Source organism: Epinephelus lanceolatus, chromosome 14 (genome assembly GCF_041903045.1).
Source record: "Epinephelus lanceolatus isolate andai-2023 chromosome 14, ASM4190304v1, whole genome shotgun sequence".
NCBI lineage: Eukaryota > Metazoa > Chordata > Actinopteri > Perciformes > Serranidae > Epinephelus > Epinephelus lanceolatus.
Genome location: NC_135747.1, coordinates 37,731,319 through 37,983,914, shown reverse-complemented (window position 1 = coordinate 37,983,914; position 252,596 = coordinate 37,731,319). Strand labels below are relative to the sequence as shown.

General features: G+C 43.2%; 4 protein-coding genes across 10 annotated transcripts; 1 reads left to right on the top strand and 3 right to left on the bottom strand.

Annotated features, from left to right (window-relative positions):
• Positions 1-9,099: 9,099 nt before the first annotated feature.
• Positions 9,100-20,998, top strand: carf (calcium responsive transcription factor). 4 transcript variants are annotated; one of them, XM_078174673.1, is made up of 16 exons: positions 9,100-9,160; positions 10,172-10,269; positions 10,991-11,218; positions 11,295-11,379; positions 11,463-11,544; positions 12,657-12,732; positions 14,772-14,961; positions 15,885-16,002; positions 16,091-16,234; positions 16,352-16,490; positions 17,343-17,446; positions 17,554-17,698; positions 17,843-17,909; positions 18,265-18,356; positions 18,434-18,632; positions 18,836-20,998. In XM_078174673.1, the coding sequence occupies exons 2-16, from the start codon at positions 10,216-10,218 to the stop codon at positions 18,928-18,930; spliced, it is 1,818 nt and encodes a 605-aa protein (XP_078030799.1). In that variant the 5' UTR covers positions 9,100-9,160; positions 10,172-10,215; the 3' UTR covers positions 18,931-20,998. The 4 variants fall into 4 exon arrangements, with proteins under 4 accessions (XP_078030799.1, XP_033469970.1, XP_078030798.1 ...); XM_033614079.2 differs by having other exon boundaries at positions 12,654-12,732; XM_078174672.1 differs by having other exon boundaries at positions 9,125-9,165; positions 12,654-12,732.
• Positions 20,999-25,981: 4,983 nt separating this feature from the next.
• ttn.1 (titin, tandem duplicate 1) lies at positions 25,982-161,118 on the bottom strand. 4 transcript variants are annotated; one of them, XM_078174667.1, is made up of 173 exons: positions 160,829-161,118; positions 159,995-160,111; positions 159,053-159,335; positions 158,702-158,885; positions 158,413-158,493; positions 157,727-157,994; positions 157,606-157,623; positions 157,173-157,382; positions 154,685-154,762; positions 154,568-154,594; positions 154,393-154,446; positions 154,258-154,302; positions 152,946-153,005; positions 152,634-152,702; positions 152,212-152,283; positions 151,959-152,039; positions 150,557-150,781; positions 150,187-150,261; positions 149,887-149,976; positions 149,646-149,735; positions 148,525-149,376; positions 145,264-145,368; positions 144,959-145,054; positions 144,610-144,741; positions 144,295-144,369; positions 144,058-144,144; positions 143,542-143,577; positions 139,532-139,582; positions 137,820-138,218; positions 137,359-137,637; positions 136,909-137,178; positions 136,682-136,821; positions 135,722-135,848; positions 135,315-135,581; positions 134,918-135,184; positions 134,405-134,668; positions 134,087-134,226; positions 133,852-133,978; positions 132,973-133,239; positions 132,102-132,368; positions 131,490-131,756; positions 130,351-130,490; positions 130,067-130,193; positions 129,029-129,171; positions 126,660-126,783; positions 126,292-126,558; positions 126,046-126,143; positions 125,773-125,941; positions 124,345-124,614; positions 123,968-124,234; positions 123,609-123,887; positions 122,378-122,786; positions 122,123-122,247; positions 121,274-121,540; positions 120,866-121,135; positions 120,465-120,764; positions 120,066-120,368; positions 119,791-119,978; positions 119,468-119,582; positions 118,954-119,241; positions 118,648-118,799; positions 118,072-118,219; positions 117,760-117,937; positions 117,526-117,647; positions 116,647-116,934; positions 115,940-116,236; positions 115,641-115,827; positions 115,439-115,554; positions 115,027-115,326; positions 114,341-114,640; positions 114,007-114,112; positions 113,611-113,807; positions 113,167-113,475; positions 112,794-113,072; positions 112,262-112,561; positions 111,862-112,164; positions 111,574-111,773; positions 111,303-111,486; positions 110,724-111,026; positions 110,143-110,442; positions 108,378-108,496; positions 108,101-108,278; positions 107,578-107,862; positions 105,385-105,678; positions 104,963-105,262; positions 104,698-104,879; positions 104,248-104,377; positions 102,883-103,073; positions 101,824-102,253; positions 101,043-101,348; positions 99,222-99,403; positions 98,842-98,971; positions 98,538-98,689; positions 98,300-98,447; positions 97,152-97,314; positions 95,912-96,063; positions 95,119-95,415; positions 94,735-95,034; positions 94,140-94,454; positions 93,902-94,050; positions 93,445-93,595; positions 93,027-93,308; positions 92,627-92,929; positions 92,187-92,489; positions 91,670-91,951; positions 91,151-91,338; positions 90,325-90,436; positions 89,825-90,127; positions 88,050-88,358; positions 87,569-87,850; positions 87,172-87,471; positions 86,539-86,832; positions 83,472-86,441; positions 83,034-83,354; positions 82,606-82,890; positions 82,162-82,467; positions 81,865-82,028; positions 81,427-81,664; positions 80,869-81,144; positions 80,454-80,753; positions 80,041-80,343; positions 79,652-79,951; positions 79,207-79,494; positions 78,776-79,078; positions 78,198-78,500; positions 77,765-78,070; positions 77,008-77,295; positions 76,518-76,808; positions 76,134-76,421; positions 75,629-75,911; positions 74,092-74,399; positions 73,904-74,008; positions 73,565-73,762; positions 73,178-73,474; positions 72,477-73,064; positions 72,049-72,351; positions 54,581-71,881; positions 54,181-54,477; positions 53,345-53,932; positions 52,611-52,913; positions 52,190-52,486; positions 51,806-52,093; positions 51,321-51,626; positions 50,800-51,102; positions 50,409-50,714; positions 48,523-50,286; positions 48,115-48,408; positions 47,677-47,961; positions 47,283-47,582; positions 45,122-47,188; positions 44,626-44,928; positions 44,232-44,537; positions 43,700-43,990; positions 43,073-43,372; positions 42,563-42,868; positions 42,123-42,425; positions 41,574-41,855; positions 40,808-41,401; positions 40,342-40,629; positions 39,851-40,150; positions 39,458-39,760; positions 39,004-39,306; positions 38,312-38,896; positions 37,926-38,228; positions 37,441-37,740; positions 36,725-37,300; positions 36,320-36,625; positions 35,556-36,161; positions 29,903-34,989; positions 29,462-29,779; positions 28,153-28,306; positions 27,586-27,900; positions 25,982-27,327 (listed from the first exon to the last, which is right to left on the bottom strand). In XM_078174667.1, the coding sequence occupies exons 1-173, from the start codon at positions 160,998-161,000 to the stop codon at positions 27,035-27,037; spliced, it is 70,077 nt and encodes a 23,358-aa protein (XP_078030793.1). In that variant the 5' UTR covers positions 161,001-161,118; the 3' UTR covers positions 25,982-27,034. The 4 variants fall into 4 exon arrangements, with proteins under 4 accessions (XP_078030793.1, XP_078030794.1, XP_078030795.1 ...); XM_078174668.1 differs by lacking the exons at positions 134,918-135,184; positions 135,315-135,581; XM_078174669.1 differs by lacking the exons at positions 134,918-135,184; positions 135,315-135,581; positions 148,525-149,376; ... (1 more) ...; positions 149,887-149,976; positions 150,187-150,261.
• Positions 161,119-162,070: 952 nt separating this feature from the next.
• Positions 162,071-226,023, bottom strand: LOC144466757 (titin-like). Its single transcript, XM_078174173.1, has 70 exons — positions 225,797-226,023; positions 219,278-219,381; positions 216,548-216,751; positions 216,019-216,306; positions 215,814-215,899; positions 215,505-215,722; positions 215,177-215,396; positions 212,068-212,346; positions 210,883-210,996; positions 208,640-208,900; positions 207,841-207,903; positions 207,496-207,754; positions 207,192-207,261; positions 206,903-207,094; positions 205,872-206,014; positions 205,526-205,671; positions 203,926-204,153; positions 203,589-203,830; positions 203,273-203,505; positions 203,017-203,181; positions 202,732-202,900; positions 200,890-202,583; positions 200,523-200,801; positions 199,718-199,984; positions 199,031-199,303; positions 198,680-198,943; positions 197,978-198,238; positions 197,592-197,852; positions 196,792-197,055; positions 196,404-196,664; positions 195,605-195,865; positions 195,190-195,450; positions 194,807-194,948; positions 194,525-194,693; positions 193,917-194,148; positions 193,506-193,790; positions 193,078-193,197; positions 191,646-191,834; positions 187,980-188,030; positions 182,086-182,364; positions 181,261-181,827; positions 180,798-181,079; positions 180,442-180,720; positions 180,075-180,356; positions 179,711-179,989; positions 179,336-179,623; positions 178,938-179,216; positions 178,556-178,837; positions 176,956-177,234; positions 176,320-176,598; positions 175,926-176,204; positions 175,542-175,829; positions 175,165-175,443; positions 174,795-175,076; positions 174,399-174,671; positions 174,029-174,307; positions 173,655-173,933; positions 173,265-173,552; positions 172,898-173,176; positions 172,384-172,665; positions 171,598-171,876; positions 171,234-171,515; positions 170,875-171,153; positions 170,498-170,785; positions 170,096-170,374; positions 169,726-170,007; positions 169,292-169,570; positions 163,019-163,297; positions 162,227-162,517; positions 162,071-162,102 (listed from the first exon to the last, which is right to left on the bottom strand). The coding sequence occupies exons 2-70, from the start codon at positions 219,366-219,368 to the stop codon at positions 162,071-162,073; spliced, it is 17,958 nt and encodes a 5,985-aa protein (XP_078030299.1). The 5' UTR covers positions 219,369-219,381; positions 225,797-226,023.
• LOC144466874 (leucine-rich repeats and immunoglobulin-like domains protein 1) lies at positions 165,967-168,085 on the bottom strand. Its single transcript, XM_078174671.1, has 4 exons — positions 167,810-168,085; positions 167,363-167,641; positions 166,403-166,681; positions 165,967-166,323 (listed from the first exon to the last, which is right to left on the bottom strand). Exons 1-4 carry the CDS (start codon positions 167,979-167,981, stop codon positions 165,971-165,973), a joined length of 1,083 nt encoding a protein of 360 aa, XP_078030797.1. The 5' UTR covers positions 167,982-168,085; the 3' UTR covers positions 165,967-165,970.
• Positions 226,024-252,596: the final 26,573 nt, after the last annotated feature.

The following is a 252,596-nucleotide window of genomic DNA, read 5'->3' as shown; positions in this document are numbered from 1 at the left end:
ATGGTGAGGTAAGGTGATTCCCTAACTTCTAGAAGATTGGCTCCAATTGCAGCTAGTCTGGCAGCTAGTTGGTGTGGTCAGTTGTTTATAGGTATGGCTTTGACCCTTCCTGGGTAAAAAAGAGCCCAAAGGTCTCAGTTCATGGTTGGGCAAAGGAAGTTCCTTTCTAGTAAACATTAGGGTTCCTACTGCGAGTCATTGTGATACTACTGGGTGTGGCCAGTGGTGGCCAGGTGTGGTGTTGAGGACTAAAATTGCCCAAGATCTTCAAAATCCTCCCACTAGTGAAGAGTGGAGACTCCCTTGTCTCTAGAGGATTGGCTCCTGTTGCGACTGGTCTTGTGGCTTGTGGGCATTGCTGTTGATAAACTGAAGGGATTCCCTAACTTCTAGATAATTTGGCTCCAGTTGCAGCTACTCTTGGGGCTAGTGCAGTTGTTTATAGGTAGGACCTTGACCCTACCTGGGTAAAAAGGACCCCAAAGATCTCAGTTGATGGTTGAGTGAAGGAAGCTCTTTTCTTGTAAACATTTGAGCTACTACTATAACCCACTATTTGGATATTGAGTGCAGCCAGTAGTGGCCAGAGGTGGTGTTGATCTTATCTGAGGACTAAAATTGCCCAAGATCTTCAAACTACTGCCAATGGTGAAGGAAGGAAACGCCTTTACTTGTAGATGAATGGCTCCTTTTGCAACTAGCCTTGTGGTCGGTGGATGTTGTCAGTTGCTAGTGGTTGTGGCCTTGATCTTACCTGACAAAATTGCACAGGAGCTAAAAAATCTCTGTTGGTGTTTGGGTAACAAAAGTATGTTTCTGGTAGACTCTTGTGGGGCTTCAAGCCTTCAAAATCCTAAATCTCTACCTGTCGTGGGTGAAGTCTGTTACTTTGAGATGGCTCCTGTTGTGACTAGTCCTGTGGTCAGTGGATGTATGGCCAGCTGCTAATGTATATCACACTGATCCTGCCTTAAGTCTTGACAGTGACGTCATGTGGCCGATGGTGCCCAAAAACTTTCAAAATCCTGTCGCTGGTGAAGTGAGGGGACTCCTTACATGTAGCTCCTGTTTGGACTAGCCTTGTGGTTGGTGGGTGAGATCAGTTGCTCGTGGATGTGGGTATTAGGTACACTTTTGAGGTCCTATGAGCTCACCTGTGGCTAGGAGATGTGGACAGTGACTAGTGGTAGTAGTCACTATCTGAGAACTGAAATTTTCCAAAGTCTTGAAAATTCCAATTCTCTACCTGTCATGGGTGAAGTCTGTTACTTCTAGAGAGCTCCTGTTGTGACTAGTCTCGTGGCTAGTGGGCGTTGCTATTGATAAAAGTGAGAGTATTGCCCAAGACCTTTAAAATCCTGTTGCTGGTGAATGCCGTTACTCCTAGACGGATCCTGCTGTGATTAGTCTTGTGGCTAGTGGATGTGACTACTACTTGCTTGTGGGTATTACCTTGAACTGAGGACCTGATAGTGACGTTAAGGAAGCTGGTAGACATTTGGGGTCTTGCCATGACTTAGCTTGTGGCTAGTAGAAGCATTCAGTGGCTTGTCAGTGTGACCAGAGTTGACTGGGGCCAGTAGTCGTATTTTTTTCAAGCACTTTAAATAAAGTTAGCATTATTTAGGGAACTAACAAACCATATAAAGGACACCTCGTGCAATTACAGTAGTAACGGTGACATTTATTTAGGAACTTCTTCTCTTTGTGTTTTTTGTGTCTTTATATAGTGTTTTTATGATTTGCTTTAAACCTTTACTCTAGCTATGCAGTCAGCTTGTGACTCCTCTGCCTGTTGACAGTGTATTTTGCGCAGATTAATCAACATTACTGTTGGGGGATCTTTGTTCTTCTAATTTGCACTTTCTTTTATGAAGTAGTTTGCCTTGTGAGATCTGCTGTGACCGCCATGTTAGTGCTGGAAGGGAAGTGGAACAGAAAAACAAATTTGGTGTAAGAAATCTGAGATGAGCCACGTTCCATCAGTCACCTGTGTAACCTCGGCCACGTACAACCTCCTCAGGTAACTAAACAATGCTGATGTAGGCTAAAAGTTTTCTTGCTATTATTTAAAATGTATTTGAAGACAAGCAGAAGATGAAGAGAGATGAGAGGAAAATCTGTTTTAAGAGACAGAAGAACGACAGAGTTGATCCAATGGACAAAATACGCCTTCGAACAACTTCAAAGCTGTTCTGTTTAAATGTTGTACTGTTAGTAACCAACCGTCCAAAGTTCCAGGACCGGGCTCGATCCTACAGTGAGTTTATTACGAACACTGGAAGAATCTAAAGGCCTCAGTACGTGTCAGACTTAAAGCCGTTTCTCACTAGTGTGATGCAAAAATGCAGTGAAGGAAAATGGAAAATCTGCACACAGATTTTCCACATGACGACTGTTCACACGTCCCCAGAGCCAGTCTACGACACTTGTTCACGAGTGAGGGTAGAACGGAGCGTGAGGTGGATCAGCGATTTGGTGCAGTGCCTGCAGTGATGCGGGTGCTGTGCCGGACCATTGTGGTTAAGAGAGCGCTGAATGGGAAGGCAAAGCTTTCAAGTTACTGGTCCATCTACGTCCCAACACTTACCTATGGTGTTTGGGTGATGACCGAAAAAATGAGTTTGCAGATACAAGCTGCCAAAATGAGGCAAACGAACTTGAGTTTGATTGAACCGAACCAAACAGGGCAGGTGTGAAAGCACCCTTACTGCCTTAACCTGACATTCTTACCCTAACCCTAAGCAGTCCCACTTCTCTTGCCTAAACCTAAACAATGAAAACAGGGAGAGTAGGGCGAGTCTTTCCTTTGCTATCCGAGGATTCCTGAATTTGTGACTTGGAGGTGTAACATTAGATGGAACAAAGGATTCCATTGGTGAAAATCAACTGGAATTGAGGTCTGTCTGAATATTTTTCTCTCCATATGAATGTTCTGCAGGGATGTGCACACTTGGTAAGAACCCACAAAATCATATTTTAGAAATTTCATGCTAATTTTTCCAATGAAAATATGTGCTTGGTATATAATGGCTATAATTGCTTGTCTGATGGCCAAACAGCGACTGAAAGTTTGTTAGAAAGTAACTGAAAGTGTGCATGAAAAATGCTCACGTTCAGACTTTCCTGTAAACCTACAGACACTTTCTCATGAGCCCTCAAAGGCAGCAAAGGGTCGGCAACGTGCACAGTTGTTCCAGTAAACGTATCATAGAAATGATCCACAGCACTTTATTCAATTATAACTACAGTGTGAACTGGCGCAACCTCCTCATCATCCACAAGATGTTGTAGACGATGAAAATTTGTACTTTTAGTCAAATTAAATCTAAACAAGCGATGCTCTGTGTACGAGTATGTTAAAATTTATATTTTTATGTTATTATTAACAAGGTATATGCATTTAGTCGTAGTAGAGCATTTTTAAAATGTCAGATCTTTTTAATGGAGTTTGGTGAGGCATTTTTAAACAAACAAAAAAAACAGAAGTGTGTTCGATTATGAACGAGGACTGAATTAAAGCTCACTCCATTTTCTGCTTTTTTATATTTATGTTTTGTTTCTTTTTATAATAAATGATGGCCATTTCATAGTTTAATTTCTCTTTTTTTAATGGATAATTTTATAAATGCCAAGTTATAATCTTTTCAATGTTTATGTATGTGACACACCTGTAACTGCTCCTTTAATGTGCAACTACAGTACAATAAGTTCACTTAACATTTAGAAAGCATTACGCACTTTTTTTAAATATTAAGATTATGTCTTATTTTTCTGTTTGTCCTAAATTTCAGATTAGTTTTATCATAGTATTATTTTTCTTTCATTGTATTTTCAAATGCTTTCTAAAATGTATTTCTGTTTTGTTACCTTTGTATTTTCTACTGTTTGTACTGTTTTTAGATATGCTAACGTGTATATATGGATGACTATTATGTGTTTTACGTGTAAATTTGTGAAGGCAGATGAAGGTGTGACCCTGTTCAGAGCTAACTGAACCAAGGCTAACATACTGGGTTAAGATGCTAACTCTACAAACTGAAGGCTGTATTTTATACCACAGTGCTAGCTGCTTTCTGGAACAAAGGACAACCTACATGAATTTAGCCCCTGTTGCTAGCTAGCTGTGGTTTAACTAGCCCTGATGCAGCTAGTCCTGGTCTAGCTAGCCTTGATCTACCTATGCTGCATTCAAATGGAACTCCTGAGCCTAATGAGTCAATCAATCAATCAGTTTTATTTATAAAGCCCAATATCACAAATCACAATTTGCCTCACGGGGCTTTACAGCATACAACATGCCTCTGTCCTTATGACCCTCGCAGCGGATAAGGAAAAACTCCCCAAAAAAAAACCTTTAACAGGGAAAAAAAAAGGTAGAAACCTCAGGAGGAGCAACTGAGGAGGGATCCCTCTTCCAGGACGGACAGACGTGCAATAGATGTCGTACAGAACAGATCAGCATAATAAATTAACAGTAATCCGCATGACACAATGAGACAGAGAGAGAGAGAGAGAGAGAGACAGAGAGAGAGAGAGAGACGCAGGTAATAACAGTAGCTTACAACAACATTATTGAAAGTAATAATATTATAGTTCTGGCTACTGTGGTACAATATGTTGAAAGTATGTATTAATATCTGGCAGTATACATGTGTGACAATAGTCACATGTGTATAATAACAGTAGAAGTATGACTAATGACTAGTGATGGCAGCAGCAGCAGCAGGAGGCATTTGGCAGGACCACGGCAGCAGCACAACCACACACGTCACGCTGTCCAGGCACCGCTGCGATATGAGTTAATCTGAGAGACAGTGGAGCACAAAGGCTCCGGAGAAGAAGCCGAGTTAGTGACATCCAGAATGGCCGAGTTAGCAAGATGCAGTAATAGGATACGAGAGAGAGAGAGAGAGAGAGAGAGAGAGAGAGAGAGAGAAGGAAAGAAGGTGCCCGGTGGAGTGGGTTTGGAAATACTTCCTTTGGGTGCTGGAGCGTACTCTGGCACAGACTGGGCTTAACTGTTCGTTAATTTGTGTAGAAATATAACATTCTGTTTCTTCGAACAACAGGGCTTTCACTTTCATGTAGAGCGACAGATCGGATTTACCAACCCACCCCTTGTTTATGACATAGGTAGTTATGAATACAAACTAGTGAATTAGGAGCACTCAGAACATTTCCACTTAAAAGGTTGTGAATTGTGAGGGGGGTCCATATGGAGCCTTAACGCGTGAACACAGTAAACATGACCCCATTTGAGTGCAGCACTAGCCCAGGTCCAGCTAGCTCTTATATACCCACTGTGTCTCAAATCACATACCTCCATAAGCACACGTCAGTGTAGTACACTATGTACGCGTGTGGCGCACTAATTTCAACAAGGAAGTGTTGTCTCAAGACGCACACTGCCGTTTTGCACTTACCAGAAGTGACCATGGCTTTTTTTTCAACTGCCTCTTCTTCTTCTTCTTCTTCTGTGTCCTCATGAGGACGCTGCAGTTTAAGCTGCAGCTTAAGCGGCAAATTGCAAACGGCATTATTACATTTGACTATAGCCAAACTTACACCACAACATCAGTGTTGATTAAAATGTGTTGCTTTAGCTAAGAGCAAGTTCGCTAGCTAGCGAAAGCTAACCTTGGCTAGCAAGCTAGTGTACCACATTATTACAGACCCAACAAACATTACTGTGGCTTTTATTCGTCAACACTTTTGGTACCTACTGGGAAAAAAAATTATAACAGGGCTGTTTTGCACTTACTGGTGATCATGGCTTTTCTTTTTCTTTCCTTTTTACTGCCTCTTCTTCCTCATCTTGTTTTTAAATGGCAAATAGCAAACAGACGATGGAGCATTATCGCCAACATTTGACTACTATTCCTGTCGACACAGAAATCAAATTTAGGCCACAACGTCAGTGCTGATTAAAATGAGCCATCGTAGTTAGGAGCAAGTTAGCGGACCAGCAAATACCAACGTTAGCCAGTAAGCTAATTGCAAGCTCAATGTTCACAGTCATCACAGACCCAACAAACATCACCAGCAGCTTCTTTTCGACAAGAGTGTTGGTACTTGGAAAAAACATGTATAACTAACAGGGCCGTTTTGCACTCACTGGTGACAATGGCTTTTTTTTTTTTTTTTTTTAACCCCCTCTTCTTCATCTTGTTTTTAAAGGGCGAATTAAAAATGTACAGTGGAGCAGTATGGCCAACATTCCACCTCTGTCTTCACCCACACAAAAACCAAACTTATGCCACACTGTCAGTGCTGATTAAAATGTGCTGCCCTAACCAGGAGCAAGTTAGCTAACGTGTTATTGTTTGCAATACATAATCACTACGGACCCAACAAACATTACTGATGGCTTCTATTCGACAACAGTATTGGTACGTAGTGCAAAAAACATGTATAAATAACAGGCTCCATGTTGTCCCCAACTGGCTTCCGCTTCGCCACAAAGATGGCGACCGTTGAGGGTTACAAGTGCCCGTCATTCTACACTCAACTTTTGGACCATTTTGAGTGCGCCAGAACTATGCTGCCTTTTCCCATACTATGCAGTGTGAACGCACTTAGTGCACTTAAAATATTTCCTGTGTAGTACGGAAGTATGCAATTTGAGACACACGTCTAACTCTGGTTTAGTTAACCCTGCTCTGGAAGTTTCTTTTCACCATTTAGACTTTACAGTATCTGAGACAGACTGGAGAACTTCAGGTACGTTCAGGCCGAGTACGAAACACATTTTCACTTCACAGTCAGTGCATGACATTTCAACATATGCTTTGAGCATGTGTGAATCTGGATATCATGACTCAGCAGGAACACCAAACTTTTTGTTGTGTCTTTGCTTTGACTCAATATACAATCGTACCGCCTCTAAAATGTCTCGAGTCTGGACACACATTTAGCCTCTTGCTAACGAGTTCGGGGTGAAAAGAGCCAACATCTGTTCACTTCAATCTTAAACTGAAAATGTGCCAGAAAGTGTTTGTATGGTGGGTTAACCCTTTAAAAGTCATTTACTGTAGCTTATAGTTGTTATCATAACGCTAAATGAATACATGTCATCTGTATTAATGCATTTAGGACTAACAGATTTAACCACATTTAGCCTCCTGCATGAACCATCAAATGCTATTTATATTATTTCTGATGTCTGTTTTCTAACTCTGCTCGATCATATCCAAGCTACTGTATAATATTTCAGACAGTACAGATGCAGTACAGATGCAGGATGGGGAGTCTCTGCCACGGCTAAGTGTATATTGTAGATTTAAAAAAACAAAACTTAATATGTAACTGCTGTACGTCCTTCTGGGATGTTTGAATTTTCATGTCTGTTGTTGAATCTATTGTGTATTTCTTTGGTTATCCATTTGTATGTATGATAGTTTGGACTTTGCAGTAGTGTAAATACTCTGTACACATCACTGCACATTGTACACTTTCATATTGGGACCAATTACCACCTCTCCTGTTAGTGCTGTATTCACAATTCTTCCAGCTTTTAACACAGAGTGTTTCTGTGCATTCACACAAAGCATGTTATACAATCCTATAAATCAGCCGTCATGGTTCATATAAAGAGTTTCATCCCGACATGTTATAAATCCATGTAGAGGAATACAAATATCACAAACTTAAGTTCATCATTGAATAAAGTGCAGAGGATCAAAGTGTCAGAGTCTTTTATTTAAGACAAGTTTTCTGCTGTATCGTCTGATGTAACGCTACTGTCTAACTTACTGTAAATGAGAAAGTAGAACTTGCGGTGGTTGTAGTTGGCCTATCATATGCTTCAATTAATACTTTAAATTTAGAGTATTTGTTAGTACTATGTTGCTGCACAAGCACCGTAAAATCTTCAGTCAAAAGCTTAGTCCGTTTTACTAACCTGATGTGGCTACACAGTTTTACAAATACAGGCATGTCTCAGAGGCCTCGTCTGGTTGCCAAGTAGTTCATTTTTTATAAGTGGTTTGGATGTATAGTAATAGTTAGTATTATTCATACTGGTTCAAATAAACAATCGGATCCAATTTCCCATCTTTGCTGAGCAACAGTTTTGTGGAAAAGGAATTGAAGGCCTGTCCCAGGCGTTTCTACGGCACTTCTGTATTAGACATTTTAAAACTTGGATATTGAATATGTGAGTTTTAGGTGGAAAAAATAAGAATTTTAAGTTGTTGTCCTGCTGCTTTCGTGTCCTCCCAGAAAGATAACACAAATGGGAAGCAAAAACATGAATAAACAGAAATGTAATAAACAAGGCAGTAAAATATTAAAACTGGAAAGCTGAATCAAAGAGTGGATCCTTTCAATTTGTGACATTCACATTAGTATCTACAAGGCTGGAACATTTTGAGGGAGGCAGGAAAATATTAAAACAGAAATGAAAATTGACTTTGGTATGACATTCTTTCCACAATCTTGCATATGGATTTTTGATGTTGAGAGAAATGCCAAATTAAAGAATGGGTCATTTTGATTTATTAAAATATTAAATTTTTCATCTACAAGCTTAGAACATTTTCAGGCAGGCAGTAAAATATTCAAAAGACGAGATTTGTAAATAGAGTTTGGTATGATATTCTTTCAAGATTAATATTTATGAATTTTTAATGTGACAAACGTGCTGTAAACAAGAGTGGATCATTTTAACTTGTTAAAACATTTACCTTTGTATCTATGAGGATGGAACACTTTGAGGCAGGCAGGAAAATATTAACACGATTGGAAATAAATTGAGTTTGGTATGACATTCTGTGGCAATTCATATGTATGTAATTTTAATGTAATAAACATGCTGAAAATACATTTTTGATATAAAGAAAAATGCCGAAGTGAAGAGTGGATCATTCTGATTTTTTTTTACCATATTTACTTACTCATCTACAAGGTAGGAACACTTTGAGAGAGGCAGGGAAACATTAAAACTGCTAGATTTGTGAATGGGGTTTGGTGTGACTCTTTGCGAGTGTTTTTCCGAGACAACAGCGCCGCTCAGTGGTACTAACCCTGCAATGCAGCCATTCCCAAACGACGGTGTCCTCAGAGGGTCAAAATAGCCGTCATTGAACTCCTGTAGGAAAAAAGGCGAAGTGTGTTTGTTGTGCTCGGAGGCGGAGGGAGGCGGCAGACTGAAGACGAGGTCGGGTAGACTCGTTTTCATTTCCATCGCTCATATATAAATGTTTCAGTCCGCTGAGTCGGTCACAGAGTATCGGACAGCACAGAGGAGCTAGCTGAGGCTAGGCTAACTAACGGAGGCTAGGCTAACTAACGGGAGTTTAAACAGACGTTATTTAGCTTACTGTTAGCATGATGCTAACATCTCAGTCCAACATGGCGGAATAACAAACTAAACTGCAGTTAAACTGAAACATTCAGCGTTTGATTTGAAGCTCAGTTAACTGGATTTAGTGGCTGAGATTTAATTAAAAGTTTAAGAGTCAGTTCTTACAGAATAGTTGACCAAGAAACATGCGAAGTGATTGGAGAAATGATCATGCTCAGTAGTTTTGTAATGTTATCAATGAGGTGTTAAACTGTCAGATTTTTAAATGGAGTTTGGTCTGACTGTCTTGAATATGATGTGTCTTGAGACATGCTGAATTGAAGAGTGGATACTTCTCTTTATCTCTTTTGTTTTGCAGTGTTATTTATGAGGTGTTAACATTTGACTAGATATTAAAATGCCAGATAATTTAAATCAGTTTGGAATGGCATTCATAAATATAATTGGACATTAGCATTGGAGTATGAAACATTTTAGGAGTGGATTCGTTGCATTCACAACCTCTTTTACAGTATTACCGACTGTGCTGTAGCTGGGTTCACTTTGCTGGGTTAAAATGTCAGATTTCTAAATGGAGTTTGGTGGGTGATGTGTGTATCATCATTTCCATGGCACTGATGTGAGACATCATAAAACATAAGACGTGTCTAATTGAATTCCTTTTTATGAACAATTTTGTAATATTTGGTGGCACACAGTGATGTTTTGGTGAAAAATAATGGTGTGATATGTTGCTGCATAACTTCTACCAGTTTTTATTACAACAATATTTAACTGTCAGATTAACTGATACTCATACAGTCTGAAATACAACATTAAAACTAACCTGTAAATAAAGATCACGTTTTGTCTTCTTGTATGAAGGAGGTGGTGATGTCACTCAGATATCTGACGCTTGGGCAGTTACCATGGAGACAGATGGCGACAGAAACAATAATGTCAGCAGTCCTGAACCTGAACAGGTGAGACACGCTGACATTAGCGCTGCTAACAGTTGACCTCTGCCTCCAGTCTTTGAGCTAAGCTAGGCTGACAGTTTCCTATTTGCTTTCAGACTTTGTGCTAAGCTAGGCTAACAGCTTCCCTCTGCTTCCAGTCTTTGCACTATGCTAGGCTAACACATTCCCTTTTGCTTCCAGTCTTTGTGAAAAGTTAGGCTCACAGCTTCCCTCTGCTTCATGTCCTTGTGCTATGCTAGGCTAAAAGTTTCCTTCTGCCTCCAGTCTTTATGCTAAGCTAGGCTAACAAATTCCCCTTTGCTTCCAGGCTTTGTGCAATGCTAGGCTAAAGGTTTCCTTCTGCTTCCAGGCTTTATGCTAAGCTAGGCTAACACATTCCCCTTTGCTTCCAGTTTTGGTGCTAAGCTAGGCTAACAGCTTTCCTTTGCTTCCAGACTTTGTGCTATGCTAGGCTAACTCTTTCCCTTTGCTTCCAGTCTTTGTGCTAAGCTAGGCTAACAGTTTCTCCAGCATAACTCCCCTTCAGACTTTGTTGCTTGTGTCTTTCTTTTTTTCTTTTTCTTTTTCTTTTTTTGTGTGAAAACAGACGTGAGAAAGTACAAGTTGTTACGTTTTTATTAAATAGTTTGGTGTTTTGGTAAATTTGATGTAATCAGACTTGAATTATTTTTATTTTTTTGTTCATAACGAGACGAAAATAAACCATCAGTTTTTCTGACACCAGTCTGCAGATCCTGGATCAGACCTGTTGTTTGGCTCCACCTCCTCCCTTGATTCACCTGAAACAGGAGCCGCACTAAACCCCGCCCCACCGTCAGCTGACCCCGACCCATCTGATCCCTTTGTTGACACCTCAGTGACATCACAGCTGCTGGCTCCGGCTGTGGCGACATGTCCCAGTCAGCTGATCATCGTGGAGCAGCGAGGAGACACGCTGCCTGCCGAGCGCATGGTGAGACTCAGATCAGCTAAGAACGGATCAGTTTGTAGATTATTTTTTCATTCAAGTGTGTTTCTGTGTGTGTCAGGTGATCGTGACGGGCCAATCAGAGGGCAGAGAGGTGTTTGTCATCCCGTCCAATCAGCTGGCGGTGATCTCCAGTAGCCCAGCAGGTACTGAAGGAGAATTCTGATTGGAGGAAGAGGACAGTGATGTCAGTCAGTGTTGTTTATTTTGTTTGTTAATGTGTGTGTAGGTCCTGTTGTAAACATCCCGGTAACCACGGTAACAGACTCCAGCAGCAGTCGACCTCCCAGAGAGCAGCCGGCAAACGGCAGGTTGGCCTCAGTATCCCATAATCCATTTCACCGTGTCACTGGTTGATTCATTCAGGCTCTCATCACTTGCAGTCAGGAAGTGATCACATGATGTCTGTCAGAGGCGTCTGCAGGCGGCGAGTGTTCGATTCTCACAGGATCAGTTTAGGTGGAATTCTCAGTAGGAGCTCCAGCCGGTGCGCTACAGAGTGCTGTTAATTTACCAGAGGCATTTTATATCTGGCCGACTTTTGGAGACTATGGCGGGGCAAATTAGACTATGGTGGGCCGCCCTAGTCCCGTCAATGTATAGGAAACACTGGATGATACGTCATGTTTGTAGTCGACCAATGAAGATGAGTTTACATATCACCTTGGGTTCGTCCTTCACCTTCTCAAAATGATCCCACACTTTGGATTTCCTGCCCGACATGTTATTAACTAGCCTGTGGAATAACCGCAGGTACCAGCCCTGGAAATTAACCTGACTCCTGTCTGACTGCTGAGCGTGGACACTTCCTGTGTCTGTCCTTTCAAATTAAAGTCCCACATGATTCAGTCATATAGGTTTGGATTTATTTTGACAAGGTGCAGCTCCTAATAGAGTTTCAGATTTGTTTGTTTTTTTTCTTTTTTCTCCGAATAAGCAACCATTGAAATCTTGCCGATCAATGACCTTTCTGGTCGACTAACGTTGACTGTTAGGAGACAGCCCTAGTTTCAACAGTAGCCCAGAGCAGACAAACAAAACACTAGCTCTAGGTAGGGACATTCATGTTTTCATAGTCAGCTGCTACTATGCAACGAGCAGCATCGGAAAAACACTGAACATGAAACTGTATTCAGTGTTTTTACTGGTTTAAATCAGCTGGTCTCATTTATAAACACTGCATACGCACATTTTTTTCTGTTTTATAAATGAGAGCCCTGGTGTGTGTGTTTTGGAGAGGAAGAGACCTCTGTGGATAATTCAACTCCTGAACAGTGAACACTGAAAGAATTCCAACCAGGAGAAGTTTCAGCTGGTTGTAATCTGTGAGCCTCACTGATAGATGCCATTTAATACTGAATCCTGAATCTGACACACTGGAGCTTTATTTAAAGTTCAGGTCTTTGTATGTTTGTTTCAGCAGTCCGGATGTTTCTGCTGGTAAGAAGCCACGGCTCTCCGGCGTCCCCAGCTGGGCTCTGAGACTCCGTAACGTGCAGGTCAGTTTGTTTACTCTGTATCATGGATGTGACTAAAGCAGTTTGACTGTATTGTTTTCTGTAGTTTTTGAAGACTCTCAGTCATCCACATCATGGTAATCTCAGGCTGCTTTCAGCCCTAGAGTCGTCTCCTTTGCTCTGAATCAGGGACTCATGTTGTTCCAAAGTTGTATAATTGCCTAGAGTTGGTTCGTGTTCTCACGGCAGCATTTACAAGAGGACCAGATCAAATGCCTTGTGTGAGAAAGCTGCTCTTGATTGGTCAGAATTTCCATGTGGGAAAAATCCAGGAAGTAAAGCAAACGTTGAAGAAGAGTACACTTGCAAGATAAATGTGACACTTTCTAATGTCACAATGGAGGGACAACTACGCAGGTTGATTTTAGCGCTGCTCATCGTGGACTATATTGCTGTCATTGTTCATTTTAGTCAAACCATACAGTTTGAAAACGAGGCGCGGCTCCAACTAGAAAACAATGTTTTGATGCATTGGATGTGCTGAATGTGCATATTAAGGCAGTACAGGAGGAGGTGCACATTAATAATCCTCCAGGACTGTAACATGCTCATGTTTAACCCAAACAATGTGTCATGTGACTGCAGTTGCTTCACATCCAGGTCGGAACACCTTCTCGCCACAAACCAACCGCACCAGAGTTCGTTTGTAACCGGACTGAGACCACCTCTTCAAGAAGGTCTCAGTCTGGTTGTTTTGGTGCGCACCTGAGTGTGATTGCTGTGTTCACACCTGCCCAAACGAACCGCACTGGGGGGGGAAACAAACTTTAGTGTGATTGAACCGAACCAAACAGGGCAGGTGTGAAAGCACCCTTAAGTGTTATATCGTAGGCAGCTGGACTTGCTTGAGTTTCTTGAAGATGTTTCACCTCTCATCCAAGAAGCTTCTTCAGTTCTAATGGACTGATGCGGAGTCACAGGCTTCAAACTCTGTGTGAGTGTGAACCCTAACAGAGTCGAGGGTTTAAATGCTGCGACTCCGCACCAGTCTGTTAGAACTGAAGAAACCTGTTAGATGAGAGGTGAAAAGTCTTCAGGAAACTCAAGCAAGTCAAGTTGCCTACAACATAGCATTTAGGATTGTTTTCTGTTGGACTATCCAAACTGCCCGCAAGCAACAAGATGCGATGTTGCGTGTGAGTGAGTCTATGTGTGTGTGTTGCAAAAGGGTCTGGGTCAGTACGGAGGATGTTAAGTTGCATGCAAGACTAGCGAACTAACATCACTTAGCTTTGGTGAAGCCAACTATCAAATAACCTAACTACAAACAATCACAACAGTAACTCATTGAAAACATCATATTAATACATGTAACACATACATTGATAAAGGCTAACAGTCTTGTTTAGAACTGTGGTTCCAGAATCAGTCTTTCCTGTGTCCTTGTTCCAAACGTGCAAATATGATACTCCTAGCAGAGTTCAAAGTCTAGTGCTAACTTAACTAACAGGGGAAGAACAGGGGAAGGGCACCTGCGTATGTCCTACCTCTGTGGAGGTCCAGAGGAAAGTGAGCTGTAGAGTAAAAGCATTTCCCTAAGTTGGCCTGGTGACATCACAGGTCACATGTCACTGTGAAAGTATTGCCCAATCAAGTTTGAAACCTGGGTCCATGGGCAGGCCTCACACTAAGGTGTGACAATGAGGCATCCTGTGGAGATGAGTGCCAAATGGTTGTCTTTTATTTGAAGAACAAAGGGTCTTAGCCACCATTTCAGACAGCAGGACCACAGCTGCTGGTTCGTTTACATGACGTGACAGAGTTTCATATTTAACAGATTGAGTGTGGCGAGAGAGCGTCCGATGTAACGCAATGCAGCTTGTTAGTCTGACACTCCCATTCCGTCAGGACAGGGTGTAAGTTTCCTTCGGTGTTAACAGAGATAAAAACTGATAAAATCATTCATTATTTCCATCTTAAAAAGAATCAGACTGAAATGAGTGTTTGTCCCCACAGTGTCTCAGGGGACAGGTGACAGTACCTTGTGAATCTGTTTTGACATCATGGTCTTGTGTCAGTAGAAGTTGGGAGACTCCTTCAGAGGGTTCTGCTGTTCGGAGGCGGAGCTGGAGGCCATCTTGTTGCTCCATAAGCAGCAGACTGGATGTGTCTTTGGGACTCGTCAGTCTCCGTCTGTGGACAAACCCGCAACCAGACTCATGTGGAAGTCTCAGTACGTCCCCTATGACGGCATCCCCTTCGTCAACACAGGTCAGTTTATTTTATTTGAAGGTATTTTATCAGTTTAATGACGTTTTGAGCTGAACTAACTTCAGTGTCTCAGTCTCACTGTGATAGTACAAAGTTTCACTGGACAGAAAATTTTAGATGTGAAAATTTTCTCCCTGTAAATCTTCCTGTTGTTCCAAACCGTTTAATTTACTTGGAGACGCAGCAATTTATCATCTGACCTTCGGTATCAGCCAGTATTCTCCTTGTTGACTGCCATCAGCCGATCAGCAATTAAGATAACTTCACAGAAGGCAGTGGAGGATGTTTTCTGTTGTGTCTCCTGACTGACTGATCCTGGTGACAAAAGAAAAGGTGTTTGGGACAGAGATGGAGTCCATTGTCCTGAAGGCATTCCCAGAAGAGTAAAAGCATGTATGGGACAAACAGAGACAGAATCCAATGTCCCAACGGTGTCACAGGAACAATAGAAAAGGTGTTTGATACGAACAGAGACAGTGTACGACGTCCAGATGGTATCCCTAAGACAATAGAAAGCCTGTTTTGGATGGCCAGAAATGGCGTCCAACATACCGACAGGGACGCAGGGATCATAGAAAAGGTGTTTGGGTCAAACAGACTCCTATCTTTGTTTTAACATCAGTATTTTTATGTCTGAGATTCAGATTTTTTATTGCGTAAATGTTTTATACCTGTTTAATGAGTGTTAATGGACTCTGACGTTATAATGATCATCAATAACTTTAATAATCATACGCAGACTGTGAACTCAAACTAGAAGAGATCAGTTTTTTATGTTGAAACTGTGGCAGAAGAAAAATAAAGACAGATGAAAAGAGAAAGTAAAGAAATAAGAGGTTTAGAGGGTATGTAAAAGTATTGCTCAGTGAAGTGATGATCAGTGTGTGTGTGTGTGTGTGTGTGTGTGTGTGTGTGTGCTTCAGGCAGCAGAGCGATTGTGATGGAGTGTCAGTTTGGACCTCGCAGGAAAGGACTGCAGCCAAACAGGAACTGTGACCTCCCTGCAGACACAGCGTCATACAGAGCTACCTGTCCTGCCAGGTACGGGTTAGGGTTAGGGTTAGACATATTGACATGTTCTTCATACGAGTATTTCTGCAGCACAGTGATGAGTTGTCGCCTGTTTCAGGATCTACATAAAGAAAGTTCGTAAGTTTCCAGACTTCAAAGTTCCAACAGAGGAGACAGCAGACAGGAGGACAGTGAGACAGGAGCAAGAGAAGGCCTTTCAGAGTCTGAAGAACCAGAACCTGGAGACAGGAGGAGTCATCAGGTACAACGACACACCTGACGCTCACACAGTCTGCGTGTTCGTAATCTGAACACACGCAGTCTGTGTGTGCTAACTGACTGATCTTCATCATGTTCACCTGTGTGTGTCTCTGTTCAGATTTTACCTGCAGCTCCCCACAGAGAGAGCTCACCTGTATCACACTGTGGACACGCCCCCCATCCCCCCACCTCCCCCTGACCTGTCCCCTCCCCCCACCCAGCCAGAGGAGGAAGAAGAAGAGGAGGCAGGAGAGCAGGTAGGAGTGCAGGAGGAGATTCCAGGACTTGTTGAAGAGGTTTGAGGGGTCCTGGAGTCCCTCTTTAATATTTAACATGTTTTGTATGGGCTTCATCCATAAAACAGTTCAATGACGTCTCATGGAAGATTTAAGGGTCCTTGACAAGATTAAAATCATTGAAGAAGCTCCATGGTTCCTTGAAAAGGTTATTGGAATCCTTGAGACGGCTTAAAAAGTACTTTAAGGGGTTCTTGATGTAAGAAATCATCAAGAAGGGTCTAGAAGTCTCAGAGGGAACTGGTTACTAGAATAAGGTCCTTGAGAACATTGTAGGAGTTCCTGTGGACGTTCTGGTTCTGGGGCTCTTTGGGAAACCTTGAAGAAGGTCTCAGCATCATTGATTCCTTAAACTTCCACCAGGAATCACTGAGGAGATTGAAGAAGTCCTTGAGGGAGCTTCAGGAGTCTTTGAAGAGGCTTTAGGAGTCCTTTAGGCAACTCCAGGAGTCTTTGAAGAGGCATAGGAGTCCTTGAGAAGACTCCAGGAGTCCTTGAAGGGGCTCCAGGGGTCCTTGAGGGAGCTCCAGGAGTCCTTGAGGGAGCACCAGGAGTCCTTAAAAGGATCCAGGGTTCCTTGAGGAGGCTCCATGAGTCCTCAGCAGTGGTGGGACAGTCTGTCCTGATGGTGGCGCTGTAGGAGACACGATGGAGTCATTGACATGTAAAAGGTTGATGGTGTTGATCTGATTATTGATGATTGGTATTGATTGATTACTGATTGTATGGATCATATTGATCGTGATGTCAGGCTGTCATCACTGTTAGTATGTCTTTGTTAGCATCATGCTAACAGCGTTGTGTCCCCGTCAGGACGGAGCCGCCCCGTCTCGTCTCCACCCTCGGGTGGCGGAGAGGATCAGACAGCTGGTGGCTGCAGGTCATCATCAGGTCTACAACATCCGCAAACAGCTCAGGTAGGATCACACCTGTGACCCCGCCCCTCCACACACACCTGTTACATGTGTGTTACATGTTGTGTGTGTGTGTGTGTGTGTGTGTGTGTGTGTGTGTGTGTGCTCAGGCGTTTTGTGGAGAAGGAGCTGTTTAAATGTGACGGTCTTCCAGAGAGACACAACCTCAGATTCTTCCCCACCGTCAACGACATCAAGAACCACATTCACGAGTCCCAGAAGGCCCTGGGGCTGACGGCTGCCACCGCTGCAGAGGTCCAACACACACACACACACACACACACACACACACACACACACAATACTCAAGTACATGTACCTCTAAATTGTACTTCAGGTACAAACTCAGTAACTTTCCAGGCTGTGTCTGTGGTCTGAAGTGAGTGTGTCTCCCTCTAGTGGACAGAAGACAGTACTGACCCTCTGATGGAGACCGTCACTCTGACACTGACTCCTGCTGCTGAAGGTAACACACACACACACACACACACACACACACACATTTCATTTCTCTGAATTCAGATTAAAAACAGAAACATTATTATAAATGGAAACAGTTCTTGATGATGTTCCAGCAGTCCTTGATGGGGCCCTAGGAGGCCTTGAGAAGTAAACACTAAAATAAAACAATAGAGACTCTATTAAAGTAAATGAAGATATTGAGAACAGAGATATGAACACATGACTGGAGGGTAAGAGGGTTCATGATGAGTACTGAGCCACACAGACTGACGCTTGTACTGAAGGACGTCAGCCATGTTGCCTTTAGGACAGTAACTGTGAATAGGTCATGTCCTCTAGCCGTGTCTCTTTGTCTCCAGGTGTGGACGGCACTGAGTCTTTGTCTCCTGAAGCTGTGCAGCTCTTTAGCTCTCTGTCGTCTCTGCAGCCGAGGATCTTCGCTCAGCTGCAGGTCAGATAATAATCAATCACTTCACAGTCACGTTCACTGAAGCTGAATGAACGTGTGAATGTTGTTTTTACTGACAGGGAATCCTGCAGCCGCTCCCCCCTCCTCCCCCTCTCCCTCTGTCCCCCTCCCTGCTGCCGGTCGTCAGCCCCTCCTCCTTCCTCCAGCCTGCTGTAGGAGAGTCAGAGGAGGAGCTCCATGAGGGGCAGCAGCTCTGTGGAGGAGCCCAGCAGGAGGTGCAACTGCAGATCATCAACTCTCCTGACACCACTGAGGATGGTAATCATACACACTAAGCCCCACCCCCCTTTAGTTACTGACTTTTTTTAAACACAAAATACTGTAGTAAGCTAACGATAAGCTAACTGTTAGCCTTGGCAGTAGCACGAGCATACATGCTAACATTAGCAGCTGACATCAGAGCAGATAAATAATGTTTAACCCTTAAACCTTTGTGTTTTTGGTTTGTGTATCATTCTCAGCTCTGATTGGTGGAAACGTGCTTCAGGTGGAGGTTAAGGAAGAAGAGGAGGAGATGAAGATGAAGGAGATGGAGGACTTTACTGGTTCTTGTTGAACCCTCAGCACTTATCCAGTAACTCAGTATGTGACACCAGTTTTAACACCAGTTATTCACATTACTTCAACGTTCCCTCTGAGCCACTGACAGACTTTTACTGTGAAACATCTGAGCTGAGAACCGGAGTTTTATCGATGGGACCTAACAACAATGGAAAAAACAGTGAAGGTGACTGATTTTGGAAATGATCAGTGAACGGAAACAGGACGTTCCCAGGAGGTTCTGGGTAAACTGCAGAAGGTGAATAAGAGCAGTGTGCTTGGCCCACATGGGGTCACACGGGACGACCTCCTGATGTGGGACATGAAAGGTGGAAAGTTGGCGGACCTGTTAAACTGTCTTATGTTGTTGAAAACTTCTGGAATGCTTGAAACATGTGCAACATGAATCAGAGGCATCTAGAACATCATGAGGACGTTCTCAAGACCGTCGACCTGGAGACAGACTGAGGTTACTCTGTTACAAATGAAGGGTTGGTTCTCTGTGGAGGTCAATAACCACCATTAATGTCTGTTTCTATGGTCTAATGATTTCCCAGAGTCTACAGTAACTCTCTGTAGTGTGTGACATCATGTAAATGCAAAATTATAGACCCTTCTGGTGTGGATATCACAATGACATCATTTTATTATCTGGAGGTGCAGCTGCCTCTCCCCCACAGGGCTGTAGGCTACACAGGAGTCTTAAAATGTGTTTGTCTTGTTGTGTTATTGGGAGCCAGAATAGAAGGAGTCATGGCTCAAAACCAGCCGCCACTGCCCGTCAACAAAAACAAAGACAACTATGGTTAAATGTGATAAGACCAAAGGACTGGACGGAGGCCATCATCAAAAATGCTCACATGTGCAGCGCACACTTCATATCAGGTTAGGGAAAAAGTATTTCCTGTTGTAGGGATGAATAAGGTTATGTGTATTAAGGGTTATCATGTCCACCTCATCAGAAACTGGGGAGGGATTAAGAGGAATATTGGATTTCTCTGGAACACTAACTTTTTAGCACATTAGCTAACGTTAGCTTCGATAGCAAAACAAACAAGTGTGGTCCTCCTTTGTAAGATTGGCTTCCTGTGACATCATCCATCCACTGAGTGAGAGCATACGGGTCGGCCAGTCTGGTCCCGTTGGTCAGTGTTTACTTATTCAAGTAACACTGGCGGTCCCGGAGAGTGAGTGACCTGACATGGTGTGTTGGTAAATTCAGTCTGACGCTCTACACTAAAATGAGAGCCCTGTTGGTTGAAGAAACGGAGCATAATATGTCTACACAAATTAACAGTTAAGTTAATCACACATTCACTGCGCTCGGCGCTCTGCTGCTCTGAGAGTGCGGTGCTCTGGATAACTGAACGATACATTCTGACAGCGCTCCGAATTTACAAACGGTCCAGTGTGTGCGCTCCGGCACTCAGAATGGGTATTTCTGAACGCACCATTCTCATCATCTTCCTCCATTGTCTAAAACAAGACAACAGAACTTGCTAGCTAATGTCTGTGGAGAATTGTTTTGCCTCCACCAAAAAACATCATACTGTTTACTAACAGTAAAAGGGTCTGTTGATATCAGCTGATGTGACGTGTAGGTTTGCAACGATGTACCGTTTTTAAGGTATACTGTGATGGTTATACCGTGTGCATTTGCTTATCTGCGATTTTTTTTAAAAACTGCAACTGGACAAAATCTTAACTTTATTTTAGTTATTTTCAAAAGGGAAGATTTTTGACGTAAACTTAAATTGAAAAAATGGTTTCAAGTTTCAGTTATAGTAATAAAACATTTGCTTAACCAAAAATAACCTTTCCGTTTTAACTCCTTTAACGATCATTCTGACTGATGATAATGATAATTACGTAATAATGTGATACCATGAAATCGTGTTATTTTCTGAGACGGTTATCGTACCTTGGAAATGTCATACCATTGCAGCCCCAGTGATGAGTGGTTGTAGACTTTAAACTTGCAAATGTGAATTTTGTTGATGTAAATAATATCCTGTTTATTTCTGTACAGTTTAAATATTTGCACTTTAAGATGGAAAATGTTCTCAATAGATTATTTAATGAGCTTTTATTGTGTTTGTTTTTCTTCTTAGGAGCTTGAAAACTACGTGTGAGTGTCATTAAAACAACATGCTATACTATGACTTTTTTTTCATGGTTTTGGACGACATACTATACTATGACTTTTTTTTCATGGTTTTGGACGACATACTATACTATGACTTTTTTTCATGATTTCGGACAACATACTATACTATGACTTTTTTTCGTGGTTTTGGACGACATGCTATACTATGACTTTTTTTCATTATTTTGGACGACATACTATACTATGATGTTTTTTCATGATTTTTGACAACATACTATACTATGACTTTTTTTCATAATTTCAGACAACATACTATACTATTACTTTTTTTCATGGTTTTGGACGACATGCTATACTATGACTTTTTTTCATTATTTTGGAAGACATACTATACTATGACTTTTTTTCATTGTTTTTGATGACATACTATACTATGATGTTTTTTCATGATTTTTGACAACATACTATACTATGACTTTTTTCATTATTTTGGACGACATACTATACTATGATGTTTTTTTCATTTTTGACAACATACTATACTATGACGTTTTTTTCATTTTTGACAACATACTATACTATGACGTTTTTTCGTTTTTGACAACATGCTATACTATGACGTTTTTTCATGATTTTTGACAACATACTATACTATGACTTTTTTTCATTATTTTGGACGACATACTATACTATGACTTTTTTTCATTATTTTGGAAGACATACTATACTATGACGTTTTTTCATTTTTGACAACATACTATACTATGACTTTTTTTTAGTAATTTTGGAAGACATACTATACTGACTTTTTTTCATGATTTTGGAAGACATGCTATACTCTGATGTTTTTTCATGATTTTAGACAACATACTATACTATGACTTTTTTTTCATGATTTTGGACGACATCCTATACTATGGCATTTTTTCATTTTTGAGAACATACTATACTATGACGTTTTTTCATGATTTTGGAAGACATACTATACTATGACGTTTTTTCATTATTTTGGAAGACATACTATACTATGACGTTTTTTCATGATTTTGGAAGACATACTATACTATGACGTTTTTTTTCATTTTTGACAACATACTATACTCTGACGTTTTTTCATGATTTTTTACAACATACTATACTATGATGTTTTTTCATGATTTTTGACAACATGCTATACTATGACTTTTTTTTCATTATTTTGGACGACATATTATACTATGGCGTTTTTTCATTTTTGAGAACATACTATACTATGACGTTTTTTCATGATTTTGGAAGACATACTATACTATGACGTTTTTTTCATTTTTGACAACATACTATACTCTGACGTTTTTTCATGATTTTTGACAACATGCTATACTATGACTTTTTTTTCATGATTTTGGAAGACATACTATACTATGATGTTTTTTCATTTTTGACAACATACTATACTATGACTTTTTTTTGGTAATTTTGGAAGACATACTATACTATGACGTTTTTTCATGATTTTGGAAGACATACTATACTATGACTTTTTTTGGTAATTTTGGAAGACATGCTATACTATGACGTTTTTTCATGATTTTTGACAACATACTATACTGTGACGTTTTTTTAGTAATTTTGGACGACATACTATGATGTTTTTTCATGATTTTTGACAACATACTATACTATGACCTTTTTTCATGATTTTTGACAACATACTATACTACGACTTTTTTTTCATTATTTTGGACGACATACTATACTATGACGTTTTTTCATTTTTGACAACATGCTATACTATGACTTTTTTCATTATTTTTGACGACATACTATACTATGACTTTTTTTTAGTAATTTTGGAAGACATACTATACTATGACTTTTTTTCATGATTTTGGAAGACATGCTATACTCTGACGTTTTTTCATGATTTTAGACAACATACTATACTATGACGTTTTTTCATGATTTTTGACAACATGCTATACTATGACTTTTTTTTCATTATTTTGGACGACATACTATACTATGACTTTTTTTTTCATGATTTCGGACAACATACTATACTATTACTTTTTTTCATGGTTTTGGACGACATGCTATACTATGACTTTTTTTCATTATTTTGGACGACATACTATACTATGATATTTTTTCATGATTTTTGACAACATACTATACTACGACTTTTTTTTAGTAATTTTGGAAGACATACTATACTCTGACGTTTTTTCATGATTTTTGACAACATACTATACTATGATGTTTTTTCATGATTTTTGACAACATGCTATACTATGACTTTTTTTTCATTATTTTGGACGACATACTATACTATGGCGTTTTTTCATTTTTGAGAACATACTATACTATGACGTTTTTTCATGATTTTTGACAACATACTATACTATGACTTTTTTTGGTAATTTTGGAAGACATACTATACTATGACTTTTTTTCATGATTTTTGACAACATACTATACTATGACGTTTTTTCATCATTTTGGAAGACATACTATACTTTGACGTTTTTTCATTTTTGACAACATACTATACTACGACTTTTTTTGGTAATTTTGGAAGACATACTATACTATGACTTTTTTTCATTATTTTGGACGACATACTATACTATGACTTTTTTTCATTATTTTGGACGACATACTATACTATGACTTTTTTTCATTATTTTGGAAGACATACTATACTATGACTTTTTTTCATTATTTTGGACGACATACTATATACTATGACTTTTTTTCATTATTTTGGACGACATACTATACTATGACTTTTTTTCATTATTTTGGAAGACATACTATACTATGACGTTTTTTCATGATTTTTGACAACATAATATACTATGACGTTTTTTCATGATTTTTGACAACATAATATTCTATGACGTCTTTTCATTTTTGACAACATACTATACTATGACTTTTTTTTGGTAATTTTGGAAGACATACTATACTTTGACGTTTTTTCATTTTTGACAACATACTATACTACGACTTTTTTTGGTAATTTTGGAAGACATACTATACTATGACTTTTTTTCATTATTTTGGACGACATACTATACTATGACTTTTTTTCATTATTTTGGACGACATACTATACTATGACTTTTTTTCATTATTTTGGAAGACATACTATACTATGACTTTTTTTCATTATTTTGGACGACATACTATATACTATGACTTTTTTTCATTATTTTGGACGACATACTATACTATGACTTTTTTTCATTATTTTGGAAGACATACTATACTATGACGTTTTTTCATGATTTTTGACAACATAATATACTATGACGTTTTTTCATGATTTTTGACAACATAATATTCTATGACGTCTTTTCATTTTTGACAACATACTATACTATGACTTTTTTTTGGTAATTTTGGAAGACATGCTATACTATGACGTTTTTTTCATGATTTTGGACGACATACTATACTATGACTTTTTTTTAGTAATTTTGGACGACATACTATGACGTTTTTTCATGATTTTTGACAACATACTATACTATGACTTTTTTTCATTATTTTGGAAGACATACTATACTATGACGTTTTTTCATGATTTTGGAAGACATACTATACTATGACGTTTTTTCATTATTTTGGAAGACATACTATACTATGACGTTTTTTCATGATTTTTGACAACATACTATACTATGACTTTTTTTCATGATTTTGGACGACATACTATACTATGACTTTTTTTCATTATTTTGGACGACATACTATACTGTGACGTTTTTTCATGATTTTTGACAACATACTATACTATGACTTTTTTTCATTATTTTGGACGACATACTATACTATGACGTTTTTTCATTTTTGACAACATACTATACTATGACTTTTTTTCATGGTTTTGGACAACATACTATACTATGACGTTTTTTCATTATTTTGGACGACATGCTATACTATGACTTTTTTCATGATTTTGGAAGACATACTATACTATGACGTTTTTTCATTATTTTGGAAGACATACTATACTATGACCTTTTTTTATTTTTGACAACATACTATACTATGACTTTTTTTTGGTAATTTTGGAAGACATACTATACTATGACTTTTTTTCATGATTTTTGACAACATACTATACTATGACGTTTTTTCATGGTTTTGGACGACATACTATACCATGACGTTATTTCATGATTTTTGGTGACATACTATACTATGACGTTTTTTCATGGTTTTGGACGACATACTATACCATGACGTTATTTCATGATTTTTGGTGACATACTATACTGACGTTTTTTTATGATTTTGGACGACATAATATGACTTTTTTCATGATTTTGGACGACATACTATACTATGACGTTTTTTCATGGTTTTGGACGACATACTATACCATGACGTTTTTTCATGATTTTTGGTGACATACTATACTATGACATTTTTTCATGAGTTTGGGTGACATAATATGACTTTTTTCATGATTTTGGACAACATACTATACTATGACTTTTTTTTGGGATTTTTGACGATATACTATTCCTTTTTATATGTTTGTAACGTACTATAGTATGGGATTGTCATATTTTACAACATAGTAAATTCTGACTTTTTTATATTTTCATAACATACTGTACTGTGACTTTTTTGTAACATAGTATACTATAACTTTTTCTTGAAATGACTTGACAATGTTTTTTTTAAGATATTGCACTCTGAGTTTTTTTATGTTTTTTTTTTTGTTATTTTTAAGACTCTTTAATGACAAGCTGTACCAACACTTTCATAATATTTTTACTATATATCCTGCAATCATTTTTTATAACATTTTGGCAGCTATATATATATATATATATATATATATATATATATATATATATATATATATATATATATACATCCTAACTGTGGTCTAGATTAAATGTACCTAATTTGAGTTAAACATGAGAGCAGGAAAGACACAGGAAACAGAGAGCACATGTGTAGTGCTGAAATCATGCTTTATTAAATCAGAAATGCATAAAACTCAAGGAGGATGAAATATATGTCTACATTAACAGATCAATTAAATCAAAGTGCAGGGAAAAACATGACTTTTCTTTTCTCTCACAGGAGGTGGAGTCCCTGTGGCAAACAAAAGACCCTGACTACTGACAAGGTGAACTGACTACAAGCTACAAACACTCCCACTGCAACACACAAACACATTAGCTAGCTATCCTCCGAGAGACAGCGCTGCTTCTGCACAGCAGAGCCGGCGGTGACTTCCTCTTTTATGGCCAGGAGATGTTACGTTTTTGAAAGCCGGTCCGGCCGTCCTGTGCAGAAACAGCGCTCTTTATTAAAATGATCTAAACGCTGAGAGTGCAGGCCGCTCGCACTCTGAGCTGGTCATCAAATCATGGTGGTATGACACAGTCAGTCTGAGCACAAGGCCAGTTCATGCTGCTTACATGAGGGTAATGCAAACAGCATTCAGGGTCTTACGCTCATGGTACAACTCATAGGAAACTGTAATATCTCACGCAGACGCGTGTCCAAACAATAACTTTGTCTTTTTGTTTCATAACGTCAACAGGGAGCCTCTCTACCTGTTGAGGCAATCTTAAAGACTTCAACTTATCGTTGAGGCACAGAGTTTAGTTTCTCAGTTTGACAGGGTATTCGTTCTTAGTGAAACTTTCTCCTGTTAAAACATTTGTTCTTTTGTTTCAGTTAATATTATTGTCATAAATAACAATGCATACATTTCCCATAACCGTTAAATTCGGCTATATACATTATGTACATGTCACAGAAAAGTTGTTCAAAAATCCTAAGTCATAATTGTCCAATATGGCACATTTTATAACAACTTTAGACTTTAGTCTAGTTTGGCATAAATTAATGTCAAGTTTGGTACAAAAATAGTTCATATTTACAAGAACAGAAATCCAGGTCTTTATCACGTAAGATTATCGTTGCTAATTCACTAAATAAAAAGGTTGTGGAAGAGGGAAACGGGGATAAAGATTAACTTTTTTTTTTTTTCTTTTTACAGGGACCGAATGTGAACGTTGACAGTTGCAGAGTCGGAGCCGAACTCATTGGAAAGTCGGAGGGTGTACGCTCCGCTGTCTCCCTCCTTCACCCCAGAGATCACCAGGGTGGAGAGGTCGGCGGTGTTCTCCACGTGGCACCGCTCATTCCCGTTGGGGAGGGTCCGACCTGAGTGGACCCACTGGACGGAGGGTGCGGGATCTCCGGAGAACACTCCTGCCACAGTCAAGGACTTCCCCAGCTCAGTGCTGACATTCTGCGGGAGAGCTTCAATCTTTGGTGGAGTGCCTGTTGACAAGGAGAAGGAAGTGGTCAGTGAGGAAGGACATACGTTTGTAAAAACATGATAAATGATGACATAATAGTCACAGGAATACCAGACAGATTGTTTAATATCAATTATAAGTTTGGCATTTTTGAGACATGTTTAATTGTCGCATCACATTTGTATTTTCATTCCATCTTTACTCACAAAGATGTTCATATCATCTCACATCCACGTACAAGTCACCGACAGATTCAGGCAACTTTAAAAATGCATCTCACCTCTTTGAAGCCCTGTTGTGAGGGCCCTCAGCGAGGAGGAGGCCTCTGCATGCGAGTGAGCGGACATCTCCATCATTTGGCTGCTGGAGCTCATGGAAATCATTGACTCAGCCATCATGGCAGACATGCTAGATGTAGACATGCTCTCAAACGAATACTCGGCAGCGGAGCTGGAGCTGCTGCTGAAACTGCTGGCCTGCATGGAAGCTGCCTCCATACGAACTGATGAGCCAGATAAAGTTTTCTGCATGCTGGCAGCAGCGTCAGAAGCTCTTTGCTCTACAATAATCATTTTTGTTGGTTCTTCAACAAGAGCTGTGAGAATGCAAATGACAAGCACATTCCTCATGTCACAATGTGCACAGGTACAGTCCACTGTATGCATTCATGAGAGTAAGCTGGGGTGCTCAATGCCTCTGATTTCAGGGTTTGAATGTTGAATTTGATTTAAAATATTTGCTTTGATGCACTTCAAGTGTCATTTTCATCACAGAATTTAGTATCAGGCCAAGAAATACACTGAGACAGTGTTTAACTGCGTTTACTTGGGATGCAGAGGAAACTTACTGAGGACGTTAAGGGAGGACGTTGCGGAGCACTGTCCAAAGGCATTTGTGGCTTTTATTGTGTATTTCCCGCTGTCTGCAACTGTGGCCTCACAAATCTCCAGAGTGTACACAGTGTTCGAGTGGCTCAGTCTAATGTTTGATGTGACAGGTATCTGCAAAGAGACAAACAGTTGTGTTAACTCTGCTACACAAGATTCTGTTGTTTCATTTACCTTAACCTCCTGAGACCCTGTGTCCTCATGTGAGGACATCACATTTTGGGTTTCCTGCACCTTTAACTTCATTTTGCTTATCTTTGACCTGTTGTCCTCGTTCGTGGACACTTTTATCGCCTGTCTAGTCTTTGACTCGTTGTCCTTGTTTGTGGACACTTTTATCAACCATCTAGTCTTTGATTCGTTATCCTCGTTTGTGGATGCTTAAATCAACCATCTAGTCTTTGACCTGTTGTCCTTGTTTGTGGACACTTTTATCAACCATCTAGTCTTTGATTCGTTGTCCTCGTTCGTGGATGCTTATATCAACCATCCAGTCTTTGACCTGTTGTCCTTGTGTGTGGAAGCTTTTATCAGCCATCTAATCTTTGACCCCTTGTCCTTGTTTGTGGACGTTTTTGTCGACTATCTAGTCTCTGACCTATTGTCCTCGTTTGTGGATGCTTTTATCGGCTTTCTAGTCTTTGACCCATTGTCCTTGTTTGTGGACAGTTTTATCGACCATCTATTCTAACCCCTTCTTTTGAGGTACCAAATATGGGGACAGTACGGAACAGTTATATTGGTACCATTCACAAGTTTTCGCAGTGGAAACAGAAAAAAGCGTACCGAACTGAACTGTACCGTACTGCTCGGTGGAAACTACTATCAGGTAATGATGTGATGATGGGGAAGACAGAGGCCTGAGCCTTTTGTGGCAAAAAGAAAGAAAATTATGGCTATTCTGTTTTTTATTTGAGATCAATATATATCCAGGATTATGCAAACAACAACCTCCCGCAGCCATCATGGGGAAATACTGCCGTATTTACAGCAAAATACCACATTTGTACAGCAAGTTAAGGTAACGTCAGGTCATGACATTATGACACAGAGGACAGAAGCCTTTGGCTTTTTGTGGCAAAAACAACAAATGTTTTAGCTGTTATGATTCTTATTTTAAATCTACTTTTTTAAAGGCTCAGGTCCTATTGATCCCAAACAGAAGAAATAACAAATGCATGCCAAACAAAAGCTCAGAAGGTTTAAAACAGTTTAACAACAATTGCAACTAAGATCGGAACAAATCACTTTCTGGAGGATACTACTCACGGTCATGTTGTCTTTTAACCACTCCACGTCAGGGGAAGGCTCTCCTGCGAGTTCACATGTGAGTTTAACATTTTGTCCCTCATTCACAATCTGGGACCGGGGCTGCACCAGGATGTGAGGTGCGTCTGAGCGCTTGGCTGTGACCACAGTATCAAACTGACCCCGGACAGTGACTGTGCAGGTTGTTGATACTGCTCCGGCGCCATTTGTAGCAGTGCACTTGTACACACCGCTGTCAGAGGCCTCCACTTCATAGATTTCAAGATAAGCTGAGCCATACTCCTCAAAGATTTCATACTTCCCACCCTGAGACACAGCCTGTCAATCAGAAAAATATGGTTCAGTTACTGACCAATGAAATATGTCACTTTGTCCATTCTGTTTTTATCTGTTAAAAATTTAAAAGAACAGTAGAATAGGTAAAGTGTTATAATATATTACCTTTCCATCCTTCATCCATGAGATGGCAGGTTTGGGCTCTCCTGTTACCTTCACTGAGAGCTTGACAACGGAGTCGGAGGCTGCAGTGACGTTGCTCAGCCCGACAGAGAAGGACGGTTTCTTCTCAAGAGTTGGTGACATCACTCTCTTGGGTGACTTGGTTGGGGACATCACTCGTTCCTTGTCAGATGGAGTTGGGGATTTGGGAGTTGGGGACTTTGGTGTCGGGGATTTTGGCGAGATTGGAGACTTGACTCTCTGAGGTGACTTGATTGGCTCAGGGGACTTGATTCTCTGAGGAGATTTGACAGGTTCAGGGGACTTAGCGAGAGGGGACTTGGCCTCTGGAGAGGTGACTCTGGGAGCGGCGACCACCTTCTGCTTGGACTCAGACTTGCGGATGGTCAGAGTGAAATGGGCCTCCTGTTTGCCTCCAGCGTTTTCCACCAGCAGAATGTAGCTGCCTTCGTCTAACTTCTCAACAGCAGAGATCTCAAAGGAGGAGCTGTACTGAGCAGAGACAATGTGGTGACGAGCAGAGGGACCAACAACTGCTCCTTCGCGCAGCCAGGTCATAGATGGTGCTGGTTCGCCATCCACATCACACTCAAACCTGGCGAGGCCTCCCTCCTCTACAGTCAGGGACTGCGGTTTGGTCAGGATCTTGGGGGGAACACTCTGCTTCTCCTTTCGCTTCTCAACAACAGTAGTGGTCTCTTTCACAGTTGTAGTCACACTCTCCTTCACAGTTTTTGTAGATGAGGAGGAGACATGATACACCTCTGTTCTAGTCATCTCTGGCAGGTGGGAGGATGGAGGCTCCTCGTCTTTGCGAAGTGAAGAGAAGGCAGCGTATTCTGCTTGTGCTACATCCAATGTGGCATAGTCAGAAGTCTCCCCTTTGGCGTTCCTGCAGACGACACGATAAGTGCCAGCATCTTCAGTCACACAGTTGTTGATGGAGAGTGTCAGAACCCCGCTGATGTTGGTCATATTGTATTTGCTGGTCTGATGGATCTCTTTTCCATTGTGGAACCACTTGACTTCAGGCTCTGGTTTGGCCTGAACATTCAGGGTGAACTTTGTGTTGGAGCCATAGGGTACGCGGTGAGATCGCATCCTGATGGTGATGCGTGGGGTGTGGTCCAGGCTGAAGGGAGCCTGGGTCACCACCTCGACCTTCCTCTCCACTGATCTTCTCTCTGATCTAAGAGCCTGCTTTCTCTCCTCATACCTGGAAGCAAAGTCAACTCTAGGAAGAGTCACTTCAGTTTTGACAGCCCTTTCTGGGGTGGGAGATCTCCTCTCAGGTTCAGGCATTGGGAGCTTCTTGATTGGTTTGGGAATATATTCTGAGGTGAAAGCTGTCAGGTGCTCTGATTCAACGCCCTGAGAGACTGTCGCAACATGGACAGTTGATTCCTTCTTTGATGTTCGAGTCTTCTCCTCAAACTCCATGCGTCTGAGCTCACTCTTGTAAGTGGCCATTCTCTGCATAGTTGTGTGTGGGCGCAGCAGCTCCTGATCTTCTCTCTCTTCATACACCCTCTGCTTCTGTCTCGGAGGTCTGTATGTGGCTTTGTCGTGACGCTGGCGGAGCTCAACAAAACTCGGGCCAGCCTCGTATTTAGATGGGATTCGGTAGGAGTCGTATCTGCGGATTTCTTCTTCCTCTTCATCGTCACTGTAAACTCTTCTAGGAGATGAGGGACGCAGGGCGGACAGCTCGAAGCGGACTGGGCTGAGGCTCGGTGGAGAGGCAGAGTAACCATACTCCAGCTCGTCCTCCAGACGAAGCCTCTCCTCCTCGGTTCTCTTCATCGACAGGTACTCTTTCACAGGCAGCAGCAGCTCCTCGTCTGACAGGTCACCCAGGGACCTCCTCCTGATCCTGTGGTAGGCATCTATCTCAGGAGAAGGAGTGCGGTGCCTTGCAGGCCTCACAGTCTCTAAATCATCCTGAGTCATGGATGAGAAACGCCACTTTGGCTTGTACTGGTCTTTGATCCTGATAGGTACCTCGTAGAACTGCTCCCACCTGGAGAGACGGATGCGCTTCATCCTCTTCTGCCTGATTTTATCCATAGGCTCAGGGAACTCATACTGATCCCGCAGCTTCTTGTACCATTTCATGTCAGAGAGTGGCTTAAAGTGTTTTATTTCCACATCCTCTTCAAGAGCAGCTTGGTTAACAACACGAGGAGTTGGGACGTCGTAAGGCATACGCAGCCTCTTCTCATCAGCACGTTTCTTCCTCTCCTCTTTTTCTTTCTGTATCTCAGCCTCAGTCTTCTCACCCTTCTTAGTTGTCAAAGCAGGTTTGAACATGGTGGCTGCCTCCCTGACAGCTTGTACTGCTGCAGGTGGTAGAGGAGTAAATACGGTGTCTGCCAAAATCTGAGACAGCCTCACTTTTTTGTCAATTTCTTCCTTTCCGGCCATCTTTTCCTCCTTCTTTTCAGCTGCCTCATATTCCTTCTTTACATGAGTGACGCGTTCTACTTTGAGCGTGGCCTGGCAACTGGCAGATCCAGCAGAGTTCGTGGCAGTAACTCTGTAAACACCTGAGTCCTCAGCCAGAGTGTCTTTCACATGAAGGATGAAGTAGTCCAGGCCCTCATGGACAACCTCAATAGATGGCCCAAAGGCTAAAGGCATGCCATCCTTCTCCCACTTCAGTGTGGGATGGCCAGATACTCTGATCTCAAAGCGCACATTCTGGCCCTCCCTGCACTCGACGTTTGCGAGCAGGCGTTTGAACATGGGCCTCAGGGTGAGGTCTGCTGGTTTAGGTCGAGGAACAACCGTAAGACGAGCCTTGCAGCTATCATCACCATACCTGTTACGTGCCACAACGCTGTACTCAGCATCATCCTCCTCCTCAACCTTGTGGATAATCATCTGGTACAGGCCCTTGTCGTTGATGAAGGTGTATTTCCTGTCATCATGTCCAGGGATGAGCTTCTGTCCGGATTTGTGCCAGATGACACGAGGGTCAGGGTGAACAGTGATGGTCACGGCAAAGCGCACATCCTCACCAAGGTAGGCTGTGCGATTGACCAGAGGAAGGGTGAACTCCGGTGGCTTCTGAAGCATTCTGGCAGTGTCAATCCTGCGTTTTGTTTTCTTGACCACACGGGTGGTGAAGAAGTCACGGTAAGATCTGACACTGCTGATAAACAGCTCTGCGTAGACACTGTCCTCACCATACTCATTCACAACCTTACATCTGTATGTGCCATCATCTGCTCTGGTGACCTTGTTGATGGTGATTACAGCAAGGCCGTCCTCATACTCAATTTCATATTTGTCACCTGCTTCAAGCTGCCTGACGCCGCAGTACCACGTCACTTCAGTGGTACTGTCGTAGTTGTCGATGTTGCAGATGAATTTCACAGTGTCTCCCTCATTCGCCACTGCGTGGCCAACCTGGCCTCCAACAGGACCATGTTCAAACGGAGCGATCTTCACCTTGGCGACAAAGACACCACGCTGGGACCTGATGGAGCCGCCGCTGGCCACACGGGCTGCAGAGACAACAGTGTTCCACTCTTTCCTCACCATTTGTTGATAGTATCTCTTGTGCCTGCCGGTTGGGATCGCTCTGGCGCTGATCTCCTCTACAGGCTTGGTCAGCCAAGGGTGTGCCAGAGCCTCAGCAGCAGTCATACGATGCTTACGTTCCTTTGTCATTAGGCGGTCAGTGAAGTCTAATGCCTCGACACTGACAGTCTTGAAAGACTCGTCATCATAGCTGTAGGCTGCCGTGGAGATGTTGTCAATCATCTGCTGGTTGGTTTCAGCTGTGAATGGGTTCAGTCCACTGAGTAGGACATAGGCAAGGACACCAACTGACCACATGTCAGTGACAGTGCTAATCATGTCACACTGGTGGATCTCAGGGGCAGCATACTCTGCAGTGGTATACTGAATCTTGACTATGTCTCCAGGAGTCAGGTGTCTTGCCTGGCCCATCTCAATAATTTTCACATTGGAGCTGGTTCTAGTTGTGTACACAATGTTCTCCGGTCTGATATCAAAGTGTCCGTAGCTCTGTGCATGCAGGTACTCAAGAGCTGAGCAGACCTGCCTGATGTAGTTGATAATCTCATGCTCATTAAGCTCAAACTCTGCTGTGTTGAGGCGCTCATATATGTCAACACCAGAGATGAAGTCATAGATCAACACCAGCTCCTCGGGGCTGTCAAATGACTCATGGAGGAGGAGGAAGTTGGTATGTTTGGCCAGATTCAGTGTTGCAATTTCTTTCTTGACTATTGCTTGATCTGCGCCTCTCACCTTGAAGAATTTAGCCATGTAGGTCTTCTCAGTGCTGATGTTAACAGAGCGGTGGACAATACCAAACTGACCTCTGCCCAATTCCTCTGCAATGGCGTATTTGTTGTGCATATTCTTGGCTTCTGAGTGTGGAGCCTTGCTCTTGTGAACACGTTCGGTATCGTCAACCTCCCTGTCATAGAGCAGAACTCTTGATTTGTCCTCTTTGGTCATAACAGATCCGCTGGTCTCAGATGGAGCACTCGGTCCAAACTTGTTCTCAGCGATGATTCTGAACTGATAGCCGGTTCCTCCAAACAGATTGGTAACGGTATAGCGAGTGTCACGGGATTGGGCAACACGCTGCCATCTCTCAGAAGTGGTGGGACACTTCTCAATGATGTAGTTGATGACCCTGCTGCCTCCATCATTTGCTGGGGCCACCCAGTTCAGTGTGACTGAGTCTCTGGAGACATCACTGGCTTTGATGCCACGTGGAGGATCAGGAACGTCGGCAACATCCAGCTCAACTGTTTGTTGGTCAATGCCAAATCTGTTTTTGGCACAGACGATGTAGAAGCCAGCATCCTTCTTCTCCACTCCATTGGTGAACACCAAAGAGGTGAATGATCTGGTGACAATGACCTGGTAGTGGCCATTGCTGTCAATAAGATCTTGTCCTTTCTGCCACGTGATGACAGGATCTGGTTTGCCACTGAAAGGAATCTTGATATTGACCACTTCTCCACGCCGCGCTGGGATGGCTTCTTTGTCTTTCAGGTTCTTGGGCAGGTGGATCTTGGCAGGGACTAGAAATGAGATAAATTTAGTGAGATTTCATGTTTAAAATAATTTAAAAATAAGTATATATGTTTAATTTTGGCTTGGTCAGTGTTAGGGCTCATTTATACTTTTATTTGCAAAATAGATACATCAGTTTCAAATGTAAACGTCACTGCCCTCATGCTTCCATGCATCCTTAATGTTGGCATAGATACAGCCAACAAATGGCACTAGAGAACGGAGTCAAAAGTTTCTTAAACATCAAACAAAGAGACCATGTGAGGCCATTTAATACATCTTGACATGAATGGAGAATTCTTTTCACTATATTACAGATTTGCTCCATTACGCCATTTTTAAATGTCCTCGTCGTCTCCTACAGTCGTATCTACTGCCGGCTACACTGCCCCACGATCACTAGTGGTACTACTCCATTCCGTCCATATTTGTAAGCTTTAAGAAAACGTGCACAAATATGGAAAAAATGATTGCAGAGTATGGAGTATGTCTGTATATGTATCTAACACTGAGCATAACTGAACCCTTAGGAAACAGCATTCTTGTAGGAGAAATTGAGTATCTGTGAGCTTACTTTCAACATCCAGAGAAATTGTAGCACAGATGGAGCCTGCCTGGTTGGTGGCCCTGATCTGGTACACAGTGGAATCTTCCTCATCAGCCTCCGTGATGACCAGCTGGTGATAACCACCCTTGAACTCCTGAACCTTGATCTTCTGTCCATCAGAGTGGATCTCCTTTCCTCGTCTGAACCATTTGATCACAGGCTTGGGCTGTCCTGTGATCTTGCACACAAGGGTAGCATTGCTCTTGTACTTGACACTCATGTTCCTCAGCTCCTCCTTGAAGGCAGGAGCACGGAGCTCGACGGCGGTGGCTGGAACGATGGGAGTGGTTTCCTCGCTGTAGTCGCTCTGTCCTCCAAGGTTCTCGCACCTCACGCGGAAAATGCACTCAACACCCTCGGTCAGACGCTTGACGGAGTACACAGTCTGTTTGATCTCGTCTGTGGTTACTGGTGTCCAATCGCTCCATTCCCTCTTATCCTTCTTGAATTTCTTCTCAAGGTAATAGCTCTTGATCTTGGACCCGCCATCACTGAGTGGAGGCTTCCAGGAAACCACGCAGGAGTCCTTGGTGATTCCAGAAACAACTGGCGACAGAGGTGGTGATGGTTTGTCTGTGGACAGGAATATGAAAATAAAAATAAAAAAACATCATCAGAGGGTATCTCTTTACATGTTAACTGTTATGGTGTTTTAAAGTTCTGTGCTTACACTGTGACAATTAAATTTATGAAGCATTTAAAACAAATAAAGGACATGTTTTTAAATGTACCCAGTTGGCTCTTGATAAGGATAGGAGAAGTGAGTTCCAGTGGTTCGCTGTTGCCATAGCGGTTCTGAGCGTACACACGGAAGAAGTATCCAGCGCTGTCAATGAGGCTGGGCACACGGCAAGATGTGCTATTGATGGATGAGGACACCAGTTCCCACTCAGTACCCTCCTTGTCCTCTCGCTTCTCCACAATGTAGTTGGTGATCATGCAGCCTCCATCATCCTTGGGAGCCTTCCAGCTGATGATGACAGAGTTCTTCAGGAGGGCCTCCAGCACAATTGGACCTTGAGGCATGTCAGGTTTGTCTGAAAACAGGTATCAGATATTAATCATAGATCTAATACTGTTGCCTTTATAAATGCATTCTTTGTTGCATTCACTGCAGTAAATGTATATGAACATACCATAAATTTCAACATTGAATGCTGTGTCAGCTCTGCCGAAGTGGTTATGCAGTCTAATCCTGTATTTGCCTCCATGGACTCTGCGCTGCACGTTCTTGATCACCAGGTGTGTGTAGTGCTCGGTGGTCTCAATGCTGATGTCCTCCGTGTTCTCCAGAGTCTTTGCCCCATGCAGCCACATGATCTTTGGCTCAGGACGGCCAATGTAGACGGCATGGATGCGCAGAGTGGATCCCAGGCCGGCGTAGTAGGTTTCCTTTAGTGGGTAATCAGGATGGAAGGATGCAGCAGCCTCCAACACTAAGACGCCTGTGGTCTCGGCTTCTCCAGCGTCATTGATGGCCTTGCAGGTGTACTGTCCCTCATCCTCCTGCTGATCGGTCATAATGGACAGCGAGTGGTTGCGGCCATCTGAGCTCATTTCGTACTTACGGGACTCAACAATCTCCTTGCCGGCATGATACCACTTGATTTCAGGGACAGGCCTGCCAATAATCTGGCACTTCATGACGGCAGGCTGGCCAAGCTTGGCAGTTACTTCATCCATTTCCTTTCTCAGGCCTGGTTTACTTTCAGCTGTACATACAAAACAAGATGTATATTCAGAAAACATGTATATTATGTTAAGTAATGTCTCATAGTAAAGTAACCCTGGAAAAGCAAGTTTGGTAAATGCTTACAAATAATTTTCACACAGTATATTTCACTGTACTTACCACTCAGTTTGGTCTTGATGCATGTGGCAGTCCTACGAGGTCTGCTCATTCCTGTCTCATTCTCAGCAAACACTCTGAACTCATACTCTGTGGCCTCAGCCAGTCCAGGCATGGTGAACTCTTTTTCCTTCAGTCTCTGCTTGTTGCACTTCTTCCAGGTGCTCTCAATGGACTTCCTGTACTCCACCCAGTAGCCCAGGACCTCCTTTCCACCATCACATTCTGGAGCTTGCCAGCGAATGGTGATGAAGTTGTTTGTCACATTTACTGTGTCAATCTCGCCTGGTTGACTTGGTTTGTCTGGAGGGAAACAAACAAACAAACAAACAAAAAAACTTAATTAACTATTGTTTTGATCAACTGTTGATAAGATTTCACTAAGTTTAGTGGGTAATGTTTTTCACACCTGATTATCCCATGTCCATTAAAATTCCATCAACTATGATAACTACAGTACTATTAATTATCAGTAAATGGAGACTCACCAAATGGATCCTTGCATGTGACCACATCAGAAACAGGACCAGCCTCGCTCTCGCCAATGTCGTTGACAGCAACAATGCGGAACTGGTACTCTGCATCGGGGGTGAGTCCAGGCAGAGTAAACATGGTGGAGGTGATCTTGGTCTGGTGGCGGGACCATGTCTCAGCTGACACCACCTTGTATTCAACAAAGTAGCCAGTGATGGCAGAACCACCATCGTCCTTTGGTCTGGACCAGGCCAGTGCCACAGAGCTCTTGGTAACATCCATGATCTCTGGTGGAGTGCCTGAAGGCTCAGGGGGACCTTGTTAAAAGAAACGCAGATTATTTTTTGAGTCATCACTGAATGGTCTTGTACTGTTATAAGACTGAAGAAGGAATACTTACAGAGAGGAGTCGTGGGCACCAGTGGTTTGTCTGACTTCAGAGAGGCGCTGATACCAAAGGCATTTTCAGCTGTGACCTTGAAGTGGTACTCTGTTCCCTCCTTCAGGCCCTTAACAACCAGCTGAGTGTCAGTCACTCTAGAGTCCACAGTGTACCATGCGTTTCTGGCTGCCTCACGTCTTTCTACGATGTAACCCAGGATCTCTGAGCCACCGTCATCCTTGGGCACCTTCCAGGACACCTTGACAGAGTTAGCCTGGATTTCCTCAAAGACTGTTGGTCCCTCTGGAGCACTTGGGCGGCCAATGACCTTCACCTTGATCTGGGCTTTCTTCTTGCCAACCTTATTCTCTAGGAGGAGGTCATACACGCCAGAGTCACTTCTCTCAGCTCCCTTGATCACCAGCTCACTGGCATCCTCTGTGGAGGCAATCATGGCCTTGGTGGAGACTGGACCGCTATCTTTGGACCACTTGCAGGTTGGATGAGGTTTACCCTTGATGGGTACAGAGAGTCTGATCACACCTCCATGACGTACCACGTACACGTCTTTGTATTTCAGCTCCAGGTCATAGTCAGGAGACTCTGGAAAACAATGAGAGTCACAAAAGTCAGTTTTATTCTTTCTTACTTTTAAAGAAATACAAATGATCTTACTGCAGGTGTAGTTAATGTAAAGTTTGCATCCTCACCAAGCATCTCTGTCACAACAACAGTTCCAGGAACTTCAGCAGGCTCTCCACAGCCGCCGGCATTGCAGGCCATCACACGGAATTTGAACTCCTCTCCTTGTGGCATTTTGGTCAGCGTGTACTCGCAGATCAGAGATGGTGAGGTGTTGCACTTGATCCAGGCCATGGTGCCCACCTTCTGCATCTCAATCAAGTAACCGTCCACCCTTGCGTCTCCCTCCTCATCGGGAGGACTCCAAGCCAGTGACACGGAGGATTTGGTGGTATCGGTGATCCTTGGGTTCTGAGGACAGCCAGGTGGATCTGAGAGAGGAACACAAGCATGTATGTACTTTTAGCTGCTACAGAAGATATAAGTCTGTGTTTGCTCTTTCAAGACTTTTGATACCATCCCACTATCTACAAATCTACATATGACAATATGACAAGGCTTTCTTTGAAAGTGTTGTGTTACCAATGGGATCTGTTGCCACTGCTGGTTTGGATGGCAGACTTGGTTTGCCCACTCCTCTGGCATTAATGGCGGTGATTCTATGTTCATACTCCAGGCCTTCGATCAGCTCTGTCGATCTGTATCTGGTCATGGTGATGGGATTCTTGTTGGCACGCACCCATCTGTCAGACCTGACTTCTTTACGCTCAATAATGTATCCAGAAACCTCAAGGCCACCGTCTTCATCAGGTGGGTTCCAGGCCACGGTCATGCCGTCACGAGAAACATCAAAGACGGTTGGACGGCCAGGAGGTCCAGGCGCATCTGTGGAGGAGGGGAAACAAGTTACCATACCTCTGTTGACATAATTCCATCTAGATCAAAAAAGCGTGTAACCTTACAACAGCAACTTACTCTTCATGCTCCTACAGGTGACGACCTCAGACTGCAGGAACTCTCCAGTGCCGTAGCGATTTATGGCAGCAGCACGGAAGACATATTCATCCCCTTCGATCAGGTTTTCAAACTTGAAGGTTGGTCGGCTAACAGATTCACAGACAGGCACCCAGCCAGGTCTGTGAGCGTCGCGCTGCTCCACCACGTAGCCACTGATGGGAGCTCCGCCTTGTCTGGCCGGAGGATCCCAGCTGCAGCTGACGAAGGTAGCATCGACCTCATCAAACCTGATAGGTCCCTGTGGTTCATCAGGTTTAGCTGGTAAAAGGGGATTCACAGAATTAATGGTCACCATCAACTTGATTGCCTCAAACTTAAATATTAATGCTTGGTTTTGATTGTTGTAATATTGCCAATTTAGAAATGAATCAACTTCACTTTATTGTAACCTGATTAGCATCAGCAATACATAATGAAACAAAAGTAACAAATGAGGGATGGTCCCTTACAGAGGATGATGACCTTGATGACCTCAGAGATAACACCAACGGCGTTCTTCACCTCCAGGGTGTAGTCACCACTGTCGTCGATAGTGGTGTCAGACATGGTAAGTTTGGAGAATTTGCCAGTGCTCTTGATCTTGACACGGTCTGTGATTTTGACTTTGTTATCTTTGAAGTACCAGGAGCAGACGGGAGGAGGCCGGCCAATGATGGGCAGGTCCAGCTCCAGAGTCTTGCCAGCCAAGACATTGATAACCTTCTGAGGAATGCTGGAGAAGTCCACCACAGGCATCACTGGAAACGAAGAGAGAGGTACAAAATGCATTTCACTATAGTTTACATCAACAGTTGGGAAATGGATGGATAGATAGATAGATAGATAGATAGATAAGAAACAGTTTTACATGTTTGTAGTTTTATGCTTTTGCTTAAAATATCTACAACACCTAATGTTTGATTGCAGGTGTGTTACCTCTCTGTTCCTGTACAGTGATGGCTGTAACAAGCTCTTTGGGCTCGCTGGCTCCTTTGCTGTTGATTGCTCTGATTCTGAACAAGTACTGCTCGCCCTCATTCAGCTTATCGATAGTGTGCTCGAAGTCTGTGGTCTTCAGCGTGGCCACCTTCATCCACTTGTCTGTGCCGAACTTGCAGGCTTCAATGATGTAACCCGTCAGCCTGCTGCCACCATCATGCTCAGGCTTTTCCCAGCCCAGGGTGACGGTGGTCTTGGTGACATCAATCATCTCCAGTTTCTGTGGTGGCAGAGGCACCTCGCAAACCAGGATGACATCAGGAGTCTCGCGGGGCTCACCAATACCATAGATGTTCTCAGGGAGGACCCGGAAGTAGTACAGCATGCCCTCCATCAGGCCATCTATCTTGTAAGATGTCTTACTGCACTTGGATGTGACAGTCTTGTAGGCTCTCATAGACGCCTCACGCCTCTCAATGATGTAGTTGTTGACAGGAGCACCGCCATCCACAGTTGGGGCTTCCCAGGAAATAGTTGCAGACTCCTTGGTCAGCTCCTTGATCTTGATAGGTCCAGTTGGTCCAGGAGTATCTAACAATAAAAGTATAATTTGTTATAATATAACAATTCCAAAAGTTCAAATTCCAATTTTATCACATAGAATCACAGTCAAATTAAAAGTTCTAGTACGAATCAAATTTAGAAAGATTTATGCCATGTGTTAATATTTCAATTCACTTCTCAGACATCTTCCTCAACTCACCATAGACCTTGACCAGAATGCTGACTTCCTGTTTCCCGGCAGAATTCTCAGCCACCAGCGTGTACTTGCCAGCGTCGTAGCGGTGGACCCTATCAATGATGAGTGTGGTGGATGTGCTGGTGACATCAATGAATCCTCTGTTATGGAGGTCAACATCAGGCTTGCTCCAAGTGATGGTGGGAGTGGGACGACCGCTGACATTAACAAACAGGCGGAGGGATCCTCCAGCGCGCAGGCAGATGGTCTTTTTCAGATCATCGTGGAGCTCGAAGTCAGGAGTTTCTGTGTGAGAAGGGAATAATAATTATACGTTACCACATCTTGAAGGACTTGCAAATAATTTTTACTCTACTGGATGAAGTCATGACCAAAACCAAATATGAAAGTGAAGTTCCCATTTGTTATGTTCTTTTTTTTAAATCATATGTAGCTTTGCTGTAAAACAAAAAAATGGAATCTCTTTTACACTGAATCTCTTTTTTTGTAAGAAAAAAAGAAGAAGGAGTTGCTCTATTTGCAATCACTGAATGCAATCACTGAATGACTTACCAATTCTTTCAACTGGCTCAGTCTCAGTACATGGTTCACTGAAGTCTCCTGTACCATTAATGTTGATGCCAGCCACTCTGAAGCAGTACTTCTTGCCTGCAGAAAGTCCGGTCACAGTGTATTCTGTAGCACGCAAGGTCTTTTCATGGGCCTTCTTCCATTCCTCTGCTCCGGCTTCCTGCATCTCCAGGATATAGCCCATCACATCAGCTCCTCCGTCCTCCACGGGGCGGGACCAGGCCAGGCTGATGCTGTCAGCGTGAGTGTCAGTGATACGGGGAATGGAAGGAGGAGCAGGGGTGCCTGAGAGGAGAGGATACAGGAATCAATAGATCTGTGATATTGTAAAGGATTTTTTGTATGTGTTAATGGACAAGGTTACCCCTGAGATATGCCACAAAAAGCAGATGAATGAATGTATACAAACAAAGTGGACTTACATGTTGGCACTCTGCAGACAACATATAGAGAAACCTCGCTGGCTTCGCTCTCTCCGGCCTTATTGATGGCTGTCACTCTGAACTGGTAGATGTTGCCTTCGGTCAAACCAGACACCTTCAATGTGGTGTCCAGATGAGCTCCGTCCCTGTTCACCTTCACCCAGCGAGCACTCTTTCTCTCGCGCCTCTCCACCAGATAGTGGATCAGCGGGCTGCCACCGTCGCTCTCTGGCTTCAACCACTCAATGGTGGCAAAGTCCTTTCCTGATGCCAAGATCTCTGGAGCACCAGGAGGAGATGGCACAGCTGGAGGAAGGGAAAGGTAGTTCAGTGTTAGAGGTTATGAGAATTTCTAATAGTTTGCGACCAGGTTTACTCTCAGGGCTCTCAGCCAGATTCGTCTTGCTTTCATCTTAGTGAGATTGTTGTTTAAAAAATAAAAGTGCAGGATCTTACTGGCCTCAGAGATTTTTGGGATATCATTAGCAATTATCTGACTGCTGCACTCACTGAAAGTGTTTCTGGCAACCATGGGTTCTGACTGGAGGTTGACTCCTTCTCCATACTTGTTGACGCCTCGGACTCTGAACAGGTACTCTGTGTTCTTGAACAGTCCGGTGATGTTGCAGGTGAGTTCCTTGCACTCGTCATGCATGATGACCCAGTTGAGTCTGTTGGTGTCGCGCCTCTCCACCATGTAGTGGGAGATGTCATCGCCGCCATCCTCAAGAGGAGGCTTCCAGCTCAGCGTGCAGGACTCCTCTGTGATCTTGCTGATCTCAATGCTGCCTTCACATACTCCAGGGGTGTCTGGAAAAAAACAGGTGTGCTCATTGTAATTAGCTTAGGATAACCATAAAAAGCATAATATTTAATCTTTTTTAATTTCTAATTTTCTAATTTTATTTCCCCCCCGTTAAAGGTTTTTTTTGGGGAGTTTTTCCTTATCCGCTGCGAGGGTCCTAAGGATAGAGGGATTTCGTATGCTGTAAAGCCCTGTGAGGCAAACTGTGATTTGTGATATTGGGCTTTATAAATAAAACTGAATTGAATTGAATTGAATTGAATTGAATTGAAACTGAATTAATCTGTAATGCATACAACTGAATGCTTAGGAAACAAAGCACTCTCACTTACCAAGTACTTTGACATTGACCTCAGCAGTCTTGGTTCCGCTTACGTTCCTGACAGTGAGGATGTACTTTCCAGTGTCATCTCTGTCGCAGAACTTGATGATGGCCATGGCCCTGGTGGGAGTGTACTGCAGGTGGTACTTTTCACACAACTCTAGATCCCTACTGCCCTTTGACCAGGAAGCCTTGGGGTCAGGCCTGCCTCCTACAGCAGCGTCCAGAACCAGGTCTGAACCAGCTCTGACCCTGACAGTTTCGGACAGGAGCTTGCTGTCCAGCTGGGCCTTTGGAGGCTCTGTTAGGTGGAAAAAAGGAACATGGTTATGAGAAAAAAAAAATATTAATAAGATAGGACCACTTTGCTGGGACAACCATATATTCACACTGCTTACATCTACATGTTTAAGCCTTAAGCTGTGGCTTACTTAACAGGAAACATGAGGCAGTTTCATCTTACTGTCATTGTCTTTTTTAAGAGTCAAGATCAGTGAGCAGTACTGGTGGTATTGTATCACAGTAACGGATTCAGATCTTACCGAAGTCGGTCTTGCATTGCACAGAGCCGGTGGATACCGAGGGAATGCTGAGGACCTGGTTAGCATTCTTAGCAATGACCCTGAACTCATAGGGCTCTCCCTCTCCCAGGGCGGTAACAGTGAAGAAAGTGTCTGTCACATTGGTGTAGTTACACTTGAGCCAGCGGCCCTCACCGGCCAAAGTGTACGGCTTACGCTCAATGATGTAGCCCACAATGGGACTGCCACCATCATACAGTGGAGCTGACCATTTGAGGGACACAGTGGTTCTTGTGACATTTGTGACTTCTGGTTTGCTTGGTGGATCTAAAAAACAGATCAGTCATGTTGGAGCAATAGAGTATTAACTGACAAGCAACTGGTAAGGGTGAAGCTAAAATGTGTCTAAACTTACCAACTGGGTTTTGAGCAACTGCTCCCTTGGAGGCCTCGCTGGCTTTGCTCAACCCAGCACTGTTCATGGCATACACCCTGAACTGGTACTCCAGGCCTTCAACCAGACCTTCCACCTTATAGTAGCACTCAAAGCAAGGGATCTTGTTCTCCCTCACCCACAGGATGTTGTTCCTCTCCTTCTTCTCAATCCAGTATCCTGTCACTTTGCTTCCGCCATCACTGTAAGGCTCCTCCCATTTCATGGTCATTGTATTAGCAGTGACGTTAAAGACTGTAGGCCTTGTTGGTGGGCCAGGAGGTGCTGTGATAAAAAAAAGGACAAGATTTTTCTGTTGAGTACAGTCACTCAAAAGCCTATGTGATTCAACAGAAGACAAACATATTTACAGACATTAAGAGTCTAAGAAATTCTTAAATACTTATATCTGTTCTCTGTTATCCATGCATTAAACTAGTGAATAAGTTAAAGAGTATGTTTATAGTGTAGGACTTACTGAAAGGATGCTCTGCGACAATAGTCTTAGACTCAGTGGGCTTGCTGACACCAAATCTGTTCTCAGCAGAGACCCTGAATGTGTACTGCATGTACTTGGTCAAGTGATTGACATCGAGAGTTGTGCCCCTCACGCTGGAGTTGATCAGCTGCCAGGCTGTGGAGCCAGACTCACGCTTCTCTACGATGTAGTTGGTGATATCAGTGCCTCCATCATCATCTGGTGGTTGCCAGTTAAGGACACAGGACACAGAGGTGATGGATGAGATTTCGATGGGTCCGGTTGGAGGACTGGGTCTTCCTGTGACATTAACTTCAACAGTGAAGGTCCTGGTTCCTGCCACATTCTCCAGAGTCAGGTAGTATTTACCACCATCTCCTCTCATGGCCTCCTTGACTGTGATGCTGGCTCTGTCCTTTGTTACTTTGATGGAGACTCTGTCTGTGCTCTTTAGCCTCATCTCTTCCAGCTTCCAGGTTACCGTAGGAGCAGGTCTACCACTGATGGGAACATCAATGGTAAAGGAACTGCCAGACCTGCATGTGATGAGCTGATTGGTGAGCTCACTGAGGTCAGCAGCAGGTTCAATGTGAGGCTCTTTGACCAGCGCAGGAGCCAGAGTTTCCCTGGGCAAGCTGTAGCCAGACTCATTCTTGGCCTTCACACGGAAGTTATATTCATCACCCTTGTTGAGCTTTTCAACCACATAAGTGAGATTGGTGGTGTTGCCAACTACGACCCATTTGTCTGCACCCTTTGGCTTAGCTTCAATGATATAACCCTGGATGCGGCTACCGCCATCATGCTCTGGTTTCAGCCATCCCAGTGACACAGAGTTATCTGTGGTGTCCAGGATGTCCATTCTCTTTGGAGCTGCTGGCTCTGCGGTGGCAATGACAGGCTCAGTGATCTCAAATGCCTCACCCACACCATGCTGGTTCTCTGCTGAGACTCTGAAGAAGTATGGCACTCCCTCCAGCAGGTCCTGGATCTTAAGGATACGCTGCGTGCACTTGCCACCAGACTGCTGCCAAGTGCGGCGACTAGCCTCACGTCTCTCCACAATATAATGCTGGATTCTGGCACCACCGTCATTGAGAGGAGGCTCCCAGACAAGTGTGACTGAGCCTCTGGACACCTCCTTGAAGGCAACAGCCTGTGGAGGTCCAGGAGAGTCTATCACTTTTACAGTGAATGTAATGGCCTTGCTGCCACTAGAGTTTTCCAGGTTAACAGTATATTTTCCTGTATCATTTCTCGAGCAGTTTTCAATGCTTAGAGAACTGTAGCCATCTGTAGTTGTGACCTCTGACATGACACCCAGCTGCCCTTCCTCCTTCACCCAGGTGGCATTAGGCATTGGCTTTCCTCTGAAGTGAATGCCCAAGCACACTGAGCCTCCAGCCTTGACAATGTGTGTCTGCTTGAAGGTGGCGTCAATATCCACCTGTGGTGGTGTTAGTCTGTCTACAGCCTGAGCAGGCTCTGGAATCTCTCGGTCCTCACCTCTACCCACATGATTCACAGCTGCGACACGGAATTTGTACTCGGCTCCTGTCTGTAGACCAGTTACCGTGTAATTTGTTACTGCCACCAGCTCCTCATTTACTCTCTTCCATTCGGTCTCTTGTCCCTTTACCATCTCAATAATGTAGCCTAGAATCTCCATGCCTCCATCATCCGCAGGCCTGGACCATTCCAGGCTGATGGAAGTATTAGTGGAATCGCACACACAAACCACAGATGGAGCACAAGGAACATCCTTTGGCTCAGCGGCTTTGATGGGTAGTGAGATGTTGCTAGGAGCTCCAACACCAGCGTCATTTACGGCCATCACACGGAACTCGTATTCCATATCCTCTGTCAGATTGGGCACCCTGTGAGCACATTCAATGATGGGCTTCTTGGTAATCACCTTGTAGAACCGGACAGTCTTCTTTTCTCGTTTTTCTAAGATGTAATACTGAATGGGGTTTCCTCCATCAGATGTTGGAGGAGTCCAGGAAAGGGTGATGCTCTCTCCCGTCACCTCAGTAGCATCAGGAGTGCCTGGAGCATCAGGAGTAGCTGAGGGAAAGAATTATGATAGATTAGTGCAATACAAGCAAAATAAAGAATGCTGAGTATGAAATTGCAAAAGCCTTTCCAACTTTCCACTCACTGTATTGCATCTGTGCAATGATGGGGCTGGATTCCAAAGGCCTGCCAACTCCAAACTTGTTAGCAGCAGAGACCCTGAACTGGTACTCATTGGTCTTGATGAGCTTTGTTGCGTTGAAAAAGCAATCCTTACATTCATCAGTCACCAAAGCCCAGGAGATCTTGGCAGTCTCGCGCTTCTCAATGATGTAATGTGAGATCTCCGAGCAGCCGTCGTTCTCAGGTGGGTTCCAAGACAGAGTGCACTTACCCTCTGAGATGTTGCTGAAAGTGATGGGTCCTACCGGCTCCCCAGGTGTGTCTGCATCACATAGGTGCGTGAGAATTAGAACATAAATAAACAGGTGTAAACAACTGCATCATATTATAAAGAGTTCAATGTTAAAACTGCGCACCTTGAACTTGAACAAGGATGTCCAGCTTCTTGCTTCCAGATCCATTGGTAGCCTCGACAGTGTAGAGGCCCCGGTGTGTACGATCAGCATCCCTGACAAACAGGGTGCTGGATCCAGCCACAGTGATTATGTCCATCATCTTTTTGGTAACTTCCACACCGTCTCTGAACCAAATGACCTTAGGAACAGGGCGTCCAGTGATGGTCGCCTTCAGCCTGATGTGGTCTCCCGCCTTGACTGTCAAACCCTCAAAGTACTCTGCGCCAAACTCAATAATTGGAGCAGCTAGTAAACAGGAAAAGGGAGTGTGTTAGTATACAGCATATTGAATAACAATCAGTGTTTATCATTTACACATCAGTCCTGAAGTTCAGACTGCTATTAATACAATCATGAGCGCCCCCCCCCCCCTACCCTACAAATTCTTTCACTACTCACCATTCTCACTTCTGACCACAATCATGCCAGAGGAGTTGGAGGGCGGACTAACAACACCAATGGCATTTCTGGCTGTCACTCTAAACTCATAGCGTTCATTTGTTGCCAATCCAGTGACAGTGTGCTGGCAGTCATGTACTTCAGTCAAGTTGGCCTTGAACCAGCGGCCTTGTCCTTGGCGTTTCTCGATGCTGTAGCTGGTAATCTTGCTACCACCATCATGTTTGGGGGCATCCCACTTCAGTGTCACTGAGTCACTGGTCACATCAATGTAGTCAGGCTGGCCAGGAGCATCTGGAAGGCATAAAATTCATCTTTGAACTTTTTTTCTTTTATATCGTAATTCTAATGTGCTGTATGCTTGTAGTTTATCAATTAAACAAAATAATGGTTTGAATCTGCACTCACCAACAGGACTGACAGCCATGACTGGCTTGCTCTCATCACTCATTCGGCTGAAGCCAGCATCATTCTGGGCATAGACTCTGAAGGAGTACTCAAGGCCCTCAATGAGCTCCAGGATCCTGTATTCTGTTTCTTTAATCAGCATAGTGTTCACTTTTTGCCACATGATGCTGTTCTTTTCCTTCTTCTCCACATGGAAGCCTTGGATGGGGGTACCACCGTCATAGATGGGCTTGTCCCACTGGATGGACATGCCGTCATTGGTGACATTGTAAACGAAAGGCTTGCCTGGTGGGCCTGGGGGCCTGAACTGGTGCTTGGCGATGACCATCTGTGAGACCAGAGGCTCGCTGACACCATATCTGTTCTCAGCACACACTCTGAACTGGTACTGGACACCCTTGATCAGGTTGGGGATCTTGAACTGAGTACCTGTTACACTGGAGCAGGCCATCTTCCAGTCGGGCTGGGAGGTGTCACGCTTCTCTACACTGTAGCAGGTGATGTCTCCACCACCATCGTCATCAGGTTCTTCCCAGGAGATCATGATGCTCTCAGCTCTCACTTCATCCAAGCGGATGGGTCCAACAGGCTTTGATGGTGGTCCAAGTGTGATGACATGGACATGGAAGGATTTCCTGTTGACCAAATTGTCAAGTGTCAGGGTGTATTTACCCTCATTCTCCTTCTTCACATTCTTAATCATTAGAGTGGCTCTGTTTTCTGTCTTCTTGAAGCGGATTTGGTCACTCTCCTTCAGAGGCAGGTTGTCCTTCAGCCACAGAATGGAGGGTTTGGGTTTACCTTTGTATGGCAGCTCAATGTGCACATTGTGACCCAGACGAACATTAATGCGGCCTTGTGGGTACTCTGAAAGGTTTGCCTCAGGTGTGATAAGGTACTCAATGACCTTGATAGGCCCAATCTCAACAAAGTCACCCCGTCCTTTCTCATTCCTGGCAGCAACTCTGAAGAACATTTCTGAGTGCTCCTTGAGTTTCTTGACCTCAAACTCACATTGTCTGCTGGTTCCTGCCATTGACCAGTCCTCGCCCTTGAGCTTCTTCTCAATTGCGTAATCAGAGATGATGCTGCCGCCATCGTAATCTGGCTTCAGCCACTGCAGAGTGATGGAAGTCTTGGACGAATCCTTCATGGAAACTTCCTTGACTGGTCCTGGAGTCTCTGTGGCCTTCAAAGGCTCAACTGTTTCACATGGATCACCTACACCATTCTCATTCTCTGCTAACACACGGAAGAAGTAGGATGTCTTCTCTGAGAGGTCTTCAAGGGTATATGTAGTGTCTGTGCATTTGTTTGTCACTGCAGAGAAGGATCTCTTGGAGGAGTCCCTCTTTTCAACAATGTAGTTTGTGATCTCAGCACCGCCATCAAGGAGTGGAGGCTCCCAGCAGAGAGTGACCTTTCCACGGGTCACATCCTTCAGGACCAGGTTCCTGCACTGAGCTGGAGTATCCTGAACCTTCACAGACAGGGTTAGGGTCTTTGGCTCTCCAACACCATTCTCTATCTTCACTGTGTACTTTCCAGTGTCAAGCCTGGTAACCTCACGCATAACAAGGACTGTGGTAGTGTCTGAGTGGTGGAATTCATATTTGGGGTCACGATCGATGCATTCTTCTCCCTTACTCCAAGAAGCAGTGGGAGCTGGTCTGCCCTTTAGAGGAACAGAGAGCTCCACATCTTTGCCAGCCTTAACAATATAGTGAGTTCTCATGGCTACATCTGTGTCAATCTGGGCCTCCTCTGTGAAAATCATAAAAAAAATATACAAGGTCACACAGGGACTGCTGAACAAGACAGGGCATACATGTTACAAACTGAACACATTTTCAATGATCCCTTTATTTGTTTATGTATGAATTTACCCAGGATATCCTTGGCTTGCACAGGCTCAGTCATCTCCAGAGGTTCTCCACGGCCAGCACAGTTGACTGCTGACACTCTGAAGAAGTAGTTGACATCTGGTTTTAGGTTGTGAACTGTGTACTCTGTTGTCTTGACCTCTCCCTTGGAGGTGATCATAGCCCATTCCACCTCTCCCTCAACAAGCTTCTCCACCATGTAGCTGGTGATCTCACTGCCTCCATCCCATTCTGGCTTGGACCAGCCCAAGGTGATGGATGTCTTGGTGGAATCCACCACCTTCAGCTTGCAAGGCTCATAAGGTAGATCTATAAGCAACATGTATTTGTTAGGTAGGACTGTAAATGTATCTTTCTTGATGTTGTGGATTTCTTTGAATGTCAGACCACTTACCAACTGGGTCAGCAGCCTTGTAGTAGTCTGATGCATCAGAGAATGGTCCCTCTCCAGCCTTGTTAATGGCACAGACGCGATATTGGTACTCATTTCCTTCTGTCAGATGGTAGACTGTCTGTTTGATGTTTTTGACAGGGTCTTTGTAAACTCTAATCCAGCGCAAGCTCTTCTTATCACGTCTCTCCAGATAGTAGCCTGTAACAGGGCTACCTCCATCTACACCTGGTTTGTCCCATTCCACCACCATGGTGGACTTAGTGATGATATTTACCTCAGGAGTGTGAGGCTGCCCAGGAGTTACTATTGAAATTAATAACAAACATGTTAGGCGTTTCGAATGATAAAATAAGTACAAATCTTGACAATTTTTTTTCCATTTGTGTTTCTCATAAAAGCAAAGAATTTGTAAAAGCAAAAACAAAGATGAGGTTTTATTGCTGCAGGGTAATTATCATAAAATCTGGTATGACATTCACATTGACAATCATATTCACAGTACTCTGCAGGCCAAAACTTACCAAAGGCGTTCTTAGCAATGACCGGCTCCGATACCAGTGGCTCTCCAACTCCAATCTTATTAACAGCCATTACGCGGAACACATACTCATTTCCACGCATTAGCTTGCTGGCTGTTATGTGTGTTTGCTCATGCCGGTCTGAAACTGTGGACCAGACCACTCGACTGGTTTCGCGCCTCTCAACAATGTAGTGGGTCACCTTGAAACCTCCCTGGTCAGACTCAGGCACAGGCTCCCAGCTGAAGATGATCCTGTCTTCCGTGACAGAGTTGAAGTTAATGATACCTGCCGGGGGTCCAGGTTTGTCTGCAGGGAGGTAAAACAAAAAAAAAAGGGAAGAGCACATAGACATTAAATACAGGGATAATGGAAGACTGTATACATGAGGGCATTTCAGTTTAAATCGGACATAGGAGCTCAGAAATATGGAATTCAGAATTCAGATTTAAGGAAATATTTAGGGTGAAGCAAGAATTTCTAAGTACCTAGGATTTCAATCCTGATGGTTGCAGATGCTGAGCCAAGAACATTCTTGATCTTGATCTCATATGAGCCCGTGTCGAAGCGAGATGCATCCTTGATCAGAACAGCAGAAGTGTCAGTTGTGCTTTCAACAGACAGGGTAGAGGTTGGTACCAGCTCCTTTCCATCCTTGAGCCACTCAATTGTTGGCAGAGGCTTGGCAATGATTCCAACTCTAAGCTTAACTGAAGCTCCAGCCTTGTACTGAACCACATCCAGATACTCTGGAGGAAGGTCAATGGCTGGGGCACCTGTGGGACACAAGATATGGTTATAATTAAAAATAAAAGTAACAACCCAATAAAAGTAAACAAGACATGTTACATGGATATGAATCAAAAACTCACCACATGCATCAACACAAGTGACTGGGCCGGCAATGAGAGATGGGTTGCTGACAGATCCAACAGCATTCTTGGCGAAAACTCTGAACTCGTAAGACTCATCCTGGGTCAGTCCAGATACAGTAAAGCCCAGGTCAATGATGTTTGTGAAGTTGGCCTTCACCCATCTGCCACTGGGAGCTTCCCTCCTCTCCACACTGTAACCTGTTATCTTGCTGCCACCATCAAATGGAGGTCTCTGCCAGGCAAGGCTGACTGAGTTCTTGGTGACTTCTGTGATATGGACATTTGCTGGGGGCTCTGTAACATTAAAGTGGAAAAGATGCAATTTTAATGAAACAATAGTCTTAGTATAAGCTTGTATTATTTAAAGGTATGGGTCTCCTGTAAACTGAAGATGAAGATCCGAATCAAAAATACTTACCGCAAGCATCAATAGCAAGCACCTCTTCAGAGGTCTTGCTCATCTTTCCAATTCCGGCGGCATTTTCTGCTGCCACCTTGAATTCATAGATGAGGCCAGGACAGATGTTTGTGACTCGCCACTGGTTTCCTGAGATTGCTGTCTTATTGATCTTCTGCCAGAGGATGCTGCTCCTCTCCTTCATCTGGAGATGGTATCCAATTACAGGGTTTCCACCATCATTGACCGGCTCATTCCAGCAGACTGTCAGACTCTCTCTAGAGACAAAGCTGAGCCATGGTGTGGATGGAGGTCCAGGGATGGCTGTAACGGTCAGCATTCATGTTAATGTTTATTTAGATTTATCATCCATAAAACAAAAGTTGCGAAATAAAATGGATAATTAAGAGATAATTTATTAACACCCCTATTTGAAATAGAAGTACAACAAAGCTATGAATAAAATACAATGAAAAAATATATTGTATATTTTTTCATTGTATTTTATTCATAGCTTTGTTGTGGATTCAAATTAAACAGCTATGCAGTTTTTAGAAGTGGTTGTTTGTGCAGAAATGTGCAAAATTGTCCAATGAATGCACAAAGGTTTACAGTACAAAGTACAAAAAGAAGGTGCAATATACAGAGATATATTCCCAATGTAACTGATGGTAATTGATTAGTACTCATCTGTCATAGTTAAGGAACCGGCTCATTAAAGCTACATTATAATGTCTTGAATTGGATGGACTTACTGTATGGAAGCTTTATCATGACTGGCTTGCTGTCAATATGGTCACTGACACCGAAGCGATTCGCAGCCTTGATTCTGAACTGATACTCTTCTCCTTTGGTCAGCTTAGTCACTTTGATTGCACTTCTGGCAATGGTAGTTGACACCTCTGCCCAGGTAGGAGTGCTGGTTTCACGTTTCAGAACAATGTAGTTGGTAACAGGACTGCCACCATCATACTCTGGAAGACCCCATTTCAGACACACTGTGGTCTCTCCGACCTCTCCGACCTCGACTGGACCTACAGGAGGTCCAGGTTTGTCCAGCACAACAAAAATAAGGGGGATCTTGGTGGTACCTCCCGGATTTGAGGCAGTGACTTCATATTTGCCAGCGTCACTTGAAATGCTTTCAGTTAGGGTGATGATTAAACTGTCTGGAGTTACTTCTGTTAGCAGCCTCTTGGATCCCTTAATGACAACATTGTTCTTGGACATTGTCACCTTAGGCATGGGCCTGCCGGTGAGAGGAATCTCAAAGGTCAGGTCGGATCCTGCTTTCACATAAACTGTATTCTTGGGGTAGTTCTTTAGGTCAAACTCTGGTGCCTCTGTTGACAAAACAAGACATCAATGTGATAATTAATGTCATCTTAAGTAACTCCATTCATCTGCATTTTTCCACAAATTCCATTTCTTTTCAAAAACTGTCTGTAATGCAAATTTTTATTACACAGAATATATTTTAAATGTAAATGTTTTAAATTTTTTTCTTTATGCACAGTGTCCTGTTTTCTAAGGACAGTAAAATTCAATCTGAATACATAACTAATATCAAAATTTAGTAGAAAATAACTACCATGTATTTCCTTGACAATAACAGGAACAATCATCTCCTTCGGTTCACTGAGTCCAGCATGGTTCTCTGCACGGACTCTGAAGTAGTACTCGGCACACTCCCTCAGGCTCTTGATCGTGTGGGTCATGGTCCTCACAGTGGCACACTTCACCCACTTGGTCTGTCCCTTCTCCAGGGCATCGATGAGGTAACCAGTGACTCTGCTACCACCGTCGTATTCTGGTCTTGTCCAGGCAATCGTAACGCTGTCCTTGGTAACATTTGCAACTCCAAGTTTCATGGGTGGACTTGGTACCTCTGTAACAGACAGAAGTAATTTTTATGAAGCACATTTTGTTCAACAGTAGAGGTTCTATTAATTCACAGCATTTCACATTTAAAAACTGTCAGTAAATGTTACCTGTGATCTTTGTTCCAGCCTTGGCCTCCTGAGGGACACCCACTCCATGCTCATTTTCTCCAATAACTCTGAAGTAATACACAGCACCCTCTTGCAAGTCTTCTACCTTGTATGTCAGTGTGCGACAGTTGCTGGTCACAGTCACCCAGGCCTTCTTACTGGCCTCGCGTTTTTCAACATGGTAGGCCTTCACTGCATCACCACCATCATTCTCTGGAAGTTCCCAAGTGAGGGTTGCAGAATCCCTGGTCACCGCTGAAACTTTGACATTGACAGGAGGTCCAGGAGAGTCAAGCACCTTGACAACCACAGGCAATGTTGCTTTTCCCAGTGATGATTCAAGAGTGACGCAGTACTCCCCAGAGTCATTTCTGGATGACTTCTCAATGGTCAGTGAAGTACTATTTTCTGTTGATTCAATGGTACCTCTGACCTTCAGATCAATGCCCTCCTTGGCCCATGCCACTGAAGGCACAGGTTTGCCCTTGAATGGTACATTGAGAGTAAATGCTGTGCCATGCTTGACAATAAGTACTTTACGCATCTCAATATCAACATCAAATGATGGCTCTGCAGTTCTGTCCTTTGCTGCAGCTCCATCTGAATATGGGCTACGCACACTGCTGCCAACTTTGTTTATTGCCTTGACACAGAATTCATATTCTGCATCTGTCTTAAGTCCAGTAACTGTGAACTCCAAGCTTTTGGTAAGAGGGATAGCTTCAACCCATCTTGCTAATTCTTCGGGTGATTCAGGCACTTCCTCTTCCTCCTCCTCATATTCTTCCTCTTCTTCCTCAACCTCTGGCTTTGGTTTGCGGATGTAGTCTCTGTATTCTACACTGTATCCAAGGATGGGAGCACCACCATCATCTGCTGGTGGTTTCCAGACAATGGACACACTGGCCTTGGTTGAATCCACGATCTTTGGCTTGGTTGGGCGAGAGGGAGCAACCAAAGGATCTAGTGCTCTGAATGTTGCAGATCGTTCACTTGGAGGACTCAGACCAGCAGCATTTTCAGCATAGACTCTGAAGTCATACTCACAACCCTTACGTAGTTTGGTTGCAACTGTGGTACATTCAACAACTGGATCTCTGTTCACACGGACCCAGCGCATACCCGTCTTCTCACGGCGCTCAATCACATATCCAGTGATAGGGCTGCCTCCATCACTGGGTGGCTTGCACCAGGTGAGGGTCATTGAATCTCCAGTTATGGTAGTGACGTCAACATTCGTTGGAGCAGCGGCAACAGTGTATGGATCTGTAATCTTTACAGCATCACTCTCCAGAGCCTCACCAAGTCCATGCTTGTTGACAGCCAAAACCCTGAAAATATATTCATCTCCCTTAAGCAGTCCTGTGACTTTGAGGTATGTTTTTGTGACTTCTCCCTTCACCACTGTCCATGCCAAGCGGCTGGTGTCACGCTTCTCAACAACATAATGTGTGATATCAGCACCACCAGTCTCCTGAGGAGGGCCCCATGACAGAGTGCATGAATCAGATGTGAGACCTGTGATCTGCAGAGGTCCTGCTGAGGGCCCTGGCTTATCTAGAATCACACAGTTTATTGGCATTGTTACTGTTCCACCAATATTCTGTAGAATCAGGGCATACTGTCCAGAATCTTTTCTAATGCAATCCTTCACAATGACAGAAGTGCTAGTATCAGTTGAAACAATCTGGATTCTGGCTCTCAGCTCAATCTCTTTGCCATCCTTGGTCCAGGAAATGACAGGGGCGGGGCGTCCAGCAAGGTCAGCATTAATCTTCAGAGTTTCTCCTGCTTTCACAAGCAATGTCTCTCTGAACTTGACATCCATCATGATGCGCGGTGGATCCACATCATCCTTGACAGTGATGGGGCCAGTGTTGTCAGATGGTTCACTGAACAATCCAGCTGCATTCTTAGCAATGACACGGAAGTCATACTGGCTGTTTTCTACAAGGCTTGTTGCCTCATAGTGGGTCTCAGGCACATTGGTGAAGTTGCACCTTGTCCAGCGTCCTGCAGGAAGGTCTCTGCGTTCAATGGTGTAGCCAGTAACCTTGGCTCCACCATCATACTCTGGTTTATCCCAAGACAAGGAAACAGATGTTCTGGTAATAGCAGTGACCACAGGTGTGCCTGGAGGATCACATGGATCTCTGGCTGCTACAGCTTCACAGGCCTTGCTGCATTTACCAATACCAGAAATATTTTCAGCATAGACACGGTATTCATACATCATGCCCTCTTCAACTCCATTGACTTTGTATTCTGTATCTTTGATCATTCCTCTATTCATCTTTGTCCAAAGAATGCTAGAACGCTCCTTCCTCTCCAGATGGTAGCCCACAACAGGACTACCACCATCATTGACTGGCTCATTCCAAGTCACCACCATGTAAGACTTCGTGGCCAATTTCACTATAGGCGTGGAGGGAGGTCCGGGTTGTCTGAAAGTATACTGAGCAGTGATTCCAGGTGAATCCACATACACACTCTTTCCATAACGGTTGACTGCATATATGCGGAACTGGTACTCTGATCCATGTGTCAGGCGGCCAGCCTTGAAAGATGTTCTGGCAATGTTACTTGCTGCCATCTGCCATTCTTGTGTGTTTGTGTCTCTCTTCTCCACAATATAGTTACTGATGGAGCAGCCACCATCGTAATCTGGTGGAGACCAGGACAGCGTGATGCTGTCTGACGTAACAGAATCCACCTTAACAGCCTTAGGTGGACCTGGTTTATCAAGAACAACAATTCCAATATCTGCTGTGACAGTTCCTGCTGAGTTGGCCAGGGTGAGTTCATACTTGCCAACATGTTCTTTGTTAGCGTCTTTGATGATAATTTTGGTTGAGGTTGCAGTTCTTTCAATGGTCACTGATGATGTTTGCTTCAAAGGAAGGCCATCCTTCTTCCAGGATACAACAGGCTTTGGTCTGCCTCTTACAGGAACCTCAACAATGAGGTCATCTTTAGCCTTCACACTGTATGTGGTAAATAGTAAGTTGACAGATGGTTCAATTGCAACATCCTTTGCAACCACAGGCAAGCCAAGATCCTTTGGCTCACTCTTTCCTTTCTCATTGATTGCAATAACTCTGAATAAATAGGCTTCATTAGGAGTCAGATTAGGAATAGTTGCTTCTAGCCCCTTGGCTGTGCATGCTGTGCCCCATTTGTCTCCCCTCTTAGGCATAAATTCTACATTGTAACACATGACTTTGCTTCCACCATCATGAGCAGGTTTTTCCCATGCCAGTGACACACTGGTCTTTGTCAAATCCACAAGGCTAACCTTGCTTGGTGGCAGTGGTACCTCAGCCACTTTGACTTCTTTGGTTTCAACCATCTGTCCTTGGCCATACTGATTTACAGCACAAACTCTGAAGTAAAAAATGCCACCCTCAGGCAGATCTTCAATCTTGAACGAGTTGGCCATGCAGTTGCTGGTGACTGTAGTATAGGCCTTCCTGACAGACTCTCTCTTCTCTACAATGTAGTTTGTGATTTTAGAACCACCATCAGTGAGTGGTGTATCCCAGGCAAGAGTCACAGAGTCCTTCTTGAGCTCCTTCACAGCAAAGTTTTGTGGTGCACTTGGTGTGTCCAAAATTCTCACTGCAACAACAGCTGATTTTGAACCACTGCTGTTCTCAAGTGTTAGGGAGTACTTGCCACTGTCAAAGCGATTAACATTGTCAATGACAAGCATGGTGTATGAACTGGTGGTGTCAATTGCAGCACGCTCTGTGAGAGTACCCTCAACCTTCTCCCATTTCACAGCAGGTTCAGGTCTTCCCCTGATGGTGACAAACAGACGCAGAGTTCCACCAGCACGCACAGACACCACCTTTCTGAGATCAGCATCCAGCTCAATCTCTGGTGCTTCTACCCTGTCAGAAGTAACCACAGTGCTGTGGACGTTAGCAGCCTCCCCCACTCCCTCAGAATTGATAGCGCAGACACGGAACTGATACTCTCCACCCTCCTTCAGGTCTGTGATACAGAGTTTAGTGGCTTGAATGCCAGTGGGTGGAGTGCACATGGTCCACTCTTTTTCCACTGTTGGGGCTACTTCTGTCTCCTCTGTTGATTCAGGCACTGGTGTATACTCCCTCATTTCAACAATGTAACCTTTTATGTAGGCACCACCATCAAAGTCAGGTTTGCCCCAGGACAGAGACACAGAAGACTTTGTGTAGTCTGTTACCTTAGGATGGTGTGGAGGTCCAGGGGGTGTTGTGGCATCACATGCTCTGTAGAATAGGGACAGTTCACTAAGCTCTCCCATTCCAGCCTCATTCTCAGCAGCAACACGGAACTCATAGAAGTGGTCTGTCATTAGACCTGTGACCTTCAAGTGTGTGTCAGTTAGCTTTTGTCTGTTACATTTTGTCCACCTTACACTATCTTTGTCACGTTTTTCAAGGTGGTAGCCTTCAATGTCAGCTCCACCAGTCTGTTCTGGAGCAGTCCATGATAGTACCATAGAGTCCTTTGTAATCTGACTTGCTTCTGGAGTTCCAGGGGCTGAAGGTGGCTTGTAAGGATTGCGTGCAATGATGGGTTCACTCTCAAGACAATCACCAGCACCATATTTGTTGACTGCCCTGACTCTGAAAATGTATTCATTTGCAGGGAGCAGATTTGTTAGTTTATAGAACAGACCCTTGACATTTGGTGCAGCCACTGTCCAGGACAACCTGCTAGTCTCTCTCTTCTCCAGAATGTAGTGAGTGATGCTAGCCCCACCATCCTGAGCTGGTTCAGACCAGGAAAGGATGCACCTGTCGGCCATGACTCCTGTCACGTTCATTGGTCCAATGGGTGGACCTGGCTTATCAAGGACTTTGACAGTGATAGGGAAGGTTTTTGTACCACCCAGATTTTTGAGAACAAGGTCATAGTGGCCACCATCAAGTTTGGTTACATCCTTAATGGTCATGGCTGCACGTTTTTGTGTTGTTTTCACTTCAATGCGCAGGGCTTTTTCCATTTCCTTGCCCTCTTTTAGCCAGGCAACTTCAGGAATCGGTTTTCCATAAAAGTCGGCATCAAGAAGCAAGTGTTCTCCAGCATTGACAAAAATAACATCCTTGTATTTGGGATCCATTGAGGCTCTGGGTGGTTCAATTTCATCAGTAGCAGTAATAGGTCCAGAGCTATCAGATGGCTCGCTGAAGACTCCAGCTGCATTTCTTGCAACAACTCTGAATTCATATTGCTCATTCTCTGTCAGGCCAGTGACAGTATACTCAGTCTCAATTATATTAGTGAAATTAGCTCTTACCCAGCGCTTATCAGGGGAGGCAAGATCTTTTCTTTCTACAATATAGCCGTTCACTTTGCTGCCACCATCATACTGAGGCTTGGTCCACTGAATCGTTATTTGGGTCTTAGAAATAGATACAGCTTCAGGAGCACCGGGCGGATCACATGGGTCACGAGCAACAAAGGACTCGGATACTTTACTGCATCTTCCAATGCCAACAATATTTTCAGCATAGACTCTGAATTCATATCCAACACCCTCCTCAAGATTGCAGATCTTGAATTGAGTATCAGTGATAAGAGTCTTGTTCAGTTTGTTCCACATGATGCTGCTCCTCTCCTTGCTTTCTAGATGGTAACCAATAACTGCACTTCCACCATCATTGACTGGCTCATTCCATTCAATGATCATCATTTCCTTAGTTGCAGATTTGACAAATGGTGTTCCTGGAGGCCCTGGTGGTTTGTATGGATATTGAACAACAATGGACTTGGAATCCAGAGACACACCCTTTCCATATCTGTTTTCAGCTATGATTCTGAACTGGTATTCTGCACCAGTTTTCAGCTTGGTGACCTTAAAAGCTGTTCTAGCAAGCTGCGTGGTGACTGGCTGCCATGTTGTGGTGGTAGTGTCTCTCTTCTCCACTATGTAGTTCTTTACCTGGCATCCGCCCATATACTCTGGAGGCTCCCAGGAGAGATGGACAAAGGTGTTGCTCACTTCAACAACCTTGATTGGACCTTTTGGTGGACCAGGCTTGTCAAGGATAATGACAGTAACATCCTCAGTGATTGTGCCGACATTGCTGGTTGCTGTAATGGAATATTTGCCAAAGTCCTCCTTGGATGCCTCTGTAATTTGAATTCCAGTTGTTGTTGGAGTTTGTAAAACATTGAGCCTGGATGTCACCTTCAAAGGCTGACCATCCTTCGTCCAGGTAACATGAGGTTTGGGCCTGCCAAGCACAGGGAACTCCAGCTTCAAATCCTTTCCAGCTAATACACTGTAGGTGTTGAATTGCATCTTAATGCTTGGCTCCATGGTCATGTCACTGGCGACAACAGGTGCAGCAAGTGCCTTTGGCTCACTCTTTCCCTTCTCATTGTAAGCAATTATACGGAATAGGTATTCTGCTCCTGCTGAGAGGCCTGTGACAGTGCCCTCACATGTCTTTGTATTTGTTGCAACTCCCCACTTATCTGTACCCTTGGGTTGCATCTCAATTAGGTATCCACCAATTCTACTACCTCCATCATGCTCAGGTTTCTCCCAGGCCAGTGAGACACTGGCCTTGGTGACATCAGTGAGGAAAATTTTTCCAACAGGCAGTGGTACCTCAGAGGCCTTCGAAGCAGTCTTTGTTTCAACAGCCTGGCCGATTCCATATTCATTCTCAGCCATGACTCTGAAGTAGTACATAGCGCCTTCAATCAAGTTCTCAACCTTGAAAGTTGTCTTCGTGCATTTCATGGACACATTTGCATATGCCTTTCTGGTTGATTCACGTTTGTCAATTACATAATTCTTGATTTTGGAACCTCCATCAATCAGTGGGGCATCCCATACAAGAATGACTGAGTCCTTTTTGACATCTTTAACAACAAGGTTCTGTGGGGCACCAGGTGTATCCAGGACTTTAACAGCAACAAGCTCAGACACAGAGCCACTGCTGTTTGTCAGGGTCAGCATGTATTTTCCTGAGTCACCCCTGTCACATGAGTCAATGGACAACTGTGTGAAGTTAAGAGCTTTCTCAATAACTGCTCTTTCAGTTACGGCTCCCTCATCCTTAGTCCACTTAATTTCAGGTGTTGGCCTGCCCTTGAATGGAATATGGATTCTCACAGATCCACCAGCTTTCAAAGTGATGCCCTTCCTCAGCACAGAGTCAAGGTGGATCTCTGGTGGGTCCACCCTTTCCTCTGGCTTAGCTGTTCCAGAGAGAGCTGCTGGCTCACCAACTCCCAGTTTGTTCAAAGCACACACCCGAATCTTATACTCCTGACTCTCAGTAAGTTTGGTTATTTCATATTTGTTGACACGCAGGCCAGTGGGGGGAGTGACCATGGTCCATTCCTCCTCCTCAGCCTTGCAGACTTCAACAATGTATCCTTGAACGGCACTACCGCCATCAGAGAGAGGCTTACCCCATGACACTGTAATGGAGCTCTTAGTGGAGTCAATTACATTCACATATGCTGGGGCACCGGGTTTGTACTTGGGATCACTGGCTTTGTAGTATGAACTAGGAAGGCTTGGCTCTCCTGCTCCAACTACATTCTCTGCAGCCACCCTGAACTCATATTCATGGCCGGTGGATAGGCCTGTAACTCTGAAGGTGAGATCAGTGACTTTTTGTCTGTTGCATCTGGTCCATTTGATTCCATGTCTGTCCTTCTTTTCAATTATGTAATTGGTAATCTCACTGCCACCATCTGTCTCAGGGGCTGACCAAGTGATAGTCATGCCATCATGAGCTATGTTTGATACATCCTCAATATGAGGTGGACCAGGAGGAACAAATGGAGTCTTCATAATCACTCCACTAGACTCCAGTGGCTCACTGGCACCATAACTGTTAACGGCCATGACACGGAACATATACTCATTGCCTTCCAATAATTTGGTGACTTTATAGCGTGTGGTTTCACAGCTGCTAGAAACAATTGTCCAAGCTAGACGACTGGTCTCTCTTCTCTCAATTACGTAGTGCTTAATAGGACTACCTCCATCATGTAGAGGGGCACGCCACACCAGTGTGCATCTATCTTCAGCTACTCCGGTGATGTGAAGGGGTCCTTCACATTGGCTAGGCCTGTCCAGGACCACAACGTTGAATGGAACAGTTTCACTACCAGCCATATTTGTCAATTGGAGTGTGTAAATTCCACCATCAATTCTAACAGAGTCCTTAATGACAATCATTGCACGGTCCTCTGTGTTTTTAATCTCTAGTCTGAGTGTATTCTCGATTATCTTTTCATCTTTGAACCACTGGATGGTGGGGAGTGGCTTGCCACGGACATCAGCATCCAGCTTAAAGGTCTCTCCAGCATTGACGATAATGGTCTTGGTAAATGTAGGGTCAATGGAGAATTTGGGTGCCTCTAACTTATCACTTGCAGTGATTGGTCCGCTGTTGTAGGATGGCTTACTGATGGTGCCGACAGCATTTTTAGCAATGACTCTGAAGTCATACTGTGTATTTTCAGTCAGTCCAGTGACAGTGAACTGGGTCTCAATCACATTGGTAAAGTTTGCCCTTACCCACCTGCCCTCTGGCAGATCACGCTTCTCCACAGTATAGCCAGTTATATTACTGCCACCATCATACTCTGGTTTAGTCCACTGGATGACAATAGTATCTTTGGTTATATGGATGGCCTCTGGTGTACCAGGAGGATCACACGGGTCACGGGCAACACAGCCCTCTGAGACCTTACTGCACCTGCCAATGCCAACAATGTTTTCAGCATAAACCCTGTATTCATACTCAATACCCTCCTCCAGGGGGTGACTCTTGAAAGTAGTCTCATGTATAAGTGTCTTGTTGATCTTGACCCAAAGAATACTATTCCTCTCTTTCCTTTCAAGATGGTAGCCAAGGACAGCACTGCCTCCATCTGAGACAGGCTCGTGCCACTCAACAATTTGGTGGTCCCTAGAGAGAGAAGAGATGAAGGGAGTGCCTGGAGGGCCTGGCTCTCTGTATGGGTACTGAGCAACCACAGAAGATGAATCTAGACCATGACTCTTGCCATAGCGGTTCTGAGCAATGATCCTGAACTGGTACTCCGCTCCAGTCTTCAGTCTAGGCACTTTGATGGTGGTTCTGGCACAGTTGATGCTGACATTTTCCCATGTTGTTGTGGTAGTATCTCTCTTCTGTACAATGTAGTTTGAAATCTGGCAGCCACCATTGTGCTTTGGTGGATTCCATGAAAGAGTGACACTCTGTGTTGTGATTTCATCAAACCTCACAGGGCCGGATGGAGGTCCAGGCTTGTCAAGTACAATGATTTCAACTGTTGCATCCTTCTTTCCAGCTGAGTTAGCTACATTTATACTGTACATGCCACCATCATCACCTGCTGCCTCCTTAATGCTCAGTGTCGTATGTGTTGGTGTTTCGTGAATGTTAACTCTGGTAGTGAATTTCAAAGGAGCTCCATCTTTACTCCATGAGACTGTTGGCTTAGGACGTCCAAAGTAGGGAATGTCAACATTCAGGTCTTTGCCCACATTGACACTGTAGCTGCTGAATGCTGGTCGAACATCTGGCTCAAAGACTAAGTCCTTCGTCATCACTGGACCAGCAAGGGCTTTGGGATCACTCTTTCCCTTATCATTGACTGCTATAACTCTGAACAGATACTCCTCTCCTGCGTTCAGATTGGAAACAGTAGCTTCCATTGTCTTGAACGTGTTAACAGCAGACCACTTCTCCTGGCCCTTAAGGCTCACTTCTAGCAGGTACTGCATGACTCTGCTACCACCATCATACTCAGGCTTCTCCCAGGCCAATGAGATGCTTGTTCTGGTTTGATCTGTAACACTCAAGCTCTTCGGACACTGGGGCACCTCGGAGACCTTAAGAGGATCGACAGTTGCCGCAGGCAGGCCAACACCATGTGCATTCTCAGCAAGGACTCTGAAGTAGTAACTACAACCCTCCTGAAGTGGCTCAATCTTCCACGAAAGAGCATGACAATTTGTTACAACAGCTGCATATGTTTTGCGTGTGCTTTCCCTCTTTTCAACGACATAGTTCTTGATCTTGGAGCCCCCATCCAACAGAGGTGGCTCCCATGCCAGTGTCACCGACTGGTTTGTAATTTCTTTCACTTTCAAGTTAACAGGAGCACTAGGTGTGTCAAGAACACGGACCACAACAAATGCAGATTTGGTTCCACTGGCATTTTCTGCAGTGATGGTGTATTTTCCACTATCATTTCTGCTCATCTTGTCAATTACAAGGGATGTGTAACTGCTGGTCACCTCGACCTGAGCTGTCTCTTTAAGTGCAGCTTCATCTTTGTCCCACTTGATGGTAGGAGTGGGCCTTCCTTTGATGGGAATAAATAGTCTGAGGGAAGCTCCAGCTTTTATGGTCACAATCTTTCTCAGTTCTGGGTCAATGTCAAGGTCCGGCTCTTCTGCCCTGTCCTGGGCAACAACAGCTCCAGAGACATCAGCATGCTCACCAACTCCTACTTTGTTGATAGCACACACTCTAAACTTGTATGCCTGGTTTTCCTTCAGGTTTGCAACCTCAAACTTGGTCTTCTTGACACCTGTTGGTGGCGTGCACATTGTCCATTCCTCAGCAGGGGCTTCTGTAGCAGCTTCCTTTGCGGCTGGAACTTCAGCTGGAACTGCTGGCTCTGTGGTAGTACAGCACTCAACAATATATCCCTGAATCTCACAGCCTCCATCACAGACAGGCTTGCCCCATGACAGGAAAACTGAGGATTTAGTTGTGTCAGTTACTCTTGGATTGTGTGGTGGGCCAGGCCTAAAGATGGGATCAAGGGCTTTATAGAACACAGTTGGGGAGCTTGGCTCACCAACACCTACAGCATTCTCAGCTGCAACTCTGAATTCGTAGTTATGGCTCTCCAAGAGCCCAGTGACCTTGAAAGTCAAGTCAGTGACTGTATTCCTGTTGCATCTTGTCCATCTTACACCTTCTTTGTCATGTTTCTCAATTATGTATCCAGTGACAGGACTGCCTCCATCTTCAGAAGGAGCCTCCCAAGTGAGCACCATTGAATCCTTTTTAATATCTGAAACTTCCAAGCTCTTAGGTGCTCCAGGGGCAGCATATGGATCTTTGATCATGACAGCAGCAGACTCGAGTGGTGCACCCACTCCAAATTGGTTGACAGCATGGACTCTGAAGATGTACTCATTTCCTTCCAGGAGCTTAGTAATTTTCAAACAAATCTTCTCCACTTTTGAGTCAACAACAGTCCAGACGAGTCTGCCTGTCTCCCTCCTCTTTACAATGTAGTGAGAGATCTTGCTGCCACCATCCTGTAGTGGTGGCTTCCAAGCAAGGCAGCACTGCTCTTTGGTTATTCCTGTAACAACAAGAGGTCCTTGTGGTTCTCCGGGTTTATCCAGAACAACAACATTGACCTGTACAGCCTTTTCTCCTCCTGGATTTTTGAGTAGCAGAGTGTACTGGCCTCCATCGGAAAGTTTAGCTTCCTTGACAGATATATATGCTTTGGTGGGTGTGTTCTTAATTTCTCTATGAATAGTGTTACCCAGTTCCTGCTCTCCCTTCATCCAATGGATAGAAGGCAATGGTTTGCCATGAACATCAGCATCAATCTTAAAGTTGTCTCCAGCATTAACAACAATAGTCTGTGTGTACTCTGGGTCAATGCTGATACGTGGTGGTTCAATCTCATCCCTTGCAGTGATAGGACCAGTGCTGTATGAGGGCATACTGAAAACACCAGCAGCATTTCTGGCAATGACACGGAACTCATACTGGTTGTCCTGCACAAGTCCAGTTGCAACATATTCGGTCTCAATGATGTTGGTAAAGTTAGCCTTCACCCAGCGACCCTCAGGAAGATCCTTCTTTTCTACAACGTAGCCTGTAACCTTTGCTCCACCATCATATTCAGGCTTGGTCCAAGCAATGGTCACGGAGTCCTTACTGATCTTTGTTGCCTCTGGGGTACCAGGGGGATCACAAGGATCTCTAGCAACACGTCCCTCAGACACTTTGCTCACTTTGCCTATTCCAACAATGTTTTCAGCATAAACTCTGAATTCATATTCCATTCCTGGTTCGAGACCAGTGGTCTTGAAGGTCTGGTCTGTAATAAGAGACTTGTTAAGTTTCACCCACAGGATGCTGTTTCTCTCTTTGCGTTCAAGATGGTAGCCCAAGATGGTACTTCCACCATCAATCACAGGTTCATTCCAGGCCACTACCATACTGTCCTTGGTGCAGGCTGCAATGGATGGTGTTCCTGGGGGTCCTGGGAGCTTGTATGGATATTGAGCCACAATACACTCTGAGAGTAGAGCTGGGCCTTTCCCATATCTGTTTTCGGCTGTGATTCTAAACTGATACTCAGACCCAGTCTTCAACCTGCCTGCCTTGATTTTGGTCCTTGCAAGGTTTGGAGACACAACCATCCAGTTCGTTGTGGATGTGTCTCTCTTTTCCACAAGGTAGTTTTTGATGGTGCAACCACCATCATACTCTGGTGGCTTCCAGGAGATGGTTATACTGTCAGAGGTGACCTCCTCCACCTTTACTGGACCACCAGGCTGGCCAGGTTTGTCAAGCACAACAACGCCAATGTCAACTGATGACTCTCCTGCTGTGTTGCTTAAGGTAATGTGGTACTTTCCAACATCATCTTTAGTAGCTTCTTTTATGCTGAGGTCCAACAGTGTGTCTGTTTCACTAAAGTTTACTCTGGTAGTTCTCTTCAGAGGCTGACCATCTTTTACCCAGGAGATAGCTGCTTTGGGACGTGCAACATATGGAACCTGTACTGTCAGGTCTTCTCCTGCTAACACACTGAATGTGTTGAACAACATTTTGGCAACAGGGGCAATCACAAGATCTTTCACAATCACAGGCACACCGAATTCACGTGGGTCGCTTGCTCCTTTCTCATTTTTTGCTGCTACACGGAACATGTATTCTTCACCTGCAATGAGTCCACTAATAGTAGCTTCTGTTTCCTTTACTATCACAGCCTGGGTCCACTTATCAACACCCTTTGGCTGGATCTCAACAACATAACAGCCCACTCTGCTTCCTCCATCATGCTCTGGCTTCTCCCAGGAGAGGGTGACGCTGTTCTTGGTAACATCCTTAAGAGTGATTTTGCCAGGTGGCTGTGGTTTCTCAGACACTTTAACTGATTCAATAGTCTCAATGGGCAGGCCAATGCCATATTCATTCTCAGCTAAAACTCTGAAGTAATAGTTGCAACCTTCCAAGAGTTGGTCCACTGTAAAGGTGGTATGATGACACATGGCTTTGACTGTGGCATATGCTTTCCTTGTGGACTCGCGTTTTTCAACAATATAATTCTTAATCTTTACTCCTCCATCATTCGCTGGTGGATCCCAAGTCAGAGTGACAGCTTCTTTAGTTACAGCTGTAATCTTGAGATTCTGTGGGGCACTTGGTGTGTCAAGCACCCTGACTTGGACCGTAACTGTCTTAGAGCCAGAGCTGTTTTCAACTGTAAGATTATACTTCCCACTGTCAAATCTGTTGACATTTTCAATTACAAGTAACGTGTATGATGTTGTGCTGTCAATGGTTGCCCTCTCAACACGCTCACCGTCTCCTTTGGTCCATTTAGCCTGAGGAGCTGGTCTGCCTCTGATAGGCACAAACAGTCTAAGTGAGCAGCAAGCTCTAAGACTGACAACCTTGCGGAGCTCAGCATCCAACTCAATCTCAGGTGGGAGGAGCCTGTCCTCTGCCTTGGGATTACCAGGTACAGATGCTGCCTCTCCAACTCCTTCACTGTTGACAGCAGAGATGTTAATCTTGTACTCCTGGTTTTCCTTCAGGTTAATAATGGTGAATGAGGTGGCAAGAAGTCCTTCTTTGGGTGTCACAATAGTCCATTCCTCATCTTCCGCCTTTTCAGATGGGATGCAGGTCTCCACCATGTAGCCAGTGATGTCAGAGCCACCATCATATACAGGTTTGTTCCAGGCAACAGTAATTGAGGACTTAGTTGTGTCCAAGATTCTGGGGTTGGATGGGGCTCCTGGCTTATACAGTCCGTCGGTGGCCTTGTAGAATGGACTCGAGGCACTTGGTGGACTTACTCCAGCAGCATTCTCTGCAACTACTCTGAATTTATATTCATGTCCGACAACAAGGCCTGTTACCTTAAACTGTAGATCTTTGACCTTCCTCTTGTTGCATTTGACCCAACGGAGGCCTATTCTGTCTTTCCTTTGGATATTGTAGTGGGTGATGGGAGTTCCACCATCACTCTTAGGCGCTTGCCACATAACAACCATTGAATCTTTAGTGATAGCAGTCACCTCAGGATTTCCTGGAGGATCTGGAACCACATATGGGTTTTCTGCAATAGTGGGTTCTGACTCAAGAGACTCGCCAAGTCCATACTTGTTTAGAGCCATAACTCTGAAGATGTATTCATTTCCTTTAAGCAGCTTGGTCACCTTGTACTGTGTAACTTGCAGGTCTGAGACTACATTGGTCCAAACCAGTCTGCTTGACTCACGCTTCTCAATCACATAACCTTCAATTTTGGCACCTCCATCATCTGCTGGTGGAGCCCAGGTCAGTATACAGTTGTCAGCGGTGACATTAGACACCTCAAGAGGTCCAACCGGTGGTCCAGGTCTGTCAAGCACTTTAACCTTAAAGATGTGCTTAGCAAATCCACCAACATTAGTGGCAGTCAAAACAAATTCTCCTCCATCTGATCTGACAGAGTCCTTGTTGGTCAGAGTGGTTTCCAGTTCAGTGAACTTTATCTCCAGTTTCAGCGTGTTCTCAACCTCCTTTCCATTCTTGGTCCAAACCATAGATGGGGTTGGTTGACCAGCAATATCAGCATCAAGCTTGAAGGACTCCCCTGCCTTCAGTAGAATAACATCCTTAAAGATGGCATCTACCATAATGCGTGGCTCAATAATATCATCTTTGCAGGTAATTGGGTCTGAGGGCTCAGAGGGCACACTCACTGCACCTGCTGAGTTTCTGGCTATAACGCGGAACTCATAGGAGGCATCTTGAGTCAGTCCACTGACAGTGAATGTTGTCTCAATGATATTGGTGAAGTTGGCTCTAATCCAGCGGCCAGTAGGAAGTTCTTTCTTCTCCACTATGTAGCCAGTGATTTTGAAACCACCATCATACTCAGGCTTTGTCCACTGAATGGTGATGACATTCTTGTTGACAAATATTGGCACAGGCTGACCTGGTGGGTCTACAGGGTCCAAGGCCAGTATTGGTTCTGAGGCTTTGCTGGGCTTACCAATTCCAGCCATGTTTTCAGCCATGACACGGAACTCATAGGCAATTCCATCTTCAAGGCCAGTGGATTTAAATATGTTTCCTTTCACCAGACCCTTGCTGATCTTTTGCCACATGATACTGCTCCTTTCTTTCCTCTCAACATGATAACCAATGACCTCATTTCCACCATCAGCCACAGGCTCATTCCAGCCAATTGTTATTGAGTCCTTGGTAAATGCAACAACATTGGGAGTACCAGGAGGGCCAGGGACTTTAAATGGATAGGCAGCCACTACTGCCTCTGAGGTAATGGGAGCTCCAGCACCATATCTGTTCTTAGCCTTTACTCTGAATTGGTACTCTGATCCAGTGTTTAAGCGAATGGCTTTGAACATGGTACGGATGACAGTAGAAGACAGCTCTGTCCATGTTTGGGAAGTGGTGTCTCTAATCTCCACCACATAATTGTTGATTGGAACGCCTCCATCATTCTCAGGAGGGTCCCATGCAAAGATACAATAGGTACGAGCTATCTCCACAATCTTCACTGGTCCCTTGGGTGGTCCAGGTACATCATGTACTTTGACAATGATATTGTCTGTTACAGAACCAACAATGTTCTTTCCCGTCATGGTGTAAACACCACTGTCAGCTCTGTTGCATTCACCAATGCTGAGGATAACAGTAGCAGCAGTAGTTTCCACATTGGTTCTCTGTGTCAGCTTCAGGGCTGCGCCATCCTTTTGCCAGGAGACAGTTGGTCTAGGACGTCCCATAACTGGAATTTCAACCTTGATGTCATCTCCTGCCTTGGCAATAATAGTCTTCTGACATACGCCACGGAGGTCAAACTCAGGCAGGGAAGTAGAATCCTTGACAACAATGGGTTTGCTGTCACGTGGAGCGCTTCTACCTGAGAGATTGACAGCCATTACGCGGAAAGTGTACTCCTCGCTCTCATTGAGATTCTTCACTGTGAAGTCCATGTTCTTGATTGTTGTAATATGTGTCCATTGGTCAGTTCCCTTTTTCTGGGCTTCAAGAACATATCCTGTAATTCTGCTTCCACCATCGTGCTTGGGTTTAGTCCAAGCCAGGCTCACAGAGTTCTTGGTTATATCAGTAGGAATAATACTCTGTGGAGGAGTTGGTGCCTGCGAAGCACGAATTGGATCAACAGTTTCAACCGCCTCACCAATGCCATATTCATTCTCAGCAGACACTCTGAAGTAGTATTCACAGCCTTCACCCAGGTCACCAATCCTGACTGAAGTGGTTGGGCAGTTTGTAACAGCAGTAGCAAAAGCCTTGCGTGTTGATTCTCTCTTCTCAATGATGTAGTTTGTGATCCTGGCTCCACCATCAATGAGAGGCATCTCCCACTGAAGAGTAATGCTTTCCTTGTCAATCTTGACTGGTTTCAGGTTGAGTGGAGGTCCAGGAGAATCCAGAACTCTTACTTGTATAGCGGCACTCTTCTTTCCAGCTGAGTTTTCGAGGGTAAGCTCATATTTACCTGCATCAATCCTTGAACTCTCAGGGACAATCAGCATTGTAAATGACTCTGTGCTGTCAATGACTGCACGTGGGACAGGACCACCCTCCTTTGTCCAGGTGACGGCAGGTGTAGGACGTCCCTTGATTGGCACAAAGAGGCGAATGGAGCAGCCAGCTCTAACGACAAGGGTTCTTCTGAGCTCAAGATCCAGCTCAAAACCAGGTTCAGCAGCATGCTCCACTATCTCAGTCAGTTCCTGAGTTACAGCAGGTTCACCTGCTCCCTTGGCATTCACAGCGCTAATTCTGAAGAGGTATTTTACACCAGTTTCCAGCTCAGGCACAACAAATTCTGTGATCCTAAGTGGAGATGAAGGGGTGTCCTTGACCCATTCTTCTGTTCCTTCCTTCTTGTGCTCAACCACATATCCAGTGACTTCAAGTCCACCGTTATCAAGAGGTTTTCCCCAATTCAGGGTGGCAGTGGTCTTGGTTGTGTCTGTGACTCTTGGATTGACTGGAGGTCCAGGCACATCTGTCAGACATAAAAGAATTGATTAGTGTCTTTAAAAACTAAACACAGCATTTGTTTTTTTTTTAAATGGTCATTTCGTCTAAGTATTTTGGCATAAAAAAAAAAAATCTTAATGGATTTTGGTGGCATGTTTGCTTTTCACAACTGACAAAAATCTTTTTACTTACAGGCAACAACTATCGTTCTGACAGGCATAGATGGTTCACTTGGCTCTCCGAAGCCAGCTTTGTTCTCAGCAAGAACACGGAACTCATACTCTATGCCCTCAGTGAGACCAGTGACTGCATAGCTGAGCTCAGCAATGGATTTCTTGGATGCCCTGACCCATCTCATCCCCTTTTTCTCCTTCTTCTCAACACAGTATCCTATGATGTCACTTCCTCCATCCTCAGCTGGTCTCCTCCAGGTCACTGTGACGGAATGTCCATCAACTTTTTCAACCTCTGGTCTGGATGGTGGGCCAGGAGGACCTACAAGCACAGATAAAAGAAACACATTCATGAATCTGAGTAGTCTGTATTCTTCTATCTTTAAAAATTGAAGCACAAATGTAGGATGTAATGTAAATTGAGCAACACAAACTAACTGCACATACCGAATCTATCAATCATCTTAACTGCCTCAGACTGAGATGCTTCACCAGCACCATACTGGTTAACAGCAGATACTCTGAAGAAGTACTCATTGCCCTGGATGAGCTTGTTGGCCACATAGTGACAGTCAATGACCTTCTCTTCCAGAATAGTCCAGAGCAGGCGGCTGGTCTCTCTCTTCTCCAGGGTGTAATACTTTATAGGAGATCCTCCATCTTCAGTGGGAGCTGTCCAGGTAAGAGTGACCTTTTCAGAAGAGACACCACTGCATTCAATGGGTCCAGGAATACCAGGAACATCTAGAACTGTGACCTTGACGGTTTCCTCCTTTACACCAAAGGGATTACTGGCAGTGATGACGTACTCCCCAGAATCTTTCCTGCCAGCGTACTTGATGGACAGGGTGGAGGAAGTTGCAGTGGTCTCAATATGAACAATATCAGATGGTTTAAAGTATTTTCCTCCCTTTGACCAGCATGAGGTTGGCGCAGGTTTGCCTAAAATGCTTGTGGCAGTAATTACAATAGTGTCACCAGCCCGGACAGTCACACCCTCTTTCACCTGAGCGTCGATAATAATGGTTGGTGCAGCTGTTGAACAAAAAATGAAAAAGTTTAGTTATTGTGCATCATACCAAGATAATTATTAAAAGTATACCAAGATGTGAGTAAGACAACATGTCAGAGGTGGGTTTATAACTCACCATATTCATCCATGCAGATAATAGTATCTGTCTGCTCTGATGGTGGGCTGAGAGCACCGGCAGCATTCTTCGCCCTGATTCTAAACTCGTATTTGCAGCCTTCCTGTAAATCAGTTACAGTGAATGCAGGCTCCACAACATTTACATTGTTGGCCTTTACCCAGATCTTAGAGGGCAGGTCACGCCTCTCAACAATGTAGCCAGTCAGTCTGTGGCCACCATCGAACTGTGGCTCGGTCCACTGTAGGGTCACGGTGCTTCTGGTGACGCTGATCACATCAGGTTTCCCAGGGGCATCTTTTAAAACAGACACAAAGAATATTAATGCATTGTTGGATACTTTACAAAATTGGTCATTTAAACCACCCTTTTACTTCTTATACTTACCAATGGGATCCAGGGCCACCTGTGGATCTGTGGGAGCACTTGGTCTGCCAATGCCGGCCAGATTGACTGCCATGACTCTGAACTGGTACTCCAGACCTTCAGTCAGCCCAGTTACTTTGTGTTCCTTCATCTTCAAGGCAGCTGGACTCGCCCTCTTCCACAACATACTGTTCCTCTCCTTGAACTCAACATGGTAGCCTTAATGTAGCACAAAGGGAGGGAAAAACGAAATCCACATTAAGCTTGCATGCCACATACTCATTATATAGATATCAAACTTAAATAAGAAGCAAAGAGAAAATGGACAAAAGGTAGGTGAGGTGTTTAAGCTGACTGCACCTGTGATGGGAGATCCTCCAGTCTTTCTGGGGTCAGACCAGGCCAAGTAAGCAGAGTCGTGGCGCATGCTCATGACCTGAGGTGGAGGAGGAGCATCGGGAACATCTGTAGAAAAACAGTGATATTATTCATGAGCAGCTTAGTTCTTAAGTTCAGCACATTCAGCCTTTAAAATATCAGTCACTTACTGAATGGATGTTTAGCAACAATGGGGTCAGACTTGAGTCCCTCTCCAACACCATACTTGTTCTCAGCACAGACTCTGAAGATGTACTCTGTGCCCTCATGGAGACCAGTCACCCTAAAGGTGTTTTCCTCCACAGCAGAGGACACAGTGACCCACATGTTGGTGATGAAGTCCCTCTTTTCCAGGATGTAGTTTGTGATCTCTGAGCCACCATCATCCTTAGGAGTGGCCCACTTCAGCGTAGCACCATCAGCAGCAACATCTTTGAACTTAATAGGTCCAATAGGGATGCCAGGTTTACCCACCACCCTGAGAGGAGACAGAGGATTGAATTTTTTTTGCCACAATATTTTTATTCATTTTCCAACATTATAAGATACAGCCTCTTTTCATTCATACAGTGTTTGCAAACATAAAGGCCTGCTGCATTATCACAAAACAACAACAACAACAACAACAAAAACATACTCAAACACACACACAAAACAAACAAACAAAAAAAACAAAACAGTCATGCTCCTGTTCAAGCCAGTAGAAATCTCCAAATGGCATGTCTCAAAATAGTACTCATAAAATGGAGTATATTCATTGTGACATATGTGAAATCCAGATGTCTAGAAGAAAAAAGAAATTGCAAAACAATGTTTTGAAAAGAAATTATAAACTTGAAAACTGCATCGTCCATGGAACCTACTCACTCACGTCATGTTAAATCTAAAGCCTTTACATAATCTATGAAGGGTCCCCATATAAATTCAAACACATGCTGTTTGGCCTTTAATATGTAAGTTGTTCTCTCTAATGGGAAACTTGATAACATCTGCCTTGTCCACTGAGTAATACTTGGTCTATAAATCCATTTCCATAATAAGGCAATACATTTTTTTGCATTGAGCAAGCTGAGATCTATAAATGCTCGTTCATATTTACTGTAATTATGTTTCTTTGGATATAAGCCCATGAGGAAAAGTTTAGGATCCAGTAAAATCTGTTTTGAAATTACCTTCTCCATCACAACTCTTACCTCTTCCCAGAACATGTTAACCTTTGTACATTGCCAAATACAATGGAACAAAGTCCCTCTGTTTTCTGTACATTTTGTACATATATCCGGTATATTTGGGTCAAACCGGTTTAAGTCCACTGGTGCCAAATAAGTCCGCATTAACCATTTATATTGTATTAATTTCAGACGTGTATTTATAGATTTGATATAAGCGCCAGTGCAAGCTGCTTCCCAATCTTCCTCTGAAATTTCAAGCTGCAAGTTTTCCTTCCAGGCTTTCAATTTAGACTGTGAGTTTTCAGGTGAGTAAGATGACAACAGATTGTAAAGTTCTGATATGATACCTTTTCTCAACTTGTCCTTTATCATGCTTTTTTCCAGAAGTGAATATAAAGGCCAGAGGATTGAATTTTTATTTTTGTTACTTATTTATACACAGCCAGTAATACATGAATATGACTGAGACCAGCATTGCGTTTCAGAAAGTTGTATTCTCTGAAATTACATGATCCTGTTACAGTTTGATTTCTACCTGATGAAGATGGTGGACTCCTTGGTTCCAGCACTGTTCCTCAGGGTGATACAGTACTTGGAAGCATCACTCCTCTGGCAGTCCCTGATCATGAGGGTGGTATTAACTGCAGAAGACTCTGCGCACACTCGGCCGGTGTCTGTCAAGTCTTCGTCATCTCCCTTCTTCCAGGTGACCTTGGGTGGAGGTTTGCCAACAATTGGGATCTTCAGACGGACGGTGCTGCCCTCCTTGGCAATGTAGCACATGTTGGGCAGCTCCCTCAAGTCACAGTTGGGAGGAACTGCAGAGAGAAGGATTGAGTATTTTAAAACTCTACTTAAAACAACGTGCAAACTCTCTTAGATTGTTTCTATGTAAGTTTTATCAATATGACACGATAAAAAAAATGTGGTTCCTGCACATACTTCTTTACCTCTGCATTGATTTCTTTTTTAAAAAGTTCAGTCTCAAAGACCTTACTCAAGACATGAATATGTATTTCTCAATATGCACAGTCACTTACTGATCTGGTCTTTGGCAACCACCTTCAGCTCCTTGGGAGAACCTTCTCCTGAGTCATTGACAGCCTTGACTCTGTAGGTGTACTCTCTGTCCTCCACCAGGTCCTTGGCACTGTACTGCATGTTCTTGGACCTCATGAGTTCCTTGTACTTGTCTTCACCATTGAGAACCTCCAGCACATAGCAGATGATGCGGCTGCCACCATCGCTGAGGGGTTTCTTCCAGCTCAGGGTGCAAGAGTCCTTGGTGACAAGCAGGGTCTTGAAGTCGATGACAGGCCCAGGCTCCTCTGGAAAGGTAAAATGAGTACAGTGAGTACATTTGAAAGAACAAAAAAAAAAAAAAACACAAGGTCAAGCACAAAATCTGTTATCATCAAACCAACCAGATGCCTTGACAGAGTCGGCTGTCTCACAACGCTCTCCAGCGCCAAGCTTGTTAACTGCTGACACCCTGAAGCAGTAGGACCGCCCGGCATCCAGGTCTGGCACGTCGAAGGATGTCTTGGTACAGTCTTTGGAGACAATGGACCAGGCCTTCCTCTCAGTGTCACGCTTCTCCACGATGTAGTGGGTGATTTCAGAGCCACCATCCATCAGTGGAGTGTCCCAGTAGATGGAGGCACTGTCCTTGTTTGCCTCTTTCACCATCAGGTTGACTGGTGGTCCGGGAGTATCTGGAGAGATACAACAACATTTTATGACAGTGTCTCTTAAAATAATGACCTAAACCCCAAACAGATATTTTTTAACCTGTTTCAGATCAATCCAAACTCGAGTGACTAATCCCTCACCCTCTACAGTGTACAACCAATGCTAACAAATTGAGATGAATGCATTTACTTAATGAAGAAATAATGAAAGTTGTTCACTCACCAAGAACCTTGACAACAATGGTGTACATCTTAATGCCAGCCAAGCTCTCCAGACTCAGAATGTATTTGCCAGCATCATATCTGTTGACATTCTCTACAATCACTGTTGTGTCAAAGTTGGTGGATTTCATGATGAGGCCCTGGCGGTCCTTGATGTTGGTGTTCATCTTTGCCCAGGTGCTCTTGGGGATGGGAGTGCCCTTGATGGAGGCATGCAGCCTCATGACAGCACCAGCACGTAGCTCAAGACCCTCCTTCAGCTCTGCACTTAGCTCTGCCTCAGGAGGAACTGCATGAGCACGCACAGGGAATAGTTTTATGAGTGACACACTGTGAGGAAAGACTCTTATGATGTATTATTACAGCTGCAAAGGCCTAATGGAGCAGAATACTGCTCAGTCTGTGGTCTTTTATACTAAAAACATCAATAAAAAGATACATTTTGCTCAGGAATACAAATACTTAGTAACTCATCTGTCAGCCAGCACAGGATCCTTTCATTCAAACATCAGAGTGAGTGATCTGGGCTAAAATGACGATAGCCATCTAAAATGATTTGGTTCATTTTCATCCAGTCTCGGCCATAATCCAGCTAACTATTAACAAAATGCACTTTTCCAGTTTTGGGTCAGTTTTAAGTTACTGAATATCCAAGTTGTATTTTGTATACTTTATGTTGATGATACTTTATTTTACTTTCACTCACTGTCTTGGAGATTTAAAATAAATGCAGCTAAAGAAACTAAATTCATACGTACTCATGATGTCCTTGGCAACATGTGTGCCGGGTACTTCAACTGGTTCGCTGAAGCCAACCTTGTTGACAGCAGTGATGCGGCACTGGTACTCGGACTTGTGTATGAGGTTCTGGATGACGTAGTTGGTCTCCTGCAGGTTCCTGGGGACATTGCAGCGGATCCAGTCTGTGGTGTCAGTCCTCTTGACCTCCACCAAGTATCCAATGATGGGGCTTCCGCCATTGTTGGCAGGGGCGGTCCAAGCAAGGCTGATGGTGCTGTGGGTGGTGTTTGTCACATTGGGGTTAACAACGGGGCCAGGAGGAGCTGGGGAAGAGCACATTTACCCAGGTTAATTTACATACAGAGAGTCTTTACTTTATGTGAGTGACAGTGCCTGTATTATTTAATTAAGACAGAACAATGCAAAGTTTTCTGAGGTTCTGGGACTTACTGAGAGGATTCTGTGCAATGGCGCCAGTGGAGGGCTCGCTGGGTTTGCCAACCCCTGCCACATTGACAGCACTGACTCTGAACTCGTACTCAGCTCCCTCTTTGAGGCCTGTAACTTCAAGGCTCCTCTCTGTTATGGGCTTCCTGTTCAGCTTGGTCCAACTCAGCTCCTTGGTCTCTTTCTTTTCCAGCATGTAGCCCAGGATGGGGGACTTTCCATCATCGGCAGGCTCCTTCCAGCTCACAGTCATACGATCCTTGGCCGCGTTGGTGATCACTGGTGCCTCGCAAGGGCCAGGAACAGCTGGAAGTGACATGGCAGTTTAGGTTTTAGTTTAGATACTAAGAGTACATTTCAGGTTTGAAACATGCAATCAAATCTGGACTCTCTGTGACATAAAGCTTTAGATGCAGAACAGAATATGCAATGAGACAGTAAGATGGTTTGGTGTAGCTGCTCCTGTCATACATACATCACATTATTGGATCCAGTTTAAACCTTGGCACTGATTGCTAATGTTTTTCATTACCATTGGTGTTGTTATGCAATATGCAGAGAAAACTCTGGTAATGACTCACTGAATGGGTTCTTGGCGATGACAGGGTTGGTGATGAGGGGGTCACCAACTCCCCACGTGTTCTCAGCACGGATTCGGAACTGGTACTCGTGACCCTCAATTAGCTTCTCCACATTGAACTCATGAATGTCTCCCTTGATCTTGGAGGAGACCTGGGCCCAGTTTGCTCTGCTGGTCTCACGCTTGTCCACGATGTAGTTGGTAATGATAGCGCCACCGTCCTTCAGAGGAGGCTCCCAGGACACCTTGATACTGGTGGCAAACACTTCAACATATTTGGCACTGGCAGGAGGGCCAGGCACATCTGATGGGGCACAAAATAATAGAATATTAATTTAATGTGAATACAGCTTCTCAACTGTGAAAAACCTTTAACTTAAATTTGGTACAATCTGAACAGGCATCCCAGAAGAAAAGATAAAAAGTACTCACCCAGGACTATGACCTGGATTTCGGCAGTCTTGGAGCCGCTAGCATTCTCTGCCACGATGGAGTAGGTTGCTGTGTGCTCCTTGGTGACCCCTGCCATCTCCAGCTGGAAGTGATGCCTCTGATGGGTGATGACCTGGCCTTCACCTGATTTCAGGTTGTCATCCCCTCTCTTCCATGTCACTTTGGGCATAGGCTTTCCAAATACCTCAGCCTCCAGGACGATTGTGGTTCCGGCCTTTACCTTTAAACCTTTCTGCATCTTGGCGTTGAGCTCCAGCCTCGGTGGAACTGTGTGTGCAAAGATTAGATAAAGAAATGCTATGACTCAGATGTGTGAGAGACATTTCAAAGTCACAAGCTTCTGGCAGCAAAGCTGAAATACAGTAACATTGTTTTTGTGGTGACTGGTTTATAAGCCTGGTCATAAGAGTGTAAAACCACTCACCGTTCTCGGCACAGACCAAGACAGGGTCTGTGGGCTCAGAGGGTTTGCTCAAGTTCACAGCAGTTTTGGCGATGACTCTAAACTGGTACTGCAAATCTCTCTCTAGACCAGTCACCGTATACTCCTCCCTTGGGACATTCTGGCTGCTGGTGTTGCATCGTATCCAGGTGTCTCCTGGCACCTGCATGGCCTCAACATAGTATCCAATGATCTTGCTGCCACCGTCATTTTTGGGACGCGTCCAGACCAGAGTAACGGAGTTCTTGGTTACATCCAAGACTTCAGGTTTACCTGGAGTGTCTGTCGCACAAAGAAACAAAAGTAAGGACACAAAATTGAATGAAATCAAGCTTGTTGCTTGGGTGTTGTTGCACAGGCAGCAAACGTACCAACAGGTGTTCTAGCAGTGACAAAGTCAGTCTTCTTGCTTGGTTTGCCCTGGCCAGCACGGTTGATGGCGGACACTCTAAACGTGTATTCCAGGCCCTCGATAAGGCCAGCACACGGGTACTCAGTGGTGCGGACAACGGTGTCATTGGCCTTCACCCACAGCAGGCTGTTCCTCTCCTTACGTTCAATGTAGTAACCTGTGATGGGACTGCCGCCATCGCTCTCAGGCGTATCCCAAGCAACGAACATACAGTCCTTGTTGGTCTTGTTAATGCGGCAGTTGAGGGGCTCACTAGGAACGTCTAGTGATACAAAACAAATAAAATTAACATTGTAACTTTAGACAGAATCTCACATCTGAAGATAATCAAAGACTGCACTGTGGAAACACTAGTATTTTACTTAAACTTACCGAAGGGGAACTTTGCAACCATCCTGTCAGACTGAATGGGGTCTGACACTCCATAGCGGTTCTCAGCACGGATACGGAACACATACTCCTTTCCGGGGATGAGCTTTCCAAGCCTGCAACTGGTTTTCTGACCAGAAGAGGTAGCAGTTACCCAGTCGCCTCTACTCACATCACATTTCTCTACCACGTAGTTGGTGATATTGCTGCCTCCGTCCTCCAGTGGTTTGTTCCAGGACAGGGAGCAGGCATCAGAGTCGATATCGCTGATCTCCACTGGGCCTTCAGGAGGACCAGGAATGTCTGAAACACAGAAAAGTGTTAATATGAAGAATCTTTGTCATGCCAAATAATTCTGCCAATAATTTTATCTTCTACGTTTTTTCATCATATTATCTTAATCACGTGTGACACAGACCTCTAATGATAATCTTCAGGGACTCGACAACCTTTGCAGAGCTGTTCTCAGCCGCCAGGCTGTACTCTCCACTGTCTGTCCTTGACACGTCTTTGATGATCAGGACGCACAGGTTGCCAGACTGGTGCACGGCCAGACGGCTGGATGGGACCACTGCGACCTCGCCACGCATCCACTTGCATGTTGGAGACGGTCTTCCGGAAACCAGTGCCTCCACTCTGAGCTTGGCTCCTGCTCTGGCGCTCACTGTCTCTGGCATGACGATCTTTGGCTCCACTGTGGGTGTGGACATGAGAATTTGACTCATTAGAATGTAGAGAATATAGAGTGAAGCTGAGAGCAGCCTTGAGATAATAAATATGGTCATATGTAGTGTTGTCCCTATATATTACTGTTATCACCTACACTTACTATTATTATAATTTCAAAATAATGCAACAATCAAGTCACTATCATGAGATAACTGGACATTACAAACCACTAGCCTATCATGGGATAGTGGCTAAAACTATTTCATAATGTGTCTTGATCTGTCATTAATCTGAGGTAAAAACATACACATCTGTTCCTTGATCTCGACTGGCTGCCTGGTCTCGGTGAACAAGCTCTGGCCCATGATGTTCTTCGCAGCCACTCTGAATCTGTACCTCTTGCCCTCCTTCAGGCCGCTGATGCTGATTGTCAAACCTTTCACCGTTGTGTAGGCGTTCCACAGCTCCTTTTCAGGTTCTGCCTTCTCCTCCTCTACCACTGGAGGCGGTGGAGGTGGAGGAGGAGCCCCCTCTCCCCCCGGAACCTGTGACAAATTCAGGGTCAGACAAAGTCTGTTAGATCATTATATCTGTAAACTGAAGTAAGGTTAGTTTATTTAGCACTTGCATTTTAATTTGATTGACTGAAGTACTTATGATAACAGAACAGAAGGCAATTTAAAGATCTTTGAGGAAAATTTGATTGCAGCAGCCAGAGAAGAATCAGTTTGATTACATGACAAACCTCCACAGGTGCTTTAGGCTCTGGAGGAGGTTTGACCTCAATGTATTCAACAACATAACCATCAATCTTGGCACCGCCGTCCCTTAAGGGCTTCACCCAGCCGACAACAGCACTGTTCTTAGTGATCTCCAGAACCTCGATCTTCTGACAAGGATCAGGCTTACCTGAAAAAGTGAGTTAGACAGGTGTGTTGTAATGACTGATGATAAAGAAAAGAGACATCTGAGCACAGTGGGTGGCTGTGAGCTGAGCTCTGAGTTCTGGAGTCACATTGTGTGACTAAGATACGATACGTACTGACAGGATCAGAGGCCACGTAGGAAGTGGGTGACACCCTGGGGACTCCAGAGCCATACTCATTAACAGCCATGACTCTGAAGTAGTACTCAGTGCCTGGCACCAGACCGGTGACTTTGAAGGGAATCTTATCCTTCGCAACTTCGGCTTTGACGGTTGCCCAGGTCTTGCGGTCAATCTCGCGCTTCTCAACAATGTAGTGAGTGACCTCGCTGCCACCGTCAACCTCTGGAGGAGTCCAGGACATCATGGCGGATGTCTGTGTGATGTCGGTAACTTCCAGATTCATCACAGGTCCTGGAGTGTCTGTCAGGAAAAACAGGCGATGGCATTTTGTTTGGATTCAGCTGAAACTCAGTATTTTGGTGGAATTATGAACTTTTTATGACTGTCGGCTGCAACCAAGTTGAACAGCTACATCACTGGAAGAAAACCAGGACCTACCCAGAACCTTAACATTAACAAACACAGCCTTCTCTCCGGCTGGACTCTGTAGCGTCAGGCAGTATTTGCCAGAGTCATTGCGGGTGCTGTCGGGGATGATTAGGAAGGTCATGGTATCAATGAGGTCGACTTTTCCCTTCCTGACCACGTTGTCAATGCCCATTCTTCTCCATGTGACTTTGGGAGCTGGTCTACCTCTGATGGTGGCACATAGTCTGATGGGACAGCCGGCTCTCACCGTCAGGCCCTGCTTCAGGTTGGCATCCAAGTCAATCTCTGGTGCCTCTGTTGGAAGAAACAGCACAGGGGTCAGCTTGATGTTGCAAGAAGAGATCACATCTTAATATTAACCTGTACTTCCTCTCCCCATTTTATGATGAGGAGTTACTAGTAGGTCATCAACCATAAAAGTGATTAAAAGTTCTCACCTAGAATCTCCCTGGGGATCACTGCGCCCTCCAGGTCACAGGGCAGGCTCATGCCCACCTGGTTCTGAGCTGACACTCTGAATTCATATATAAGCTTCTCATCTAGACTTGTGACTGTGAACTCGCACACGACCAGCTGTGCGGCCACGTTGCACCTCTTCCACCCATCGTCTCCTTTCTTGGCACTTCCCTGCACCCTCATCTCCACAACGTAGCCAATGATGGGAGCTCCACCATCTGATACAGGCTTGGTCCAGCCCAGAGTGATGGTGGACTTGGTGCTGTCCGTGACCTTCAAGTTGGTAGGAGGTGCAGGAGGCTCTGTAAGAAGAAGGGTGTCTGATGATTAAGCTGTGAATGTTCTCTGAAGTAATCCCACTATGAATATTTCTTGATTAACAGATGAACACAATGAAATAATTATTTTTGGTTACATACCAACTGCGTCCTTGGCAGTGATGGCACGTGAGGGCTTGCTTGGACTGCCAATGCCAACTTCATTGACAGCCTTGACTCTGTACTGGTAGTCATGGAGGGGCAGGAGTCCAGTAACTGTGAAACGAGTTGAAGGAATTGGATCCTTGTTGACAGGAGACCACCTAACGGCATGCTCTTCCCTCTTCTCCAACAGATAACCTGTGACTGGCTTTCCGCCATCTCTCTCGGGTTCTGACCACTGCACAGTCATCTCCTCCTTGGCAATCTTAGTGACTTCTGGTGCCTCGGGAGCGCCAGGCACATTGAACTGGGTGCCAGCAACAATGGCTTCACTCTGCACTGCAGGTCCAGGACCCATCTTATTCTCAGCACGAACTCTGAAGATATACTCATTACCCTCGATAAGACGGGTGACATTAGCTTTATTGGTGATGACAGCGTTGGAGTGGACTGACCACACTCCTCTCTTGGTCTCACATTTCTCAATAATGTAGTTGTAGATATCGCAGCCACCATCATCTTCTGGAACTTCCCAGGCCAAATGGCACCTGTCGATGGTGATACCAGACACCTTGAGATCCCTGACAGGTCCAGGTCTATCCAGTACGTTGACCTTAGCGTGGGCAGTGCTGGTTCCTGCACTGTTGGAGGCAGTAACAACATATTTTCCACTGTCAGTTCGTTTGGCGCCAGTAATCAGCAGCTTTGAGAAGTCAACACCAGTTTCGATCTGAAGCCTGGGGCCCCTCTTCATCTCCTCTGTGCTGTCATCTTTGGTCCATTTGATATCAGGCTGGGGTTTGCCCTTAACTGTTGCCTCGATAGGAATGGAGTCTCCTGCCTTGACCACGAGTGTTGCATCTAGTTTAATCTTGACTTCAGGTTCCACAAGCTCTTCCTTCACCAGGACTTCAGCTGTGGTCACCCAGTTGCTCTCACCTCCTTCGTTCTTTGTCTGAACTCTGAACTGGTAGATCTGGTTTTCAATGCACCTGTCAGCCATGAAGTAAGTCTCCTTGATAGCACCCTTGTGAAGCCTCTCCCACTCCTCAGCCTCCTTTGGCTTCTTCTCAACATGATAAGCCAGGTTACGGCTACCACCATCATTGTCTGGCTTCTTCCACTTGAGGAAGCAGAAGGTCTTGCCGATCTCAGAGATGTGGAAGTCATTGGGTTCACCAGGCTTCTCAACGGGATCGACTGCCAACACAGCTTGTTTTGTCTCAGTGGGTGGACCAGCACCAATCTTGTTTTCTGCACTGACACGGAAGAAGTACTCGCAGCCTTCAGTAAGAGGGGCCTTCAACAGGCGCTTGGTGCAGTCATTGGAGACCAAAGTCCATCCTCTCTGGCTGGGCTGACGGCTCTCAATAATGTACTGAGTGATCTCACTGCCTCCATTGTCCTCAGGATTCTCCCAGGACACCATGCAGGACTTCTTGGTCACGTAGGCCACTTTCAGGTTCTGGCAAGGTCCTGGTGTGTCAAGGACATTGACAATGATGGTTGCCTGTGCCTGTCCACTACTGTTCTTGGCGAGAATGGCGTATTTACCGTAGTCTGACCTGACTGCATCATTGATAACCAATTCACACAGAGGATAGTTGTTGTTAAGCTGAGTGCGCTTGTCCCGGGATAAGGCTCTGGCATCCTTGGTCCATGTGATCTCTGGGTCAGGTCTGCCTTTCACCCTGGTTATTAAACTTATGATCTGACCTGCCCTGACTGTCAGAGAGTCGCGGCATGACACGTCAACAACAACCTCAGGGGGCACCAGGATATCCTTTGCTAAGATAGTCTTAGCCAGCTCCCTGGGTTCACTGTCTCCAACCTTATTGGTGGCTCTGATGCGGACTCTGTACTCCATTCCTTCCATGAGGCCTGGAACTCTGTGGGCACACATCTTGATGAGGTCCTTGTTGATTCTGTCCCACTTGGCAGATCCTGACTTCTGAATCTCAACCACATAGCCCAGAATGGGACTGCCACCGTCTCGGGTAGGCTTGGTCCAGCAGATGTCAGCATAGGACTTGCTCCAGTCCTTAAGTTTAAGATTGCCGGGGGGTCCAGGTTTGGTGATGGCACGAGCAGCTTTGACAGGGTCAGAGTTGGGAGAAGGCTCGCTTATACCAGCAACATTTTCAGCAAACACTCTGAACTCATAGCTGTTGCCTTCAAACAGACCTGAGACTCTGTATCTGAGGTCCAGCACCGGAGTTTTGTTGACGCGGATCCACTTTCCTGTCATTTCTCTGCGTTCAACCACATATCCACTGATAGGGCTGCCGCCATCATAGTCAGGCAGGGGCCATTCTACTGTCACAGCATTCTCAGTGATATCAGAGCACACTGGCAGACCTGGAGGACCAGGAGGGTTAAACATGTGCTTTGCAATAGTGGGAGGACTCTCAAGTGGTGCGCCGATGCCAATCTTGTTTTCTGCTCGGACACGGACTATGTACTCACGGCCCTTCTCCAGCCTGGACACCTTGGCCTTGGTGCTGGTGCCGCCAGAGCTAACTACAGACCAGGGCTCCCATGACTTCTTCACATCCCTCTTTTCCACCACGTAGTTGGTGATGGGTGTGCCACCGTCATCCTTGGGTGCCCTCCATTGGATCATCATGTGATCAGGGGTGACCTCCAAGATATTGATAGGTCCGAGGGGTGGACCTGGAAGATCCAGCACGGTGACATGCAGGGCAACAGTCTTGTTGCCTGAAGGATTGGTCACAGTGAGGACGTACTCTCCAGTGTCTCCTCGCTGGCTCTCAGGGATACCAAGGGTGGTGGAGGATCCAACAGTCTCAATGTGATAGCGTCCCTCGGATATGATTTCCTTGTTATCGGACATCCATTTGGGAGTAGGAGTGGGGATGCCTGTCATCTTGGCTGGAAGGGCAATAGGACTGCCAGCTTTGACAACAAGACCCTCAATAAGCTTCACATCAACTTCAATAGTTGGTGGTACTAAAAGAGAACAAAATAGTAACAACATTAGGACGTTTTTCATGAGCGTAAATGAGAAGAGAAACAACATCTGCAATAAGAAATGACTCCTTCTTACATGTCTTTTCCTGGCAGGTGATGGGTACGCTGGTGTCAGGACGGCTCACGCCGATTGCATTCTGAGCCTTGACCCTGAAGCGGTAAGTCTTGCCCTCCACCAGACCAGTGACGTGGGCGTGCTCGTTGCTGACGGTCTTGAAGGTGACCCAGTCTGTCTGGCCCTCTTCCTGGTGCTCCACAATGAAGCCAGTGATATCACTTCCTCCGGTTCGGTCGGGCCACTCCCATGCCAGCCACACTTCGGTCTTCTCTGCATCAGTGTGGTGCAGGTTTTTGGGTGGGCCAGGAGGATCTGAAATGGTACAGGGATAGAACAATTTATTGCTGATTATTGGTAGATTAGATTTAAATTGCAGACTTGGAGATGAGGTGGCAAAAAACTGTCGACAAACTCTTTCACATCTAACCTAACTTCAAGTAACTCTTTAAGTTTGTTCCATGGCAAAGTGAAAAAACATCAACAGTGTACTGATGTTATTTGAAAGTACAGACACACTGTTGTGAATGATATTCTGTACAGTCAGTAAGAGTGAAGCCTTCAGGATCTGTAAGCTCCACAATTTACACAAAATGAAAAAAGTCATGATTTTTCAGAGGAAAATCAGACAATGTAATTCTGTCTTTTACTCACAGAGTGGATCAACGGCCTTGATGGGTGTCTTGGTCACCACGTAGTCGCTCCTGCCAAACTGGTTCTCAGCAGCAACCCTAAATAGGTACTGGATTCCCTCCATCAGGTACATGGCCATCAGACTCAGTTTCTTATTGGCTGCAGAGACCGGCACCCACTGCTCGGAGGCAACGTCCTTCTTCTCCACAATGTAGTGGGAAATGATGGCACCACCATTGTCCTCGGGAGCCTTCCATGTCAAGTAGGCCGACTCGCTTGTCACCTCAGAGACCACCAGATCTCTGGGAGGGGTAGGCTTGTCTGGTGGAAACAAATAAAATTCAAATATCGTCTTTACAAACTGTTTCATTCAGGACTGAAGAAATCCTGTATTTGTGTGGGTGGATGTTTCACTTACTCAGCACAAGCACAGAAACGGTTGCAGATTTCTTGCCAGCAGCATTCTCCACAGTGATGGTAAAGTCTCCAGAGTCTGGCCGGACACACTTGGGGATAAAGAGTTTGCTGCTGCTGGTGGTGACAGCGACAGTGATGTGAGAAGGAACGTCACCGTCGTTCTTCTTCCAGCTGACGGTGGGTTGTGGCACACCTTTAAAGGTGGCGCTCAAGGTGATGTCAGTGCCCAGCATGGCCAGGTGGTCTCGTGCCATGTTGGCGTCCAGCATCAACTCTGGTGCCTCTGTGGAGGGAAAATGGAAATCAAATGAATGAATTTAGCATATGTAGAATGTCTGCATACATTGGCCAAAAACTACAGGTCAGTAAAGTTGTTCTAAATGTCAGCATTGATAGAGTCTGACGCCTTTTGTCTTATTGAGCTGAAAAAAAAAAAATGCCATGCATAACAGATAAAGAACAGTTACAAATGAGCCCCTTACCCAGTCTGTCATGGACTGTGATGGTCTCTTTGACATAAGCTGGGTCAGATTTGCCAGCGGCATTGACGGTGAAGATCCTAAAGGCATACTCATGTTTGTCGAGCAGGCCCGTCACCACATAGTGGAGGTCGGGGCACTGCTCCGGGGTCTCATTGGCTGGAATCCACTCCACAGCACCGGGCTTCTGATACTCGACGAGGTAGCCAAAGATGCGACCCTTCCCGTCATGGCGGGGCAACTTCCACCTCAAGCTGACAGAGTCCTTGGTCTTATCGTAGGCCTCGGGGGTCACTGGAGGGCTGGGACGCACTGTGAAGACAAAATATCCCAGACTGTAAATAATATGGGCAAAAACACTGGCAGCCAGTCCTAATTGTGGTAGAAAAGATGGACGCAAGTATTATTTCACTCTTAGAATCATCATATCTTCAGGAGGTGGGATGTTGTTTTATCAATCAATCATTTCTTCATTAACTGTAGTTTTTGGTAAAGTTGCTTCTATTGTTTTACAAATTGAACCCACCACAGACTCAGTTTATTCACTGAACCATCAGTGATGTTGATGGTAGCTCCAGGCTCTGATTGGCTCCATCTCTGGCTTTACTGGAGGCATGCGTCATAGTTTACATATCTTGACCTCAACAAGATGGCCACATAGTCGCTCCTCTCCTACATGGGCAGCGACTCCAATCTCTATTCAATGTCTATTTTGTGTTGGTGGTGCTTTTTGTGGTTGGTGTTGGACAGTGGTGGCGTATCAGAATGAGAAAATCAACTCCCAACTTCTAGCTGCTAGCTAGCCTGATTAATGTTTTCCAATGTAAACGTCAGTAAACATCAAGGAAAAGATGAGGAAGAATGGGCACCAGCCAACAAGCATCCTGCTAACCACTGTGCAGGTGTTGGAAAATAAACTGGATGACCTCCATCAGTCTACAACTGGATATCAGGAACTATGATATCCTTTGAGTGACTCAAACTAAATCCCGGAGAGCTCCATTCAAACAGGTGACTCTTTTTTTATCTGCTGATCTGACAGAGCAGAGGACTCTGGGGGAAAAGGGGAGAAGGAGTGTGTATTATGGTGAATGGTGTGATGACGGGTATGTGAGCTGCTGTCCTGTTCCTGCTGTACACTGTTCAGAGGCATCTGAAGAGCGGTGCGTCCCTTTTTCAGGAGTAGCGACCATGCAGACGTCTTGTCAAGGTTAGGATGTGTGGACAGTTAAATCATTCTACAACCAGAAACCATGGATTACCAGAGCCATTCCTGAAAAATGTCAGATCATAAAGCAGCAGGCGACAAAGGAGGAAGACTATAAAAAGGAGTAAATGACAGTGACCAAGTCAATGGAGCTGATGCATCATATTTCACATCATATTTTTGACAAATAAATAAATGAATGGTTGATTGTTTAGTAGAATATCTTTTGTGTAAGTATGAATGTTGATAGCTTCTGAGCTGCATTGTTGAGTGTTTGAATACATAAATATCTGACTTGTCTTTTGTACATACTGCAGCTGTAATCACTGAGAAACCTAATGAGCTATACTAAATACTCATCAAAAATACTGAACAAAATACTAATATTTCATCTTAGCTTAATATACGGACTTGTGTAAATAATGTTTTTATCAATGGTTTTGCAAATACAAAAGATCTAACTTTGGAAAAAATGCAGAATGTGTGATGAAAATGAAAATAACCATAAAGTATAGTCTGCAAATATAATATAAATATGAATATGTTTTGCATGAATTTGTGCCACACTGACCGATGGGATCTTTGGCAAGAATGGGTTTGGAGGGGGGACTGGGGTCTCCGATTCCCAACTCGTTCTCAGCCATCACCCTGAACTCGTACTCGCAGCCTTCAATCAGATCCTGGACTCGATACTGAGTGGCCGGGTACAAATGGTCCCTGGTGGCTCTGGACCACCTCTTGGCTCCGACCTCCCTCTTCTCTAGAATATAGTTGGTGATCGGCTTCCCACCATCGCGGGGCCGGGTCCAAAGCACCAGAGTGTTGGTGGCATACACCTCCCTGACTGTCGGCATCTCAGGGGCCTCTGGGACTCCTAGGAAGAAGAAACACAGATATTCGGTTCTTTTAAGGATCCATTTCTAATGGGGAAAGAATATTTATTTGTTTCCATTGCACTTTAAGTTTAAAGAAAAATCTTAAGTCTTAAATTCTGTGATAGTAAAATTTGTGAACAGAACTGAACCATTTGAAAAAAAGTGTAAGTGTGTGCAGGATGTGAGCAGAACGTACTGAAAAGATCTTTGGCTCTCATCTCCTCGGACTCCAAAGGATCGCTGATGCCATACATGTTCTCAGCAGAGATCCTCATGATGTACTCCCTGCCCTCCGTTAGTTTTGGAACCTGAGACAAAGAAACAACATGTCTTCACAAGCCCCCACAACTGGGAAAAAGGGTTTTCTGGGTCAGGTCTCCTGAAGATCTTTAAAACCAAAACTACCACCTTGCTGTTGCATGTCTCCGCCCACCAGTCTAGTTACTCTGACAGTTTCCATCCAATGTCTATGAAAACATGGATGCTTCACGCACAGAAGATCTATACAATTGGCACAGTTTCAAGACTAGAGTCACCAATTCAGTGTCTGACCAAATGTCTGCCCCTCTGTTCCTGAGATATGACGATAAAACATGATGATGTCACAGTGAAGATGACCTTTGACCTTTTCGATATTAAATGTCATCACTTCATTATTTCATCCTGTTAGACATTTGTGTGAAGTTTTGTCATAATTAGCGTAATAATTCTTGAGTTTGGGCCAAAGACATATTTTATGAGGTCACACTGACCTTGACCTTTGACCTTCGAACGCCAAACTCTAATCAGTTTATTCTTCAGTGAAGAATAAACATTTGTGAACAGTGACCATTTGTGCTAAATTTGAAGACATTCCCTCAAAGCATTCTTGAAATATCCTGTCCACAAGAATGGGACGAACTTCAGGATGTACAGACGGATAACCGGAAAACATAATGCATTCACCTATGGCTCTTGCCGGCGCGTTGGCATAGTAATACAACAGCTGAATGGAGTGTGGCTGACAAATCATCTGGACCCACCTTGCATGTGGTCTTGGTCGTGGCAGACGTTACTGTGGTCCAGGTGTCTCTGTTAACGTCTCTCTTCTCAATGATGTAGTTGGAGACGTCGATACCACCGCTGTCCAGAGGAGGTTTCCAAGAGATGACCATGTACTCCCTATGCACCTCCTCAAACACCACGGGGCCAACAGGAGGAGAGGGACGGTCTGTGGGGAAGAAAGAAAGGTCAGTGTGAAACAACTCTGCAGGTAAGGAATATTTGATTCTGCAGGTAAGGAATATGTAATGTGCTTAGCCAATCTCTGCGTTACTCAGCAGAGCTGGTAGTTTTGTAGCATTGTTTGTAGCAAAATGTGTGAATGTAAATGGATAATACAATTACTTTTGGTAGCCCACAGGGGTCTAGGCATGGACTCCTTCTATTCCCATCTAATTCAGTTGTTGAGTTGTTTCGTATCATCTATACCTTTAGTACTCTTTGCTGATGATACAAGCTTCTATCAGCCCCATATTTCCCCAAGAGGTCCACCTACATACCGACAACCGTGATGTTGCAGACTCCCTTCCTGGACCCGGTGCTGTTCTCCACCACAACCACATATTTGCCGCTGTGCTCACGCTTGGCTTTCATCAGGCCGAGCGACATAGTGGTCAGCGTGTTCTTGAACATAATGTGTTGGTCAGCCTTCAGCTCCTTGTCGTCACGGTACCACACGATGGACGGAGGAGGTTTGCCGGTGTAGCGGCCCTGCAGCAGGCAGCTCTCGCCTACACGAATGATGATCTTATCGCGGAAGTCCAGCTCGATGGTTGGCGGCTCTGTGATAAAAGAAAGTTGAGGACAGAGACAGATGAAGTGACGCACTGAGGAGTGAGAATCTGTGATTTGTTAGCTGCTTTTTTATCTACCTATGTCTTATATTTTACTGATGATGCCCATTTATTTCTTTCACATAATAAGAACGTTTCAGCACTTATTTCTGAACTCCAAATCCTTCAAAGTGAACAGTAATATATATTTGTATTTGTTAATTTGCACTGTTCCTTCTCTCACCCAGTTCATCCTTGCAGGTGATTGGTTTGGTGGGAAACGACGGCTTGCTGGGTCCAACCTCGTTGACGGCGATGACCCGTAGCTCATAGGTTTCTCCCTCTTTCAGCCCATCGTAGGTGTACTTCCTCTCCATCAGGCTCTCCTTCGTCACTCTGGTGAACTTGTCTTTGCCGATCATACGAGCTTCCAGGATGTACATGGTGATGTCCGAACCACCGTCAAACTTGGGCGGCTTCCAGGTGATGCTGATCAAATCCTTGGTGGCCTTGGTGACCTCGAGCCCCTCGGGGCGGTCAGGCACACCTGAGGGAAACACAAACATACAGACAAATCTCAGAACTTTTATCTTGTGGTCTCCTCATCCTCTCATCTTTACAATAGTTACATGTCACCTTTCAGATCTTCAGTAGTCACCAGGATTCAGGTTTCACAAAACTTACTGATTTTTTCCTTGACGACGAGCTCGGCTGCGGTCTCAACGAAAGGTCCCATGCCAATGGCATTCACAGCGGCTACTCTGAAGAAGTAGGACTTTCCGACGGTGAGGCCTTGAGCTATGGCATTCTGTCTGCTGGCGGTAAAATGCAGAGAGGTCCAGGCCTTGTGCTCTGCTTCACGCTTCTGGATGATGAAGTTGCTGATTGGAGAGCCACCATCCCTCTCGGGGAAGAACCAGTTGATCTTGCAGGTGTCAGTGCTCAGGTTCTCTGCAGTGACGGGAATGCCGACTGGCCCCGGGACATCTGAGAGCGGACACAGTTAGTTGTAGTAATTAAAAACATAAAATCACTGAGGAGTCTGAAGATGCCGTCTCGTTTCAACAGGATAACAGTATTTTACCTAAAACTTCCACAGTGATGCTCTTCTTCTTCTCCCCTCCAGCATTCTTGGCGGTCAGTGTGTATATGCCAAGGTGATTCCTGGTGCAGGGTTTGATGACCAGAGATGAGCTGATAGCTGTTGTTTCAATTTTAGCCTCAGGAGGCAGCGCAGCTCCTTCTCTGCCCCAGGTCACCTCCGGGGTTGGCTGGCCCGACACGTAGGCAATGATACGAATCACACCACCGGCGTGGACCACCATCCTATCCTTCACTGAGGCATCCAGGTCGACCTCAGGAGCAACTGGGGGGAAGAAACTCAACGTTACAGTCCGCTAGATACAACCAAACAGGATGAAAACATCCTTAAGTGTCAGATTTTTGAGAGAACGACAGTTTGACGTGAAAGACGTGTGTCATCCTCTTTCAAACGGACTCACTGGTTCTGTCGTTGACCTCGAGCACCTCTGGGATTACTCCTGGCTCGCCGTTACCGGCAGCATTGAAGGCTGTCACCCTAAATTTGTATTTGCCACCAGTCTTCAGACCGGTGATCACAAAGCGGGTGCCACGAATTTCGGTCTCTTTGGCCTGAAAAACACAAACGTGGACTTTGTGAGGTTGCTCTGAAACACACATCTATCTCTAAAAAGGAAGCAAACAATTACCCCACATATAATAGCAGACTTAAGACGTTACTCTTTGATAAAGCTTATAGTTAGGGCTGGCTCAGGCCTGTCTTGGACCAGCCCCTAGGTATGCTGACATAGGCCTAGTCTGCCTAGTCAGAATTCCATGACTTTTCCACTTTTACTAATTCTGTGACTTTTCCAGGCCTTGAAAATGAGTTTGTGATATTCCATGACTTTCTCAGGTTTTCCATGACCATGTTCTCACCTTGACCCAGGGCTCAGTGCCCTCCTCCTGGTACTCCACCCAGTAACCCATGATCTTGGAGCCTCCATCCTTCAAAGGAGGGATCCACTCCAGGTCCACTGTGGACCTCGTCCAATCATTAACCTTCGGGGTCGGAGGAGAGGGCGGGGCTACAGGTGGAGACAGACACGCAGTTAACATCTGTCTTTGTGTATTTAAAACTACATGAACTTGTGTGATTTCAGTGTGTGACTCTTACAGATGGGGTCTCTGGCAAAGATGGGGTCTGTGGTGGGGCTGTAGGGTCCAAGTCCTGCGGCGTTGATGGCACAGACTCTAAACAGGTACTGGGAGCCCTCAATGAGTCCACTCACCACATACGACTCGCCCATGCCCATGGGACGGATGGGGTCGCGGGTGACGCGGGTCCAGCGTTTGCCTGTTGTCTCTTTTCGCTCCAGCCAGTAGCCGGTAATCGGGGTGCCACCGTCCTCCTCGGGCTCCTCCCAGCTTACTGTCATGGAATCCATGGTGATGCCGCTTACCGTCGGCTTCTCGACCTGACCAGGGATGTCTGCAGTGGGACGAATAGAAAAGGTCAAAGGTTAGAGGATTCAAAGATTCAGCTTCAGTGAATACATCTTCCAGGTTTAGTTGAAGTGGTTTGATTTCGAAACTCAACAAGAAATAATATCCCATGATGCTTTAGTTTGTCAACATGGAGAAGATCTTGTAATTCTAATTGTTCTTTAATCGAAAGCACCTGCGCTGATCTTTATCCTCCATTATTCTGATGATCTGTTCTTTAAGTGAAGTAGTAGTACTGATATATATATTTGAAACTGAAGACTCACTGAAGAGATCTCTGGCGACCTCAGGCTCGCTATCCAGTGGCTCTCCAACTCCGTACTTGTTCTGGGCCATGACCCGGAACACGTACTCGTGTCCTTCCAACAGGTTCTCCACGGTCCAGATCCGCTCTTTGGGCTCGCTGGTGACAGGCACCCAGGACGTCCTGCTGGCCACGCGCTTCCAGATGACATAGTTTGTGACCTTGGAGCCTCCATCGTCCTTCGGCGGCAGCCAGGACAGCGTGATCTTCTCGGCTCCAATCTCCTCGAACTTGATGGGAGCAGAGGGAGGACCGGGCCGTCCTGAAAAAAACAAAAAGAAAAAAAAAAATTATATTTCAGTCAGTGAAACCTGAGAATGGTTTGTTCTGAGGTGTTTGTTCATACCGAGCACGTTGAGCCTCATCTCCTTGGAGGCCTTGCCGAGGCTGTTGGAGGCCACCAGTGTGTACAGGCCGGTGTCAGGACGTTTGCCCTGCTGGATGAGCAGCGTGCAGGTGTCGTCGGACACGATCTTGTTGATGTGCTCGTCGTACTGAACCTCCTCCTTTTTGTCTGACTTGTGGGGTGGAGCCTTGTACCAGGTGAGCTTTGGGAATGGACAGCCACGGATCTTGGCCACAATTTTGATGTCGGTGCCCTGCTCAACCTCCATGAACTCATTCAGCTCGATGGATGGAGCACCTGAAATATAACATGAGGAGATTATGCGTCATTTTTAAAATGTGTTTCTTCTCTTTTGAAGATTTAAGGTGAACGGCAGCAAATATTGTGGTTAAACACATCAAGAAGTCTGATCCAAAACTGATCAACTTTGCGCTGGAGTGTCAAGATGGGCAATAAATCAGTTTAGGATTATGATAATGGTGAGACAAAGAAAGTGAAATACAGTACTGAAGGTTATATTAGAGTCTCCATAGATTGAACTTCTTTATGATTGTGACACATTGTAACTTTGAGTTGAGTTATCTCTGAGAAAAATAGAAACCAAACATTTCTAAGCATGCTGCTAATACTAGAGAGACTTCAGTGTTTCTTCCATGAAGCAGATTAAAACCAGAATGGTCCAAATCCAACCACCAAAAATCTGGACTGCTGGGAAAACAACACTGGATCCTACATTTCCCATAATACAGCTGGATAATGTATTTCATTTAAGCCCCCCCCCCCCCCCCCTTACAGGTCTGGTCCTGAATAAGGACGGGTCCAGCTGTGGATGAAGGTCGGCTGGGTCCGACCTCGTTATGTGCCATCACTCTGAACTCGTACTCGTCTCCCTCCGTCAGGTCCTCCACCTTGAAGCTGGTGGTGTCCACATCTCTTCTGTTACACCTGAAGACACAGACGAAACAAATCTCAGTGCTGAAAAGGCTTTAAACAAACAGAGATTCTCATATGGAAGTTAATCACTTTGTGTTTCGCATATTTATTTATGTTTTGTGGTCACAAAATTCACACAGAATAAAAGAGTGGATATATTTCTGTCCACTGAGGTAGCGGATGAGAAAGAATTTGTAAAGTGATAATTTGACTGCAGGAAAATATGGAAAAATGAGAAATTAATGTGGGAATTATACTTATGCATCAAATCGACGTCATACCTACAGCATAGGCTCTGCATCAATTTAGAGGCTGTAAGCTGAAACCATTTCCCTCAGTGGAAACAAAGCTTTTATTTACTTTAATTTCACAGATAAGAAACAATAAATTGTGAAGACAATAACATAAATAACATTTTAAGTCTTGTGTGTGATTTATCCTGGCTTCATATGAGCAGAGGAAATCTCCGCTGGTTGCTAGGCTAATTTATACAATGTAAAATGCCATAGGCTTGTGTTAATAACAATAGCATGTTGTATTTGTGGGGAAAATGTGTCCAGATAAAGACAAGTATTTTGTCTGTGAATGCTGTGAGTTATAGAGAAGCTGATTTGTGTACTTGTGTTTGAAATTGTCGGTATTAAGCCATGTTTAATGTGTGTTTAATGTGTGTTTAAGGTGTGTTTTGAATCAACTAAACTTTACAGCACTTCACAGAAACCTCTGCCACTGACTAATGTTTTGGAGGTATAACTGCAGAGTGACACAGACATACCACTACACAAGTAGAAATGCTCACTATGGTGTAGGCCATGTGCGTAGCGTTTGCCCCACAAGCATAAATCCCCCTAAGAAGTGGTGTTCTGTAAAGTGGTGGTTTCTAAAGGTCCAAAATTTTGGAGATGATCCATAACTGACCCGAATGGATCCCAGTCCACCTGGTCTGAAATAGATGGATACTTCAGTCCTGATCCAAACAGACGTGATCAGACTGATTCATTCACATTTAAGGCTGGTTTATAGACATGTGTTGTCTCTACGCCTTAGCCTACAAAAATTTTACTTGGGGGCCCATGAAGACTTTGTATGTGACGTCTTACCTCCTCCAGGCCTCCCTCTGGCCACTGGCATCCCAGCAGAGCATTTCAACGCTGTAGTGGGTGACGGGTGAACCGCCATCGTTCTTTGGAGCCTTCCAGGTCAAAGACACCGTGCCCTTCCTCACGGATGTGATCTTCAGCCTGGTTGGAGGGTCGGGAGGATCTGCAGATACAACTCATGAACATGAGCTTACACCTCACACTAATAATTTGTAACCAGTACAAACACAATTTGGGAGATCAGAGTGTGTCGAATGGATCATATCAGGATGAACCTGATGAGATGTGTCATCTTGTTTGTCTGGAGATCCATTTTCTGTACAGCTTGAGCAGTGTGTGGTTTAAAAGTCAGTTCAGTGTTGATGCATGAACCCAAATATTGAATGTGATCAGCTCTGCAGAGATAAACCATTATCTGGATCTTAAGTTCTGTCTGAAGCCCAGTTCACATACAGCGAGCAGCAGCAGCAACCCACTGTCTGACACCTGTATACCGTGAGGACGGAAACAGAGGCCTCGGCAGGGACAGAGCACCTGCCGCAGCAAGTGAACACGCCGTCTATAGTCATTTTGACTTGACCAGTGGACTTCACTACAAGCTGATTGGTTTTAAAAACAAGTGACATGGGGAGTCGGTAGCGTAGTGGATAGTGCCGGTGCCCCATGTACAGAGGCAATGCCTCGCTGCAGCGGTCGCAGGTTCGACTCCGGCTTGCAACCATTTCTGCATGTCACCCCCCGCTCTCTCTCTCACCCCCTTTCACTCTGTCCCAAACAATAAAGGCAAAAAACGCCCAAAAATAATCTCAAAAAGAAAAAACCAAATCAGGTGACATGCTTTAAAACCAGCCGCCGGTGATTTGACCAGCTGGTTTGCAGGTGACACCATCAGCTGGCTTGTGTCCAGCTCAGACCAGCCAGTTCACACCGCTGCAACTTTTCTTTGCAACGTTCTAAATCGGTTTCATCTAGTCCCGAATCTTTGGTCTGAACTGGACTTAATGTTACAGAGCAGTGTAGATGTGTATGTGAGTGTTAAGGATCGTGACTCATGACGGTTCCTGCTTTTCTTTTAAATCAGGTTCAATAATCAAAGTGTTTTCAGTGTAAAAACCTAGCAGAGGTAAGGATAAAGAGAGGAGCCGTACGGATTGGATCTCTGGCGCAGGTGCGCTCGATGGTCTCTGCATACGGCCCGAAGCCGAAGCGGTTCTCAGCCCGGATGCGGAAGAAGTAGTCCTGACCGTTGATCAGGTCTGCGACCACCACAGACTGAGAAGTACAGGCCGGGTTCACCTGGAATGACAACATCGGGGGAGGGGGGGGTTAAGCAGCAGCAGTGTGTTATTATCCAGTGAAGCTCCAAGTGTGTGGGGGAGGTCGTACCTTGGTCCAGGCTTTGCCGCCCACCGCCTTCTCCTCGATGAAGTAGCTCTTCACTCTGTCTCCGCCATCGTTCTCTGGAGGTTTCCAGGTGAGGCGACAAGTTCCTCTTGTCACGTCGCTGACCTTCAGGTCTCTGGGAGGTCCGGGCAGGTCTATGGATTCACAGAACAAGAAATCAGAGACTAGAAGACCAGGGAGACATTTTACATTTCTATCATAAATCCTATCCTGTTTCTCAGTCATACCTTTTACTAATTTTCTAATCATATTAAATGACAAACAAACCCTTTGAATCTTTACGTACCGAGCACAGTGACACGGACTTTGACCACCTTGTGTCCGGCGGGGCTCTCGGCGTTGAGGATGTATCGGCCACTGTGGTGCATTTTGCAATCTGGGATCACAATCACTGAGGTCGTGTCAGTGGAGTAGATCTGAAACACCAGCGTGACATCAGAAACCACATGAGGCACAATTTCATGTTTAAAACCATTACAGTTCTTTAAGTCATCCGTCACACTTTTTGTTCAGCTCCTAAAAATGAAGGCAAAATTCAGACCACAAAAATAGCTACAGTTCAGGTGTTCTGCTGACAAAATGGAAACCTCGGTGCGATTTTTGGAGTTTCATGTGTAGGTGAAACAGAAATGAAGATACAGTCCATTAAAGTGCAAGCAGTCTGACCTCTGAGTCGATGGGCAGCATGTGGAGTTCGTTCTTCTTCTCCATCTCTGCGTTTCCATCGAAGTGCCAGGTGACTTTGGGGATGGGTCGTCCGGTGATGGTGGCGGGAATCTTGATGGTTGTTCCCGCTCTGCAGGTGAGCAGGTCGTTAACGTCCACTTCTAGAGACACCATCGGCTCGACTGAACAACAGACAGGAAACAGGAGCGCAGATTTGTTTTTTCATAATCAGGTAAACAATCTTTGTTAACATTCATTAAGATCAAGATCTGTCTCACAAGAGAACTAATATATTCTGGAGATTCCAAAACAATTTGCCGTTGAGCTGAATCCCTCAGTTCTTATGAAGCTTTACTGAATCTGTTAGACTTCCATTAAGAGTATTGATCAGATCAGGATCAATAAAGCTGCTGTGAAATGTTACGTTTTTCTCCTTTTGAGAAGAATTCATAAAAGATGCCTGGAGGTCATAAAAAGAAGACTGGTTTGTGGTTGAGCTGTTGGCATACACGATGGTGTCATCAGCATAGAAACTGACAAAATAAATATTAACTTTGGACCCTCTTTGTGTTTGTAAACTGTGATGAAGTATTTTGTGGGCAGAGCCAAACTGGTGTCAGAAAGGGACAGTAGTGGTTTTGGGGTGAGTGCAAAATAAAATGTAAAAAGCACTATAACATTTATATTTTTTGACCGATTGCAATGACTAATTTCTATATCCATAAATTTATGATCTATGTGTAGTGGAAAAAAAAAAATTTGTCTCCAATTAATTAGAGTTCTTGATATCTAGGCTAATCACTGCTGCTCAATGCTCAGTAGAGTGTGTGTGTGGCTTTTTTTTGAATTACTTACTTAATTAGTTGCGTGGTGAAAAATTAATCATCATAAAAATTGTAAAAACTCATTTTTGTCAAACATGGATTTTGCATATTGTCCTTGATTGGGTTGGGGAGACGTCCCTTTATAATTTAATGTGGAAGTACAACTTATCAATGTGCTAGCGCCTTAGCTAGCTAATGTTATCTGTTTATTAACATCTTGATAATAACAAAGTATATTAACTTTCACTACTCCTCACTTTAGAAAAGACACCACAAGAAATCCTATAATGTGTGTACATCAGTTCATCTGCATCCAGACAGGGAAATGAAAGGCACACTAACATTAGCAATGTAGCTAACATAGCAAGTGGGCTACCTATGGCTGATCGCTGTCAGCTAGAAACAAACGATGATCCATTGTCCGTTTTGTAATCTAAACAAAGAACATGTTTTCTTATGCTGTCCTTTCTAAAATGAGCTGTGGAGAAAGTTCTGTTACGATCAAGGAGTTAATAAACAGACAGCATTAGCTAGCTAGTTAAAAAGTTGTCTGTTACTTCCACATTAGATTATATTATATGGGGACGTCTCCACAAGTGTTAACAAAGGACAATAAGACAAATCCAAGCTTAATAAATGTGACCACATCAGTAATTCTGTTCATGTAAGCCAAACACACACTCCTCTACAGAGTGTCCAGCAGCAATTTTAGCCTAAATATTGAGATTATAATTAATTGGAGACAACTTTATTTTCTACTACGGCATCCTCGGCAAAGGTTTTCTATAAATATTAGGTTATCTTAGTGCACATTCCTGTACTGACGTCCAACGGCACAAGAAGACATTTTTATTCCGAATGTGTCAACTGTTTCTCCCCGACGTCCACTGTTTTTCTGCCACTAGTATGCACATGCAACTATACACAGTAAACAGCAGAGGCCCCAGTATTTAACCCTGTGGGACCTCAGCTCAACAGAAATGTATGTTACTCTTACTCAAGATGTCCTGAACCAGGATGTCACCCGTCCTGGCGGGCTCAGAGGTTCCGACAGCATTCACAGCGTAGATCTTGAACTTGCACTTCTTGCCCTCCTTCAGGTCTGGGACGGTGATTTCAGTGGATAAGTGGAGCTTGTCGGCAGGAGTCACCCTCCTCCAATCAAGAGTGCCCTCCTCGTGGACCTCGATGATGTAACCCTTGATGGGGGTACCACCATCTCTGTCTGGTGGGCTCCAGGTGAGTGAGATGCTGTTCTTGGTCTTGTCTTTAACCTCCGGGGTTCCAGGAGGGCTGGGAGGATCTGAGAGCAGAGTAGAAGGGGTCAAAGGTCAGTCTCATTAACGTTAAATATCTAGATTTCACTTTAAGCATCAAGGTGTCTTCTGTAGCTTCCATTACTGGGCCAGCTGTGCCCAATTAAAACTCTGCATCTGCGGCGTCGGTGGCTTAGTGCATAGAGCAGGTGCCCCATGTACAAGGCTGTTGCTGCAGCATCCCGGGTTCGACTCCAGCCTGTGGCCCTTTGCTGCATGTCATTCCCTCTCTCTCTCCCCCTTCATGCTTAGCTGTCGTATCAATTAAAGGCAAAAATGCCCCAAAAAAAAAATTCTAAAAAACAAACTCTGCATCTGACAGAATCTTTCACACTGTTGATAAAATTTATGAATCACCTGATGAACTGGTAAAGTGAGTATTTTTTCCTAACAAATTGCAAACTTCCAACTGACTGACAGAGCTGCAGAGATAAACTCGTTAAAACTGTCGTTAAAACTCACTGCATGGATCCTCGGCGAAGCGGCACTCGGTGTATTCACTGTGTGGTCCGATTCCTGCAGCGTTACAGGCTGAGACCCTGAACTGGTACTGGGTTCCTTCTATGAGCCTGAGCACGGTGTACTGCAGGCCCTTAACTGACGGTTTGGTGACTGGAGCTCTGTTGACGCGTCCCCAGTACACAGCACCTCGCTCCCTCTTCTCCAGCCAGTATCCCTGAATGGTGGAGCCACCGTTGTCCAGAGGAGGCTCCCAAGTCACAGTCATGGTGGTCCCTGTGGCGGCAATGATCTTGGGGTTACGTGGTGGTCCAGGGAGGCCGAATGGATCCCTGAGCTCGACTTTCTCTGATTCGCAGCCGTCACTCTTTCCATACTTATTCTCAGCTATGATCCTGAACTGGTAGATACCATTCATGTTAAGTTTGTGGACCTGAAGGAGCAGAACAGGGACAGCTTGTTACTTTTTTTTAAATTTATTTTTGTTAAGGTGTTAAAGACAGAATTAAATATATGATGAAAACACAGAACAGAGCATTACGGAGATGTAAATGTAACTGATACATTTTTTAACAGTCTGATGATTTATTTCTTAAACATTTTACAGTAACTTCTTTGAAGGTTTGTTGTTTTTGTTAGTTTAGTTATTTCTGTTGAGTTCAGAAACAGATATTTGGAGGAGCTGAAAAAAATGACAAAAAGGGCTCCTATCTTTATTAACAGGAAAATCATTGGTAAGTTATCAGGAAACATGGAAATGAAACTCTTACCATGTTTTTACTCAGTTGAGTTTAAAGTGTTAAATATAAGAAAAACATATTATTTAATTATCATTGATCTACGTCAAGAACATGTTTTCTTGTGTCAAAGATACATTTTGATCCTTAAAATTTAAAACAGTAGATTTTATTTGTAATAGTTTAATGTTGTTCGATTCTGTGAGGTTTTAAATGTCAGACAAACCTTTTTGTCTGGAGTCAGAGCTAACATCTCTTCTTACATGAAGTTTTTTTGTTAACATCATCAATCAAAGCAGTGAATCCCCATGCCGCCATGACTCACCGCATATCTCCTGTCAATGAGGTTGATGGTCATAACCTCGTAGTCAGACTTCTTTTTGCTGGCGTCCCTCTGCTCCACGATGTAGTTGCTGATCTCACTGCCTCCATTGTCCTCTGGGGCTGACCAGGTCAGGTAGCACGAATCGGACGTGATGTCTGAGATCACGATGTTCCTCGGAGGAAGAGGGCGGTCTGAACACAGAACACAGGGTTGGGTCAATGTAACGGACACCATGTAAAAAACAGGCGGCAACCTCCTGGGCTGAGAAATAATCCAATAACTGCAGTTCCTCTGATGTCCACTTGAGGCTGGCTCCAAGAGCGAGTCAGTCCCCACAGAGCTCCATGTTCAAATGTAGAAATAAACATGTTTACAGCCTGGTTCAAAAAACTGTTTTGGTCTCTGTAGCTAATTTCAACATTCATTCATTCAACTGTATGGGGGGCTGAACTTTTATATAACTCATCTGTTTACATTTAATTAAGGCTTGAAGTTACACATAAATAAGAGCAGGGCCTTTTTGCGTAAGAGGTGGGTGCTGTCCTTTGACAAATTGCTACCACGGTGACAACATTGGGTAGGTAATTTAACCAGATTTAAAGAGTATAGGTGTAGCTGTAGCTGTCACTATATCAGTGTGTTTTGAGGTCATGAAAAGTTAACTGTAACATTTTGGTCATCTAAAAAATTCTTGTTCAGTGTTTGAAGTCCCTCTACTAAAAGACCCACTGAAGAGTCGCTGTTCAGTTTTTATCATTCTACACTTGTTTTTCACTACTGAAAATTAACATTAGCAATATCACAGTTTACTATTGCTGTAAAGGAACCAAGCTAACCAAGTTAGTAGCTAGGGTTAGGGTTAACTCCACCCTCTCATCCAATTATGGTCACTTCTGGTTCCAAAAAACCAAGATGGCGACACGTGAGTTCACAAATTAATGGGTGACTTCATGGCGGCTACGTCCATTATTTTATACGGTCTGTTTACAACAGTTTGGTCTCTAATGCTAACCCCAGATTCACAGAGAAAAGGTGAAGTCATAGCCACTTAAGCTTTAAATGCGCTGCGTTAATCAACCCGACAGCGAGCGTTAGGGTTAGCTCCACCCTCTTGTCCCAGTATGGTCACTTTTGACTCCAAATACCACAGATGGCAACAGGCAAAAGGACAAAACCAATAGGTGACGTCATGGTGGCTACGTCCATCATGTTATACAGTCTATGGCTGAGATGATAAGAACTTTAAAACATTTAATATATAGTTTTAATTTTGCTAAAATGTAGCTTGGTTAGACATCAAAGAGTAAAATGATAGAAACTAAACAGGCATGGAAAATGACTGAAGTTTTAGTGTTTTGTCCTTACCAAAGATCGTGACTCTGATGATTTGTTCAGCTTTGCCGTGGCAGTTTTCAGCCACCAGCTTATAGTTGCCTTTGTCCTTCCTGACGGTCTCTGGGAAGGCGATCTTTGTCCTCAGAGTTGTCCGGTCCACCTGAAGATGAGAAGGCAAAAAGCAGATTTATTTATCTATATGGCATAATTCAGATGCAGGGCAGGTTCAACATGTTTTACAAACACTGAAACTTTGGAAACAATCTTCAGCAGACGAAATAAAGAACAGAAGTAAAAAAAAAAGCTCCAGCTGACATGAGAAGCTGAGCCAAAAATTATATTACTGATGACTTAGTTATCTACAGAGTTTCTCCCAGGCGAAAGGTCATGGGGTCATCCAGTCACCGCAGAAAGTCTAACAGGACAGTTTGGACACACAGAGTGGGTTAAAAGTCCATGAACACATAAATCAGCTCGGACCTCCTCAGTCTCCATCGTCATCCTCTCGTCCTCCGGCTTCTCCAACACCACATCATCCCTCATCCACCGGATCGTTGGCAGAGGAAGTCCCATCACCTCCGCGGGGATGTCTATGGCCGCGCCCTTCTTCACAAAGAGGGAGTTGGCCTTGAAGTACTTCAGGATAGTAATTCTTGGAGGGACTGTGGACAAAAAAACATCTATCAGTGTTTCTGTTCTTCATTAGAGCAGCCTTACAAAAAGACTTTAAGAGTTAGCTTCATACTTTCATCGTCCTGGATCTTGGCGTTGATAGACTTGGAGGGCTCTCCCATCCCAACCTCATTCACTGCTTTGACGCGGAAGTCATACTCCTGGTTCTCCGAAAGGCTATCGATGGTCCCGCAGCACTCTGTGAACATCTTGCGGTTTGCCGCTTCGTACTCAGTGCTGTCGGACCTCATCTTCTCCACATAGTAGCCCATGATGGGGCTGCCGCCGTTAGAGAGAGGTGGCAGCCAGGTCAAGGTGATGGTGCTCTTGGTTCTGTCGGTGTAGCGCAGCTTCTCGGGAGCAGACGGAACATCTGAAACAATATAGAGGAGTTTGATCAACACTGTGTGACTGTTCCAAGAGAACCTTTAATGGTCACAAATCTTCTTGAAGATATTTAGTCAGAAAAACATTGGTCATATTTGGCAGTTTTACCTTTGGGATCTTCGGCCAGGATGGGTCCCAGGTCAGTCGGAGTTCCGTAGCCGTACTTGTTCTTGGCGACGACCCTTAAGTCGTACTGCTCGCCAGACAGCAGACCCTGGACGTCGCACTTGCAGGACGCCGTCTCCAGGGGCTGACGGAAGAGTTTCATATTGGAGTCTTTCCTAAGCACCTCGTAGCCGATGATGTCACTGCCGCCGTTATCCAGAGGGTCCAACCAGGTGAGAACGATGTTCTTCTTGGTTACTGCGACCGTCTTCAGGTCCACCACTGGTCCAGGGACGTCTGTTGAAACACAGGTTGATAAAAATGTTAGCTACAGGGTCTTGACCACTTTGGTCCTGGTTTGACCTACATGTACAAAACTTGGCAGGAACATGTAACACCCCAAGACGTACAACAAAAGTCTCATGGAGCTATACGCTAACCAAACAGAAAGTTGGCCATTTTCAATTTTATGTGTAATTTATAATAATTCTCCAGGGGTTGTACTTTAACGAACTCCTCCTACAGATTTGATTGGATCGACTTAAAATTTTGTTGGTACCATCTAAAGGCCTTTGACATCAAAAGTTGCTCAAAGCTTGACTTTTCGTCGAACCATGTCACTGTGGCGAGACATCCAACATTCATTTTTCGACACCAAACACGAAGTGGTCTAACTCCAGCATACATGGTCCAATCTGCCCACAACTTCACAGCTTTTATGAGGCTCTAGGTCTGAAGCCAAGTACATGCACATTAGGTGTCATGGTGACTGCGCCACTTTCTGGCAACAGGAAGTACGTCTTTTCAGTTCATTTGGTTTACATGAAATTTACACGGTGGGGTGTTCAACTGAATTACAACAACATGACTTATAATCAGTGTGTTCTCCAGTGCCACATAGTGGACACAGGAAGTGGTATGAAGTGAAATAGGTCATTCCAACTCTCACACTCTATCAAGGATATACCATCTCACTCCTGCTGCATCAGCCGGCGTCCTACCAGTACTCCCATGTTACGCAGAAGTACGAGGGCCTGTTCATCGCTGCTTACAGCTTTAATTCCTGTTTATATTCTAAAGGTATTTACAGAGCGTTATTTTCATATATCATTTACAGCCTGATTATACAACATTTTACTCCTGAAAACACAGTGAAAATAGATTTTTTTAAGTGACTGTTGACAGTATTTTCTGATTTACGGAGTGATTATAAGAGATATCCTAAACTCCCTCAGATAAAAACATTGACTGTAATATGACAACAAAATGAAACAAGTTTGAACGTGATTTTATCCAAAGTTCAGATTTGTGTTCTGGAAATTAGGGGTGCATGATGTACAATTTTTTGCCAATACCCAATACCTATATATCCATTTTTCCCCACCTAATTGTAGTGATCATCAAGTCTCTTCTGCAGCGGAATTAACATCATATTATGCATGCATACTCTTATCGTGATGGCCCACCAGCAGATGGAGACATGAAATAAAATATTTTTCAATGTATTGTGCAAAATGAGGAAAGGCATGCTAGCTAATTCTGTTCATTTCAAAGTTCATTTTATCGGTTGATACCGATGATGTACCAATATTATCGTTCACCCTGACTAGAAATGTACGAAAATTAGTCCATATTTCATCAGATAAAGCCTCATTTGCATATTTAAACATAAAATTTCAGAAAACCTGTAACATACAAAATAACTGTCTTAATGTTTGAAATTAACTGGGGGAGAGTGATGGTTATATCTGTTCATTACAGTTTTTACCTTGTTTATCTGTAGTGTCTCTTGTTAAAGTTTGTAGAGAAACCAAACAATAGATTTTAATACAATTATTAAAAGACACAAATGAGTGCTTCGGCAGCCATAAAGAACGAATCAAATCTCAGAAATATTTTATATGAACTTGAGGTTTCTAAGTTTCTCCGATATAAAGAATCAGCACCTCGCTCATTGTGTTAAAATCTGTGATTCAACTGAAGCCAAAACTGAAGTTAAGACTTATCCTCTAACAATCACAAGCTTTTCTCTCCTGCAGTTAAAAGAATAAAGACTCAGCAGAGATGTTGTTCAGAAGACTTAAGCCAGTTCACCTTAAGTTGGATCTAAAGTCTCAGTCGTCCTTTAGAGGATGTGTGTGCCGGATGAACTGGATTTGAAACACTGATTCTGACATGCGTTTGTCTGACACTGACCCATGACATCCACTGTGGTCTCGGCCGTCTTGGCCCCTTGGCTGTTGGTGCCGGAGACCTGGTATTTTCCGTGATCTGCCCTCACGGTCGTCTTGATGAACAGAACAGTGTTCTTGCCCTCCATCTCCACAATCATACGCTCCTTGTCAACTTCGGCGCCATCTTTGGCCCATTGGACTTCGGGCTGGGGTCTGCCGGTCACCACGGCCGGAAGCCTCAGTGACTCACCAGCCCTGATCAAGACGCCGTTCCTCACAGATGCATCAAAGTTCACAGCAGGAGGTTCTAAGGGAAACGGACAGCGAGACGAGTCAGTCTTTGTTAAAAAAACGTACATCTCCTGATTAGGACAGACAGAACATGTGACATTTCCTCACTTCCTGCAGCTGCTTTACTTCTCTCGAGTGGAACACACTGACTGTGAAGCAGCTGCAGGAAGTGTTGAATTTCAGCCTACTGAGGTGAAGTCTTATTGGCCATGCCCCTCCCCCCACACCCTGTCCCATCATGAAAGTGTCCATACCTAGAGGCTCTCTGACGGTGACAGGTTCGGTCACACCGGGAGCTCCAGGACCAGCGTCGTTGACGGCCATGACCCGGATGTAATAATCCCCTCCCTCAGTCAGACCAGTCACAGTGTAAGTCAGCTCTTTACACCTGAACTCTGTGCTGCGAGTCCAGTTCTTCTCTCCGACCAGAACCTGAGAAAACAACACATCAGAGATGTGTAAGACTTCGGTTTGTGTTCTAGGATGACACAAAGACCATCGGTTGCATGTAACTGTATTCACTTCCTGTACCTTCTCAACGTGGTAACCCAGGATCTCTCCTCCTCCATTGTACAGTGGGGGCTTCCAGGCCACGATGACAGAGGTCTTCCCAGTGTCCACGATCCATGGAGTTGGGGGGCCAGGAGGCACTGTGGGGGGGAGGGCAGAGGCGTATTAATGGTGGTGATCTGGTGTGTTTCCATGACATCAGAGAAAATGGATTTATTATGTTAGTCTGACTAAAACCGGACTTTTAAAATACATGTAAACATGTTAGTCTGACTGAAATCGTACTAAATCGAATTTCTCAAAGTTGGACTAACACACCCAGATAATGTGATTGGAAGTTGAATTCCTCCTGCAACTAGCCGCGGCACTCTGAGCATGCTCCACAGTTTTTGCCCGGGGCTTTGACCGAGAAGGCCAATATCATTAAATGTGTAACAGCAGAAGGAGCCAGTAACAACATGGAGAAATCTACAAATCTACACGAGCCATGCATTTTTGGAAGGACAATGAGACACAGTTCATGCTGTGTCAGCTGAAAGAGTTCAATATTTTTGAACACATGGATGGGAGGAAAACACATAAACTCCATCACACAGTTTGCGCTCTCTGGACTTTGTATCTGCCTCTGTCCCCAGAACTTGTACTGAGCTTGGGAAGAGGGCATTCATGTACTCTGCTCCCTCCACCTGGAACAGTCTTCAAAAATCAATAAATTTGCAGGAACTTATCACCATTAATGATTTTAAAACTCGGCTTACAGGCTTTATAATGGCAAATTTTGGAGTGTGTAAATGTTTTACTGCGTAGTATTTTATCATCATCACATAAGTGTTCTTTTAATGTGTATTGTGGTGCACTGTTTTGTTTAACATGAACTTTTCCTCCTTATGATCACCTGTTACCACTTTCTCTGCCCCCATCCAGCCCTCTCCACCTCCTCCCCCTTCCCCCACTGTATTTGTAGGGCATAACCCCTCCATAGGACTCTGGGCCTTTGTCTCTTTTTCTCATGTCTGTGCTTTCTTTTTTATGTGTGTCTTATTATGTTTGCCTCTTTAATGCTGCCATTTTGGCCAGGCCTTGCTTGTAAAGAAATCATTTGATCTCAAGCAAATCTGCCTGGTAAAATAAAGGTTAAATAAAAAAAAAACAAACAAACAAAAAAAAAAACACAGGATGGTGATTGTTTGGTCTGTGATGTAACAGGTCAACTAATAAAAGGTCCAATACTAAGAAGCTGAAAGGAGGCATATCGCAAACTTTCGTAGCAGAGTGGGACATACTTCAGTCAGTAAATGAATTTTTGGCTGATTCAGCATGTTGAGTTGGCGAAGCCCGTCGATAAATGAAATTGCTTTGATTGGTGATGATGGCGGTTTTATGTTTGTAAAACTTTCCCTCAAGCTAAAAGAAGTGGTTTAAAAATCTGTGACTTCATCACAGTGTAAAGACTATCTGACTATATCTGATACTGCACATATTCAGTGGGCCACAAATTGCAGACGTAAACCAAGAAGCTAGAAACTTTTCTGGCGTAAGCGCCAGGTGAGTGACTCCACTGGAATAAATAAACGCCGTCTTTGCATCCAGTATCCAGGTACTACTGAAATTTGATATCATAACAGTTTGTGTCTCTGAATGTGACTGATCTGAATTCTACATTCAGACATTTTGATAATCACAGTGATTGTACAGTGGCAGTAATGTTACAGGTCAGACTGAGCCTCCATGAAGAACTCTGTGATGTTTTTGACCATGTGACCTCTGATTGGCCTAAAACACTTACTGATGGCATCCATGGCGACGATGCGGTCGGTGGGCTCGCTGAAGGGCCCAGGCCCGGCCAGGTTCTCTGCACACACTCTGAAGATGTAGGTGAGTCCCTCCATCAGGCCGGTGACCTTCATATCCAGGGAGTTGAGGAGGACACGGTTGACTCGGGTCCAGTATTTGCTGTTCACCTCCTTCCTCTCGATCCAGTAGCCCAGGATTGGGCTGCCGTTATCCTTCGGCTCATGCCAAGACATGCGGACGCTGCTCGCCGTCACCTCGTGGACTCTGGGGGTGTTGGGAGCGTCGGGAGGATCTGAGGGGGGACGAGAACGGTAGAGTGACTTTTTTTTAACATAGGAAGAAAAAGGAAATGTGCCACTCTTACGAAGTGATACCAAAGTTAAAGAAAAAAGGAAGAAATTCTGTACATCGGTTTAAGAAAGTGCATGTTGGTGGTTCAGTTAACGACATTTAGACGTGTATCTATTGTGCATTTTTCAGCCTGTCAGATAACTGTGACTCCATCTGAGGTCACAGCTTTGGTAGCATTTGATAGTATTTTGGAGTTATGAAACATTTCTGTTCTTCACTTACCAAACATGTTGTGGGCAACCACTGGTTCAGAGATACATGGCGGTCCGCAGCCATACTTGTTCTCGGCGGTGACTTTGAAGATGTACTCCTTCCCTTCGATGAGTTTGGTGACGGGGCAGCTGGTGCCCTTCAGGGTGGTGGTGACTGTGATCCAGCTGACCTCTTCGTTCTTGTTGTCCTTCTTCTCCAAGATGTAGTTCAAGATCTCGCTGCCTCCATCATCCACGGGTGGCTCCCAGTTACAGATGACAGACGTGTCCCTGATCTCGTCAAAGGTGATGTTGATCGGAGCGCCAGGTTTGTCTGCGTCAGAACAGTGTTGGGTTGACATTTAATCTCAGCAGGATTGAGGAGGTTTGTACCAAACACATTTAAACATAAGACATAAACATACTCATGAGGTCATTTTTTACCTTTTCTTTCATTTCAGTTTAGCAGTTGCATTTTTTATAATCTATGTAGAACTGACGACCGATCTAAACCCTTATTCAACTGATAAAAACTTAGTGACGACTATGAGGAGGTCATGTGACCTGCAGGTTCAGGTATCAGACGGAAAGTCCTGAAAATCTGTCTTACCGAGGACGTTGACCTCGCAGGAGGCGCTAGCAACACCGTGAGTGTTCTCCACCTGGATGGTGAATTCGCCGTGGTCGGATCTGACGGCTTCGCGGATCATTAGTATGGACTGACCCCTCTTGGTCTGATCCAAACCCAGACGTTGACGCAGGGGAGTTATAAACTCCTCCTCTGGTTCAGGAACCTGAAGGAATGAAAGAAAAATGTAATATATTATTAAAAAACATGTACATGTACATGAAAGCGTTCAGGACTCTCTGAAGACACAAACCTTGGCCTTGCTCTTCTTCTTCTTCCTGACGAAGGGCATGATCTTCTTGGTTGGCTCTTTAGTGACATCCTCGTTGTTCCTCATCCAAGTGACTTTGGGATACGGGGAGCCGGAGATGTAGGCCTCGATGCAGATCTCGTCGCCCTTCTTAACGCACAAACCGGACTGCACGCGGGCGTGGAGGGTGACCTTTGGTTTTTCTGAAAATGGAAGAAGAGTTATATGATGTGGGTAGTAGGTTAATTGTGTTTTCAATAAGTGAGTCAAAGCATTTATAGTTCTCCATACCGACAGGGTCTGCAGCCTTCATGAGCTGTGTGCTGCGGGATGGTTCGCTGACTCCGGCAGCGTTCTCAGCTCTAACCCTGAACTGGTACTCCGTTTCCTCTGTCAGGCCTGTCACCACATAGGAGAAACCAGGGACCAGGCTCGGGGTGACCCTCTCGTAGCGGTCACCATCCTTTTCCATCTTCTCCAAGATGTAGCCCTGGATGGGACAGCCACCGTCATTGTCTGGTGCCATCCAGGTGACCGTGATGGACTTGGATGTCGGGTCGATAGCCTCCACCTGGATGGGTGGGTCGGGTTTCCCTGTGGAAGTGATATTTAGAACAGAGAGTAAATGTCTGAGCCGTTTCCATAAAGACCACCTGGTTTAATCAATCCTCTGTCAGAAAACTGGACTTACGTTTGACTTCCTCTATGAAGACTGGGTTGCGTAGCTCCAGATATTCTCCGGCTCCGACCTTGTTGATGGCCTTCACTCTGAAGTAGTACTGGCAGTTCATGAAAAGGTCTTTGATGGTGCAGGTCAGGACATTCTCTCCCGACATGACAGGCATGTAGGTCTTCTTGGAGGCCTCGCGTCGCTCCAGTGTGTAGCTAGTGATTGGAGTGCCACCATCATCCTCTGGGGCTACCCAGCTGATCTTGCAGGAGTTCTTGGTGGCGTCGCTGGAAGAGATGTCTTTACACTGACCGGGGAGTCCTGCAGGGTTCAGGAAAGAAGCAAGAATTAGTCAGAGGATGACTCCTGTTAATCTAGAATGTTAATTATCACAGTGATGCAGGCAGGTCTTTAAAAATACTGAGGTAATGAAGTCCCAGCAAAATAATTTGTATAAAAAACCCCATGTTGAAACAACGTTTGTGCTGATATATGTTAATCACATATGAACAAAGCACTGTGATGTATTTCAACGGTATGAAGGGCATCCTACCAATGACTGTGACGTTGACCGTCCCAGTGGCGGTTCCCAGAGTGTTCTCCAGGGTGATGGCATAGGCGCCGGCGTCGGCACGCTTGCACTTGAGCAGCTCTAGGTGAGCATTGTTCATCTCCACCGTCATGGTAAGCCGATCGTCGGCTTTACACTCTACCGTGTCCTTCTGCCAAACCATCTTGGGTGTGGGGATCGCCCTGTAGGGGATGTTCAGGTGCAGCTTCTCCCCTTCAACAATGACCACATCCTTTGCCTCCAAATCCATGGTTGGAGCACCTTGAGACCAGAGGACAGGATTATCAGTCAGGGTTAATTATCAGTGTTTTCACTGCGCTTCTTTACAATTCTTAAAATTAAATTCGATGCTTACAGTCAGGATCCTTGGTGAAGACCTTGTCAGAGATCTCAGAGGGTTCACTGACACCAACAGAGTTGATGGCGCGGACCCTGATGACGTACTTCTTCTCTGGTTTGATTCCCTCCTCAATCCTGAACTTGAGCTCCTTGATGGGTCTGGTGTTCACCCTCAGCCACTTCAGCTCTGGACGGGCCTCAGCCACCTCCACATGGTAGCCGGTAATTGGGCAGCCACCATCTTTGGCCGGAGGCTTCCAGGTGACATTGATGTGCTCTCTGCTGGCATCAGGGATTTTCACTTCCTCAGGAGGAGATGGGACGCCTGGAGAAAGAGGAGAACATCAGAGTTTACATCTGAGATGTTTCTGACAGTTTTGTACGGATTTCTAAAAGTGATCAGTGTTCAACTACAAGAACAAAGCCATATGTTTGCGTTTGCTATTAACATGTCTCTTACTGGTTGCATCCTCAACGGTGAGGATCTCAGTGGGTTCGCTTGGATCTCCAACTCCAGCCTCGTTCTCAGCTCTGACCTGGAACTGCACCTCAGAGCCTTCGTCCACCTCCGTCACCTTGAACTGAGTCTTTCTGTCTGGAGTCTTGCAGCATTTCAACCAGCGAGTTCCAACCTTCTCTTTCTTCTCAATCACGTACCTGGGAGGAAAAAGGTGATTGTCCTTAATTGTATTTGGCGTCACTGACAGTATAAAAGGCAAATTAGGACTTTTTATAGGTTTATAGAATTTTCTAACTGCAAGAAGCACATTCACACTTCCCTCGACATCATCTCATATAATCTATTTTTGCTTTACAGCAATCTACACAGTAGCTTTACAGGAGTTTGTAGTCTTACTTGGTTATGATTCTTCCACCATCGCTCTTAGGAGCTTCCCATTTCAGCTCCACATGTCTCCTGGTGACATCCACCACCGTAAGGGCATAAGGAGGTCCAGGTGTGGCTGCAGAGAACGTGACAAATATCAACATCCATACTGGACAGTTTGTCTGAAGCCAAAAAGGTGTAATAATTCTCATTGACAAAAAGCTCTTAACTGTTTACAAATACGTTGTTTGAGCTTAACTTGTTGCTCAAGTTATACCTCAGTGAATTAAAAGTGAAAAACCCCAAACTGACTATTTTTCTGAAAGACAGATGCCTGTGATGCTGACAACTGCCAAGAACTTACTGAAAGTGTCTTTGGCGAGCACAGCGTCCTCCAGCTCACAGAATTCACTCATCCCAGCAACATTCTCAGCAGCGACGCGGAATACATACAGCGACCCTTCGTTAAGGGGAGTCACCGTGTACTTGAGGTCTTTGACGGTGGTGTCAACAGTCTGCCAGGCCTTCCGCCTAACGTCCCTCTTCTCCACCACGTAGTTTGTGATGGGCGAGCCTCCGTCGCTGCTTGGAGCCTGCCACTTCAGGTCGGCGCTGATCTTGGTGATGTTTGTCACCTCCAGCCACTGAGGAGGAGATGGGGGATCTGTTGAAGAGAAAAAAAGGATAAGGGTGAATGAAAGGCAGTCAGTGTTTGTCTGATTGTGGATTTCTTCAGCCTGGGAATGGACTTTTAAAACTCAAACATGCACAGCATGTTTTGGTCATTAAGTCCTGGTACTCAATAGCTAGATTGTCTTGATGAGTAATAGTCTGCCGTCACAAACAAAATGAAGCTGAGCAGGTACTTCTTCCAGTGTTACAGAGAGGGTGATATGGTTGTCTGATTGCATGAGTGGTACATGCTCCATCTGCGTCCTCAGAGTCTCTTAAAAACAGTTTTCTGTTTTTAAGTTTTCTCAAAGACTATTATCTTTTAAGAAACAGCCTGTTGTGCTTCTCACCCCCCATCTGCCCTCGAGTTGGACTTACAGAGTCTCTCCTTGCAGACCACGGGGTCGCTGGGATCGCTGGGTTCACTCTGTCCGGCCTTGTTGACAGCCCTGACCCGGAATGAGTACTCCTGCTTCTCCATCAGACCCTGTAGCTGGTGCTCAGTCAGAGGAACATCCTCTGCAATGCGAATCCATTCCTCACTTCCAGTCTTCTGGAACTCGATGATGTAGCCTTCGATCTTTGCCCCACCATCGTGCTCCGGCCTGGTCCATGCCAGCAGGGCTGTGGTCTTGCCGATATCCCTGATGACAGGTTTACCAGGAGCCCAAGGAGGATCTGAAGAAGAGACCAATTACTCTCACTCGCAATCCAAAAATCATCATCAATATATTGATTGCAGCACTTTTAGACTGAAACAAAGTGGAGTAATAGCACTGATGGGACATACCGATGGGATCTTTGATGAGGATGGGATCAGTCTCTACGCTTGGTTTTCCAGGTCCAGCCAGATTCTCTGCCAATACACGGAAGCGGTACTTCTTCTTGGTGGGGAGTCCCTTAACTCTGCAGCCACATGGACGCAACGTTAGAAAAAATATTCAACGTACCCTCTACATACATCTTTCAGCTCGTTGGCTGTGATTATTTACCTGAAGGTCGTTTCCGTGATGGGCAGTTTGTTGCATCTGATCCACTTGTCTGTCTCTGGATCAAGCTTCTCGACCCAGTATCCGGTGATGGGACTGCCGCCATCCTCATCAGGCTCGATCCAGGTCAGAGTCACGGCATCCCTGGCGATATCGGAGGGAGTGATTCTGGTTGGAGGACCAGGAGGATCTGAAACAGATCGGCAATTATGCAATGTATCATTGGATTTTTAGATTTTACCATCATACATCAAGTCTTCAAAAGGAACCTTTTTGATAGACAGTTTTGTAAATAAACCCACCGAAGGCATACTTCGCAGTGATTGGCACATGCTCTGCAGGTTCGCCAATGCCGTACTGGTTCTCTGCACTAATCCTGAAGATGTACTCCTTCAAAGGTGTGAGCTTGCAGGCCTTGAAAGTGGTTTGTTTCACTGTGGCAGACAGCTTCACCCACTCCTCTTTGTCCGTCTGCCGACTCTCAATGATGTAGTTGGTGACAGGCGAGCCACCATCATCCCTGGGAGGGTTCCACGCCAGGAAGCATGACTCATTGGTGATCTCGGAGATGTCCAATGCGGCTGGAGGACCGGGTTTATCTAAAGACAAGGAGATTAAACATTATGTCTCAGGAACAGACCACTTTGTCATCTGTTTGTTTTGTAAAATAAGTAGCCTACACTTGCTTAAGTTTGAGGTTGGTGTTTGGAGAAGATGTACTTCCATTTTCTGACTAGAGATGACTTGCTAACATGTTAGCAGCTAACTACAACTTGAAGACAGGACAAGGCTGCTTAAACCATCCAATAATCTTCGTAAGGAGAGTCCAGAATACTTCTTAAATTTTAAAACAACAAATGCTCCTCTTTTACTTTAAAAAAGATGGTCATTGGGTCATGGATCGCTTGATACACTGTTAGTATGACTGTTCTGGTTAAAGTTAACAGCTAGCTACAGTTTGGGGTACAGGTTAGGCTTTACAGGTCGCATAATAAACTAGCATCTGTACCAAGAATGTTGACATCAATGGTGGCGGTGGCACGTCCGCAGAGGTTGACTGCCTCGATGATGTAGGTGGCGGTGTCTCCTCTAGTTGTGTTGGCAATGGTCACCTTGGAGTTTCCAGGCTGGGTTTCAATGTTAATGCGGTCATCAGCCCGCAAGACCAGGTCAGCCTTGGTCCACTTCACTCGGGGATCCGGCTTTCCTTTGATGTCTGCTGGAAGCTCGATCTTCGTACCAGCTCTGACGGTCAGACCAGCTAGCAGCTTCACATCCAGCTGGATCTCTGGAGGCTCTGAAAAGTGTCAGAGAGAACAAAATCTGAGGAAAAGATTGGCTTAAAATCCACATCCTGTGCAGGAAATTGCACACAATTCCCAATACTCTTACTCACAGTCTCATTTCTCCTGATCCAAACCCCACTAGTCCAACTTCTTATCCTCTTAGTCTTACTCCTGATTTCATTACTCCTGTTCAAAATCCCATTACTCTAACTTCGTATTCCATTACTGTCACTCCTGATTCAATTATTCCTACTCACAATCCCAATACTCTTAATCTTGATGCCATTACTCCTCTTCCAAATTCCATTACCTCTGTTCCCAATCCCATTACCCTAGTTCCCAGTTCCATCACTCCTGATCCAAATCCCATTTGTCTCACTTCTTTTCCCATTACTCTTACTCTCAATCCCATTACTTCTGTTCCCAATCCCAATACTCTTACTCCCAATTCCATTACTCCTGATCCAAATCCCATTTGTCTCACTTCGTGTTTCATTACTTTTACTCCCAACCATATTACTCCTAATATTTTTCCTGTTCCTGACCTGAAATCAGGCATTATTCCAGAGTGAGCAAGGCTGATGGAGCACTAGCTGGCCTACCTCTGGCGTCGACGGCTTGGATCTCATCGGTAGCCCTGCAGGGTCGGCTGGCTCCCAACTTGTTGAAAGCTTTGACTCTGTAGGCGTACCAGTGACCCTCGATCAGGCCTCTCACATTGTACCTGTGAGCACAAAACACATATTATACAAGACCGTCCCAACATATAGACCAGGGCATAAATCAAAATGAGCCAAAGGACACACTCAGCCTACTGACAAACTGTTCAGTCTTACTTCAGTTCAGGGATGGGTTCACCACAGGGTTCCCACTTTTCGGTACCACGCTGACACTTCTCCACCACGTAGCCTTTGAGAGGGGCACCGCCGTCGTACCTTGGAGGCTCCCAGGATAGGAAGATGGTCTTGCCGCTCTTATCGCGCCACTTAAGGTTCTCAGGAGGATCAGGTACAGCTGGGGAAAAGAAGACATACCATTTCAGTTTTCTCAAAAAGAAAGGAAGTCATCACCTCATTTTCAGCTCTGATCTCATAAAGTTGGCTTCACTCTGAGTTAATCGATCTCAGACCGACAGAAAAAATACTCACTGGCAGGAGAGGACACGTTGACGGGCTCGTCGTTGTATGCTGGCTCTCCAGGTCCACACTTGTTGCAGGCAGAGACACTGAACAGATACTCCTTTCCTTCAATCACATCTGTTACTGTGTACTCCAGGTCCAGGATGCCGGTAGCCACCTGACGAATTAGCAACATATTATCATATTATCATAGCAACAGTAGTAACGTATTCCTTTGTACTTTTTTTGGCCTCAAACTAAATTTCAACCTAGAGTTTTGATTGTAGCTTGGTCTTGTCAAAGTAAAAAGGACCTTCAAAATTTTTGTCATTTTGTTTGTCCATGATATGTTTTTCTTTTTTTTTTTTTTTTTCAGGAAAAGGCTGCACAGGTGCAAAATGCTGAATTTCTGTTGTGCTTTATAGGACGTCTGTAGTTCTATGCAGAGCAAATTCAAATCTGCTTTCATCGTTCTTTTGACATTGTCTAAAATCATGACAGAATTCACTTTGTGTTGTGTTTGAATACAGTTTAAAGGTGTTCTAAAGACCCTTTAAAAGTCACATAGATTCTCTGATACCAACACAGGTAAACACTCAGATGTACCTTGGCCCAGGTCTTCCGAGACACTTCTCTCTTCTCGATCTGGTAGTGAGTGACTGGACTTCCTCCGTCATGCTCCGGAGCCTCCCACATCAGGTGGACGTGGTGTCGGGTCACCTCGGCCACCTTGAAGTCTTTAGGAGCACTAGGTGTCGCTGGGAGGATAAAGGTAGCAAACAATAAATTAAAAATCTTTACTTTATATGGTATGGTAGTAAGCATGTAAAAAAATGGATGAACAACAACTTCCATCCATTTCTGAAACAGCTTCTGTTCCAACTGTTTAAACTCAAAAGAAGTTGTCGTTACCAATGACGTTGACTTCGATCTCTCCCGAGATGGACGCAACATCGTTCTCTAGCTGCAGGGTGTAGGTGCCTTTGTCGGGACGGACACTTGGTGTGACCGTTAGCTCTGTGAATGTGGGCTTTGTCACCATGGAGACGCGCTCATCCTCAGTGGTCAGCTCCTTCTCTCCAAAGGTCCACTTGGCGACGGGAGTCGGGTATCCAGTGATGGGGACTCTGATGGTGAGGGGCTGAGGGACAATCACTTCCAGGCCTTTCCTGAAGCCACTCAAGTCAAAGGTCGGACCAACTGCCAGGAGGGAAAAATGTTTTAGAGACAAGTTTGGACAGAAAGACATCAGTTGAGCTTTACTGCCATCTAGTGGATTGTTTCAGTGCTTCAATAAGCCTGACACATTTCATATCTTTAAATTGAATTTATAAAAACATCCTACTGATTCAAAAACCAACAGAGTTGAGTTTTAGACTTTTGTTGTCTGTTCTACTGTTGATTGATTCTATTGCTGGTCTTGTACCGTGAGGGTCGTCAGCAAGCAGGGGTCCAAGCTGCTCAGATGGATCAGAGACACCAGCTGCGTTCTCAGCACTAACTCTGTAGAGGTATTTTTGACCACCTTTCAGACCAGACAGCTGAAGAGTGCAAAAAGGAAAACAATCGTCAATAGAGTTTCATAAAATAAATAAACAGTGTTGAAGTTAAAATCCATCAGGGGACGAAATTACAGTGGAAAGTGTATTTTCACTTTTTAGTTTGTTCTAAAAACACAAAATAACCGCAGTAGAGAAAGACAATAAAATGAAGTCAAAAGAAGGTTAAACTCTGTGGTCAGCTCTGTACCCGGTAGGAGAGGTCAGGACACAGTCTGGCGTTGCAGCGCATCCACTTATCGGTGCCCTCTTCACATTTCTGAATGATGTATCCGGTGATCGTGCTGCCGCCGTTGTTGATGGGTGTCTCCCAGGTCAGCGTGACTGCTGTCTTGATTTGGTCACTAAAGTTCAGGTTCAGAGGCGGGCTAGGCCTCTCTGCAGCCACAACACAAAAAGTCCAATGAATTTAGATCATCTGATGTTTTTTACAGACTTGAATAAACATTCAAGGTTTTCACTCACCAATGGGATCCATGATCTTGACAGGTGTGGTGGCGGCACTGGGTCTGCCGATGCCTGCCTTGTTCTCGGCCCGGACTCTGAAGATGTACTCTTTGTTCTCAACAACGTCATTCAGCGTGACTGAGCGGTCGTTGGCGCCACAGACCATGGCCGCCTCCCACTTTACAGAGGTCCTGTCACGGAGTTCGATCACGTAGGCGATGATCTCAGAACCGCCATCATTCAAGGGAGGCTCCCAGTGGATGGTGGCACCAAACCTGTTCACCACGCCAACTGCAACGTTCTCCGGTGCATCTGGAACATCTGATGGAAGAAATCAAACATATGAAGGAGTTGATTAGATTGAAAACTGCAGAGTCAGTAGGTGAATGTCAGAGGCGATCTTTAAGCATTTCTTACCAAACTTGTTCTTGGCCTGGACGGCATCCTCTGTGGCAACAGTGGGCCCACTGCCGACTCTGTTTCTAGCGCAGACTCTGAACAGGTAGAAGGAGTCCTTTTGGAGGCCACTGACACAGTACTCTAGAGTATCAGCACGGTCTGTAGCCAATGTCCAGGTCTTACGCTTCACGTCACGTCTCTCCACCACGTAGGAGAGGATCTTGCTTCCGCCATCACTCTCAGGCTCCTCCCAAGCCAAACTGACCTCATTATCAGCGGTGTCAACCACCCTCAGGTTCTTGACAGGTCCAGGGACATCTGGAAGCAACCAATACAACAATTAAAACCTGCTCTGACATCCACAGGAATACATCGGGTACAGAATCAAGAAATTATCCAATCACAAGTCACTGACTCACCAATCACGTCCAGATTGATGAAGGCCTCTCCCTGGCCGTGCTTGTTCCTGATCACCACCCTGTAGCGGCCCTGGTCCTCCTTGCTGGGGCTCTTAAGGCGGAGCTCAGTCTTATCGGTTGAGGTATCGATGTTCTGGACAGGCAGGCTGGTGCCTTCGAAGAACCACTCTGCCTCAGCGCGAGGGTAGGCGTCGTAGGGCACGCTCATGATGAAGGGCTTACCAGCGTCTGTTACCAGGTTCTGGTCGGTAGTTTTGATCTTTGGAACAGCTGCAGAGGAGATTTTATTTTATTATTTATACTGTCTGATCGTGGAGTAATCACATGATCTGCCTGTAAAGGTGTGTGCAAGAACTATTTTCTGACAGTGTGTGAAATAATCTGAGTAGTATCTCAGGGTCGACTCACCTGCCAGCTCCAGCTTGGCTCTGGCATCCTTGTCTTTGGCGACGATCCTGTACTCTCCCTGATCTCGAGGTCTAATCTCACAGACCTGCAGTCTGTGGACTTTACCCTCGCTGATCATCTGGTATTTGTCTCCCTGGACGATGATCATGTTGTTCCTCATCCACTTCACCTCCACTCTGTCCTTGTTGAGCTCCACCTCAAACACAACGTCTGAGCCTGGAGGTTCAAATGCATCCTGAGGAGGTCTGACGATCTCCACTGGCGTCTCTGCAGGACAGACAGAAAGTAGACACACTCACCTCAGTACAAAAGTAAAATCACCACCTCGCTGTTGTTGCTACCACAAACCAGTCGAGTTGCAGTTTACATCGATGTCTGTCCAGACTCATGTAGTCATGACAGTTTACAACGCTTCAAATATGGATGTTGCTACAAAGAAGCTACATCTTCTAAAACATGGTTCATCCAGTTCACAGTTCATCGTTGAGTCCAAGGTCACACTGACTTTGACCTATGACCACCAATATCTAATCAGTTCGTAGTTCAGTCCAAGTGGACGTTTGTCCCAAATATGAGGAAATTCCCTCAAGACTTCCTGTGATATCAAATTCACAAAAATGAAAGGGGCGGGGTCAAACTGACTTTGACCTACGACCACCAAAATCTAATTAGTTCATTGTTGAGTCCAAGTAGCTGTTTGTGCCAAATCTGAAAAACTTCCCTCAAACTGTTCTTGAGATATCACGTTCACGATAATGAGATGAATGAACAAACTGAAAACAGAACACCTCCAGTTCATGTCTGTTGTTGAGGTGGAGATGTAACAAGATGGAGGTTTGAAGAGTTTACCTTCTACAAAGAGTCTGGCTCTGGTCCTCCTCTCGTCTACACCACAGGCATATTCACATTCATCATCCGGTCTGCACACCTTAACGATCAGTGTGCACGTCTTGCCTTCTTTTTCCATGTGATATCTGCAAAAACACAAATCGAATCAAAGGCAAATCTTCATTTCTGCCTATAAACCAGGTACTCAGTGTCTGCTGATACGTCAGTTCAGGTATCGTAATCGTGTGGTCGTTAATGTAAATACAGAACTTTTACCTTGGTCCTTCCCTGATCTCTCGTCCATTCCTATACCACTTCACCAGGGCCTTCTCTTTGCTCAGCTTGCACGTGAACTCGGCGTCCTCAAACTCGGTGATGGTCTGGTCTTTCAGCTGTGCCGTGAAGTCTGTCGGCGCCTCACTGATGATCAGCTCTGCGGAGCACTTGTCATCTCCGACCATGGCGGTGTACTCGCCCTCGTCGTCCATCACGCAGTCCTTGATGGTCAGTGTATGTTTGAGGCCGTCGACTCTGTAGACGATGCGTTTGCTGAGCGTCAACTCTTGGCCAGCCTTCATCCACCTCACCGTCACCTCAGGCCGGTTCACCTTACAGACGAAGCTGATGGTCTTCTTCTCCTGAGTCTCGATGTCCTCCATGGGATCCAAGAACTTCAGCTTCTCCTCTGTGGAGGCAAAAAAACAGACGGTCATTCTGATTCTCAGGTTCATCACCAACAGTTCACATGGACATGAAATTGACTTTTGAGGTTTTATATTTAAAATGCCACCACTTCATCATTTCATCCTGTTAGATGTGTAGATGAAATTTTGTCATAATTACTGTATGAATTCTTGAGTTATGGCCACAGTGACCTTTGACCACAAAATTCTAATCAGTTAATAGTTGAGTCTGAGTGGATGTTTGTGCCAAATTTGGAGAATTTCCCTTAAAGTTTCTTGATCTTGATGTTCACGAGAATGGCATAGATACAAGGTCAAAGAGACCTTGACCTTTGACGACCAAATTCTAATCAGTACATAGTTGAGTCCAAGTGGACATTTGTGCCAAAGTTGAAGAAAATTCCCTCAAAGCTTTCTTAAGATATTGTGTTGACATGAATGAGCTTGATGCAAGGTCACAGTAACCATGTTCTTTGTCAACCAAAATCTACTCAGTTCATTTTTTAGTCCAAATGGACATTTGTGCCAGATTTGAAGAATTTTCCTTGAACGTTTCTTGAGATATCATGCTCACGGAAATGGCATGGACACAAGGTCAAAGAGACCTTGACCTTAACCTCTGACAACCAAATTCAGCACAAAGCCACAACCACAAAATTCTAATCAGTTCATGGTTGAGTCCAAGTGGATGTTTGTGCCAAATTTGAGGAAATTCTCCCAAAGCTTTCTTAAGATATTGTGTTCACCAGAATGGGACAGACACAAGGTCACTTTAACCTTTACCTTTGAGCACCAAAATTTAATCAGTTTGTCCTGGTATTTACCTGTCACTCTAGCGCTGGCGGTGCACTTGGCGTGTTCTCCTCTGTGATTGGTGAGGCTGACGGTGTAGCTGGCCTCGTCGGCCTTCTGGGCGTCTCTGATCCTCAGAGAGAAGACGTTGTCCCTCTGAAGCACCATGTACTTGCTGCTCTCAAATATCGTCTCCTCGTTCTTTAGCCACTTGGCCTTCGCTCCCTCTGTGTTTGTCTCACAGTTGAACATGATCTCACTTCCTTCCTTCACCTCCGTGTCTTTAATTGGCGTGATGATCCTCAGTTTCTCTGAAATACACAACGAACTGATCAGCACCAAACCTTCGCCCTCAAAAAAACAAAACATGAAGTGGGAGGAGGAGTCTTACCAATCACAAGCAGATCAGCGGAGGCTCTGACGGCGCCGATGTGGGCGACGTAGCCGCCTTCATCCTTCAGCTCGCAGTTTTTCACAATAAGAGCTCTTCTCTTTCCTTCGCTGACAATGGTATACTTTTCCCCTGATTCTACCTCCTTGTCTCCTCTGAACCATTTCACCTCGTAGGTTTCCTTGGAGACGGAGCAGGCGAACTCGGCCTTCTCACCCTCCACCACCTCCTGGTTTTGAGGACGGGCGATGAACTCGGCCGCCAGTTCTGGAGAAAAGAAGAAGAAGGCAGGAAGTGTTAAAGTGGTTATTTTATATCACATAAAGGAAGTAAGACTTTAGACGCTAGACGTCATCTGACAGAATGATGAAACGTACCGTTGAGTTTGAGCCTGGCGGACGTCCTGACGGTGGGACTCAGCCTGCAGTTGTACTCGCCGGCGTCGTCCATCCTCAGGTCCTGGATGATCAGGATCCTCTTGCGTCCGTCCATGATTTGCTCGTAGCGTCCGCCCTCAGGCAGTTCCTCGTCTCCTTTGTACCACGTGACCTCGGCGTTGGCCTTCGACACCTCGCAGATCATCTTCACACTATCCGTCTCCATCCCCTCCACATTGGACAGGTTCTTGGTGAACCTGGCTGCCTCCTCTGCGACCAATCACACAACAGCAGCAGCAGAAGAGGTTAATGAGGGGGCGGAGTCTGATCTGACTATCAGAATCATCAAACTTTTCTCCATCAAGGCTGAGAAGTCCCGAGTCAAGTCCCAAGTAAAGTCTGACGATTCCCAAGTCAGGTCCCAAAGCAAGACTCAAGTCAAGACTGACAAGTTCCAAGTCAAGACTGACGAGTCCTACGTCAAGTCCAAAGTCAAGACTGACAAGTTCAAGTTCGAACTACATCTGACAGGATGTGAAATGTTCCTCACCGATAACTGTGAGCATGCCGGATGTCTTGGAGGTTCTGGCATCACAGTCAAGTGCCAAGTCAAGACTGACGAGTCCTACGTCAAGTCCAAAGTCAAGACTGACAAGTTCAAAGTCAAGTCCCAAGTCAAGACCAACAAGTCCCAAGTCAAGACTGACAAGTCCAAAGTCAAGACTGACAAGTCCCAAGTCAGGACTGAGAAATTCAAAGTCAAGACTGACAAGTCCCACGTCAAGACTGACAAGTTCAAAGTAAAGTCTCAAGTCAAGACTGACATGTCCCAAGTCAATTCCCAAGTCATGACCAAGAAGTTCAAAGTCAAGATTGACAAGTCCCAAGTCAAGTCCCAAGTCCTAAACATGACTTTGAGTCCTGAAGTCATAATGCTCTCTTCACTAAATGTAAAACCATTTTAACAACAGAGAAATAAAATATTAAGGTTATAAAAACTCTGAATGTTTTGAGGAAGATATCAATTTCAAGTCAAAGGCTCAAGTCCAAGTGAATTCAGGATTTATTGATGTTAGAGTCCAGACAATGTGTCGAGTTGACTCAAATTTGTGACTGGAGTCTGAGTCGAGTCCAAGTCATGTAACTGGAGTTCTCACCTGTGGTACCACAGATTGTTCCTTCCTGTTAATTTGTCCTCAGTTAATTTACAGGAAACAAACATGAATCTATGACAGTCTGTATAACGTTATTTAAGTTGTTTGTGTGTAATTATATAAATGACAGAATGAATTCTTCTGGATCTGTCATCTGTGCTTACACTGAAGACAGTGACTTACGACCCTGACTGACAGATGTTTGATCAGATTCTAATATTGCTGTTTGTAACGTTATAAAACTACATCTGACAGGATGTGAAATGTTCCTCACCGATAACTGTGAGCATGCCGGATGTCTTGGAGGTTCTGGCATCACACTCATACTCGGCCTCGTCGTCAAACACTGACTTGTGGACGATGAGGATTCTCTGGACGCCTTTAGCGATGATCTCGTACTTCTTTCCTTTCCTGATCTCACTGCCGTCTTTGAACCAACGAACCTGAACGACAGCAGACATGATGTTTCATCATTTCTTTTCCTCTGTACAGATTTTAATCTTAAAGTGGCAGCAGAGCTGAACGCTCATTGGTCAGCAGGACTCACCTTGGCCGACTCGCGGGACACTTCACATTCAAACCTGGCAGATTCTTTCTCTTTTACCTCGACATCCTGCAGAGGCTTTGTGAACTCCACGTGAGGAGCTGAGGACACAAACGCCGCTCCATTACAATTTCAATTTGTGTTTCAGATTCAACTCTTTTATTGTGAAGGCTGTCTGAGAGGAAGTTATGAGCTCTGACAATAAAGTTTTAAATAAAAGGTTGAGTAAATGAAAAGTTTCATCCTTACGTGTGACCTCCAGGAAACAGGAAGTCTTGAACTCTTTGGCATCACACGTGTACATCTTTGCGTCTTCTGGAGCGCAGCCGTGGATGACGAGCGCTCTCTTGCGTCCATCGACTATCATGTCGTACTTCTTGGTCTTCCTGAGTTCCTGCCCTTCCCTGAACCATGTCACCTCTGCATTCTCTCTGGAAACTTCACACTCGAGCGTGGTGGTCGCCTCCTCCTCCACCGTCTGGTCCTCCAGAGGCTTCGTGAACTCCACTGGTGGCTCTGAGAGCAGAAACACATAGACATTATTAACCAGAGACACACGACATGTCCTGATGCCTGTGTGATGCGTTCACTGACCCCGGTGTGTTTGAGTGTCTCACCTCTGACGATGAGCTGAGCCTGAGTCAGGAAGTCTTTGGCGGTCAGTTTGACTTCGCCGGCCTCCGACAGCTTCACGTCTCTGATGGTCAGAGCATGAACTCGTCCCGCCACGCGAGTCTTCACCTGCAGAGACAAGCACAAAATCCGTCAGTTCAATAATCAGAGCAGTCGTCTTAATTAAAGCTGATGATTCGTTAGATCTCTGATTCATGTGTCGAGCATCGTCTCAGTTTATTGTTTCGATTTGCTGAAATTAATGTGTGATTAATTTAACCACTGGTTAATTCATGTAGAAATATAACGCTCTGTTTCTTCCACCAACAGGGCTCTCATTTTAGTGTAGAGCGTCACTCACTCTCTGGGACCGCCAGTGTTACTTGAATAAGTAAACACTGACCAACGGGACCAGACTGGCCGACCTGTATGCTCTCACTCAGTGGATGGATGATGTCACAGGAAGCCAATCTTACAAAGGAGGACGACACTTGTTTGTTTTGCTATGGAAGCGTGTTCCAGAGAAATCCAATATTCCTCTTAATCCCTCCCCAGTTTCTGATGAGGTGGACATGATAACCCTTAATACAGATTACAACCAGCTGAAACTTCTCCTGGTTAAATTCCTTCAGTGTTCATTGTTCAGGAGCTGAATTTTTTTTCCTCATGCTGCTTGTTGCGGAGGCTGATAACGCTGATAACAAAAGACATGAATGGCCCTACTGTATCCAGAGTCAGTGTTTAGTTTGTCTGCTCTGGGCTACTGTAGAAACATGGTGGTGCAACATGGTGACCTCCATAGACGATGACCTGCTCCCTATGCAGATATAAACATCTCATTCTAAGGTAAAAACACAATGATTCTTATTTTTTAGCTGATTATACACTAAAGAAAACATACTGATTATATTATATTCACTTTAAATCCTACTCACTGGAGCTTTAAACCTGATATAAACAAACTTTAGACATGTCACATTAGGATTTTGATCATTCTGATTATTTGATTCAGAGGTTGTTTAATTCATTTTACTCAAAGTGTCTGAAAACTAAAAAAAACTAAATCGTGATGGATAAATGAACATCAATCAAAGTTAAAGCGTAGAAAATAAAATCAGAGTTAATTAATGACATGAATGTGATGTTGCTGTTTCAGGAGCTCATCGTCTCTCACAGGGAGTGACTCAGTCTTCAGACTGATGCTAACATGCCAAAGCTAACAGTGTTTCTCTGTACATATAAGGAGGTGACAGTGTGACAGATAACAGCAGCTGCTCTCCTATCTCTGATTATTTTTAACTCCACCAGACACACTGGAGCTTCAATGCTGCAGGAAACACACCAACACATCCGGACTTTGACGGCTGCTTTTGTTCCCTCATTTTAATTAAAAAAGAATAGAAAATATTACATACTCCAATTTCTCCACTTTCGTCACTGCTATTTTTTTTCTTCTGTCGCCTTCAAACATGATGAACGTGATAACCGCTGACATCAAGAACATGACAACTTTGATTTGTAAACCTGTGAAACAAACTCCGCCCACTGATTTCAGTTTAATACTTGTTAAAAATTAAACGGTCATCAGTAAATGAATCAATAAAGTAGCTGACTGAAAAGGGAACCAAGAAAATGTTTCTTTTCATTTATTTTGATAATTATAGTTTAGGGACTGTTCTTTATTTATCAGATTTTAAATGTAGAATAAAGTCATTTTGATGAAGTATCACTAGTTTAAGTTCTGATTTGGTAATGGTTTTCCTTTAATGTGACGGGAATGTTTGTCGCACATAATGTGTCAAAGGATGATCAGAAATTTTCGAATTAAGGATAATTATTTTTTCCTACAGTTTCTGGCCGTGAGAAATGGTCTAATTTTGGCAATTTTTACAGAAAACATGCTTTCAAGTTTGCAATGAAGGTTTCCCTTAAAAGACAAGAAGCCAAAACTACATTGTCAAAACTTTGGAAAATCTTCAAAATTTGGAAGGCAGGAAAACAACCCGCCTTCAAAACATGCCCACATGTTTTCTTCAGAAATTTATTTATCAATTTACAACAACAATTTATTTGGCCTCCTGACAGCGAACGACTTGTTTCTAATTCTAAAGAGTTTAACAACAGAAACAGGGGCAGTTTTTACTGAATACATTAAATATAAATGTTCACACTGAAAAAAGATCTGAACATCTTATCTTGAGTTATTTTATTCAATTAATTAATTAATTTTATTTTGTCCTGAAATAATTTGTTTCTCTTAAGTGTAAAATTATTAAACCTAGAGAAGCTTTTTTTTTTTTTTTTACTTTGTTAGAGCAGATTAAAACATTTAGTTTGTTTGAGAAGAACTTTTCCTTGCTGGTGTCTGACTCACCCGATCACTGGCCTCCATCTTCTGTCCTCCTAGGAACCACTCCACCTCGATGCCTTCGTATGACAGCTCACACTCGAAGGTCGCCGTCTCTCCGGCCGTCACCGTCACGTCCTTCAGAGGACGCATCAGCCCAATGGACCGAGCTGAAGAAGAAGAAGAAGAAGACATGGTGAGATGGAGGAGCATGCATCTGTCCTGATCTGAGGTTGGTTTCCTGTCAGAAAGTTTGTGAAGCAGCAGAGTCGAGTTCCTCCAATCAGAGAGCTGTGTCTCTCTTCAGATAAAGACTACAACGGCTAAAATAAACTCAGGAGCTGATTGGTTAAAGACTGAAACACTCGACACTTTTGCAGCTGAAAATACAAGGACGATGTTTTAACTCAGAGTCAGCAGATGAGAGACGAAGAGGTGAAGATCAAGAGGAGGATTAAAAACTGTAGAATTAAACCATTTAAAGTTGTATTTGATATTTAGCAGCCAAAAGAAAATTGGAACTCCTGTTTGAAAAACATTTGAATAAAAAGCTTTCAATTATTTTGTGGCAACATTTTATAAAGTTTTTAAACATGTGCATCAGTTCAGTTTCAGTTTGGCTTTTTTGAAGTGCTTTTTAGAAATATGTCTAATTTCAAACTCACTGCAAATAAAATGTACAAATTTAAGCAGAAATTTAAGTAATTAAAATAACAACCTAAATTTGGAAAATCGCTAAAATTTGGAGGGCATTCCAAAAATGTCTCCTAAAAATTATCCCTGGAAATTATCCCCAAAGTTTGGAAAATCGCAGTAGGCAGTAAAATAAATACAAGCACAACCATTTAAAATTGTATGCCCCTCCCCTAAGCCAAAATAAAAAACATAATTCCTTACATTCTACCTCGGTTTATGCTGACGGAGACTGTTCGAATGCTTGGGTGGAGAAAAACAACTTTTCACAGTTTAAAGGTGGAAAACTAAAACAGAGGTTGTTTCTGTATGTTGAAGACAAGATGAACGTTTAATGAATGAAGACATAAGGAAATAAAAAGGCGCTCTCACCTTTGACTCGGAGCTGAGCGTTGGATTTGGCGTTGGCTGCTGAGAAGTCGACGCCTCCGGCCATGTCCATACGGACGTTGTAGAGGATCAGCACATGTTTGGTTCCTTCCTCCTTAATCTCAATATCCTGACAGAAAACAGCAAATGACTCTCAGTGGTGGAACAAGTATCGGCATATTTTACTGAGGTCAAAGAAACAACAGTTTATGTAGAAGTATGCAGTGCTATGCAGTGCTATGCAGTAGTAGTATGTAGCAGTATATATGTATATGAAGCCGACTTACAGGAGACTGATGCAGAGCTTCTCCCTTCAGTTTCCAGTTTCCGTGAACGTCCTCTTCTGAGATCTCTGTCTCGAACTTGGCTGTTTCTGTCTCTGTGACCTCAACACTGTACAGTGGACGGACCACCTTGATGTCCCGCTCTGAAGAGGACAAAGATCAGGACAAAAAACAGTAAGAGGGATGAAAGCGCTAAAGAAACCTAATGTTTCATCTGCTCTCTGAGTCTGACCAGCTGTGGAGCTGAATGTGTGAAGGTTGAGGATGGGAGGATCTCTCAGCTAAATCTTGTTTTCTAAGCTATGAGAATCACTTCCTTTTTTGGGACAGTGAAGGCACCAAATTGAAAGTCTGCCTTATCTGAATACTACATGTACAGTTTCTGCTGTAAATATGGTGTACCTCAGGGCACTGCTCTTAGTCCTCTGCTCCTCTTATACTATAATACATTCATTTGGCAGACATTATTGTCCAAAATAAAAATCTTTAAAACATTTAGATTTGATACAAACAAAAGCTGAATGTCATCAAAAAATGTCTCAAAACAACTAAAGCGAAACGCTGATGATACGTCGCTCTTTTAGGCAGATGATCAAATCCATGTAAGTAAATTAGAAACCGTGATTAAACTGGATGTCGCATCACTTCATTTTCCTTAATCTGAAAAATGATGATGTCACTGGCTCTGCTCGACATATTCATCAAATTCATTAAAAAATCAGGAACTCGTAATATCAAAGTTAAGAATCTTTCTGTCTCAAAGTTAAGAATCTTTCTGTCTCAAAGTTAAGAATCTCAAAGTTAAGAATCTTTCTGTCACTGTTGATGCTTGGATTTACCAGCAATGCTTTTTTTATCGTGCCAACATTGCTAAAATTGTTCTTTAAGTTCTTTAATGTCCCGGCTGATGATCCACCATTTTGTTTAAGCTGCACCAGCTTACTGTACTGAATCTAAAGCTCATCTTTTCTTAAATTAATAAAACTGTACTCATGGTACTGTAGTAGGATTTAGGTTCTTGACCAAATTAAACACACTCATGTAACTATTATCCACTTCTACGCCAATGATACTCCGATTCACATGGCAGATGATCTAATTTATATTTAGAAATTTATGACAACCTGAATGTCATGATTTACCTTCAATCTTGAGCTTGGCTGTAGTTTTATCTGAGCCACAGTCGCAGGTGTACTCTCCGATGTTGGCCTTCTCCGCCTTCCTGACCATCAGGATGCGCTTCTTGCCGTCAGTGCTGATGGCAATGTTCTTGGAGGGAGTGATCTCTTTCCCGTCTTTGAACCATTTGACATCAGCGACGGCTTTGCTCAGTTCACAGACCAGCTTAACTTCGTCCTTCTCTACAGCAGTGTAGTTCTGCAGCTTGGTGGTGAAATACAAGTCGCCCTCTGCAGAGAGACAAGACGTTTTAGTTTAGAGACCAGAACTCCTGTGTTTCAAATAAATTTGGTTTTATCCTTCATACCAATTTTTTTAAAGTCCATTTTTTAAGGAAACTTCCAATCCTTGAACACTTAAAGTATCTCAAACAGAGGCAAAAGTGGCATTTCTGTTTGTAGATTATCTGATGTTAGTCATCTATGTAAACAAACATCATTAATTAAGTTCAACATTTTTACCAGCCAATAATTTTTGATAAATGACTTAAGTTGGGTGTTTCTTTCCAACCAAACACACAAAAAACTACCAAACAGGTGACATAAGCTGAACAGCTACTGAAGAGTGACACTGACCGATGACAGTGAGCATGGCGGTCATGCTCTTGTCCATGGCCTCCACTTTGATCATGGAGGTGTCGTCGATTGTGACTTCCTTGAAGGCCAGTGTGTGGATCTTTTCGTGATCCGACATGTGGACCACCTTGCTGGGATGCAAGCGGACATCGTTTTTGTACCAGACCACCGGGATCTTGTCGTGGGAGAGTTCGACGCTGAACTCTGCAGTTTCACGTTCCTTAACCGTCACATCCTTAATCGGTTTGACAAACTCCAGGCGAATACCTGCCACAGAAAAAACAACAGATATTCAGACATCTGAAATACGGAATATATCTTAAAGGAATTTGTCTGAAATTAAAGATTCCAAATCAATGCAACAGAGTTTTGAGACCCTGCGTCCTCATATGAGGACATCATATTTTGGGTTTACTGGACATTATACTTCATTCTGCTTAACTTTGACCTGTTGTCCTTGTTCATAGATACTTGTTTGTGCCATCTAGTGGTAGTAAGAGCACAATACACTAATCCATGTAAAAACAAGATGGCAGCCATCTCTGCCAAGTCCGTGTGCAGCTGATCCCGACACAAAAGTGGACAAGGTCCAAATAAATCACATTTTATGGTTGAAACTTGTTTATTTGTGATTAATAATGTTTGTAGTTTGATATCCCATACAAACTTTACCAATTTTTGCAACAGTAACAAGCTAAGATGCTGTTAAATAGAAAGAACTCGTTTGACAATACTGGGAAATTATCATCAGCTCTTTGAAGAACGTTGGGACTTTATTATAATTGACAATGTTTACTTTTTTACACTTACCAGGTCCTCCTAATCAGAAATGCATACCAAACTAAAGTTTGGGTCTCAGGTCTCGAGTTACCTTGTATAACGAGTTTGCCAGTTGTCCTCTTGTCCTCTGCCTCAAACATGTACTTTGCCTCGTCGTCGTAGGCGGCCGATTGGATCAGCAGAACGAACATGTTTCCTTCCTGGATCATCTTGTACTTTTCATCACTCTGCAGCTCCTGAGAACCTTTCAGCCAGCGGAAACTCTTCGGAATTCTCGACACCTCAAGCTCGAACCTCGCCTCGTCCTTCTCGTACACACTAACATCACTCAGCGGTGTGAGGAAGTTCAGAGGAAGTTCTGAAGGGAAACACGAAGAGTGATTTTTACTTTGCTGCTGTATGGAGGTCAAGTCAAGTTTTCTGATAATGTTGAGGTTCTGAAATCCTCAAATACACACAAAAAGAGCCTCAAACAAAAATTTAAACAACATGTGTGAATTGTGTACAGGTCAGAGGACTGCTATACTACACAGTGCATCGGCCAATCAGCATGTGGAATTCTGTTATAATCACTGGGACTCAAAAATGTGCCTCAAAAAATCTTAAAAAAAAAAGACAAAATTTGAGAATATTGAAAACTGGCTTTATGACCTGTGCTTGGATGATTTAAGGGATCAAACTCCTACAATGAATATGTGGATAGTTCAAATGATGGAAACTACTGCGTGTCAAAAGGCTGGGAGATTAAATTGAAAAACTGATTTGATTAATGAACAATGGGACAGTTTCAGTTGATATATGTCTGGAGGGTACAATTTGATTTGATTTATAGGCAACTGGACTTGCTTGAGTTTCTTGAAGACGTCAAAACCATCTGTCTTCTCTGGTTTGAAGGCAGACTAATCTTAACTGTTTGAAACAAGAGGTGCAGGACTGACAAAAAAATAAAGCAACTCTGCGGTTGGTTTACCTTTGACCTTCAAGTTGGCAGAACACTTGGCGTTGGCAGCGGCGTACGCCACCTCACCAGTCATGGGCACTTTACAGTTGTAAAGGATCAGCGTGTGTTTGCCGCCCTCCTCGATGATGTCAACATCCTGTCAAAGAATATGACAGTGATTAATGACTCAGACAAGCTTTTATCCACATTATAAACACAATACAAAAACATAAATCTCCTGTGATGTCACAGTCGAGATGCTCACTTTAGAAGGACTAAGGATTTCTCCGTTCAGTTTCCACTGGCCGTGCACATCGTCCTCTGAGATCTCCACCTCGAAACGAGCCGTCTCTCCATCAAACAGCTCCACGCCATAAATCGGCCGAACAACCTTGATGTCACGAGCTGGTGGTGAAACAACAAAACTGTTACAAACTGAAATATAAAGTTTTCGTTGCGTTTTTCATCACAGTTCACAACAAACAGACGTAAACGTCAGTTTGTCTTGAAACTTTTCAGCTGTTATAAAACAAAAGAGGGAGAATCACCTCCATGTTTAAGAACAGAACTGACAGCGCGTTACCTTCAATGTTGATGTTGGCCGAAGTCTTGTCTGTTCCACAGTCACATACGTATTTGCCTTTATCGCTCTGCTCCACTTTCTTCAGGATCAGAGACCTGTGAGTGGCCTCTGTCCTCATGACCACCATCTTGGAGGCGATGATCTCCTTCTCGTTGTGGTACCAAACCACAGGTACGTCTTTGCTCAGCTCACAGTCCAGAGTCACCTCGTCTTTCTCTGTGGCTGTGTAGTCCTGCAGCTTCACCACAAAGATGGCGTCACCCTCTGGAACCGAGACCGACAGTCAGTTAGTGTCATACGATTGAGTCGTATCTTTACATACATCACTAAGACTGAAGAGTTCCTCCAGGAAACACTGACAACAGATAAACGTCACTTCAGCAGATATCAATTTCAATTAAATAATAATAATCAGTAAATAAAAACAAAATACACTGATGAATGTGTCATGAAACGACATGCTGCAGCCCTGAAATAAAAGAGGAAGAAGAAGAAGAAGAAGTGTGTTGTTACCTATGACATTCAGTTTTGCCATGGAGTAAATTCCTTTGGCCTCTGCCTTTATCTGGCAGGTATCATCTAGAGTCAATGAGCTCATTTCTAGAGAGTGTTTCTTTCCTTCCACCTGTACAACCACTGTTCGGCCCACGTGGATTTTCACTTCATTTCGGTACCAAACCACCGGCACGTTTTCGTGCGTCAGCTCGAGCTCAAATCGAGCTGTTTTACCTTCTTTCACTGTTTGGTCCTCAAGTTGCTTCACAAATTTGAGCCTCATGCCTGCAATACATGAGGTCAGTGCACACAAACAGGGGAGGGAGAGGTTTGTTGCCATCGGACACTTTAAAGCCACAGACATGGAATGACAACGAAGAAGAAACAACAGGAAGCGGTTCTGTCTGCCACTTACCTTCCACTGACAGCTGAGCGGTCGATTTAAGGCCCAACACTTCTATGGTGTACTGAGCCTCGTCATCAAACTCACAGCTGTTTATGATCAGCATGTGTTTCTTTCCATCATCGAGTATTTCATATTTAGGGCTCGGGGTGACGATCTCCGCCCCCCTGAACCACATGACCTTTGACACCTCTTTGGTGACGGTGCATTCAAACTTAGCCTGTTTCTTTTCAGGCACAGAAACGTCCTTCAGCTTGTCGACAAAAGCCATTTCAATCTCTGGGAGATGCGAATGATTCAGCAGTTATTCACAAAAGCAGAAACACAGCCGCCACTTTTCTTACCTTCTGAAACACCTTTGCTTTCTCAGACTGACAGCAGACAAACAACAAACAAACTACTGTTTATCAGATTCTTACCTTTGACGGTGAGCACAGCGCTGGTGACGGCATTCAGTGCCTGATATGACACTTCACCAGCCTGATCAAGCTGGACGTTTTTCAGCGTCAGGAAACGCTTCTTGCCTTCAGCTCTGATGTCACACGTCTGGAAAACAAAGACCAAATACTTTAGTTTAAGGACCAAAGCTGTACCCCTCCAATAATGTTTTATCTATATTTTTAGCCCCTTTTACATCTCCTGTTCAAGGTGGGAATGTCAAAAATATTTTGCTGCCTCGTCGTTCTGTATAAAAGGTACGATCGCAGAATGGGGGGCAGAGTTGTTTCACCTTTAAGAGGAAGCAGAGGTGGACAGCCGGCAGGATGGGATCTTGGACGGGTATGACGTATTGATGGCATGTTATGTGTACGACTCACCATAGGAGATTTAAAAAGTAGCTGTTAGCGGTTAGCAGCTAACTCAAAGAAGAACAGCTGCTGAAAATGTCCTCAAATAGTGAAAACCATTCACACTCACATTCACACCTGCGGACAATTTGGAGTCACCAATTAACCTGCACGTCTTTGGACTGTGGGAGGAAGCTGGAGCATCTGGAGGAAACCCACGCTGACATGGTAAGAACATGTAAACTCCGCACAGAAGAGCTCCCCTACCCTGGGTTAGAACGAGGAACCCGCTTGCCATGTGGCAAGAATGCTAACCACTGTACCACCGTGCTGCCTGTGATTGGTTTAGATAAACAAAACCTTTTTTCCCCCTGTAACAGTAGATAATTTGGTGATTCCGCACAGCGCTGTGGAGATAGGTCTGGCTATGCACGACTAACCTGCGTGCAACCAAAGTCCCCTTAAATGTGATTGGTCAATACTACTCAGACAACATAGAGAAACCTTCTTGTCCTGTGTCCTCCAGATTCTGCTACACATGCAGATATATGTTTATTACTGTCAGACAGATAAGATAAGGTGAAATCTTACCGGAGACCTCAACAGCACCTGGCCCCTCAGCTTCCATTCACCGACTACATCATCCTCAGATATCTCAGTGTCAAAGCTGGCTTCCTCCTTCTCCACCACCTCCACGTTGGCGAGAGGCTTCAGGATCTCAGCCTCGCGCTCTGAAACACCACACAGACGGAGTTAACAGGAAACACTCAACACATTATAAGACCTGTGATTGTCTCCTCTGTAAATGTGACACCAACCTCCAAGGGTGAGTTTGGCCGTGTATCTGCGATCCTCCACCTGGATGGTGTAATCTGAGACATCGCTGGGCTGGCAGTTGTTGATGGTGAGCGTCATGTTCTGTCCATCTTTGATGATCTCTGTCTTCTCAGAGGGAGTGATCTCGTCGTCTCCTTTAAACCACTTCCAGTTGGGAGTGTCCTTGAACAGCTCACACTTGAATGTGGCCTTAGCCTTCGGTTTCACGTGCTGGTCTCTCAGAGGCTTCACCAGCCAGTCTTTGATGATTTCTGAGGACGGAGAGTTCAGATCATTTAGAACAAACCAGACTGCAGAGCTCTAAGGAGAACATGACTAAAGGTAACAGTTTGATTGTAGAAGGCAGGAAGCTAATCACAGCAGGTGTAAATATGAGATGAAACCTGGGACCTGTCACAGCTTTTCTCTACGACCTCCTGCTAACTGCTTACCAATCACTTTGACGTTGGTCTGTGTCTTGATGTCCTCCTTTCCATCCACCTCACATGTGTAGGCGCCGGCATCTTCGTCGGTGGAGTTCTGGATGGTCACAGCATGCTGCAAACCAATGATATTAATGGCTACTTTTCCAGCCTTATTCTTCAGGACAGTGCCATTACGCTTCCAGATCACATCTCTCTCTTTGTTCAGCTCACAGGTCAGATACATAGGCTGACTCTTTACACATGTCGTCTCTGGTTCCAGTTCTTTCACCCATTTCACAGGTAGCTCTGTACAGAGAGATAAAACCATGTCAACAACAGTATAAAGGCTAAGTATCATTCAGTGTCTTCCATACCTGAGTCTGAGTACTTTCCCATGCCTACAAAAAGCTTGTTTTTATAGTTATATAGGTTGATATATAGTTTTGTTTTTTTTAACGTTGTGACATATTGACATTGGATAAGTTTACCTTCAACAATGAGCTTGGCTGTGCATGTGATTTCCTTGCCAGCGTTCCTGGCCACACAGGTGTATTCACCAGTGTCCGACAGCTGGACATCAATAATGTTCATCTTGCGATCTTTGCCATCAGATATGAATTTGTGCTTCGGGTCCTCGCGGATGTTGCTGCCATCTTTCATCCATGATGTGACGGCAGTGGAAGGCGAGACCTCACACTCAAACACAGCAGAGGAGCCAATAGACTCAGCCTCCTGCAACACAATGTCCTGAATCTTCTTGATGAACTTCAGGGGGACGGCTTTGAGCTTGAACCCTCCGAAGGGTTCCTCTGGGGGTGACGGACCTTTTCCACCGGGCCTCAGGCCGCGGCCCCTGCCACCATCACCAGGAGATGGGGTCTGTCTTGCTGCAACATCAAATACAAAATCTCACCAAGTTAGTTTCAGATAGGATGGCGAGTGAGGAATAAGTTGTTGGACAGTGGGACGTTTTTAAGATTTTGTGCCTACCGTGAATTAGACGTCATTCAGTTGACATAATCTCACATTTAACAAAAATCTATTTACCCTTACCAGTGTTAGAGTAAAATTCTGTTGGGACTATAAATCATGCAGAGCCACTCTTTATGCAGCCCAGTCACCAGAGGAAAAGGTTGGCATTGTACATTGTGCAGCCAAATGTGAGTGACTTTTAGCAACCCATCGCTATTTTTCCAGCAGCTCCTGGGCAGTTGAACTTGTCTGCTTTCAGCAAACCCATCTCTGTTTTCCAAGCAGTATTTATACCACCAAACCTGGATGTTTATTAGTGATCTATCACCACTTGTGCCAAAGTGATTTTTATTGAGCCATCGTCATGTTTCCAGCAGCTTTTACGCAACCAAATGCAAATATTTCAAACCAAAACGTGATCTTTTCCGAACAATAACCAAGTGGTTTTGTCCCTAAGCACAACCACAGATTAAACAGGGTTGTTGAAATGTAAAGTCTCAACGAATCTGCTACAAAATAACTTACAAATGTACAAATTTGTGGTTTGCAGAAATGTACAATACCAATTTTTTCTAGTGACTGTGTTGCTTTAAGAGCTTCCAACAGGACTTCGAAGATTCCAAAATACAACACATAAGATACACAAAGACAGAAAGAGGAAGCAACTCCAGCAACTGTGGCACTATTTAGCAAAACACAACAGGTAAAGACTACCTACCTGTGTTTTCACACATTCTGTGACAATTTAAATGTGTGACTGTTAGCATAACATTTGTTTTCCTTCAGATTTGTTGTGACACGCAGCAAAGGTCAAGGAAAGGATGCCAAATTTTCTACTGACTACACATGCCAACATGCTGCTGCCGAAATCAGGGCTCCTGTTGGCTGTCATCAGTGAAGTTCTTCTTTGAGTTTAGTCAATGTTAGTTCCCTAAACACAAGCAGCTGTACAAGAACTCTGCCTGAATAACAAGATTATATATATTTCAGTACTGGACAGATTTTGACACTTGGTGCTACATCTGATTTTGTTTTGTACCAAACAGCTAGAAGTTCGATACCCAGATTCAAAGCTCAACACAAGACGTTTGTTGAAAAGGACGAGACATAAAAAACAGCTTACACTTTACAACCACTGTGAATGGAGCGGGTGAAACTCCTTTAGATGGTAAGTAGCACAAGGAGCAAACCGTTAGCACACATGAGCTCTAATTTATTGGACTCATACCCCCGAATCCTCTGCCTCTGCCTTTTGGTGCCTCTTCTGACGGTTTTCCCTCTGGACAAAAAACACCAAGATCAGTTTTTCTGTTTGAGCTCAAAAACCAACGTTACATGCTAAATGCTAAATCAAACACAAATTCTTGTCAGCATCACACGAGAACATTAAGGGGACATCACACAATGGAGACGATAAAGATGGAGTGAAATCCTTGACAGATGGATAAATAATGGGACAAGATGATGAAAGGGACAAACATGGATGGAAGACAATGGAGAAAAACAAAAGTTGTAATGAATGACACACACTGGTGAAGACAAACACTTCATGATGATGTGGATGACACATTTGAGGACAGACATATGATGGACAACATGAGGACGTCTCAGTGGATGGATGGTGAATGGACGGATGAATGGATACTCTGAGCTCTAGATGAGTAAAGGATGTGATGAGGATTAGATGAGTCATTTAAGATGGATGAGGGGGCTCCAGAGTCATCAGATGAGGAGTTTGTCGGCCTTCGTCTCACCTCGTTTGGCGCCAGGCATGCCTGGAGTCTCCAGCACCCCATCCATCCCTTCACCTTGCCAGTCATCCGGGGGAACCAGCTCCCAGCCCCAGGCCTCCTCCTCTTCCTCACCTTCCACTATTTCAGCCTCCTCTTCAAACACCTCCTCCTCTGGCTGGGTGGGTACCTTCTTCATCTGCACAGCTCCAGGGGAGACCTCCTTCACCAGGGGGATTCGCCCTTTAGCGGGCTTTTCTGGTTCTGAAACCTCCTCTGGTGACGGCTTCTTTGGGACCTTTTTGAGGGTCACAGCTTCAACAGAGTCTTTTGGTGAAACAGTTTTGGGAATCTGTTTGACTTTTTCAAGACTTGGCTTCTTCTCCACTGGGACTTGCTCCAGTTCTTTAGGCTTTGGCTTATCTACTTTTGGTGATGGTGTCTTTTTCAGCTCAACCTTCTTCAGTTGCTCAACAGGTTTTAGGGGTTTTTCCTCTTCCACCTTGTCTTTACCCACTCGAGGTGACGCAGTCTTTTTGAGTTCGATTCCTTTCTTCAAGGTATCTGTTGGTTTTTGTGGAACCTCTTTTTCCACTTCTTTCTGCAGTGTTGCTTCTTTCTTTCCTGGTGGACTGGGCTTCTTGGGTGGAACAGCTGATTCCTCTTTTTCCTGAGGTTTGTCATCCTCTTTTTTAGGTGTTGTGGTCTTCTCCACTTTCTTAAGCTGCTGTTCTTTCAGATCTTTGGGAGTTTCATCTCTTGGTGCTCTACTGGGAACCTTTGTGTCCACAGGTTTCCTTTTCTCTTCCTCAGGTGTTTTAGCTGGTTTTTCCTCGGGCTTGGCGTCTTTGGTGAAAGGCTTCAACTTGACCTCCTCTTTTTCTTTATCTGGTGTGGAAATAATTTTAGGTTTTCCGCGAAGCTTGTCGGCAGCTGTAGGTTCACTATCTTTGGGTACCTGATCAACTTTTTTCCTCTGTGGGATCTCCTTTTGGTCTTTGCTGATGTCAGGAGTTGCCTCTGGAGTTGTCAAGGGAGTGGCTTCATCTTTTCTGTGTTTTGAAGCAGCGGTGGGTTGGTCTCTCTGTGGTGTCTCTGCTCTCTTGAATGGAATGCGTTCTGTATCTGTCTTTGCCTCACCTTCTTTCTTAGCTTTTGGAGGTTCAGCTTCCTTGGGTTTCTCAGGTTTTTCAAATGGTTTCAGTGTCACTACTTCTGGCTCCTCCTCTTTCTTTGGCAGTTTCTTTATTTTCTTTTTGGTTAAATCGGGCTCAGGTTCTTCATCCTTTGGCTCTTTTGGGGTTCTTATCCATCTTGATTTCTCATCTTCAGCCTCCAGCTTTTCAGGTTCCTCTGCTTGACCCAGTTCAGATGCCTCCTCAGCGGCAGTGAAGACTCGTTCAGTTCTTCCAAGTGTCACAACCTCTCGATCTTCTCTATCGCGAAGCTTCTGAACTGTCAGTTCTGTATCATAATGCCTCGTCACTTCCACTTTATGAGTAATGACTTCCTTCTCAGGCTCTTTGGGCTTAGTTGGCACCTTTTTTAGTTTGATCTTCTGAGGTTCTTCTTCTGGTTTCACAGATTTTTCAAATGGTTTTAGTTTGACTGATTCTTTCTGCTCATCTGCCTTTGGCAGTTTAGTTATTTTCTTCTTATCTACACTTGGCAGCTCAGGTTCATCCTCTTTCTGAGGTTTTGGGGTTCTTGTCCAACCTTTTTTCTCTGGTTCCTGAGCAATCACAATTTTTTCAGCTTCCTCAAAGTAGCCTAACTGAGTTGTCTCCTCCTCTGCAGTGAAGACTCGTTCAGTTCTTCCAAGTGTTATTATCTCTCGATCTTCTCTGTCATGAAGTCCATGAACCATTAGTTCAACATCTTGATGCCTTGTCACTTCAACTTTTTGAGTTATAACTTCTTTCTCAGGCTCTTTGGGCTTAGTTGGCACCTTTTTTAGTTTGATCTTCCCAGGTTCTTCTTCTGGTTTAACTGTTTTTTCAAATGGTTTTAGTTTGGCTGATTCTTTCTGCTCATCTGCCTTTGGCAGTTTAGTTATTTTCTTCTTATCTACACTTGGCAGCTCAGGTTCTTCCTCTTTCTGAGGTTTAGGGGTTCTTGCCAATCCCTCTTTTTCTGGTTCCTGAATGACCACAGCCTTTTCAGCCTCCTCAAAGTAGTCTAACTGAGTTGTCTCCTCCTCTGCAGAGAAGACTCGTTCAGTTCTTCCAAGCGTTATTATCTCTTGATCTTCTCTGTCATGAAGTCCATGAACCATTAGTTCAACATCTTGATGCCTTGTCACTTCAACTTTTTGAGTTATAACTTCTTTCTCAGGCTCTTTGGGCTTAGTTGGCACCTTTTTTAGTTTGATCTTCCCAGGTTCTTCTTCTGGTTTAACTGTTTTTTCAAATGGTTTTAGTTTGACTGATTCTTTCTGCTCATCTGCCTTTGGCAGTTTAGTTATTTTCTTCTTATCTACACTTGGCAGCTCAGGTTCTTCCTCTTTCTGAGGTTTAGGGGTTCTTGCCAATCCCTCTTTTTCTGGTTCCTGAATGACCACAGCCTTTTCAGCCTCCTCAAAGTAGTCTAACTGAGTTGTCTCCTCCTCTGCAGAGAAGACTCGTTCAGTTCTTCCAAGCGTTATTATCTCTTGATCTTCTCTGTCATGAAGTCCATGAACCATTAGTTCAACATCTTGATGCCTTGTCACTTCAACTTTTTGAGTTATAACTTCTTTCTCAGGCTCTTTGGGCTTAGTTGGCACCTTTTTTAGTTTGATCTTCCCAGGTTCTTCTTCTGGTTTAACTGTTTTTTCAAATGGTTTTAGTTTGACTGATTCTTTCTGCTCATCTGCCTTTGGCAGTTTAGTTATTTTCTTCTTATCTACACTTGGCAGCTCAGGTTCTTCCTCTTTCTGAGATTTAGGGGTTCTTGTCCAACCTTCTTTTTCTGGTTCCTGAACAACCGCAGCCTTTTCAGCTTCCTCAAAGTAGTCTAACTGAGTCGTCTCCTCCTCTGCAGTGAAAACTCGTTCAGTCCTTCCGAGCGTTATTATCTCTCGATCTTCTCTGTCATGAAGTCCACGAACCATTAGTTCTAGATCTTGATGCCTTGTCACTTCAGCTTTATGAGTTATGAATTCTTTCTCAGGTTCTTTGGGCTTAGTTGGAACCTTCTTCAGCTTGATGACCTCTGGTTCTGGTTCCTTCTCTTTGGGTAGTCTGGTGTACTTACTCTTCAGTTTAGGCGATTCTGGTGTTTTCGCATCCTGAACTGGGATCTTACCCTTTTGCTTAAGAGACGTCACTGTGGTTGAGGCAGTAAATACAAGTTTTACAACATTCACATAGAGACATACAGGAAACTCTACATTTTATCTGACACTTTTACAACACAGGACTCACACACCACGTCAACATGTAAAAACAAGAGATATCTATTGTTTATGAGATAATATGTGTCACAGTTTACTGCCCTTTAAAAATAAAGAAGCTAATATTTGGTATACCTTTCGTCGGTCCAGGTGCTGAAACGGGTTCCTTGTCTGCAAAAATTTCAATAGGAGTAATATCAGTTTTGAAAATACAAACAAAGGACGACTCATTTATTTTTGAGGCAGACAAACACTTGAGTTGAGAAAGCGTGGCATGCATTTGTTTTGTTTTTTTCAGAATAATTTTCATTTAAAGTGGGCTATAAATGGGGTGATTCTATCAAACAGGAGTTTTCATCATTGCATGTGTACCAAGTTACAGTAAAGTAACTCTGAATGCATCAAGAGATATTTAAAAACAGGCATTTATAAGATATTCAGCTGATAGTGTGAGACTACAAAGACTTGGATTGGATCAGTTTATACAAACCTTAGACCAACAGATCTGGACAGAATTAAACATTGAATGTATTCCTTATATCAAAGCTTCAATTGCTTTGCATAAAGACTGAAGCCATCACAAAAGAAATCCTTCAAAGCGGCAGACAAACAGAAGAAGAACATAAATGAAAGTTAGAGAAGAGATGTTACCTTCAGGGAGGTAGGATTCCTCTGACACAGGAGAGGGTTTGGCCTCTATAAATGGTGGCGAGGGTGTCTTCACCGCTGTTGCTGGAGCTACAAGAATGCCAACTTGATTAAATCACTGGCAAATATCTGTTGAACAGGCAACTGACAGATACTTAACACAGATGTAATAAAAGATGTATTTTCTTTGAAGAAGGACAAACGGAGTTAAACAACATTATGACATACAGAAGAAACTACCTGGAGGAAGTGTAACTTTTTCTTCTGGAAGCTGTGGTGTGGGTGGAGATGGTTTTCTTTCCTCTGGAGGAGACACTTAGGAGTACAAGATACCAAAGGTCATAACCAAGAGAACAGAAGATATGAAAGTGACAAGACATTAAAACAGACAGATGGCAGAGTAAAGATGTTAAGAGGGAATTTAAGTGTACATGGATAAATCAGACAGACAGAAATAATCTGTAACAGTAAGAGAAACAAACATGGAGGTTTTCCATCTTCAAAATCACGTCAACACAAACAAACAGCGTTCTTAAGTCCCACAAAACAAAGTACCTGCAGGAGGAGCAACTTTGGCTGCAAGAGCAGCAGCGGGAGCAGCAGGAGCAGCAGTAGGAACTGAAGGTGCTGGTGCTGGTGCTGGTGCTGGTGCTGGTGCAGATGGTTTCTTTTCCTCTGGACGAGAAACTTAAAATACAAGATGCCAAGATCACAACCAAGACAACAACACAATCAGTCAAGACACAGCTGTTCTGATACAATGCAAGATAAGACTGAGGACACAGGAGACAAGTAAAACTGATACTGACAAAAGAGAAAATGATGAGGATATCTTTCGATCACCCAGCAAAGAAAACAAACAGACATTTAATTTACAACATTTAAAACCAAGTGAAGACACTACCTGCAGGAGGAGCAACTTTCTCTGCAGGAGCAGGAGGAGCGGGAGGTGAAGGCTTTGGTACGGGTGCAGATGGTTTCTTCTCCTCTGGGGGAGATACTTTGGGAATACAAGATGCCAAGGTCATGACCAAGAAAACAATACGCTTGGTCAAAACACAACAAGTAACACAAAAAGTTAAAAACATGGAAACCTGAAGAGAATTGAGACAATAAGAACAACACAAACAAACAAACAAAGAGAAAAACAACATGGCTGACTCTTGATGAGTCAGCAAAGATGAGGAAAGTACAAAGTGAACAGACTACCTTCAGGGGGAGCAACTCTGGCTGCAGGAGCAGGAGGCGCAGGAGGAGCAGGAGGTGAAGGCTTTGGTGCTGGTGCAGATGGTTTCCTCTCCTCTGGAGGAGACACTTTGGAAATACAATATACCAAGATCACGACCAACACAACAACATGGTCAATCAAGACTACTCAACCACCAAAGATGAATCAGACATTAACTACTCCACACAACACAAACACAAACAAGTAGAAGAAGTGACGAGATTGTGAAAGAAATGATGGGGTGATGATGATGGAAAAACAGAAACAATGGAAGATGTTAATAGACCAAGAAAGTTTCCTTAGTACATGACGTACCTTGCAGAGTAGTGACATCAAGAGCATGTTACAAAGACAATGGACAGAGACAGCTCACTGCAATGATTAGTGTAAAATATAACATCTTTTCTTGTTATTGAAGACCCTATCGGAAGATGCATGAGTACAGTAAATACAAGATGTTAAAGAGGGGTTGATCTTATGACGATCACGAGCCTATGCGGCTCAAAAAAGAAAGAATACCTTTATGAAGAGTTTGTTGTTCAATCTCCTGTGTTCTCTTCTTTGCTTTCTTGTCATCTTCTCTTGTTGGCGGGGGTTTACTTGCACCAGTTTTCACTTCTTCAAAAGAGTCCACCTCAGAGGTGGTTATTTTTTGTGCCAGAGAAGCAGGTTTTTTGGAAAGAAGAGTTTCTTCTTCAGGGGAAAGAGGTTTCTTCTGTGGTGGAACTTGAGATTTTTTAGTTGGCGCAACCTTGGCTTTGGTGATAAGTTTCTTAGGTAGAGTCGCTTCTTCAGAGGGAAAGTCTTCTTTAGGAACAACAACACCTTTGTCAAGAGCAGGAGAGACCTCTGTAGGCAGAGCAGTTTCTTTACGTGGTGAAATTTCTTCCTCAAGACGAATTTGAGCTGTAACTGGAGGTGACACTTCCCTACTCGCTGGTATAGAGCTTGTTGCTGGAGCAGGTTCTTCTTCAAAGGCCCCTTTTTCTGTCACATGAGTTGGTTTCTCTAGAGGCACAATGTGTTCAAGATCCATTTCTCCTCCAGCTTTGGGAGTTCTTGTGACTTCTTCCCTTGGAGACTCCATCTTTTTAGGGATTATTACTTCTTTTTTGGGAGTGGTTTGGGGACGAATTTGGGGTAACTTTTGTTCAGGTTTACAGGGCATAGATCTTTCAGATGGAACTTCTTCCTTTTCAACAGAGCCAGCTTGCTTGAAAACCGTGACTTCCTTAGGTTCTTCTTTGGGTGCTTGGGGCTTCTTTGGTGCTGCAATTTCTTTAGATTTAGCCAAGATTTTAGGTTTAACAAGATCCTCCATTGGAGAAACAAGTTCTTCTTCAGGTTCTTCATGATGTACTGATACAAATGATTCAATAACTTCTTTCTGCCCAGTATAAGTTGAAGGAATTTCAGCTTCAACATCTCTCTTGGCAAAACGAGTCATTTCAGGTTGAGGAACTTCTTTCTTGGCAGGATGAGTCATTTCAGGTTGAGGAACTTCTTTCTTGGCAGGAGGAGTAATTTCAGGTGCAGGAACTTCTTTCTTGGTAGGACGAGTCATTTCAGTTGAAGGAACTTCTTTCTTGGTAGGACGAGTCATTTCAGGTTGAGGAACTTCTTTCTTGGCAGGAGGAGTAATTTCAGGTGCAGCAACTTCTTTCTTGGCAGGAGGAGTAATTTCAGGTGCAGGAACTTCTTTCTTGGTAGGACGAGTCATTTCAGTTGAAGGAACTTCTTCCTTAGTAGGACGAGTCATTTCAGGTTGAGGAACTTCTTTCTTGGCAGGAGGAGTAATTTCAGGTGCAGCAACTTCTTTCTTGGTAGGACGAGTCATTTTAGTTGAAGGAACTTCTTCCTTGGTAGGACGAGTCATTTCAGGTTGAGGAACTTCTTTCTTGGCAGGAGGAGTAATTTCAGGTGCAGCAACTTCTTTCTTGGCAGGAGGAGTAATTTCAGGTGCAGGAACTTCTTTCTTGGTAGGACGAGTCATTTCAGTTGAAGGAACTTCTTCCTTGGTAGGACGAGTCATTTCAGGTTGAGGAACTTCTTTCTTGGCAGGAGGAGTAATTTCAGGTGCAGCAACTTCTTTCTTGGTAGGACGAGTCATTTTAGTTGAAGGAACTTCTTCCTTGGTAGGACGAGTCATTTCAGGTGGAGGAACTTCTTTCTTGGCAGGACGAGCCACTTCAAGTGGAGGTGAGACATCTCTTTTTGATGGAAGGAGGTCAGCCTCCTTTGGAAGTGGAGAGATAGATCTCAAGGACTTTTCTTCTCTCCAGTCCAGTGCTTTGTCCTCTGGAAAGTCTTCTTCATAAAGAGTTTCAGTGTCTTCCAGTTTTACAGCCTCAGATTCTGTATATTTTGCTTCAATGTCCTCGAGTTGCTCAGTATCTTCAACCTGCGGACCCTCCTGGTACCATGTGGAAACCTCATCTTCTTCCTTTGTAAGAACCATTTGTTGTCTGGTCACCCTTTTCAAAGTGCTTTCTTCTCTCGTAATTGACTCCCTGCCCTCTACTCCCCTTCTATATGTCTTGACTTCCTCTTGCCTGTGTCCAACTTCCTCGGCCAGAGAAATCCTCTCTTCATGATCCCTCTTTAAAGACAACTCCCCGCTGTCTTCAAGCACCGCTGCTGTTTGCTTAAGATCAGTCTTCAGGGAAACTGGAGTAATTTATAAAATATCACCCAAGATTAAAGATTTGCACCATGGAGCGGTGGCCAAGAGGAAAACACAAGACAAAAACCATCAAGATACAAAATCAAAGAGTTCAGTGTGGCATATATTTGACTGTGAGCCTCTTTTTAGAACTAAACTGTAAGTACTGTGAATCAGTTTCTCTAGACTTTGCCTGGACTAATACTTTTCCAGGAAGAATAATCTCCTCTGATTTCAAGGACAAATAAAAACAAATAGTCAAACTACAGGAATGTGACATTTATGCTGACTTTCTAGAAAATACCTCAGAAACATTTGTACGTTTAAGCATTCCTTTGATGGGTGTACTCGTCTCCAACTTTGTTTTAGCTAGTGCTGTTGTGTCCTGTAGTATCTCCCTCTGTTTTACTGTTCTAACTATTGATAAATGTAGCAAACAGTCAACACACGACAGCACAGACAGCAGGACAAAACCTTTGAAGAATTAGCTAAAAGGCACCCCAGAAGAACATCTACAAATTGTGAGTTAAAAGATCAAGATGAGTATGGATTAGTTAAGAAGATGTTAAGACTTATCTACCTGGTTGCTGAGGCTTTTTAGCCTGAGGAATTTGCTTTGGTGCTTCCAAATCTTGTGGTGGTGATGGGGCTCGGCGATGTGGCACTGGTTCCTCTGTTACTAATTTTGGAGCCTCTGGAGTTTTCTCCGGCTCTACTGGTGGTTCAATAACCACTTTACGGGCTGGTGGAGCCTTCTTTGGTTCTTCTGGGACCTTCTTTGGTGCTTCAGGAACCTTCTTAGGTTCTTCTGGAACCTTCTTTGGGGCTTCAGGAACCCTCTTTCTTTCTTCGACAACCTTTTTTGGTTCTTCTTGAGCCTTCTTTGGGGCTTCAGGAATCTTCTTAGGTTCTTCTGGAACCTTCTTTGGGGCTTCAGGAACCCTCTTTCTTTCTTCGACAACCTTTTTTGGTTCTTCTTGAACCTTCTTTGGGGCCTCAGGAGTCTTCTTAGGTTCTTCTGGAACCTTCTTTGGGGCTTCAGGAACCCTCTTTCTTTCTTCGACAACCTTTTTTGGTTCTTCTTGAACCTTCTTTGGGGCTTCAGGAATCTTCTTTGGTTCTTCTGGAACCATCTTTGGCGCTTCAGGAACCCTCTTTCTTTCTTCCGCAACCTTTTTTGGCTCTTCTGGAACCTTCTTTGGTGCTTCAGGAACCCACTGTGTTTCTTCTACTTTCTTGGGTTCTTCTAGCACCCTCTCTGGTGTTTCTGGAACCTTCTTTTGCACCTCAGCAACCCTCTTTGTTTCTTCCAGAACCTTCTTTGGTTCTTCTGGTTTTGTTTCAGAGACCAATCTCGGTGGCTCTGGCTCAGGTTTATCAGCCAGCAGATGTGGTTTCCTTGGAGGTTCAGGTGTCTTCGGTTCTGAGACAACTTTGAAGAACATTTATGCATAAGATGATTATGTAGTTAACCATATTTTGAAAACAACCCAAAAGTTCAGGTCACACTCTAGCGAGTGCTTAGCATTTTCAAAGACATTCATAGAAGATATTTTGGAAAGATTAAGTTTCAGGTGATACGTAAAAGAAGCTCAAAAGCAGAAACTGATCAACTTAAACAAAGTTACAACATGAGAAACAACACAAACAGAAAACACAGCAGAGCAACAAAGACACCAAGAAAGAGCATTTCTGCAGTACCTTTAGTTGGAACAGCTTCAGCCTTGGGTGGAGCAACCTTTGGTGCAGGTGGTTGAACTACAGGTTCCTCTGGTCGGGGTACAGCTTGCACTTAAGAGAACATTATGTAATGTTTAACCTACAGGTAGTGACCAAGGCTAACATGGAATCAAAGATTACACTCTAAACGAGTGAATTCAAAGTCTGAAAGAAGATATGAGAGGAAGGACAAGTGAAGATTTCTAAAGTCAATGATCAGTACCTTTAGCTGGGAGACGTTCTGGTGCTGACGGGGGAACCTTGACTGCAGTTGGCTGAACCACAGGTTCTTCAAATGTTGGTCGTTCTGGTGCTTTAAAGAACATTATATATGTTCAGTAATCTACTGGTAATTGCCAAGGTTTCAACATTACAGTCCACTCTAACGAGTGCTAACACAGAGACATATAACCTGAGAACATGAAACACACAACATAGACTGGTTTGTATTACAGAAAGCCAATCACATTACAACACATATCAAAGATTTCAAAGATGGGAAAAGACACTGTCTTTGCAGTACCTTCAGTCTTTGGTGGAGTAACTTTGGAAGCGACTGGCTGAACTACCACTTCTTCTGGTTTGGCTACAGCTGGCACTTTGGAGAACATTAAAAAGTTTTCCATGTTTACTCTACATTTATCATGAGGTTAATGTAAGAATAAGGTGTGAACGTCACTGTTAATACACTACAGCTACAACACTCATTACTTCAGTTAGTTTATTGAGGGATCATAGAAACATCCTGAAACCAGGACACGTGATTAAGAGGTTAGCAGTGAAGAACATCTCAGAACATTCAAGATTTACACAGACATGTTAAAGAGTTAGACGTGGTGATCACAGCAACATTTAACAGACAACAAAATGTCTTTCCAGTTAAACTACTTTACCTCTCGCCTTAGGAGCTTCTGGTGCTTTCTTGGCAGGTTCAACTTTCGGCGCTTCAGGTTCAGGCTTCATTTTGGGCACTTTGGGCTCAGGTGCCGCCGGTTTCTGAGGTGCCACTTTAGGCTCTGGAGGAACCATTTTTGGCTCAGGTGGAGGCTGATAAGGTTCAGGAGTGACCTTTCTGGCAACGGTCACTTTCTCTTCTACAGGTTCTGGTTTGATGTAAACTGAAGGTTGTTCAAGGTTAAGACAGAAATGTTACTGTGAGTTGACACAGAGCACACACAGATTCAAGAGTTAAAGAGGTAGAAGAAGGAAAAGATGACACGAAAAACACAAACTGACATAAATATATAAATGAACAGAAAAGCTGACAAACAGAAAGCCAAGAACACAATGCTCATTACGCATTGTAAGGACGTTGAGTTTAGCTGAGACTTTCAGACAAGATGAAAATAGACAGACAGTAAAAGAAAAGTTAAACGGAGGTTTGTCAAGAGTTTTATTTGATATTAAAGATGACATGGTCTGATTTTACCATCCCACAAAGTGTAAAATTTAGTGCTAAAATATCTGAATCTGCTGCCTAAATTTAAAAAACTATTACTTGTCTATAAATAAATAAATGTATTAATACTACTCTTATAAATTAACATCTGTAAAGATGTAAAGGTCCGAATTATCTAATTTTACAGTCACCCAAAACATAATATGAAATTCTTGAATGCTAAAAAAAATGTGTAAATGTGTATTTTTTAATTTTTAACTGTACATTTTAACTATACATATATGTATGTATGTATATACACACACACACACACACACACACACATATATATATATATATATATATATATATATATATATATATACATATATATATATATATATGTATGTATAACTGTATATTATCCCAGCTAAATTTTGGTTGTAGTGAAAATCAGGTTGACAATATTTTAAATGTCTAAAAATGTTAGAATTTCAGGTTGTGACATTCATTTTGCGGATGGGATGTTGGATTTTGGTCTCCATACCTTACAACTAAATGTTGTTGGCAAGAGTTGTTTGGAAGATGTTGGATTTTGATTACTTAATGCACAACTTAAGACCAACAAAATATCAACGTCATCTGTCGTCTATCAAATTAGTTGGCATTAAACGTTGTCCCAACATTGAATTTTGGTCACCTGACGTCACAATATAAATTTAACCAAACATCAACATGTAGCGACGTTGGTGGCCAGCTGGAATGATGATTAATAATTTCATTTGAAAAGTTGTTGATCTCTTCTTTGCTTGTTATTGTTAATGAAGAATTAAGAACCTGAGCCTATAAAGACTCTGTAAGATCACAAAGAAAGACAGTAATCAATGTGTAACAAAAAACTGTGTTATGAACGTTACCTTCTTGTCCTGGAGCTCCCTCTCGCTGAGCGCCCGGAACGGCAAAGGCTACCTCGGCGTGCGGCTTCTTTCCTTCAAGGTCTTTAAAACATTATCATGCAGTTCAGTTTTGTGGTAAAGTCTGACATCAAGAATGTTTTATCATTGAAGAGAATAAATGAAGAAAGGAAACAAGAAAAGAAAGGTCTGAAAACCATCAACGTAACAGAGTTTTATGAAGTGATTAAAAACAGGTAGAAGTCTGTGCAGATACCTTTGTCTGCAGCCGTAGGCGGCATCCCATGCTCCCAGGGTTTCTCCTCTGCTCTCCTGTACATGTCAGCAACTTGAAAGATGAAGAAAGTTTACGTTAAAACCACAATGGCCATGCTCTACTCTTTACTCTACTGTCTGCTGTCTACTGCACAGAAAGCTCTTGTGAGGGTTAATAAGAGCGTAAGAGAGGCTAGGAGACATGAAAGATAAACATGAAGCAGAAGACATACGAGACTTAAAGATGATCTAAACAGCTGTGGAGAAAGAAAAGCTTCTAGAAGCAGCAGCTGGCAATCACTAAAGCAAACATGGCGGCTAACAGATGTGTGATCAGCAGCTTCATTAAGTTACAGCCACAAGCTTTGAAAACAGCCAGAAGCCTGTTTGCCTTAAAAAAAACAAACAAACACAGATTTATACCGTCAGGGACTTCTTCTCTCATCTCCACCTGAGTCCTCTCAATTACTTCTCCAACAGGTTTTCTCTCTTCTGGTGAAGAAGAAAAAAACATCCTGACATGTAAAGACTTTCACTATTCTCTATTTAACCAAAGTTACTGAAGGAGGTAATGAAGAAAATTCACATCAAATGTATGATTGATGAAGAAACACTGAGACAGACTGATGAACGACGCAGACAGACATGTGAAGGACAAACAGACAAACAGACAAACGGCGTGAGGATGGTTTTGATGGTAATGAGTTATATAACAAAAGAGAATAAGGCTGATACCTGTGACGGACGAGTACCGAACAGAAACCGTCTCTTCTTCAACGGTGACACTTTTGAAAGCTTTAAAGGACAATCAATTGTTAGAGAGATCTTGGCTCAAAGACCTTCAGCTTCGTTCAGAAGAAGATTATAAAAAACATCATCTGAGTTCTGACATTAATCTGAAAAGACTGAAATAAAACTCCTCAATCTCACTTTTCTACATCTCAGAAAAAAAGTCAGACTTTAATCTTAAGATTTTCTCAACATTTTTTTTTCAGTATCAGAATTCTGACTTTAATGTCAAATATTTGATTTTAAAGTTTGATTTTAGACTTTTATCAGGAAATTTAGGATTAAAATCTTGTAAATGATGAAACTGAGGTCTGAAACCTCTGACATAAAAGTCAGGATTCAAACTTCAGACATTAATCTCAGATTGGAGTTTAACAGAAAATACATTTAGAATTCTGTCTTGAATTAAAAAATAGGCTTTTACACAGGAATTCTGAAATTAACTATGTGATGCTAAATTCTGACTAATTCTGATTTTGAAATTAGATTTTTAAATCAAATCTTTAATCTCAAACTTTTTCAACCATTTTCTGGGAATTGTGTAAATTGTACTTTTTATGTTAAAGTCAGAATTCAGACTTTAAACTTAAACCTTTTTAACATATTTTTTTCAGGATCAGAATTTTGACTTTTAACTTTAAAGGCCAGGATTCAGACATTAATCTCAGAAAAAATAATTTACAAATCAGTCTTGAATTTTAAAAAATGATTTAAAAAATATAGATTTTTACATAGGAATTCTGAGATAAATCTCTTTAATCTTAAAATATCAAAGTCAGGGAATTATGTGAGGCTCATCTGATTTTGAGATCAGATTCTAAATCACATCTTTTAATCTATAAATATGATTTATAAATCTTTGACATTAAAGTCAGAATTCATACTATAATTCAATGTTAAATCTAAGAAATTTTTATCTTTAGTTTTTTTGCATTATGATCTTAATCTCGTCAATTTCAGATTAATGTTAAACTCAGTCGTTTGGAGAGTTATTGCTTCACATGTTGAGGAGGTATTTGAGTTGTTACGAGGGATGAATTCATATTAACTGAGTTCAAGGTGATCACATGGTTATTCAGGATGAGGATGATCAGGATGATGATGATGAAGAAGAAGAAGAAGAAGAAGAAGACGGTTTTAAGATGGAGGTTTTCTGCATGTTGAAATGCAGAATCACATTCCTTAACGCACAGTAAGAATCACTGAGGTTGGAAGTGATGAGAGTTAGTACTGATTTCATGATTAATATCTGTTGTACCTTTCACTTCTGTTCGCTCTTCATAGTGATAAAATTCAGAAGAATCTTTAGGTAGAAAAAGACATTGATGAATGAAACGAGCAGAGTAAGGTTAAAGGGTTAAAGTTTGGTCTGTACGAAGAGTCCCAGACTCACCTTGGACAAACATCGAAGCAGCTTCTGGGACATGAACGGATGAGTCGGGAACGTCTGATGGTTTACCACAAATAATAATTAATTCACGTTAATAAATATTTTTTTTAAAACGTTTGTTGTGACAGTAAAATTTTAGTCTGAAGCCGTGTTCAGCCCTTGTTTTTAAAGTACTCACCCTGAGGAACCCTTCCTAACCCAATCTCTGTGAGGGGACAAGGTACGAGATGTTATTAGAACCACCTGAGTGGAACTTCAGGAACTTTCTTTAATCTGAGATATAAATCGTACAGACCTTTGCCCGACAGGTAAAGCTCAGCGGTGCTTCGAGCTTCTCCCATCGGCTCCAGACGAGCGATCACAGAGTAAACGCCTGACGGATGGACACAGTTACCATTAATGCTCGTAATAATTTTTATTTTCGTTATTTCTGTTGTGGAGCAGTTTATACTCTGACAGAGGACTTCAACTGAAATGAATTCCTTATTTTAACGATACATTTTATCATTTAAGGCTGCACACTTAAAGAAGAATATCAAACAGACCAACAAGGTCATTTCTTTTATATTTTATTGCTGTTTTGCAAAGTTGCACCTGAAAAATGAAGCCAACTGGAGTGCAAAAATCTGCAGTTCCCCTAATGGCCACTAGCTGTCACTATTTCAGTGTGTTTTCAGTTCATGAAAGTTAATTGTAACATTTTGGTCGTGTAAAAACGTCTTGTTCCATGTGTGGTTGAACTAAAAGACCCTCCAAGGAGTCACATGTTAAGTGTTTTAATAGTTTTAAGCCTGTTTTTTTCCTACTAGAACAAGTTAGCATTAGCATTATCACAGTTAACTTTAGCTGTAAATGCACTGTGCTAACCAAACTAGCAGCTAGCGTTAGTATTAGCTACACCCTTTTGTCCAAGTACAGTCACTTCTGGCTCCAACAAACCAAGATGGCATCGGCCAAAATACCGAACTAAAGGCTTCAAAGCGGCTACGTCCATTATTTTATGCGGTCTATGTTTACAGCAGAAATAAACCTGTATAAACGTAGCCGTCCCCAGGGGCGAAAATCCCATTTCATAGTTGGGGGGGGACAATAAACAGTAAAATTTTAGAGAATAATTCCAGGGGGGGGACAAGGAAAAAAAGTTGTAGCCAGTCTTTTATACAACATCTTTTACCGCAATTTGACGCTTTAATCTTCTCTCTGTCTCTCCAACAGGCAGAGTGAATGTCTATACTTATGAGAAATGGCTTAACAACTAAACATTTCCTGCAATTAAACTGGTAAAGTGGTTTATAAATAGTGTGCTGTGAGATCTGCCGCTGCGCACCTCACAACCGTGCGTAATAGTCGCACATAATGAGCGCTCCTCGTCTGCACGTCTTTCATGTTTGTCTCACTGACAGGTGGAGAGCCTACAGACAGATACCCATTGCCTACGAGCCGCTCTGCCACAACCGTGCGTAATAGTCGCGCGTAATGACCGCTCCTCGTCAGTTAGACTGCACGTCTCTCATGTTTGTCTCACTGACAGGTGGAGAGCCTACAGACAGGTACCCATTGCTCTGCCACTGACTGCTCTTGTCCTGTCCTCTCCCTCTTCTTTCTCTCCTGTCCTCTCTATCACTAAACTCTGAGCTTAATCATTAGCTTTTATCTTAGCAGCACTGGTAATTGAGTAGGTTTTTGAACAATGCAGGAGAAATGTTGCAGACAGTTTATATTATCAGCCTGGGCCTGGGGCTTGTTACAACAGTAAATGGGATGTGTTGTAACTTGTGTAAGTTAAACTGTGTCTGTGTGAGTGAACATCTTATCCTGCGATGCGGGCAGCGGTTCCAGCCACACGCTGCTGCTGCTGTCAAGCAGCCCCGCCCATTGGAAAGAGTGTGGGATATACCACTACTAGGAATGGGAGGGGGGGGACTCAATCTTTTAAGATTTAAATAGCACATTATTGCGTGATTATAATGATCACCGCTTACATTGTGCTTTCAATAAATACTACTGCATTGTTCAAAAATTATTAATTGTGTCTCAAATGATTCTAGGGGGTACAGCTTTACTGAAGGGGGAGTCATGTCCCCCCTGTCCCCCCCGGGATTTCTGCCCCTGGCCGTCCCTATTTCAGTGTGTTTTCAGCTCATGACAGTTAAATATAACATTGTGTTTGTTTAAAAAAGTCTGGTTCAGTGTTTGGTTGAAATAAAAGACCCTCTTAAGAGTCAGTTTTTCCTCGTAAGCACTTTTTGTTTTAGTGCTTTTCAGCCCAATGTTTGCTGGCAAAAATCTGCATTATCATAGTTAACTTCAGCTGTAAATGCACCTTGCTAACAAAGCTAGCAGCTAATGTTAGCATCAACATACGTTCACTTCTAGCTCCAAAAAAACAAAATGGTGATGGTCGAAATACCAAACTCGAGTTCACAAACAAATGGGTGACGTCATGGAAGCTACATCAGTTATTTAATACAGTCTATGGTTTGCACATTATGAAATGTATTCTTAAATTATATACTAAATGTTTTTGTTGGCTGAAAAGCATCAACTACACACTGTTTGTTGTGTTACTGTTTCTAATTCCTCATGTTACTAGTTTAATCTCAACCCTCAACAGCTAAATGCTAAAACTGCAGGATCCAATAAAATATATACTGTATTTTTTAAATTCTTAGCATTGTGCAGCCTTAAAATCATTTTCTACAAGTTGAACCTCTGAAATGCTGAAAGACGACAGATTTAAAAGACTGGATCAGTCAGAAGCGTCTCCTCAGAGTTGAACAAACCTTCGTCCTCTGCCGTAACGTTGCGGATGGTCATAAAGTGGCGTCGACCGTCGTTCCTGAAGTTATATTTTGGGCTCTCTCTGAGCTCCCACGAGTCTTTGTACCACGTGACGGTGGCGTTGTCAAAGGACACCTCGCACTCGAAGGTGGCGCAGTGGCGTTCATTGACCTCGATGCTTCTGATGCATTTAGTGAACTGAATTTGTTCAGCTAAAACCAGACAACCAAAGTTAACTTCTGATTCTAGATTCATGTTAGTTTACAACATTGATGATTTCATTGATCGGATGTTATTGTTGATGTGTTCAGACTCCTGTTCGGCGTCTTTGTAGTTTTGACTCCATTTGAAAGAAACATAGAACAAAAGCACAAAGAAAGCAGCAGGTTCAAAGAGGTCAGTGTGTTGTTGTTAGTGTGGAGTTGTACTGCTTACCTGGACTGACACCAGCGCCTGATAATGAAATAAAGTGGGACATAAGGACACGTTACAGACGTACAGACGGGTGTCTGTGACTTACAACAGCAAGTTCATACACTCATAGTCTCAGTCTTACCTGTGACGGTGAGCTTGGCGTTGGAGATGTGAGGACCACACACCACGCGGTAGTTGCCCTGATCTTTGAGCTGGCAGTTCTTGACTCTCAGATAATGGTGGTCGCCCACGCTGCTGATTTCGTACTTGTCGCTGCTGTCCAGTTTCTGCGTGCCTTTGTACCAGTTGACGGTGATCTCCGGGTAGTTGATGCGGATCTGGCACTCGAAGGTGACGTTCTGGTTCTCATTTGTCGTCTGGTCAGTGATGTCCTCCATCACAGAGACGGGCTAAGGATTCAAAGCCTGGTTTAACTACATTGCGAACTCTGATGGGTGCATCTTTACAGGCTCCTAAAGTCTATTTTAATCTTTATTTTAAATTCTAGTTTCCACAGATATCCAGAGAAATGTGTATGATGCACAACACATGTTCATGTAATTTGATGTTTTTTTTAACTTGTTTCCAGGAGTTAAAGTGACACAGTGACGTTACACCACAGTGTGAATAGCTAATGTCACTTTTTTGCCCTGGGTGTGTAGAATTGGGATCTGTGTTGGCTTCAAACTTTATGGAAAACCTTCACAGCAGAGGCTGATTAATGGTTTCACGTGTGTCTAAATACATCTGTGTAGTATTCAGTCCTTTAACTGTGGGACTGATTTCACCTACAGAGGAGTAAAAACGACTGCTCTTGTTTCCAGGTACCTCTGTGCCGACGCGTCCCTCCAGCTGCTGGATGAGTCGGGCCATGTCCTCCTCGTCCACCCGGCCGCCACGCTCCAACTCCTGCAGCGGGACAAACAACGTTAACAAAGTCAACCACATCCATCCTCTTTACTTCTGTTTTCTTACCTTGCAGTTTGTTTCTGTGCTGCTGTTAGAAGGGGATCAATGAAGTCTGATCAGATCTTTTGAGTAACTGTGTCTTTAAAGGACAACTTTCATCTGAAGATGGACTTTTAGACAATCTACCCATTCTGTCATTTTCTCTCACCACTTTTCCAGTCTCCATCTCCTTCTCCTTCTTCAGGAACTCGACAGCCTGCAGGATGGCGCGGTAGTCATGGATGTTGTGCTCCCGCAGGATCCTTTCGTAGTCTTTGGGGTCGTGACCTCTGAGCAGCTCCACAATATCAATGTCTTCAGGTCTCTTGGGACTCTTCTGCTTGGAGGGAGTCCTGACAAATATAAAAACACTAAATCAGAGACGGTGTCTTCTTATCAACCAGTAAGCAGAGATGATCTTGTTTTGAAAGTCTTTGACAAAAATCAATCAATGTGGACGTCCTCTGTCCTGTTTCACTCAAGGACTAAATACTGAAATCAAGCAACACGTCTTTCTTACTTCTTCAGCCGTGTCCTCATGTCTCCGAATCCTTCCACTTCCTCCTTCTTGGTGACCTCGATCTCAGCGCTGCACTCGATCTCTCCGTGTTTGTTGCTGGCGACGCACCTGTAGACACCGGAGTCGGACTTGGTCACCTCTCTGATCTCCATCTTGGCGTCTTGACCCTTATGCTCGATGGAGATACGACCACCAGGGGTCATCTGCCTCCATTTGCCCTTCATCCACTTCACGCTGGGGATCGGGTCACCTCCAATCTTGGCGATGAAGGTTGCAGTGCCCTCTGCAAAGAAAAACACAAGCAAACATGGAGCTCCACATGGAATCTGCAGAGATCTGCGGGATTGGAGTAATTATTGGTTCCTCTAACTGGTCTAACTGGTGTTTTTTTTATGAATGTGTCCTATAACACACCCAGTACTCAGTTTGCAGTACCCATCATTAAACATGTATATTACACAGTTTATTACACAGACTAAAACACGCATAACATGGACTGCAATGTCAACATCTATATGGAAAAATGCAAATAAATGTTGGCATTGTTCTTTTCTACAAACCAAGAACACATTACATTTGTACATCATCATGCAGCAGATACATTGAAACTTTACGTGTGGTTAACCTGTGGTTATGTTTAGGCACGAAAACAAGTTTTAGTTTTTGGTAGTACAATCCTGGCTGGAATGCGGTGATGTCTTGTGATGTGACAAATAATGTAATGTATTCATGGTTTGCAGAAATGTCAGATTTTTCGTTGGTGATTGGGCTGAAGTTTGTGGCATTTCCCTGACAGCGTCATGACTCCTGTCAATTGTCACGAACCTGTGAGCTCAGCCCTCCATACTTAAAGAGAAACAATGTCTAGAGACTGGTAATGCTGTTCAAGTTCATCCTCTGAGCTCTCTGAACAAACAGCCTCAGGTCCAGATGTGTACTTACTCTCTGTTACAGAAACGTTTTTGGGTTCCTCGATGAAGAACAGGTTGTCGAGCCTTTTGACCGGAGCAGCTGCAGCTGGGGCGGCGGGCTCGGCAGGGGCAGGCTTAGCTCCTTTATCTGAAAAGAAGTCATGGAGGTAAGTGCGATGTTGTCATGTTTGACGGTCACCAAGAAGTCCAAACGGAGCCTGAGATGTTAAGATGTTATAAAAACAGCTTCACTTGTTTGAACCTTTATGACACTTTTACCCATCAAACTTTTAGGAGGCTTTCGCCTACAGAGCTGGGCAGTATATTGATATTATCTGAATATGGTGATTTTCGATATGGTTATATGGTAAGTGTTGTCCTTCCCTGGTTTCAAAGACTGCACTACAGTAAAGTGATGTTATTTTTGTAGTTAGTAGACTGTTCTAGATGTTCTATTTCATGCCTTTACCCACTCGTCACACTACTGATGTTGAGGTATTTGATCAAAAATACGGTGATTTTTCTTTTTGTCCATATGGCCCAGCCCTATTTATATCACAACTGTGAAAACAGTTTCTCCCCAGTTGTAATAAAGAGAATTAGCTTTTGGTCTTTCTGTTCATATCAGTCATTACGTGTCAAACTCTGTTCCCTGTCAATCTTAAAAACAATTAGAGGAACAGAAGAGCCGATTCATTGGAATAAAACAGCTTCTACTGTGCAAAAAGTTGCCCAAATGATCAAAGAAATGAGCTGGGAACACTGGTCGAGAGCTGTAGCAGTGAAGTATTCATGTCCTTTACGGTGTGAAATAGAAGTGAAAATAAAAAGATGATGAGGACAGGCTGACGTAAGAAGACGTTACCTCTCACAGTGACCTTGGACTTGCAGAAGTCACTGCCGTTAGGGTTGCTGGCCTTGCAGAGGTAATCTCCTGCATCGCTCTTTGAGGCCGCACTGACCTCCAGAGAGGCTGTCCCACCAACAAACGTGATTCTGATGTTTGCACTGGACTTCAGCTCCCTCCTGTCCTTCATCCACTGAATGGTCAGTGGAGTAGGGCCAGTGACATGGCATTTGAGGCTCAGCTTCTCGCCCTCGCTCACTGTCACTGGCTCCAGAGGGACGTCGAACTTTGGAGCCTGGCCAGTTTCAGCTGAGGTTAGGAGAAAAAGCAGGACAACTACAGACACTTGTTTTATGTAGGACACTGGAGCCTTGTCTCTAGACTGTAGCAGAAACCTTTAGAGGGAAACCAGGCTAATAAAGTCATTAACTTACCTTAGCCTGAGATGGACCAAACTACACACCTGACTGTCCATCCACAAGTGTTTGTTTCTGTTCAGCCACCAGTTAATCTGAAGGTTCTAATTCTGATTAAAAAACTCCAACTGTTCCAAACTCCATGGCCATCTTTGGGGGAAACTTAAAGGCCAAAATGGCTGCCAGTGAAAGTCTCTAAGGGTTTAGTCACACCAGCATTTGTAAGAGTGAAATGTGAGCTCTTAAAATCTTCTGGGACAGGTCTGCTTTGTGTCCCCAGAGTCGAGACGAAGCATGGAGAAGCAGCGTTTTTATGTTTTTTGTAGTTTTTATACTCCACATATCTGGAGCAATCTCCCAGATTTCTCTCTGCTGCAACTCTCACTTTTTTAAAATCAAGGTTGAAGATTTTTCTGTTTGCTGCTGCCTCTTATTAAATCAAATATTTATTCATTTAACCAAGCTAGGCATCTTCCTAAACCATAGCTAACTTGCTGACATGACATTCTTATGTTAACGCTGACCAATCCTATTCCTGTTGCCAAAACCTAACCAATCCAACCAACAAAGGCAACAAGTACAAGCCAATCAGAGAGAGTAGGGTGGGTCTTTTCTTTAGTATCCTAGGAAACGCAAGTTCGCCTACCAGTTAGCATGCCAGACAAAGTACTATGCCAAGTAGCCCCACAAGTAATCAATAAGTTACTTTGCAGGAAGTGAGGCTGAATTTGATCGGGCACTTCTGAATAATAAAAACATATTCATTTGCTGTATGTATTTTGATTGGCTGACTAAATATGCAGCATGTGTTGCTTGTATTTCTGTTCCTGATGTTTTTAATTGTTCAGAGACCCAGTTTTATTTCTGTTGGAACAACTGCACCAAGACAGACCAGGCAACATGGATCTGAGAGCCCAGTGGAAAGATAATTTATCTTTCAAAGGAACACAAAACGAAACACAAAGCTTCAAATAATGAAGATGAACTGACACACTCATACCTGAGATGTTGAGAGAAACGTGACATGAAGTTTTGCCAGCTTCATTGGAAGCTGTGCAGGTGTATTCACCACCATCAGAGCTGGTACAATCTCTGACAGACAGCACGGCCATGTTGTTCTTAAAGCTGACATCATATTTGCCAGAGCTGTAGATTTCACTGTTGCCCTTGTACCAGGTGACGCTCAGTGGCTGAGAGCCAGACACCCGAGCTTCCATCTTCACTGTCTTACCCGCAGAGTCCATCATGGACTCAGAGGGCTTCTTGGTGAAGGTTGGAGGGACTTTGTGCTCTGTTGGTGAGGGAGAAAGGAAAGAAAATCAGAGCATGTAGTGACATTTGGAAATGGTTTGATATTCAAAGGATCATTGACGGGGCCACCGGGCCTTTCATCAGGGAAAACACAGAGTGACAACATGGAAGACAACATGGAAACAACCTGCAACATACAAGCAAACAAATACAGAGTGTCCACCCTGTTAACTAATACTTCCACCTCTCTACAAATCCCTTTGTCCAGCAAGCAAATATTAATCAGACCCAACCATATCAACATGGAGAACATGCTCTCAAGGAGCTGTAACACATTATAAAATCTTTTGTTTTCCCAAATCTAACAAACAGGAGACCAGCCAACCATGAACACACCAACAACGAGACCCAGGACTGTTTGGATGTTACCAAATTCCTTCTTGTTACCAACAAGCACAGGACCACAGGAAACGATAACTAGACCGAAGGTTAGTGTTAGTAACTGTGACCACATGAGGAGATGTGTTTGTTACTGTGTTACCTAGTTTAACATGAGCATGACAGACGTCAGTTCCTTCAGCATTGGAAATTTCGCAAGTGTATTTTCCCGCCGCAGTGGCTCTGTCACTGTTGAGGACCTCCAGGACACAGGAGGAATTGGTGGTTTTGACGTTGTACTCGTAAGAAGCCCAGATCTGCTGATCGTCTTTCTTCCATGTGACGTAGACCCTCTGGCTGCCGGTGTAAGTGCACTCCAGCCTCAGAGGTTTACCCAGCTCATGGGAGACATCCTCCAGTTTCTTGACAAATCGCACAGGTTCTGAGAGAAGCAATGTTGAAATCAGTCACAGAAACCACTGATATTTACATGCGGGGGACGAAAAACTATGTGACGGCGCGATATCCAGAATCCGTAGATGTTGTCATGGGAAGAAAGAGAGGCTATGTGAATAAAGGGAGGTTTACCTGTACGTGAAGGTAGGAAAGGTTACAGGCTATGTGAGTGGTATTGACTGTAACTTCTGCAAAGGGTTGCAGCAATATATTGATTTTAACTTTTTTGATACCATGAAACTGCGGTATTTTCTGAGACAGTTATTGTGCCGTGAAAATCTCATACCACTGCAACCCCTCCTCTAAGAATGATTCATTTCATGCATGATGAGTGATGACCAGACCCATACAGAATCTGCGCCCGCAGAACTCTGCAGGTTTTCATTTTGGATCACTGCTGAAAACAGTTGCGCAGATTCTGTTTTGGTGTGGTGATACTACAGTACTACAAGCACCGTGTTGCTGGTTAGTGTTACCTAGCTTGATATGAGCATGGCAGATATCAGAGCCTTCAGCGTTGGAAATTTCGCAAGTGTATCTCCCCCGAGCTTCTTCACGGTCACTGTTGAGGACGTCCAGCACGCAGCTGCAGTCTGTGGTCTTGACATTGTACTTGTAAGAGGCCCAGATTGGTCTCCCATCTTTCTTCCAGCTCACATACATTCTCTGGCTTCCAGTGAACGCGACTCTAAGTGTCAGCGGTGTGCCGACCCTGAACGTCATGTTTTCCAGCTTTCTGATGAAGCGAGCAGGCTCTGTGAGAAGCAGTGAGGGTTGTTAGATGCAAAGGTGATGGTGAGCAAGCAGAAGCAAACATGAGTCCTTCATTCTAATTCACTGATGGAATTCATTTAGGCTTCATTTTATTATGTGAGGTGGAGTATACAGAGTCTCACTGCACTCCAGAGCAGCTCCTGTTCCACTGGCCTTAGGCGTACAACCTGTAACTCGTACCCCTTTTCCACCAACATGGGAAAAGTTCTGCTCTGGTTCCTGCACCTAATTTGGAATCGTTCGAAGCATTTCCACAGACAAATGAAAAGGTTCAGAGCCTTAAAGTTGGTCACAGCTGGAACAAAAACATAGCAGGTTTTCCTTGACCTGAAGTGCGAACCATGACGACATTAGTGGGCAGTCAAATTCGAGAGGTTGGAAAGAGAGGATGGAGTTTTCTACGTCTTCTTATCATCATTAGTTGGTCCACGCTTGTTTTTTGGAGAAAAACAAATATCTGTAGTAACAGGATAAGAGCACTGAGGTAATCAGTGTGACCTGCCATCTTGCCACAACTTTTAACTTCCGTTGTGCACTGTGCAACACCCTCCTCTGATGAAACATCCTCCATTATAATGATTCAGCATAAACCTGGTGGAAACGCGGGCTGGTGCACTCGAAAGCACAAAGGTCCCAAGAATCCTTAACTGGTTCAAGAACCAGAGGTAGTTTGGTAGAAAAGGGGTATCAGAGTGTTTCTTCCATTCCTATGTCTGGAAACATGACGATGTTTTATTAAATCTATGGATGATGGATGGAAGACACCTCCAAAGACCAGCGGAGCAGAAGCTAGTCGGAGAGTAAGATGAGCTCCTGCTTTCTATAGTTATGTATTATTAAATGTGTTACTTTTAGCGTTAGCGGCTGAGATGTGAGAGTGGCCCAATCCCAGTTCTCCCACTTGACCCTACCACTCTGTTTTGAGTGCCACTGTGTAGGGTGTGCCGTTTCTTTAGTGGGATCAAGGGGTAGTAATCATTCAGCCCTACAGGAGATGTAGACTCCAAATGGAGTGGTAGAAGAAAACTCCCAGAATGCTTTGCGAAGTGAGGCAGGCTAAATGTAAACAAGCAACATGGCTGCTACTGTTGTGGAAAGAAGCCTATAAATTTAGCTTTATCTTTGCAATTAATACTGCAAAATGTTGAAATCTGTTGGGATATAATGTGGAGGCAAAGGAATATTTAATTTGATTGTTATGACAAGCGTTGTTATGTGTTAACTGCCCTGTCACTTTTAGCTTTGTAATGCTAATTCAACTGCTTATCTGCAACTCTTAGCCAACTATTTCAACATTTGTTCATTACTTTTAGCTGACTAATGCAATTTCAATCACTTATCAGTTACTCTTAGCTAACTGTTTCAACAACCGATTCAACCGATTATCAAATACTAGCAGCTAACTGTTTCAACCATCATCCATTACTTTTAAGTGACTAATGCTCCTTCAACCACGTATCAGCTAATTTTAGCTAACTGTTTCAATCATTTCATTAATGCTAGCTAACAAATACTATTTCAACCATTATCAATTACTTTTAGCTAACTATTGCAACTATTATCTATTACTTTTAAGTAACTAATGCAGTTTCAACTTTTTATAAGTTTCTTGTACCTAACTATTTCAACTATTATTTATTAATTTTAGCTAATTATTTCAACCATTATCAATTACTTTTAGCTAACTAATGCTAATTCAACCACTTACCAATTACTTATGGCTGTTTTAACCCTTATCCATTAGATTTAGGTAACCACTAATGGTTGATAATTTGCCATTATCAGCATGATGACATAACAACTGGCGTCCTATTTGCTTGGTTAATATTTCGAACCTTACCCCTATGGTTCCGTTCTGAAAGGCGACTACTCTGTCGAGGGCACTCTAAAACAAGACATAGGGCCAAGTGGGAGAATGGGGATTGGGCAGGTGTGTCATGGAGGTTATACCTTTCTTAGTGGTTTTATTAATGACATAGGCATCACAGATGGCAGAACCTCCTGCGTTAGAAACTTGACAACAATAGAGCCCAGCTGCATCTTGTCTGTTTAGGACTTCCAGAGCACACAAGGAATCGGTGGTCTTGAAGTGGTATTTGTTCGAAGCAGAGATCGGCTTGCCGTCCTTCTTCCAGGTCACGTGCACTTGCTGACTGCCGGTGTACGTGCATGTCAGACTCAGTGGATCGTCCAGACAGTATGACGTGTCCTCGAGCTTTTTCACAAAGCGCACCGGTTCTGAGAGAAGCAACAGCGTTAGTCATGTTGTGGAGCCTGACGTGCTAGCAAAGCAGTGAGTATGTTAGAGGGCAGTTACCTAATGTGACATGAGCGTGGCAGATAGCGGAGCTACTGGCATTGGATATTTCACAGGAATATCTCCCAGCAGCCTCCTCTCTGTCACTGTTGAGAATCTCCAAGACACAGGAGTTGTCAGTTTTCTTGACGTTGTACTTGTAGGAAGCCCAGATGGGTTTGCCATCTTTTGTCCAGCTCACGTATATGAGCTGGCTGCCCGTGTAGGTGACCTGGAGCTTCAGAGGCTGGCCAACCCTAAAGGTCATGTCCTCCAGCTTTCTTACAAAGCGCACAGGTTCTAGGAGAGGCAAGGATGTTAGCTGTTAGCCGCCTGTCAAGCAAGTTAGCAAGTAACCTGAAATTCTGATCAATAAACTACATAAACGGCTCATTGTTTTCAGATTTTAACCTCTTTAACAGATTTTAATGTTCCTGTTCTTTAAAATTGACTGCATGTAATTTGTAAAAAAAGTGGAAGTAATTTTTTGTTTTATGTCACAGATGTTTTTCTCACAGTTTTCACTAAATTCGTTAATGTTAATTGTATATAAGACCAATGTATTAGTTTTTCATTTTACAGTATTCAATACCCACAGACTACTTTAAAGCCATATATCAGACGACCCCCTAGCTTTTGTTATGTAGGCATTTTTAGTAGTAGGACTTTGTATGTTTAAAAAAGTAAGCTTTGTCTTTGGTGTCAGGGTCTTCTGCAGACTGACTTGGCAGAGATGGCTGCCATCTTGTTTTTACATGGCTTAGTGTATTTTGCTCTTACTACCACTAGATGGCACAAAAACGTGTCCATGAATGAGGACAACAGGTCTACGTTACGCAGAATCAAGTATAAGATGCGATAAACAAAAAAAGTGATGTCCTCATATGACGACGCAGGGCTGCAGGACGGTACAGATACATTAACGTTTTTCTTTGAAAAAATAAAAACCAAAAACAATGAGCCGTCACGTTTCATGTTTACCTAGTGTGACCTGTGCATAGCAGATTGCGGTGTTCTCAGAGTTAGAAATTTCACAGGAGTATCTCCCTGCTGCTTCTAGCCGGTCACTGTTGAGGACCTCCAAGACACAGGCGTTATCTGTGGTCTTGACGTTGTACTTGTAGGAGGCCCAGATTGGTTTGCCATCCTTTCTCCAGCTCACATAGACCCTGGGGCTGGCACTGTATGCGCAGTACAGCGACAGGGGCTGGCCGAGTCTGAAAGTGGTGTCTTTCAGCTCGTAAATGAAGCGCACAGGTTCTACAGGAGGCAACAATGATGTTAGTTCCATGTTTTATATGTTACAGCAAGCAGATGCATGTTTATCTGAAAGAACTAGTTTACAGGGCACTTGCAAGAATTTATGATTTTTGAGATTTTGAAATTAACTGTGACCAACAGAATAGTTGCATGTGTTAGTGGCTTTACCTATCTTAACCATAGCATGGCAGATATCTGTGCCCTCTGAATTGGAAATCTCGCATGAGTATTTCCCGGCAGCTTCCCGGCGGTCACTGTTGAGGACTTCCAGGGTGCTGGAGAAGTTGGTAGTTTTAACGTTGTATTGGTACGACGCCCAGATTAGCTTGCCATCCTTCATCCAGCTAACATAAATCCTCTGGCTGCCAGTGAATGTGCACTCCAATGTCAAAGGATGGCCAATTTTGTAGTAGGTGTTTGTCAGTTTTCTCACAAAGCTCACTGGTTCTAAGAAATCAATCAGCAATGGTGGTGTTAGAGAATATAAGCAGTGGAACTTGGCCTTTTAAACAAGCTGGTTAAATACTATCTTATGGACGTGCAGATGAAAATCCCCGTGAAGAGGTGAGGTGCTCATGCGGTTTACCTAGTTTGACATTAGCGTGGCAGATATCGGTTCCTTCAGCATTTGAAATTTCACATGTGTATTTTCCAACGGCCTCTTCTCTGTCACTGTTGAGGACTTCCAAGGTGCAGGTGTCTTTGGTGGTCTTGACATTGTACTTATATGATGCCCAGATGAATTTGCCGTCCTTCTTCCAGGTCACGTTGATTCTCTGGCTTCCACTGTACGTACATGTGAGGCTCAAAGGTTCACGGAGTCTGAAATAAGTGTCCTCCAGCTTTTTCACAAAGCGGGCCGGTTCTGAGAGGAGTAAGTGGTGGGTTAGTTGCATGAAGCCTACAATATGTTATACTACCAGGCAGTTATTAGTGTAAACTAACTAACCAGATGACCATCTCAAATGGCTGTGCTTCTCTAGGCAGCAGCAGAAGGCCTCTGTTGTTAACGCAGTTAGTTGATGAATTGAAAGCAGATAGTGTGTTAAGAGTTTGTGACTTTACCTAGCCTGACACAAGCATGGCAGACGTCGGTTCCAGCTCCGTTGGAAATTTCGCAAGTGTATGTTCCAGCTGCCTCAGGCCTGTCACTGTTGAGGACGTCCAGAATGCAGGTTGAGTCAGTTGTTCTAACAGTGTACTGATAAGAGGCCCAAATCAGCTTGCCATCCTTTTTCCACGTGACGTAGACCCTCTGGGTTCCGGTGTACGTGCAGACGAGTTTCAGTGGCTGACCTACTATGAAAGTGGTGTCCTCCAGCTTCTGGATAAAGCGCACGGGTTCTGAGAGAAGCAATGCTGATGTTAGAAAAGCACTCATTGTTATGCTGCCATGCATTAGCCTCTATGTCAATGTAAATTCTGCTACTACGGATGAAATGTAACTTGTAGCAAAATCAGTGATAGAAAACTAGATAAGTAACCCTTCTAAGAGTTGCGTATTTCACATGAGGAACTCTTAATGCATAATCAAACCAAAAAAAAAGAAGGGTGTAAGGTGTGAAAACTCTATGGGAGAAGATACATTAACACATGTAACTGATTTATCAAGTTTCTTTCTATGAATAAAGTATAGGAAACAAGCATCACCTTTCACCACCACATTACAGCTGGCAGAGGCTGAACCAATCCGGTTCTCTGCCTTGCAGATATATTCGCCCTGATCGAACTTGGTTGTTTTGGTCAGTTTCAACGTGGCAACACCCTTTACGAAGTCCATCAAGCAAGTATTGGACTTGCGCAGCTTTCCGTCACCTTTAAACCAGGCTACGGAGATGTCAGGAGTTCCCCCAATACAGCATTTCAGGGTAAGTGGATCGCCCAGAATTACCTCCACTGGCTCCATCATTTCAACAAAGTATGGTCGCTCTAAAATGAAAGATGATGATGATGATGAAGATGGTTTAGTATAACTTCAGAAGTTGTGTATGAACAAATGGATGACTGAATTAATGAATGCCTGAATGATCATGAATTATTAAAAATGTAACTGAAGACAATAACATGCATGTTAATAATTTTACCTAGAAGTGACACTTGTGCTTCACATCTGTCACTTCCGACTCCGTTGTCTACTTCGCAAGAGTATCTACCGGCTGCCTCCATCCTGTCGGAGTAAAGAACCTCCAGGATGCAGGAGTTGTCTGTGGTGATCACATTGTACTGATATGAGGCCCAGATGAATTTACCATCCTTCTTCCACGTCACATTTATTCTGGGGGTTCCAGCGAATGTGACTTCAAGCCTCAAAGGTTTGCCCTTTTCAGAGGAAATGTCCTTCAGCTTCTTCACAAAGTGGACTGGTTCTGAGAGAGGTAATTCCATTATCAGTTACTTAAAATTCACTTTAAGAAGAACACACATATTCAAAAGAAAGATATCATGCTGACAAACCTTTCACAAACAGGTTAACTGGGCAGCTTTCCTTCCCTGCATCGTTAATGATCTGGCAGGTGTACTCTCCTGCATGGGACCTGTCCACTCTGTGAAGCACCAAAGTGGCGACGTCGTTCTTCAGGGCGATCTCGCAGCCTCTTCCATGCTGCATTTCCTTTGCTCCCCTAAACCATTTGACCTTCAGGGGGGCACTGCCTTTCACTTTAGCTGAGAAAGACACGTTTTGGCCAGGCACTATTTCCTTCGCTTCAGGTGTTTCCACAAAAGATGGAGGTTCTGGGTTCAAATAAAAAAGATGTGTTGTAAGATAATCATTAACTTTCTCTAAGGAGCCTGATCCGGCACTACGGAAAATATCCTTTAAATGTTCTGTTCTCAACTCTATTCACGTCTACTGACCTGTCACATTCATGGAAGCACTCGTTTCACTGGCTCCTGCAGCGTTTACAGCTTTACATGTGTATTTGCCAGAATCGGACATCTTGACTGTTGGGACTCTCAGTCTGCAGCTATTATCAGTGCAGCTGATGTCATAGTTTGGCCCACTCTGGATCTCCTGGCCGTTGTGGAACCAGGAAGTTGTTAAAGGGGCAGAGCCAGCAACCTTACACTCCATCTCACCAGGTTTACCCACAACAAGGTGGGTGTCTCTCAGCTTCCTTATGAAGCTCGGTGGAATCAATTTATCTATTGTTAAGAGAACAACAAGTTATAAAGCATTTCTGAGCTAACCTCTAATTAAAAACGATTAAGACGTTTGTGAAAAGGCCACCAACCTGAGACAGAGAGCTTAGTTTTGCAAGAGGCTGTACCAACATGGTTTGTAACCTGTAGTTTGTATTCTCCAGCGTCTGCTTTTTCAGCAGACCGAATCTTCAGGGTTGCAACCTTCTTTGTGAAGGACAGCTGATACTTGGCACCAGAAGAGATTGCTTCGTTATCCTTGAACCACTTAATTTTCAGATCTGGTGTTCCAGATACTGTGACTTCAATAGCTGTATTGTCTCCTGACTTGACGTTCAAGGACTCGGGGCTATCCACAACAGCAGCAGGTTCTAAAAATTAGGAAGAAGATATTAAGCTAAACAAATCCTCACACTAGTGGTTATGTCATAAAGTCTGGAGTTCTACAAACCTAGAACAGTCACTTGGGAGACAGACTCCACAACTCCAGAGTCATTCCTCAGCTGGCAGGTGTATTTACCAGCTGTAGTTGAGTCAGCTTTAGGCACTACAAGGGTGACCACATTATTCTCAAATGTGATCTTCCTGTTGTCACCATCTCTGAGAATGTGATCTTTGTCCTGAACCCAGGACACAGTCAAAGGCTCGGAGCCTCTTACTGTAGCTGTCAGTGTTAGCTGCTGACCGGCGGTAACTGACTGGTCCACCAGTTTCTTGACAAATGCTGGTTGTTCTGAGTAGTGATGGAAAAATCAAAAGTGAGTGGAGGTAATCACACAAAGCTCTGAAGAAATGGCCATTGCGTCTGTACTAACCTTTTAGGCTAATGGTAGTGCGGCAGCTTTCAGTTCCTACATTGTTAGACACTTTGCACTCATAAAGACCAGCATCTTCTTGGTCCATTTTCATGATGTGAAGTGTGGCAGAACTGCCCTCACTGACCATCTTACACTTTCTGCTCTCCTTTAGTGGCCTTTTGTCTTTGTACCAGTTCACCTGGAAAGGTGGAGTGCCGTACACCTCACAGTGTAGACTGGCATCTTTTCCTTTTATGCCCTCTATCGGACTTGGTGTTTTAATAAAGGATGGGGCCTCTGGAAGATATATCAGAGATATATTAACAAACTGAAAGCAATTTGGTCGGGCAGTTCCATAGGACAGAAATTCTTGTTGAAGGTCATGCTTAAGTTCAGTCCATGCTAGAGGAATCCATCCAGACGGTGACAGAAAGATCATTAGTAAGAGAATGGAAATCAAAGAAATTAATATGGAAAACAAAGGGTTAACTATAAGGTAAAGGGTAAACAAGTCATTCCATCAAAAACAGGGAGAAACATGTCTCTAAAAAAAGAGGTAACACACAGACACATGCTATCAGACACACTGGATGTCAAGAATCTGATTTTCTACTGAAACAGAAGGAAGACCATTGGACTCCATGCTGAAGTTTTTACACAGAAACCACTCTTAAAGGGTTTAACTCAACACTTCTAAAAATCTGCATCATCACAGATTTTCATTCCTTCTTTTTCATGCTACACAAGTTCAGAGGGGGTAAAATCCACAAAACGATTAGCAAAGATATCTGTTCGATAGCTGACCTTGAACTGTGAGAATGGTGCTGCAGCTCACACTGCCAGCATCATTATGAGCCTCACAGGTGTAGACTCCGTTATCCTCAAACCTTGTGGTGTGCAGCTGGAGGTACGCAGTTGAGTCAACAAACATGATCTTATAGTTGTCTCCGTCCGTTAGCTTTTGGTCATTTTTGTACCAGCACATAGTCAGGGAGTGTGAGCTGGTGGCCTTGCATTCAAGACGGAGTGCCTCACACTGCTTCACAAAGGTAGTGGGAGGAAGTTTCAGGACAAACTGAGGGGGCTCTGCAAAGTCAAAAAAAGATCAAGTTACTATCATCAGAATAAAGTTAGCCTCGAATCAGTGTGAGGTATGGAGGATGGCAACAGACTCTTAAGACAACACAGATATTCCTGGTAAGAGAAGAAATGGTAAGGTGGTCAGGTGGAGGAAATGAACAGGAGCTGTGAGAATGCAGAAAAAAGATGGAGTTAATCAAGAGGTAATGGTAATGGACAAAAAAGAAAATAGTCCAACCTTTCACCAACAACTCTGCTGCACTTTTCACCGTGCCTGCTTCGTTGCTAACTTGGCAAGAATAAATTCCACTTTGCAAAGTCCCGACTGAGCAGAGCTCTACAGAGGAAGAATATTCCTCTCGTCTAATCGAACATGATGGTCCTGTGATGAGTTCGTTGTCATCCTTGAACCATTTCACTATAAATGGAGATGTTCCTTCAAAGACGCTTCTGAAGAGTACAGTAGACTTTGGAATAACAGCCTGAGACACAGGCTCAGCTACGAATCTTGGTGGCACTAAAACCCAAACAGAAAAATGATTACTATGCATGACTAACAGACTTTGAGTTGAACATTTTTATAAAGTCAAACTTTGAATGCTAACCTTTAGCTGTGAGAACTCCACTGCACATACAGCTGCCTGCTGTGTTGGTAACTTTACAGGAATATTCTCCTGTATCATAACTCTCACTCAGTTTGAACTGCAGTGAAACAGTATTTTCATCATGCAGAAGTTCATATTTGGAGCTCTTGGTGATCTTTTCTTTTCCTTTGCTCCATTCGACCGATACTGGAAGAGAACCGGCCACTTTGCACTCCATGGTAACCACTGAACCCATGATTGCTTGAATGTTTGTTAACTTCCTAATGAACGTCGGAGGAATTACTTCCTCTGTTAAGAGTAACAGTAAAAGATGATTAGTCAAAGAAAAAACACACAATGCTATAACTGAAAATATTAGTTATGTCAAGAGTTGAAGAGTTTTTTACAAACCTAAAATAACCAATGTGATTTTACAGCTGCAAGTCCCCACAGAGTTTGTGGCTTCAAACAGGTACTCTCCCCCGTCAGCCAGCTGAGAGGACTGTATGTTAAGAGTGCTGACGTTGTTCTGGTAGCATAGACGATGTTTTCTGCTCGACTGGAGCTCTTTGCCATCTTTAGTCCATTTTACCCTGATCTGAGGAGTTCCAGCTACCCTGCACTCAAGACTAACCGGATCTCCACAAGTCACTTTGACTACTTCTGGTTTCTCTTGGATCGTAGGTGGTTCTACAACACCGAGAAAAAGAGGTGAGTGCACTTGTTATTACCATTCAGGCTACCTATGTTGTTGTGCAGAAGAATCAAACATGAAGTGGAGGTACCTTGCACTACAAGGGTGGCAAAGCATTTGTCCTGCCCGGCCTCATTTACGACCTGGCAGGTGTATTTCCCGCCATGAGTCGCTTCACAGGCAGGAATCCTGAGAGTAGCCTCTTTGTTCTTGTACGTTTTCTCAATCTTTGGATCCTCTGGGATCCAGTTCTCGTCTTTTTGCCATTGTACAGAGAGAGGTAGAGACCCTTCCACTGTGCAGCGAAAGACAGCAACGTCTCCCAAAAGAGTGGAGACATTTTCTATCTTCTTGACAAATGTTGGAGGGACTAATACAAAGAAAAGATGTCATTGTAAAACCATTAAGTGAGCATTGCTGTATGTCTAATGTATGTCAGTGTGATCATCAGTAAAACCAACCTTTCAACGACAGAGCTGCAAAGCCAGTACAACTTCCAGCCTCATTGGCTATGACGCACTGATAACTACCAACATCTTCCACTTTACAGTCCTGGATCTTCAAACTCACATTTTCGCTATCAACGATGTACTTTTGGCTGGATTTGATTGGCTTGTTATCTTTGAACCATGTGACCTTAAATGGGGCAGTTCCTACGACTTTGCAAGCAAATGCTGCAGTGGAACCTTTAACAACTTCAACAGACATCAGCTCTTCAGCAAACAAAGGTGGCTCTGAAATATCAAAGAAAACCAAGCTAGAGCAACCTTTGATATGTATTAGTTATGAGATATAAAGCTCAGCCTCGACTTCAACTCAAATGCAGATAAGATGTGAACATGTAAAGGAAAACCAACCTTTCACTTCGATCTCAACAGTGCAACTCTCTGTGCCTGCTTCGTTGCAGGCTTCGCAGATGTATTTTCCACTGTCATTTTCACTAACTTGACAAATCTCTAAGGTGGCGACAGAGTTCAAAAACAACATCTTGTGTTTGAAACTTTGGTGAATCTCAGCTCCGTCTCTGAACCAACGCACAGAGATCTCTGGAGTACCAGCAACTGTGCACTCAAACACCTTACTATCTCCCACTCTTACTAATGATACACCTTCAGGTTTTTCAATGAAAAACGGGGGTTCTGAAAAAAAAAACATACACACAGAATTTAAGTATGGTGATCACTACAAGGTAAAGAAAACTGAAAAACGTGAGAGACCAGTATTAACCTTTGACAAAGAGTGTCGTCTGGCACGACGTGGAGCCAACATCATTCTGTATTTCACAGACATACTCTCCAGAATCTGAGGTTTTGGCAAAGAAGAGTTCCAGTGAGCTTGAGGTGTTGTCTTTGATCACATTACAGTCGGCAGTGGATAAAATCTCTTTCTTGTTTTTAAACCATTTGGTGATCAGTGGCGGCGTGCCAGAGACACGAACATTAAACTTAACCTTTGACCCGGGCAAAACATTCATGGATTCAGGCTTTTCAAGGATGCATGGTGGTTCTGTTGGTGGACAAAACCAAACACTTCTATTATAACACCCACATATACAATATGATTATCCCTTAAACTCCAAGAAAGTGCTGAGGATGAGTTCTGACCTTTAACAATCAACATTCCAGAGCACTGGGTGGATCCCGCCTTGTTTTTAGCCATGCAGGTATAGCTGCCACTGTCTTTACTGTCAAGACGACTGATTTCCAGGAAAGCAACATTCTCAAAGAATGTGCTTTTGTGTTTCTCATCAGTCTGGATCTCTTTCTCATCTTTGTACCACTGTATAATCATTGGCAGGGAGCCGGATACAAGACACTCCAGATGAGCGAACGATCCTTTGATGCCTTCCGTCTGCTTCAGTTTTCTTGTAAAAGATGGTTTAATAATCTGATCTATTACATACAAAGTGCAAACAGTGTTCAGTTGGTTGTATGAATACAACAGTCACATTTTGTCATAAAGGATATAAAACTTTAGGATAAACTGACCTAAGACAGTAACAGCTGCCTCACAAGAACCACACCCAGCTTTGTTTGAAACCTCAAAGGTGTATTCACCGCTATCACTTTGCTCTGTTTTAACTATCGTGAGCACAGAGCTGGTGTTTGTGCTTTTTATTTTGTATCTCCGTCCTGAGGTCAGCTCCTTTCCTGCCTTCATCCATCTGGACTTGAGCGGTTTGGTGCCTGAGAATCTGCATTCAAGTCTGGCTGGGTCACCCTGCGTTACACTGATGGACTTTGCATGATCTGAAATACTTGCTGGCTCTGGGATAACAAAATGATCCATGACACAATTATGCACTTACAATGAAACAGAAAAAACATCAAGCTTGACATAAAAGCAGCAGCAGTGAAGACAAAAGACAAATGTCCTACAAACCTGTTACTATGAGTACAGCGGCACATCTCTGAGTCCCAGCTTTGTTCTGTGCCTTACAGATATATTTCCCGCCATGGGATGACTGAGCATTTCTCAAATTCAACTCGGCACTTTTGTTGTCAAAGGACATCTTAATATGCTCGTCTTCTGTGAGCTCATGATCATCCTTTATCCAGTAGACAGTCATGGGAAGTGCTCCAGACAACATACACTTCATAGAGATCTCAGAGCCCACAGTGCAGGACATATCCTCTAGTTTCTCAATAAATGATGGTGGTTCTAGTGAGAGAAGACCATAAAATCAGACTGGAAGATGCAAGAGGATTTACACAAACACAGATGATCCACACTGCGAATCTTTATGTCTGATTGAACCTTGAACTGGGCTGCATAAGTAAGAAAAACATGAGCTGCAACCTTATCTCTTCACAAATTACACTGACTATTTCACACTAAAATACATTATAAAGAAAAAAGTCATGATGCCCGAGTTAAATTTCTGTCAATGTTTACTTCCAGAGTTTATCCAAAATGCCAAAAATAATTTTTGAAATTTGTATAAAAACGGAATTCATAGCCAAACGGGCAACATGTAGAAAGATAACCTTGGACGGCAGATTTTGTCCTTTGACTAACCTTTCATTGAAACCAGGCAAGAACAAGATGTCTCCCCGACAGCGTTTGCAACAGTGCACTGGTACGTGCCAGCGTCTCCAGGCTCACAGTTTGAAATCTGAAGAGTGACGATGTCGTTTTCAACACTGATCTTATGCCTTTTGTCATTTCTGATCAGCTTTTCATTGATGAAGCAACTTATTTCATATGGAGGGGAACCTGAAATGGTTCCTTCCAGGAAAATGTCGCCCCCCTTTACAAGCTCAGCTGATTCAAAAGGCCTCACAAACACTGGAGGCTCTATAAAACAAAGACAGTAAGGGTTATATTTAAAGGCAGTAGAGGGCTTTAGAGTAAGTCCGGTCCACAGAGTTCATTTAGCTGTTCAGGGCTTCCACATGACAAACACCCCACTCTCATGACCCTTTTCCACTGATGGAACTGAATCTGTTCTGGTTCCCAAACCTAATTTTGAACCTTTCAGAGGCCCCAGGGCAGACCCAGAGCACAGTGGAGGGATTATATACTTGTCCGCCCTAGGAATGCCTCAGGATCCTCCAGGAGGAGCTGGAAAGGGTCACTAGGGGGAGGGACATCTGGGGTACTTTGCTCAGCCTTCTACCCCTGAGACCCAGCCTCGGATAAGTGGTTGAAAATGGATGGACGGCACATTTCCACCAAAAATAAGTTGGTTCAGAACCAGAAAAGTTGGTTCTCAGCTAAATAACAAGTTCTCCTTGACCTAAGGTCCGAACAGTGACAATATAAGTGGGCGTGTCATATTCTTGGAAAGAGGATGAAAAGGGTAACAATAAAGACGCTAAGGAAAAAATCATCGGGAAAACAGAGCGTACAGTGGTCTCATTAATATATAAAAACCAATATTGGTTATAAAAGTTGAAAGGTTATTACTCTGATCTGCCATCTTGCTACTACTGTTTACTTCTGTTGTGCAATGCCCTCCGTTGATGAAACATCCGTGATTACAATGGTTCTGACTGATACTGTGGGAAACACAGGCTGGTTCACGAGATAGCATCAAGGTTCCAAGAGTCCTGAACAGAACTGGTTCAAGAACCAGATCTTATCTGGTGAAAGGGGGGCTATTATTGGTCTCCTAAGTCAATGCTGCAACCGAAATACAGCTCGGTTCTTGAAGAACTTAAGAACTGTATATTCTGACTGATGATCAGCCTCTGGGACTGAAAACATTTGTGAAATTATCATTTCACTGCTGAAAATGATCGATTTGGTGTAGAACAAATAGATTTCAAAGTAATTAGTGGAAGCTGAGATATGATTGATAAATATCCTTGCAACTTGTAATCCAGGAAAAGTATCGTGGATCAATGTAAGGTATGTTCCAACTGATGCAAACAGGGGTTGTTCAGAGATCTTTGCTCGGCAAACTACTGCAACTACAACAATGAGTCAAACCTCAGGTCTTTGCAGTGGTGGACAGAAATATAACCTCTTCATGGCGCTAAGGTTTTCTGTCAATGTTGGCAGCACTGAACACGTTAAAGAAGAATGTGGACCAGACTTCATGTCAACAGTCTAAAGTTTATCTAATAATAACTGGGTAAACTCTCTGTAGGGGACGACTAAAGACTGAACCAACCTTTCACTGTTACTGTGCTGCTGCACTGGTCTTTGCCGGCTTCACTGGACGCCATACAGACATAATCTCCACTGTCCTCTACAGAGCAGTTCTCTACATCCAGGGTTGCTATTGAGCTGTCAAAGGACATTGTGTGTCTGTGGTCTGGAACGATTTCTGAGCCATTCTTAAACCATCTGATGGTAATAACAGGAGTGCCCTGCACTTTGCAGGACAACTTCAGAGGTAGTCCAGATTTCAGCAGCTGTGAGGGCTCAAGCTTCATTGTAAATGTTGGGGCCTCTGTAAATTGACAGTAACAATTACAGTAAAAACAAGAGGTTAAGTAAAGAAAATAGCAGTTGAGTGAATCATGTGTTTAAAAGAAAGAATGAAACAGCACCTTTCACAAAGAGGGCTGCAGTGCAGTCCACCTTCCCAGCATCATTGGATACTTGGCATGTGTATTTAGCAGAGTCACTGGATTTCACTGAGTGAAGCTCCAAAGAGCTTGAAGAGGAGTCTTTCTTTATGAAACACTTTCCCCCAGTGAAAATCTCTTTCTCCTCTCTGAACCATTTAACAACCAGAGGAGCCGATCCTGTAAAGACTGCTTTTATCACAACATTTGATCCGGGTGCAGCATCCTGGGATGCAGGTTTCATCGTGAAGACTGGAGGTTCTGGAGTTATTTAGGAAGAAAAGGAACACATGTTCAAAGCCTATCAATAGCTCCTGATTATTTGTAATGTCAAATTCTTATTCAATCTCAGCTAGGTAAAGTAATTCAACTCTTCTGACCTTTAATGGACAAAGTACCACTGGTTTCTTTTACTCCAGCATCATTCGAGGCCCGGCATTTATAAACGCCACCATCACTTTGTTCCAGGCTGGTTATGGTCACAATGGCTTTAAATTCACTGAATTCAACTTTATGTTTGTCATCGCTGTGGATTTCTTTATCGTCTTTGTACCAAGTAATAACCATTGGCTGAGATCCGGCAACTCTGCATTCCAAGGTAACATCACTACCAATACTCCCGTCCACTTTCTTCAAAGATCTGGTAAAGGATGGTGGAACTGCGCGATCTGTGTAAGGAAATATATCACAAGATACGTGACCAAGGGCCAAATCTTAAAGTTGGCATTAAAGAGGAATTCTTGGTTAAAACTAACCTATCACAGTGACTGAGCAGGTACACTGGTCTTTTCCGACTTTATTGGACACCTCCATTGTGTACTCTGAGGTGTCTCCTTTATCTGCTGAAAGGATCTTTAAGATAGCAGTGGTCTCCTTCACAGTCATCTTATATTTACGGCCACTGATCATCTCCTTCCCATCTTTGAACCACTTCACTTTGAGCTCTGGGCTTCCAGAAATCGTGCATTCCAACGTGGCTGATTCTCCTGCAGTCACACTGATGGATGCTGCTTTGTCTATGATCCTAGCAGGTTCTAAAATACAACATGAGCTTTAGAGTTAAAATCATCTACGTCTAAACTTTGAAAAATTTTGAATAAATAAAAAATATCTCCTAACCTTGAATTGTTAGGACAGCTTCACATTTCTGCTGTCCCGCCTCGTTTTCGGCAAGGCAAGTGTACTTGCCGCCGTGTTTTATCTCAACAGAGGAGAAGGAAATGCTGGTGACATTGTTCTCAAATGTCATTTTGACATTTGGATCATCATCTCTCAGCAGCTCAGAATCTTTCATCCATTTAACAGTGATGGGAGCTGAGCCTTTAAGGGTTCCCTGTAGCTTCACTGTATTTCCCAACACTGCTGTAGCACTCTCGATCCTCTTTGAGAACATAGGTGGCTCTGAAATAACAGTATTTGTGATATAAACAACAGCCAAGAGGAGAACAGTAAATTAACTATATCCTGTTATTTCTTTATCACTAACCTCTCTGTTTAGTCACTGATGTTGAGGTTACTGACCCGACCTCATTTGATACGACACATTCATATTCACCAGCATCAGCACTCTCAAATGAGTGGATCTCCAGAGAGGCCAGGGCTCCCTGTGACACTATTCTGTACTTCTTATCTGCTGATAGACGTTTCTTATTCTTTTTCCAAGCCACCTCGAACGGTGCAGAGCCCGCAATCTCACACTCCAACACAGCTACAGATCCTCTGACAGCCTCTAAAGGCACTAACTCCTTTCTGAAAGATGGAGGTTCTGAGGGGGAACAGACAGTTCAGTTAGACGAGTTCTTACTCTGAAAGTTTGGTTCTGCAATCAATTTGCCTACAAACCTTTTACTGTAACTTTAGTGCTGCAGCTTTCACAGCCAGACTCATTGAGAACCTCACAGGTGAAGTTCCCAGTGTCACTCAATATGACATCCCTTATCTCAAGAGTTGCGACACCATCCTTCATACTAATGTCATATCTGCCTCCAGCGGACAACTCATCGTTGTTAAAGAACCAGGTGGTGTGAAGTTCAGGGGATCCTTTGACGGTGCACTGCAGCCTAGCAGTGCTGCCTTGCTTCCAGACTGTGGTGGCCTCCAGCCTCTTTACAAAGACTGGTGGCTCTGGAGAGGTGTGTGGTTAGAAGAAGCCAATATGAAGTCATTTAAAAATAACAACCCAGCATTGTAAGAGAAGAGTTTTAAGACACCACAGAATACAGTTATGTTCATTTTCAGCACTGCAGATTTACAACAGCTTCAAATACTGCAGCAGCCAAAGCCAAATTTACCAGACAGCCCTTACCTTGTACCTTCACCGAGGTGGAGCAAGTTGCACTCCCAGCTTCATTTGTCACCGTACACACATAATTTCCACAATCTTTCATTGTGGTCTTTAGGATATCAAGAGTGACTGTCTTATCCTCAAAAGACAGTTTACAGTCTGGAGACTGATGGACTTTTCTACCATCTCTGGTCCAGGTGACAGTGACTCCAGTGTCCTCATCCACCTGGCACTCCAGGTGCAGAGGACCTCCAAGCACAGCAGCAAGTGGACCCAGGGGCTTTACAAAGTTGGGCTTATCAATAACATGCAGCTCCGTGCTGCACTCAGCCATCCCAACATTATTCGACACCTTGCACACATACTGCCCCCTGTCAGCTGGCTCAAGTTTGGTTATCTCAAGAGTGTGCTTATTTCTGTCACAAGACGTTTGGTAGTGTGTCGGCACATGGGGTAAGGCCTGGTTGTCTTTGAACCAGACAACATTCAGTGGAGCAGATCCTGATATTACACACTGTATCACTGCCCTCTTTCCAACAAACACAGTCTGAGGGTCAGGTTTAGTTATAAAGGCAGGGGGGGATTTCTCTATAAGAATTCAGAAAAAGAGAAACACATTAGTAGTAATATGTTAGACCTTGTTCATTTACCTTAACCAAAACCTGCCAATGAGACACAAACAAACCAGCAGAGCAAGAAAGCTTAAAAAAAAAGCAAGAAAAAGCAAAGTTTCTACCAGCAAAAGATACCTCATAGGAAAAAGAAATCAGCTCAAGATTCAAGTTTCATTACAAACCAATAACAGCTTCAAACCAGCAAGGCGAAGGAAACATGCACTGCTCTTACCTGTCACGCTGAGAGAGGCAGAGCATTCATCACTGCCATGTCGATTGGACGCCTTGCAGGTGTATTCACCACCATCCTCCTTGTGTGGGCTCAGAATCTCCAGAGAGGAAGTGCAGAAGCGACTGATAATCCTGTACTTATCACCCTCTTTGATGGGGTGTCCATCTTTGAACCACTTGAAGCTCACATTTTGAGCGTCCTCAGTTTCACATTCAAACTTGGCAGGGCTGCCAATGTTGATCTCCATGGGGACAATTCTGTGCCTGAACACAGGTTTCACTGCATTTTTGGAGAGAAAGAAAAAGACAAAGTAAATAAAGAGAAGCAGTTGAATTGTTAACGTACAGGACTGTTTCTACTGGAGGTGGTGATGTATTGAACCTGGGATGGAAAGTGACACACACTGAGTTATCCTGTTGTGACTGTGGAGGAGAAAAATGTTGTTAGGTTTAGGCTGAAGATGTGATGGAAGGGATTCTGTGATAAGAATAGAAAGCATGCAAAGAGGAATGGACCAGGAATGAGGACTGATGGATGTTTAAGGACATGGAGTCAAAGGTGATTCCTTGGAAGGACAAAGAAATGGATATAGGGTGATATGTGGACAAATGGATGAGCTTGAAGAAAAGTGAGGATGTTCCTGCTGTCTTGTGAAAACCTCAAACATCCACATTTTGCTTGGAAAGTACCCACAGAAGCCTTAAGAGACTTTGTGTTTTCACGTCAGTCTTTTAAAGGACTTCATGGGCATTCTACTTATTACACTGTCCCAATTTATGGTTGAGGTTTGCAGACAACAGATTTGGAAATCTTATCATTGTGTGAAGTTAGTTGATGATGATATCAAAGAACTGCTCATCATCAAACCTCTTGAGACCACAGTGAGTCTTGAAGATGTTGAAGTCCTGCCGGCTTCATTCTCAGCCTCACAGACATATTCTCCTTGATGCTTCTCCTTGTCAACTTTGTCGATTACGAGTGTGTATGTGTCGTGGTCTTTAGAACACTTGAACTCTTTGCCAGATTTCACCAATTGGCCGTTGAAAAACCAGTTAACTTTGGTGACATACTTTATGGTAGCGGTGAAAATGGCCTTGCCATTTGTCTCAACGCAAATGTCTTCCAGAGAATCGATGACGACAGGGTAATCTACCAGACTGTCAGAGGACTCACTGATCATGATTGCCTCTGAAAGATATTCCTCTCTGGTTTCTCTGTGGACAAAAATGTGCTCACGTTGTTCAACCAGAACCTGACCCACAGGCACTGTGGCGGTCACCTCAGCAGTGGTGGAATCCCTCTCTGACCTGACTGTCTTCTTGCTTACCTGCCGAGCCTCATGAATCTCAGACTGACTCTGAACTGTCGCGCTTTGGAAGGAAGCGCTAGCTTCAGTTTTAATAGCAGCAGACTGAGACACAGCATGAGGAAACCCAACTGCACTCTCTGCCACTATCAAAGTGTCCACCACAGATGACAACACCTCTTTGGACGGCGCTGATCTGACTAGTGCTTTCTGAGGCCTGTCAATCTGCATGGTGCCTGGCTGCTCTGAGGTAAGACTTTGCTGCTCCTGGAATACCATAGTATGAAGAGCTACCTGGAGTTCAGACCTGAGGTCAGCTGTCTGAGGGTATTTACCTTCAAAAGACAGTGTGATCTCCAAGGGGGCACTTGGTGTTGTGATCAGGTATGTAGATGTGGGCCGTTTGGGCTCTCTTTGAACCTTCACCTCCTGTACCTCCACTGCCTCTAAACCCTTTACCACATCAGCCAGTAACACTGGCTGCTCGCTGGCCACAGCAGACTGAAGAGAGTCTCTGAGCTGACGTCGTATATTTAAACTTGATTGTTTGGGAATCTGGATGACAAAGTTGAGTTCTTTAGGTAGAGTCAGAGAGTCCTGAGACTCGTGAACAAACAGAACTTGTTTAGGCTGCGTCATGACGCTGACAGTTGAGCCCTCAGATTTATGTATCTCACTTGACTGCTCTCCCGTTATGACCTGTTTTTCTTCGAGCAACACAGACTGTCTGACTGACTGGCCCTCCTGGATCTGGACTGCAAAGTCCTGCTCAGCAGCTTCTAAGATTGTACAGCTTTCTGTGGCGACTGCCTTCTCTTCTATAAAAACAGGTTTTTTGGGTATCTTAGGCTCAATTTTCATCTCTGGTTTGAATTTCTCATCAGTTGTAAGGCTACTGGTGTGGCCCTCCTCCAAACTCTGGGTGTCTGTGACGTTCAGAGAATGCATGATATTCCAGTAGTCCTCTTTCTGGACTAGGGCTCGCTGCTGTTTGACTTCGGTACTGAAAGGCATCTCTTTCGGCAGCTGCATTGGTTGGGAGGAGACTGTGAGGATGCTGGAAGGCCTAGGCTCAGTTCGAAGCTGTGACTGAACCCCGGTCACTGACACATCGAGATCCTGGTGGTAATTAGCAGTGAGTTCCCTTCTCTCCTCTGAGGTAGCTGCATGCCTTCTAGCCTTTTCCTGTTTCTGTGTTGCCATCTGCTGGTCAGGTTTAGTGATGGTAAATATTCCCTCCTTTGGTAAAACGGATAAAGAATGAACTGACTGGAGGTATTTTGTTGGCGGTAACTCTTTTTTCGGTTGGATGGAAATAGTATCAGTTTTTGTTGAGAACTCTGAAGTTGCCTCACAAACTGCAGTTATTTGGTCTTCTTGAGTCACTGAATGCAACAAAGTTGGACTCTTCCTGGCTTCTGCCTGCTCTGCTGAGGGCTTTTCACTGCTGAACCGTCCCTCAGACTGTAAAACATCCTGATCACTGATAACCTGCAGATTCAACAGTCTTTCTCCCTCTTGTTGAGGCTGCAGACGCACAGATGATGCTATACTTGGCACCTGTCCTGCCTGTTCACCCTGGAGTTCATATTTCTCTTCAGTCATTATCGCAGACTTACAGGCCACGTCTTTGTGTGGTGTGATGCTCTGCTGCTCTGGTCTGTGTATTGCAAAAGCCTCCTCTTTGCATAGAGTAACTCTAGTTTCATTAAGTGGTGCTACCACCGGCTTAGCTTGCTCTTTTTCAATCAACGGTTTAGTGGCTGCATCTAAAGCCGGAAGAGGCTCAGAGTGTCTTTCTGTGATTGGCAGTTGCCCTGTAGACTGAGCCGAGTATAAAATCTTAACCCCCTCTGTGACTTTGAAACTCCTCTCTTCCTCTGGCCGGTGGGTAAAGCCTAAAGGTTCATCAAGAATGAAAAGAGTGGAATCTACTTGGTGACTGCTAACAAGCTGTCTGGGTTCATTCAAAGTCTTCACATGCTCTGGAGCCCGGTCTGTCAAGGCCTCAGCTCTCACTGTGGTGAGTGGGAGGACCTCTTCAGATGTGGCCGACATGAGCTTCGATGGCTGCTCTTTGGCTAACTCCAGTTCCACAATCTCAGGGCTAAGAATCCTTTCAGAGTGCTGCTCAGTGATCTTTTGTTTCTCCTGGACTGAAGATAAAAAAGTTGCCATGTGAAGCTGTTTCATAGGAACAGCTGAAGCCTGAGGTGGATGAGCGGGGGCCACAGACACCCTCTCCTGTATTTCATGAGACTGCAGTACTGCAGTCTGGTGGGTAACCTGCTCTCGATGAAGCGTGGCAGCAGAGATATCGAGCTCTCTGAGGGTTCCCACCTCCTCACTGGGAAAAATCTGCCGGTCTTCGGTGCTAATGGTATAAATCATCTGATCAGACAGAGTTCTTTCCTGCTGTAATCTGGACTCTGTGGTTTGTTCGGTCATTGATATTTTCAAACCTTTTGTCTTCTTAACTATCGTCTGCTCCTCCTGAACTTCAGTGAGAACCAGCAGCTCAGCTGTACAAGAGGCTTCCCCGTGTTGGTTGGAGGCCTTACAGGTGTAGACACCTCTGTTCTCTTGTTTGACACTCTTAATATTAATGAAGCCGGATCCATCTGGGTTGCTCACAATGATACAGAACCCACTAGGCTGAACATGTAAGCTGCCTTTGAGCCACTGAACCTCAGGAAGAGGATCTCCGGTCACAATGTACCTGAAGAAAGCTTGACCTCCCTCAGACAGCTGAACAGACTCAATCGTTTTAGTAAATTCTGGGGCTTTACCAGTTGGTACAAACTTTCTGCTGTCAATTTTTTCCTCCTTTTCTGGCTCCTTTACTTGAACATGTAAATAAGAAGTGCAAGTCGACTGGCCAAATCTATTGCTGACAGTACAAGAGTACGGTCCTTCAAACTCTCTTCGCACATTGTTAATGATCAAGCTATACTCATCACGCTCGTGCACAAATGTGTACACTGACGAACTTGTTATAAGCTGCCCACTGTGGAACCACTGAACCGTGGGCTTTGGGAAACCAGACACTTTGACGGTAAACGTAGCAGTTTCTCCAGTAGTCACAGCTGCTGGAGAAAGTTTGCTGAGGAAAACTGGTTTTTCTTTTTTCTTCTCCAAAGTGCTGGAATAGCGTTTGGACTCTGGCTTGAGTTCAAGTGTTCTGGTTTTATCTGGAAACTTTAGGCCAGTGTAGTATGACTCCTGGGTTTCTTCTTCCACTGTGACGGTTGAGCTAGAAAAGGCTAAGCGGAATAATCACAGTGTAAAGTAAAAGTGAGACACACACTCCAACTACAGTACAATCAGCTGATCTGAAAACAGAACAATGTATGCAGCTACGGCAGAGTTATATTTGCCTGTAAGGTCAGTCAAACAGCCAATTTACAACTTGTTGCAAATACTTTACATTACTGCTGTTCATTCTCCAAAACATGCCGTTACTCTTTCAGATTTTGGAAGGTAGAACAAAAAATCATATCCGATACCCACGAGTCAGCAGACTCTGTCCACCAATGAACACTGATACCCCCTTTCCACCGGATAAGCTCTGGTTCTTAAACCGGTTCCATTCAAGACTCTTGGAACCTTGATGCTATCTAGCAAACCATTTCCACCAGTTTTGATCAGAACCATTGTAATGAAGGATGTGTCATCAACGAAGGGCTATGAACAACAGAAGTAAACTGTAGTAGCGGGTTGCATTGATTACCTTCAAACTTTTGTTCTATTATTACAGAGATTTGTTTTTTTTTCCAAAAACAAGCAGGGACCAACTATGATTGAGACCACTGTATGCTCTGGGGCACGGTGGTGCAGTGGTTTAGCATTGCCGCCTCCCAGCAAAAGGGTTCCTGGATCAAACCCAGGGTAGGGGGTTTGAACCCAGGCTGGAGGAGCCCTTCTGTGTGGAGTTTGCATGTTCTCCCCATGTCAGTGTGGGTTTCCTCCAGGTGCTCCAGCTTCCTCCCACAGTCCAAAGACATAAACCTAACCACATGCTTTTTTGGACATCCCAGCGTTGGTAGCAGCATCCTGGAACGTCAACAGCGGACACAGGAGGATACCTAGCATCTAACATGTGGATGTGAAAGTCCACTGACAAAGCAGCAATATGAGATGACACGTTGTCAGGTTACAGAAAACCTGCTATATTTTGGTTCCAGCTGAGAACCATTTTTTGAGTAGTTCATTTTTTGGTTAAGTGTTTCTACGGTTCAAAACTAGGTGCGGGAACCAGAATGGAACCTGTTCCATTTTGGTGGAAAAGGGGTATGAGATGCAGTTAAAATCTCCTAAGTTAAGAATCTGGTTTGACACTGATACATTTTGTTAAATTTTGTATGTTTTGGAAAAAAGTTTGCAGGAGCCTAAAATATATGAAATTCAAAGTAAATCCAAATACAAGTGAAACATGCTGAAACAGAAAATTCAATTTAAATAAATAAAACGTGAATTTCTTATCAGCACAACCTAAAGACAAAAGACACAAAAAACATTAAAAAGGCCATTTGAAAAAACGTCTACGTCACGGACAAAGACATCCTTGCTGACATGAAACAATATTTACCTTTAATTTCCTCCTGGACCCGAACCATAGGTTCCTGCTCATCGGCAGTTACTGTAAAGACACAGATGTTTTCAAATTAAAAACACTCTCAAAACTGAACATAAATATGGTGCAAGACTGTTAGAATCAGTGACAGGTCGTGCATCCATATCATCCGTTTTTTGTTTTTTTTTCTCAACTGGTATTCTGGCATGCTTCCTTCTGGACTTTAGTGTGCAGCACCTCTGGCTTTTTTGGAAAATGCTCAGTGATATGAGTGTCCCTTTCTCTTGATCTCTTTTGGTGTTTTGGTCAGTAAAGCAGGACACAAAGGTCAGTGACCTCTCCTAAAGACAATGGTTAAAACCTTGTAGAAGAAGTGGTGTCGCCGTGTAAAGAAGTGTGCCTCTGCTGGCTGTGTGGGAAAGCAGTGTGAATGAGTGGTGGGCCAAAAGAAAGCCCGAGCGAGCAGAAGGACCAAAAGCATGCAGATGCCAACCTGTCACTGTGCTGCACTCAGCATCCCCGGCTGAGCTGACTTTTTTGCAAATGTAAGAGCCCCCTTGTCCGGTTCCCACATTGTTAACATTTACACAGCACAGGGGGCCATCATGTTTCAGAGAGTAAGACACAGAGTCCTCAACATTCAACCGGTTGTTAAACCAAATGAGAAATGGTGTGGGAACCCCCTTCATAACGCAATACAAGGAGCCGCCGCCTCCGTTTCTGGTCAGCAGCTCGGGGGGGAGTTTGATCAGGAACTCGGGGCAGCTGGAGAGGCGTTGACCTCGCTTGTCATGAGGAAAGACATCAGGGAAATACAGGTGGCTGATGAGGCTGTAAAGTCTCTGGGAGGATGGAGGCAATGGTCCCGGCTTCTCCACCGCCTCCTGCTTGTGTTGGTCAAGGGGATCTCTACTGGTCTCCCTGTCTGTCTGAGACACTTTACGTACAGAATCGGAAGGGATTGGGGTTTCTGCTTTGGGATTTGCTTCTTTAGCTGGGTGAGAATAAAGTTAGGGAGAGTAATTAGGGGTCAGAGTGTATAAGGCTATGACTGGAAACACTAAAGGGGTTAGTAGGATGGAGGAATGAGGTTAGCGAGGCAAAGCTGGCAACAGCAGGAGGAGAATAAACATGTTATTCTATTACATTTGAAGGGGTTACAGGCTAAGAGGAAATATTAAATAATGAGGGGAGGGGACGAAGCAGGAGGAGCAGGTGGAGAGGTTGGATGGACCAGTGGAGAGACAGACTGATAAAAAAAAGAAAAATTAACCACCTTCAACAGTGAGCTTGGCGGAGGAGCTGTTCTGGCCGTGTTGGTTGGTGGCAGTGCAGCAGTAAATACCCTGGTCTGCCACGCCAACACCCTGGATGACCAGGGACAACAACCCCCCAATCTGAGAGCTCCTCACCCGCTCCGTGTCCACCAGACTCTGGCCATTATGATCCCAAATCACCCCAGTGAAGGGTTGCCCGTCAAAAGAGCAGCTGAACTTGGCCATCTCGCCGCTTCTCACCTGGACGTCGCTCATTTCCATCAGCAGTTTGGGTCTGGCTGAGAGTTTGATACCATAACTGCTCTTGGAGCTCATCTCCATCGAGCGTACGTTCTCCATCTGAATCTCAACCGCCCGCCAAGACATGGAGGACTTCTCAGAGACCATCTCAGTAAACTCAACACTGTGAGCTGTTTGTCCCACCAACCGAGAGCTGAAACTCTCGCTCTGAGCCTCCAGTCTCTGACTGAGCTGACTCTCAGCACCAGTGCTCCAAACACTAGCTAAGGCTTTTTTATCTGGGCAGTAAGAAAGAGTAGAAGAATTAGGTCAACACATCATTCTGCTGACTTCTTCAGGTTACTTGTGTCACAGCTTGTTTGCCAAGAGTGCAGCCGGAGTGGAGTGTTGAGGATCAGTCATGATCAGTGAGGGAGTGGACAGCGGCTGGTTTCCACTGTCAGTCATGCATGCTTCCCTGGAGCCAACATTTAAAAAATTGAAAATGAAAAAAAACAAAAAAACAGCTATAGCTTATGTCCGTGCGCGAGCATGAGAACTTTTCAAAGTTCAGCTCTGTTGTGACCATGCTGCATTCCTCTGAAATAAAGATTCATGTCTCAGAATAAAGACGTTCCTGCTGTTAAGAGCCATCCATGTAGGAAGAGAACACAGTCATGCATCATGTAAGAGAAACCTTTAAGTTATTACCTGTATTCACAGTGAGGCAACACAGGGCTATCAGCTGATTAAAACATATATCTGTCCTGCATGCTCACAGAAACTATTAACTGCAGTTAGTTTTACTGACTTATCATTAAAAATGAAAAAAATTAAAGACCTTCAGGAGGCTGAACTGACAAACGCTTACAAATCCAGGGCCTGGTTGCACAAGGTCTGAGAACAGATGGTCTCAGTCTTGATTTTAAATCAGCCTATTTTTCACAGGCAGTATCACAAAAATAAAGACACACTAATTAAAACTTAAAAGGCCATTCCTCTGTTAATAATTGCTGAGTGAGTTTATCATCAGAAATTGTCTTGTTTGTTGCCTTTGTCAGAGTCAGAGGAGAAGGATAATATCCAGCACAACAAGGGACGTGTTTAGGATGATGGATTTTTTTTTAGCTGTAGTAGGAGTGTGTTTGTGCTAAGCTACACAAAACAGTGTCAAAGTAATTAAAACTATCCCTGCCATTGATGAGATATTCCAGCAATCCCTGTTTTCACTGTTATAAGACAGGAGGTGCTGGTAAACATCTTGTGAAACAGAACCACACTACCGAGTCCAAAAACAAACGAAGAAGAAGATCTGCTGGATACCGGGAGAAGATGTAGTAGCTTGTAAGCTGCACAAAAATGACGGCACTGACGGAAAAATATACGGTTGCACAAGCCGTGGAGATGTTGATGGAATCAGACTTTGACAATTCATGTTTTGATCAATGGTCTCATCTGGGTGCACTGGTGTAAATCTGCAGGTTTTTGGAACATTGCAGAACGGCGCATTGCAAGGAGTTGCCTGTTTCAACGCGTCTCGTTGCAAGTTTCACCCTGCTTCCAGTCTTTGTGCTACACTAGGCTTAACACTACTGATATGACTGATATTCACTCGTCTGACTCTGAAGAAGACAGAAAACAAGAGAATTTCTGAAAATGCGTGATCCTAAAACCTTTGTGCAACCAGCAGTGAGTTCTGTCATACAGAACACATGCCTGAAACTCTGCAACATCCCCCTGATGAACCATGCCGACTTCTACTGGCTCAGGTAAAGTAGTCTTCTTGTGCCAAAACATGCTTCACTGAATATCTGACAAGTGAGTATGATGCATGCACCTTAGGTTTTGATGCTGGAGGGACAGGGGAGTCTCTGACACCTAAAAGTATGTGCCCTATTTACAGATTAGGATGCTCTGATTGATCAACTACCCATCGGTATGAACCCATACTGGAGGGCCTCCGTTAGCTAACCAGCTACTAGTGCTGACAGAGAATTTCGGATTTTGTATCTAAAAGAAAACAGATGATGCCACAATGGAAACCAACACGTTAAATACTGTGCTGATAATCAGAGCATCCTCAGTTAAAACATGCTCTCAGAGAAGATCTTAGTTTGACTATTGAAGAACATGCAGTTCGTACTCGTCTGAACGTAACTGACACGTGAACGTGTGAATAACTCACCATCGATATTCAGAGTCGCAGCACATGTGACCATTCCTGCCGAATTTGAGGCAACACATGAGAACTCTCCTTCGTGGTTATGGAGAACTCTGGAAATGTCCAACTGGCAGGTGTCACCATAATGAGACATCCTGAAGATGTCTGTCTGTCTGATCTCTTTGTCACCACAGAACCAAGAAATCTGCAGGTCTGGAGACACACAATTCATTTGCAGGCACGATCACAGGTGTTTTTAATAACTGCATATTAAACCATTGATAACTGAACACATAGCTACAGAAACATAGATAACTCATTGGCCGCTGGATTGTACAACAGCAGTGTTGCCATATTGGAAAGGGCAAGACTCGGCTGTAAACAAATGACAATAAACAGGAGCTGCAGTTTTTCTGTATAAAAAGCACTATAACATTTATATTTCTGAACTGATCGCAACAAGTCTTTTTTTATTTAAGGGTTTATGATCTACATGTAGAAACATAGAAAAAGTTTTGTCTTCAGTTAGTTATAATCTCAATATTTAGGCTATAATCACTCCTCGACGCTCAGTAGAGAAGTGTTTGTTAGACCGACAAGGACTGATTTACTGACGTAGTGGAAAATAATTAAAATAAAACTGTAAACCCATCTACATAATATAGCCTTATTTGATATCTAAGTATTTTTCAAATAGCTAGCATACTAGCTAGGTAACACTGTCTGCTAATCATCAACTCCTTGATCACAACAGAATATAGTAACTTTCACCACTGCTCGTTTTAGAAAGGACACTGCAAGAAAACATATTTTTTGTTTAGATTATATAATGTTTAGATCGGTTTCTGTCTGCATCCAGGCACCAACCTAGGAAAATGAAAGGCTTGCTAATGTCAGCATGCTAGCAACGATAGCTAATGCTGATCACTGGCAGCCAGAAACAATCATCTATGCTCTATTGTCCATTTGATAATAAACAAAAAACAGGTTTTCTTTCTAAAATGAGCAGTGGTGAAAATAACTATATTCTATCATGATCAAGGAGTTAACTCGCAGATGTTGTTAGCTAGATAGCGTGCTAGCAAGGTGAAAAATTGTCTACTTCCACAATGAATTACATTATACAGGGACGTCTCCACAAGAATTAAGCAAAGAAAATAGACAAATCCATGCCTGATAAACATGACACAACTTTTTTTTTCAACTACACATAGATTATAAACCTGTGAATATAAAAACAACTCATTGCAATTGGTTGAAAAACAAGAATTATAGTGCTTTCCATCAAGAAGTAAGAATAAGTCTTACCGTCCCCAATATGGCATTTATAGTTATATGACTGAACACCTATTAAGATAATTTATGGTAAATGATTATCCGAAGTTCTGGACATTGGAATGTGACGGTACTTATTTTTCAAGCCAACAACCAGAATAAGGCAAGCAGTGGTCACTACCTTCCCCAGAAACGGTCCATTGGAACTGGGCAGGTTGTCCCTCTTTGACCAGGACGTCCCGCATGGGAGTGATGAGGACTGGAGGAGACACCTGAGTCACGGTTTCAACCACCTCAGGAACTGGAAGACAGACAAGATAACAAAAACAATATCAGTGACAGTACTGGTAATCAATCAAGTTATTCATCAAGTTTAAATACTACACATTGTTTGGTTCCAGTTCTGGATTTAGACTAAAAAAGTTAATGAAGACATGATATTCATTATGGATATATTCATAGATATATTCATTTTCAATACAAATTCTGAACTGTAAAATCTGGACTCTGCCTTTCAGCAACAAAATTCTCGTGTAAGACAAAAAAAGAAAAGAGCGAAAACAGATTTCAAAGTCTTGAGAAGTTGCCATAATACATTTTTAAAAATACCTTCCACAATAAGAGAGGCGGAGCTTGTCGCCTCTCCGTAGTCGTTCTTAGCCTCGCAGCTGTAGATGGAAGCGTCCTCGGGGAAGACTTCGAGTAGCAACAGTGCGTGGTCCTCTCCGTCGTGGAGGAACTTGCACTTGTAGCTGGTGGACAGAGCCTGGGAGTCTTTGTACCAGGTCACCTGAGGCTGAGGGAGGCCGCTCACCTGTACGTTGAAGCGAACTGATCTACCTGACATCACTGTCTGGGGCTCCATCTGGCGGACGATCTGAGGAGGCTCCGGCACTGAAGACAGAGAGCAGAAGAGATGCTTTTGAACAGCCCTGGTACATCAAAGGTGTTACCTCCTCTGCCCTGTTTCTTTCATATCTGTAGTGACAGTGTTTGACGTGCATTCAGCAGGTCTCTTACGTCTGACATGAAGGTTCATGGTGCTCCTGTTCCTGCCAGCCATGAAGGTGTACTCGCCGGCGTCGCTCCTGTAGGTCTCAGAGATGGTAAGGCGGTGCAGCTTCCTGATAGTGGCAGAGCTGAACCTCTCCTCCACAGAAAACTGGATCTCCACCCCGTTCCTCAGCCAGTGACCCTCCACGTCTTCCTCATTCACCTCAAACTCGAAGGTTGCTCTTTGTTTCTCAACAACCTGAAAAAACAGATGTACAGTAGGTTTAATACCATAAACTGACATTCCAGTATTGACAGGAGTTCTTGACAAAATCTGCTTCTAGTCACCTGCAGGACATTTTATTTTCATCACATCAAATTACTGTTTTATTTGGTCTCCTCAAAGATACTGAACTTAAAGAAGGAATCGTTGATCTACTACCAAACCAACTAAATCTTTTACATTAAAGTAAAAGATTTAAAATATGGAGATTACACAAAAATCCTCTAATTAATCAAAAATCAGAAAAAAAGAACTTAAAAAAGTCACAAAAGAAAATCTTTAACTCTGTAACTGATGTAAAATTAAACAATGGAGGCAAAACATTTATTTGTAGATAATTAAATGAACTCACAGTGATGTTCCTGCTAACAGGTTCTGAGATTTTAATGTCCCGTCCCTCAACTGTCAGGGTGCCCTTAGACATGCTCGATCCGGCCACGGCGGTGTATTCTCCGGCATCAGACATGCGGACTGACGGCAGAACCAGGCGGTGCACAAATTTATCCGAGCTCATTTTATATCTGCAGGAAAAAAAACAAAGGTAACGTAACAAGTTAATCAAGAGGTTTTCTTAATTTCTACGTTTTCTTGATGTTGGTATGGATTAGTGAAAGTGTTTTAGTAACCGCTGTACCTGTCGGACATCTCCAGCTCCTGACCGTCCTTCATCCACATCACCTGGATGTTCGGTTCAGAAACTTCACATTCAAAAGTTGCTCTCTTCTTCTCTGTGATCTTCAGGTCCTTCAGGTGTTTGGTGAATTCAACCACACGGGCTGCAGCAGATAAAAAAACAAAACCCATATGTATCAGTATGTTTGAGGTTAATGAATCAAATGGAGGTAGTCAGTGGTCATTGGGGAAGTCCTCATGTGGTTCTGGTGATTGAAGCGTTATCTTAACGTTGAGAAGGCACAGTTGGTAAGGGAACAGAAGCTTCTTGCAGTTACACAGTCCAGAGCTGGTGGAGACCAAATTAGAGCTAAAAGGAAAAATGAATGAATGAATAATTCTTACCCTCAACATAGAGTTTAGCTGTAGTGACTGCGGAGCCAGCCATGAAGGTGTACTCTGCGCTGTCTCCAAAGTGAACGTTCCTGAGGCTCAGAGTGTGAGTCAGCTGTTTGCAGCGAGCCTGGCATCTGTCTGTGGACCGGATCTCCACGCCGTTCTTCAGCCACTTGTATGTGATTCCCTCGTAATTGATGTTCACTTCAAACGTGACGGTGTCTTTCTCCTGAGCGTTCAGGTCCTGCAGCATTGTTGTGATGAGGATGGCTGGAAAACAAGGTCACCAAAACAATCAGATGCCTTTCAGACAAAAGTGTAGATAGACAGTCCAAAAACTATAGAATAATAATTCCCTTAATATCTTTAATTACAAATAATACGATGTTGCCATCAGTGATATAAACTAAAAGCAAGAGCTTACGGTTAACGGTGAGCGTAGCAGAGACTCGGTCGTTCCCACAGATGAAGGTGTACTCTGCCGAGTCGTCCCTGCTGGTGTTCATGATCTTCAGCTGGTGCAGTTTTCCCTGAACCACGATCCTGAACTTCTCGCTCATCTCAATCTCAACGCCGTCTTTCAGCCAGGTGGACGGCACGTTGAAGTGAGAAACTTCACACTCGAACGTGGCCACCTGGGTCTCTGCAACCTGGACGCTCTTCAGGGGTTTGGTGACTCGCAGGGCTGAGGGGACAATGTGAGGAGAAAATGTCAGTCTCAGTTCAGAAAAACAGGAAGAATATTTCTAATTTTTATCTTTTGTGAATTTCTTATGCAGTATACATTTTTACATGGGCAATCATTAATATAAGCATTGTCCAACAGGCTAACACCTCACGCACTTTAGCTAACACTGACCAGTTTAACCTCGTGTTATTTTGCTATTTTAGTTAAGTATTTGTGTATTAGTTAGAACTCTAAAGGAAGCAATACTGAGCTAGTTTTTGGGCTCGGTAGCTAAGAAACAGCATTGCATTTATGCTTGACAGTCATGTGCAGATACATTTCTGAAAAATAGGCTTTTTCAGAAGTTGTTCAGGTCGCACCAAGTAGTTCACAGAAGTAGCACCACAGTGGTGTTGGTGTCCCTTGAATCTGAACACTAATCTTACTGGTGGTTGATACCTATAAACTCTCGGCTCAGCAACAGTAATGTTCCTGAACACAATTTAACTTTACATTTTCAAAGACTGCTAATGTGCCGTGCTATGCTAACACTTACACTCGACGAAGAGGTGAGCGCTGCAATGCAGGTGGCCCACAACAACGGTGTACTCTCCCTCTTTGCTGCTGTCCACGTCGTGGACCATTAGTTTGTGGGTCTTCTTCTCGGACAGCATCCTGTAGTTCTCGTCCTGCCTCAGCTCTGTGTTGTTGAACATCCATTTAACAGGGATGTTGTCCTCGGAGATGCCCACCTCAAATACAGCAGTTGCACCCAACAGTGATGTCACATCCTTTGGCTTCTTCAGGATCTTAAGGGCTGCGAAGAAAATACTGTAGTTTTACAAATTGCTGTGTAACTGTTATATTTGCAACTGTACCTCTGGGCATGTTGGGGTTTTAATTCTTAGGAGTTACATCATAAATCTTGAGTTGTGGTTACTTACTTTCAACGTTCAGTCTGGCGTTTGCAGACAGTTTTCCCAATTTGAAAGAGTAAACAGACTCGTCCTGTGTGTTGCAGTTGTTGATCCTCAGGGTGTGGATTGTGCCTTCAACAGTGATTTTGCATTTATTGCTGGGCTGGATCTCAACCCCATTCTTGATCCACTGCGCTCCCTTCACGTCCTCATGGGTCAGCTCCAAGCTGAAAACTGCTTCCTGAGTCTGGACTACGGTCAGGTTCCTCAGGGTCTTCTTGATCTTCACAGCTGTGGGGACAAACATTAAGCCAGGGTTTGGTAATTGTTGTGTCAGTGTCAGTTCAGATCGGATCAGTTCCTCCCAACTTGGGGGTTTACAGTAGTCATTGCTATGGATGGATATTTGCCAGCAAACCAAATTTTAGTAAGGTAAATCTCAATTTAAATTCAGTAATTTTGAGGAAATACTCGAGCCATTTGAGAAACATGCTGGTTAGCCAGCTGACCGTCTCTTGGTGTCCAAGATAAGTTTAATTTCTCTTGTGATGAGCTACGCTTACAGGAAGTAACAGCTACCCCTTCTCAAAAGAATAGAAATACACTCCATCCAAGAGTCAGCTGGGTTTTCTTTCCAAGGTCAGATTTATCGTTCTATGATACATCTAGGACAAACAAACTACCATAGATTCAACACATTAAAAAGATTTGCTGTTGAACAAATGCTCATTACTTCATATCTAATTCTGTAGTTAAATTTCAATTCCTAAAATATCTGTCCTTCAATAACTCCTTTAAAAAAATGTCCTTCATAAATCAAGACCTACCCTCGACTTTAAGGGTGGCTGAGGTCTTGGATGTGGCGACCTGGTAGGTGTACTCTCCGACATCGGTGGCTTTGGTGATGAGGATAACGAGGCGTCTGACGGCGCCGTCCACCTCGCTCAGTGTGTTCTCATTAAAGTCAACAGGATTACCGTCTTTCAGCCACCTGCCCTCAGCAGACGGGTTGGCTACTTCACATTCCAGTATGGCGGTCTGAGAGTCAGCCACCACCAAGTCATGCAGGGGCTTCTTGATAGCACCACCTGGTGACAGGAGATTGTTCAGTCAGTTAATGCTTTGTTCAGCCGGCACTAAATTGTGTTTGTCGTCACTGAGGTCGCTACATGACCTAGTTAAAACTTAATTTACCAAACAGAGCCCAGCTTACCTTTCACGGTGAGTGAAGCAGCGCACATCTTCTCACCAGCCGCGAACATGTACTCGCCCTCCGCATCCTTCATTGAGTTCAAGACAGTCAGGGTGTGGCGCTTGTTCTGGGACTCCATCTTGTACTTGGGGCCTGCTTTGATAGGCTGCCTCTTGAAGGTCCAGAAGGCGTCAATGCCCGGGTGAGAAACCTCAACATCAAACGTGACGTTCTCAGACTCAGAGCACTGCTTATCCTTAATCGGTTTCACAATCTGGACAGCTGTTGGGATGGAACAAGATTAAGTCTTTCATATTCATGATGATAAATGTTACCAATCAAAAATATCAGTTTTGTTTTATTTAATGTTGACACTCTCTTTCAAAGAAAATGGAATTATGAAAGTGTCCAGCAGATGGAGCTGTTTGAGCCTGTTGTTTGTGCAGACAGCTGTGCAGGTGGGATCAAACGGTGAAGTCAGGTTAGGTCTGTTTGGATTATGTTCAAGTTTTACAAAAAACTATGTTTTATAAATACTGCAGTGTGATTGGTCAGATTGAAGCCAGCAGATGAATGTCAAGTTTTCATGTCATTATCTCAACAATGTGACTTTAGAGTCACTTTTCTCTATTCTGGGCCTGTGTGAATGTTCCCCTTACTGTCAAGTTTCAATAACTGGCAAGTATCTTTATTTATTATTCTCTTTATCCTGGTGCAACTTACTCTGGACAGAAAATCTGCAGCTGGTGTCAGCTCTGCCAACAACCAGTTTGTAGTGTCCCTCATCAGAGGCATAGGTCCTGTTGAAGACCAGACGCTGCTTGGCTCCCTTGGCCACCATCTGGACTCGTTCGCTGGGTGCCAGCAGTTTGTCATCGTGGTACCATTTGACTGAACTGATATCCTGAGCGGAGATCTTGGCCTCCAGAACAGCCTTGGTGCCCTCAACGGCGCTAGTGTCCTTCAGAGGGATCAAGATGCCAATTGCTGCAAGACAAGATAAAAAGTTTGTAACCTTTTCTTTTGGAACACGACATCCTTTGAAAAAAACGACATGCATCTAAGGTGCCTTACTCTGGACGACCAGCTTTGCAGAGGTTGTGATTGCCTGATCGGGAACCACAAAGGAGTAGGTTCCAAGGTCGTCCTTGGTGGTGTCTTCAATCAGAAGTTTGTGAATCTGTTTGTCGATAACAATGTGCACACGGTTGGAGGCGGTGACTGGCTCCCCGTTCTTCATCCAGGTTCCTTCAACATTCTCCTGGGAGAACTTGACCTCCAGCTGAGCGATGTCGCCCTCGCAGACGGTCAGGTCCGTCAGAGGCTGCACCAGGGTCACTGGACGCACTGAAGCATCGAGAAAAACATGTTATGCACCAAGAACAACCAGAATCAAAGTCAGACTCATGCTCCCTACAGGCTGCAGGATTCTTGACACACCAATTTCTGAAACTGGTGGACAAACCAAACAACAATATGATGATTCAGCTGTCTTTACAGCCTTTAGATTATGAGCTACTTTGTGGTGCTAAGAAAGCATATGCAATGTCCAAACTCTAAAGGATTCATCCTCTGATGAGCAGGAGTGAAGTGATAGAGGAAAGTTCAGACGTTCACAAACCCCATTAGGAGCCATCCTCAAGGGAACATAAACTCTGACACCAGAAATACATTTTTGGATGGATCAATGAGATCTGGGTTAGCCAGAAGCTCCAAATTTACTAAAAAAGGTCAAATGTTTTAGTTACTCCCGTTACTCACATTTCATCTTCAGTGAAGCACTTGTCTTGAACTCGCCCACTTTGAAGGTATATTTTCCCTGGTCCTCCTTCTTGACATCTTTGACGGACAGGGTGTGTCTTCCACGGCGGGAGGACATGATGTATTTACTGCTGGGAGAGAGCATCTTTTCTCCAAAGAACCAGCTGCCCTCAGCATCTTCACGGGTCACAAGACACTCAAACTCTCCAGTGTATGTCTCAGGAACCTCAGTGCTCTCCAGCTGCTTCAGGATCTCCAGAGGGGCTCCTGTTAATCACATAATACAGACGGTATGTCAGCGGCTACAGTTCAAATGAAAAATCAATCTTACACTTGGACACAGTAATGAAAGAGAACCATGTTAACCCTCACCCAACCACAGCAAAGGCATCGGGGAGCAGGTTTTACTGCCTTAACAAGGACACTTTCCTTGTATTTGGTAATTATGTATCAGTGATGTGTCTGCTCACTGCTAAGAAATGGAGGGTCTGACCTTTGCAGATTAAAGCATGGTGTGCTTCGTAAACTTGAGCTGATGTGCTGTATTTACTGGTGCTATTTAGAAAAAATATCTAAATAGCATCTACATGCAAAAGTCAACCCTACACAAAAAGATTTAATAACATTTCCTGCGTGACTGGAGAGACTTGCAAGAGAATTTTTCAGTTTATATGCGACTGAACCTCAACCCTAGGAGCCAGATCTTCAGATATGTAGTAACATGTGGTCCAATATGACCATCAGCTCTGAAAAAAGACATAATGTTTAGGTATTGTTCTCTTTGATCGATTGTTTGCCAACCCACCTTCAACATTGAGCCTGGCAGTTGTACTGATGTCCTCATCTACAACCATGCAGGTGAAATCTGCATCATCCCTCATGTCAATCACCAACACAGACAGGAAGTGGACCTTTCTGTCAGAGTGCATCCTGTATTTGTCTCCAGAGAAGATCTCCTTGTTATTCTTCAGCCATTTGACTTTGACAAAAGGCTCATTGGTTTCACACTCAAAAGTAGCCATGGTGTCCTTCTCTTTGGCGTTCACATCCTCCAGCTTCTGTGTGAAGGTGATGACTTGCTTTGCTGCAACAACAATGACAAAATCATTACAAAACAAACAATTCAAATGCAGAAATACATGCGAGTTGTGGAAGGTCCAGGATTGTGTTACCTTGCACCAGCAGGAAGGCGTGGCTGGAAGTTTCTCCAGCGGTGTTCAAAGCTTTAACCATGATGCTGGCAGAATCCTCGGCCCTGACATTTCTGATCACCAGTTCACACACGTGATCCTCAGGCCAGTACCAGTAAATACGGTCAGACTTCTCTAGCTGAACACCATTTTTGAACCACTGGCACTCAGGATCTGGTCTACCAACGACCCTGACTCTGAACTTGACTTCTTCGCCCAGTGCGACTGTCTGGCTGGTAATACGCTCCAGGATCTTTGGAGCTTCCATGCTGGCGGAAAGCTTGACCCGCTCTGGTTGTAAAGGTTTAACTGTAATTTTGCGGCGCTCTTCCTCCTTCTTCTTCTCAGCCTCCTCCTTCTCCTTGGCGTGGTGAAGCAGCTCCTCCTTTGTTTTCTTCAGCAGATCCTCATAGGAGTCGTCCCTCTTACGTGACTTGAGCTCCACTGCAGTGATGGACTCGTAGTATCCTTCCTCTGTCCTGCGCTTGAACTTGCTCCTCAGCTCCTCTGTCTCCTCCGTTGCTTTCTCATGGACGATTCTCTGGGCCTTCTTGAGCTTGACTACCTCTTTCAGCTGAGAGTCCTCTGTGGGCTTCTCAACCTTCACCACCTCAAAGGGCATTTTTCCAGGTTCAGGTGCCTCAGCTGCCTTACCCTCTGGGGCTCGGCGCAGATGAGTTCTGAAGTCCTCTTTCTGCTTAATCTCCAGTTTCACGGTGTGCTCAGCTGAGCCCAGGATGTTGTCAGCCACCACTTTGACCTCTCCTGAATCATAGGATTTGATTTCAGTGATCTCCAGATAGTAAATACCATCATAACGAAGTCTGTATCTCTTGCTTTTGCGGATGAGTTGCCCATTGAGGTACCAGTTAACCTTGGGTGCTGGATAGCCGGTCACTCTGCAGCGGAATCGTGCAATGTCGCCTTCCAGCACGCTTGCTGGTTCAGGAAGAAGGACAATCTCAGGTTTGGTCTTCTCTATTTCTTCATCAGTGGTGACTCCTGCAGGTCCTCCCTCATGAGCAATGCGCTCGATCTCATCCATTCTGTGCACTCCCTTCCTGCCTTCAGGAAGCTGGCTTTCCTCAACAAGGCCTTTCTCATCTTTGACAACGAGAGTGGCCGAGGTCTGGTCGACTCCAAACTTATTGGTGGCTCTGCAGGTGATGACACCGCTGTCTCTGGCGTAAGCAACTTCATAGTCAAGACTGCAGTAGCCAAATTCATTGACCATGCGCAACCTATTAGCAGCTTCCAGAGGTTTGCCATCATGCAGCCACTCCACTACCATGTTGGGGTCACCAATAGGGGTCAGTCTGCACTCAAAATGAGCTGGACCAAAGCGCTTCATTCGGACAGAGGTCAGCTTCTTCTTGAACTGTGGTTTCTGCTGCTTCTCTTTGTCGTAAAGGTCGCCCTCCTCCCACTGCTCTTGACCATATCGCAGATGAAGGGGCTCCACCTCTGGAGGGGTGATCTCTTTGGCTTTGTAGGTTCCTTTGGGAATAATGAGCTTCCTCTCTGGTTCAGGTTCAACATAGTCCACCTCAATGTTGACTCTGCAGCGAGTGGTGTCTCTGCCGGCCTTGTTAATGGCTGTAGCTGTATACCAGGCGCTGTCTGAGCCAGCTGCTGAGGGAATCTGGAATTTGGCCTCTCCTCTGGTTCCTTCCACCCTGGAAAATAGATATATCATATCAGAATATCTTCAACATTTGGGTCTTACTTTGATAAATACTTTGGAATGGGTACTTGACTAGTCAGTTTTTAGGTAATTGAAAAATCTAATTACTTTATTATATGTGAAATCAAAATCAAACATACCTTATGTTTGGGTGTTTGTGTGGGGTGATAATGTCACTGTTTTTCAGCCAGACAATATCAGGCAGGGGGTTTCCAATGGCTTTGACAGCCAACTCAACCAGAGTACCCTGCTTTACACTGATATTCCTCAGCTTCTCAATGAACTGGGGGCGCACCAAAGTTTCTTTAGCTGAAAAAAAAAAAGACAAGAAATTGTTAAGACACCTTAAAATGAACAAAGTTTGCAAGTCCCTTTTCAAAAAAGCTCAGTGTTCACAAAAATTCCAGGATGAACTGCAGTCATACCATCAACAGTGAGGGTGACGGAGATAGACGAACGTCCAGCTCTGTTCTGAGCGATGACTGTCCACTCTCCAGAGTCGTGTGGCATGGCTGGGACAATAATCAGGGACTGGGTACCATCCTCTTTAACTACTATCTTGTGGGTGTAGTCACTAACCACTTGTTGTCCTGAGGAGGCAATGTACAGATTTTGATTAATGTGAGACCAACAAATCTTATTCAAGAACACTTAATGAAGATTTATCGACTATCTACTCACCATTGTGGAACCAGTATGTGTCAGGCATCGGTCTGCCAACAGCCTTCAGGTCGAATCTGGCGGTTTGCCCCTCAGAGCATTTACATGAGGCAGGTTTCATGACAAAAACAGGCTTGTAGAGTCTTTCTAGCTGAGCCTCATCTGTCTCGTCAAGCCGGCGGGCTGGTGAGCGTCCGGGAGAACGGCTGGGAGAACGTCCAGGTGAGCGGCTCAGAGAACGAGGAGATGTGGACCTGAAGAAGAAGCAGAGTTGTTGTTTACCAGATGTCCACAGTTCTACAATTCAGAAATACTTCTTAGTCCTTTTAGACCTTACCTGATCCTCTGCATCGCTGGCTGTGGTGCGAATCTCTGAGGTGCTCCAGCTCCGGATGGCTCTACGTAGAGCTTCCCAGAGCTGACAGTATTTCCCTTCATGTTGGTGGCGAAGGCGGTGTAGACGCCCTCGTCTTCTGGTTGCACCACAGGCAGACGAAGGCTGGCTCGTCCATCTTGAAGAACTTCCATCTGGTAACGGTCGCCAGGCTTGATACGCTGGCCATCTTTGAACCAAGCAATCTGGTAGAAGATGAAATGCCATTGTAAGACCAATTCATTTAAAACCAACAGAGACATTTTGTTTTACGGAAACCCATTTTTCAAATAATCGGTACCTTGGGGAGCGGCATTCCACTCATCTTGCAGTGGAATGTGACGCCCATTCCCTCCATGATCCTGTAGTTTTTGACGGGAGTGTCAAAGGCAGGCTGCACGGCCTCAGTGGGGTCAGCGGTCACCATCAACTCTCCGTCTTCTGTCACAATCTCTTTGTAGGTAATCTTCATAATGCGGAATTCAATCTCCTGGATGATCCTCAGCTCAATGGCAGAGAGATGGAATTCCTACAGATGAGATGACACAACATTTGAACATGACATATGTTCAGGTACTTAAGAGTTCTTGACAGTAATTCTGTTGTTTTAGAGGTGACTGTTGATCAGCAGTCATCCATTCACTGTTGGCTGGCGATTAAAATATTGGCAAAGTCCTAGTTGTCGAGCAAATCCACGACGTGTTCGAGTTAGGAATGGAGATATGATTGCATATTATGGGAATACTTGGGAATATTTACACTATGATATAAAATGTTTAAAGGTATTTACATCAATGCTGTGACTTGTTTCCCTCCTTCCTTTCTATTTGAGCATGGTTTGTGCACCACTTAATTACAATATTAACTTAAATCAACATTGACGAAAGTTTTTAAAAAGGCCCTGCTGTATACCTGATCTTAAGGTCTGACATGGCTCTGGGTCAAAAACTACACACTGATCAGCCACAACATTAAAACCACCAGCACATGGAGTAAATAACTTTGATCAACAACACAATGTTCTGCTGGGAAACCTTTGGTCCTGGCATTCCTGTGGGGGCCGCTTGACATGCTCCATCCACCAAAACACTGTATTGGACCAAGTACAGCCCCTGTACTTGGGGCTGTACATAAATTGTTCAGGAATGACCCAAGGGACATGATAAAGAGCATCAACCTGGCCTCCAAATTCCACAGATCCCAATCTGATTGAGCATCTGTGGAAGGTGGCATTATCCCACCTCCACTGCCAAAACCTCGATGCCAGGCACCACAGGACAACCCCAGAGGTCCTGTATTCATGTCTCAACGGGTCAGAGTCAAGTCTGATCCACGGTGGGGCTTTTGACCTGTCAAGGCACAGACACAGGACCTTATGGGTATCGCCATGTCTTAGAAATGCTTAATCAGTTTAGGATCTGAAGAGTTTGTTCAGGTCGACGCCTTGAACTCTTTGTCACATTCCTCAGGCCAGCAACCACAAGGGGTGCACTTCGTCCTTTACTGTGTTTTGGTAGGTGGAATGCATTAAGTGGCATCCACATGAATGTCAGGACCAAAGGTTTCCCAGCAAAACATTGTAACAAGATGATCGATGCTATTCACTTCACTTGTCAGTGGTTTTAATGTTGTGTTTGATTGGTGGATCTCTTTGTTATTTAGGTTTATGTTGTACTCACCATTGTGTCTATTTTTGTATAAATCTGTTAAATGTCTTTACTTGAAGGTGACAGAAGCAAACACAAGGGTCAGAGAGGTAGTGGTATAGGTAGGGGCTGTTGAGATTGCCCTCTAGTGGTTTAATCTGGCCACATAGATACATAAAGTTCCAAGTTACCCTGAAATACATCTTTCAAAACTACTCCTAGAGAACTTCCAACCATGGCTCATGATGCTCCTACCTGTCCAGATATAATGGTGGTGGTCATCTGCTCCATGGTCGTAACCACAACGGGGGGAACATCTCCCACTTTGGGCTCCTGCACCACGGCTGTCACTTCAGTCTTAAATGTTGCTTCTTGTTTCTTCATGTAGGCTTCATATTCCTCTGTTAGCAAAACAAAGCATTTGGCGTTCCATAACCTCAAGCAACTTATTCCATTGCCTGAACAAACCCTGACATCAGAGAAGAACCAGTACTCTGTAGCTCTTATCAAGACATATAATATCTCTTCCAGTTTGATGTCTTTGACTCTTTGCTCTCTTGTCTTATTTCAGTAGATTTTACTGATGCAGATGTTTACATACCTTCCTCCAGCAGACTGGCGGAGGCTGAGACCTCTCCCAGCTTGTTCTTGGCAAAGACAGAGTATTCTCCGGCGTCATCAGCGAAGGTCATGGAGATCTCCAACTTGCATTCTCCAGTCTCCTTCTTGTAGGCAACTTTGTATCTGATGGACAGCAGAGAAGGAGCATGTAAATGTAATGACTAGTGTCCCCTCCAGGGTGCAGTATTCATTACAGACCCAATCTGAACAAACATTATTGAGATGATTTATATTTTTCTACAGTCTTGCCAGAAATGGAGCTAAAAATCTCAAGTTTGCCCCAAGGGTAGTGCAGGAGAGAAGCACAGCGTAAGATGCCAACAAAGTCAAAGAAAAGTGAGGAAGAGGCAGAAAAAGACTATGACAAAAAAACTGGGGATATTTCTGGTGTTTAAACTTAATGATTTGCACCATTCTGGGAAACCTTGATCACTGGTTTCCAAAGTGTTTCCAATGTGTGCAAAGAGCAGCCTTTCCTCTGTGATTTCAGATTACTGGAATCAAACCGGGGACAAGCACAGCTCATCATCGGCATCCTAAGCCAGTACGCCACTTAATGCTCCAAACGTTTCCACTGTTAGGTATCACATGTTGTATGTTTTTGTCTGTCCTGTTTTTTAACCTCTTGGAACTGGGTAGGAAATAACAGTTCTCACTTTGACACATTATCTCTTGGGTTTATCTAAATCCAATCCATTACATTTTTCCCATTCATTTTCCAATAAGAAGTTGTCATATATCACAAGTTTTATATGCACCGAGTTAAATATTCAAACCCAGGACTTCATGTTTTCAAGGCTGCACATTATAGATGTCTCGAGCACCATTTTCTACACATAAGCCCAGAATGTAGCCGAACAGATGGTTGAGGTGAGTGACCCATCACAGACCCAGGGACAGTTGGTACTTTGGGTTTACAGTAAGAAGTTAATCAAATAAAGTAAACCACCTAAATTCTTGGGACTCTTGGCACCATGAACCTGACCAGTACTTTTTGACCATATTACATACCTGTACCCAGTGGTGAGTGGTACACCACTCTTTTTCCAGATGATGTGAGGTTTGGGGCTTCCTCCAACCTGACATTCAAACACGACACTTCCTCCTTCCACCAGCTTCTGGATGGTTGGTGTCTTGATGAAGAAGGGAGCGGCGGCTGCAGCATCTGACTCAGCCACCTCCTCTTTGGCTTCTTCGGTTACTCTGAAAACATAAATCTGTTTTTTAGGACCGATCTATACAGACAGCTATGTTTAGGTCTTAACAATTAATTTGACTGAATAGATCCTGAAGGACTCACAGTTTCTCGGCAGTTTCAACACGTTCAGTGACGATAGTCATCTCCTCTCTGCCCTCGATGTCCTCGGACACTGGAAGAGAAAGACAGGGTTAGTCTCGAGAAGGAGGCACCACCTCAAACAGAAAAGATTCCCAGTACCAAAGGGAGGCAGGATTCAGCGAAAGATAAAACAGAAGAGAACCCACAATAGAGCCCTGAGGGTCTCAAGAGGTAACTGCATTCAGAGGGACATCAAAAACCCTCTATTTTAGAGATACAATTCAATTGTTATTTTGTTGAAAGTTTTTCTACTGTTTGTACTCACCCTGGACAAGCAGGTAGCAGGAGGTGCTGACGGTTCCAGCCTCATTTGTGGCAGTGCAGGTGAAGCGTCCACTGTCTTCAGCAAATGCCTCGCGGATCACCAGCTGGGCGAATCCGTTCACGTAGCTTATCTGGAAATCAATGGAGCTCTCAATTTTGTAGTCCTCTCTGAACCACATGATGACAGGTGTGGGGTGACCGCTGATCTGGCACTCCAGGGTCACCGACTCGCCCTCTGTCACATTTGTGTTCTTCAAGCCCTGCAGAGAAAACGTAACACTTTTAGAAATTTCTCCACAGGGGCATAAACACATTTAGTGTGTTTGAGGAGAACTAAACTACTTACTGAAACCAGTGTGGGTGGGACTACGGCGCCACCTGCAGCAGGTACAGCTGCTGCCTCCATCACCTGTCAGACAGACACAGATTTGTTAGCACTTCAATTTAACAAAAGACGCACCTACTTTTAAAATCAATGACATGGACACAACATAGCAAACACACTCTGGACAAGACTTTTAACTTGCTGATCACGACCAGCATGAAAAGAAAAGACGACACAGCACAGAAAGATGGAGAGGAGGCTGGATGGGCTCAAGAGGTGAGAATGAGGTGGTCAATAGCATCGACGAGCATGTTAAAGTTTTTATTAGAGGGATGATAAGTCCTGGATTTTCACACAAATCAAGAAAACCTGACTTTTAAATATCTAGACCTAAGGTCATCAAGTAGCTCCTTATTTTTGCAGTATCTTTTATTTAGGTATTCTTTAACCAAATGAGTAGTGAGGATGAAAATATAAAGTTTTGGGTGGTGCTAAAATTGAAGGGGCCGCTAGAATCCAAAGGATTCAAGCTCTGGGGAGTAGGAAAAATTCTGCTCCTCAGATTTAACATGGATAAATTGACCATTGATGGCACTGGAACAACGGTCAGAGAGGTAATTTGGGGATCAATATACACTGCAGTTGTCATGGTATTCTTGCCAGTAGATTTGGAGATATCTTGCTTTGGATCAAAGTCTTGGACGAACACAAACATTGATTCTTAATTGTTGTTTTGGACTGTAGAAGTTATCTGATCTTCATTGACTCATCAGGTTTTCTTGTCCTGTTCGGATCCAGCCCACTAAACTAGATTACAAACCTGGACTCCCCACTCCTCATATACTCTCTCCAAGCCCCCCGAGAACACCTTCCCAGTCTGTAACTCAGTGCCTAAGTGACTCTGATATTTCTCAGCGAAGTCCTTGAATGGTGGAGGGATTGGCTCCAGTGTCTTTCTGGTCTCCACCACTGTACGAGACGGACTGGGAGACTTGACTGGCTTGATGATCTTTCTAGCTGTGGCAGAGGAAGAAGATAACTCCTTCTGCAGAGTGGCGATAGCAGAGCCGGCGATGGAAACCTGACCGACCCAAAGAGGAGGAACAGGTACACGATCATCAGTAAAATATGTTGGTTTGTATTGAAAGTTTGTGTTAAACCACAGCACAGGGAGAGATCTACCAACGTTAGTTTTATTAAAGCTACAACAGGGAACTTAAAATAAAGCTGGATTAATAAGTCTGGAGTGTGTTTATTGATTAAGGGGGTGAAGAAAAACAAGGTTAAAGGTGGATTCATTTGTTATTTTATAGACATTCTTACTTCACTACAGTTCACAACAAGTTTGCATTTCAGGCAAGCAGTAATAGCCAAATGACTGTTCGCTAAACTGTTCCCTTCCCCAAACAGCAACTGTCCAATCATAGCTTAGCAACGGTAAGCACAATGTGATATATCCAAGCTGGACATGCTCCTGGACAAACATAGCAATCAACCAATCACAATCCTCTGACATCATCAGTGTGCTGTCGCTGGGCTTCCTTCAAAATTCAAATTTGTGCTTCTTCAGAGCTAGGCTAATTTTCCGAATTGAAGGAAGTAAAATTAAACAAAATCCTCAGTAACACTGGAAAAAAACCTTATAAGTTACTGCAGGGATAGCAATTAGCTTGCTCACCAGGTTGGCTATGGGTGGAGACATTGTTTATTAACATTAAGAGTAAGAATAATGTTATTTTGCAATTGTAAAGACCTAAGGACACACCTTCCCTCTTTTCAATAACCTATTCAAAACTATATTTATGCAGGATTGCATTGTTCATGTTGATCTTTGACCATCACTGCCATGTTGACCCTGAATAATTTGTTCATTTTGATCGGGGACCATCATCGTCACCTTGACTCTGGATAATTTGCTTATGTTGATCTTGACTCTTACTGCCATGTTGATCCTGAAAAGAATCACTTAAGTTGATCCAGGACCATCAATGCTATGCTGATGTTGACATTAACAAATAATCCAAAATCAGTGTGATGATGATGATGGCCCTGGATAAACCTAACCAAATCTATCCAGGATCAAGATTGCAAAAAAGTTGGGATATTGTGATAACTGCAGGAATTTGCAAATGAAAAATGTTACTATCCTTATCTTTGTTAGTGAACAGCTTCCTGTTAACATAGCCTACCTAGTTAGCAAGCTAGCTTGCTAATATTCTTATCTATTGGCAGGTTTACTCATTAGCATAGTTAACCTAGTTAGCAAGCAAATTGCTAACCCTGCAGAAGCCTACAAGTTTTATGTTTTTTAAGTGTAACTGAGTATTTTGTTTAATTGCCCTAAATTCAATTCGGAAAATTAGCTTAGCTCTGAAGCAGCACAAAGGAATTCTGAAACAAGCACAGCAGCAGCACACTGATGATGTCAGAGGGCTGTGTTTGGTTGATTGTAATGTTGGTCCAGGAAAGCGATGTGGGATGTTGATCCAGGAGCATGTTCTACTTGGCAAAATCTTGTTGTGCGCAATGGTAACTAGTCACAGCAGATGTGTCACTGTTTCTTCACAAGCTGAAGCGGTGTAGGACGAGTTGTAGTCAGAGGGATACTGTGGTCTTATGTACACTGCTAACACTGCGCAGCTAACTAGCTAACTATGTACACAGTAACCAAGCATCACTTCCAAAGCCAAGAGTTAGCACACCATTCAGGACTGAAACATCCACTGTGTAGGTGCCAGTCCTGAATGCTATTAGATTTTACACTAGCATTGCTAACAGTACCTTTTAGAATATATCAGGACATTGAGTTTTTAACTGACTCAGGAGTTAATAGGCTAACAGGCTAGCTAGCTACAGGTGATAAAATTTAGTTCTAGCATTCATTGTGGCAGCAAAGACTCATTTTGAGATCGGGGAGGTTGACAGGTCACTAACAGTGACTGAGGAGGATGGGCTTAGCGAAGGGTCAATTATAGGTTTTATTACTGACTAAAGTTGCAATTAATTCAAATGCTGTTTCTTAGTTCACGTTTTCTACTGCTTGCCTGATGTTGCCTTTCTTACCTCAGAGCTAGGTTCATGTTTTGGGACAGAAACTTTAGAAACTGTGAAATGTGGAACTGGGGACGGAGCGGGACCAGTTTCCACATGGGAGATGATTTCTGTCGTTTTCTGAATCTGGAGTAACCAACAGAGTTCACATGAGTGTTACAACCTCAGGAAGATTTAAGAACTGGACAATATATGTATTTATATGTAAATGAAAATACTTTATTCCTATAAGTACTGAAAACAATGACATGGTTATTAAGATATTTGTCTTTCTAAAGCACTGGCAAAAATTTTTGCTCATTTTCATGAAATTTAATCAGGATTTTATTTTACAGTGATTATCATCGAGGACAGTACAGAGTCGTTATAGTTTCTATGGCGACCTGGGAATCATTATTGTTTCTATGGACATCTGGGAGTCGTTGTTGTCTCTGGAAACCTGGGAGTCGATTTAATTTTTTTGGACACCTGGGAGTCTTTATTGTTTCTTTGGAGACCTGGGAGTCATTACAGTTTCCATGGAGATGTGGGAGTTGTTATTGCTTCTATGGTCACCTGGAAGTCATTATTGTTTCTATGGTCACCTGGGAGTCGTTATTGTTTCTATGGTCACCTGGGAGTCGTCATTGTTTCTATGGTCACCTGGGAGTCATTATTGCTTCTGTGGACACCTGGGAGTCGTTATTGTTTCTATGGTCACCTGGGAGTCATTATTGTTTCTATGGTCACCTGAGAGTCGTTATTGTTTCTATGGTCACATGGGAGTCATTATTGTTTCTATGGTCACCTGGGAGTCATTATTGTTTCTATGGACACCTGGGAGTCATTATTGTTTCTATGGTCACCTGTGGACACCTGGGCGTCGTTACTGTCTTATCATTTTGTTATCATTAAACCATGAACACCAACCACGATATAATACCAAATTAATATACTCATACATACTCTTTTTCCACCTAAGGGTTCTTTACAAGGGGACTCTGAAAGTCACAAATACTTTAATTGATAAGCATAATCAATAACAGGACTATAGGGATTTATTTTTCTCAAATTTGTTAAACCTTGAATTGTTTGTGAACCCAAAAAATTGTTTGACAGTGCAGTACAAAAGACTCTTTTATAACCAAACCAGCTGATCTCATTTGGTCAAATTTCTTTGTAATTTTGTTGTTGATTAGCTTTGGAGGCCTAGCTAACCTGAGGCGGTGGCAGGGTTGGTTCAGGTGTAAACTCTTGAGCAGTAGTAAGCATTTGACCAGCCTGTACTCTTGTTGTTGTCCGGCTGGCTTGATACTGTTGATCGGCAGCCAAGGCAGCGGCGGCAGCGGCGGCCTCCTGCCTTAACTCTGCCTCTACAGCCTCAGCCTCCTCCTCTTCAGCTGGATCGCCCTTGACATGCACAGGCTGACGGACACGAGCGAGGTCAACGGCAGCCATCACCGTGGCCACTGCCCCGGCTCTTTTCCCTCCCTCAGCCTGGAGACACAACCAGCAGCACATAGATCTCAGGACATCCATGGCAAGACAGCAGGACAGAGACAGGCAGGTGGGCAGGAGGAAATTTGAATATATCTACTTATCTTATTTTAGCAATTAGTTCTCTCATATTATTACAGATTCATCTGTGTGTCTGCTCTGGTTAGGGGCCATTTCGATTTAAATGTCTTCAACATTTTTGGAACATCTTACAGCTTGTGATGACTTTGTTCCTTGGACCTGTTAGCTTTAGCCTCAGCTGTTAGCATGATATTGTGTCTGGGACCTGATAGCTTTAGCCTCACTCTGTTAGCATGATTTAATGTCTGAGACCTGATAGCTATAGCCTCACTCTCTTAGCATGATATAATGTCTGGGACCTGTTAGCCTTATTCTCAATCTGTTAGGATGGTCTCATGTCTGGGACCTGTTATCTGTAGCGTAGCCTCAATCTGTCAGCATTGTATCATGTCTGAGACCTGTTAGCTTTAGCCTCAATCTTTTAGCAAAATATCATGTCTGGGGCCTTTTAGCTTTAGTCTCAATCTGTTAACATGGTATAACTTATGTAGCTATTAAGTGCATATTTAAGAGGTATTCATAGTTGTAGTTTTGACTTTAGACAGAGTCAGGCTAGCCATTTTCCCATGCTAAAATCTTTATGCTATGCTAGGCTAACCATGCTGTGACTCCAGTTTTCCAGCTGAGTGGATGTGGCACAACTTAAAATCATTTAAGGCCTCGGGTCATTAACTGAGAGAACAAAATAAAGAATTGACCCAACACTTTACCCCTCGACACCAACCTGCCTCTGTAAAAAACACCAAAACTTGTGCATGCACACCAGTATCACTGTTACGATTAAGTTTTCAGAGAATCTGATTCACATGTTTGTATGTGTAAACATAATTTCCTGATCACTGAAACCTAAATCAGCTCTTAATTTGCTTTTTGGACCGAAAGTGATCCGTGTTTTGGATCAATGTCCAAAAAACACAAAGTTAAGATAAAAGATTATTTCATGGACATGATACTTGTGTGCATGTTAACGTACCCACATAAACATTGAAGCTTGCTGTTTGACATGCAGGAAATAAAACACCGCAATCAGCTGAGAGTCTGTAAAGACCAACAGGAAGAAAAAAGAAGTAAAGGTGCAGAAAAGTGACCTGGAAACCTCAAGCTGGTGGAAACAAAATTCAAAAAAGAGGTGGTGTAAGTGCTCAAAAAAGATAATGGAGCAAATGTGACGTGTCCACTCATGTACCTGCTCCTCTGGCTGCTGGGAGACATCTTGATAAAGACCACAGTAACACCATTTGTCCTGATTAACAGATGGACTGTCTTCATCACATGAATGGGGCAAGGCGTCACAGTTATGAAACCTTAACGTTTCTTTGGTTGAATCAAGGTTTGAAACAGGTGACGAGTCTTTAAAGATGGAGGAGAGATCTGTGCAGATGTATGATGGACTACAACACATCTCCATCATGTCTTCATCGCTTAAGTTGTCCGTAGGTGTCTCCACACAGCTCTCTAAAGAATTGATGAATTCTTGCTCCTCTTGTATTGAGGACACCGTGTCCTGGTCGTCAAGAGTTTCACAAATCTCCTCCTGGCTTGTGTTTATTTCATCACCGTATGACTCAATGTCCGAATGATGGACGTTATGGCTACATGTCATTTCCTCGTCGTCCCACCCCTCTGCGTTCGGAGTAAAACTCATGTCATCTGGGGCTCCAGATGAAACAGTTTGAGGCTAATAACCAAATCAAAATGATTAAGTCTGGTGTTCACCATAAAAAGAGACTTGAACAAGTTCAGGAAACAGACACAAACCAAGAATGTTAAAGTGGTCAACACAAAAACATTCATACTGAAATAAGATGGATGAAAGAAATGGAACAGACTGGACTGTGGGACTGAAGGATGGAGGTTCCTGAATGTGATTTGAAAATGTCTTTTAACCCAAACTTCAATAACCCTTTAAGGTGCTTTCAGACCTAGGGTTGTCTTGCTTTGGTCCGAATCAGGGCATCATTTTGTTACAAAGTTGTATAATTGCCTAGAGTTGGTTCGTGTTCTCACAGCAGCACACCAGTGGATCAGATCAAATGCCTGCACGAGAAAGCTGCTCTTGATTGGTCAGAATTTCCATGTGACTGCAGTTGGTTCGGATCGAGGTCTCAACACGTTCTCATCACAAACGAACAGCACCAGAGTTCATTTTTAACTGGACCGAGACCAACTCTTTAAGAAGGTCTCGGTCCGGTTGTCTTGGTGCACACCTGAGTGTGATTGTTGAGTTCACACCTGCCCAAACGAACCGCACTTACGGGGCAAACAAACTTGCTTTCCATTGAACCGAACCAAACAGGGCAGCTGTGAAAGCACCCTTAAACCAGTGGTCCCCAACTGGTCCAGACTTCTCCTTAGTCGTTAGTTAAAGGTCCACACAGTTTAATATATTTGCTTGCATACTTGCATTTGGCCATGTTGACAAGCTAGTTTGCTGTCTCTGGTAAGTAGTTGTCCATCATCCACTCACTCTACAGCAGCATCGGACACTTCAAAATAAATGCTGTGTGCCGGAAATTCATTGTACTTCAAAATACAGTATGTTTTTAACAAACTTGACACAATTGCGAGTCACTTGCGGTCCATTCAGAATGGACCAGCACCCCACTTTTGGATCATGACCCACCAGTTGGGAACCACTGCTTTGGAGGTTATCTGATTTAACATTGTCCATGATTTCCAAATTGCTCCTGGACTTGTTGACCACCAGGTGGCGGTACGGACCCCCAACCCCACACAGCTCCCCCCTCACCTCTCTGACTCCGGTGACCCGCTCCCAGCGCTGCTCCTGGCCCCGCTGGGTGATACTGGTCATACTGGTCATACTGGTGTAGCTGGCCTCTGACATGTAGTCTCCCTGCTTCCAGGGTGGCAGGACATCAGCGCTGACGGCCACTTGCTTGCGTGTGGTGATGGGGGACTTGACCGGCCTGATGGGGGAGACTGAGAGTCTTGAAGTAGGAGAGGCAGGCCTGGAGACGGGGGGAGGGAGGTCACTGATCTCAAGTTTGTTTACTGTCAGTGATCAAGTATTAATATATCTCAAGTAATCTGCAACAACAACTATGGGCTCCACCTACCTGACAGGCGTGGGCGTGGGCGCCTTCACGTGTCTGACAGGTGATGGTGACTGTTGGCGTCCTGCGGTCACCTTGGCGACCAGCGAGGGCTGAGTTGGGGACTTGGACGTGGGTTTAGGAGGAACTCTGGGTGGAGTCTTGTGAGCCAGCTGTGTCAGCTCGGCGCCCTCCACCTGCATCTCCATCATGGCAGTGGCCTGGAAACTGGCCTCCATCCTCTAAGGGCAGAGCAACAGATGAGATTACATCACAATCGCAGACCCTGAACCTGATTCAGATGAAATCATGTTTGTGTTTGAGTGTTTTTACCTTTTCAACTCTGGTCTGACGTGTCTGTGAAATCTGAGACGTCGAAATCACTGTTTTAGTTTTCTTTGCTGGAACGGCTTCTTCACCTGAGGACACACACACAGACAGTGTTGAGTTTGTGATCACATCCTGGAGGGGCGGACATTTTGTATTTACTTCTTACAACACTGGTAAAGAAGACAGACAGTTTGAAAACATATCTCACCCTGAACCAGCAGTTCAGCAGTGGAGGTGGCTCGTCCGCTGCTGTTGGTGGCGGTCACAGAATATGTCCCAGAATCCTCTGGGAAGGCCTCAGCGATCAGCAGACTGTACAGGTCTCCCTCCTGGAGGATCCTGAAGTCGGCCGAGCTCTGGATCTCGGCTCCCTCTCTGTAGAACTTCACCACAGGTGTTGGGATACCTGAGACTCTGACGTCCAGCCTCACCTGGCTGCCCTGTCTCACTGCGGAGCTCTGCAGTCTCTGAAGGAAGCTGGGAGGCGCCGTCTCAGCTGCAGGGGAAGATAATTATTAATTAACAGTGTATTTTGACTCATAAAACAATGATGATTTCTTTTTTCTGGAACTCCTCTGCTGCTACTGTCTCCTGTGGTGTACCCCAAGGCTCCATCTTAGTCCCGGTTTTATTGTCATTACATAAGATTCCACTGTGTTTAAAAAATGTAATGTAGTTTACCGTTTCTACGCTAACAACACACCGATCTACTTTCCTAAAAGTGCCTGTCCTCTCACCTGTAACGAGTAGTTCGGCGGTGCTTGTGGCTTGTCCAGCGCCGTTGGTGGCTCTGACAGAAAATCTTCCACTGTGTGCGGCAGTCACGGCGGGGATCCTCAGAACAGCGCGGCCATCGCTGAACGAGATCTGAACGCCGGGCAAAGCGGCGGTGGAAAGAACCTGGCCATCACGGAACCAGCTCACCTCAGGAACTGGAGTACCTGCAGAGGAGAGAAGAACCAGACGGGTCTGCTGTCAGACAACAACAAATACTGAAGGTCCAGACCACAGAAGAGCTGAACTGATGATGGATTCAATTCTATTCAACTCTCAGACTTGAAACTTATGCTACAAATTATAACTAGATTTTTTTTTAAATCATCTTCAGGACTTAAAGATGTGAGATTAATACAAAAAATTCAAACATAAAAAAAAAAAACAAAAAAAAAAAACAAGGTTAAAGTTTTAAATGTGGGATTGAAATCAAACAGAAAAAGTGTAGAATTATTGAAAAATGTAAGAAGTCTTGAATTAGAATTTCAATCTGGGGATATCAAAAATGTGAGCTTAAAATCAAATGAAAAAATCTAAACCTGTGAAAAATAAAATAAATTGTGGATTAAAGTTTTTAATCTCAAAATTCTAACTGTGATTTTTCAGTTAAAAATGTAGAATTGATTTAAAAGTTTACCTCTTGGGAGAAAAATGTAAGATCAAAGTCTAGAGTTTGTTGGTTTATTCTTGTCCTCAAAGTTATGACAATAATCTCACAGTCAAACATATTTTATTTGTGAATCTTAACTCTTTGTCAGATTGGTTTTACGATCACAGTTAAAGTTTGTCGCATTTATTTTTGATAAAATTACTTCTAAATGTCAGATGTTGGACAGTCCATGATGATTAACTTATGGATTTTCTGTTGCTAAATGCATTTCTTAAAAGAAACGATGTGAGTGTATTCCTGAAGGACAAAAATTAATGTTAAAAACTGATCAATAATTTTACCTGAAATGTTGGATATCTGTCTAATTCTCAAAAACAGGGCATCATTTCACTGCTTCTAAAACAAGAAACCTGTGGTCAATTTAAGGACCCAGTATATCCTCCTGAGACCCAAACTTTTGTTTTGTATGAATTTTCAATTTTTCCTAGCTATTTGAGATTAGTAGGACCTGATAAGTTTAAAAAACTAAAGATTGTCAGTGATAATAAATAAATAAATGAAGCCCCAATATCTTCAAACGAGAAAACAGTAAAGCCTTAATATCCTCAAAGGCTATGATAATAAAGTCCCAAGGTCCGTCAACGAGCTGATGAAAACTTCCCAATGTCTGCAAATGAGTACTTTCTAATTAACAACGTCATATATTGTTACTGTTTCTAAAATTGGTCAAATTTGTTGCCAGATCAAACTACAAACATTATTAATCATAAATAAACAAGTTTCAACCCTTAAATCTGATCAGGTTTTGGACCTTGTCCACTTTTGTGTCAGAATCAGCTGCAGACTGACTTGGCAGAGATGGCTGCCATCTTGTTTTTACATGGATTAGTGTATTGTGCTCTCACTACCACTAGATGGCACAAAAAAGTGTCCACGAACAAGGACAACAGGTCAGAGTTAAAGCAGAATGATGTATAAGGTCCAGTAAACACAAAATAGTGTCCTCATATGAGGACACAGGGTCTCAGGAGGATATCTTAAGAACTGGAGACAAATCACACTTCAAGGATAAGATGTCAAGATACTTGCAAAGTGTGTAGATCATAGACTGAATATGACTGAGTGTTATTGAATATTATTGATCAGGATAAATCAGGGTTTATGCAGGGTCCCTTCATTGGTACTAATAAAAGACAAATGTTTGAAGTTATGTAAATTATTAATCAATGAAAAGGGCTGGCTTGATATTTATTGCTGATTTAAAGAAGGCTTTTGATAAAATTCATTTGGATTTTATCTTAAAGTGTTTGGGATTCTTTAATTTCGGTGAATCGTTGATTAATTGGATTAGAGCATTATATAATGGCACCAGCTGCTAAGTTATTAACAATGGATATATGTCTGGGTCTGTTCCCCTGTTAAGAGGGGTAAAACAAGGATGTCCATTGTCCCTGTATCTGTTTATAATTGCAACTGAAATGTGAGCAATTAAAGTAAGATCAAATAATGAAATGATGGGGCCTAAAAACAAAAATATCAGTGTCTGCAGATGATGCTAGTTTCCTCATAACTCAAAAACATTCTTGATTGAAAGCCCTCCTCAAAGACTTAGACCTTTTTTTTCTAAAATATCTGGTCTAAAACAAAATTTTGGAAAATGTGTTATTCTTACAACAGGTGCATTAAAAGGTACAAACTTTAGGTTACTATGTAACCTCGGGATTACAAGGACTGATGTACTTGAGATAGTGATTCCAGAAGATCTGAAGGATCTATGTTCAATTAACTATAATAACAAAACTGATCAATGATCCTGTCAACTATCAGGAAGTGAACAAAATATACTGAACTGAAACATGTAAAACCTCCATTCTAACCTTTAAAAGCAAATGTTTTATTGACTTTGTTCAGTGAAATAAATGGAAAATGAGTTTAACGTCACGTCTTTGTTAATGTTCAGGTGAACATGAAACATTCTGGACTCTAAACTTCTTACTGAACTTTGGAGGAATCTAAAGATGAAATAAGCAGAATGTTTTCTAGACGAGTGACACAACACAAGTTTCAAACAAACGTTTCTTACCACTAACTTGAGCCTCGAACGTCGCGGCACTACCCTCAAGTGCCACGACGCTCTGTAGCGGCTGTGTGAACGTCGGCGCCTGTGTTGTCATGTTGGTCGGCACCCTGAGGACAAAGAAAGACACAAAGTGTTACAGCAGCTACAAGACATTTTACTTAAAAGTCTCAGCTTCACACAGCGAATGTCTTTATTCTGAAAACTTCCTGTTTCCTTCAGTCTTCAACACACAGAAGACGTCATCCTTCCAGAATTCCTCTCTACTAATAAATGTCACAACTCAGATGACGGACTGAGACACCAAGAGAGCTCGTCTGGACACAAGTCAGCTGCACGTTGCTCTACGTCGTAAACTTTACTGAGACTCAACAGACTGTCGTCAGCAAAGAAACGTCAGATTTCATTCAGACTTTCTCCTGATAAGTTCATTACAATGAGGAACACCTCCGACAGAGGATCGACCAAGGGTCACCGTTAATCTCCATCTTTCTGAGAGTGAACTGTAACTGTGGAGACGACACATCAAAATCATCTGAATCAGTTTGGTGCTGATGAAAAACAAACAACCTCTTGTAGCGTCTGACAAGTGAGATGATGTCACATGCTGCAGAAACCAGAGGTGGGACCAAGTCTTTGTTTTGTAAGTCACAATTAAGTCTTTGCACCCAGTCCCGAGTTCTAAACTTTGAGTTTCGAGTCCTGAAGAAGTCGCAATGCACTCATCACCAGATGTCATTTAACAACAGAGTAACAAAATGAAATGTACATTTATTTGTTAAAAGGTTATTTTAGTTCGTTTACTATGTTCATATTTGTCTCGACTGTAGAGCAGCTGTCGTCAAACTCCAATCAGTTATGTCTTTTGGATACAAAACATTTTTGCCACCAGGTGTCACTAGTATAAGGTTTCATCACTGAAGCTGGAAAAACACAAAAAACCCAGAATGAATGAATAATACAGCAGGGATATTTGCTGAAGTTTGGGTTAACTTCTTTCTATTCATTAAGGGCTCATGATATTGAAATACATGTGGGTGCGTCTGTGAAATATTTTTGTTGACTTCCTTAATGTTTTTGTGTTTGACTGAGGTCATCTGTTTAAAAGAAAATCAATGAAAATTTAAATATAAAATTATAAAAATATAAGTCTTGTTATTGTCTCTGTATAACTTCAAATGTCCAACAAAGCTGGAAGTTGTTGCTTCTGTCTGGAATTTCACACATTTTTCATCCTGCAGTTCATTTTTTTGTCGACCAGCTGTAGTTTTTGTGTGTAAACAAAATAATCTTTGGTATAATTTTTGTCCAACTGATGCTCAGAAACGTAATTTTTCATGATTTACAGTCAGATCGATTCAAACAAAATGGATTATCTGAGGAATTAAGTGTTGTGTGGACTGAATAGTCAGCGTGTCTCAGATCTCATTGTTCTGTAACACCTCATATTTTGAGTGGAGAAGTGCGCCAAGTGCATTCAAATGGCACAGTATGGGAGCGTAGTACTGATGCAAAAAGGTCCAAAAGTTGATTAGGGAATCATGGATGCTTCTCATCCTCAATGGTTGCCATGCTTGTGACGCAGCAGAAGCTAACATGGTAGCTGGGGACAAAAAGGAGCCTGAGCTGGTTACAGTGAACACTTAGAGGTGGAAGTTAAACATGTTTTTTGCACTAATTACCAAAACTGTCAAAAGTCATCAGATTCAAGACTCGAGTCCAAGTCATGTGACACGAATCCACACCTCTGACAGAAACAGAGGCTAACAGATTCAACATGTCCCCCACGTCCTGCGCTGTGAGGTTCACATCAACATCCGAGTCAGCACTGAACAACAAACATCACTTAAAGTCACAAATGAAGAAGAAGAGGAAGAGGAAGAAGCTGTCATGATCTTTGCTTTTATGAATTTTTATTTGTGTGTTTACTGAGCAGCAGGTTTGAAGGTTTGAGCAGCAGCTGGATGAAAAAGTGCTGAGCGTCTCTAAAGGTTTCAGTTTCAGAAAAAAGAGCAGAGCTATAAATGTGAGGGGGCGGAGCCTGTTGGGGGGCAGATGATGCTGACGGACGGCAGCAGCTGGAGGTCAGCCGCGTGTCACAGTCATCATCATCATCAGAGTTTCATCTGCAGGTTTACAGGTTTAAAATCCAGAGAGAAAACCTTCATCAAATTAAATGAAACTCAGTAAATCCTGATAAAATATAAACTTTACAAACTAAGATGTTTGTAAAATGTTGAAACAACAAAAACATTAAAATGTGAATTAACTTCCAACAAGAGAAATTAAAGAAATATGATGATCAGAAAAAAGATGAGAAAATAAAAGACAAGAAAAATTACAAACAGAGGAAAAAATAAAATAAAATCTTCATGTCAGAGTTTAAAAATCTTTTTTTTTTCTGATTGAATCAAACAGATAATCAATAACTGATCACTGATTATTGTGACCTCAGGGTGACCTCAGTACGAGCCACATTCAGCCTCAGCTGACCTCGTTTATCAGCCGCTCAAAAACTCACTAAGAAATACATTATTTAAAATCAATGTGTGAAAAATATCATGACTAAAGTTAAACTTTTTATTTTATTTTAACATTTAATTTCGTACCTGTTCACAAATAAAACTCAGGGTTTTAAAAATTAATATTGAAAATTATCTCTGCATTTTTTTGTTTGAACTGATTAAAATATTTATATTTTATAAAATTATAACTTCTTTTAGGGTTGTGTTTAAAAAATAGTTTTAATTATAATTTGAAGCTGTTTGTTTTTCACGGAAATACATTTTATGATTTTAATTTTAAAAGAATAGTTTATCTTAGTTATATATAGTTGATATATGTTTGTGTTGACTGAAGAAACTGCAGAGGATTTAACAACATTTATTTTTATGCTTGTTTTTAGTTAATTTTCACACATTCATTTTGTCGTGTTTTCATGTAAAAATATTGGTCATTATTTTTAAGTTTTCTGTGAATCACATTTTTTTTGAGCATTTTCTCTGACAATAAAGTGCTGCGCCTCACAAATATTACAGAATCAAACTTATTTTATTTTTTTTAAATCATCAGTGCCACTGAAGTCTGTACTGATCAGTTATAATGATGTTTGTGATGTTTGTCGGGGCTGAAGGGAAACAAACTTCACGTCTTTTATGACTCTGTTTACGACTTTGTCTCAACCATTTAACAAACAGAAGAAAAATCATTTTAGCCTGTTTAAAGATGAAATAAAACAGATTTTATCTGTTGATATTTTAACCACATTTTAACTCTTTTACTGACGTCTGCCTCTGAGGAGACTTCAGCTAAGATGAAGTGAAGACAACAGAAGGTGTGAAGGGTTTGAACAGTGAGGGGGCTCCGTTCACACCTGTGGGGGAACTGAAGCTTTTACGACTCATGACAGCTGCGACAGGAAGCTGCAACAGGAAGCTGTGTCAGCACAGATCCAAACAGGGAGTTCTTGATAAAGTTTTCATTTTAAACATTAAAACAAAGTGTTCACTGACTTTGTGTTTTATTTTTGACTTTCTGCTGTTAATAATAATATAATATTCATCATATTTATATAATAACTTGTTTTTCTTTAATGTTTCTGAATTAAAGCTTCATGAAGTGCTTCAGGAATGAGCTCTAAAACCAAGAAATGAGTTAGCCTGTTAGCATGTTAGCACTTCCTGCTCCCTCGTCTTGAAGTCAATGTGTTTTTGGTTTGAAGTCTGTAGTTCACACAAGCTGAAGAGACTTTAATATTTTGCTCTATCACATAAAATACATCAGTAAAAACCCCTTAATGAGATGACAGAACATCTTCACGCCAAACGCTGTGGTGGTGGTGGCGTTGAGTCATGTGACCGTGGTGCCTAACATTGGCTTTTACATCTGGTGATGGCATTTATGTTTCAGTAATCGTGAAGTGGTGTTCATTACCGAAGATTATCTTAATGAACAAAATGTGTATGCATCACAAATGTTTATTTATTTTCTAAAATAATCATTTTTTCCATCAGATTTTGACGAGGGAACCTGGACGACGCTAACTTCAGGGTCATCCTACAGGAAAACCTTCTATTAGATATGAGCTTTGGAGGTCACTTCAATATTTAAGAACTAAAAATAATTTCGTTTTTATGATTATGAATTTTCAGAAGCTCAAAGACAAACATCAGAATGAGAGCTTAAAAATAGAATAAAAAAAATAATACAAAAAGACTAAAATAAGGGGCGTCGGTGGCTTAGTGATAGAGCAGGCGCCCCATGTACAAGGCTGTTGCCGCAGCGGCCCGGGTTCAACTCCAGCCTGTGGCCCTTTGCTGCATGTCACTCCCTCTCTCTCTCCCCCTTTCACACTTGTCTGTCCTATCCATTAAAGGCTAAAAAGCCCCAAAAAATATCTCAAAAAAAAAAAAAGAGACTAAAATAAGAGCAGAGATTTATCTGAAATATTAGTGTTTTTTTTTAAACAAGGTAGAAAACATTTCTTCAGCTTTTAATGTCTGAATGATGGTGTGTGTATTTTATTGTTTTTTATTCTCTTTTAACTAATGTAGAGTGTCTCTGAGTCATATTCAAAGCGCTCTATAAATAAAATGTATTATTATATGTATGTATTATATCCTGACTTTACTGTTACTTAATTTGACTGTTTTCTGTATTTAACAGTGCTGTTTGTTTATTATATTGATTTTTTTAAAAATATATATTATATTAATTCTGACAGGATATATAATGAGATAACATAAACTCAGTTTCCGGATTTTCATATAAAAATAAAGTAAATATTTTTGTGTTGACATTTAACCTGTTGAACTGTGACCAGCTGATTTTATATTTGTTTTAATGAAGTTTTAGTGTGAGTCTTCGTCACTGATGAAGAGTGTGAAGCTGCAGCTGTTAAACTGACATCAGCTCACAAATTACTGTCATCTACACTGACTGCTGCTGTACTGCAGTACGACACACTTTACTGCAGTATTTACTCAGTCACATGAAGTTACACGTGTCTGCTGTCGTTTAAATAGCTCGTATCTCCAAATTGTTTCACTGACTTAGACTTTTTATTATTTTTGTTCCCTCATCAGGTTCTCTTCCTTCACTGTCTGAATAATAATATTAATTAATAACAAATAATAATAATTAAATAATGACTCATAAATGAGGCCTTGAAAATTAGATAATATCAAACAGACATAAACGAATCAGAAGCGATAAAATAAACAACAACATGAATAAATAACCAGCTGTCAGATGAGTTAGTGAAACTGATCTGAGAGCAGCACATGAGAGAAACATGAGGCTGGAGATACAGGGTTTCCCCCCTGACAGTATGAGACACAGGAGATAGGAGGTTCTACTCTGACTGCAGTAACAGTACTTTAATTAGAGTGAAGGATCCGAGTACTTTTACCCCAGTTTATCATCATGTGAATTAAATCATCTGTGAGTGTCTGACCTGTGACTGGACAAACAATAATTATAGACATATAAATAAAGTTCAAAGTGTTATAAAAAAACAACAGCTGTTCTTTGTGTTTCACATCAATCCATGTTCGTCATTATTAATAAAGTTTGGTTCAAACCACACAGGAGCACATGAAACAGCAGCAACACCAGAGTTTCATTTTACAGCCAAAAAACATCAGCTATATTTTATATTTACTGAAACATGAGACTCCTCACAGACATGTCATATGACATCACTTTAAAGTTTAAAGGGCAAAAAGGTGAAACTTTAAGAAACCTTAAAGCCTTACAGAGATGATGTCACATGTTCCCACACATAACATGTATGACCTCTTATTATTAAAGACGACATCCAAGCAGCAGGAAACAGCAGTTTGATTTTTGATATTTATAAACTCTGACTTTTAAGGGAAAATTTAAGAGAAGTTTAAGGGAAACTTTATGTCAAAGAATCCTGAATCTGATTTTCTTAAAATAAGTTCATATAAATCAGATCTGTCAGTGAGGCCACATGTCCTCTTCAGTTTCTCACAAACATGTCAAGAAGCTGATCATCAATAAAAATCAATACCAACTGATCACTGATCAGATCAACTGTTTCTCCTTCAGCTGATCGCTCCAATCAATCATCAATACACAGCTTCACAGATCAGACAGGAGCAAATTGAATAAACTCTATTTACAGACAGACCCGTGTGAGCGCCGACAGATATGGCAGTGACCAAAAATACTCGCCCCCCCTGCCCCCCCCTCCCCTCGTGCTCGGTCCCCCCGCCCTGACCCCGTGCAGTTTGATTGACAGCCACCATGTGTCACATAGCTGCCGCCGCTGATTCCCTTAAAAAGCCATCAGAGCAGCTGACAGCCTCTCTCATGCTATCAGCAGCTATTCTTGGCCTTCAGCAGGCGGCTGCACACGGCCTCCACCTCAACGCAGAAAAACCACAGTCCACCTAAAGTCCACCTAAAATCCTCCATGTCTCATCCAAGTCCTCCTAAACCACAGTAACCAGCGCAGGCAGGCAGGTAAAGAGGGGACAGCAGGTGGGAAGTACTCACTTGTCTCTCCAAGAGTGCCTCAGACTGATGGGACGGAGCCCAGGTGACTCAGACAGGAAACTGTCTCCTTATCCACAATGTTTCCACAAAAATCCCAGGTGAGAACGGTTGAGCCTCCAGACCCCCCCCTGATAAAAACAAAACTACACGGTCACAGTGTAGTTTTGCTTTCCCTCGGTGCAATCCCTCCACCCGAGGCGAGGCTGGGAATGCTCCAACTGCTCAGGAGGGCCCACACGGCGCTGCAGCTCTTTATAGCAGGGGGGACAACCTGCATCATCACCCCCATCGACACTCCCCATTGGTCCACCGCACCCTCAGGGGGGCATGATGGGACACGGCAGCCATGTATGCAGTGATCAGCCTGTCAGTCAGCGGGTGGTGGAGCTGTGATCAGTATTGATCTGTGATCAGTGACTGTTGATCGATGTGATCTCACAGTGTTGATCAGTGAATCAGTTTAAGGGACAGTTTGTGTTAAAGAGACCTAAGTGTCGGGACTCATTAGTGATCTGCTGACCAAAAGGAGGCAGAGGCTGTTCCTGTCACTCAAACAACCCCCCCTCCCAACCTGCCTGCAGTTACAACACAGGAACCAACTCTCTGTTTACACCTTCTTCTTCTGCTGCATTTATTCAAGCATGTTCTGCAACTGACTCATGGTTTGGTAACATGGTTTGGTAACCATGGGTCAACCTGCAGGAATCTGCTGTGCAGACAGAACTCAGGGCAAAGAACTAACTCAGCTGTTCTATTCAGAGTTAGAAACTAATAAAGATTTTAATTCAATCAAAGTAAAGAAAAATGTCAAAGCAACAAACTGCAATAAAACTTAAAATCAGACACATAGGAAACACTACTGTTTTATGACATGCTCTTTTACTATTCATATAACCTATTGGTCCTACCTTCCTATCTTTTTACTATTGTATCATACAGTATATATTGCTGTATATATTGTTAAATTGTATATTTTTAATGGTGTATTGTGTTACTCTACCACATTCTCACGCTGACCTCTTCACAAATTGACGTTTGGTCATGGACTTTCCACGTCCAGGTACGACGTGAAAGGAACTCTGGGTGCGTTGGTTGTTGATGTTCTGGGACGTCATGTAACAACTAACACGTGGTTAAGGCTTTGGCTTTATAATCTTACAGGACATGAACACCTCCCGCATGCCCTACTCGGGACTTTCATCGCCGTAACTTTCGTCCATATCCTGCTGTGTTTCCCCCTGACGCTACAGAGTGCCATTAAACTGTAACAGCACCCGGCTGCATATCATGCCGGCATTACTGTATAGGACACCGCAAGTCACTGCCCAAGCACCGGATTTCAATGAAATCGGGGTGAGACCTGGTTGGTTATATGTCTCTTTGTACCTTTGATGTTTGAGGGAAGCCAAGGACAAATTTCCACTGAGGTGGACAATAAAGTTATCTATCTATCTGTCTATCTATCTATTGATCTACAATCAGCTGTCACTACACACGAGTTACAGCTGCAGAACAACAGTGACCTGTACTACGTATCTGACAGCATCAGTTCCTTCACAGATTCAGATTATTGATACAAAATATAAATGATGATGTATTATTAATTTTTTTTAATTTCATTTAATTTAATTAACATTAAACAGATCAACACATCAATGCATCAATCATCATTCATTCATTATCTGTAACCACTTATCCTGTTGGGGGTTGGGAGGGTTTGGGGTGCGGTAGCCTATCCCAGCTAACATTGGGTGAGAGGGCTGACACAGTTTAGACTCACCAATTCACCCTTGTGTCTTCAGGCTGTCTGAGGAACCTGGAGAATAATCCACGCTGACCACTGACACAGGCAGAACAAACTCGGGTTCTACCTGGAACTTATTGTGAGGCGACAGTGTGAACCATGACACCACCGTGCTGCCCAATCAGTAACCATAATACAAAATAATTATATACATTATTATTTTACTTTTGGTACTTTATTTTGATTCTGATATGTTTGAACTTCAACTAAAGTAAGATTTTGACTGTAGGACTAAGTATTTCTTTACTGTAGTATTATTACTGTTAGTTAAGTACAAGAGATGAATTCTTCTTCCACCACTTTTGATACAACTATTATTATTATCAAAAATACACATGATATGAAAATAATAAAACTGACCCTGAAATTACAACATGTAATTACAATGTCATTACAACATTAAATTGTTATTAAAGACACACACCTTTATATAATGAGCTATGTATTTAATTATGGATAATTATTACTATTGTACATACATTTGTAATTTAAGAAAGTAACAAAAATATATAAATAATGCAGAATAGTTTTCTGTAAAAAATAATAAATAAATGTAATTTGTTAGTATTGGCAGTATTGGAGTTTTGTATTCAACTTATAAAAGAAAATCAGAAAACTACTGTAAAAATTTAGACTTATTTTCCATAAAATTAGGTTACAGATTTTCAATGTCAAAATACACATAAATATAAAACTAATAAGGTTTACACTTAAATTACAAGGGAAAAAAATGTTAGTTAAGTCAAAAACCATAATGTGATGAGCTTTTTATTTAATTACAGATCATTATTGTAATTTTACATAAATTTGTAATTTAAAAAAGAAAAAACAATACTGTAGAAATAATACAGTATGTTTTCTCTAATGAAAAGATAAATAAATGTTGTTGTTTTTTTAAAAAATGGCTTAAACTGACTTAAAATAATAGTTGGGTTGTTAATTTACAGATAATGTCTATAATTTTACAGAGTTTTGTTTTGAATAAAAAACAAACAGAAAACCACTGAAAAAATTCAGTTATTTTCCATGAAATTAGGTTACAGATTTTAAATCTTAAAATATACATAAATATAAAACTAATACAGTTTACCCTAAAATTACAAAGATAAAAGTTAAATTGTTAGTTTGGTCAGACACCATTTTTTAATGAGCTCTATATTTAATTACAGACAATTATTGTAATTTAACATGAATTTTGATATTATAGAATTAAAGTGTTTGTGTTGAATTACAGCTGAAGATTAAAGTTTTTCTTTAAATCCTTATCATTTATGTTTTTATTATTGTTTATGTGAAGAGACTCCAGTTCTCTGCAGGTTTCAGAGGTCATATGTTCATCTGTGAAGCACTGTCTGATGCAGTCCGAGCTGGTTCTCTAGAACAGGACAGTTTACTGTCTCTGTCCTGCTGTAAATAAATATGGCCGCCATCTTTCTGTGGACCCTGAAACCCCCGAGGTTATTTCTGTCAGGGATGAGGAGGAGGAGGGGCGGAGGTATGAGCATACAGGATTACTGATCACAGCAACAGTTAAACCAGCCCTCAGACAGTTCATGAAATAAACACTCAAAAAATCTGTTTTCTTGTTATCATACCCCGTTATTGTTATTATAATAACCCACATTCCTGCACCCTGAGACTCTACAAGCAGCCCAAAGATGGAGGTCTAGGATTTGTGAGAGTCTGAACCACAATTCAGGATGAAACAAGAAACATGACCCCTCAGGATGACCTGCTCAGAGAGAGCCTCAGGCAGCAGAAGACAGAGGGTGATGAGGAGGAAGAGGAAATATCGTGGAAGACCAAACCCCTCCATGGGATGTACCATCAGCAGAAAGAGGACGTAGCTGTATCAAGACATCCTACCAGCAGTTAAAAAAGGCTGACCTGAAGGACAGGACACAGGCTTGATCATGGCAGCACAAGAACAGGCCCAGAGCACCAGATCCTTGGAGGCAGAGGTCTACATCCAGACCCCCGGTGCAGGCTGTGCAAAGAGGCCCCCGAGACAGTTCGGCACATAGTAGCAGGATGTGAGATAAAAGCTGGGACAGCGAACACCGAGTGGCACAACCAAGTGGTGTGCGGGAACATCTATGCTGAGTGCAGACCAGAAGTCCCCAATTATCAGGGGCTGAAGGAACAACTGGAGCGGATGTGGAAGGTGAGGTCCAAAGTGGTCCCAGTGGTAATCAGAGGATTAGAGCCTGTGACCCACAAGCTGGGAGACTGGCTCCAGCAGATTCAAGGTACAACATCTGAGGTCTCTGTCCAGAAGAGTGCAGTCCTAGGAACAGCTAGGATACTACTCCCAGGCCTCTGGTAGAGGACCCGAGCTTAAGGAAGACACACCACCACCCAAGTGGGTGCGAGAGGGAGAGTTTTGAAATTTATATATATAGTGGCATGCAAAAGTTTGGGCACCCCTTGTCAAAATTTTGTTTATTGTGAGCAGTTAAGAAAGTAGAAAATTAACTGAATTCCAAAAAGCATGAAGTTAAAGATGAAACATTTCTTTAACATTTTAAGCAAGATTACTTCTTATTTCAGTCTTCAACAGTTTCAAAATAACAAAAAAATGAAATAGGCCTAAAGCAAAAGTTTGGGCACCCTGCATGGTCAGTACCTAGTAGCGCCTCCTTTGGCAGGTATCACAGCTTCTAAACACTTTCTGTAACCAGCTCAGAGTCTTTCAGTTCTTGTTTGGAGGATTTTCACCCATTCTTCCTGCAAAAGGCTTCTAGCTCTGTGAGGTTCTCGGGTCGTCTTCATGCACTGCTCTTTGAGGTCTAGCCACAGATGTTTAATGATGTTTAGGTCGGGGGACTGTGAGGGCCATGGCAAAACCTTCAGCTTGCTTCTCTTGAAGTAGTCCATTGTGGATTTGGAGGTGTGTTTAGGATCATTGTCCGGTTGTAGAAGCCATCCTCTCTTTGTCTTTAGCTTTTTTGCAGATGCTGTGATGTTTGCTTTCAGACTATGCATGAATTTAACTGAATCCATTCTTCCCTCTACCTGTGAATTGTTCCCCGTGCCACTGGCTGCAAGACAAGCCCAAAGCATGATCCATCCACACCCGTGATTAACAGTTGGACAGAAGTCCCTTTTGTCTCCAAACATACCTTTGCTCATTGTGTTCAAAAAGTTCTGTTTCAACTTCATCAGTCCACAGGACTTGTTTCCAGAAAGCATCAGGCTTGTTCTGATGTTCCTTTACAAACGTCTGACGCTGAATTCTGTGGTGAGGACACAGGAAAGGTTTTCTTCTCATGACTCTTCAATGAAGGTCATATTTGTGCAGGTGTGTCTGCACAGTAGAACAGTGCACCACCACTCCAGAGTCTGATAAATATTCCTGCAGGTCTTTTGCAGTCAAACAGGGGTTTTGATTTGCCTCTCTAACAATCCTACAAGCAGCTCTCTTGGAAATGTTTCTTGGTCTTCCAGACCTCAACTTGACCTCCACAGTTCCTGTTAACTGCCATTTCTTAATGACATCACAAAGTGAGGACAGGGAGCTGTCCCCGAAAACACTTTGCTATCTTCCTATAGTCTTCTCCTGCTTTTTGGGCATCAGTTCTTTTAGTTTTCAGAGTGCTGGGCAGCTGTTTAGAGGAACCCATGGCTGCTGATTGTTGGGACAAGGTTTCAGGAGTCAGAGTATTTATAAAGCTTTGAAATTAGCATCACCTGGCCTTTCCTAACAATGACTGTGAACAAGCCAGAGCCCTCACAAGCTAATTAAGGTCTGAGACCCTGGGAAAAAGTTGTCTGAGAGCTCAAATGTCTTGAGGTGCCCAAACTTTTGCATGATTCTCCTTTCCATTTTGTACAAAACAAAAATAAAACACTGATCTTGCTTAAAATGTTGAAAAGCATGTTTCATCTTTAACTTCATGCCTTTGGAGATTAGCTCATCTTCTACTTACTTAACTGGGTGCTCAAAATGTTGCATGACATTGTACATTTCAGACCTGAAGGTGTTTCAAAGTAAGATAAATATTAAAATAATATGGTCAAGTCCAAAAAACTACATTCAGTTTTTATCTGTTGTGAGCCCTCAGTGTGTGTTCAGCGTTTTAAAGTTTGAAACTAAAATATGAAAATAAAAAGTTCTGATTACTGATGTTTTAATATATTTTCTATATTTGTTCCTCCACATATTTTAATTATCTCTATAATCCTACTGATCATCATAGGTAGATCTTTTTAATAATAATACCAGCAACAATACTATCTCCTGAACGATCTGATGGTTTAATAGATGAACATGTTTACAGCGTTTGTTTGTTAATGTGTTGCTCTGAGCTTTGAACGCTATGATCATCATGTATAACTGGTGTTCAGATCATGCTAAAAGAATTCTGGTTGTGGCGCAGCTGCTTCTCTGGTAACCTGTTTTTATCTGGGGTTTTTTTTTTGGATTGCACTTCATTTGCTCCTTTTAATTTATCTTTTATATTTTGCACCTTTTTTGTGTCTGCACTCTTCAAACCTTGTAATGTAACTACTGCAGTTAAATTCTCTTGGGATCAAGACAGTTTGGTATCTTTTCTTATTAGAAGTGAAGATCAGCTGACATGTTTACACTGATTAACAGTGTAAAAATGTCCTGATAGAATAAAGTAAAGTTGGGAACAGGTGCAGTGTGAGGACAGAGAGCAGAGAGGTTGGTGTTTGTGGTGGGTGATTTTCTCTGCTGGTCCATTTCTGTCTTGGTGTTTCGGGGGTTTGGTCGTCTCAGGTGTCAACAGAGAGGACAGCTGCAGGACACTAAATCCTGCTGAGACCAGAGGCATGCTGTGTGTCCCTTCAACTGGGAGGAGACCAGAACACCAGTGCCCTCCAACACCACCCACAGGTACTGCAGCAAACACTCACTATTATCTGTACTGGTCAGAGTCAAGTAGGTCAAGTAGGTGAAAGAAGGTATTTATATACATGATGTGGATGAATATATATATATATATATATATATATATGTATATATATATATATATAGATAGATAGATATAGGTATAGATAGATAGATAGATAGATGAATTAAGCACAAAAAGTAAGGAAATTTGTGTTGGGTAGATTATTTCTTTGCTGTAACAATGCTTCTTGGCAATAAATCTTATACCATTAGAAAGCCTGTTTATTTCCCTTTTAAATGGTGCCACATTTGTAAGAAACATGCATTTGTGGGATGAGCAGCAGAGCTGAGTATGTGGGCTGCGCCAATGAAAAATCTGCCAAATCTCTGCCAATGCCAAACAGCTTTTTTTTTGCTGTTGCTATTGACTCTTGTTTTGAGCTTCTGATAACCCCAGGTGCTGACAATCAGGTGGTGTCTGGTCCAAGAATCAGCATGCCACGTTTGACTGATCTGGATAGGGCCAGTGCGATAGGGCAACTTCAAGCCGTAGGCAGTCTTCTACAGATTTGCAGTCAAGGTTTGCAGGACAATATGTCCGACAGCTCTCTGCCCAGACAATCCGGAACAGATTGCATGCAGCCAGTCTCCGGTCTTATAGGCCTGCCAGGAGGCGTGCAATGACTTCCCTTCACTGTCAGGCCCGTTTGCGCTGGTGTCGGCAACATGTGCACTGGAACCTGATATGTGGAGGAACGTTAAGTGTGGAGAAGACGCAGAGAACACTTTGCTGATTGCTGCACTGCATCCCCCTCACTGGAAAAACGAGACTTGTCATCATTGGAGGTAATCTCAATGCAGAGCGATATCGAGATGAAATTCTGCAACCAGTGGCAATCCCATATTTCCACAGTCTGGGACTGAACTCTATCCTCCAAGATGACAATGCTCACCCCCACAGAGTGGGGTTTATTAGAGACTACCTCCAGAATTTAGGAGTAAAGAGGATGGAATGGCCTGCTAGCAGTCCTGACTTCAACCCCATTGAACACTTGTTGGATCAGCTTGGGCCACGTGCCAGAGTGACCAACACAACCACTCTGGCTGACTTGTGACAAATGCTGGTTGAAGAATGGGATGCCATCCCACAGCAGTGTGTGACCAGGCTGGTGACCAGCATGAGGAGGAGGTTCCAGGCTCTTGTGGCTGTGTATGGTTCTTCCACAGGTTACTGAGGCTCCTGTTTGTTCAATGAATAAATTGTTAAATTGCCAATATGTCTTGTTTCTTCACACTTCAATCAACCAATCCACCAAACAACACCAAATAAGAGTCAACAGCAAAAAAAAGCTGTCTGGCATTGGCAGAGAAGATTTGGCAAATTTTTCATGGGTGCAACCCACATACTCAGCTCTGCTGCTCATCCCACAAATGCATGTTCCTTACAAATGTGGCACCATTTAAAAGGAAAATAAACAGGCTTTCCAACGGTTTAAGATTTATTGCCAAGAAGCATTGTTACAACAAAGATATAATCTACCAAATGCAGATTTCCTTACTGTTTGTGTTTAGTTTATATATTTAAACAATAGAAAAGATACAGTGTGACCAGAGGTTGCGCTAGACTTTTTCATCGCCGGTCATTTTGACCAACAGGGTCTTAAAAATCCGGTCAGAATCTATTTTTACCGGTCATTTTAATTTTCGTTTTTAAATGATAATAAAGATATTCAAAGACATTTAGTTTTCATTCGTTCGTTTTTAATAAATCCAACAAGCAAGTTATAAAGTGTGCATTAATAAGGACACGAACGAAAAGATGAACAGACATCCACACACCACAGTGCTTCAGTTCGGCGTCTGGTCTACACGTGAGCCGCGAGCGCTTCTGTCAAGCTGGATAGAGCGGATCGTACCAAACAGGAAGTCGGACACAGAAAAGACGAGAGAATCCGGCCAATTTTCAAAATAAAATAACAACAGCACGCACTGAGGAACGTGAGGGAATACGGTCTAGTAATATCTAGTGTTTGTAGTGAGCTACAGGCATTTTGTTAGCGTTCAGCTCACAGTTGTGTGATGTAGCACTGATGATGCACTGGGTGGAGCCTGATGAATGAACGCCCTGTTGTGACATCACATTGAACTGACCACACTGATCCTGACCAGCTAAAGGTTGGTCACCACAACTCAAATACTTCTTCATAACTGCAGCAGAGAAGTAGAGGGGCAGCAAACCAGGTGGTCAGAAACCAAACTGGGTGGAGCTTTGGCCTGAACCCTGCAGGGGTCAAAAGACAAGCAACAGACGCCCTGCACACCACATCTCCCGGGTCATCAAGGAGAACAGAAACATGTTGGTGTATCACACACAGAGGGGAATCAGGTAACAGGTGACATACACTCAGCCCTCTTCACCAGTCCTGTGTTGTTCCAGCGAGCACAGACCCTGAGGAGAACCCAACATGTCAGAGAGATAGAACGTATCAACGAGCAGGGCGGTGACTGACCACACCGCTGCTGTACATAATGTCCTCGACACTTACTGCGCTGAACAAGGCTGCCAACACTGCCACACTTCCTGTGGGAGGGTCTCTACCCACCTGCCTGTCACATTGTCACATGATATTTCTTGGTTACTGTCCACACCATCATAAAAGACTCAGACAGGAAATGTTGGTGAACCCTGGAGGTGTGGAGGAAGAACACAATCTGAGGGGGGCGCCAGAGCTGATGGTCCTCTTCTGCAGGCCTCCACTTGATGAAGCTGTAAACGGATGTTTGTTGCTGTGTGTTTTGCAGACGTTTTAGGCGTCTCTGTTGTGTCATGTGACAGAATGTCTCCATATCAGACACCAGCAGGAGGCGTTCACTGACCATCAGAGAGCTCAGTTCAACCCTGAGTGCTGAGCTATTCCAGGATCAGCTGACTGTTTGTTAATGATGATGTTTGGAGGCTGCATGGTGACATCATCCACAGCTCTGTGACATCATCCACAGCTCATTAACAGCACCTCTGTAACGTTGATGAAACGTTGCATCAGAGCAGCTGCACGTTTGTTTCATTAAAACGACTCGAAGGTCGCACACTTTTATTGTTGCGGGGCTTCATTAGATGACAGGATGATGACATCGCTGCTGGAGGTCAGCCGGCTTTCAAAATAAAATAACAAGAAAACAACCGTTCAGAGAGGAAGAGGAGGAAGATGAAGCTGTTTTCCTCTCCATACTAATGAAAACAACATAATGTTCAGATTTCAGAGATGAATTTTCTAATAAACAGATAATTTGTGTTGTGAAGATTTTATAAGCGTCATATTTTCAGTTTGTCTTCAGAGTTTCAAACATTTAAACTAAAACTGTTTGTTGTCTTTATTTATGCCTCCACATATTTTAATTATTACTTTAGTCTTATTGTTACATATTTTCAAATAATAATAATAACCGCATTGTTTGTTTACAGATTTGTTTATCTGCTCCTGTCTGACTCATTATGTCATCATGATGAATGAATGAATGTTTACATTCACATAAACTGTTTGAATCCATCTGATCAGCTCTGATGTTTGATGATTTGTTTAATGATGAAATTAATGAAAGATTCAAATAAATAAACATACCTAACTGTAACACAGTTCATTTAAACGATGACATCATTGTCAATAACTGATGTGTTTACCTGCAGTGTAGCTGAGAGTCCAGCAGAGGGCAGAGCTGCACTGTGGATCAGTACACAGCCATGGAGATGGGAGACGATGAAGATGATGGTGATGATGATTCTTCCTGTTCTCAGCGTCTGGACACAAAACTGATCTGAAGTCAGTTAATGAAACGTTTACAACAGCAGTGACGATCAATACATCAGAAAATGTAAATCAATAACTGATCAGAAGGTAAGACACACGGAAATATATCAGACAGACTGTAAATATATTGAGAAAGATATCGAAGATATTATAAAGATATTATTTTATTTTTAATTTCCATCAAACAAAAACAACACATTAATTCATTAATAATGACATCACTGATTTCTTTGTTCTTTCTGTACATATATATGTACATAAATGTGTGTATAAATATATATATATAGATTATAAATAGATATATTTGTTAATTTTGTTGTACAGTCTTAAATTTTCTTTTCTCGATTTCATTTTTCATTATTTATTTGATGTCCTCTGTTCCTCTGTAGTATTTCTGTCCTCGAGCTGATCAATAAAAATATATCTTGTATTACTACACTTAAAATTGTTGTTGAAAATCTGTCGACCAGTAATAAAAGTACAACCTGATACAATCAACACTAAAAATAACAATAAAGTTTTGTTGCATCTCCTCTCCCTGTCTGAGGTTATATACAGTGACATCACTCTGAACATGTTTTACTGTACTTTAACACATACAGTTTATAATATTTACTACAGAGGAATTATAAATCTGTCACAGCTGATCAAACTGAAGGATTCAGTTAAATTTACAGCATTCACACGCAGCCTGTCGTCCATCATTTATCTGAGCTGTTTATTATTTATGACATATATTTATATATTCTTCTGTCTGCTCCTTGTCATCATTAAATGTGTTTCATGTTGTTACAGATTGATTTTATTTTGTATAAAATATTGTGTTGGAGGTTTTCACAAAAGGCTCCTCAGTTTCTCTCCTGTGATTAAAAATAAATATATGTAAATTAATAATAGTTATTTTTAACACTTAAATTCCCATTTATCAGTGTTGTAGGCCTGAAGTGATGCTTACATTGTGCAGCTGTAAAAATGTGTCAGCTGTACACCAAATAAATGTTTCAACATTTTGTCTTCAGCCTGCTGAACCTCAGTCGGCTTCAGTCCGTCAGACCAGCTCCGGACTCCAGATCCAAAAAAGGAAAAGTCTCAGAGGGAAACAGAGAATTCAACAGTACGTGGAAACATTCATTCTCTTTCACCACTAACACTGACGGTATGTTTGATCTGCGGCAGGAAATGACCACGGACAAAAAAGTGATACTGACAGACGTTTCCAGAAACAGCATGCTGCAGCTACTGAACAGGATCCTGCTGGAGACGAGAGAAAACCTACAAACTGCATCACTGCTGCTCCTGCAGCGGCTCAGGAGACACCGAGGACGATAAATAATCATTCAGTATATCAGAGTTTACTGACTGAACTGAGACACGCCAGGAAATTAAAGACATATACAGACAGGGACAGAAAACTGGCACAAACCAGTAACAGAAGAAGCAGCAGCAGTCATGGGCGGATTATGATAAAATGGGCCCCTGGGCACAGATATGCAAAGGGCCCCTCCACCTCTCTACACAGGAGCAAGACACACAGGCTGTGGATGTTTTTTTATATTGTTACGGTCATTTTGTGCCTTTTTTGGTCAGTTTGAGTCTCTTCCTGTCCGTTTATGTTTGCTTGACATTTAACATTTTTCTTTCGCAGAGAAGCGGGGGCAGGACTTTCCACGTCCAGATACAACATGAAAGGTACCCTGGGTGTGTTGGTTGTTGACGTTCTGGTACATTCATTGTCTTCTTTTAAATTACACTTCTGTTTTCACAGGAAATTTAACGTTTACATACAGTCTCTTTCAAAATAAAAGCATTACGTCAGTACAACACTGAGAGTTGGTGTGTTTTTTTTCCTACAAAACTAATGCACGTGGTTGGGTTTTGAAAAAAGAGAACAGGGTTTGTCTTTATAATCTTATGGGACTTTGTTGGACCCATCCACCACCACTCTCACCCACCCTTCTTGGACTTCTGTCGCCTTAACTTTAGCTCTTGTCCCGCCACTCTTCAGAGTGAGACTGGGTTGCTTCATCCCAATGCTTTTTCTTTAATGACGTGCTGTGTGTGTTTCTATGACAACAATATCTTGATACTAACGTTAGCTAGGTAGCTAACACGCTGCTACATTAACAGAGGGTTAACACAGTTAATAAGCTTACAAAGTGAACAGTGATAAAAACACAATACTCACCAACACAATCCAGCTTCCGCAGCCTGAAGAGATTTTCAACTTAAAGCGCTCTGAGCGGCCATATAAAAAAGGTGATGCGCCCCCTTATAAATGACACCAGGTGCGGCGCTTTTTCTCCAGACGGTAACATACACCCTCTCCTCATTGGGAATAATAAAAAAAAGACACCGGCGCAGAGAAAAAAATGCCACGTGGACACAGGCGCTAATTGAGTCATGGTAGCAAAAAGTAGGTCTCTCGTTGTCATTCCCAAGTCACCAAATACTGCGGCTCAGTAAGTGATTTTGGCGTCAGACACAAACACAAAAAAGCACCTTTCACGTTGGTATGATTCGTAAGTTTATAACATTGCCAGACAGCGTCAAGTTTGACACGCCAGCGGCAACAACATAATATTAGGAGCTGGAAAGTCCCTACAGGGCAGGAGGAAGAAGGTGGGTGGGTCCAACAAACCCAGAACTTTCACCCTCAAGCTTGCTGTTCACTTCCTGTTTAAATGTAGAACCAAACCATGATGATTTTTGTAAACCTAACCATGTGCTTTTGTTGCACAAAGTAAAAATGAATACAAAGTTTATTTTAAAAGAGACTGTATGAATCTGACAAGCAGAATCTGATCACCTGTGAAAACTGAGCTTTATTTTGAAAAGACACAATGCATGATACAGGCGTAAACTGACACTGCGTCCCAGAACGTCAACATCAGACACACCAAGGGTACCTACTGCATCATATGTAGACGTGAAAGTTCAGTGATCAAACAGTGATATTTGACGAGTTGGACAGCTCGTTATCAGACCCGTCAGTGATGTCAGAGTGATGTCACAGACGTCACCTGTCCGTCAGCATTAACTGAAACTCTTCTCTCACTTTTTAATTTGACTCAGAAATGAAACATTTTTCTCTTTTTCATTTTCTGATTTCCCAAACTGGCAAATTAACTTTGGCTTTGATCCCAACGAGGACTGAAGATCAGCCCCTCCCCCGTCCATACTCACCCCCCCCAGTCATCAGAGAGCTGAAGCTGTTTACAGGGACTGAATGTGTGTGTGTTTCTGCCATCATGACCTCATTTATTAACATGTGACCTGGACCTGAATGATTCTATGTGGCCAAAAGTATGTGGACACCCCCATCCTTTGGGTCTGCGACCTCTGATCCAACTGCTGCAGCATTTTAATAATATTTTTCTAACATGTCAATGTTATGAGGTTAAAAAAGTTCTCAGATCCTTAATTTAAAGTACAAATAATTCAATGCAAAAGTAGAAAAGGATTTTTATAATATATGTGATGTGTTAATATGTACGCAGCATTTTAACGCAGTGTTTTTTTCATCTTTAACTACTTTTTAATTTTCATAAAATCTTTTCTACAAACTAACAAGTTTGTCCAGCTGTCAAATAAAAACGTAAGACCTATTCAAAAGATAAAATTATTTCACTACATTCCTCCACATGTGGAAACTGAGACAAGTTTGGGTCAAACACATCCACGAGACGATGAAGCTGAGTTTGATTTGAATTTGTCCTCACCTGAACGTTGTTAACTATCTGTGGTGGATATGAAGAGGTTAAAATGGCTGACTGATGTTTCGTTAATTTGTATTTTATAGCTGGTAAAATGCTGCAAGTGCTTGTTGTGTCTCCACCTGGCTGTTTCCAAGTTCTTTACAATAATCAGACTTTATATAAACTGTCTCTGGGATCAGATCTCTGTGTCACTGGTCGGGTCATTGGTGTGTGTTGACTGTAAAGCAGCTGGCCTGATGTGTTCACAGAGACACAAACAGAGAGAAGAGAGTGAAAGTGATGAGTGGTTTGGTGGGGGAGAGATGGGAGGTGGAGGGGGCGGGGGGGGGAGTCTGTCTCTAAAATGAGCTTTCATGGTTTTTAATGAAGCTCGGAGGACTTAATCAAAGCCCTCTCTGAGCCCCCTGAGTGTCACACTCTCTGTCCAACACTTCATTATTGCAGAGCGACAGTTTGAGGCTGGGTCACACATCCACTCGCTTTTTTTTTCTCTTTCTGATGGAAATCGTTGACTCGTTCTGCTTCATTTTGGGGGAAAAGAGGAGCTGCATGTGGCTGAGAGACGCCACCGCTGCTTTCACATCTCAGCGCACACAGATCAGAGAACTGTTGGTTTTTGTGTCTCAGGTGAACGTTCAGCTCTTCTGCTCCAAACTCTGGCCAAAATACAGCACTTCTGCCTGAGTGGGTGAAATGAAACTCCCACCTGAGCACGACTTTAACTTCCTGTTCACACACGCCACATTTCAGCGGAACGGTCAGGTAAAGAGTCTGACATCAAAGTAGTTTAACTGTAACTGAAGGTTTAAGAGATTAAAAGGGCTTTTTGAGAAATTCAGTGTATGAAATTTCTCCACATAGTTCTCAACATAGAGCTACGCCAGTGGCTAGCAGCTAACAGGGCTAACTCAATAAACAGCACTGACAACCACAAAGGTGCTGACAGAGCTAACGGTGTTAACCATGGAGGAACCAGAGGGTGGGCGCTACAACACACAAAATGTGGTCTTGTTGTGTTATTGGGAGCCAGAATAGAAGGAGTCATGGCTCAAAACCAGCCGCCACTGCCCGTCAACAAAAACAAAGACAGCTATGGTTAAATGTGATAAGACCAAAGGACTGGACGGAGGCCATCATCAAAAATGCTCACATGTGCAGCGCACACTTCATATCAGGTTAGGGAAAAAGTATTTTCTGTTGTAGGGATGAATAACGTTATGTGTATTAAGGGTTATCATGTCCACCTCATCAGAAACTGGGGAGGGATTAAGAGGAATATTGGATTTCTCTGGAACGCTAACTTTTTAGCACATTAGCTAACGTTAGCTTCCATAGCAAAACAAACAAGTGTGGTCCTCCTTTGTAAGACTGGCTTCCTGTGACGACATCCATCCACTGAGTGAGAGCATACGGGTCGGCCAGTCTGGTCCCGTTGGTCAGTGTTTACTTATTCAAGTAACACTGGCGGTCCCGGAGAGTGAGTGACCTGACATGGTGCGTTGGTAAATTCAGTCTGACGCTCTACACTAAAATGAGAGCCCTGTTGGTGGAAGAAACGGAGCGTTATATTTCTACATGAATGAACCAACGGTTAAGTTGATCACACATTCACTCTGTTCGGCGCATTGCTGCTCTGAGAGTGCGCTCCGACACTCAGAATGAGTATTTCTGAACGCATCACTTGTATCATCTTCCTCCATTGTCTAAAACAAGCTAACAAAACATGTTAACTACGGCTAGCTAACGTCTGTGGAGAACTGTTTTGTCTCCAGCTAAGCCCCGCTTGTACTGTTGATAAAAGTAGTTGAAATGACTCGTGGCTTCCCCTTAGCTACTGTTGCTAACGTGTAAATCTGAACATTCTAGCATGTTCCATAAACGGTTCATGCAGCAGCAGATTTACTGTCAGCGTAACAAATGAAACAAGGTAACTTGATGTCAGACAGAAGCAGCTTCTCATTTCTAGTCTGACTGATGATTTAACTGAATGACAGATGATATCAGTTGCACCTAACTAGCTTCGGAAGCTAATGTTAGCTCCATCACATTATTTTAAATAGTTTAGCCTTGCTAATGTTAGATTTTTGATCAAGTATGTGCTCCATGCATCCAAAACAAAAACATATCAGCCAACCAACGGTAAGAAATGTATTATTATCAGTATAAGAGGCTAACTAGCTGGCTTTATGTTATGATTATAACATTATAGCTAGCAATACTAGCTAGCAATATTATCTTGCTGTAGCACTATCTAGCTTGCTTGAATTTTTGGCTAGTGTAGACGTGTTTACCGTGTCCATGAGAAGAGTCCATATGAACGTCCCCCTCTCGTAGTATTTCCTGATGACACAGATGGAAATTTCCCGACTTCGTGTACACGTCTTCATGTCGTAAACACAATCTCACGAGTTCCATTTGAAAGCAGCCAAATTGTCAGCCTCTTTATACATGTGGTTATGTGTGTGTGTGTGAAGTTAGTGAGTAATACTGTTAGCCTGCTGTAGCACTAGCTAGCTAGGATGAATTCTTCGTCATAGTGTAAGATAAATAATTTCTGTTACATAACATTTATGTTGTAGTAAAGGTAAGTGCAATGTCAGAATTCAAAATAAAGTTAATCTTATTTGTAAATATAAAGTTTGTATAAATGACTCCTGAGGCCAGAAAGCCTAATGGGAACATCGTCGTCAGAGTTGTGGAGGAACATTTTACATTTAGTTTTCTAATAACTAAATGTGTTTACTAAGCAAACTCGTTGTGTACATATTATATTGATATTATATATATATATATATATACACATACATATATGTTTTAAAAGAAATCAGATATTGTTTTATGACTCACCCTGATTTATATTCAGCTGCTGCTCTTATCCAAAGAAATTTCAACAAAACACAAAACCTACAAGAATCAAGTAAATATATCGACTCCATTATAAACACTGATCTGTTCAGGTGCTGCATTTAGAGACGATCAGAGAGGGAGGTTTATTTTTGTTGTTTCTAACATGATGTTACAGGCTCAGGTTCACTGAACAGATACATCAGGTTGTATTGTTAAAATTAAAATCTGTACTGTGGTTTCTTTGATAAAAGGTGTGTATTTCCTATTGTTTACTTCAGTATTTAATGTTAAATTTAAGCAGTTACAGTGTGGATAATATTTTTATTAGTAGTAGCAGTAGTAGTGTACTGTGTGCTGAGTGTGTTCTGAGAGTACTGTATGTAGTATGTGTACTAATAGTAGTGAGTGTACTGAGTGTAATGGGGAGTCGGGGTGAGGATGAGGATGATAATGAGGCGTCAGAGTGAGAAGTGAAGCAGCAGGACAGATTCTCCCGCCAGCCTCCCTCCGAGGCGGCGCCACCATCGGGGATCTTTGGACTAATTGAGGAACCTGGCACGAGGAACCAAACAGACAAACACGTTGGTGTCGCAGCCGGGGGGGTGTTCCAGTTCAGGAGGGGGGGGGCTCATAAATCTGAGATGAGTCTGTTGGCCTCGTGTGCAGGCTGGTGAATATGGAGGAGAGCTGATGGACGGACGGATGATGGAACAGGACTCAGGGGACGGAGGTTTAGCCATATGGCCCTTTAGCCTGGACGGCCGAGTGGACAGGGGCCAGGCGCTGAGGTCACTTCCTGCCACCTCATGTGGGACCTGCAGACTGCTGATCTCAGGACAGCGGAGAGGTCGACCTCGACCAGTGTGACCCTGTGTCAATCTGCTGACAGCTGACAGCAGACCTGAGTCAGGATTACTGCGTCTCTCTGTTTGTTGGCACAAGTTTGAACTCTGAAAATAAAAAGACGTTTTCAGAATAAAAATAAAATGTCTGGACGTTTTCACTGTACCCAGTAAATCACAATAAAGACTTATTAATAATATCAGCACATCATGTCGGCTCTGTGTCAGGCAGTGTCCAGGAGTCCTGAGTTTGACCTTTGACCCCAGGAGACATTGATGGTAACAAAGCTGTGATGATGATGATGATGAAGGTGAAGACAAACAGTCTGTTTATTTCCTTGACGGCAGGATAACAGACCTGATCTCAGATCAGTCTGATAATCTGAAGGAAAGATTTAATTCGTCCTCACAGGCGCCGAAATTCACCGCTAAGTGTTTTTTAATCTGCAAACAGATGTTCTGCTGTAAATCACTGCTGCTGGTGACACACAGACCCACATCTGGACCAGGACCACTCACATCAGGACCTGTATGACCCTCATCAGGACCTGTATGACCCACATCAGGACCAGTTAGACCCATGTCAGGACCAGTGAGACCCACATCCTCAAAGAAATAAAAAGATCTTTTTTAGGCATTAGAGAGGTGGAGAAGGAGGTGGAGTAAAGGTGAGGTCGAGGTGAAGGAGGAGGTGAAGCAGAGCTGGAGTAGAGGTGGAGTGGAGGTGGAAGATGGTGTTAGAATGGTGGAGGAAAGGTAGAGGAGAGGTGGAGGACTCTCCTGTTCCTATGATGTTAGAGAGGTGGAGTATAGATGAAGCAGAGGTGGAGGACTGGTGTTAAAGAGGTGAGGTAGAGGTGGAGGAGGAGTGGTGTTAGAGGGGTGGAGTATAGGTAGTGGACTGGTATTACAGAGTTGGGGTAAAGGTGGAGGAATGGTGTTGAAGGGGTGGGGGACTCTTGTTAGAAAGGTGGATCAGAGGTGGAGGACTGGTGTTACAAAGGTGGAGTAGAGATGGAGCAGAGGTAGTAAACTGGTGTCAGAGAGGTGGGGCAGAGGTGCAGTAGAGGTGTAGCAAAGATGGAGCGGAGGTGTAGCAGAGGTGGAGCAGGGCCTGGTGGCCTTGCAGCAGAAGGTCAGGGGCCCTCCTCTCCCTCCTCTCCCAGAACGTGAAGCTCCATCTGGGCCAAACTGGCGGCGCTTGGCAGCCGAGCAGAGCAGCTGCCACCTGCGCCGGCTGCCAGCTCCACGAGCACGCAGACATCTGCTGTTGGTGCTGGAGGAGCGCGCTCAGTCAGCGCTGTGACACATAAACAATGTCCTGAACGCCTCGGTGACGACCTGCTGCTCCGTCAGGGTGGAGGCTGCTTCACCTGCAGAGACTCACAGTCAGAATAAATGAGCTGGAAAACAATGAGTGTAGATACAGTTTACCGTTGGGCTGTTCTGGGTGTACAGGGTATATATATATATATATATATATATATATATATATATATATATATATGTATTATAAAATAAATATAAAATTAAATTAAATTAAAAAAAAGAAAAAAAAATATAAATATAAAAATAATTAAATAAATACAACATATAAATATAAAAAATAAAGAAAATGAAATAATTATAAAAAAATCAGAAACTGTAAACTTCATGATGTTCAGCTGTAATTAAATTTAATCTTTGTTTTGTTTTGTTATTACATTATTTTTAATGTATTTATTTTCCCTCCTTAAAATTAATTTATATATATTTATTTATTAATTTTTTGAGACATTACATTAAAATGAAATGAAACAGACAGAAAACTCTTAAATAAATATATTTTTTTTTTTCTGAATGTAAAGAGATGATTTTGTTATTGATTGTTTATTTGAATAATGTCATGATTGATTTTCAATATATGTTTACATGTTATTTTGGACAAACAGACTGGGGAGGGACCAGCGAGCTGATCTGAAATCAGTGGACTGTCCCTTTAATTCACTGCAACATGAGTATTGTTACGAGAGCAGAACTCAACATACTTTCACTACAGTAAAGACTTGTAGTACTTCTTCCTGTGGAGCTTTATACCAACAGTTTCGGGGTCGGGGCCCCTGAGGGCCTTCTGATGGCGTCTGTGGTGTGGCTGTCTCCCTCAGTGAAACGTCTCTGAGCTCTGATGACTCTGGATTATACGACGCTGTCAGACACAGAGGGTTTAAACCTGAACATTAAGAAAATAAAACACCCACAGTGTCGTAAAGACGTTGTCTCACAGGGACGGAGGACGGCAAGGGGACAGCAGCACTTCCTGTCTGTCTTTATTTTGGATGTGAGCGGTTCGATCGGAGCTGAAATATTGAATCTGGCACAGAGGACATGATTCATTCATTAGTTTTGCCGTTGGTGGCGGACATATTGTTGATGCCCCTCAGCTTCAGCGTGCACAGATGGTGGAGACGCCGTCATTAATTTAAAACAGGCAGAAATGTTAAAGAGTGTGTGTGAATGTGCTGAATCACTGCTGACACACACTGTTCACACACACAGGTTTATAACTACTCACAGTGTCCGTCTATCTGTCCACACCGACAGAAGCTGTACGATACAACAACTGTCGGCTGGAGAGACTGTTGACCTGTGAAGACCTGTGAGGAGATGAAGTGTCAGACGGAGATAAAAGCAGTGGACATGTCTTACAGTGTCAGTTAGAGTGTCATCAGTGAAAGTATTTGACATCTCAGGTGTTACATCAAGTAATGAAAAGATAAAAAGATGAAAGCAGGTGAGAAGAAAGAGATAAAAACAGAAATGGAAATCAAAGTTTAGCAATTGAAGGACCTGAAATGTAAAAATGATAAAGTGGCACAATGAAAGCAGTTTCAATGTCAGTTTAACTGTAATGCTGTGTTCACACCGGGTGCGAAAATAACAACTTGACTGACGCATTAACTACTTTCATCTGTTGTTCTCCCACTGACACTTTAACTACTTTCATTTGCTACACTTTAACTGAAATGTCTTTATTGTAATCAACACTAAACCCACTTTTGCTCCTATTTTCATCTGATTCTCTCCATCTGATGTTGCGTTCACACCAGGCATGAAAAAAAATTTGCGCGAATGAATTACATGTAAAGTTAACATAAAAATGCGACTAGACGCAAATTCCTGCCAGGCAGCGCAATGGACATGATGCGAATGACGTAAATTATGTGATTTCGCTTCATACAATTATTTGCTAGAGTTTAAAAAATCTGAACTCCAGCGACCGATTTGTGCCACAATAGCCAATCAGCATAGAGATCCACCGGCGACATATGGCGCTGAGGACGCACTGGCGGAAGTTCATTAATCAGAAAAATGGAGGAGACGCTCATCGTGGCAGAGTAAAGTCATTGAGGAGGTTGTATTATGTGTTAAATTGTGAAAACATTTGTCTGTAACTTGTTTACAGCTAGCACTACCTCAGTTACATATCCTCTTTTGCAAAATTCACGTCTTTTGGGCACTCACATACATGAGATTTCACGCAAAATAACACAAATATTTTAGAGTTCAAATTTGTTCAAGTAACGTAGCACAAAACATTTGCATCGCATTTGGTGTGAGCAAAACATTAGTAATACAACTATTCATTTGCTTCTCAATAGAGGTCAAAGTATTGGAGACTGTTTTACTGTGATCAGCTGAAGTGTCAGATGTAGATAAAAGCAGTGGACTTGTAAAGAGTGAGAGTGTTGAAGTGTCAATAACATTGTATGAAAGCATTTGACATTTCAGCTGAAGTGTCAGTTAAAGAGTAACTGCTGTTTGCGGAGCTGAAAGCAGACGAAGTGGTACTTGAAGAGTTACTGCTGAAATCAGAACTGTAAATAAAAGTGTGGAGCTGAAAGCAGATGAACTGTAAACTGCAGGCTGTACATTGTTGCAATGCAAGCGATTGAAATGTCAGTTGAACAGTTGTGCTGTAAGTAGTTGAAGTGTCAGCTGAAAACAGATGAAGTGTAATACTGTGTTCACACCAAATGCAATGCAAATTTTTGTGTCATGTTACTCCAGCGAGTCTGAACGCTAAAATATTTTGCGTTAACTCGTGTCATACGTGCGTGAAATTGCTGAATCAATGAATAACGTACATACGTGCCTGGAGGATCTCAGTGCTGATTGGCCATGTTGATTAGTTGCTGAAGTTTGATTTTTCAGCTCTGACGACTGTATATGAGGTGAAATCACGCCACTTGCTTCATTCACGCCACTAGTGAAAGAGCATCAGATGAAAACAGATTCAACTATCTAACTGAAATGACATCATGAGCGAAGGATATTTCCTCCCTCTCAGGTGAGAACCAGGAGTCCCTTCAGTTTTGATAACGAGATAAAAACATACGTGAGATTTAAAGTCATAACGCTCCGACACAGTGAGGAGCTGTGAGAGCAGCGTGATGACGGAGCTGTGGGACAGTTTGAGGAAACACGACTGTGGTCCTTGGAGGACTCGGTGAACATTAGTCATGTCGAGCAGCAGCATTAGTGACAGCAGTGATTTATGGTGTGTGATGACAACAGGCCATTAAAACTCCCTGCTGAGCTGCGTTCACAATCAACACAAACAAACACACCCACAGTGCTGCTCAAGTGACAACACAAACACTCACACGCACATCCAGACATCCGCAGCACTGTCTGCTGCTGCTGCTGAACCACAGACATCTGAAACTACTGAACATGAACTCAGGTTTCTAAAAGTCACTGCAGAATCATATCAGACCCGTCCTCCCAAGAACATGACTAAACTGGAAACATCAGCCTAACAGTCAAAAACACAGAGGAAATAAATACAAGACAACAGCTTTCATTAAAGACCAGTCAACACTGTACTCAGTTAAACATTTGAGGTTCTTGGACTTATGTCGAGTTTCTATTTTCTGCTACTTTCTCCTTCTTCTACATTTCATTCATGACAAATTCAGATTATTAATACAAAATATAATCAATAATAAATGTTGATGAATTATTAAAGATTCTAAAGTCATTAAAATGAGCGGCAATATTAAACTGATCAACACATTAATGCATCAATAACATCATATAGGTCATCAGCAGAGTGAGTACTTTTACTGAGGTAGAACACCTGAGTACTTTCTACCACAGCTGAAATTATCGGAAACATGAAGTTTACAAGGGCTGCCCCCTGATAGTGACCAGAAAGGTCATTAGTCCGCAAGATTTCATTAGTTGGTTGATCGCAGAAAAAAAGATGTGAAACTCTATTAGGAGCTGCACCTTGTCAAAATAAATGAAAACATATATGACTGGACCATGTGGGACTTTAATTAGAAAGGACAGACACAGGAAGTGTCCACGCTCAGCAGTCAGACAGGAGTCAGGTTAATTTCCAGGGCTGGTACCTGCGGTTATTCCACAGGCTAGTTAATGTCGGGCAGGAAATCCAAAGTGTGGGATCATTTTGAGAAGGTGAAGGACGAACCCAAGGTGATATGTAAACTCATCTTCATTGGTCGACTACAAACATGACGTATCATGTGAAACATGGAAGTAGCTACATGCCCATTAGCCCACAGCGTCATTAACAGGCGGCTCGCTCAGTGTGTGACGTGCACTTGTAGATAAAATATAGGCCTATATTAATGAAGGTTCATTAGTACGGTTTTGTATTTCTCTGTAATGTAGCTCAGTATTAACAATGTTACTGATACTATTCTTATTAGATTAATATCGTAAACATGCAGGAGACTAGTCGACTAATGGCCGACTAAATGACGACTATTGGTCAACTAGGAAAATCCTTAGTCGGGGCAACCCTAGTTGTTTAGCTACATTTCACATGAAAATGTTAATTTCACATTTTGTGTTTTGTAAAAATAAATGTAAGTAAATTTGTCCAGTATGCCTCATACCAACCCAGTCACCAGAATAAATGTTGGTTTGTATGTTATTATACAAAGGTTATGTTGAAACTAGAGCACTGTGGTTATTGTGGTCATGTTTAGGCACAAAAACCACTTGGTTTAGAAAAGATCACGTTTTGTCTTAAAACATGTGTTTTTTGTGGCTCAATCCCACTGGTCACCGAAACACACCCACATTTGGTGGCTGCTGGAGATGCTGCGATGACTCACTAAGAACAGTGTTGGTGTTGGTATTGTGCAGTGGTCTGCAGCTCTGCAGGCGTCTCTTCTAGGTGTCACACCATCCTCCATCTCCTCCACCTCCTCATGACAAAGCCAGCTCAGTTACTACGTCACTTTAGAAACGTTGATATGACACGTATGAAACATACAGATTGTGACCAAGCTGCTTGTTTCACCTCACAGGATGATTATCAGCTGTAAATTTCAGCTGTCCACATACTTTTGGCCACCTTTAATAACCTGACTGTGAACACGGTGCTGTGTGTGCGTGTTGTGTCAGAAAGAAGCGACAACAGTTTCAGTGACACACTGACTGCTGAACGTCTAATCCCATTACAAACACACTGATACCCCCCCCCCTTGTCGTCAGGGTAAATATTAGCAGAAAGCAGAATAATCCTGCAGGTTGGGATTAAGACTTTTTATGGATCCCAATTGTTATCTTTTCGGTTAATGAAAAACAAAGTCTGTAATTTATTAAACAAGAAAAGCTCCTTGATGAAATATAGAAACGATGTGTTTTTGCATTTCAAACGCTCTGCATGGCCAGCTCGCCCACATGTTAATGAGGACGCACTTTCAAAGAGTAAGAAAAAGAAACGAGTTAGTGACTCAATTCCCTGTTTGATAGAAAAAAGGTGTCAGAGTTACAAACACTGCAGGACACAACATAGTCCAGTGATCTGATGTATCTCTGCCTCTGTGTGTGAACATCTGAAGGTTTTTTATCTACACACACAATCATCTGCACACTAACTGCACATTTATTCACACAACTGGACCCTGTTAGCTTCTGGAACGAGCTCATGCTAAGCTAACATGACCTAGAGGCTAACTGACAGAGTTACACGAAGAAGAAGAAGAAGAAGAACAAGAAGAAGACGACGAAGAAGACGAAGAAGAACAACAAGAGGAAGAAGATGTTGGCCAATCAGAAGCCTGAAAGAAAGCTTTTATCATAAGGCTACCTGGCCCGAGCTTCAACATATCCTCATACAACTGTTTGTCATGATATCCCACAAATTAGAGCCCTATGAATCATGTTACGCACTTAATGTAAAGTTACATACTTAATGTTATGTACTTAACGTAAAGTTACACATTCAACGTAAAGTTACACACTCAATATAAAGTTATGCACTTTATGCAAAGTTACACACTTAACGTAAAATTACGTACTTAAAGTAAAGTTACATACTTCATGTAAGGTAATGTAAAGTTACGCACTTAACATGAAGTTACACACTTAACATAAAATTACATCCCTAATGTAAAGGTACGCACTTAACGTAAAATCACATACTTAACATGAAGTCACGCACTTAACGTAAAGTAAAATACTTAACGTTAAGTTACGCACTAAATGTGTAAATTACATACTTCATGTAAAGTTAAATACTTAACACATGATGTAAAGTCACGCACTTAACGTAAAAGTAAAATGCTTTATGTAAAGTTACGCACTTAATGTGAAAATACATGCTTTGTGTAAAGTTACACACTTAACGTAAAATTACATACTTTGTGTGCAGTTACATACTTAACAAAGTTAAGCACGTAAAGTTATTTAGGTTAGGTTTAGGACACTGCTGTCTCTGTGAGACTGTTTGTGACAGCTTCACGGTGAAATACGTGGTTAAAGTTAGGTTTTGGTTGGGTTTAGGCAACAAAACTACTTGGTCAGGTTTAGGAAAAAAAATCATGTTTTGGGTTTAAATCAGTCCCTCAGTGACTTGAACATGTCACGAGTGTAGTAAGTACCTGACCGATGTAAATTGCGTAATGTTAGGTTAAAATGATGGTGCCTTGGGACACAAACAGCTGTCTCCTGGGTGAAAGTCTTTGTTTGAGTCATCCACCTCAGTGTAAGCTCTGCCTCGTTGGGTCTCATTACTGTTGTAATATGTTTACATTTCCAATATCTTCCCTCAGCTGAGAATCTGTGTCCATCAGAGAGAATATGGTTATTAATATTCACTCACAACACAACGTCTCTTCAGTCTGACTGTGACCAGGTGAGGTCTGCATCATCAGTTGCTATGGAGACGTAACCAGGTGAAAGAGCGCCATCTGCTTCAGACAACAGTTACACCTGACTCTGTATCAGTCACTGTCACACTGATCTACAGCTCTGTCTGTCTGTTCCAGTGAGGTCACCACACTGGTTCCACTGGTCTGATTAAAATGAATGTGGAACTTTTAAAAAAAAGGATTTTGTTTTTTCACAGAGAAATAAAAAAAAAGACTCGGGGTCTGTGTTCTCGCCTCGTGGCCCACTTACAGGCTCACATGACTCCGTCTCCATGGTTACCGAGGACACCAAACAACGAGGGAAAAAACGTCTAATTACCCAGAATGAGAGAGAATCAGCAGCGAAGCCTCGCCGTGTGTTTAATGTTGAATAAACATCAGATTTCAGTCACGACTGAATCAACTGCCAAGTTCAGCTGATCTGAACACGGTGACACGGCGTTACACTAATTAACTACACAAACCTGTTCATTACACACCTCGCCGTTTACACAGCATGACATCACCTCATCATGTTTCAACAACAAAATGTTTATTAATGAAACTTCACTGACATGTTAAAATACTCACAGATACATGTGATGATGTCACACCTTCTTCTTCTCTGTCTCAGCTGGGACGTTGTCGTGTGATGAGCTGAGAGGACGGAAAAATAAATGAATAACACACAAATTAATATCATTAATCTGAATTAATAATAAACTCAGCAAACTGCAGAGGAGAAGGTGACACTGACAGTGCCATGGTAACAATAAG

Bases quoted from the DNA above. Each gene is read 5' to 3' on its own strand.
- LOC144466757 (XM_078174173.1), bottom strand. From the start codon at position 219,368: ATGACAACACAGGCGCCGACGTTCACACAGCCGCTACAGAGCGTCGTG. The intron at 202,901-203,016 runs GTATGACTGCAG...TTTTTTTTTCAG, and splicing joins CGTCACCCTCACTGTTGATG to CTAAAGAAACTTTGGTGCGC. The intron at 176,599-176,955 runs GTTAGTCAAAGG...TTCTCTCACTAG, and splicing joins TTGCCTGGTTTCAATGAAAG to AACCACCATCATTTATTGAG.
- LOC144466874 (XM_078174671.1), bottom strand. From the start codon at position 167,981: ATGAAGGATGGCAAGCTAATCTGGGCGTCGTACCAATACAACGTTAAA. The intron at 167,642-167,809 runs GTAAAGCCACTA...TGCCTCCTGTAG, and splicing joins CCATGCTATGGTTAAGATAG to AACCTGTGCGCTTCATTTAC. The intron at 166,324-166,402 runs GTAACTGCCCTC...TGCTTCTCTCAG, and splicing joins CCACGCTCATGTCACATTAG to AACCGGTGCGCTTTGTGAAA.
- carf (XM_033614079.2), top strand. From the start codon at position 10,216: ATGGAGACAGATGGCGACAGAAACAATAATGTCAGCAGTCCTGAACCT. The intron at 10,270-10,990 runs GTGAGACACGCT...TTCTGACACCAG, and splicing joins GCAGTCCTGAACCTGAACAG to TCTGCAGATCCTGGATCAGA. The intron at 18,633-18,835 runs GTAATCATACAC...TATCATTCTCAG, and splicing joins TCCTGACACCACTGAGGATG to CTCTGATTGGTGGAAACGTG.
- ttn.1 (XM_078174667.1), bottom strand. From the start codon at position 161,000: ATGAAGGACAGGAGGGAGCTGAAGTCCAGTGCAAACATCAGAATCACG. The intron at 150,782-151,958 runs GTAACGTTCATA...AACAACCTTCAG, and splicing joins GGGAGCTCCAGGACAAGAAG to TTTACATCAAACCAGAACCT. The intron at 113,073-113,166 runs GTAAGCATCGAA...TCTGGTCTCAAG, and splicing joins CTTCACCAAGGATCCTGACT to GTGCTCCAACCATGGATTTG.